A 288358-nucleotide genomic window follows, 5' to 3' on the forward strand; every position below is an offset into this window, starting at 1 on the left:
TGCCTGTGTGTAGAAATGGACATAGAGATGGAAGGGATTTTGTCTGAAAGCTGAAAAAAATGAAAGCTAGATGATCAAATACTATGTTCAAAGAGAGCTCAGTTTTTCTTATCTAGTCCTCTTAGTTCCATTTTTCACCTCTTGAAATAATTTTTGACAGAGAACTAAAATGCTTTAATGGAATTTGCCCTATGTAAATGAGTGATTTACTTTATATAGATTCATTAAAATACTAACCATGTTGGAAAAACTTGGGCTTTTGATGGATTTATGCAAAACTGCTATTGCAATTAGTGTTGCGACTATAAAGACAAGTGCTCCAAAGTCCATTAAAACTTATAAGGCTATATCAGCTTGACTGTAGATAAGTCACAAGGGAAGTGAAGAGCTGAAACAGTTATACTCTCATATTTGAACTGTGGATTTCACTCATATTTTACTCAGCAAATGGAATTACTAATTGTGATAAGTGAAAAACATTGATCTGTTGAGTAAGCATTGGGTTTAGCAAATGAAATCAGACTTATTTGAAGCTGCATAAACTTCAAAATATAGGTCTACTCTGAGGAGTTTGTGAATTTTCAAAGTCAACATCAATTTCCACTAACTATAGATGAACAATTTGTCTTTCTAAAGCAAGTGCTGATTCTAATAGTAGCAGACAAAGTTCAATCCAGATCATTTTCTGCTTGAAATTACAAAAACCTTCACTTTGCTATTTCCAAATGAGGATTCTTCTGAACTTGGAAAATAAAGTAAGAATTTTCTTTCCTTGATGTCCTATTACATGGACATATTCTCTAAAATTTGCTGGAACTTCAAAGGGTATTTACTGATTCAATAGAGTAGGCAGGTTTGGCCCTCATCACCCGACAGCACATTTTCTTCCTGTTGATCCTCCCCCAACTTTACTTTCTTTGAAGAAGTGACAGGTTTTGTGATTAACAGCTTTAGCTTTTCCTGTTCCACTGTTGCCAACTGCTTTATCTCATTGGTACAGGTACCTGGCAGACATTTGAGAAAATCAGAACTCTAGACTCTATTTGAGTAGTGTGTTGGTATAGTGTTCTTTTGGAATGTATACACCTTACCCTTGTTCATTCAAATGCTGATTTCTCTGCCCCACTCTCTGGTTCAATCCAGACATTACATTGTGATACTTACTTTAAGCATCACCTGTCTCAACTTTGTGTAAACATGCCAAAATAAAACAACCAGCCACAATGTTGAGCAATGGAGAGGAAGGAGTAGGTGGGAGGGAGGAGGAGCCAGAGGACAGGAAGGAGTGAGAGGCAGAAGAAGAGAGAGGCAGAGGCTGGGAGAGCAGAGCAGGAGGAGAGGTCTTGTAATGACATGGAGAGGTGGACTGGACCTAATATATCATTAAAAGCAAGTATAATGTGGGAAATCTGAATGGTAAAAACTACGTGGGCTTGGAGGTTTAGGATGGAACACTATTGCCCGGCATTGTGATCTAGGTTTATTAAATAAATCCCAGTCTTTCTTTGGTGATTTGGGTATACAGCTGTTTAGGATTAACGGCAGCATTTCTAAAAGATATATCAATAGTAAATATTAATCACCAAATACAACAGTAGTGGGTAGAATCCTTGTAGCTTCTTGAACCTCTTTCCTATAACCACAAAGAAGACATGTTAGTCCCTGAATCAACACCATGTCTCTGTCCTATCAGTCCTGCTGTTGTCTTTAGATGCTCTTCTTTCTCACGTAGAACTTCACACGCAGAAACAAAACTTCATTTCCATCATAGAGTTTTTCCAAGTCCTATTATGTTTTACCAATGACCCTGATTCTGGTCACCATAATCTCTTCTTTATTTCTGCCATTGACCTTGTTTATTATTATCATTATTTTAAGTAGTTTCCTTGCTGAAAGCTCTGTGAGTTGTGGTGCTCCACCATTTTATTCTATGTCTTGTCTGTAGGTAAGTGCTTATGTCTTCATCATAAGCTGACAGTTACCGGATATATTCCTCTTCTAGGCTGCTGCAGAAACTCAGTCAAACTTTTTTTTTTTTAACTGGAAATCAACTTAAATTGTTAGTGACTAAAGGACATTGCTGGCCTCAGAGTCCCTCAGAGAGGGATGAAATAATCGCAGTGTTTTGGCATGCTAGCTAACAGTATTCATGGAAGCCTTCAAGACAGTGCCAGAGTTATGCAGGGTCTGTGATCATTGAAATATGGCAGACTACTTCATTTCTTGGCACAACTGGCCAGCTATTGTCGTTAGAATGTGAATTGTCCCCTAAGCCCATTTGTTTGAGCGCTTTGTCCCTTGCTGGTAGTATTGTTTGGATTCTTATGGAACCTTTAGGACATGGAGCCATGCTAGAGGAAGTGGGTCACTGAGGGTGGGCCTTAAGGTTATATAGCCTGGTACCACTTCCTGTTTGTTCTGCTTCTTTACTGCACATGCAGTATGACTAACCCACTCAGCCAACATGTTTTCCCACCAGGACTGACTGTATCCTAGTACATTTGAGGCCTAAATAAGCACGCCCTCTCTTAAGTTTCTTCTTGTCACATATTTTGTCACAATAATGAACAAACTAGTTAACAGAAACTGCTGTGGGGGCACAAGGGCATGGCTCACTACACCTTAGCTCTTCACCTTAGCTCTTCAACTATGATCACAATCATAGTTCAACTTCATGGATTTTCTTCATGGTCTATATAAGACAAAGTCATAGAGAAGGGACTCTGGTAAGGGCACAGCAGTACAGAAAAAAGTATAAATATAAAGAATTGAAGTATATACTCTGATTTGAATGCAAAGTATCTCCCACAGCCTTGTTGAACACTCGTTTTCAGCTGGTGGCACAGTTTGGGGGAGGTTGTAGAACTTTAGGGTCATGGTGTCTAGTTGGCAGACAGAGGACACAGAAGCCAGTTTTTGAAGCCTATAATCTGACCCTGCTATCTACATCCTGATCCTATAAAATATAAGAAGTAGCATTCATAAATGTCTGCTATGCCAAACCAAGTCTTTCCACCATGCCTTTTCTGCCACTATGGACTGTATTGCATGAAACCATGAGCCAAATTGATCCTTCTATTGTTGAGCTGCTTCTGGGAGATAGTAAGTCATAATAAAAAACAAAACACTCAATGCAGTAAGTATTCTTATTCTCTCTAAAAGTGTGCTGTTCTTAAGAACTCATAGAAGCTGGTGAGGTGGCTCAGTGTATAAGGGCAATTGATGCCAAGACTAATGATCTGAGTTGTATCTCTGGTACCCATATAGTGGGAATCGAGTCCCACAAGATGTCATGTAATCTCTATATATGCACCATGGCACATATGTGCCCACATGTGGGCAGTGTTGGACAGTTAAATTAGTTGGGCACTGTTTATTGTGGGTATCTTAATATTTATTATTATTATTTTAATATTTATTGTTGATATATCTGTTAGTTAAGCAGCAGTTAGTCCTAAACCAGCTGTATATCCAAATCACCACACAGAGACTAGGATTTAGTTAATTAACCTTGAGCACAATGCTGGGCAATAGTTATTCCATCTTAAACCTCCAAGCCCACATAATTTCAGATTTCACCCATTATACTTGCTTTTAGTCTTATCTTAGATCTGGTCTATCTCTCCATGTGGTTCCAAGACCTCTCCTCTGGATTCTCTGCTCCTACTCTTCTCCCACTCATATCCTTCTCTTCTCCTCTGGACCAGAATGTCCCATCCTACTCTCACCATTGCACAGCATTGGGGCTGGTTGTTTAACTGACAATACAGAGAACAAATGGTGGCATGTTTACACAAACTTGAGACAGGTGATGCTCAGAATAAGCATCACAATTCAGTATCCAGATTGAAATCAGATAGTGGGGTAGAGAAATAAGCATTTGAATGAACAAGGGTAAATTGCATACATTCCAAAAGAACATTATACCAAAAGGGTACACACATGCGCACACACACACATATAGACACTAACACACAGAATAAGTAAATGTATAAAAGCCTATTATTACTGTTTTGGTTGTTGTTTAAACTATATTTTTTTGAAATTGTATGTATTTATTCAGTTACTTCATGCTTTCATTCTAAACTTTTCAATCTCATTAATTCCAATGGGAGAGTGAGAATTTAATTCATAGTTTTTATTGCCTGTTCTTATTCTGATTGAAGCCAGAGGTTTACTTGGTATGCAATTTCAACTGAATGCAGATTAAGAAACACTGATTAAAATCAACAGGAGATTAAAATGACATTTACATCTCTATACGTAAGAAATTATAATTAATTATATCTGGCTTTTCAGATCCAATGGGAAGCTAGAGTTTTTAAGACACTAATATTTTTTAATTAACTTTAAACTAGAAACAGTATACTTTTCTTTGGGATAATACTTGCACACAATGGCATATTAATTAAAAACAAATTACAATGAATTTCCTTTGGAAGTACAAGTGATATTAAAGTGTAATATGTTGCTAGTTTACCATAATTAAAATTCTTACTTTTTATCTTGCCAACAACAGTATTATTTATGTATATATGTACACACTTTTTTTTTCTTGTTCCCTAGTATAAATACAGTTGAGTTGAGAGAAGATTTTTCTGTTACTTCTCTCTTTGTGGGAGGGCAGGACATATCTCAAAATATGGTATTCTGATGTTTTGATGTGCTAATTCTGTTAAGTTACAGGAGCTTAGAGATAAGTGTATGGAAAGAATTTTTCTCTTATGTCTCTTTGTTTAAGTTTGGGGCACACTAAAGATGATAACAATTACTTCTGGTTCAGATATAAAATGTCCTCAATGGCTCTGTGTTGAAGGCTTGATTCCCAGGGTTCAGAGGAGAGTCTCTGGGGAAGTCAATGAATCTTATGAGGGCTTCAACACTGATTTACTTTACTGAGGCACTCACTATTGGGAGGTTATAAAAAGTAGAAGTCAAGAGAGCGGTTATTTCTTCTGCTTACCTTCTCTAGGCTCTTTGCTGAGCTTCCAGCATCGCCATGTTGGGCCAGAGTATTTGGAGTGTCACAGCCACTATGAGGACGGCCCGGGAAAGAATTTGCCATTTTCCATGGAAAACAAATGGTGGTTACTGGCTATGATGACTGTGTTGTTTGGGCCTGGATTTGCTGCTCCTTTCTTTATAATAATGCACCAGCTACTTAAAAAATAAGGATATTTAATGTGTCCTTCAACAGGATGAAGAATGTTTTAAGTGATACAATATGAAAATTGGATTGAACTCTTATCCTGGATGCAATTGTAAATAAAGTAATGAAATTAAAAAAAGTAGAAGTCTGGCCTTGGAAATGTACAGTGTACTGGGGAAAACAAACAAAGAAGCAAAACAAAACAAAATAAATTGAGTCCTCATAACAGGCCTCAGATTGTCAATGACTTTGATCTTAATGCTGAATGGTGTGTGACAAGAATGCATGTGGAGAAAGTGGGGTTTGTTTGCTTGTTTGGGTTTTTAATTCTTTGAAAATATTATTAATATATACAGTATATCTTGGGAAATGCCCTAATCCTCTCATAGGGATCGTTGGCAGTTTACAGTTGTTAGAAGAAGACATGTTTTCTTCAGTGGTGCAGCCACTAATTGTCCTTGCTTACACACCCTACCACCCATGCTCAGGTAAGTAATTCTAACTAAACTCTGTGGGTCACACAAAAAGAAGACATGAAAGTAGGAGGACTTGTGGAGAAGGGCGCTATAGGAGAGAGAAGAAGTTAAGGGGAAATGGGGATGTAAATGACTGAAGTTAATTACATGAATCTAGGAAACTGTAAAACTTTTTTAAATTGTCAAACACAAGGAAATGTTACGGGTAGCAGAAATGACCACTCAGACATATTTATAGCCAACTGAAAGACTTTATTCTAGGTAGCTGGGATCATAACCAGGTACTTGTGGACCTGGGGGCGACCCTGAGAGTCCAGGGCACAGGGTGTTTGAAGGCAAAACCTCAGATCCTGTCATGTCAGCAGGCAGCTGAAGAGAGGCTTTGTAGAAGCAAGCTGCTTAACAGAACCTAAGATAAGCAGTTTGCTGTAAGCAGTTCTGCACAAACAGGCTAAGTAAGATAACTTAGCTAGGACATCCTGACCTTGGCTTCCTAGTACAGAGTTGAGTAATTTTCCATGGGATTCTCCACCAAGGAGATCAAATTCTAGTTACACCTGAAATGGCCTCATCACTATTACAAGATGGAGGAAAAAAAGTCCTTGTCTTGCTTTGGCACATAATGAGTCCCTATAGAAAATCTTAAGAATCTTTTCCTGACAGAAACTTCTCTGAAACAGCTGTTTCCATCAAAATTTTATCTCATCCTCAGGATAGAAAAAAAATATTCAATAAACTGTAAATTCAAAGGAAATGTGAGATATTTATTATGAACAAATCAGAGTTTAGAAACAGAGCACCTGACTTAGAAAAATCACAAGTGCAATAAAAACCATGTCTCACATGATCTGGAATGCTACTTAAATGTTTTCATGGAAGCTATTTCTCTCATGTGTTCACAGCCATAATCACATATTGATTTGCAATTATTTGATAACCTATGCATCCCTGCCAGTGCAGGATTGGACCTGCCCAAACTCTCCTTGCAGCAATACAACTGCTGTCAACAGGCAAAAACTCAGAGAAACCACACATTTCCCATTCTCTGGCACGTCTCCTGGGAGATATCTAGCAATCCCAATACTTGAAAACAATTACAGTGGCTGTTTCCAGGGGATGTGACACTGTAAAGTGATAAATTAGAAAGAAGGCAGAGTTGAGCATTGCACCTGGGGTCGGGGAGATACCAGCATTACAGGCACGATAGGAAACTAGCTGCCAGAGAAAGTTTAAATGACATGCACACGGCCTGCTAACATGAAGTCTGGAATTAAAAATAAGATATATTCTTAGAAAAGTGGACAGAAATCAACAAATATTAAGCATTTAGCTTCTGAATAATAAGATTATTATTCCTTAAACAATACATCTACCCCAGTTGTCTTCATTGGAGAGGCAGTCTTCAGCACTACATCAAAACTGCATTTTCACAATCATGATCACTAAGCTTCTTTAAACTGATTTTATTCTTGGCGATGTGGAATAATTGAATCATGTGATGAAATATTGAGTAGAAGATTTGTCAAGCAAAATGTCTTGTCTGATGCTCTTGGATTTTGTGGCAGGGACAATGTTCAGTGGCAAAGCTGTATTGTGGCTTTGGAGGCAGTCCTGTTCTGAATGAAAATTTCTGGAAAGAAGCTGTGTCTGAAGAGAGGGATTGACAGATTGGAACTGTAATACTGTGGAGAGATTGAAATGGTGCTGGTCTAGGTGCTAATTTCCTTATCTTGGGCTAGTTCTAGCTCTCCAGAATAGCCATTTGTTGCATTAATAGTATACACAAATGTAAATTTCCAATACAGTATGGACACAGCACAGTACTGAAATCTTTGAAAATTTGATTTTTAAAATCTGAAGATATAATTCCCGCAACATTAAGACTAAGATATTTATACTAGTACAACTGGGTAAGATCTATGTACATACTGGTGTAAGGACATATATTGTGCTAAAATAAAACAAAGAACATACACTGAATTGACTGAGTGACATAAAGAAAAAAATAAATTTCCAAGGAATGTTCTATAAACACCTGGGAAATAAACATGCCAAACCCAAAGATGCAGAATGTGAATCTCACAACCAAGAGTAGAAATCATCTTTAAAGAGCTTTGCGGCTCAAAGTTTGTACTTCTCAACTGAAAACACAGTGCCTAGCAGTTTAACCATTAGGTGTGTAATATCTCGAGTTAGGCTTCCAGGAATGAGATTGCTGTGCGAATTAACATCTGATCAGCTATTCACAAGACAATGCTGCTCTGCTGGTTTCCCTCTGCCTACCTTTTTCAACGTGGAAACAACCACAGTGGCCTGGGATGGTTTGTTCTAGGATAATTGCATAATCATTTCTCCCGGTGCTAAATTACGCTTCAGAAAAAGCACTGTCAAAGTGCCTAGGCTTTGAAAAGTCTTGAAACATGTAGGGTGAATTTGGAGTAGTGAAATTAATTCTGAGAAAGTGATGCAAGGCTTTTATTTTGTCGTTGATAAGCGGGGGCATTTGGTGTACTTGGCTACATCGAGGATCTAAAGTCTCTACGCACATCTCTGAATTTCAGGACATGCTCAAATTCTGACTGAACAGCACCTCCCTCAGCCTTTACAGTTATTAACCCTGAGTTGCTGACCTGTTCCTTTATTTTATCTCTGCCATCATTTGCACTATATTAAGTCTAATGAGGAATCACACAACGTTATCAAATAACCAAAGTTCTGTGGCTAAGCCATCTGCCAGCAGTGAGACATTTTCAAGGTTTATTTTATTTTTATTTATCTGTATATGTGTATATACATCTTTGTGTGGTGTGTGCACATGCATGCAGGTTCCCACAGAGGTCAGAGGCATCAGATGCCCTGGAGTGAGTCACAGGATGTGGTGAGCCATGTTGTTATGGCTAGTGGTAAATGAACTGGGACCCCCTGGAAGAGTAGATGGTCCTCTTAATTGCTGAGCCATCTCTCTATTCCCTATGGAACGTTCTAATTAGAAATTTTCAAGATATTTTTTTTTTACTTTTTTTATTTTATTATTATTTTTTTTATCAGTTACATTTTATTAACTCTGTATCCCAGCCGTTTCCTGATCCCTCATTCCCTCCCAGTCCCTCCCTCCCTCCCTCCCTCATCTCCACCGTGCCCCTTTCCAAGTCCACTGATGGGGGGGACCTCCTCCCCATTCACCTGATCCTGTTTTATCAGCTATCTTCAGGACTGGCTGCAAAGCCCTCCTCTGTGGCCTAACAGGACTGCTCCTCCCTTCGGGGGTGGGGAGACCAAAGAGCCAGTCATTGAGTTCCTGTTAGAAATAGTCCTTGTTCCCCTCACTTTGGGAAACCAATTGGTTACTGAGCTACCACAGGCTACATCTGAGCGGAGGTTCTAGGTTATATCCATACATGGTCCTTGGTTGAATGTCAGTCTCAGAAAAGACCCTGTGCCCAGATATATTTGGTCCTTGTGGAGCTCCTATCCTTTCCCCATCAGACTAACTCCCCTTCTTTCTTATGATTCCCTGTACTCTGCCAAAGGTTTGGTCATGAGTCTTTGCTTTGAAAACACTGCTAGTTAGAGTCTTTCAGATGCACTCAGTAGACTCCTGTCATACGTTCAATGCACATCCCATCTGTCTTTCTAAACGAGGATTGATCATCTTACCCCATGTCCGCTCTCTTGATTATCTTTTTTAGGTGTATAGATTTCATTACATTTATCATATCTTATAGGTCTATATAAGCGAGTATATCCCATGTTTGTCTTTCTCCTTCTGGGATATTTCACTCAGAATGATCTTTTTTAGATCCCACCATTTGCCTGCAAATTTCATGATTTCCTCCTTTTTGATTGCTGAGTAGTATTCCATTGTGTAAAAATACCACAATTTCTGTACCCATTCCTCCGTTGATGGACATCTGGGTTGTTTCCAGGTTCTGGCTATTACAAATAAAATTTTCAAGATATTGATGCTTAGAAATAATTCATAATATTTTTGTGACTGAGAACAACTGAAAAAAGTAGTAAGGTGCTATGAAACATCAAAATAGCATACAATTAATTTTTTTAACCAAAATAGATATCCATGCTTCTATAGTATAGCTCTATATCTGTCTTATACTTCAATATTGATATGTAATCTTCTTTTAAAAAGGTTTTATTTGGGTGCATATGTGTGTTTGAGTGTGCTGTATGTATGCAGAAGTATATTCAGAAGAGGATATTAGATGCCCAGGAGCTAGAGCTACAAATCGTTTTGAGTCACTTGAGATGGATGCTGGGAGCTCTTACCTGATGAGCCATCTCTCTAGCCCACATGGGAGCTTCTTTAATACGTAGTATGAATTCCTCATCACTGTGATTGTGAGTAGATTCAGTCCTAATATTCTGAAAGATGTTAAAAGGACTTAGAGATAGATATTCAAATTCACCTTCATTCAGAGCAGGATGAAAACTGAGCTTTTGTCTTTTGTTTTTAGATACAGGTATTTGAATATTGTTATATTAGGTCTCACTGAATTTCCAATTCAGATGCACAGTGTTTGCTAATACCAAGACTCTTCCATCATAGAAATTGTGTTTTCCTTGTACCTTAAAGGATTGATTTCAGATGCCAGAAGAAAGTCTACTATATTTCAGTAAGTATTACATGCTGTTTTAGATGTTTAGTATCCAATTAAATTTATGCAACCTAATTTCAATATTTACTTTCTTTGAAATAAATACTTCATACATCATCAGGTCTCTTTTACTTTCTTTCTTTCTAAAAAAAATCACATAACCCAGGCTGGCTTCAAACTTTGTTCTGAAGCTAAGGATGATCTTGACTTTCTGATTTCCCTGCCTCCATCATCCAAGTCCTAGAAAAACAGGTGTATGCCACCATGCTTGGTATATGCCCTGCTGAGACTGAACCCAGGGCCTTGTGTATGTTTTGCAAATGTTCTCCCAACTGAGCTACTTTGTTGTGACCCGCATAATCATCTCGCCAGCAAGAACGCACACGGACAACAGGATCCTTCTGCAGCAAGCTTTATTACAATGAAAAGTGGAAGACCCCCGAGCCTCGAAATGGCGCTGTTTATAGAAGCCCTGCTCGCACCAAAGTGGTGTGAGATGACGTATCATTCCCTGATTGGCTGCTCACCCATGGTGTGAGATGACGTATCATCCCCTGATTGGCTGCTCACCCATCACCCCATATGACGCCCTGGGCTGGGCTCGTGACTTGGCGCGCTATTGCCTAACGGTCATGCACTCTAGGACTTGTTTACCAGTTTTGAGGGTGGAAGCCAGCGCCATGGCGACCAAACCCCGGCTCTCCACATCACTTCTACAGCCCATGGTACTTTTGCTCTTGTTCTTCTGGGTAGATTTTTCTAAGTCCCTGAAATATTCATTCTGGATTATTTTGCATTTTCTTTGGCATTTTGAATATAGACACAGTCTATGTCCCTAATATAAAACTTCTTCATTAAGACATGTATTTTGTTGACCTTGATATCACATCCTTACTTCCCTCACCCTCTCAATGTGGGTGGTTATAACACAGAAACCACAGCTCTCAACTCAAAGAGAATAGGTAACAGCTGCAGATAAATATGAGTAATTATGGCATGGAAACAGAGTAAATCAAATTCTGTGTTCCAAAATGTTAACCGTTTCATGGATTCTTAAATTCACAGAACCAAGAGAATTAAATATCAGCACACTTTTGAAATTCATTGGTGGGTACATTGGGTAGGAGGGTTACAGCAAAGATGCAACCTACTGTAGGCCTCAGGTGCTATCATGTTGATGTTCTTAACTCCTAGGTTAGTTGGGGTTGGGGTCAGCTAAGGTCATATATTCTAAAAGGTTATACCTGAAGTCACAAGATTTCAGGCAAGGATACAAAAATGAGCTATGCTTGCTCTTAAGGGACTGTAGATAGTCCAAGATAATCTGGCAACCAACCAGGAAAAAAGGCATCTTCTCTACTAGAGAAGCCGAAATCTGCTGAGGAAGGAAGAAAAACAGCATTGCTTTCTTTCATGGCTCACTCATGACCGAAGACCCCAATTCTCAGAAGTATATGCAAAATGATACCCATAGGGGCTCAGGTTTTTGTACAATGATTGTTAATCTCCCAATAGGGATGCTTAAAATAGTATTTGCTTAGTTAGTAGGAAATACATACATGAAGCAATAAACCAACATTCTAATTCTATCCATTTATTGAGTATGTGACATTGTTAAGTAATTTAAGGAATCCAATTTACAATCTTATCTCGGGATTCTGTTGCCACAAAGAGATACCATGACCATACCAATTCTTATAATGGAAATCATTTAATTAGGGCTTGCTCACAATTTCAGAGAATTGCTTATTATGTGAAATCAGTAGTCACTGCATAACAGGTAGCTAAAGCCGGACCTATATATACAAAGTGTTTTACTTTCTGAGGAAAGGAAGAAGTTCTTAAGTCTCAAGTAAGTACAATAACACAGAGTAAAATAAAACACACTGGGCTGGGTATTCCTATTTGTACAAGCATGAGGACCAGCATTCATTCCTGGTACCCAAGTTCAGAGATATGGGTGAGGATCCAGGTCCCCACTACAAAGGGGGATCCAGGCCATCCAGTCCAGGAAACTGGTGAGCATCAGGTTCAGGTTCTTAAAAAGTTAGCTGGAGAATGATAGAGGAAAACACTAGCATTAACCTGCCACCTCCATATCTTAGGTGCACACACACACACACACACACGCACACACCTATAGTCCAAAAAGTAAAGACCAAATTGAAAACAAAGGGGCACACCTTGTGACATACTGAATTTTGTATGTGCAGCTGTGAACGGAACACAAACAGAAAAGGTTCAAGAGAAAAGTGGCACGGTCCTTTAATCCCAGTAGCCAGGAATCAGAGGCAGCTAGATCTCTGTGGGTTTCAAGCCAGCTCAGGCAGCATAATGATTCCTTGTCTAAAAACAAACAAATAAACAAAAGTGCAACTAAATTGCACTTTTTTTCTAGTCATTAGTCTGTAAATAGTTGAGTTAACAACTATTTACATATCATTTCCATTGACTCTGGTACTACACGTAACTTAGACAGGACTAGAGACAGAGAATATGCATAGGTGATATGCCTATACGCAAGATCATTTTATATATAAGGGACTCAGAACACCCCTGTCTATACCCACTGGGAACCTAATCAACACAGTCCACACATACAGAGTAATACTTATGCCTAGAATTCCTATGGCAAATTTACAAGAAAGATTAGAAGAATTTTTATGCCTGAAATCTACAGGTTTAAATAGTCATGGTATGTGTCATCCATAAAGGCATCCGTTGGTGCTAATTAGAAAAAAGATTGGTGGAGTTAATACAGTGATAACATTCATTGAAGGAGTAAAATTTAGAGGCAGTTAATTGTATGTAGCATTATTAAAATTTGTATAAAGGTGTGAAGTCAGACGATGGAGAGCTGAGTTCTTTTAAAAGGAAGCCAAGAGAACCTAAAATTTGGAGAGCCAATAAGGAATTGTTGGACTCCTTTAGCGATAATCCATGCCAACATGATGGCGGTTTCACTTATTTTAATTTCAATTCAGCTCTCTCTTGCCTTGTTTGGGGCATTATTCCTTGGCATCTCAGACTTGCATAGCTGTCACTGAGCTAGGAGACAGAGCTGAGACAGCAGGGCGCATGTTATTCTTTATTTAAAATCCACAAAGATTAGAAAAATCTTACACAGTCAGGTGAGTGGCATGCACATGTTTTTTTTTTTTTAAAGTAAACAATAAATAGTAAAGTGGAAATTTAAAATGCTTTTATTTCTCCTTCTTTTAGAAAAGCAAAGCTGGCGTGTTTGCTTATACTTTGAGGTATGTTCCCCCCAATTTTTTTTCCAACTGATTGTCACATTACTTCAACATTCATCATCAAAATTAAATTATATTGGGACATTAAAGTTTGTGAACAACATAAACTCAAAAGCATTTAACTGAATGCTATTTTAAGTTAATGAATGTGCAGCTAAACAAAGACAAAATATAACCAAAGCTAGAGAATGTAGTAGAACATTTCAAAGGGAGAGTTAGAAATGCTTCTGTTCTGGTCCCTGGTCAGTCACAAGTACTGCTTGTCACTAGCTTCTGGGAATTTGGTAGTTTGGGGCAAATGGGTAAAGTTCATCACAGGTGATAATAAGATGCATGACAAGTGCTAGCTGCTGACACAAACAACTATGAACTTACCTTTTGTTGATTTTAACCAGGTCAAGAGATTAAATAAAATAATTATTAAAAAATAAAAGGAAAAGAAAAGAAAATGTGTAAATAATTCAAGAGGAGGTGAAAAATTCTAGGCAACTCAAGAGTAACATACAATGGCATCATGACTCAGGAAACATCACGGAAAAGGGGACAAGAAATACGTAAGGCAAGAAGCTGGGGCAGAGTTCTAGGCTTGGCCTGCCCTTTGCTCCTTTAAACTCAGCATATTTGATAACTCATCAGTATTATATTTCATATAATATAATATACATATACATATACATATAGTATATATTTACTATCTTTTCATTTTATACTGGTAATAGAATCCATGCTTTATTTCAGCGAACTACTCTTTCCATATAACTATTCAGAGTTATTGATTTATAATACAGAAGTAGGTATTTAATAATAATGCTATTTTTTAAGGCAGAGTATTTGGTTCAGAGCACCATGGCAGCCTCATTGGTCTGATTAGCACCCTGGAAGATACATTCAAATTCTACTGAACTTAAGTTTCCAATCGAGCTTGATGATACTTTTTCTCTAGTCAATAAATTCCACAAAAGAGGAAGCTTCTGAACCAGTATTTTCAGATGTGATTTTTTAATAATGAGGTCACAGCAGAGTGGTAACCTGCCATTGGTTACATCATCAGAAAAGATCCGAGATAAATAATGACATAAAATCAAAACTAGATTATGCTTATAAACCATATTACACTGTTATTTCAAAATCACAATTTTTTTAACCAAAATTTAATGTCTTTCATTATTCCTCGAAAATCATTAGTGAACATGTAAGGCACAGAATTTAAGCACAGAGCACCGAGACTCCTAAACTCTTAACAACATAGTCTCTGAATACTCATCAAAGACACATTCCTGGTAGATAAAGAGAACCCAAACAAAAACACACTAGGAAATGTGTGGTCTAATTCTTATCCAGCTGCAGATTTCACTCCAGAGGAAGCTGACCTGATTTGCTTGCTTGAAGTTTGCTAGAAGCTTTGCTGAAGTTCCAAGTAAGCCCCTTCAAAAACTGTAAAAGTCACTGCCACAAAAGGAAATGATCAAACATCTCCTGAGTGAGAGCCACAAGTGAGGCAGCAAGAAATTTTGTCCTTGAGAAATTCATAGGAACTGAGTCAGCATGGAATGGAGGTAAGGAGTTAAATTATGAGGCTAATTAGCACCATGAAATTAATTGTTTAAATGGATATATTAGGGACAGATACACAAGAGGAGGATGAGGTGAAATCTGCTGAGGCAAGCAGACACTACATTACAGGATCTTAGAGTCAATCCCACCTCTCTACCCTTCCCACCTCCCCTCTTTCTCTGAGTTCCTCTGTTCCTCCCATCCTTCCTGCCTTCTTTCTTTTACTCCCTTCTTCCTTCTCTTTCTTCTTTTCATTTCGCCTCTCACTTATGTTATAGTACAGTACTCACTGTCTATATTTTTATCAGCCCTGCACCAGAGGCTTCACAATGTGAAGGGAAACCAGCCAAGAAATGGCTAACAAGTCTGCCATTCACCATGGCTGCTTGCTCACAAATCTTCCTGAGCACCAAAGACAAGATAGCTATGGTTTCACTCAATTTTCACTTTCCAAGCCTCTCCAGCTATTAAACACCAGAAAACTCCATGAAGACTACTCATCTAAAGTATCCAAGAGTGACAGATTAATATTTGAAATATGAGTGGCATACATAGAAGGAGAAACTTAGATAAAATATGCACAAAATGAAGTCATAACTTTCAACAGAAATGCCTGAAAATACCTGCCCACAATGTCAGAAAATGTCATCTACTAAGTCATAAAATATACCAGAAATATTACTAACACAGAACAAGGAAAACATGTCTCAATAACGATAGTTGAGGTAATTTTGTATAAACTACTCAATGAAGTCCTCAGTCAATGTATGAATGGCAGCTATTATAAGTAATATTCCAGTAAACACAGATGTCTACTAAAGTGTGATGTGCCCTTCAAGCTGTAGAATTATTTAAAGCCTTTTCAAAACTGCATTCTTTCTATTTCCTCTGAATCCGTATTTCTCAGCATCAACATTTTAGGGTATTTTCCAAGATGAAGTTGATTCCCTAGGAGAGTAAAGGAGAAAAAAAGTCACATAAGTTCTACCTCACAAAAATTCAAGTTTGAAATGTATTTACAAAATAAGAAAGTTAAAAAATGTTTGATGTGAAAATGGTGCTAAAGCACTCTGCATGGAATTGACTTATGAGGTCTTTTTGGTCTTGGTAGCTGTGAATTTGTTCATAAAGTCATTTCACATATGTGCCAAATCTTTCTTCTACTCCCTATGCCTCCCTGCCCTGAGATGAAGAGAAATGAACACTCGACAGCCAACCACACAATATTTCATCCAAGCAATTTCGTTTATCCAGTTATAATTGACCATTTCGCACTTCAGTATGTTGCATCTGGAGCTGAGAACCGTCAGCTAGAAAATGCAGTAAACAGCAGGAAATGTTTTTAGAACTTAATCTACTGACAAGATGAACATTGCATGGGAGATAATGCAGTTTCTTACTGGCACATTGTAATAGCTCATTATTTTTCCTGGGGTGCTTAGGTTATTAACGAGTGGGTATCTTCCTTTCCCCATGCCCACATTGTTAGACTAAAGAAATCAGTACCCCATTAGTCACTGTGTTGTTTTTCTACTTCAAACACACTACAGAAAAGTCTTATGGGGAATGAACTTTTAGCCTCTTTATGAGGCTGCACTTTCAGGAAAGCTATCAGAAATTAAAATAATCAACAGCATATCTTTCTAATCCCAGTCATAAAAGAGTATCTGTAAGATATATGATATTCTAGTAAATCACACTTTTTCTGCAGCTGGGCTCATCTTTGGAGATGTCTGTATTAGTTTGTTAAGAGAAGTCAAGATGGCATGGCTCATATGATTTGATTGTGAAATGTTCCGCATAAGCTTCTGGGTTTGACCATTTGGTTCCAGATGGTAGCACTATTTTGGAAGACCATGAAACCTTTAGGACAGAGAGCCACACTTCAGGAAGTGGGTCACTTCGAGTGGACCTTGAGCCTTTTTGTCAGCCACACTTCCTGTTCACTCTGACTTTTGCATGCAGATATAAATGTGATATAACCGGATAAAACCAGCCTCCTGCTCCTTGCCTTCTGCCAGCTACCATGCTGGACTGTATCACTCTGATACTGTAAATTACAACCAACTTTTCTCTCTTAATATGCTCTTTTCAGGAGATTTCTCACAGAACCGAAATGTGCTTAAGACAGCAGCCTTTATGACAGACAGTAGAGGAGGGGCCTGGGAAAAATAGAGGTCAAGAAGGAAGAAAAAAGTAAGCATCTACATCTGGTTAAATATGCCCCCAACTTCCAGTGGAAAAAGAACTGTTCCCCAAGACATCGTAAGTGATTCTTTTCCTTTAATAATAAAGATTTATATATAATGAAAAAATTTCCCAAACCTATATTGTTTAAATAGCAAGATGTGAAGGAGATGAAAGCATATTTGACAGGGAAAAAAAAGTCTCTGGAAGTACTTAAGACAGTTAGGTCAGAAGGGTTTTCCAAAGGGCTTGTGGGGTGAAGGACAATTAGCCAAAGTTTAGAGTGTGGAAACTAGGTCTAAGCTCATGATACTCAACTTCTCAGTAGAGAAGATATTGGATCTCAAGAGGAGAAACAAAAGGCATGTCTGATGTTACCTTGAGACACATACAGGAGATGATGCCTTAAAGACTTGGGTCTGATGAAGCCCACTGTAGTTTTCAAGCTCCGGTGAATGGAGCCTGGGGAGGATGAAAGGAGAAACAGGGACTCCAGGTATGCCTGGGAAAATTATATAACGAGGCAGATCACTTAAGGACACGCATGCTCTCTAGGTAAAATGTTCATCATAGCAACCTCCCTTCATCTTGCACAAAGTCGTTCACAGATGATCACTACAAAACCTTAACAGCACCAGTTCCATCCACTTATCAAGAGAATGAGGTCTCAAAAATATCCCACAGACTTCATTATTCTCCCTAATTTAAACCTTATTTAAATACCATATTGTAAGCAATCTCCGTTTAGTTGGGTTTTGTTTTTGAAAACTACCCTGCTTATCAGAAATATTCACCAGTTCAATCATTTTTTTCTACTGTCTTCCTTTTATGAACACACACAACTAATTTAGCATACAATATTGCCGTGAACATTGTTTGGGTATATCTATCAGTTTATGGGTATCATTTTTTAAATTTTTCTAAAGACTTTTTTTTTCATTTCATCTGCATAGGTGTTTGCATTCGTGTGTGTGTGTGTGTGTGTGTGTGTGTGTGTGTGTGTGTGTGTATGACATTAGCACAGTGCCTATAGAGGTGAGAAGAAGACATAAGATCTGGAACTGGAACTAGGGGGAATGGAAACCTAACTTAGGTCTTCTGCAAAAGCAGCCACTACTCCTAATTGTTAAAATTCTCTCCAGTCCCAGGTCTTCATTTTCCAGTGTTAGATTGTATCTTTTTTTTGTATTTAATCTGGCTGTAGCCCCCTCCCTCTTTTCTTCCCATTCGGTTAGTCCCTTCCTGTTCCCCCTATCTTCATTCCCTTACTCCTCAGAGAAGGGGAACCCACTCCCACTCCATTATCCATCCACCCAGCACATCAAGTCACATCAGGCCCGAGTGCATGCTCTCCCACTGTGGCCCAGCAAGGCAGCTCCACCAGTGCAAAGTGATTAAAAAACAGGCAACAGAGTCCATGTCAGAATCGGCCCCCACTTCCCTTACTGTGGAGCCCATATGAGGACGGAGCTGCCCATTGGCTACATTTGTGCAGGGGACAGAGAGCCATGGTCTTTGGTTGGTGCTTCAGTCTCCACAGGTCCCCCTGGTTCTTGGTTTGTTGGCTCTGTTGGTTTTCTTGTGGAGCTCCTGTCCCCTCTGAGTCCTTCTAGCCTTCCCTATACTCTTCCACAAGACTACCTGAGCTCCACCCAATGTTTGGCTATGGGTCTCTGCATCTGTTTCCATCTGCTGGGTGGAGCTACTCAGAGGACAGCTATGCTAGGCTCCTGTCTGCAAACAAACCAGAGTGTCATTAACAATCAGGTTGTATGTTTCTCAGAGGGTGGGTCTCAAGTTGGGCCAGGCATTGGTTGGATATTACCTCAATCTCTGCTCTATTTATCCCGGCACTTCTTGTAGGCAGGGTAAATTTTGAGTCAGAGTTTTGTGGGTGAGTTGGGGTTCCACTATCTCCATTAGGAGTCCTGTTTAGTTAGAAGGTGGCCTCTTCAGTCTCCATGGCCCCTGCTACTAGGATCTTTTTTAAAAAAATATTTATTAATTACACTTTATTCACTTTGTATCCCCTCTGTGGTTCCCTCCCTCCTCCCATCCCAATCCTTCCCCTCCTCCACCCTCTGCATGCATGCCCCTCCCCAAGTCCACTGATAAGGGAGGTCTTCTTTTCCTTCCTTCTGATCCTAGTCAATTAGGTCTCATCAGGAGTGGCTGCATTGTCTTCTTCTGTGGCCTGATAATGCTGCTTCCCCCTCAGGGGGAGGTGATCAAAGAGCAGGCCAATCAGTTCATGTCAGAGACAGTCCCTGTTCCTATTACAATGGAACCTACTTGGATACTGAACTGCCATGGGCTACATCTGTGCAGGGGTCTTAGGTTATCTCCAGGCATAGTCCTTGGTTGGAGTATCAGTCTCAGGAAAGACCCCTGTGCTCAGAGTTTTTGGTTCTGTTGCTCTTCTTGTGGATTTCCTGTCCTCTCCAGATCTTACTGTTTCCCACTTCTTTCCTAAGATTCCCTGCACTCTGCCCAAAGGTTTCCCATAAGTCTCAGCATCTGCATTGATAGTCTGCAGGGCAGAGCCTTTCAGAGGTTCTCTGTGTCACACTCCTGACTTGTTCCCTCTTTTCTCCTTCTTCTGATGTCCATCCTCTTTGCCTTTCTGGATAGGAATTGAGCATTTTTATAGCTTAAGGCAGACATGCAAATTCTCTTTTCAAGGTGAAAATATCAGAGTGAGAGTCTCTAGCGTTGTGTAATGATTTCTGCATATCTATTTCATTTTAAGAATGATACATAAACATCAATGATTTGGGGCAGTCATTTAAATTTTTCTAAAGTGGGTGGCTCTGGTTAAAGACAGTGTGACACAAAAGAAAACAAAACAACAACAAAAAAACATGAACACATGAAAGGGACTCAATAAGAGGAGAGATAGTGACAAAGCTTAGGGGGAGGTAACAGGGAGTATGGGGTAACATTAGCCAGAGTGTATTACATACATATATAAAATTGACAATGAAATTTAATTTAAAAAATCACAGAGAAAAATATAAAAAAATTGATATTTTTAAATATCAATTTGCCAAGCTATAGGTGAAAAAAATGAGTCAATTCTATAACTTAAAAAATAATATAAGTTATAGAATATAATTTTGTATTATCTGATTTTTTTCCTAGTAAGTGCTGGGGATTGAACTCAGAGCCTTTCCCATGCTAGGCAGGCTCTCTAATCACTGGGCTACATAGTCACCCATTTTGTTATTTGAGCTGACATGTTTCTCCATCTCCAAGAGATATGTTTGGCCCCAAATATTTTCAAATGTCTTTATATAATATATAAGTATATTATATAATATACAATATGTAAATATATATTTATAAATATATAATATAATATATAATATACAACATATTTATTTTTATATATGAATTATATATTCTGTATTATAACATATAATATAGAATATATGTATTATAGTATACAGTATATATAAATTATATAATACATAGTATATATAATGAATAGCCAGCAGTTCATTGTATCTCCTCAAGCAGGGTTGGTGCCTTGTGAGCCCTTCCCTCACCCCTGCTGGAATACTAATTGATGTGGTCTTATGCAGGCCTTGTTTAGTCAGTCATATTGTTGACATATCCTTGTCATGTCCAGTAAACACTGTGTTGTAACAGTCTTCTTAATCTTCTGGTTTCACAATCTTGCTGCTCTCTATCATCCATCTACCTACCTATCTATCATCAGGCTCTATCTATCTATCTATCTATCTATCTATCTATCTATCTACCTATCGTCTATCTATTGACCAATCTATCTAACTTATTTGACTACAATGAAATAAAGCATAAAATCAGTAGCGAAAGAATCTTTAGAAACTACACCTGTGGAGAATAAACAGTGCACTACTGTTAAGTGATGAATGGGTTAAAGAGGAAATAAAGATGGAAATCAAACAATTCCTAGAGCTAAACAAAAATAAAAACACAATATACAAAAGTACAATTTCTGGAACACATTTAAAGCAGTCACAGGAGAGAGATTTAGAACACTAAGTACCTACAACTGGAAACACAAAAAGAGCAAACACAAATAACTTAATGATGCTCATCAAGAAACTGGGGAAGGAGGTAGGGAAGCAAACCCCATACATTTCCAAATGCCATCTCTTCCTATGCTGTGTCTAGGAGACGTTTCCATTTAAAGTATTTATCTTATGCTAGTTTTCGAGAAAGCCTGTAGGATGACTATATTTATTCAGAGATTGTAGTTACTCAGATTGTGATTAGGAATACAGTTCAATTTTAGGCTGTTTTCAGAAAGCCAGGCTTTTCTAGAACTCAAATGTGAGATACCCAAATGCTGTGCAAATGTAATTACACAGAAGTGTGACAAGTCTCCATTTTTGTTGTTGTTCCATGTGATATAAAATAAGAAATCATCAACACTCCAGGACTGGCATTTTATTGCTAAGTAGTTTAGCATTGAAATGCCAAGAGATGCTGATTTTTTTTAATGCATTAGATCAAGTCACATTTAGCCTTGGCATTATCTCTTTTGAAAAAAAAAATAGAATATGGCACTTAAGAAACAATTTCTTCACACCAAACTAAACTGTTCAGTTAGTTTCTTATTAAGAACTGAAACATTTTAATCTGAGATTAAAAGAGCCTTGGTTAACTGATATTACCTCTCTAATGTATTTTGGCTAAACTTTACTGAATATAGAATCATGACATATTTTGCCATGACTATAGAAAAATAATTTTAAAATATTTAAAAATGTATTTGTATATTTACTCTCCTTTACAAACAATGAGAAGCATTAAATTGTGTGTATGATCTAACAAACAAATTCTCCTCTCAGAGGTGACTATTTTGAGCAGTTCACATTTAGTTTACATCTGATTTTTTTGCTTGCCCACTTGGCAGATTTTGAATTATTTCTTCATCTTTGAAGATTTGAAATTAATCACCTCTCTTTATCTGGACACTGGATGCTGCAGTTGGGTAGTTTAATCTCAGTCTCTGGAAGCACACCCAAATCTGTCTCTAATTCTATGTGGGGTCCCCTGTGGCAGAGCTTTGCATCTGGGCTTCCATCTGTCAGGCAGAGAACTGAGCTGTCTCTACTCTTTTCTGGGAAGCTGCTTGGAAAAAAAAAAGAGAAGAGATAGAAAAGGAGACAAGGAGGAGGGGGCAGTGGATGAAGGAGAAGAGGGCAGGAGAAGGGGGAAAGGAGGAGAAAGAAACCGAGAGAGAGAGAGAAAGAGAGAGAGTACAGCAGAGACTTGACTATACAGTCATAAAGAGAATTACAATTTTACTACCTGTTCTTGACAAATGATGAATGAGATGTGAGGGCTGAGGGGTTGGCTCAGGGAGCAACATGTTTACCCAGCACCAGCGTAAACACTCGGCATGCCTGGTATGGTGACCTGTAATTTCAGTATTTGGGAGGCAGGAGTGGTGGCTCTCCAGGGCAAGCTGGCTGGCCAACTTCACAAGCTCAATTCATGAGCTCTGCATTACACACTGAGAGACCCTGCCTCCATTCAGATGATAGAGAACACTCTAGGAAGACCCCCAAGTTAACTTTTGGGCTCCACAAACATGTATTCACAAATACTCTCACCACTTTCAAGCGTATAAGCTATGACCTGATCAAGGAATCAGTCTGTGCTATGTGCCACAGCAGAAGACTTCGGTTTTTATTTTCCTCCTCTTCATAACCGTCTCCCAATGAGCCCTACATTTTGAGTTGGATGCTTTTAATTAATGTATATCTCATTAAAGATCTAATAAGACATCTCTCCTTTTTCCTATCTTTCAAAACTTTGATATTAAAGTGCCACAGGCCTCTAAGTTCTTTGAGATCCATTCAAGACCCTACTTCAGCACCAAGGGTAGCAGACTTCCTCCACTGTGAATTTGTGCACAATTAACATATTTACAACACCAAGGAAGCTCAAGCTGCAGCCTTCCTGGAATCTGAAGTCTGGGAGAGACTGTGAGTTCCAAGTGATAGTCACAGCAGTACCATCACATTGTGTTTAAATTAATATGCAGCTTATGGGATACTAAAATCACCTGTTGATTATATGACATTAATTCAGTTTGTTGTTTGTGCCATATTCTCTCTCTCTCTCTCTCTCTCTCTCTCTCTCTCTCACACACACACACACACACACCATTTCTTGTAATAATCTTACTAGATGTTTTCATTTACTTCTATACCTCTGTGTGTGTCATTTATATTGTATTTATTTTTAATGTTTGTTTTACTTTTAATTATGTCTGTTTGTCTGTGTGTGCATATTAGCATGTGAGTTCAGATTCCTCTTAGAAGCCAGAAGCAGAGGTTCCTTCGAAAGCTGGGGTCCCAGTGTCTGTGAGCCTTCCTGGGCAGGTTCCAAAAACTGTGCTCAGGTCCTCAGTGTGCACTCTTATCAGCTAAGCCAGCTCTCCAGCTCCTATATAATGGATATGTCTATTTTACAGGATTTGAGGAGAAGATAGAAATTTAGGTCAAATGGGAACCAACAATCAGATTTTTAGTAGAGATTTAAGATTTGGGGCCAATGAAATGACTCAGTGTTTAAAGGCACTTGTTACCTAAGCCTCATGACCTGAGTTCAAATCCCAGGACCCACATGGTGGAAGGAGAGAATTGATTCCCATGAGTTATCCACTGTCTTCACATGCATGTTGTCATACACATACACACATACCTCACGCACATCACATACATAAAAATTAATATATATAAAAGTTAATAATGAATACAGAAACTTAAAATTTAAGAAGGCAATTTGGAGATTTGAAAAGGTGATTGTGAATAGAAGACTAAAAATCATCTCAAAAATAATTGTTATTTTTTTGGGGGGGTGGACTGCATGTTTTGTAATGATATTTTTTTGTTAAAGGAAGTTGTATTTTGTTAAGCTAAACCCCAGGCCTTATGACTATGCTGTTACAGAGACTGTTGTTAATCAAAAATGAAAATCAGGCAGAGTGGGGTTCACCATGAACACAAGCTAGCTTTCCTCTCCAGGACTCTATGGGTGCCTGAGCAAGGCGATGGGCAATCTTACAAGGTAGGATGGACTTTTGGTTTCTATAACATTATCCCCTGCGGTGTGTGCAATGGCATGCATTTGAATGCTCCTGGCTTGGGAGCTGGAATATTTCCTGTCAGCCCCAGCATTCCCTGAGAAGTCCAAACCGATGTCATTTGTGTCACAAAATGACTGCCTGAAAGTGAACACGTCTAAATGGCTCCAGTTGTGCAAGGAACTGGTTAACTGTGTGTCGGGCACATTAGGATTTCCTCCTGCGTCTTGAGTATTTGTAAGACAGACTCTAAAAGAACCAGTTTTCTGAGTTTTACTATTTTTCCCCCTTTTCTGTTTGTGTGTGTGTGTCTGTGTGTGCGTGTGTGTATGTGTGTGTGTGTGTTGGGGAGAGTGATTTACATGTGTGCGAGCATAAATGTGTGATTATACAAGCATGTATGTGTGCACATGAATGTGGACACTCAAAGTTGATAAAGTTGATTTTGAAATAACATTCCTTTTTTTTTTAACCTTATCCATTAAGGTAAAGTATCACTGTGAAAGCCAGTGCTCCTGGCTATGGGTTAGCCTAGCTGCTTAACTTGCTCTGCAGATCTCCCATCTCTGCCTTCCAAGGCTGGAATTCAGGCAGACTAATGCTCACATGGTATTTATGTGGGTTCTTGAAGTATGAACTCCAGTCCTCACACATGCCAGATAAGTACTTTAACCACTGGGCCATCATCCTCAATCTCTTGAGCTTCATTGTTAATGCTGTGGATTCAGAGCATAGCATAATAGACCCCCTTTCTAGCTAATCAGTGAGCTCTGTTCTTAGGGCTCCATCAAAGAGCTCAACAGTGTAAAGAGGACAGCACATAAGATTTTCTTTAACTTCTATGGAAACTTACTGCTCTTTCATCTTCTCCTATCCACATTATAGCAAACAAGACAAGATAAAGCAAACAAAAACAAAACCACTGATACTGCTGTTTTATCAATAACTTTAAAAAATGTGCAGAAATAATCCACCTGAATAATTATGGCAGAAGTCAAACCTTAAAAACATGCTTAATTTGAAAACTGGTTGCTGCCCAGACTTAGAATTCTCAACTCCTTTCCCACAAGGATAAAGGAAATTATAAGAAATGCTTTTCTCAGGCAGAAATATTGGCTGATTTTTGTCTGGTTCTCTGTACAAGAAAATAGGTCAGCTTTATAACTTTTCATCTAATGGGCTTTTTTCCAAGAAAATGCTAATAAGGCTTCAAGTGCAGAATTATCTAGACTCTAACCAGAGCTGGAAATCTCTCGCAGTGTCCCAGTGGGTACCCATGTGTGTAGCCTGTCTGAGAAGGAGGTGAGCTGGTCTGAGGGCATACTACACCCTCTTGAAATGAATACACTGCACAGTGCCAAAGACCTCGCCCAGTGAAGTATCAGCACTGTGAAATGTGTGGCTATGGCTTTTGAGCTCTGAACTCTTGTGAACAGAAATGTAGCATTTAAACCCTGGGCCTTGAATTCTGAGCTGGGAAATCTGCTTTGAGAAAGAAGCCCTGCCCCTCAGTTTTCACTAAAAGTGACATGGATTGCTTCCAGAAGCTCTTCTTCGTTCTGTAATGTGAGATGTACTTTCTGGGCTTTTCCCTGCAACGTTGAATACCTTCCTTGTAGGTACCCACAAAAGATTGAAGGGTCAAACTTCTGTTTACAAATACCACAGTTTCCTCTAGAAATAGAAGGCTAAGGTTGACAGAAAATAGGTTCTCAAGTTTCAGGAGACTTCAAAAATGTGAAGATGGTTGATGCATAAACCTCTCTCTCTCTCTTTCTCTCTCTGTGTGGTGTGTGTGTGTGTGTGTGTGTGTGTGTGTGTGTGTGCACATGCATGCACATACTTCTGTTGGTATATGTGCTCATAAGTACAATTCCCAATGGAGACTAGAAGAGGACATTAGGACCTTTGAATCCGGACTTAGAAGAATTTGGAAGCCTGTTGGCCAAGGTGTTGTGAATTGAACATCTCAGGTCTTCTGCAAGGGCAGCAAGCATTCTTCACCACAGAACCAGTTCTTCAGGACCACTGATACGAAGTTTGCAAACCTATGCATTTCTTGCCCAGTTTTAGTGAGTGAATATAGAGATGTACTTCTATTTTCAGCTATAGCAAGGGTCACAGGACTAGCCCATATCTGATGAATCAGTAGAATTATCAACAGGGGAAAAATATGACTTCCTACAGTTTTGGATTGCTGGCACTATTCGTCTTCATAGAAACACTGCACTCGTTAATCACTCACATACAAAGCAAGACAGTCCTGTTACATTATGCTGTACAAGGTCACTAAATTATTTCCATCCAGAAAGATGATATATCAACTGACTTCCAAAGTTTGAGGAAGCATTGCCCATGTATGGGGCATATACTATAGCTTGAAAAAAAGATCAGACAAGCTGGAGAGATGGCTCAGCAAGCACCTGCACTAAAATGTCCACACACAGACAATACATGCGCACATATGATTAAACATAAAAATTACAATGCAGCCAGTTTGGATGAGACCAGATAAGCTAGGGTCAGATGGAAGGGGAGGAGGACCTCCCCTATCCGTGGACTTGGAGAGAGGCATGGGAGGAGATGAGGGAGGGAGGGAAGGTGAAAATGGGAGGAGAGGAGGAAGAGGGCTACAGCTGGGATACAAAGTGAATAAACTGTAATTAATAAAAATTTTAAAAATTAAATAAATAAAATGAAAACAGATCAGAAAGGGAAGAGGATATATAATGTGAAAAATGAAGTCCACTTGTTTTTCTAGTTAACATACAAAAAATTTTTGACATTGGGTTGGTTTTCTTTTTGAGCTTGGGTTACATTAAAGATGTGCAATCATATGGTCAGAAAATATAAATGTAGAAGGACCAAGAGTTAAGGCCAGTATGCAGAACTGGATGGCCTTTCAATACAATTGAAATCAGAGTCCAGAACCTAGTGCCAAGTGAGAAAACCCATCCTCTGTGCACCAGGTGGGTAACACCTTGGATAAAAGAGAAGCAACCATGGAGAAGCACAGTGCTGAAGTCGGGAAATGGAAACAACCATAGGGAAAAAAGAACATCCTATGCAACTTAGCTTACATCTTTGAGTTGTTTCTACATGATAGCCATTCATGTGGGTATCAAGGAAGCCACAGTGGATGCCACTCTTGGAGTACCAGCTATAGAGAGAGGGGACATTTGTCATTTTTAGAACCTCATAAGCATTTTTGCTTTGATGATAAATCAACTTGGAAAGCAAGAGCCAAAAGGACAGGCAGCTTTCAATATACCCTTTCTTTAATTTAACCCTGCCAGCTCCCATTTCCTTCTTGATCCCATGTCCATTCCTGCTTTAGTCTTTCCATGCCTAGTACTCTAATTCTTACTTGCAATTTATTCGCAATCTGTCACATTCCCTTAAATGTGTATCCTAAAGGTCCCTTTCCCGTTCTTTTTTATTTTTTAAATTATTTATTTTTTATTAATTACAGTTTATTCACTTTGTATTCCAGCTGTAGTCCCCTCCCTTATCCCTTCACAATCCCACCCTCCTTCCCTCTTTTTCTTCCCCAGTCCACTGATAGGGGAGGTCCTCCTACCCTTCCATCTGACCCTAGTCTATCAGGTCTCATCAGGACTGGCTTCATTGTCTTCCTCTGTGTCCTGGTAAGGCTTTTCTCCCTGATACTGATACTCCAAACAAGGACCATGCATGGAGATAACCTAGAACCCTGGCACAGATGTTGCCCATGGCAACTCAGTGTCCAAGAAGGTCCCTAGTAATGGGAACAGGGACTGTTGCTGACATGAACTCAGGGGTTGGCTCTTTCGTCACCTCCCCCTTTCCCATTCTTAGTTGAGGAGCTTTTGAGAGTTTATAGATATTGGGGGAGGGAGAAGCATTCTGCCTTGTTTGTTTGTATTTTTAAAAGGTCTATTTATTTATTATGTATACAGTTTTTTGTCTGCATGTATGCCTGCAGGCCAGAAGAGGACATCAGGCCTCATTATAGATAGCTATGAGCCACCATATCGTTGCTGGGAATTGAACTCAGGGCCTTTGGAAGAGCAGACAGTGCTCTTAACCTCTGAGTCATCTCTCCAGCCCACCTGCCTTGTTTGTTTTAATGTGTGGCCACTAATAGATTTCCAATGTTCACCTGGACAATTCCACATTCCAACATCTGGATATTTGTGCTTACTGGCTCATCAAAAAGAAAGAGGACACAAAGTTGGAAAGAGGTCAGTGTTAGCAGATGTTACAGGAAGTTAGATGGCAGGAGAAATGAAGGGTGGATGTGATCATATTTCCTTGTATACATGTATGCAATTCTCAAGAATAAAGAAAAATTAATACTAAAACTAGAAAGCTTCAGTTAGAACATATAGCTGATATTCTAAACAGCCATATAAAATCCACCTGCCTGGAAAAATAGACCCATGCCATTAGAGTGGGGTTCAATTGCCTGTGTCCTCGTCTAGTTGAAGTCTCATCAATATGCAGTGATGGCTTAGTCTTTTGAGATACCATATGGCAATAGGAATCAGGCTGAAAGGAAGCCAGGGAAGAACATGCCTGTCATGGTGAGTTGTCTTCCAGGGTTTAGGGCACTGAACTTTTTCTCATGAAACGAATTTGTCAAGTCCAAAATCAAAAGAAAAATATTTCTTCTCTGTGATATCATCACAGCACTCTCCAGTCCTTGGCATAAGCAAACCCCCAGAGGATTCAGGAGTGTGGAAGCAGATGACGAATGTGCCCTTCACAACCCAGTCAAAGAAGGTTTTCAAACAGATGGTGGAGCCCCATGGGGGCATGAATGTCAGAAAGCTAAGCTAACTCCTTCCCAGCAGGTGGAAGGGACCCACTTTGATCCTGGGCCCAGACTCTCGACTTCTCCAGTTTGTAGATTCTGATCTGCAGCATCCTACCAAGGTCAGGGCTTCTCAAAGGCATGCTCACTGTGCTAACACAGCAGCTTAGAAAGAGGTAACAAGAACCCATACTCCCCAGGGAGCAAAAGTAGTGGTTTTGGCATCTGAGATGTGATGCTTTGTTTGGTAAATAATAATTAAGCCTTCTGAAACATGTCAGCAAGGTGTACACATGAAAATTCTTTTACAAGTGACATGACACTGGGCTGAGGAAATGGCACAGTGGGTAAAGTACCTGTTTCAAAAGCGTGAGGACCAGAGGCTGGAACCCCAGCACCTACCTTAAAAGACAGGAATGTCTGCAGGTGCTAGTGTTTCTAGAGCTGATGGATGCTGACAGAAGGCTGCCTAGAGCTCACCGGCCAGCCAGTTCAGCAAATCAAATGTAAACTTCAAGTTCACAAAAAGACCTTGTCTCAAAAAAAGGTGGGTGAAGGTTGTAGGTAGAGCCAACCACTTTCTTACTATATTGAGAGCTTATTCGGCAGGAGGGGATTAGTTCCTAATGCTGTAAACCTCACCAAGAGTCCATGTCTAGGAAAGCCCTAGGCCCTAGGGGATAACTTGGTTCTACAGTTTTACCAAGATGGACATGTTAAACTGCCTTCTAAAAATATTTATACCCATAGATTGTTGCTGCTCTTGCTCGGCCAGAGAAGCCTTTTTTCTGCTGTAAGCAGCAGTTATTGCAGAGATACAGAACTGGTCGAAACGACTAAGAATAATAAGTGACTGCTGAGCACTCAGCTCTAAATGAGAAAGCCACATCAACATCCCCAGGCTCAGGACAGACTGAGGCAGAGGCCACAGAAAGAATGTAAGCTGGAGGAGTGCTGTGAAGTACTGGCTTTCAGACATGACAGGGCCCTTAACTCACAAATCACTGCAGCAATATTTAACTGCATAAGGTCAAGACAAGAAGATCGGTCATCATTCCAGCTGGCAGTGCCAACTGGGCTCAATAGAGTACAAAACAAACACATAAACAAAAACAAACAAATGACTTGAAAGTTGTAGGGATATGTTTGGGAGTGTCTAGGTGGGGGTAGATGTGAGAGGTCAAGTGTACATATATATATGTATGTATGTATGCAATTGTCAATGAATAAATAAAAGATATAAAAATAAAAATAGGATAGAGAGCAACAAACAAAGACACCTGACATCAATCTCTGGCCTTCACAAACACCTACATGTATGCACAGATACACGCACGTGTGCACCCACACAGGCACAGACACATACACACACACAAACATGGCAAATGTAATTAGCCCAAAACAGTGGGTTATTTGGTGAATAGAGTTCAAATGATATTTAAAGTTATACCCAACAAGACATTTAAACACAGTTTCTCAGACAAATTATTTTTCTATACCTGTTAGCATTTTTAACTAACTAGAACCAGAGACTAGATAAAGAGCTCCATTTACAAGCACTTACGGGACCACAGCACTCAGGGAGGCAAAGGCAGAGGCAGCTCTATGAGTTCAAGGCCAGCCTGCTCTACAAAGTGAATCCAGGACAGCCAAGGCTACACAGAGAAACTCTGTCTTGAATAAACAAAACAAAACAAAAACACATTTAAGTGGGTGGAGAAATGGCTCAGTGGTTTGGAGTCCCTTGCAGAGGACCTCAGTTCAGTTCCCAGCACTAATGAGGAAGACCATGATTTCCTCCAACTCCAGCTTCTGGTGATCCAGTGGCCTCATAGACACCCTCATACATATTCATGTATGTAAAAGGAACTTTTATTCTCCTGATTCAATTGTTGTCTCAGAGGCTTACTGCCTCTGTCTACTAACCTAGGCCTAGTCCTGGAAGCTTCTAGCCTCCATACAATCTAATCCAGACATAGAATGTTTTCAGCCTCTGAGATTTACAGCTGAATAAGGCCACCTTGCCTAGTTCTTACTGAGTTCTGGGCTGGCTGGTTCAGCTCAGCTGTTCTGGCTCAAACTCTTCTTCCACTGATTTACTCAATCTGGCTTTTCTTTCGCTTCTAAATTGCTCTGCTTGGCCTCAGATTAATAGCAGAAATCTGCTATAATCTCCTGGTTCCTTCTCATTCATCTTCTCATTCATCTGGCCCATTCGTCTTCACCTGAGTTCTCTCTGCAACCTGTCTACTACTGTCCTAATAAAACTGCCTCCTCTGTCCCTCTGTCCCTCTGCCCCTCTGTCCCTCTCCCCTCACCCCTCTCCATTTCCCCTTAAGTAGATTCCCTCTTCTCCTTGGAGTTGAGCATATCCCATTCTGTTGTATCTTCTCTGATTCATCACTTTCTTTTTCTGCCACTCAATTAGATATCACGTTCAACCTGAGTGCTTCCTTCCACAAACTAACTTTACCTTCATTATTTGGCATTAAAGGCACATGCCACGGTCCCTGGTCCTAAGCTTTTCATCACCTGATACTTGCTCTATACCAGGCTAGCCTTGAATTTAGATCTGCTTGCCTCTGTCTCCTGGAATAAAGGCATGTTTGTATTCCAGCTAGATTGAATAGATCTAAAAGGTCTTTGGATGTGATCTCTTGCCAGTTCAGTTATGTTATGAATTAAAATTCCTCTACACATGCTCACAAATAGATACACACACATCAACTAAAAATAATATTTAAAAATTAAAACAGCACCACTCTGGTTGTCTTTATGTATGTTCTAAAAATAAAACATTTAAAGATAGAAATACATAGTCAGTCCAAAGGGGAATGTGTGTAATATGGCTATGGGGAAAGACTGGCTGAATGCATGAAGTCACAGTATCTCTTTGCAGATTTTTTTCTAACCCGAGACAATGTGTTAGCTGAAATTTTCTGGACAAATTAATTAAGTGTCTTCAAATTTTTTTTCAGATGTCACTCAGGCTGACTCAGAACATCATGATCTTGATGCAGGAACCATTGTGTTACTGTAGGTATGTCCTTTTACAAGTCTGGAATCCACTTTGTTTTGCAAGGAAGTTCTCAGTTATTCTGTTTATTTCCTTCTCCATCGTACATATGCATGTTCCTGGCACAGCCTCAGCCTCATTCTCAGTAATGCTTGCATGTTATACCCTAAGATGGTGACAACCTTTGAGGAGACTTAGTGCTTCCCTTGACAGGCAAGAAGGCTCAAAATTTTCCCCAGTTCATACAGCCCATTCGAAGCAGAAGTGGAACTGGACCTGAGGCTCCTGGTTTTTTACTGCAGGACTGTTCCCAAGAGACAATGCTGCACAGCTGAATGGAATCTGTATAACGTTCGCCATGAGCCTTTTTCATTTGCTTTTCTGTAGAGCTCTTGTTGAGGTTACAAAGTTTGGGTTAGTGAAATGGCTGAGCAGGTAAAGTAGCTTGCCTGTAAGCCTGATGAACTGAGTTTTATTCCTATGAAGCAAATGATGGAAGTAGAAAAGCAACCCCCAAAATTTACCGGCTGAACCTTCCCCCAATACATACAGACACCATGGCAAATGTGCACCCACATATAGACAAATGAGCACACACACACACACACATATATATATATATACATATATATATTGCAAAGTTTTAAAAACTATGAAATGTAATACTTAAGCTAATGAAACTCCTATTCCAACTGCTAGTGGCTGGCCATTATCAATAGTGAGGCACCGGGTTAATTTACTTGGCAGAATGCCTGCATGAAACTATACAGTCTATCTTCTGACTATAAATAATGTTGCTAAAGTCAGGGAGTCATAATACTCCTGCTATGATTGAAGATAGGGAATTCTGGAAGTAAAACTGAAAATCAACACCTAAGCCAATAAGTCATTCCAGGTTTGAAACCATATCCTATGAGGAATTTTAATTCAGCAACATTGGCTATTCTCTCAGGGGATCATATCCAAAGACCTAGGTCTGTGTGATCCCATTGGAATACAGACATGCTCTTGGTATGCACATTTAGTTCTTCTGACTGGAATACATACCTTTAATCCCTCTAGCTCGAAAACAAACCTTTAATCCCAAACAAAGACATTTAATTGACAAATGGATAAAGTGACAAATCAGAGAAATATTTGCAGAATGAGTGAGAGATATGATGTACCCAACTCTCACTAAAACAAAGAGGAAAGAGAAGCAACTTAAGAGCAATGCAGAGAGAAAGAGAGTTCTTGGAGAAAGTACAGTAAAGTTCGGGGGGAGAACAGTAGAGTTCGGCTGAGTTTGTGGAGTTCAGAGGCAGTTTTTCCAAGCAGAACGATTCAGTGAGGACCAGAAAGAAGCCAGTATAAATCATTCAGCTTGGAGAGGAGTTTTGAGCCAAAACAGCTGAGTTGAACCAGCCAGCCAGAGTTCAGAAAGAATTGAAATTGGGTGAGCTTATTCAGCAGTAAGTCTCAGAAGCTAAAAACATTCTAAGCCTAGGTTAACAGGTGAAGCTACAGCTGAAGAACACAAGGTCTAGGCTTGGAGAACATTAAATTGGATGGAGCTAGAAGCTTCCAGAGCTAAGCCTAAAGATAGAACATGGACAGATATGCTCTAGGCTCAGCCTATGCCATGTATTTGGAAAGCTTGGGTATGGCTCTCATCTCAGGGAATAAAGCAACACTTACAGTGTCTCACCTTTGAACATGAAATGCCAAACTTGAAATGTTCCAATGCCTCTTCTCAACACATAAGTAAAAAGCAAAACAAAACAAAAACAGAAAAGCTTGAAGTTTTATCTAAGTGTCAAAATATATAAACAAATATCCTGAAACCGAGAAAATAATTGGAATCGTGCAGAAGTAACCACAAACAAGTATGAATCTTACTTCCCTTGTCTAAATGGTTTGTAATTATTTAGGCATTAAAAAAAAACCAATTTCCCTTCATTCCTTTTTTCTTATCAGTTAATAAAGTGTATGGAAATCGAGGGACTGTAATTAACCTCCTCTAGATGGCACAGTATGGAAGTAAAGTCTAGCTAATTATTTGAGTTCATATTATTAAAATAACCCATATGAATACTAAGTGGACACAAACTCATGATTCCGTGCCATACTAAAATAGCAGAGCATACTAAAGTGGAGGCTAGACAGCACATTCCTAGTGATTCTCACTATGCAGCAACACAACATGCTTTCTCAGAGTTCTTCCTGTAACTTCAGGAACTTTAAACAGCATTGCTGATGTTCACAAGAGGATGTGTTCTGTTTCTTGTTTGCAGGTGAATTAATCAGGTACCACATGAAGAGATGTGAATAGCGACCTACTTGTTTTGAGTCTCTAAGATGCTGTGGATGAATACAACATCCAACAGTCATCAGCTGCAATGACTGCTCCCTCCACAGGGCTTTTACTTAATTCAACACTGTGTTGAATCCAAAGAATGGCACCTGCATTTGTAGAATGGGCCTTGTTTAGGATCTAAAGCAAACACAGAAGCAGAGAACAGAATTCTGGTTATAGAAAGTGGGGCATAGGGAGAAGATGGAAAATGTTCCAATGTTGTATTTGGGCCTGGACAAAAATTCTCCGTGAATAATTCAAGTGTTGGCTAGATTAGCTTGATTCAGTTATTCTGGATTTCTTCTGTGTATTTATTTTAGTTTAACTACATAAATACATGTGATTATTGTTATTATTGAATAATTTTAGATGAAAGACGAAAGAAAAACAAAAATACAAAGTTCTTTGAATCAAAGTTTGTGGGAATAACAGGGCCTTTCACTGAACTTCTGCAAGGCTGATTGATTAGAGCTTCAATGATTGTGGAGAGGTTAAAATGTTTCACGTTCAGTGACTAAATTAGTTTCATCAAACTGTTCCCACTTTGAATACTAGAATTTGGGGTAATATAAATCTGTGTTCCTCAAGCCAAAGTCACTCATATTTGGCTTCAGAATAAACCATTTCTTATCCTTTTTGAAGTGAGAGTTGTGTTTTTGCGTCAATAGCTCTCATTGGAATCAGGTGTTTGTTCCCTGTAGTAGTTTTAATCAGAATTAAGTCCCTACCTTCTTTTTTTTTTTTTTTTTGTCAATAATTCAAATACAGCTGAGGACACGGGTCTCCATAGTCTCTACCTCCTTGCACTTGAATTTTGAAACCCTTTGATAATGCTGTTATTTACTTGCTAATTCCAGGAATATATTTATTGAGTCCACTGTGTGAGGTAAGTTTAAGCTGTTCCAGGATGGCCTTCTAGCTGGAGAGTCAGAATGGGAGATTGTAGCAAGGCCAGAGAAAAAGAAAAATGAATCACGTGCTTGGGTAAGTTGTCTCTAGAATAGAGTGAGTATTTATTTTGACCACGTTCACTCTCTAACTCTTTCTTCTTCCCTTCTTAGCAGTCTTGCTTCTATTTTCATGAGTTTGTGCATGCATACATAGTCATATAATTTTATGTATATTTACAGAGTTTTTGAGCCCCACTACAAAACAAAACACAAACAGTATTGGACTGTCTGATCCTGGTGTATTTCACTTAATTTGATAATCATCAGTTGCAACTACTTTCTTGTTTAAAAATATGTCACAATTTTGTTTTTCTCTATGGCTGACTAAAACTCATATAATGTATGTATTATATATATTTAAAATAAAGTCTCTGTGCCCTAGGGCATTAATTATAGTTCTATACCACTTGCTAGTCTCAAGTTTTCATGGGAAAAGATGCCATATCCTTGCTCAGCTTTTAGTTACATATTGCATTTTTTTATTCATTTACCTGTTTACAGATACCTTGGCCAAATCCATTACTGGCCATAATGAATAGTGCTGGAGTAAACATAATGTGTAATCATCTCTAAGCCATTTTGGCTTTTGTCCTTCAAGGGTAATACATCTGGATGGTAATCATAGCTCTATAATCCTCAAACGGTACTCAGCAAGATAGCTCAGAGAGTCAGGGTGCCTGTAACCAAGCCTGGCAGGTTTAATCCATTCCCTGGGACTCACAGACTCCTATAGATCATCTTCTGGTCTCTTATGCATATGGGCATTAATGTGCTGACACACACACACACACACACACACACACACACACACATATACCCACTCATAAATAAATGCCTCAATGAATATAAATACATACTCTAAAACAAGAGAAAGTAACTGGAAAGATTAAAAGTATAAATATAAACAAAAGCCTGACGTTTGCCTGCTAGGAGCCTATTCTTCTAGTAGATCATTGAGACGTAAAAAATTATACCTCTTATCTCCATTATTTTCTCCTATTCATTACAAAATACAGGGAAATCAAGTGTATATAATTAAACTTTTATAGTGGTCCAGCTCAGGCACATTGTAGCCCTACTCTGAGATACTTGCACATTGGTGCCCACAGTGGCTAGACTACTTATCACCTGTATCAGCAGCATATACGGATTCCCTTTTCCCCTCATCCTTGCCATCACCTCCTACATAAACTGATACTCCAAAATTGGCTTCCCTCCAGGCAGAGCTTTGTGAGGAGCCCACATTTTGAATAAAGTAAATTTCTTGACCCTAAAATCTAGTCTCATCACCTATTTGGCCTGTGGTATGGTAATCAGACAGACTTGGTCCCTGTGAGAATTTTGAGGGTGGACATTGCTTAGCACTTTGCAGTGTGACTTGTGCTGTGGTGGTGGTGGGGTTAATATGAGTGATTGTTTCATATTAATTATCTAAATAAGACACGTATGGTGGTTCACGACCACAGTGGACTGTCAGATTTTTTTTTTAAATGAAGAGAAGGGCCATCAAAGGGAACTTAGGATGCTCAGAAGGTTGGGGCATGGTCACAAGTGTATAAGATACAGAGACATGCTTTTTCAAAAGATAAAAAAAAAAAATGTCTAAGGAACCAGAATTATGAAGGGTTAGCTGATATCCTCATGCATAAAGTTTCCTTCTGTACCTCTAGCTGCCAACAGTCAACTTCAGTTGAAGAATGCAAAAGGAAACTTTCAGAAATATATAACCAGAAAACACATAGTGGCCCTGTCACAGTGGCTTTACCTCCGGATTACCCTTGTCATTGACAGGTCTGTTACTCTCCATCTTCTCTACAAACATGATGTATTTATATAGAACTTTGAGGAGAACACTGAAATGGAGAGGCTCCTTCAAGGATGCCTGAGTCTTGAATAAATTAAAAACTGAGCCTGTAGGTGGTATCATTGTTGATATCTCCCATGGAAACAAAGGAACAGCAAGTGTTTCAGGACTATCATTGATGGCCTTGGACACACAGACTTCATTAACAATAAGAACACATGCCTGTAATTGAATCTTAGGATGGTTCCGCTATCCTGTATTTCTCATACTAGTGAATCTGAAGCTGATATCTCTAAGAATGGGCAGACACAAGTACTAGGATTTTTGATTTGCAAAATCAATGTGAAGCAACCCTTTGCTGTTGTAATCAACATGAATTTTTCTAAACTACCAATAGCCAGAAGAAATGCAAAGAGCATCCAAGGAGATCAGGACACGAATATGAAGAGAATGTTCCTGCAAATCCTAGCTACAGTAATTCCATCTTGCTTGCAAGCCATCATTTAACTGTTGTTCTTGTCAGATAGAAGCAAAAAAAGTCATCCTTTTCATAGCTGGACAGTATTCTATGAGTCCATTGGAATTCCTAATAAGAACAAGAACATACTATGCAAAAATATTAATTTCTCAAGTCTTGTTTTATCCTTGCTTATGTTATTTGAACTTGTGATCACCTATATCTATTGCTTTAAAACTAAGTAGTGACCTAAACTCAGGCTATATCCAATCTGTCATGGGCTTAAAGCCAGATAAAGTAGGAGGTGAGTGGGAAAGAGGTTGACAGTTTCAGGAAAATGCAGCTCTTTGTAGCCATCCATTTCTCGAAGCGAGCTCTAATAAACTCATTTTTCTCATCAAGTTCAACTTGAATGGGTCATTATTTGGGTTACCTGTATGAACCCCAGCTGTGGACAATGGTTAATTTCAAATCTACTTAAAAGTCATGCAATTAAAAAAAATGACTACAACTCTGACACAGCACATGAGCCAGTTTCTGAGTAGATCGTTGACAACATGAAGGAGGCTGATGCTAAGATCCTTGTTCAAAAAACAGATGGTTACCCTTAAAGATGGGAATGGAAGCAGAGCTATTTGAAGCTCTGGTTTGCATTCTAATGACTGGGGCAGAAATGTTCTCAGCCCTTGGTGGTGTTAGCTGGAGTGGTGGTGACCTATACAGTCCCAGATATTCAACAACCAGGAAAGTCATGCCAAACTAGAGAGTGGCTTTAAAGTTTGTTACTTCAAGCACAGGAATAGTAAATGAATGTGAACAGTAAAGAAATATGAAGATTAAGGGGATACAAATTGTTAAAGAAAAAGTGAAAATATCACTATTTGTAGGTGGTATAATAGTACAAGTAAGTTATCCCAAATGAGAGAATGAGCACGAAGAAAAAAGTGAGAAATAACTCCCTAGAGTTATAGGGAACAGAGGAGAGAAATACCAATGTTTCACTTTGCCCAGTAGCCTTTTATATGTCTTATGGAGTGAATTGGATGAAGACCGAGGTAACCTTTATTTTGATTGGTTACTTTTGAGCACATTGTAGGCTGAGCCAGTGGGAAGTGCGTATACCCTTCCTTAATATAGAGGTGGTCACTCACTCGGCAGAAATCATGTGTGCTATGACTAGTCCACAGTTTATCACAGGCCCTGTCCTTCCTGCCAAGGGAATCTTAACTCCTGTCGTACTGACACCAATTCACCTCTTGCTGCTATCTTCCAAGATGTCTGTAACTCAGTGGTTTTGATCAATTTTAGCTGGCCAAATAGAGTCTAGGATTCTCAGAATCTACCTGGTGGTTATATCTGCTCCAATCAAGGTCATTACTAACACCTGCTGAAATACAGCACGTGGCTTGGTGTAGAACTCTTCATGGGAGACAATGTGGGCTTCAGTTTCAAAAATGTGTCCATCAACATGTTTGTCCTGGAATCACCGCTGCTGATAGCTTAAATGTCTCACCAGTGGGAGCAGCTGGCTTTACCACAAGGTGATTAACCTGACCCATCCAGTCAAAAATACGTTCTGGCAACACTCCTGGACTGGACTGTCACACAGTTCACAGTTGCTTATTTGTTTGCCAAGTTGCAAGAAAAGATGGCTCATCTTTCTGTTAAGATTCTGGAGGATGGTCCTACATGGCTGCTGCTGCTGCTGCTGTCTCCACCTTTGGTGCAGCTCACAGCAAGCATATGCAGGGTGCAGCTTCTCTGTCTTCTATGTCAGTTGTTCTTCATGTCATAGAGGAGCCCAGTGTTACCAGTAATATCAAATGGCCGATGAGAAATCTCCTTAAGATCACCAAGACTTTCCAGGAATTTCAGAGGGCTAAGTGAGTACTTTTCCTAACATGTGCCACCCCGGACTTAACCCATCACGAGAGGACATTCTCAGAAGGCCTCATCTCAATCAGTCATGTCAACCTAATAATTTAAATACTGGTCAGTTGTAACATTGCAACATCAATTTTTATTATTTTCAGAAAAAGAAATGCTTTGAAAGACAATTTGTTCGGCTGCATGTGTGTGATAGGTAATATACATTGTGATTGATAACATCATGGAATTTGCATTGTCTCTTTCCATCTTATCTGGAATATAAATTATACATCTGTCTGTGATGTTAATGTTGCTTATTACCCACATGGTAGCTCCTTGCTCTGCTTCTGGAGAACAAATGATGTGGGTTCCTGACTATACAGCATTGTTTCTCAAACACTAGGCTTGTGATTGTAGTTAGTGGGAAGGTAAAAATTTTCATATCTAATAAAGAAGGAAGAAATAATGGAGTGGAGTTGCTGAGACCTGAGATCATAATTAATTTATCTCTGAAAAGGAAGCTGTGATGGTTTCCCTATTGAACCTTGAGGTGCTTAGTTCTAATTGTCAAGTTGATACAAACTAGAAACACCTGGAAAAGGGGGTTCAATTGATGGATTGTCAAGACCAAGTTGGCCTGTGTTCACATCTGTAGGAAATTATCTTGATTATATGCCAACTGGGGTAGTAAGATCCATCCACTGTGAGTAGCGCCAGCCCCTAGGCAGAGGATCCTGCACTCTGTGTGCAGAGAAGCTGTGCACAAGGAGGCATGCACCCATTCTTTCCCTGCTCTTGACTGTGAATGCACTGTACCCAGCTGCTTCCAGTTCCTGCCACCCTGCCTAACCTGAGACCGAAAGCCAAATCACCCCTTTCTCCTAGAAGTTGTCTGTGTTGAGACATTTTATCATAGCAACAGGAAATGAAACTAATAGAAAACGATACCAAAATTATTTAAATAATTAAGCTATAATTCAGCCTAATCACCTTAGCAGGTACATATTATCCTTCCCCCACTGTGACTGTTTCACAAAAACACATTACTCCAGAACTGTATGAGTTCTAGTTGGTTTCCTGTGTAAGCTTCAGCAGAATTAGTTTATTTGCTGGCACTTGAGTGATTTCTGTCTTTCACTAAAAATCAAAACAGTGAACTTTACAAAGGTGAAAAAGTGCTTCTGTTAAATCCCTCACATGTAAGTCAATAGCTTTAGTTAAAAAAAAAAAAAGTGAACTTCTTACATAAGATTCCATGCACTCTGCACAACAGTTGGCCATAAATGCCAGCAACTGCTTTGATAGTCTGCAGGGCAGAGCTTTTCAGATGCCCTCTGTGGCAGGTTCCTAACTTGTTTCCTGTTCTCTTCTTCTGATGTCCATGCTCTTTGCCTTTCGGAATGGGGATTGAGCGTTTTAGTCAGGCAACAGAACCAGAAAATTTGAACACAGGGGTCTTCCCAGAGACTCATACTCCAACCAAGTACCAGGCATGGAGATAACCTAGAACCCCTGCACAGATGTAGCCCATGGCAGGTCAGTGTCCAAGTGGGTTACATAGTAATGGGAAGAGGGACTGCCTCTGACATAATCTGATTGGCCTGCTCTTTGATCACCTTCCCCTAAGGGGGGAACAGCCTTACCAGGCCACAGAAGATGACAATGCAGCCATTCCTGATGTGATCTAATAGACTAAGATAAGAAGGAAGGAGAGGAGGACCTCCCCTATCAGTGGACATAGGGAGGGGCATGTGTGAAGAAGGGGGAGGAAGGGGCTTATGGGGGATACAAAGTAAATAAAGTGTAATTAATAAAAAAATAAAATAAAATTATACATAAAAATGTGAAATATCTCAATCAAAATATTGGTCATCTTTTTGCTCTCTAGTTAATAATGTTTGGGATATGAATAATTAGCTAAACTTGTGTTAGTATAATGAATAAATGGATGCAATTGTCTTGCTGTTTAATACCTAGTGGAGAGCCTGAACATCTTTCAAGTTTGTAATGTTTTTTGTTTTTTTTTTTTTGTTTTTGTTTTTTTTTAACTAGTCAAAAGCGAATGAGGGAGATTTATTTCAGGTGTCCACACTGTGAAGAGAAACAAAAAGGTACAGTGACACACCTTGCCAAGTTCATCTTTGGGTCCTAACATGAGAGTAGGACTTAAGCAGAAAGCAAGAGGTATCTTTGAGCTAGTTGTCAGGTGTCCAGAGTCAAGGGAAGGAGGACTCTCAAGGGGACGAATATCGAGATTGACAAATGCTTTATAGATCACACACTCACCACGCTTCACTCAGACATCCCTGTTCCTCTAGAATTCTAGTCTACTGAGTACAGCTGTAGACTGGTTGATGGCTTCAGAAGCAAGGCTCGCCATCTGTCCTGAAACACTGAATGGTCTGCAACACACCTTCATCTCTAGGTCTGGGCCAGGGTCTGGTCTGGTTTGCGAAGCATCTTTGGGCTTGGCGACATGCATTCAACTTGATCAGCACAGTGACATGGTCTTAGTTGCTAAACATCACAGCCAGCCTAAAGTGGTCCCGTACTCAGCTTATATACCCTATCTGTGCTGGGTGGAGCTGTAGGTTGGATTACCCCCTTTCAGCCAATGAGGTATCAGCTTATGTTATTCATTTTACAGTATGCTTATCACTATGTTCAGGTAGACAAATTATGTCATTTCTTATCACAGCAAGCTCACTGTTTCACTTATCATTACAAACATATGTTTTTTACTATACTCTCTCCTTTTTTTTACACGTTCTCTATATCAGGCCAAGGTGTGTGCCCCACCCACCACTATCACACTTCAAGTGTCTCCTGCAAGGTCACCTAACAAGTTGAAAATCTTTCTCTGGGAAAAGTCTCTCCTTTGCTCACCCCACCTGCAAGCTATTCAGAAGACCCCCACCCCGGAGAAAGGGGAAAGTCTAATTACTTTAGGTCCACTGTTTCAATAGTTTGATAGCCCCTTTAGAATACCATCCTGCAGGGCAGTCACTTACATTTCCATACTCTACAATTTTTATAAATCTTACATATTGTCTCCAATTGAAGTAAGTTCAATAAAAGTTAAGACATCTTTGAAAGCATGAATGGTATGTAATAACCAAATTAACATTACCCCAGTATATATTTCCTCATTAAATTTCTTCAGACTACTGTCAAGTCACTTATTGTTCCTGTGTGGCTGAGAATAAAACTTCAAAGGCATTCTAAGTCGAGCTCCTTCTTTGAGCTTTTACGGAAACTTTTCTACAGCTATGACATGGTCACTGAGTCAAGGCTTTCCCCTGTTTCCTCTCTCATTTCTCAGGAAGATTGGCTTCCACTAGACATTTTCATTCCCCCAGGCCTGAGCTGACTGACCTTCAACCTTGCTTTGTTGCTAAGAGAACTCTGATGAAAAAATACCAGGAAGCCAGATCAGGGAAACCTGACACTCACAGAAGGGTTGGCAACAGATCTTGATACCTTGATACCAGGATGCTTTTTGTTATTAAGTAGGAGGAAGCCATCCCTCATAAACAGGAAGGCAAAGGGGAGAGACAGACTCAAGGTAGACATTAACATGCTTTTCACTTAATATTCAAGGTATCTGGCTTCTGTATTCTTTGACCTAAAACAAAGAGTTGGTAGGCTTCCTACAGGACGGACCTGTAGGAATGTTTTTCAAGACTCTCTTGGTCGGAACCAATGAGCTTCCTGTCTTTGGATTATCCCATCCACTCCTGGATTATCCCATAGCCCAAACCAATCAATTTACAGAGAAAGAGGAAACTCATCCTGTCCCCCAACACATATAAAAGCTGCAACATTCATGGCTGACTCCCTTCTTCCGTCCTTTTCCTATGGCTGAAGACTATCTCCTGCCACATCATGCTGTATGTCAATTCATGTCAATTCAATAAGACATGGCTGGGTAAGTGCGGAGACCTTGCTATTTCAACCTTTTTATTCTTAAGAATACACTCCTGCAACCTTAGACATTATCCTAACAGAATAGTTTGCATTAGGCAAAGGCTGAGAAATGAGTGTTGCTTTGTGCATTCATCACTCTGTCTCCTTGCTATGGCAAAACACCTGACAGAAGCAACCTAAAGAAGATTCTTTTGTTTCACAGTTTGAGGTATCATAATAGCAAGGAGACAGCCACAGCCACTGGGCATGGGGCAGCTGGTCACACTGTGTCTACCATCCGGAAGTAGAGAAAATTCTGGTGCTTAACTCATTTTCTTCTTTGTATTCAGGAGAGATTCAGAACCCATAGGATGATGTTATCCCAATTCAGTTGTTATGCCCAGTTAGTGAGACCACCAAAGACCATCAGGAATAGACTATGTTGCAAATACATGAGGGTTTATTGTATATGTGCTCAAACACAGATCGCAAATTTCTAGTGGAAGTAGGAGAGGAATGGAGCCCATGGTCTAGGCAACAAGGTTTTTAAAGGGAAAATCACAAGTGAGGAAGTCTAAGCCTGGCTATTACAGAATTGGGTAAGAGTGTCTTTAAGGAAGTTGACCTTTAAAATAATAGGTCTCTTTTAGGCGTCAAGGCCACAGTGGTCCAGCCCCAGATATCTGGGGAATATATGATTATGAGCAGTGCCTGGAGTGTCCTCTTAAGTGTTGATTAGGCAAGACTATCTGGGTTGGGGAATACTGGCCATCTTCTCTGGTTGCCAAGCAACGCTATCTTTCAAGGCCCTCAAGGCTGGGCAGGCTGGTTAACTTTTCTGCTTCTTTGTCTAAACTTGTACCCAGGACCACAGTCATGTTGCCCCAGGAATTAAATTTCAAATTTTTGGACCTCTAGCATTATGGGTCCTCTCATTTCAGTTAAACCTGTTTGAAATGTCCAGATAAACCCACACATTTGTAAGCCAGGTGATTCTAAAACTTGTTCAGTTACACCTCTGAGCTTAAGCTGACATCAAACTGACAATCAAGGTTACCACCACAGTAGTTTGTTTGTTTGTTTGTTTGTTTGTTTGTTTTTGTACCCTAAATTTCAAACATAAAGCAAACACAGTACTCCTCAGTGATCCTTCAAGATGCACAGGATGCTTAAATAGTCATAAATAGCCATACTCATGTAGCTGTACAGAGCAGTGCTTCTCAACCTTCCTAATGCTGCAACCCTTTAATACAGATCCTCTATTGTGGTAACCCCTAACCATACAATTATTTCATTGCTACATCATAACGGCAATTTTGCTATTATGATGAATCATAATATAAATATCTGCTATGCAGGATTTCTGATATGAGACTCTTGTAGGAGTCTTGAACCATACTCCTCAGCTTCTTGGTTATTAAATACTGTGCACCACTTAACCTCAGAAAATGGTATTCCCAGATACTTTTTGGCCTTGAAATCAATTCATCTAGAGGAAAGAAATGATCTTTGACCAACTGATACAAAACTAATGCTAGATTTTCAGCTGACCACATAGAAACTAGACAAGTTAATGATTGTTTTCTGAAGTAAGAAAGCAGATTTCTTCGTTGAATCTAATAAAGATTAACGGCGTCTCTTGCTTGGTGAATATCTCAGTGGCAACTCCAGAATGTGGAAATGCTTTTCCCTGCTCAGCTTGCAGAAAAGGCTTTGTTCCCTGGGCGGTCTTTTCTGTCACCTAGGACTCACCCTACACAGGCTGATTAATGCTGAGCTGAACCAATTCCAGCTGAATTTATTTCCATTGTAGCACTTAACAATACCTTCAAATTATCGCTGTCCTCCATCCTCCTTCCCCCATAGGATTTGCAGGAAAAAAGAGATGGCAGAATAGCGAATGCAAAAACACTGTGCTGGGAAGTGTTTGCCTGCTACAAACTTCGTAGCAACACTTGCTGAGACATGCCAGTCTGTTAATGAAAAGGACTTGGTATCCACGGGCTTTATTAACTTACTTTCTGGCAAATATCTCTATGTCTTGGTAAAAATGGAAAATTCCATTTCTTAGATTGAAGGGAAGACTGTTTCCTTGGCAGAATGGCACAAGGTGATTCCTTCAATCATCACACTTGATTAATAATACTCTGATTCTGTTCAGGTGATTGATGCAAATACCATTGTACATTCAATTCAAGCACAGCTGCTATATGGCACTAGATAAAAGACACATAGAAGACATTCAAAGTCTAAAATTGTTTCATGCATTTATTATGAAAGTTTTATATTGTCTTGATTTTTTTTCAAAGAACCCAGTGTAATTCAATTACATTTTGATTGATAAAACTCCATCTCAGTTCAATTTAAAATATAATGATCAGGGGCTGTCAAGATGTCTCAGCTGGCAATGGGAGGGACCTGTTGCCACCCAGACTGAGGACCTTCAAATCCGGCGAGCCACATGTTGGAAGGAGACAACGGGCTTGGCATACTGACAACCGACTCTAACCTTTATGTGTGCCCCCTGGCACCCATACATAATCATGCACAGAGTAAATAAATTTAATTATTTAAATCTCAAAACAATTAATTTTTATATGTATCCTGCATTCAAGTTAAGTCTGAAAGTGCATTTTTTGTTCTTTCATTGGTTGTTTGTTTTGGTCCAATAGATCATAATGGTCATGCACACAGGCATATTAAGGCAGCTGGTATTTTCATGACAGAATTTATTCAAGACAAAACTTGTACTGCTTTCAGAATTATTAGTAGAAGTGAAGCTTCATTTACTGTGGAAATAAAAAGCCTAAGTGAAGAATTGAGTGTCTTCAAGAGACAAAGAACTAACTGAGGATATTATTGTGGGTCTGAGTTTTTGGTGTTAGGGTGCTAATGCACATTCTGAGGTATTCAATAGACACCTTTTATCTTGTGTGGTCTCTTAGCAACCACATTTGGGGAACTATGAATTTGAGATCTAAGGATTTCTAATAAAGCATTCCAAACTTTTCATGTAAGTAGCTAATACTTTATTATTTTAAGGCTTATCTTTGACTTATCTTTCTTTGTATTTACTGAGTCTGGGTTTTATCTAGCATCAGTACAATGCAATTCAAAATGACTTTGAGAGTCCATGTTATCTCAGTCAAAATGGCAATGGCAAATATCAACAAAACAACAAACAAATGCTGGAGAGGTTATTGGGAGACTGCAAAATTTAGCCACTATAAAAATCAGCATGAAGAACTCTTCAAAAGGGCAAAAATAAATCTACATACCACTCTTTGGCATGCTAGTGTTTAATTCATAATGGATAGAAAATAAAGACAACCTAAATATCTTTGAACTGAACCAGTGTATGGATGATGAAAATGTGATACATAAACACTATGAAAAATATACATATGTAAAGAAAAATAAAATCATAAACTTTACAAAAAAATGGATAGAACTGGAAAAGAATCATATGTAGTCAGGTAACTCAGAGTCAGAAAGACACAGTCAAATGTTCTTTATCATTGAAGGGTCCTAGCTACAGACCTTCAGACATGAGTACATATTCTAGAGTAAATGCAGAAAGTAGGAAAGTAAAAAGGGACTGTTGCCAGGGTAGGTGGGTGGGTGAACAATAAAGAAGGGAATAACAGGGTACAAGTGGTCATGGAAATGGGCAAAAGGGGGGTCTATAAGAGGTAGGAGAAAATATAGAAGGAGGGTAAAATAGGGATGTCTGAAAAGGTCTTAAGAAATCATACCATTAACTATAAAACCAGTGTATAAGTCTATGTATAAATACACATGTATAGTTTAAACAAAATTTTCTAGTCTATGTTGGCAATGCTCCCTCCAAGAGTGAAAGCTCACCTAACAAAAGCTCCAACATTGAGGATGAGAACATCCCTCTTTGGAGTTCAGGGTTGTCCTCCAAACTATCAAGACATACAGTCTTGCTATTTCCCTTGGTTGGCCCCAAGGTGGAGGGTAAGACCTTAATACTGAAGATGTCATGTACTTCAGACATAGGGCCCAGAAGCCCCTTGCTGGAGGTGACCCGTGCCTCCTCCCTGAGAAGTAGCTTTCATGGTATGAGTGGGTACCAAGAAAACTTCCAATGGAAGGAGAGTACCAGAAGTCCTACCAGTAATAAGACACCTACAAAACACAATGACTAAACATGGCAAGGTACAGTAGTGGCACACATATCTTAGTGGTAACCAATACTTCTCTAATTGGACTTAAGTCCTGATCAATAAGAGTGAATCATGCCTGGTACTGAAAACATAGCCAACACTCCAGGGATAGTGAAGTCATAAATCTTGCAAGAGAACCTGAAAACATAACTTTACTAAAAATCAGCATGATTTCTAACTATACTCAAAATAGTTGTCATTATACCCACAGATAAGTGAAATCCTCACTTCTTATTAAGGAAACTTTTGAAGACTGTTACACAACAACAACAACATAAAAAACCATAACCAATCAAAACCAATCAAAATGCAGAGTAGTGGAGTCCAGTCCCAACTGCTACATCTGCCAACAAGCCTTGTATCTAAGGCTCAGAGAAACATTTCAGAAGATGTCAAGGAAAGATTGTAAGAGCTAGCAGAACAGGGAATTTTCTGTGAGACTATGTCTCCTAGAAATATCAGATGTTACAGCCACAAAGTCTCACTAACATGACTGCCTAAACATGAGTTGAACAAGGACAACACCAGTAGATGTGTCAGAATAGACAGTAGAAGGATGATCAGGCCACAACTCTACATAAAGAACTATAGACAACTAAGAAAAGCCAAGAATGGAAGGAAGAGAACACCAATTTATTATCCAACACCAAATGGTCAGCCCTGAAAATATATATATACAATCAACATTATATAGACTGTGAGAGTTATATTTAGGAATATGTACATATAAATATATGCATTTAACAAAAATTAATGGAAAAACATCATGAATTTGAAAAAGAATAAGGCAGAGTATATGGGAGGGTTTTGCCTAACAAAAGCCAAACAAAAGAAAATGACCTTAAATCTAATCTTATAAAGATGACAGAGGACATTAGCATTGAACTATGACAGGAGTCTACCGCAGGAGGCATCTGAAAGACTCTACCTAGCAGTGTTCCAAAGTAGACACTAAGACTCATAACCAAACCTTTGGCAGAGTGCAGGGAATCATAAGAAAGAAGGGGAGTTTGATGTGGAAAGGATAGGAGCTCCACAAGGACCAAACATATCTGGGCACAGGGTCTTTTCTGAGATGGACACTCAACCAAAGACCATGAGTGGATAAAACCTAGAACCTCTGCCCGGATGTGACCCGTTACAGCTCAGTAATCAATTGGTTTCCCATAGTAACGGGAATAAGGACTATTTCTAACAGGAACTCAATGACTGGCTCTTTGACCTCCCCACCCCACAAGGGAGGAGCAGTACTGTTAGGCTACAGAGGAGGACTTTGCAGCCAGTCCTGAAAATACCTGACAAAACGGAATCATATGAAACTATCAGTGGACTTGGAAAGGAGCAAGGAGGAGATGAGGGAGGGAGGGTGGGATTGGGGAGGGAATGAGGGAGTGGGATACATCTGGGACACAGAATTAACAAAATGTAACTAATAAGAAAACTAAAATAAAATAAAAGAGGAAATGGGGGAAAATCTCTTAAAGAAATACAGGAAAATAGAATAAAAAAAGGTGAAAAAAGGAATAAAAATGTTCAATAGTTGAAAATGGAAATAGAAGCAACAAAGAAAACACAAACTAAAGAAATCCTAGAGATGGAAAATCGAGGCAAGAAACAGGGACTACAAATACAAGCATCAACAAAAGAATATAAGAGATAGAAGAGAGAATCTCAGGCAGAGAAGATATGATTGAAGAAATAGATACGTCAGTCAAATGTGAAATCTAAAAAGCTCTGAGACAAACCATCCAAGAAATCTGGGACTCTATGGAAAGAACAAACCCTAAGAATAATTGGAATGGAAGAAGGAGAATATTCCCAGCTCTAAGGTCCAGAAAATATTTTCATCAAAATTTTACAAATAAATGATCACAACCAAAAGAAAGATATGCCTATAACCATACAAGAAGCTTACAGAAGACCAAATAGATTGTACCACATAGTAATCAAAACACTAAATGTACACAACAACAAAGAATATTAAAAGCTGTAAAGGATAAAGTCAAGTAACATATAAAGACAGACCTATTAGAATTATACTAGACTTCTCAATAGAGACTCAAAAAGCCAGAGGGTCCTGAGCAAAGGTATTACAAACCCAAAGAGACCACAGATGTCAGCCCAGACTATAAAAAGACTAATAAAAAGACACAGGCTAACAGAATGGATGCAAAAACAAGATTCATAATTCTTTTTCATACAATAAAAACACCCCAACAACAAAAATAGACATTACTTCAGAGTAAAGGCTAGAAAATTTTTTTCCAAGCAAATGGACCCAGGAAGCAAGCTGGAGCAGCCATTCTAATAAGTAATAAAATTGGCGTCCAACCAAAATTAATCAAAAGGGATGTGGAAAGACACTTCATACTCATCAAATGAAAAATCCACCAAGATGGTGTCTCAATTCTAAATATCCATGCCCCAAATGCAAGAGTATTTATAGCTTATATCATACATTGATCCCCACACACTAATAGTGGGAGACTTCGACATCCAACTCTTACCAATAGACAGGTCACTGAGACAGAAACTAAACAGAGAAATAATGAAACTAACATTATGAATCGAATGGACCTAAAAGATATATACAGAATATCTCACTCAAACACAAAAGAATATACCTTCTCAGCATATCACGGAACCTTCTCCAAAACTGAACATGTACTGGTTTACAAAGCAAGAATCAACAGATAGAAGAAAATTGAAATAACCCTTTGTATCTTATCAGACCACCATGAATTAACACTGGATTTCAACAACAGAAACAACAGAAAGCCTATAAACTCATGGAAAATGAACAACGCTCTGCTCAATGACTACTGGGTGAATAAAGACATAAAAAATAAAATTAAATATTTTCTAGAATTCAATAAATACGAAGGCACAACATACTCTAACTTATGAGACACAACAAAAGCAGTGTTAGGAGGAAAGTTCATAGCACTAAGGACCTTTATAAGGGACGTGGAGATATCTCATACTAGCAACTTAACAGCACATCTGAAAGCTGTAGAACAAAAAGAAGAAAACATACCCAAGAGGAGTAGAAAGCAGTTAATAATCATATTTGGGACTGAAGTCAATAAATAAGAAACAAAGAGGAAAATACAACGAATCAATGAAATAAGAGCTGGTTCTTTCATAATTTCAACAAGATAGGCACTTAGCCAAACCAACTAAAAGACAGAAAGACAGTATCCAAATCAAGAAAATTAAAAATGAAAAGGAAGACATAACAACAGATATTGAGGAAATCTGAAAAATCATTAGGTCTTATTTCAAAAACCTTTACTCCACAAAAATTAAAAAAATCTAAAAAAAAAAATGAACAATTTTTTTCCACAGATATCACTTACTATTGTTAAGTCAAGATTGGATAAACAGTTTTAATAGTCTTATAACCCCTAAGGAAATAGAAGCAGACATCAAAAATCTCCCAACCATAAAAGCCCAGATGATTTTAGCTTATAATTCTATCAGGCTTCCAAAGCAGAACTAATACCAATACTCCTCAAAATGTTCCATGAAACAAAAATGGAAGAAACATTGCTAAAATCATTCTATGATGCCATAGTCACCCTGATAACTAAACCACACAAAGACTCAAGACAAAAGAGAATCTTAGACACAGTTTTTCTTGTGAATATTGATGCAAAAATACTCAATAAAATACTCCTCAAATGAATCCAAGAACACATCAAAAACATCATCCACTATGATCAAGTATTCTTCACCTCAAAACTGTAGGCATGGTTCAATATACAAAAATTCATTAATGCAATCCACTATATAAAGAAACTTAAAGTTTTAGCTACAGCAATAAGATAACAAAAGAAGATTAAGGGGATACAAATTGGTATGGAAGAAGTGAAAATATCACTATTTGCAGATGATATATAATAGTATAAATAAGTTATCCCAAAAATTCTACCAGAAAACTCCTAAAGCTGATAAACACCTTCTGCAAAGTGGCACAATACAAAATTAATTTAGAAAACAAAACAAACAAAAAACACAGTAGCCCTCCTGTCTACAAATAATTAATGGACTAAGAAAGAAATTAGGGAAACAATACCCTTCACAATAGCCAAAAATAGTATAAAATATCTTTGTGTAACTAACCAAGCAAGTAAAGACCTGTATGACAAGAACTTCAAGTCTTTAAAGAAAAAAATTGAAGAAGATATCAGAAGATGGAAAGATCTCTCATGTTCATGTATCTCTAGGTTTATAATGGAAGTGAATTGAAGACACAGAAATAAGCCCACATCCTGTGGAAAAAGATAGCATACTCTTACTGGATGTTGCTCTTACTGGATGTCTGCATGTAGAAAAATGCAAATATATCCATATTTTTCACCCTTCACAAAACTCAATTTCAAGTGGACCAAAGACCTCAACATAAGACCAGATACATTAAATCTAATAGAAGAGAAACAGGGGGACAGCATTGAACACAGTGGCACAGGAAACAACTTCTTGAACAGAACAACAGCTTAGGCACTAAGATCAACAATTAATAAATGGGACCTCAAGAAACTTAAAAGCTCTGTAAGGCAAAGGACACTGTCAATAGGACAAGATGGCAGCCAACAAAATGGGAAAAGATCATCACCAACCCTATTTCTGACACAGGACTAATATCCGAAATACATAAAGAACTCAAAAAATTAGACACCAACAAAACAAATAACCCAATTAAAAATGAGGTACAGAGCTAAAAAGAGAATTCTCAACAGACGAACTTCAAATGTACCAGAAGCACTGAAAGAAATGCTCAGAGTCCTTAGTTATTAAGGAAATGCAAATCATGGAAGAAATAAATTTCTCCTTTCTGCAGGCTTGCTCTCACTGCCACTGCCAAGTTCATCTGTCTTGCTGATGAGGCATTCCTTTGGGGTTATTAACATTAGAGTCTACTTCTTCAAGATTCCAATGGACACTGAAGAGTAGCCAAGACATCCAACTTCAGGGACTAACTACTGGTTTCTTGGCCTTTCCTTTGAAACACAGCCACTGTTAAACCAGCTGGGCCACAGCCTGTAAGCCACCCCCTTAAATATTTTATATTTATATAGAGAGAATGTTATATTAAATATATTTATATATGATATATTATAAATAAATATCTAAAATAATGTGTTTATATAGTATATACACATTCATTATATATTACATGCAACACATTTTATGTATTTATTATGTATTGTTTCATATCTATAATAAATAATATGTACTAAAAAATGCCTCTGAGATTCCATTTTACACCTGTCAGAATGGTTAATATAAAAAAGTCAAGTGACAGCATGCTGGCAATTATGTGGGGTAAGGGGAACACTCCTCCATTTCTGGAGGAAGTATAAACCACTTTGGAAATCAATTTGGCAGTTTCTCAGAAATTTGAGAAGAGTTTTATGTCAAGACCCATAGATATCACTCCTGTACATATACCCAAAAAATATTCCACCATACCACAAGCACACTTGCCCAACTATGTTCATAGTAGCTTTATTCTTAATAGCCAGAAACTGGATCTCTCTCAGCCAAAGAATGGATAAAGAAATTGTGGTACATATACATACTGGAATATTACTCAGCTATTAAAAACAAGGACATCATACAATTTGCAGGCAAATAGATAGAACTACAAAATATCTTTCTGAGTGGCATAACACAGACTCAGAAAGACACACATGGTATATACTCACTTATAAGTGGATATAAGCCATAAAGTAAGGGTAACCATGCTACAACCCACAGACCTAAAGAAGCCAAGTAACAAGGAGGGACTAACAGAAAATTCTTGAATCATACTCAGAGGGAAAATAAAATACATCTGAAGTAGATGGATGGAGGGAACTGGGTGGGAGAAGGAGAGGAGGTAGGGAGGGAAAGAAGGATGAGGATCAGGTATGGGGGAAATAGCAGGAGACAACAAGGAGAGAGAACTGAAATAGGTGGTGGAGTATGAAGTCTAGGACAAGCGAGAAACCTTGAAGAAAGGAAACTCCCAGGAATTTATGAGGGTGACCCTATCAGACAGAGCTGTAGACTATGTGAGAAGATGCAACCCCACTGCCCATGATCTAGGGCTCCTCCTGCATGCCTGAGAAGTCCAGGAGATTCCAGGAACATCCAACCAATGCCAGGGACAACCAGATGGCTAAGGGCTAGGATAGGAACACAATCAACAAAAAACCAGGGCAATATGGCAGCAAACTCTGGCTATCCTAAGCTGGTAGAGGCCCCTAAGAGGAAATTAATAAATCCCTCAAAAAACAAAAACAAAAACAAAAACAGGAAAATGCAATCAAATAGAGGCCTTTAAGGAGGAAATGAATAAATCACTTAAAGAAGTATAGGAAAACACAATCAAACAGGTGAAGGAAATGAATAAAATGGTTCAAGACCTGGAAATGGAAATAGAATCAATAAAGAAAACAGAAACCTAGGAAATCCTGGGGATGGAAAACTTAGGGAACAGAACAGGAATCACAGAGGTAAGCCTCACCAACAGAATACAAGAGATGGAGGCACAGACGATACAATTAAAGAAATTGATTCATTTGTCAAAGAAAATATTAAATGGAAAAAAAAAATTCCTGACACAAAACATCCAAGAAATCAAAGACACCATGAAAAGATGAAACCAAAGAATAATAGGAACAGAAGAAAGAGAAGAATCCCAGCTTCAAGGACCAGAAAACATTTTCATAAAAATCATAGAAGAAAAATTTCCCAATCAGAGCCCTACAAGAAGACCAACAGAGTCCTCTACCCAGGACCCAGAGGGACTTGCAGAGACTGAAGCACCATCCAAGGACCATGCATAGACTGGACATAGGCCCCTACACAGATGTTGTAGATGGGTAGGTCAGGGTTCATGTGGGTTCCCCAGTAAGGGGTGTGGGGAATGTCTTTGACATGGACACAGTTGCCTGCTTTCTTGTTACTCCCCCATGCTGGGACTGTCTTGACCAGCCATAGGGGAAGAACACTTTCTCAGTCCTGATGCGACTTTATGAACTGGGTTGCATGGGTAGGGCGGAGGCTCCCCTTACCTGAGGAATGGGAGAGGGAGAAGGGGGAAGTGGTAGGGAGGGTGGAACCAGGAGGAGAGGAGGGATGGGGCTAAGATGGGTATGTAAAGTGAATTAGTTAATATTAATTTTTAAAAAGTAACTTCAGGCCCCACTCCCATTACTAGGGAATCTACATAATGACCAAGATGAAGGGGAGGAGAAAAATAAAGGTGGGACTGGGAGGAGAAGAGGGGGTGGCAGCAATCAGGCTGTAAATTGACTAAAAAATTTAAATAAATAAATAAATAAATAAATAAATAAATAAATAAATAAATGGGGATGAGAGTAACTTCATCCAATATATTAGGTCACATGGTCAATCATTAGTCACTTGGATTGTCATTATTAAAATGAAGACTTAATTTTGAAATTAAGTGTTTTCTTCAATCTTTCCCAAATGAATAACCCTTCCCCCTCCAGCTACTCCAGCTTAACACATACTTAAAGAACCGTGTCACAGCACCTGTAGAAATTCCATGGTTTGTGGAACATTAAGATATCACAATGCCTTTGAAGATTTGATACTCTTCCATTGTTTTCAAATAAACACTTAGGTAAGTTTCCCACATAGCCTTCACTGTAAACTTCTCTCAGCCTGGAGTCACCTGAGAAGGCAATCTTAACTGAGTGGTTACCCAGACCAGACTGGGCTGTGCATATTTTTCTGTGGGAGATTGTTTTGATGATTAGTAGATGGAGGAGGGCCTATCTACTGTGGACAACACCATTTCCTAATGCTTCTCGGTTGTATAGGAAAGCTACCTAATTACGAGTGTGCCTGTGTGGTCCCTTATGGCTTTGCTCTGTTTCCTTGGCTGTGAGGTCTCTGCTTAGAGGTCATGCTTTGTTGAATAGCAAGCAGGCCTGCCTCCAAGTTCCTGCTTGAGTTCTTGCCCTGACTTCCCTCAAGATGAACTGTGACCTCAAGCATAAGCCAAATAAAACATTCCTGCCCTAAGTTGCTTTTGGTGAAAGTGTTTTATCATAGCAACAGAATGGAAAACAGAAATGAAATATCATGATAAAACACAGAACACAACAAAAGAGGGTGATGATGGTAATCATCTGTCAATGTTAAAAAGAAACGATAACCAAACTCACAGACTCAAATCCTTCAGCCTGTTTTACTATTTGCACCTAAAAAAAAAAAAGAAAGAAAAAGTTTAGAAACTGTTTGCATATCTGCCTTAAAGTCAGAACAAATAATCTTTGAGTTTCAACAATAATATAATAAATGCTGGGTGGGATCCAGTTGTAATAAAAAATATGTAACTTTTTCTTATGCTAAATTTCATTTTTTATTCCTTTCAGAGTGCAGTGGCTACACTTTCTACTATCCCAGATGCCTCAGCTTTGTTTCATGTCAAATAGAAAACAAGAAAACTTCAAAGGTAAAGTCTGTTTCCTGGCAGTAGCCATGAGCAGCAGCATCCTGACCATGCCTTTGTCAGTGACCCACGTCAGGAACCCAGATGACACTGCTGTGTGTCTATAATGTGTTCCAGATCAGTGACTCACCCAATCTGCTGTGTGAGAAGGCACATCCATCTTTAAGTTGTTCTGCAGAAAAAGGGTCACCAAGAGCATGCCTACATGCTAATGAGCTCTGACTTAGCCTGGGAGCTGAACCACAGCTCTTAACAGCTGACTTCTTTGAGCTTCACACGGTTCTCAACAAATGATTTACTCCTCACTGTGAAAGTTCATGTACAGCAGTACTCTTCTTGACCTTAACTATATGTCAATAGAGAGTCAGTACAGAGTCAGTACAGAATTGGGATGGTCTGACCTCAACTCATCCAATACCATCATTGTGCAAAAATGATTACCCAACTTGGTAGATGTCATAATACAAGTTCAGTCTTATCCTGGGCTGGAAAAAGAAATATATATTTTAAAAAAATGCCCTCTTGTGTTGCTAGGCAACTGCAGGATGTCGCAGATGCCTGTTACTCTATATTCATGAGGGTACACAGTGGCATTCTACAGTGTTCTGTGTATCGAACACCAGTATTCAGATAGACATTTTGCAGAGATATTAAGTTCCAGTGGGTTTAATCAGGAGGCAACAGCAACGAATGTCAAGGAGCAGCTGAACCTAGAATTAATTTTCGCACATTTTAGCAGTATAATGTGAATGTCTGAAGAGTCAGAATGAAAATGGATCTCATCACTTTGGAAGTCCTTAAGCTGGGAAATTAAAAACTCATTGGCTCATTTTGAAATTATTTGAGTAAATTGTGAAGAAAACCTAAAACTCAGTGGAGCATAATCATGGTATATTCAAATTATGCTATGACATTTATTTAAGTTTGAAAGGATGCTCAAGTTTGCACTTAGCAAAAGCAGCTCTAGCCTGACCAAAAGTTGGCTGTGATTGCTGAAGATGCCTCAGCAATAGCTCGGGAAAAATAACTGTGGAAAAAGTCAGCATCCTGGGGGATGTGCTTCAGTTGATAGAGTGTTTGCCTGTCACACAAAAAGCCCTGCATTTATTTTATAACACAGGGTGAGGCTGGCTGCAGGTACATTCCTATAATCCCAGCACTGGGGAGATGAAGTTAGGACGGTCAAGAGTTCAAGGTCATGTTCAGCTATATGGCCACTGAGGCCAGCTTGGAATACATGAGATAGCACCAAAATACGAAGTCACCATCCATTCCAGGAGCCAGAGATTCCATGTCAGCTCCTCAGCTCCCAACATTTGTCCAGTGAATGCATACCCATATTTAAAACCCTCTGTGGAGGCAGTATTTCTAGAAACCAGATGAGAGTAAGGAATCTAGTTCAATCCACATCCCTTCCACTTTTCAAAGAATGAGTAACATCAACAGTCAGAACTACTGCTCTCACTGATTTGAGATAGAAGGACCCCAAATCTTTAAATTTCAAGTTGGGATTTTATAAGTAATTAGAATTAGTCTTGAAGTTGCACTACAAATATGAATACAGTAACTTTTTAATTATGTGTCTTGCTTTATTACATACTTTCTTTGCAATAATGAGTTCATTAGCGTGAAAAAGAATGAGTACCCAGACTAAGATAGACAGCTGTGAATAGTCAATGACAATCTTTTATTTTATAGCAGAATAATAAGTATGTCTTTCTACATCATTTATCTTACTGTGTGTCAACAAAAGCATCATGGGATATATACGACTTAGAGGCAAAGCATCTCCATACTATTCTGTGCTTAAGTGAACAAAGTAATTTTCAAACATCTAGGTAGCTAAGGCATATTGTTTTGGGGGCTAGTAATTGATTATAGGCAAAGCTGTGGCTTACTTTGTATTCTGTAGCTGAGTAACTGTCTCCAAGTTCTAAGGACTTCTTGTGACACAAGAAAAATTCTGTGTGTTATTGTTTCAATTAGAATACGATTTTTTTTTTAAGGAAAAATTCTTACTTCCTTACTTCTTTGTTTCACTTGCTGTTGCCATGACAACTAACAAGTAAGGTTGAAGTTTTTCAACATTTAAATGTCATAGTCTCATCATAAAATAAAGGTGACAAATTTCCTATAACCTATGTACGTGGACTGTCACTAAATACAGCAGGTTCTTCTGTTCACCAGTTGTTAAACCTCTCCAAAGCCACAGCCATTCCCTAAACACAAGAGGCAAAACAAAAATCCACTAGACTGAAAATGCTCACAATTTTTTATTTATACCAGTTATTTATATCAGAAAACCAGAAAGCCATTTGCCATTTGATCAAATATCATTTTAACAATTAAATTTTAATAATCTTATTTACGTTTTCAATTAAATGTATTCATGGTTGGCTGTAAAAAATATCAAAAGTGGGGTGGTGAGACGACTTGGTGGATAGAGGTACCCTGATGCCAAATCCTGACCTCCTGAGTTTGCTCCCTTAGCTCCTCCTGGCAAAAGAAGGAAGCAGGGCTCTGCACATTGCCCTCTAACCTCCATATGTGCATTGTGGCATATGTGTGAACCCCAAGTAGAAAGAAAGAAAGAAGGAAAGAAAGAAACAAAGAAAAAAAGAAAGAAAGAAACAAAGAAACAAAGAAGAAACAAAAAAAGAGATTACAGAGAATGATAAGTAAATATGATAAAATGTTAATATTTTCTCAGTGAAAGTCAGTTTTGACCATAGCTGTTTGTCTGGTTCACTTTTCATGTTTTTACAATGTTTTTACCACAGACAATGCCTTTCATTCATGCGTGTACAGATGGGGATGTTGGGCTTTTCTCAAAGGGATAATAAAAAGTTGCATACAGTGTTCTTGGAATGAGGACATGGAACAATCAGTTCCAGGCTTGTCAGCCAGACTCTGATTGCACAAATTTTAAGGATATGGTTGTCCCTAAGAACAGGCTTTAGGGATGGCCTTTGCCAGCATTTAGACTTGTTTTGCAATGCTGGGGATTTCATGCTACTACGGAGGTGTTCCTTGAGCATCTCTTTTTTTTATTTATTTTTCCCCAACACATCCTTCATAGTCATATTGACTACTGTTTTTCCATTTGTAACAATTGTTGAAGTCCAAACACATTAATTTTTCAAGGAAGTCTAGGGGAGTCTGAATGGAGAAAATGTTGAACCAAGAAAAATTTAAATAGTGATACATTGGAAACTGACAGTATGATTACAATAGCATAATCAGATAAATCCTAACCACCAAATCTACAATACCAACTTACTTCCCCATGCAAAGGCCCAAATGTAGACTTGTGCTGATGACAGTCTGATGGATGCCTGTGCTGGTGTTAAAACAGGGAGACTAATAATGCTTCTGTGAAATCATATTGACCCAGATGTTGCAGTACTGATGTCAGCCACAGGCCTTAAAATGAGTCCCCATGAAATAGAATAGCTATTGTGGGAGGGCAGAGAGTGGTAGAGGGAACTGGATGGGGGAGGGGGTTGGTGGGGACTGGGAACAGGAGGAATCAGTTTGGAGGAAGACAGAGGGAGAGCACAATGGGAGAGACAGCTAAAATCAGTGGGAAAGGAATGAGCTAGAAATCTAGGACGACAGAAACTCCCAGGAATCTATTAGGGTAGCCCTAGCGAATACTTCTAGCAATGGGGATATGGAGCCTGACTGGCTATCTCCTGTAACCAGGCAAGATACCAACCCAGCCACAAAAACCTTTGACCTACAATTTGTCCTGCATGCAACATGTATTGAGGTAAAGATGGAATAGAACTTGAGGAAATGGGCAACCAACCACAGATCCAGTTTGAGAACCATATCATGAGAAAGAGCTTGCCCCTGACACTGTTAATGATAGTCAGTTATATTTGCAGATAGGGGCCTAGCATAACCATCATTAAAGAGGCTTCACCCAGCAACTGATGGAAACAGATGCAGAGGCTCACAGCCAAACATTAGGTGGAGTTGAGGTCTCCTGCAGAAGAGGGGGAGGAAGGACACTGAAAAAGACAAAAACCCTACCCAGGAACCATAGGGGCTCACAGAGATTGAACCACCAATGAGAGAACATGCACGGGACTGACCTAGGCCCCCTGCACATGTGTAGCAGTTGTATAACTTGATCTTCATGGAGCTCCTAATAGTAGGAGCAGGGACTGTCAGAGGACTTTGTTGCCTTCTTTTGGGCTCTATTTCCTTACTGAGCTGCCTCTACTAGCCTCAATAGGAGATGTGCCATGCCCAGGCTTGCTGCAACTTGATGTGCCCAAGCTGGTTGATTTGCATGCGAGGCCTCCCCTTTTTGGAAGAGAAAGGAAGGTAGAGTGGATGGGGAAGGAAGTGTGGGAGGGAGTGGACTGGGAGGAAAGAAGGGAGGGTAACTATGGTTGCAATGTGAAGCAAATTAAATTAATTAAAATGAGACGAGCACATTGTCTTAACAAGTAGATTTTCATAGTCTACAAAAAGTGGGTTCCCACTGGGCTGGGGAGATGGCTCATGGGGCCAAATACTTGCTGCACCTGCATGAGGATTAAAATTCAAATCCCCAGCACCCCAAAATAAAGCTGGACAGTTGCATGTATCTGTAATCTTGCCACAGAAACAGGTGGATCCTGGAGCTTCTGAACACACAGTCTAGGCATCAGTCAGTGCTGAAGGGACTACGAGAGCAAAGACTAGAATGTGTCCAACATAGTTGATTTGTAGATTGTAGGTTCGTCTAGCACCTTATCTCACTGTAACTGGGTCACATTAAAATAGACCACATTGGAAATTACTAAATAGAATATAAAAAAGACAGGATCCTAATCTAACAGGTGCCTTCTTTTTATGCTCTGAGCACTTTCAATAAACCCAGACAGCATCTTCAGCTCCTTATTTCCAATGTATAAGCAATTTATGCGTCCATCACCACTAAATCTCAACTGTGTACAGAATTTGTATGGGTAACTTGTAGTTTTGTAATTTTTTTACCCTGCTTTGCATAGCTTAAGGAAGATTCTTTCCTATTCTTGGGATTTAAAAGATCTTTGGAACTGACTTTTTTCTTTAAAGGTAATCAAACCTAGAAAGCAAGCACAACAATACAAAACTTCATACCATAACCAGTTTGGCACATAAAAGCAAAGCCAAAATCTTGCCTGGCAACTGGGATTGCTCTCTTTCCAATACATATCCAAGAGATTAGCTTCATGAGTTAACAAAAGTATGATAAAATTCCCAAAGCAGGGATCCTACTAATAATTCACTTAAAAATAAAAAAAAATATGTTAAATAAATCTCTCATAAAACATACAAGTCCAGATGTTTTGAGTTTTAGAAATATTCATTTGCAAATAATTTAAATTTGAGATATAGAAAACTTTGCAACACTCACGGAAGTATCCAGGCTTCCCCTGGTACTGGTCATGTTTTCTCAGCAGTCTTTGCTGCAGAATGGACAAACTCTTGATGTGGCTCTGAAGGTCTTTGGTCCACATTGCTGTTCTGGTTTGGTCTTGGGGCTACTGGCATGTGAACTTGTAGGTTCAATGCTGCTGAGTTTTGTTTCCCCAGGCAAAGGAATCATAGGATTATACCAAATATTCATTTTATTTCTTCCCAGAAGCCCAAAAAAGATAGAATCTCGAGGTCAGAGTGAGGACCCCTTCACCTGGTCCCCTCAGTCTATGTCTTTCAAGTTACTGGGAACTCATATACCTCAGAACTTTCTCTAATAGGACTGAGGTTCTCCCTCACTGTCAATGCCGTCCTCTGTAATGTTCTCAAAATACAATACAACAAAATACAACAAAATACAAAATACAACAGTCCCATTAACTCAAATAAACAAAAACAAAACCTAGAGGGCCAGAATTCCATTTTCAGAACAGAATCTCACAAATCTTTTCAGCCATGAATAGTGTAAGTTTTTCTTCAAAGTTTCCCTCTCTTTGTCTCTCTGTTACTGTTTCTGTCTGTGTGTGTGTGTGTGTGTGTGTGTGTGTGTTTACTCCTTTGCATGTACACTTATTACACTTACACAGGTGGAGGTCGGTGTATCTTTCTCTATTGTTTTTTGCCTTATTTGTGAGGCAGAGTCCCCTTCTCACAGACCTAAGTAGGCTAGCTGGCCAACAAGGCCAAGGGAGCCTCCTGATCTCTGCTTCCTGAGTTCTAGGATTACAGGCACATATCCCAGGTCAACTGTTTTACATCGGTTCAGGTTCTCAAGCTTGTATCTCCCTGTTGCCTTCAAGTTGATTTTAATATGTGATCTGTTGACAAGTTGCCTCTAGTTCTCTCTTTAGAGCAAAAGAAACCCAAGCTCATGGTTTTGTTTTCCCCACACAAGTCATACTGATGCAGACATTATCAGTTTTAAACTGATTCTCATTTTTAATGGGATTTCCCCCCAATACATGGATCCTACTTAGAAAACAAATCACTTCCCTATGCATTAATTGGAAAGTAGAAAGCAGCTACGTATCACTATAATCGTGAGTATCTCGTCTATTTGCACATCGTAGTTTTACATGTATTGTGCATTGGGTTGATTCAACCCCTTAAGAATGGCTAGAGGCAGAAGTGGGAATGTCATCAGGCATTGGGGCCATGCACATTTTATTCATGTGGATGTTCAGTTCATAACCTGTATTTTATTGTTTTGCAGCTGGATCAGGGTAAAGACTAAAATGCAGAATGTTTTAAAATTACCATTTTTTTTTTACAATCTCAGCATAAAAATGCAGAGACTATGAGTGGAAGAGAGTAGTCCCAATATCTGAAAGCAGTTTGTCAAAAACAGGGGTGGTTTGTGAGACTATCTATCACTTAACGCTAAGCACATTGAACAGACTTAGAGATTCATGCAACCAAACATGTTTCCTGAAATATGCAAGCAGAGCTTTACAAAATACATAGATTGTTATGAATTACTGAGTGAGACAATCTACCTTCAGTTCAAATTTCCGTCAACCTCTTGAGGAGTTTTAAGGTGCACCAGCTAGAGGCAAAAGACAAAAATAACACCAGTTGCTTACACTCATTAACTTCCTACATGAATTTAATAACTTCTTCATAAATAACATTTAGATCTGTTCCTTTATCACACACAAAAATGACTTAATTAAGGTTAAATTGTCTTTCTCTAAACCAGTGGTTCTCAACCTGGGGTCCTGACCCCTTTGGGAGTCAAATGACCCTTTTTGAAGGGGTTACACAAGATCATAAAAAACCACAAATATTTACATTATGACTTATAAAAATAACAAAATTATAGTTATGAAGTAGCAACAGGAATGCACTTATGGCTGAGGGTTACCGCAACATGATGAACTGTATGAAAGGGTTGCAGCATTAGGAAGACTGGGAACTACTGGGTCTAAACCATCACTAGCTGTTGTGGATGTAAACATGGTTTTGTTTTGATTCCAGGTGTAGGATATGGGACTGAATAAATGTCAGGGCCCAGAGAAAAAATGGGAAGAAGAATTCTGCTGGTCCTAGTTGCTGTTGATACAGTTGGCTCAGAAGAAGTTGAAGGTATCCTGAAATGAATATTGGACTTTCCTCAAGGAACCCCACGACCCTAACCAGCAAGAAGTAGCTAAATAGAATTCTACCCCTTCCCTCCACTAATCTTTCTCTTTTACCTGATATTAGGGTGTTGGAAGAGTATAAGGTGGAGGAAGGAAAAAGCAGTGCAAGAAACCCAAAATAAAACAGTATAAAAAGTAATGCTTACAACTAGCAGAAAGAATCAGAGAGAAGGATATGATCTGATCTGGGATAATCCATACCTGAGTGCTCCTTTCGTTGGGAGCTCAACTCCTAACAATTTACACATTGTTGAGACCAATAATCAGAAGCTATAGACTTGTCCTCTTAACTTATGTACCTGCTCTTGTCATTTGATGTCACCTGTAGGCAACTCGAGATTCAAGGTAAGGTCTTAATAAGCATCACTTATAACTGTTATAGTAAATGACCTTGGTTTGCATTAAAAAATGACCTTGGTTTGATTTAAAACATGAATTTCAGAATGCTGAAAATAATTTTTTAAATGATTTCATCCAGAAGTGGGGAACTTTATGTTTACATTGCATACATTAACAGTAAAGGTTTCATTTTAACATTTTATGTATATAGGGAATGATACCTTAGCTAGTTTAGACTGCTTATGCGTATCTAAACTTAAGTATGCATTCTAGCTATTATAATAAAGACATAAGACACAACAGTATAAGCATATTTGTACCAAAATATTTACTTCCATCTGGATGTCCCTGAGAAATCATTTTAATGGGCTATTTTATTTTTTCAGTCTGTGTTGAATTTGGAAATTCAAAATAATTAACTTTTTAAAAATAACTAGTTCATAGTTAAATATGGAGTATTAATGATGAAGAACAAAACTTGGATTGATAAGTAGGAAAAAAATTCTTTATATGCTAAACAACTTTGTGAGAGAAATGAGCTGAGAGCAATGGCTCAACCTGATGGGAATAAGGATGCCTCCACTCTGGCACACAGAGAGATACTCAGACCACGCCGTCATTGCAACTCTTGATTGGACTGGGGCTGCATGTCTCATTGGGCCCACTAAGTCCCTCCGTGATCACAAAGTTTTATTTTTCTATTGTCAATTGTGAAAAAAAAATCACAGTGTTGTGGTAAACTTCTGCAAAGGGTTTTAGACGGAAATAGAAATTAATCAGTTGTTCAATGTGCAAATGAGAAAACTTTAATCTTTGTAAAAAAAAAAAAAAAGAAAACAAGGCAGAATTTCTCGTGTAATATTAGGGAAATGTTTTGGTGTTTCAACTAAAAAATAAAATAAAATAAAATTTTAACTAGAATGAACTGTGTAGGGGTGAGATGGAGCTTCCACTAAATAAATAAGAAAGAAGAGGGAAAAAGAAAAAAAAACACATGATAAAATACAGAAAAGGATATGTATCAGAGCTTGCGTGTGAAATGTGCCCCTCGCACCACAGTTTGTGTGTTTGAACGCTTGTTCTCACTAGTGGCGCTGTTTTGGAATGTGATGGAAACTCTAGGGTGTGGAGCATCCCTGCAGAAAGAGGGTCGCTCATGGTGGGCCGTGAGGTGTTGACTCACTTCCTGTCCATTCTCTGCTTCAGGACTGAGACTACATGACCAAGCCCTTCACCCACCCGCCACCATGCCCTTCTCATTGCGCCTCCTCAAACAACATGCAAAACAAACCCTTTCTTTCAAATGTTTTTGTCTGATACGTAGTCACCAAAACAAACAGCATAATCCACACGGCAACAAACTCCCATCGGGTTTGGGAACGTGACACGTAAAATGAGCATAAAAAAGTTCATAAAAGCAAAGATAGATAAGTAAATAACTAAGAAGCAACTGGGGGCTGCAGAAATGAGTCAGCAGTTAGGAGTGATTCCGGAAGACCTGCAGTTCATTTGCTAACTCAGATGGGTAGCTCATAGCCACTTAGAGCTCCAGCTCCGGGGTACCTGATGCCTTCTTCTGGCCTCCGTGAGCACGTGCACAGAAGCAGCATGTGCACACGCATGCAAAATAAATAAAACCTAAATTATAAAACAATGCACACAAAGAGCACAATTCACTGTTTCGTGTGCATTTTGGAAAGAGAAGTTGAAACAGCAGTTCTGCACTTACGGATGCAGAGCCTGGGGCTCCGGGGAGGGGCGGGGAGACAACACCCACCCACCCTCACTCACTTATTGAATGCAAAGCCCCCCAACTCCTCGGGGACGGGGTGGAAGACCACCCATCTACTCCCATGAATCCACTGCGCACTTGCTTTTCGTGCCCACTGAATACAACGTCTATGCTTTCACATTCTTCTGAGTAATTTTCCTGGAAGTTGACTTTAGAGTTCAATAAGTCATCAAATTGCACAAGGGCTTTATTCTGTGTCTGCATGAGCACCAACCGTCGTGCAGAGCCGCTAAGTAATTCTCTGTTTAAAATCTGCCAGCCACACTTTGTGTTCCGTTATCCCAGCATGCCTCACCGAGGCTGAACATGCTCCTTCCCACAATGCCATCCTTCTCAGTGTATTTTATGCTGACTCCCTCAGAGTCCTTGTTTTAAATTCCGCAACGCATGGGAGTAACCGCATGCTCACCTTCCATTTTAATTGCTCCAAATCAATTTAGATGACAGCGCATGAAAAAAAAAAAAACATTGTTCCTTAAAATAAAATCCTCAAGTCCTAAAAGCTCCACTGTACCTTTTTGCTCTGTATCTTTTCAGCTTAGAGCAACAAGTTTCTTCGTTTTCACTTGAGGTAAGGAATATATACTCTTATCAGTTAGCCACCCTTACGCCAAATTGTGTAAGCATGTGTGTCAGAGTTCATCTGTAGACGTGTAAATGTGTGTGCCTGAGTACGTGTGTGCCTGTGGAAATGTGTATGTTTGAGTGTGTCTGTGTAAATGGATGTGGGTGTGTCTGAGTTGATGTGTATCTGAGTGTCTATTTCTGTGTAAATGTGTCAAGCGAATCTAGGCACACTTCATTTCCGAGTTGCAAGTGGTGGTAAAGGTTCATCAGAAGGAAGCAGATAAGGAGAAGCTTCATAGCCTCACAAAGGAAAGCTGTTTCACGTGGCTCGGTTTACATGGCGGCCCTGCACACACTCAGAAGAATTAACATGCATACACACTTGTGTAGGCCTATAAATTACATGCAAATATAGGTAGGCAAAGCCGTTCTAATAAGATAAATGAAGACATTCACCTCACGGTTAGCCTTAAGAGCTAATTCAGAATGCTTTAGGTTACAGTAGCTGAAGCGCCTGTACCTCAGTACCCTTCCTGTGGCTAGTAAGTCTGCTGACCACTGTGCAAAGAAAGCTACTTCATAGCATTTTATTATAAACAGACACGTGTACGGAAATGAGTGAGGTGATAAGAGGCTGCAAGATTCTTTACTGTATGGCTACACCGTCTGGGGAACTCAAACAGCCTGGCAAACAGCCTGTGGCAGCAGGAGCTGGGTGAGGGAAAGAGCTTATTCCTCCAACAAGCACAACACACAAAACTTGCATTTTGTTTTTCAATGGCCCCTCAGAAATGTAGGAAAATGGAATTCCATGTCTGAACAGGTACAAACAAAAACAAAAACAAAGACAAAATAAAGGAGAGAAAAAGAATTAATTTTTCCAAAAAAGACATGTATACATATTTGTGTGTCTGTGTCTCTTCTCTCTCTGTATTTATGCGTGTTTGTGGTTTTCAAAGAATATGCTATGACACAGAGACAACTCATTATTTTGGAAATAAAGTGAGACAATTCTATACAAATTGGACCTGGACGTTCGCGCAGAATGCAAAAAGCAAGAGCAATCAAAGCTCAGGTGACTTCAATGGCACTCATTTCCAGGTGTTTGGTTGTTTGCTTATTTGGGGGATCCCCATGGAGACTAGCACTGCAGAGCACCAGATTCCTTGAACATAGCTCAGCAAGGCACTGTGAGCCACCAGCAGGGCCACCTTTTTCACCTGCAGCTCAGCTGCCACACCCATTCCCTCCAAGAAAGCTAAGAATATGCTTTGCTCACCCATGACTTTTGGGACTTCAGGGACACTGTGATCATCTGTAAAGGGTTGTGTGGTTAATCTAGCACCAGTCACAACATGTTCAACTTGCAAACTGGCTTCTCCCATTTAAATGGTCTCTTAAACCTTAAAAATATTATTAGCTATTTAGATAAGGCCAGTTTTGTTGTGAACTGGCACCTAAGTAAAGGATCACTTTGTTCCTAGGACAAAGTGTTAAAGAACAAAGAATCTAGGCTCAAGTATTGTGGTGGTTTGAATGAGAATGGCCCCATAGGCTCATATAGTTGAATGCTTAGATACCATGGAATGGCATTATTAGGAGGTGTGTCCTTGCTGGAGGAAGTGTGTCACTGGGAGTGGGCTTTGAGGTTTCAAGGACCCAACCCAGGTTTAGTGTCTCTTTCTCTTCCTGCTGCTTCCCACTACTTCTTCAGCACCATGTCTGCCTGTGTACTACCATGCTTATTGCCATAATGACAGTGGACTACATCTCTGAAAATGTAAGCCAGTCACAATTGTCTTTCATCATAAAATTGCCATGGCCATGCTGTTAAAATTAGTACATACTAATCTTATGTATTAGTGTGATGGGAGTTGTGGGTAGAAAGAGAGATGAGAATGGAACACTATATGTGGATGATACTGAACTGCCCATTTAAAGATCTGATCTAGAACATGTAAATTATATCTCAATTAAGCAGAGACTTTTAAATTATAAAAGAATGCTGTGGGATTAAATCAATGCAATCAGGCTAAAAATAGAAGATAAAGTGATGCACTGGACTTCAGTAATTGAAATAGAAATGTGTCAAAGTTAGCTGACAATTGTGACTGGAATATTTGATTGAGGGAATGGTCAGTGCTGTGTTTATCCATGTTCCCTCCTGAACACACTATGACTCACCTTTTCTCTTACATGTTATTGAATAGCTATCAATAGTTTTATGGAGTGGCTGGCCACCTGAGTAAGATTTTGAACAATGAAGTTTCATTTTATAGGAAACTGTTCAACTTCCTTCCAAAGAGGTGGGTGCCACTTCAAAACAAGTTTGGTCAAATGTCATTGGTATTTTAATAGCTTTCTTTGTTTTCGGTTTATTGATTTTAGCCCTGAATTTGAGATTTCTAGCCATCTACTCTTCTTGGGTGTGTCTTTTTTTCCCTAGGGCTTTCAGGTGAGATTTTTAAGTTGCTTGTATGAGAAGTTTCAAATTTCTTTATGAAGACACTCAGTGCTATGAACTTTCCTCTTATCACTGCTTTCATTGTGTCCTATAAGTTTGGATATGTTGTGCCTTAATTTTCATTAAATTCTATGAAGTCTTTAATTCTTTCTTATTTTTTCCCTTGCCCAGCAGTTGTTGAGTTGATCGGTTTCCACGTTGACAAGTACTTTGACACTGGTATACAAAGTCACATTGAAAATCATAACATTTAAAAAATGCAAACATTTTGCCAGTAGTTTTGATGGGTTGAGATTATCCTAATTGTTTTCCTCTACAGGAAAAATATTTATATACAGCTTTCCTTTAGAACTCAAAGCCCTATTGATAAGGGAGAGAGACCAGGGTCTTGAATGCAATGGATTCATTTTCTTCTCTTTTTTTGCTTATCTGAGGAGTGAGGATTCTGGATATCCTCCCCTGAATCAATGTTTCTGGGTCCATTGTTTTGAAAACTCAATGAGTGACAAATTTCATGGACAAAGAAAGGTGAGTTTTAAAAAGGATTTTAAATAGAAAGAAATCTGTAAGAACAGAGATTTGGGGATTTATTATAGAAAGGGAGCAGACAGAGCTTTCTTCCAGGGGAGTAGCTATGGAATGGGTTCACTGGGATGATTAGGATTCCCTTGTGGTCAGACGGGTATCTTGAGATGACAGCATAAGGACTTTTAAAGAGTGATATAATTTCACTGAGATTTGTTAGATTTCTACATATTACAAATGAGTCAATGGTGGAGTAGACTCTGGACATGCCTCTCTGTCCCAACCAAGAGGATGATCTTGAACTCCCGATAAGGAGAGCTGAAGACCTTCTCTATACACTTTGCGTCATCACCTGACCACTAGTATTACCCAGTATTGCATGTTGCTGGTATTGTTTGTAATGCTGGTCTCTGGCCTTGGTTGAGTCTGGTAGCTATTAATTAAACCCTGACCAGTGCATAGATACTATTCCATGGAAAATCATAACAACCACAAAAATGTAGCCAAAGTTTTTTTTTGTTTTGTTTTTCTTTTGTGGCTCATATTTAGCCCTTGTCTTTGGGATGGACGAAGGTGGTCTCCCTTCTGGAATAGTGAAGTGTTTTAGAAGTCATTATTGTCCACAGGGATCACTATATAAAAGGAAATGTTGTGTATGTGTCTCAGGGAGACTTCATGGGAGCCAGCCACCTGGCGACATTATATTGGTCTCCCCAGAGTCCTGTCCTTCTTATTATTTCTCAACCTCTTGTTATTTCTCAACCCGAGTGTTCCTGACCACACCGTTTTAACCTTTACTTTCCTTTTAACCTTAGCATTTATTTTCACCATAACATTATCCTGGATTGTTTGATCATATCACATCACTGTTGACAGAAAGAGAAAACAATATACCATTGATGAAATAGGTTTGACAGTACAGTTATAAATTTAGAGAGATAAAAAGAAACATGACTCCTAGTATTCCTGAAAAGGGTGAGGAGTGGCAAGCAAGACGCACCGCTGACCTGGCAAGGCAGTGTATGCCTGAGTGTTTGGTGGCCTTCGGAAGCGTTCAGACATGTTACTATGCTGTGTCCTTAAAGAATCTCTTGTCCTTAGAAACGTTTTGCTGTTGATGACTCCAACTGGAAAAGTGTTGGAGAACAGGACCTGAGCAAAGCAAATGCCATCTTCATCAGCTCAGTCCATCACAGCAAGGTTTGTTAATTGTTGACACTCCTTTACAGAAGAAGGTTGAGGTGGGGGGGTCATTGGACCCTCACCTGAGATTCCAGGTGCTCTCCCAGCCGTGTGTATAAAATTCTGCGCTACTTCCATGTGGTCCTGAAGTCTGGGGTGGTGCTAGAGTAAGTGTGCAGAACAGTTTAGTTGAGGGCCTCCTTTTATGCAGCTACTGTGGGAAGAAGATGCAGTGCGTCTGTCTGTCTGCTCTTGATTCACCCATGTTCCTTTGAGAAGCCCCTCTCCTATCCTCTATGAAAAGTCCCATCTAGTCGCTGGTTTCCCAGGGTAAATCTGAAAGAATTGTACTTGGTTTGTTGTTGGTATACTATGAGCATGTTGCTTGTGTCTACTCAGGGAACCAACCCTTGAAACAGAAGGAATGTCCTAAGGCAGTGGTTCTTTCCCTGCTGCTAACAGGAATTATGTTTACACATAATACCACAGTTACTTGTAAGCATGGTGTCCAGAAGAAAGCAAGTGAGTGATACTAATGGTTTTTCCATTCAGACTGAGATATGGCTAATGAAAAAAATGATATGCCCATTCCTTGCTGTTCCTGTATCTATCTTTGTGCCATATGTGATGATTATGACAAACTTGCATACTTTATATTATGCGCAGAAAGGATTACTTAAAACATTTTCTGGGAGTATATTTTTTACTGAACCTCAGCCTGATTCCGTGCTAATGGAAATCACACAAGGCAAAGCTGCTACTTGGAAGTGGCATTGCTCTGTCTACTTCCTGGAACAACTGTGCGGTCATGCCTGGAAGGCAAAACGGTCAGCTGACTCTCAAATTGCACATCAAAAGGAGTGATGGACATATGAATGTCAACATTTAGTACAACACTTTTTTTTATAGAGCAACAGTGAACTGCACAAAATTTTATTTTAGTAGAAGAGACTATAAAGATTTATTTAAAGACCCTCCTCCAGCATTAGAAATAGGCAATTAATGCCTTTCTGCTTTCTGAGTAGTTGTGTCCCTTGAAGGAATTTCTGTAGCATAACTACCATGGAATCTGTAGAAGCAGGTATTGTCACTCCTCTCCTGTCCTCTCCTCTCTTGTCCTCTCCTCTTCTCCTTTTCCACAGTCACCCTCAGCAGCCTGAGAGTTTTCCTTAATCTTTTCGTTTTAGAGAGCTTGACTCAAGCCAAACTAGGGTCCATATCTTTTATGCACAAAAATAATTCTGTATGGAGTAGGCAGTATAAAATAGAGCTCAGGATTTTATTAAGAACAGAAAGGCATTCAGGAAGAGAGTAAAATCACACCCAAGAGCATAGAAGAGTTGCATAAAGTAAGACATACCCAAATGTAGATGTAAGGTCATTGGGAGAGAGTCATAATGAAGTGTCTTGACAGTCATCGTGTATTCTAGTTTGGTGCCTCTCAACCTACATCTGAAGGTTGCTAAGAAGCCTTCTTGATTTCTCTTTCTTTCCTCTTTTCTTTTTTCTTCTTCCTTTATTTCCTTTTTATTTTATTTTATTGTTTTTTTTTAATAAGATTGTAAATTGGATCCAGGAATGTCATGGGTGGGCTCATAATCTGATCAGGTAAAACCAAGTGCCATCATGGTTACTCAAAAAGGTTCTTCTGAGAAGAGGAAGACAATAGAGTCAGTTCCTGATGAGACCTAATTAGCTAGGGTCAAATGGAAGGGGAGGAGGATTTCCCCTATCAGTGGACTGGGGGTGGGGCATGGGTGGAGAAGAGGGAGGGAGAGTGGGATTGGGAGGAGGGGGCTACAGTTGGGATACAAAGTGAATAAACTGTAATAAATAAATAAATAAAAATTTAAAAACAAAAAAGAGAAACCAAGGAAGTTAACAGTTGACAACTGGGCAGGGAGAAAGACCTCAAGCAGCTAGCTGTTAATTGTGCTGGAATTCTCACTTCTCCTCTTGCAAGAGGCTTCTGCAGGCCCCTGGGTGAGCTGCTACTTTGCCTTCCTGTGTTGGGGCAATTATCCTGGCGTTTTTGTCCTGCATCCATCAATCTCATAAGGGGCACAGTGGCCAGTATGTGCAGCAAGCGATGTGCTTGTTTATTCACCACACCGCAGGTCACACTCCACCCGTGCATCCTCTTGCCCACCACTGAGTGTCTTCATGAGACTTGTATGTGGACAGAACAGAACTCACCCACCTGCAGCAGGATTCTGGGTTGCCTTTTAGATTGATTGCTAAGTTTACTGCTAAGTGCATCTATGCACTAGAGCCAGCACAGAAACTCCATTTCATTATCTGTGCACTTGACAGTCAGAGCTTCTCCTGTCACCTTTGTTTACAACCTGATCGTATTGCATTCACCTTACTCTAAGAAGAAAAATGAAACACCATACCGGAAATTGCAGTATCTTGAGATGTTTGCTCCCATTCTATCCTACCGACTTTGCGTTTTGACTTAACAGCCACAAATATAAATCATATGCCTCATATTGTCTCTTAATTTATTGATTGCACAACTGGCAGTTAAATTAATTGAACAATTCTGCTTTCCCAATCAGGTTCATCAACATACAACTTACTTCTGGTAAAATTCACTCATTACTATGAAGAAGTAAGTGTATGGGTTTTGACAAATACACAGTCAAGATACAGAAAATTCCCATCTCCACAATATTCTCTCATGTTCCTTTATGTCCATGTTCCATTCCCTCTGAGACCTGGCACAGTTCTCTGTCCCTATATAGATGGCTTTTCCAGAGAGCCATGCATGTGACATGACAGTATGTGAGACTTTTTCAGTTGCTTATTTTCCTTTTCTTATGTCTGCTGCCTGGCCTTACAAATACACCAGCAGTCTGTTTTGATCATTGTATATTATTTTATTGTGAACTCAGAGATTATCATCTTGAGCATTCATCCTTCAAAACTATAATCTAAATAAAACCTTACTTTCTTTATTAAGTGCCCAGGCTCAGATAGTTTGTTATAGCAACAGAGATTGGACAGAAATATTAATAAGTGATATTGGTTTTTTGTTTTGTTTTGTTTGAGTGTATCTGTGAGCAGGAATGGATTGGAGCTGGCTCACTGGCCAGTTGCAACTATCTCTCTACTCATGTTCTCTTCACTTGGACCATGATGTCAGAAATCATCGTGCCCTGATGGAAACAACCAAAACTGATGGCATGTTGTTTCATTTAGGTTTTCATCTGATCTGCTGTTTAGCATTCGCTATCAAACTCTAGTCACTGCCCTTGCCAAGCATACATTCCAGAAACCCATAGTGACTGCAGCAAAGGGAATGTGAATGTTTTACAGAACATGCAGGAAAGTGCTTTGCCTTTCCACAATGCAGTAGATATACAGTGTTAGAGGGGAAAGTGTAATGGACACTCAGGCATGAACACTGAGAGAAAAATCACAGCATGAAGCAGCAACCTGAACCAGGAAACTAAAGAATGCAAGCAACCATTTCCAGTGAACATTTAAGCCAAGAGGACTGGCTTCGACAGCAATTGGACACACTGGCTAGTAGAACGATCCAGACTCACACATGCAGAGACATGGGGAGGAGAGGAACACATGCTCTCAGGAGGGAATAACAGGCCAACTATGAATGACATTAGAGCCTTAGTAAGAATTTGAACTCACGCTCAGTTAGTCAAGCACTTGTTATATAAGCCTGAGGACTTAAGTTTCAGCCTCCAGAACCCATGTTATAAACAGAACTGGTATGCTAGTACACACATATGATGCCAATAATCCTTCTTCTGGGGTGATGGAGATGAGCATGCCTGGGGCTCCCCACCCAGCCAGCATAGTGCACTTGGTCATATCCAGATCAAAGAGAGACCCTGACAGACAATCTCCGTGGCCAGAGAGTGAGGAAAGAGAGCAGAAGTTGTTCTGAAGCCTCCACACATATGAGCACACACATATACATATATGTGGTCACATATATATATGTGACCACATGCTCACACAAACAAGAGAGCATGAACTCTGTTATTAGGACTATTGAGGCCCATGGATGGGTCAAAAGCTTAGATTGATATGGTAATATATATATATATTTTTTTTTTCAATGCAGTTTATTCAGGAACATTGAACAATCCTCGGACCCCGGGGAAAGCCAGCCCACAGCTTAAATAGCCTCTGGGTAGCCAACCCAGGCGTGCCACGGGGGCAATGCAGATAGGTCCACATACATGGAAGCAAGCCAGATCCTCGGCCTTAGCCAAATGTGGAGTTGTTCCTGACAGAGAGCACTCACCATCGGGAAGGTGGAGGGCGGAAACCAGCTCCATCTTTAAGGCATAGCATTCTGCAGCTCTCTACAGTTCCCCCTTTTTGTTTTAGACGCATCAGGCAAGAGTAGAGGTCTGATCTCTGATATTAGAAATAAATTGGGACTTTGTACAGATGTTCATTTAGGTGTCATCCACCCAAAGAGCATCGGACCCGTCCGATACCTTTTTCTCAGAGGCGGGACCTGGGGCATCAACCCGCATGCAATCAGACATGCTCTTCTCTGGGTCCAAAGCAGCTGACCCTGAGTGCAGTGCTTAGCCTCTCATCCTGAGCGTATCATTTTAGCTTTTTATGGTATCCAACCATGCTTGGGGAGAATGCCTTGCTTCAATGGCTGTAAAGGCCTGAATGATCATGGCTGCATCACACTGTTGTGAGACTCTAATCTTGCATATATACCACAGGCAAACCAAGGAGACCAACACCAGAAGGCCTGCTAACACTCCCATGCCCGCCCATTCTTTCAGATGATTCATGGCTGCAGCAATCCATGTTGATAATCCTGTGGCTAGTCCTGCGTCCACTCCGGTAGAATTTACTGTGACAATGGCCACTCTCAGCTGCTCCATCGTAGTATCGAATTCTCCAGTCCAATTACCTAAAATATAGCTCGACAATTGTTTAGACAGATTTGCAGCACAGGAAAAATTCTCATGTTGTATGCTAGTGACACAAAGTCCAGCATACTTTCATTGACAGCCAGGTTGAGCGATTTGCCATAGGGTATCAATTTGCTCCTGCAAGAGGTCAATCCTCTGATTGAACACCATCAAGCTTCCTTTTAGTTGAGCATTAATTCCTTTATGTACAACTAAGGCATGAGCTACATTGGCTAAATGATTATTCAGGGTCTGAGCAGTCTGCCCAGTATGACTCATGGCTAATGCCCTGGTGGTAGCTCCAACAGCCGTCAATGAGATGGTAGTAACAATGGTGGCTGTAGTTCCAAGATCCCTTTTCTGTCTGAAGAGAGTCATAGCGCAAGGGGCATCAATGGGCACAGGTACCCAGTGAGGCATGCGAGTAACCAGGGCATACCTAACTTTACTAGCATTGGGGTTTAAAAAAAAGCAAATATCATTACCACAATTACTTGGCTCTATCTGGCTAATAATGCATAAAAATGGGGGATATAGACAAACAGGTGTGGGCTTACAGGAAATATTATGAGAAGCCTTAACCCCTCGTTGGAACATCCTGCGTCAGTTCTAGAACTAGCAGTGGTGGTGTCCGAGGTCTGAGTAGGTTCAGGCGACCATTGCCCCCAGGGGCGAGACGTGCTCCATGCCAATTGACTAACTCCATGTTTTCCTCCAATTTTGAAAGTCATTTAAGGTTCTTAAATTATTTTTTTCCCTTTTTTTCTTAAATTTTTCATCAATTACACTTTATTCATTCTGCATCCCCCTATAATCCCCTCCCTCCTCCCATCCCAATCCCACCCTCCCTCCTCCCTCTGCTTGCATGCCACTCCCCAAGTCCACTAATAGGGGAGGTTCTCCTCTCCTTTCTGTTCTTACTCTGTCAGTTCACATCAAAAGCCCTTCAGACTATCAAAGCAGATGCTGAGCCTGATGGGCAACTGTTGGGCAGAGTGAACGGAATTTTAGGTAAGAACTGGGAAATAGTAAGAGCTGGAGAGGACAGGGTCTCCACAAGGAGAGCAACAGAACAAGAAAATTTGAACATAGGGAACTTCCCAGTGACTCATACTCCAACCAAGGACTATTCATGGAGATAACCTAGAACCCCTGCACAGATGTAGCCCAGGGCAGTTCAGAGTCCAATTGGGTTACATAGTAATGTGAAGAGGGACTGCCTCTGACATAATCTGATTGGCCTGCTCTTTGATCACCTCCCTCTGGGGGGGGGGTGCAGCCTTACCAGGCCACAGTACAGGACGATATGGTAATATATTTAAAAAATACATTCGAGCAATGATGTATTGGTTACAGAAACACCTCAGAAAGGAATTCTCATGTGAACAGTGTTGAAGGGTCAGTAGATCATTGCTCAAAAGGCTTTGGAGCATCTTTCTGCAAACATTAAGCTTCAGGAGGATGGATACTGAGTGTCTGATCCTATAGTTCAGCATAATGAGAGGCTTTAATGACAGGTAGGAAACTTCATTGCTACCATCCCACCTGGATATGCACGATAAAACAATCCATCAAGGGTAGGCAACATCCTCAAAGAACTGTAGGTTATTCCACATGCTTCTAAAATACATTTTTATAACTCAGAAAAACTGGAATGGAAAAAAAGAAGTACACAAAAATTTCATTTCTGGTGGTAAGTCCAAGAACTGTGTATAGTGTTCTCTTATGAGATTAGCTAATGTGCATGAGCCCTCTGATAACAGTTCTGCTGGAGTTTCATGATATTCCAGTACTAAAACTCTGGAGTTGTTTTCTCCAGCGGGAGGCTGCTTGGTATGAACTGGCATAAGGTGATCTCCCTATGTGACCCATCACCTTATGTTATCTGTCCTGAGTAAGGTCAGTATCATTTAGCTGTTCGGATTGTCAATAACTATAAGAGCGAAATTTCCTCAAGTATTCAGAATGGAACTTCCCATCTCTCCGTTTTCTTGAAACTTAGGATGAATAAATAACTCTTGACTATTAATTATTAAACAAAAGAGACTGGAGAACTGTCCTATGAGAGCTCATTGACCAGATTCTTTTTCCTCCCAATCAGGGAACCAAGAACCATGGTACTTTCTACAAAATGTGTGTTTATGCATGTAAATGTCAGAACATGTTTGGATATATTTGTATAATTTCAAGCTGGAATAAAAATGCTATGCTATGTTATTTCCCTTTCAGTTATTTAAAGCAATGCCTCTCTTTATAGCTCAGGCTAGCCTGGAACTCAAGGTGGTTCCCACCGTTACCTCCCAAATTCTTAGATTACAGATCTGAGCCAAGAAGCCCAGCCTGAACAGTGTATTTTTAAAAAGGAAAATATTTATAAAAGAAGAAAATGAGATAATTATTATTCTCTGGCTTATTGTGAATTAGAAATTAAAGATAAAGGACACACGACTCCAAGGGGGAAAATATTTATTAGAATTAAATTGTTTTCTCCTCAATAATTGAGAAAATACAAATGTTTTGTTTTTCTCATTGAGTAAAGCATGAGTTTAGAATACTTAAAAAGGAGAACTAAACCACTTTGGGCTGACAAAGATACAAAACAAAGAAAAAGATTTAGAGCGCCCTTGAATTAAACAATGGCTAAAGGATACATTTGTTTCCATTTTAAACACAAAGTAACCCCCCACCCCCCACACCTGCACTATGGTTCTAGTTTGAGCTTTCTTTGGGGTAGAATTTGAGTCATGGTCTTTTCCCTCTTATACCAGGATCTACTCAAAAGAATAATCAAATCGATGTTTCTGAGTGGTGACCATAACCGTGGAAAGGGCTCTTTGCTGTGCTCTTAAAGAGCATTTGGAGTGGGTGACATGTAAGTAGCTCCTCGTGCATTTTGCAGCTATCTTTAATCACGGCATGAATTGAGGATTAAGGGTCTCTTCCATCAATAGGCACCAGATGCTTCCTCATGTTCGAATGGGAGAATAAGACTACAATAAACACAGAACAGAATTCCCCCAAGATGCTCTGCTCTTGGAGAATAGCCTTGTGGTACCCCGTACGCTTTAACTTTACAGCAGCAGCACCACTGAGATGCGTCATAAGCAGGGGCTGGAGGTGACTTCCTGTGGTCACAATTACAAATCCACTTTATTGAAAGACAGTTCTCTCTTACTTTTCTTTATATGTCCCCGACCCCCAATGTATGTGCTTAATTCTGCAGAAGTGGGAAGAGGAAGGAAACTCAAGAAAGGCAAAATAACCTTTATTGTTTAAGAGCCATCAACAGGCAGCCCTAGAGAGAAGGTTGGTATCGGGCCTACTGGTGTGACAGCTACCAGTGATGTCAACTTGACCAGTATAGAATCACCTAGGAGACAAGCCTCTGGGCATGCCTGGGCATATTCGTTGGAGGTTGGACCAGATGGAAAAGAGAACATGAGCTAATGTGCTTCCATCTCCCTCCACTTCTAGACTGTGGACTCAAATCGAGTCCTGCCTCAAACCCCTGTTGCGGTGCCTCCCCTTGATGGACAAGATGGACTATTCCTTTAACTGTGTGTCACCCTAAACTCGTCTCCTAAATTACTGTTGTTGGGTATTTTCTTTTTTTTCAAGCCGCATGAGCTGCTATGCAGAACTTCAGTACACTCTGCCTGGAAAAGAGTTAACACACTTCAAAACTGACATTAAATGTGTGTGAGTGTGTGTGTGTGTGTGTGTGTGTGTGTGTGTATGTGTATGTGTATGTATATGTGTATGTATGGGTTCCTATTCCACATTGTGTACCTGAAGAAGGAGCATTATTTCTTGGTTGTTCTATACTTCTGGCACAGACTGAGGTCATCCAACCCTGTCTGTGTTTGGGCTCATTGTTCCTTTCAAAATAAGGCTTAGGGCTTTCTCTAGTCAGGCGTTATCCTATGATTTCAGGGAGTACAAATTTCTTGTTTCTGTAATTTACTTCCTCTTTTCTCCTGCTAGAATGCCTTTCTTTTCTCTAATTCACTTTGATGTATATCTGACCACTTAGAACTTATCCTAGTGTTAGCAAGAGCGCCTCATCTGTCCTCCTCTCCACTTCTGCCCTTCCTCCTCTTTTTTCTTTCTCTTTCCATTATTCCTTTTCTCTTGCTGTCCCTTAAGTGGCCATCCATACATTTACTTAGGAAATTATTTTATTTAATCTAAGATTCCTTATGGCATTTCACATATACTTAATGAAACTCACCTGTAACCTGTCATTTCAAATTCCTTCTCATGTCATATGGAAAGAGGCTGAATTGATATTGTCAGTAAGTCCATTTGACCGTGTTTATTATATTTTCCAAACAATATTAGCCTAAGGTGTTTCTTTTCCTCCTCCTCTTTTCTCCTGTATCCATTCTCATATACACTGATATTAAAAATTAGCTTTTGCATATAAAAACAGTTTGCCTTTATCTCACTTAATGTAATGCTTTCAGATACATCAATTTTCCTTGCAAATTTGCAATTTTGTTTTTATTTATAGCTTGGTAAATGGCATATATATGTACATGACATTTGTATGTCATATATATATACATATGTATATCTGTACATATATGTCATATATATATATATATATATATATATATATGCCACTTCTGCACTAGGCATCCTTCAGTTGATGGACATTCCAATTCCTTACCATTGTAGACAATTCCACAATAAACACAAAGGTGAAGGTATCTTTGTGGCATTTTTGAGGGTTCGATGAGGTGAAGCATGCAGAATAATATTGCCATTATACAAAATTATTGTATAGCAAGTTGATAGTTGTCAGCATGAAAGATGAACTTTTTGAATGTTTCTTAAATATTCTACAAGGTAAACCAAGTGTTTTCCCTTTGTGTGCTTAAACCAATTTATATTGCAGTAATTTGTCTAATGATATACATAGAAACCCCTTATTGCTGCTCTAGGGTCAGGCTGTGTGAAAGAAAACTTGAACTTGACTCCTAGGATCGGAAGTGCTATGTGGTTTGGATCTTAAATTCCCACTAGTGGCCATATGTCCAAGGATGAATCCCTTGTGTGTCACTACAGGGAGGCAGTATTAAGAGGTGGGGTTGTTTGTTTGCTGCCAGTCATGTGCGTTTCTATCCTAGATCTTTTGGCTATCTAGCCTCTGCTTTCTGGCCATTGAGGCTTTGTCAGTCATGGACTCCCTGTCATGGCATGGGCCTCAAGTTGTATCAGTCATTAGTTGGTCACTCCCACAAGTTCTTCACCACCATTTTCCCAGAAGATTTTGCAGTCAGGACAAACTGTAAGTAAAAAGTTTTGTAGTCTGGTTGATGTACCAGTCTCACCACTGGAAGCCTTAGTTGGTTACAGAACAACCACAGAGCCTGTATGAGTCTAAGCTAGGTCTTCTGCATATACATTATGGTTGTATACCTTGGTGTTCTTGTGGGACTTCTAACAATGGGAATGGGGGTGTCTCTGACTCTTTCACCTATACTTGGGACCCTTTTCCTTCTACTGAGTTGCTTTGCCCAGTCTTGATATGTGAGGGTTTGTGCTTCGCCTTATTGTAACTTGTTATGCTGTGTTTATATTATATTCCTGTGAGGACTGCCTCGATCTGAGGGAGAGATGTGAGGTACTGGGAGGTATGGAGGGAGGAAAACTGTGGTCAGAAAGTACGGTATGAGAGAAGAATACATTTTAAAAAGAGGTGGGGTTTACTGGATAATCAGTCAGTCCGTGAGAGAGTTTCTTGATTTGTTTAATGAACGGAGGAAGATCCACCATAAATACAGGCAGTATCAAGATCCTGGACAGAATAAAGAGCAGAAAGTAAATGGAGCACCAGCATTCACCTCTCTTGGTCTCCTGTAGATGCAAAGGGTCCATCTGCCTCATGCTCCTCCTATCATGCTTTCCTTTCCATGGTGGGCTGTGCCTTCAAACAGTGAGCCAAAATAAATCCTTCCTTCCTTATGTTTAAGTGGCTTTTGCTGGTTTAGTTTTCACAGCAAAGAGGAAGTAACTGAGACAGTCATGTAACCCTTCAGAGCATATAGTCCCTAGATTTCCCTGACTTCAACACCTAGATTTTTCCAGTCTACTTGTACTGATCCCATAAAATGCAGGTATTCATGATACAAATGGGATGGCATAAAGTGACAAAATTGGGCAATTTCAATGAAAAGTGTTAGCTAAATGTATGCCACATAGATTTTCATGATGGGGTAGAATGAAGATTTGAGGATTTGTGTCTGTTCTCAAGACAAAAGTGTTTGTGAGGCTGTCTGAATGGAAGCCACAGATGAGATTATACAACTTGCTGCTATTTATACCTAGGAACAATTGTGTTCACAATTCCGTCTCTTTGAACGATTGCTGAATTACATAAATGAGACAGCTGCACTGCACTGGTCCATTAGACAGTGGATACAGAGAAGGCAGACAGGGTTAGGAACAATCAAGGCAATTAAAGAGAGGTCAAAGATGAGTGTTTGCAAGAAAAAAGGAAACAACATGCATTTTCCCAAAAATAGTGGGAACCTCTGATTAGTATCCATGTCTACTCTGTAATTTCTAGAAAATACCCTATAATCAAAGTCAACAAAGAATTCAGAACTTGGAGTAGTTGTAGACGGAAATACCCAAGACAATATGAAAGAAATGAGAGAGGCTAGAGAGATGGCTCAGCAGTTAAGAGTACAGACTGCTCTTCCAGAGAACCTGAGTTTGGTTACCAGCATCCAAGTTGGGTGACTTAAATGCATTTCTTACTCCAGCTACTAACCTCCTCCGGACTCAGTGGGCGTGTCCTCACATGTGCCCATACCACCCCCCCGAACACACACACACAGTTAAAAACAGAGCAAGAATGGATTTGAAGTCAGGTAGCTGTGAGCCAGCTGATTTTGGTGCTGGGAAACAAAGTTGGGTCCTCAGGAAGAAGAGCAAATGTTTTTAACTGCTGAGCCATCTCCCCAGATACTGATTGAGTATATGTATGTGTATCTCAGAAGACTAGGAGAGGGTGACAGTTATGAGCTGCTATGCAGATGCTGGGATTTGAACCTGGGCCTTCTGCAAGAGCAGCCAGAGTTCTCAACCACTAAGCCATCTCTCCAGCAAGTTGCTGCCTTTCTTGGGGAAGTGAGAATCTCAGTTACTGACTTCTGTCATTCTTAAGATACTCTAGAAATTGTTCAAATGGATTCATCTTTACTAACATTTAGTGCTCATAACAGTCACATGGAGTAATTATTATTTAGTTGACTGATGAAAAATAAAGACAAGGAGAAGAGACTTAAGTCACACAGCTAGCCAAAGACAGCCAAAGAAATGGACAGATTAAGTAAAATGGAAGGAGTTCAGGGCACATTATTTCCCTTTGTGAGTTCAACCACCATGAAACTAAAGAAGTTACAGTTTTGCAGCAAAGTTGACACATTCGTGAATTCAGTGGTAAATTAAACATAACTGAATGGCTCACTCTATATTAAGTTTAATTTAGCTTCTTCCTTTGTAAAAGTGTAGGAAGGGGAAACAAAACGGTCAAGCAAACCAACACGTAAAAAACCGAAGGCAGTCCATCATTTGAGTCATCAATACTGCCCTGGCTAATTGCCCAACGGACTCCAAATTGACCTGTCACAGAGATGCGTGGACAACATCTGTCTCAGTCCTACTGTTAAAGATATGAATCAGGGTAGGTGTTTGTCCACAGAGGAATGAACGAGTAAAGCATGTTGAATGCACAAAGGAAACTTCTTCGAGAGTGAAGAAGAACCCAGTCAAGCTTTCAGGAAATGGAGGTGACTGGAGAAAACCATACTAAATGAAAAGTAGGTCTGGGAGAGACAGAAGCTGTATGTTTTCTGTCATTTATGCCCCCTAAATTTCATATGAGTACATAAAACCATACTCATACACATGACATGGAAGTAGAATCAAAACGGTCTAGGGGAACAAAGATGAATAATGAGAAAGGGAACTGAAGAAAGGCGAGGGAAGGAAAGCTTGGCCAGAATGTGTTTGAGGTAAGTTGAATATGAAAATGTTATGTCACACATTAGCACAGACACTGAATGTACACAGAGAAAATTGAAAACATAAAAATAGTATTTTACAAATGCATAAAGAGAAGGACTTGAAAGTAAAAAGTTATATTTTACAAACAAGATTTCTTCCAACACTTTTATTCTTAGAAAGATTTTTAGGTTTTGTTTTAATTTAGATTCCATTTTCACTGCTGAATTTTAGCTATCTAATGACTGAAAACCAAGGAGCCTTCTTCATTTCTAAACCTGATTCTCTTTTTGACATATGTCTCAGTGGAGGCACCTTGGTTTTTGACTCCTCTAAAAACAGGGGCCGCCTCTAACACTCCCTTTTCTCACTGCTTTGACAAAATACCTTGTAGACAATGGAAGGGGCTGTTCTAGTTTCCCACCTCCTTGCTGTGATAACATGCCTTGACAGAAGTGACTTGCAGTACTTGGATGGGAAATGTCCCCACTGGCTTGGGCATCTAAAGACTTGATCCCCAGATAGTGGTGCTGGATGGGGAGGTTTTGGTAGGAAGTACATCAGTGGGAGCAGGCTTTGAGCTTAAAGACTCCTACACCTGCTTGGTTTCTCTGGGTACCTCATGCTTATGATTGTGGACGCGAGCTCTCAACTTCCTACTATGACCCCCCATATCAGCCTGCTGCCATCCCCCTCCTCTACATTAGACTCTTACCCTCTTGAACTTTAAGCTCAAATAAACCCTTCCTATTATAAGATGCCTTGTGTGGGGAGAGGGGGATAACTAATAAACAGCTTGAAAAGAGAAAGGGTTAATTTGGCTTACAATTCCAGGTTACAACCCAGCACTTTGGGAAAATCAGTTGAAGCAGCTAGTTACATCCACATCCCAAAGCAGAGAGAGAACAAATGCATACGAGTCCACTACCCAGCTCTGTACTATTGTGCACCCCAAACTAGGGAGCAATGATACCCATTCTCAGGATAGGTCTGCCCACATTGATATAATTAAGACAAAGATATGATTACATGTAGACCTTATCCAGACAATCTTTTACTGAGACTCTATTGACAGAAAGGATTTATTTTGGCTTACAATTCTAGGAGACACAACCTGTCATGGTGGGCAAAGCACGGCTGCCAGAGCAGGAGATGGCTGGACACATCACATCTATAGTTAGCAAGCAGAGAGGGCACAGAAAGTAAGAACCAAGTATAAAACTTAAAGGCCCACCCCAAGGACTATCCTTCCCAAGTAAGAATCTACATCTTAATGGTTTCAAAACCTGGGGGCCCTGTGTCAAACAGATGAGCTTGTGGGGGAAAATTTACAACTAAACCACACAGTTTATTTTTTCCCACCATTCTCTTCATTTCCCAGCAACCCACCTCTCAGGACCCAGGGGCTAGGATGATGTTGCTTCAGGACTGCAACTAATACTGAAACTGTAGCAAGGACTGGCTCACAACATAACATTTTGGTCTCCTTCCTCATCTCAGTCCCTCATAGAAACTGTTCCTAGATCAGTGCTTCCCCTGAAAAGCGAACATGGTGGCTGCACCTGTGTCTCTCAGGAAAACCTTGGCTTAGAGTTGGCTTTTTAGCATACCAGGTTTTTTCAGGCCTCACAGATGACATGTGCGTAGCTGGTTCCTTGTGTTTGGGTCTGAAAACCAAAAGCAATTCTGGTTTCATTAATATCTGGAGATACAGAGCCGAGAGACAAGTGTGTTCTAATAATGATAACAGAGAGGAAAAAAAAACTGTTAATTAACATTTTGGCAACTTATAAAGTGACACTGGGAAAACAATGTTTTTGTTATTCTAGTGAAAAAATAAAAGAGATAAGCAAAAGCAAAAATATGATTTAAAAATATTTTAATATCAGTATGTAGCTCAGGCTAGTCTGGGACTCATAATCCTCAGGACTTCACTTCCTGAGTGCTGGAATCACCAGTATTCCCGAATGGAATTAACACCCACTAAGAAGTAAAATCTTTCTTAAACTCTGTGGCCAATCTAAAGCGGAGGTGGCTGGCTTATTTAACTTTACCTGCAGTGTTTTTGTGCATCACCAAAGGTTACTGCTAATTCTGAGATCTATCTAGTGACTAGTTTATTGTTTGGTTCAATATTATGCCCTGACTATTTATTAATAATTATTACATAACATGTTATCTCATAACTAAGCCACTGTTTTGAAGTCATGATGTTTATACAAAGTTGTTAAATATTTGATGTATATCACTTCTTAGTTAACTACGTTGTATTAGAAATATCACTAACATAGGCCCAACAGTATGATGATTTGTCTGAGATCTTTCTCTTGTGATAGATTTTATTGATGCCAACTTGGCAGGATCTAGAATCACATAGGATACAAACTTCTGGGCATGTCTGTGAGGGAGATTATGGATTGGATAAACTGTGGAAAACTCACCCTAAATGTGGGGTGGGTCTTAGAGCAAATTAAAAAGTGAACTGAGCACCAGCACTCATCTCAAGTAGTCTGATGGCAGCTACAAATTACCCAGCCACCTCATACTACTGCTGCCACGACGTCTCAATCATGCCATGGATTGACAGACTGGACCTTCAGACTATGAGCCAAAATGTGCCCCGCCCCACCTGCCAACACACATACATTAACTGATGTGTCTGAACCCTAAGGCCCCAGTTGCTCCAGTTACTGATGCTGTTTGGGAAAGTTGTAGAACCTTCAGCACATGTTGATTGAGGAAGTGTGGCACTCGGGGTGGGCTTGGAGAGTTTATAACCCTGCCCTGTTTTCTGCTTGCTCTCTCTGCTTCTTGTGTGTGGTTGAGAGATGATCTCCCTGCTTCATTCTCGGGCTTCTTGCAGCCATGCCTTCCCCCACTCTAGGGACTCTCACACTCTGGAACTATAATCCAAACTGAACTTGTTTCTTCAAGTTGCTTCCAGACATGGCATCTTATCACAACAGAAAAATAACTGATGCAGCTGCTGTTGCCGGAAACTTCATCACAGCAACTAGGAAGTGAGCTCACTTACCAAACAACATAGTTGTCAAAGTAGGAATCCAGCCATGGCTCTGCTGTGCTCTGCTCCCTCAAGCAAATTTTTTGTGCACCTGAGCCTCCATGTCTGAACTGTAAAACTGAGAAACAACTTGCTCCCACTACACAGATGTATTGTGAGCATTAAATGAGGTAAGATATGTAGATTGCCTACAGCACTAGAGGATGCCTAGAGGATGGCTGAGAACTGGTTGTTCTGATCATTGCTGCTATCTATTTACCATCTATCTCTCATCTAGCATCTATCTGTTTACTATCTGTCCATCTTTGATGGATAAATAGATACTATCATCTGTCATCTATCTATTTATTCCATTTTTTTTCTTGCTCTCTAGCTATGCTTTCTCAGTACCTGCCTGCTTCTCAAATGCTTAATGACTATGAACTCTGTGATGGGGGCAGGGCAGCACCTGCCGGCTCTACATCACACATATTCACTTTTGTGGTATTTGGAGAATGTGTTTAGAAAAGACAAAGGTGTTCAGTGTATCTGCACAGCTGCATTACATGACGCCCTAGCAGACTCTGAGGTGACAATGGCCTTCAGATACCACTCACATTCAAACATGGCTGCCAAGCCTTCACATGGCTGGAGTCATATCATCATAGATGGGGGATATAAGCTAGGATGATGAGCTATACAGCTGACAACAACATAGACCGCCGCAGCCCAGCATCACGAGGCATGAGGATGTATTAACTCTGAAAGAAATTTGAAGCTCTGCAACAGAGCAGCCACCTTATGCGTCAATAAGCTACTTTCCTTCAAACCTGTATCTGTAGTCATTAGCCTATGTCAATTTGAGAGAGCCATAGGGCTCCCAAATGAACAGTGCTTTGGGGAAAGTCAATGGAGGTTGTTGCTGGATATAATTTGCACAAAAATCAATGGGTTCATCCCATTGTCTCCCAGACAACTAGGCATCATTAAACCTCTTGAAGACCCGAGTAAAGCAAAGTCCGTAGGGAGGAGGTGTGTTCATTTTTCTCTGCTTAACTGGTATTCTTCCCTTTTATTCTGCTTTACTCCCTGAGCTGGGATATCTTTCCTAGCTTCTCTTACCTTCAGGCTGAGATTGATACTATCAGCTCTTGGTTATCAGGCCATCAGACTTGATCTGAATTAAACTAACACCATTTCTAGGTCTCCACTTAGCAAATGGTAATTCATAAGCTGCCTCAATTATCATAAGCCTATTATCCAATCTTTTGTGGTAAGTAAATAAATATAGAAGATCAAAGGGTAATAAACTAATAGATAATAAAGAGTTAATATATGTACATATGGAATAGGTTATTATGAATGATAAATAATTGACAGATAATTGATACATATTGGAGGATAGATGACTATAGAGACAAATGATAGAAGATAAACGGCTGAAAAACTGACAGATGATTGACAAATTATTTGGTGGCTGGATGAATAGAAGGATGAATAGACCAACAATAAATAAGAGAGACATCTCTTTACTGTTAGTTCTGTTTCTCTTTTCACACTGATTAATAGAAAATCTAAGGTTTGCTTCAATGGGAAGCCAAGCTAAGATCCAAAGTGGCCACCTCCCAGCTTCTCACTGTGGGAAGAAAGATAGATCTGAGCATTTAGTTCACCTCTACTACAAGAAGGTTGCACCCTGGAGTCTTGGGGGAATGTGCAGTATCCGCTTGGGCTCGATTCCTGGAGCACATCATCAGCCCTAAATCATGGTACTCACACACTCCCTCGGGGACAATATGCTGTGCTGACAAAGGGACCTGGTCCTCTCTCCTTTTCATTTGCCTTTGGTATTAAGCCCAGAAGTTTCTTATCAGATTTTTAATGTTTTCACGGGGGTTTTGTCCGAATATCCAATTCTGACATTGCTGGAAATAAAAATGTCTGATAATTAATATTCAGAATGCTTGGAGGGATATCTTAATGGGTAAAGGGCTTGACCCATAAGTCTGACTGCCCTGATTTGGAACCCTAGAAGCCATGTAAAAAGCCACATGAAGCACACATCTATTATCACAACACCCGTATTGAAAGATGAGATGAGAATACAAAAGAAGCGTCCAGAAGCTCATGGGCCACCTCGCCTGGACTAAACAGAGCATCAGAAACAAGAGAGACCTTGTCTCAAAACAAAGGTAATCTATGTGGAGTAAATCTTTGAGAATGTGGTATGTGCACAACCTCACATACATATCATACACACACACACACACACACACACACACAAACACACACACATTGGCAGATGGCCACTAGTCAGCAATCAACAGTAAAATTAAGATTAAAACTCTGCATCACATGCTACCCCTTTCTTTGCAAAGCTGATCTCCATCAGTTTAACAACAGCAGCTGTATCCTCTTGACCCAGGACCAGGAAAAGGAATGATTACTACCTGCATCTGCTTAGACAATCAGAAAAGAGTAATCCGATGCCTAAAGAGACCTGCAGGATCATGGTAGTTCGAGCTGCAGGGAAATCATCAGATCCATCGCTGTGGAGGTTACTGGAGAGGTTTGTTGATTGCTGCGTTTTTCAGTAGCAAATCTTTGGAAAACAAGTATTCTCTGCACTTGAAACAGAATAAGCTTAACTCTAAATACTGACACCTTATATAGAATTTTTTAAAACATACTTAAAAGAAAATGGCAAAAGAAAAATGATCATTATCAGATGCACTGGTTTAAAATGATGTACTCTGTGTGTTGCAAAGATTAGAGCTTGACAAGGATGCTCTCGCTCTACAGTCTCCTGCTGTATGTGTGAATGGTTCTGTTCCTGTCTCTTTTCTCTCTGTCTCTTTGTCTCTGTCTCTGCATCTCTCTGTGTCTCTGCCTCTGTGTCTCTGTCTCACCCTCAGGAAACTCCCTCTCCTTCTTCTCCCACTCTCTCCCACACTCTGCCTATGTTGCAGAAGTTACAGGAAGTTCACACTACCAAGTATAATACAGAACCATGTATCATGCATCAATATAGAAGTAAATTAAACACAGTAAGAATATAGCTCCAAAAATATTGAAATGGGAGTATGGAAATAAAAGGTAAACTAGACATGGCAGTGCAAGCTTGGAATCTCAGCACTCCAGAGACTGAGACAAAAGGATCGGGATGTTGAGGCCAGCCTGGACTATAAAATAAGACCATGTACCAATAGGTGGAGGATGTCAAGAAGAATTAAGAAGAGGTTATTTTCTGTTGATAATTTTCTAGACTGACATACTTCACTTTTTGCTTACAGGTTTAATGTGAATCACTGAAAACTGGACATGTTTGTAAAACATAAAATGTGGACAATGAGATGTCTCAGTGGCCTCAAGTACTTGCTGCCGACACTGATGACCTGAGTTCAATCCCTGGGACCCACATGATGAAAGTCAAATCCTATGGATTTTCCTCTGACTGCCTCACATCACAGCTATGGGGCAGACACACACACACACAGTCTTCTACACAGAAAATTTTTGAATGTTCAGTTGCTGGTATCTGCCTCCATCTACCTCCATCTATAGCCATTCATGCAACACTCCTAATTACTCAGACCATGTGTTCTACATCTGATCTCATACAATATCTCAAGCAGCTTGTCTATGTGAAACTCTATATTCTTCCCAAATAGGGGGAGTAAACTCTTCGCCATGGTCCAGCCCGCTGTGTTCTCTCTGTCTCTACCATCCGGCATGCTCCTTGAGAAGATATGGGTTTTACTGTCAAAGGAATATTCCAGATCCAACCAGAATACTCTCAACTTACCACCCATTGTGACTATGGGGAATTCATCTCACTTCCAACTACATGTCTGAGTAACTTTCCGAGGGCTCTCCTGGCTCATGTGCCCTGAAGTGCAGATAATAGTTGCTATTCCCTGACAAAGAGGAAAGAAAGAAATCCATGATCTTTGCCTGGAACATTTCCTAATTCTCCAGTCTGCTTTCATGCGTTGAAGGGTGAAAACAATAGCAAGCCGTTGCTCCTGGCCTTTGTCTCAGCCTGACCTTCAGAACAAGTGGAGATTCATCTAGTCCTATTATGTTCAGTTTATCAAGTCTTCCTGAAAATAATGAGATAGGAAATGTACCATTTAATAACCAAATAAGGTAAGGAGTGTGGCCTCATGTTAGCCTCAAGAAAAACAAGTGACATGCAAAAACGAAGGGGAAGGTCTAGGGAGGTGTGGTAGTGTGACAGTACTTGCTATCAAGCTTAAGGACTTGAAGTCAGATCTAGCACTCACGTAAAAGCTCGGTGTGGCCATGCGTACCTAAAACCAGCCCATCACTGAGGAGATCAGAGATGGGTTGGTCCCTGGAGCTTGTTAAGCCTCAGGGCAAAACAGAAGGCTCTAGGTTCAACAAGAGACCCTGCCTCAAAGGTATAATGTGGAGAATAACAGAGCAGACCACATGTTGTCCACCTTTGGCCTCTGTATCGATACACAGGGTGCATACACAGGTGCGTACACTACACACACATTTCCATACACACATACATACACAAATGTGAGATTATATTTTAATGTTATTCAATTATAAATAACCCACAAAGTCTCCCCTACACAATAATGTCCAGTAAGACCAAGACTGCATGTCCCTAGCATGCATGAATCAATCCCTACTGACAGTGCTGCTGTTGTTTTAGGTAGGCACTGAAATCATGCAGGCATATTAACTGCAGTTTAGTGGTTTTCTTTAATGGGTGTTTAAGATACGATCTTTAATTGGCTTGCTCGAGTAGGGAAAGATGCCTTCCCTCACTCACCTTCAATAAGAATTTTCTACAATTCTGCCTCAGTCTGACTTTCATTGCTAGTACAGAGTAACATGGCTGAGCCTTCTCTCACAAAACTAATTCTGCTGCAGTGAAACTCCCTCGGATTGAAATCTTGAGCTTGTCTGACCCATCCGCTGATTGTTCTCTCTAACAGACCCTGAGCATACAATGGCCCAGCCCCATCTGATACATTCCCCTGCATTTCCACAAATTCCATTTAACAGGAAGTGGCAAGACGAAGTCCTCAGAAAATAAGGCTCAGGATTGCCGCTGGCTTCTGAGACTAAAAACCGTGTTTATTAGTCTCTGCCTTTCGACTAAAAGGGAGAAATGAGATCAAGCCTTAATATAGACACAGCCGCCTGTATGAATTGAATGAGGTTAACAGGACAGAAGTCAGGAAGATGGAATGTGTAAGGAGCACATCATAGCAAAGGCAAGCAAGGAAGGAACACACAATAACACGAGGCATGGAAGGGCAGCAGAACTTCTGGAAGGAGAAATGGCAGGGCAGCCTTGCCCTCTCACGAGGCCATGAGAATTCTTTTAACTCCTGTGGTATCATTTCTAGCAAAAGGCCCAGGCAATAAGCAGAGAGCAAGGGCTAAGAAAATGGAGGGTGTATGAGAACCTATGACAGAGACACAGGTTCACAGGGAGGTTAGCTTTCTAAGGCAAATTTATGGAAATTTTCATTTTCTTCACAAATATAAGCTTATTTGTGAGATTATCATTTTCTGGAATGTGAGTGCTCACCTTGAGAGAATCAAAAAACATGGTTTTCTTAACCATGTGGAGGAGACAAGGAAGTGGCGTATACCATATTTGTGTTAATGTGTATAGTGTCTGTGTATGCCTGTGTGTGTCTGTGTGTATGTCTGTGTGTATATAGGAATATAGGCAGGCATATGCATGTGTGTCTGTATGTGTGAGGTGAAAGTGCGTGCAGAGGTGTATGTATGTATGTGTGGTATATTATTGTGTGCACAGGAGTGTATCTGTATTTATGTCTGTGTGCTCATGTGTGTGTGGGGGGGGGTAATCATTTCTTGTGAGATGCCTTCCTCTATTGTTCTCTACCTTTTCGATACAGGATCTCACACTAACTCTGCATCTCACTGTTTCAGCCGGCAAGGCAGAGGCAGGCGAAACAGAGGCGAAGCCTGCCTCTGCCTCCTCATTGCAGTGGCTTCAAGCATGTTTCACCTCACCAGGGTTTTATTCGTGTGGTAGGGATCTGAGACTCAGGTCCTCCCTGAGCCATCTACCCTGCTATGTCTGCAGTTCGGGCAGCTCCTGGGTTACTGTTCTGTGGACACACTGGCTTTGGATGACAATTAACGTGCTATATTAATTTTTGTTGCCATGGCAAAATCTATGACCTAAAGAAGCTAAAGGAGAAAAGATTCGTGTTTTCAGAGGGTTCAGTTCATCCTGAAGGGAAGAGCAAGGCAGAGAGGCTCACACCACAGAAGACGGGAAGCAGAGAGTAGTGCAGCAGCTCAGGGCCAGATACGACCCTCAGAGGCCACTCCTTCCACGGTGACCTACTTCCTCCAGCTACTTATTATCTCCCAGAGTCTCCACATCTGGGGACAGGGTTTTCAAACACGGAATCTTGTGGGGACTACTATACCTCAAGCCACAACACACATTCTTGAAGTATCTGGAACCTGAGACACTCACCCACTACTGCCACAGTGACCTTTCCCACCCGTCCTACTAGGATAGTGTCATTCCCCTGAGGTTCACGGCCCCTCTGCCACAAATCACATCGCTCTGTAGAAAACGTTAAAGCTCACTGGAGATAGTAACCAGTGTTTTAACAGCTTGAAGACTGGTGGGTGTCACACTCCTCTGGTTGGTTTATGGGCAGGCATCTTTCCTGTTTTTCCTGTTTTTCTTTTTTTTCCCCATTAATTTATTTATTCACTTTCCAGCCTGTTCGCAGACCCCCTCCCCACTCTCCTCTCCTTCCAGGCCCAGTCTCACACCCTTTCCTCCATTCTCCCCTTTCCTTCTCCTCAGAGAAGGAAGCCTGCCCATGGTTACCAACCTGCCCCTGCATCAAGTTGCAGCAGGACTAAGTGCATCCTCTCCCACTGAGTCCAGCTAGGGAAAAGGGACCCAAAGGCAGGCAACAGAGTCAGAGACAATTGTTAGGGAACCCAAATGTTGACCACATTGCACATCTGCTACATATGTGTGGAGGCCTGGGTATAGCCCATACATATTCCCTGTTTGGTGGTTCAGTCTCTGGGAACCCTCATGGGCCCAGGATATCTTACTCTGCAGGTCTTTTTATGGTCTCCCTGACCCCTCTGGCTTCTTCAGTCCTTCTCTCCACTCTTCCACAAGACACTCAGAGTTCCAACTAATTTTTAAAGTTGGGCCCCTGCACCTGTTTCCATCAGCTTCTAAATGAAGTCTCTCCAAAGAGTTCTGCTAAGCTCCTGTCTACAATGGTGGAGCACCATTAATCACATCAAGGCTTGGCCCTCTCCCATGGGGTAGGTCTCAAGTTGGGCAAGTCATTGTTTAGCCATTCCCCCAAGCTCTGCTCCATCCTTATCGCTGCACATATTACAGGCAGGGCAAATTTGGGGTCAAAGGTTTTGTGGGTGGGTTGGTGATGCCTGCCATGTTTCTGCTTAGTGCCACTTTACTCCATTTGCCCCTGAGGTAGGAAATTCCTGAAGCAGGGAGATATGTAGAAAATCATGCCATTCCTTTGTTTGGTCCCCAAACCAATTATCTTTTCTGTTCCTCCTGAACATTCTCAGCTCACGGAGTCACTCCAGGATAAGGCTTTCCTGTGCTATCCACTTGCAAGGACAGATAAGGACTTTGAGTGTTGCCTTTATCACCTGGTATCATTTGATATGGTTCCTAGAGAGCCCTGTACCCACTTTACTGATGAAATTGCAATCCAGAGAAGTAAATCAACCATGCTGGTGTGTGCCTCAAATCTCAGTACTCAGGAGACTGAGTCAGGAGGACCTTGAGTTTCAAGTGGCAAGACTAGGTTACATTATAACACTGTATCCTTTTTCTTTTTTGTTTTCTTCTTTTTAAAGTAAAAATCAGAAAGTGAAGAATCACATCTACTCATGGAGTGAATAATTAATGACAAACTAAACTGATATTCTCTAATTGAATCTTATACTGTAATGTAGCAGACGGTAGAGTGACACCCCTGCTCATGCCAAAGTCCTTAGTGATGAAGCCCTCATGGGAAAGAGAAAGCCCTGAAACAGAGACAGAAACTTAATCCAAAGAATCTTCACAGCACATGGAACAGATAATGCAGCCCAGATCTGTCCTGGAAAACCATCCTCAGATTCTACCAGCTGCTTTCTAAATTCTAGTCAACATAAACAGGAAAGAAAAATGGAGAGATGTGTTTCCAATGAGACATTTTGGATAGATGATCTGTGTATCAAGGTATCATACCCACTGCTGTTGAAGCCGGATTCCTTCCTCCCCACACACACATCTGCCCCTTCTTATCGGTGGAGTCAGGAGGCCAGAAATATCCTACTTTGACCCTGCAACCCCCATAGTGGTGTTGGCGGTGGTGACAGAAGAAACGATGATAAAGAACAAAATAAGGATTAATTTAAGAATTTAGATGTTTTCACGTGCATCCTTGGAACATGCCCCTAGTGTCACAAAAATCATTATAAATATTTAATGAAGGCCAGGACTTTTTCAACTGGCACTGGGGATAAATGTCAATGAATAAATGATGCTACTAGCAATTTGGTGCCCCCTACTGAACGCCTAAGAATATATAGACTATAGCTCAAAACATGACTTATAAAAGTACTCCAAGAATTGTGAGAATACATATTCAGAAAACACAAACTTTTATCTCATCACCATTGTCACCTTCTTTGTCATCAGTAGCAGCATCAGTCTTCATCATCATCCCCATCATCATTACCACCAATTGTCATCATCATTGAAAACACAATCATCTTGTCACCATCATCGCCATAACTATCAAAATTATCAGTCATCGTCATCATCACTATACCACCATTGTTAATCACCATGACTACCATTATCATCATTTTCACCATCATTATCAATTTCCACTACTATCATTATCATCATCATCACCACCACCATCATCATCATCACTGTCAATCACCCTCATTATCATCACCATCACAGTCATCACCACTGTCATCAAAATTAGTATCATTACACCAGAATCATCATGTACAGAACTCATTTTCAAGTGAGAGGATAATAAATATTATCATAACTAAAAACCTTGGTTTATAAATTAAAGAATAAGAGTGAAGCATGCTTTTTGAGCAGTTAAGTCAATATTGTCTTTGATTCTCCTTTCCTTTGTGCCTGGTCATCACCAAGTACAGCACCTTAGCTGAGTGCCCCATGAGGCAGAGGGCATGTGTGCTTGCAGAATGTGATTCTTTTTAGTTTTGCTCTGGATGTGACCTCCACAAATTGATAAACTCTGAGTGCAGTCCAGAAGAATGTGCTCTGAGTTATTGCAAAGCATGTGACTTTCCCTTGAACAGACTTCAAAGGGAAGCTGAGTGCACCTGCGGCATACTAAATGATGCTCCTTGGTGTGGGTTGCTCTCCACATCAATTTCCACACAATGTCTGACTTTTAGCAATTCAGTCAGAAATGAGAGAATCAAAAAGTGCTATCTTCAAAGTGTGAGCGTGCAGGACCACATCCTGATTGTAGTGGGGGGGGGGGAATGCTCACATGTAGAACCTATCAGAAGGAAACTCTTCTCATGTAATTAAACAGAATGACTCTGCTGTAAATGGACTGGGATGTTTGTATCTGGGTCAACACTGCTGATTAGAGAAGAGTCCACGGTTGCTCTGGAATCCTCTCATAACGTGACTAGAGACTGAGATGTAACATCTCTGTATTTTTGTTTAGTAAACTCATCACATTAGTAACACAGTTTATTGATTATAACAATTTTTGCTATGCACCTAAATATCACCAGTAACATTTTTAGCTTGCGTTGTAATTTCTCCAGAATAGAAAGCAGCACTACTGTTAACTGAGTAAATCCATCAGCAGTAAAACCATTTGATATCTTTAAAAAGGTATTTTAAACCATTCATAAAGCAATAAATACTTATTATGGAAAGCATGAAAATATATGAAAGATAATGAAGTTGGGAATACCTCAGCAATCCATCCAGAAAAGTAAAAAATATTTGTTTTTTTCTCTTCATGAATTCTTTGCCGAATTTGTCATTTTCCATATTAAAAACAATTATTAAAGGCAAAACAGCAGAAGATAGAGTAAGTGACACAGAAAGAAGATAATTCAGAACTGAAAACTACAGAAATAGGGGTAGCACTGTGAAAATGTTTTAATCAATCAGAAGCACTTTAAGATGAATAAAACATTCCAAAATAGCATTACCTAATTATCTTAATAAATATTTATTAAGTTCTACTACACCAGCAGGCAACATACTGAGTTCATTTATAATCTAATTGAATGTTCTGTGACCCCTAATGGATTGTGCTCGTTATTCTTAGCATTTGGATCAATATCTGAGGCTGTGTGAAGAGGTCAACTTTCAGTGTGTAATAATGTAGGTATTGATTATACGGGCCCTCTAGTTTTGGAAAGGCTAAGAGTACATCACTTGGAATAGTAATACTTATTCCATCTTCTCCCAAACCACGGAATGTCAAAGACCCATAGAAATTTATCTTTTCCTTTTTCTTTTTAACCCAATGTAGTAAACGGGTCAGAACGTTAAGATTTTATATACAAGAATTTTGAGTCCTGTGACAGCAACACTTCCGGTGTCTTAGTTAAAGCTTCTGATGCTGTGCTAAAACACCATGACTAAAATCAACTCGGGGAGGAAAGGGTTTACTGCAGCTTACAACTCTCAGGTCATAGTCTGTCACTGATGAAAGTCAGGGAAGGAACTCAGGGCAGGAACCTGGGGGCAGGAACTGAAGCAGAAGCCAAAGAGGAATACTGTCACCAGCTTGATCCTCATGACTTGTTCAGCCTGTTTTCTTACACAACTCAGGACCACCAGTCCACAGGTGGTACCACACAGTGGGCTAGGCCTTCCCACATTAATCATTAATCAAGAAAGTCCCCATAGGCTGAAAGTTGATCATAGGCCAATATTATGGAGATATTTTCTCAGTTGAAAAAGCTCTCCTCCAAAATGACTCTAGTATGCATCAGGCTGACATAAAACTAACCATCACACACACTAATAAGTAAAACTAGACTAAATTAAAACACCAAGTGTGGTCATTTGTGGTCAAGACCCAAAATACCTCTACAGCTAGCCTCGTTCACATGCCATTTGAAGTATCATTAATACTTGATGACTTCCCCCACCACACACACACACACACACACAGACAGACACACAATTTAATCATAAATTCTGCAACAGCTCTTCTTATTTGCTTATCACTTCTAGAACTACTTCACTACCTAGAATAATTACTTCACTACCTAGACCTTATTTTGTTTGTGTTTGTTTATATCAGTTTTCTTCAGTACTGGTGGAAATTGGTCTTGAACAGTCCTAGCAGACCAGGGTATTCATTGATAATGACATACAATTATATAATGGGGGCTGGAAAGATGGCTCAGCAGTTAAGAGCACGTGTTCAAAGGATCTGCATTCAGCTTCCAGCACCCATGTCAGGTAGATCAGAGCTGCGTGTAGCTCCAGCTCTGGGGAATCCAATGCACCCTTCTGACCTCCATAGGTATTTCAAGCACACGGACCTGTCCCCACGTAAACACACACAAATAGAAGCAAGAACAAAACCTTTAAAATAATAAAAGAAAGCAAGATGTAGAAGCCATGCACAGCGCAGCACACCACATGCTCTAGACCCATGTAAGCTTTCAATTATCACCATCAACACTACTGTGAAAAAGTCATAACTGATCCTGGTGGGAATTTGAAGATACTGAAAATTCTCTCTCTCTCTCTCTCTCTGTGTGTGTGTGTGTGTGTGTGTGTGTGTCTGTCTGTCTGTCTCTCTCTCTCTCTGTCTCTCTCACTCTGCATCACAGCTGTGAGGTAAAAAACAAAACATTAAGTATCTCCCTGGATCTATTATCTTTTCCTCCAGTTTGTCAGATTTGATGAGCCTAATTGGTACACCCTCAATTATGCACACAAGCATCTGTCATCCTTTACCAATTTGCCCCAATTGTTAAAAAATTATGTAAGTATTAATTAGATAATGGATTAATTTGGGTGAAGTGCTTTTGCTGGGTAATGATATGATAGCAATTAGGTTTCAAGGAAAACACAAAACAACAAGAGCACCACACAGCTTGTTGGAGGTGTACTGTTGTAGCACGCACATAGTAGTTTGAGTTCATCTCTGAGCAAAATTACACGGTTCATCATTCTAACATCTTGTCAAGTTATCACTTTATGAATTAAGTAAGGACTCCTCCTAGCATATCAGAATCTGGTATTATTTGCATATGACCTGGAGCCTTTCCTTGGCTCTGATGAAATGCCTGGCTTGTACAACCTAAGGGAGGAAAGGTTCAGGGGACATGAGTCCATCATGGTATGGAAGGCCTATGTGGCCTTGGGGTGGCCTGGGACCATGGTGGTGGGAATCTCCTCACATCTGGATAGATAAGGAAGCATAGAAAAGGATGGTAAGTCAGGGACATAAACCTCAAGACCTCCACCACCAGGGAATTACCTTCTCCAGTCAGTCCAAACCTCCCATAACAGCAGCACCAGCTGGGGGTCAGATGTTCAAATGCGAGCCCGTGAGAGGCGTTTCACATTCAAACCACAACAGGGTATTATTTAAATGTGTGTTTATGTTTAAAAACAGGGCATGCCATGAATAGCTCAAGGATTTTGAACTGTAATTAACATATAGTCCTAAACATAATTACACTTGATTTCATCTCTAAATTGCTCTCTAATACAATGTTTTTCACTGTAAACAACCTATATTGTCTCTGTCTCTGTCTTATAGTCTCTCTTTCTCTTTTTCTTACATATGCTCATCTGTAAGCATAGGTGGTGTGAGTGTACACACACACACACACACCAGAAATCATTACCAAGTACCTTTCTTTATCACAGTTTTTGAGATAAGGTCTGCCGTAGAACCTAGAGCTTACCAAATGGTTGGCTACGAAGCCCCAGGAATCCTCATTTTTCTCCCTCTGCAGTTATGAAATCACAGGTATCCACCTCCTTTGCCAGTTTATCACACGGGAGCTGGGTTACAGACTCAGGTCCTCTTGCTTGTCAAGCAAGTTCTTTATCCACAGAGCCATGTCCTTGGCTCCTTAGTTCTTTGCCCAGACTATGGTTGGTTTTCGCACAGTAGAATGATATTCTTCGACCTTCAACCAAGAATATTCTCTTACCATCACCAACGCCCAATATGAGAACAAATCTCTGTCACTCTCAAAGAAACTAAAGTCCTTTAAATCAAGGTCATTTCTCATAGATTTAATATCTTGGCTCACACTGGTTCTCACTTGGCATCAGAAGAAGAAGAAAACAGGAAACAAGCTAGGAACCTGCCACAGAGGGCCTCTGAAAGGCTCTGCCCTGCAGACTATCCAAGAAGATGCTGAGACTTATGGCCAACTGTTGGGCAACGTGCAGGGAATCTTATGTAAGAAGTGGGAAATAGTAAGATCTGGAGAGGACAGGAACCTCACAAGGAGAGCAACAGAACCATAAAATTTGAACACAGGGGTCTTCCCAAAGTCTCATACTCCAACCAAGTACCATGCATGGAGATAACCTAGAACCCCAGCACAGACGTAGTCCATGGCAGTTTAGTGTCCAAGTGGGTTACATAGTAATGGGAAGAGGGACTGCCTCTGACATAATCTAATTGGTCTGCTCTTTGATCACCTCCCCATGAGGGGGAGCAGCCTTACTAGGCCACAGAAGATGACAATACATCCTGATGTGATCTGATAGACTAAGATCAAAAGGAAGGAGAGGAGGACCCCCTCTATCAGTGGACTTGGGGAGGGGCATGCGTGAAGAAGGGGGTGGGAGAGTGGGATTGGGAAGGGCTTATGGGGGGATACAAAGTGAATAAAGTGTAATTAATAACATAAAATTAAATTTAAGAAAGAAAAGTCTTAACTAAGAAAAGATAGGTATTTCCATTCCAAGGAACAACCCCAATATTGAGAAAAGAACCCCTTATTCAAGTTTCAAATGGCAGACAGGAAACATGTTTTGCCTTCAAATTTGCTCAATGCACAACCTCAGAATAGAGACATTTTCTGAAATGTCATGAGGGCACACTGAAAATACCTTAATCATATCTGTTCTGCTTGACCACTCGAGTTGATCTTCCAGTGCTCATTGCTAATGTCACATTTTCATACCATGTGGTGTGTTAGAAGAACTTTTCAAAAGAAATAAAAAAATGTTGGTTCCCAGTTCCACTCTCAGTTTGATGTTGTGTATTAACAGCGATCTGACCAGAGCACTGAGGTCAGGACAAACAGAATGGCACATGTCCTTGATAAACTCACTGTCTAGGATGGGTGAAATTCACATTGAGATGAGGTCAGATAGTGGCTGAAGAAATGGCTCCATGGATAAAGTGCTTGCTGAGAAAGGATGAGGACCAGAGTTAGGGGTACCAGCCATTCAGGTTTGATGACTGCTTGCAATTTTGGCAGCACAAAGAAACCCTGGAGTTAGTTGGCCAGGATATGAGCCAGGACTGTTGGGCTCCAGATCCAGTGAGAGGCCCTGTCTCAGTAAATACATAAAGACACCCAATGTCACCTTCAGGCCTCCACATGAATGCCCACACAACTATGTACATATATACGCAAAGATGCACACACAAAAGAATACATCACATACACCTATGTGGGGCAATACATCTCTGTTGGTCCACATGACGAATGTAGTGACTTCCAAAGTGGGCAGTGGCTGAACTGATTCTGAAAGAAGAGAGGGAGAAGATTTCCCTGGACAAAGGTTATCTGCCCGAGCTGTCAAGCAGCCAGAGTCATGCAGAGGAAAATGTCAGACTCTGCTCTTGATCACAGAGAAGGCACAGGCTCCTGCCAACAGATCTTAGATGAGGCTAAACATGTGGAAATGGACCAAGGATGCCACGAGTGGCCTGCTCAGGTCTATGAATTTATCCTGGAGATGATGTGGGTCCTGAAATGGTCAAGAGAAAAAAAATCTTCTAATAGAGTTAGTCTTTGGTGTATCAGTGTGATTGGAAGATGAGAGACTCATCATCCAAAAGAACAATGGCCAGATAATATTCAACAGTACCTGGACCCTCCACAGTGAGGGCAGGTGGCCTGTCTTTCTGTATGAGCCCAGGATAAGTCACACTGTGGGCCATCTGACTGCTCTCACTAGCATTAATCCATGGCATCAAAAATTTGCTCCTGAGAAAAAGGTCTCTGAGTAGACACCGCTTGATTAATAACTGACAACTTCTCTGTTTTGTGAATACACTTCCTAGTCACTGTCAACCAAAAAAAAAAAAAAAAAAAGCTAAATCTATAGCTATCAGCATTCACACAGGAGACTCTGACTATTTGGGCACAGCTGTCCCATGGCCACAGCCTCTAGACAGGGCACACCTAGTCGGTTTTGCTAAGTTTCCTCACTTGTCTCACTGCCTGGAATCTCTGTCAGGCCAAGTGATGAACTCTGATCTTGTGCCATAACCAGTGCTGGGTAAATGACCCTGCTTTTCTCACTTGCTGTGCTTTGTTTATTTCCACAAAGGTCGGGTATGGATTATGAGTACTGAGTGCATCACATCCTGGAACACAGATGGGTCAGATGGGAGTCAACTGAAACTAAATACAAAATTTAAAACATGACTCGAATTCAGCACTAACCATGGATCTATAGCCCACTAACCACCTCGCAGCTACGGGCTCATTTGTTTCTTGTAATTGTGTTGCTGCTGAATGTCTGATACAGTTGGATATATTATCCACATTTAAAAAAATTAGTTTATGATTTTATTTTTATGTATTTGTTTTATGGGAGTGAATTTGCTTTTCAACATGTTTTTTATTTATTCTTTGAAAATTTCATGCTCATATACAATAAATCACCCTCATATCTACCCTTCATCCCTCCCCTCCAATTTCCCCTAGTTTGCCTCAACACAAAACTCCTAATTCATGTCTTATTCACACATATCCCACTAATTCTAACTAGTGTTCTCCATAAGTGTATGGACATCCTACCAGTAACCTGATTACCAAGAGAAAGGGACTCTCCCTCCCCCCAAAATCATCAGTTTGCCAAAATATGCTCAGCAAGGACAAATGGGGTCTTGAGGTCCCTTCACCATCCTTGCTGAAATTTTAGTTGACTTGGTGTCTTGCAGATCCTAAAGCAATATATTATCCACATTTAAAAACAGATCGAACGAATTGAGGGTTATGATGATAAACAGCTAATTGTTGTCATGAATTTTTATATTCAATAACCTTTAGGACCTTCTTTTAGTGTATACTGGAAGAAAATGAAACCAATACTTCAAAGGGATTTCTGCTCTCCTGTCTTCATGGATGTGTTTGTCACAACAGACAAGGTGTAAAACAGATCTCTGTGTCCATCAGTGGGTGAATAGATACAGAAGACATGTAATGGGCACATACTGTCATGACTGCAGCCTTTAAAAGGAGCCCTGTCACTAACGACAAGGGGCACGAAACTGTAAGACATGTGTGAAGCTCAGTATTCACTGACATTGAGACACGAAGGAGGCAGCCTTGGGTCATACCATGAGGAATCATGAAATTCAAGTCAGTCTTGGAGAATGTCTGTGAGGGCCTGCCATGACCGTGCCAGTTGGCATGGAGGAACCCTGGCTGTATGAACGAGAGAGGCAAACTGAGCAGTGGCGTGAATTAGTTCACTGTTCTGCTCCTCTCCGTGTTTGCGATATGTATGACCAGTTCTCCTCCACGTGTTGCTACTGTGATGAACTGTTACCTGAAGTTCTGAGCCAAATAAGCCTTTTCCCCCCTGGGTTGCTTTTGTCAGGGTGTTTTATCCCAGCAAGAGGAAAAGAAACTAATATCATACAAAAATGTATTTATCTATTTAGTTCCACCAACCAAAAACCTATATAATACCACATCTTCCATTATTGTGCTGAGGAAACACAACCAGAGAAATTGAACCACATACTGAAGTTGAAAGTTTAAAGTGTGTATTGGAATGACTGCTGTGAACAGGCGTTTCTTTTTAAGCCAATGAAAACTTCTAACATTGTGTGAAGAAATGCATAGTAAACTCTGAGTATTCTGAGTCACTGAACTCTGGACTTTGAGGAGGCAAAATGAATGAAAGTTGCTTCTCAGCAAACAATCCAGTTTGCAAATAAGTCGGCTTGGCTAGTTTAACTAGGTATCATATGGAAGGAACTTGGAAGAGTGCTTATCCAATCATAAATGTTGGCATAGAACAAAGTACTAAAAATACTAAAAGAAATATATGTACTTAAAGGCACAACCACATAGAATATACATACCATATACACATATGTGCAACATGCACATACAATAAACACATATACACAAACATATACATATATATATATATATATATATATATATATATATATATATACACAGAGGACATAAAAGCGTGCTCACAAGATATACAATCATATACAACACAGCACATGCACACATGATATGCAAAATGCATAATTAACATGTACACATGTAATTATAATACACACACAAACATGCACAGAACATACATGTACATATACAACCCATATACAATACACAACACATATAACACAAACACACAGAGCACAAACACACAACACACATACATTCAACACACATGCATTCTTATATACACACACAACACACAAATATATACAGCACACTCAATCACACAACATACACACAAACACACACACAAACTGCTGAGGATTGACATTAAACGTCACAGATATTTAACTTATCTTGGTCATGTGAAAATCACAGGGTATTCAGATTCTGGGAGCTGTGGTCCCTCTCCTTTCTTTTTATATCAGTGACTGACACACACCCAGAATGTTTTCCCAGACCCCTGATCTCCAGGATCCTGAAGTAGCCTCCTTGGCTCTGCACTATACAGGACATTGGGGCTCTTCATTTTCTGTCTTTGCTCACAGTACCAATAATATGCACTGAGAGGTAAGTAAATAAAGAAATGTATTTTCCAGATTCTCTTACTACATATATTTGTACACAGATTGGCATACCTTAACAGCCATTTAAGTTGTGAGAAAAATATGAAGTGGAAATAGTTGTTGAATTGATTGCTTTCTGGATTCTCCTTAAGTAGGCAATAATCTCTGATGGATGGCATTGAGGTGACATTGTTTAACTCTAATTTTATGGATTTAAATTGCTTCATTCCAACGTGTGGGCGAAGAGCAATTTAAATATGAATTTAAAGTAACTGTTCACCACAAAGTAGATCGGACTGAGCTTGCAGATTGTAGCCTGTGTCAAAATGATGATGCTCCAGTCATTTTGCTCTCCGTGCAACAATCCTGTGAATTCTGGAGATTGGAGTCATAATGCATAATGATGAAGAGCCTCAGAGAGAGTATCAATATGAAACCTCATGTTTTTTTAATGTCATCTTTATCGCATGCAGAAGCTGTTTTGATGAAAGGGATTGAAATTGCTTCAGCCTTGAATTGTCAAACTGAGGAAGATTTTCTTTTCTTTGTGCTTTTTCAAAACTAGGAGTTTGTATTAATTACTTATGGATTGCCTTAATTAGATCTCAGATGAGATGTTCTGATGTGTTTTTACAAATACTGCTGTGAGAAGTCTTTATGAGGCCTACTCTAATCGTGTAAATTACTGGAAACCATAATGTCATAATAAGCCCTGTCTAAGCTGCTGTGGCTTGAAATCTAGCCACGGGAATAACTAGAAATGATATAATTAAACATTAAGATTGATTAATGAAGATTAAGGACTCGTTCTCTACTATTTAATTTCTGTCCCAGGGAAGTGCTAACACCTTCACAGGGGGAGCTGACAACTGAGGATGTAGAGGAAGGAAGTTTTGACTCCTTGCTTGCTGCTTCTCACCCTTCACTGGCAAGTTTGTTCCTTCACTGGCATTAGAGCCTACTACTTCCAGACTCCAACATATACTAAAGATCCACTGAGACATCCAGCCTCATGGACCTAACAGCTACTGGATTCTTGGACTTTCCATTGGTAGATGACAGCTGTTGGACTAACTGTGTAACATGTGTAAGCCATGTATGTGGTGGGGGGTGGGGAATTCATTCTATTAGTTCTGTTCCTCTACTGTGAGTCTCAACCTCTTTGGAGGCAGAACAACCCTTTCACAGGAATTTCCTAATACCCATTGGAAAATGTATGTTTACATTATAATTCGTAACAGTAGCAGAATAACAGTTTTGAAGTAGCAATGAAAATAATTTTAGGTTTGGAGGTCACCACAACATGAGGAACTGTACTAAAGGGGCCTAGCATTAGGCTGAGAACTGCTGCTCTAGAGAACCCTAATAAACACTTCTTTACTTGAAGGAAAAAAAAAATCTAAATCTTATTCTTGTTATACCATGTACTCCTATCTGTCAGACATATTTCTATCTTGTATCTTCAATGTTCTTTAGGGTTCTAGCCATTTGACTCCTGTTGCAGTGATAAAATACCATGACATAGAGCAATATGGGGAAGAAAGAGTTTATTTGACTGACTTACATGTCCCAGACACATTCTATCATGAAGTGAACTAAGGGCAGGAACTCAAGACAGGTACCTGGTGGTGGGAATAAACGAATAAGCCACGAAAGAATGCTGCTTACTGGCTTGCTCACCGTGGTTGTTCAGCCTGCTACCATACAACACAGGACCACCATCTTGGAGGGTGGTACAGAGTGAACCATGCCCTCCCGCATCAGTCATTAATCAACAAAATATAGAGACTTGACTGCAGGTCAATCTTATGGAGGCATTTTCTTTCAACTGAGACTCCCCCTTCCCAGATGAAACTACCTTGTGTCAAGCTGACAAGAACTAAGCAGCACAGAGTCTGCCGTCCTTTATTTTTATGTTACTCACAGGGAGAGAAGGGCAGGAGGAGGATTAAAGCCAGGAGACTGCTGAGGTAGCTAGAGAGTGGTAACTGCAAACAAAATAAGTAAAAGCAGAAAAGAGAAACATTGAACCCTCAGCCCCAAGCTGACTTTAATTTAGATCTAGGGCGTAGAGAGAGAACTTTGCAGTTAAGAGTGCATATTGCTTTTTTACAGGACCCAAGTGTTTTCCCCAGCACCTGCACTGGGCAGCTCACAACAGCCTACAGCCCCAGCCCCATGCCCTCAAGTCCTGCTTGAGTTCCTTCCGGGAGTTCTCCCCATATGGACTGTGACTATAAAGTGTTAACAAACCTGCTAAGTCTTTTCTTCCCATAAGTTGTTTTTTGGCCACAATGTTTCTCACAGCAACAGAAGTCTCAATTAGCATCCCGGTATTTTGTTTGCCATCTCATCACCTGATCCTAGCTGTCCTACCACAACCAGGCTGTGGCTACTACGACAGAAAAAAATGGAATTTTAGTTGCTTGAAAAAAACAAAACAAAACAAAACAAAACAAAACAACAACAAAAAAAACAACCACTAATTGCCTTTGTTCCTGAAAGTCTCCAAGAAACCCACTCTATGTAAATCAAACACCATAGCAGAAGCACCATTGATACTCACAACTACCTTTCCCTGTCCATGGAGCACAGCTCGTGTGTACCAACTTTAGCGATGATCTCTCTCTGAGCCAAAGGGCTCTGCACCACTGGACAACTTGGCAGAAAAATCCCTAGAACACAGGAGAAAACTTATTTTTAATGTAAAATATTTCAAAGACCATGGTGTAGCTCTGTTATGGAAAGCATGCACAAGCATGCTCAAGATTAGGGTCCCATGTCTGGCACCTCAAGCAGACAAAATAAAATATCTGACAGAGCACAAATTCACTTGACATTCAATTCACATTTTAGGGGTGAACCTCACAGAACTGTGGATTAAACATGTGCCATTTCATAGGTGAACACTCTCATAATCTCAGATCAAAGTCATGCAAACTTTGATCTGTGGAACAAATTCTAAATGGCAATATGGTACTTAGAGTAAATTTAACCAAGGAGTTTGACATTTTACCCCCAAACTCTGGAATTGATTGACATGCATACACAGAGCTTAGAAAAATTATGTCCTTTAGATGTGAAGACAGGCTTCCCCTTCCCAGAGTGCATCTGATACATTTGCACTGTGGACTGTTTTCTGTGTAGCAGACTGTCCTGAGAAGATGTGGCAAACACATATCAATGTACCCCATACAGGCCAAAGCAACAATCACACCAGTGTCAAATTTGGTGAACTTGTGGGTATTTTATTGGCATTATTGACAGGAGTATGGGTGAGGGGTTACTTACAAGGAGCAAAGATAACTCAAAATCATCTGTATTACCAGAAAGACAGGTGACGACTCCAGAAACTGCAACCCTAAGATATCTGTACAGCTTGCAGACAGCCCCACAGTCCAAAATCCTCTTTTCAAACTAAATTTTTCATTTTTTATTATAAGTTTTTATTATAAGTATTATTTTTTATTATAAGTATTTTATTATCATTTTTATTATAAGTATTATTATATTTGAGATTAATATAGTTGCATCATTTTTCCATTTCCTTTCTTCCTTCTGACTTCTCTCGTGTATCTCCCTTGCTCTATTTCAAAACCATTGCCTCTTTTTCTAAGTATATAAATAGAATCTTCTTAGTCTGCACAATTTACTTGTATGTATATATTTTTACGGCAGATCCTTTGGTTTGGGGATAACTGATGGCGTGCGGGCGGGGGAGATTTTCTCAGGGGAATACTATTTTTCTTGCTGTCACCATTACTAGTTCATTGTAGATCTTTGTCTAAGAATAAGGTCCTAGTGAGATTTCCTCCTTCTAAGTCAAAGCCTTACTGTTCTTAGCAGTTTATACTTTTACTCCCAGCACTCAGGATGCAGAGGCAGGCAGATCTCTGTGAGTTTGACATCAGCCTGGTCCACATAGTGAAGTCCAGGAATAGCCAGAACTGTATCATGCGATCCTACATTAAACAAACGAACAAAAAAAAAAAAATAAAAAAAAAATAGGAAAATACAGGCTGTGTTAGTTTCCTAGGGTTTCTCTAATACTCCCCCTCGACACAAACTAACAGATTTATAGTGAATGCTGTGGCTTAAATGTAAAATGTTTCTCCAAAGACTCACATGTTTAAATACTTGGTCCTCGATGTATCCCACGACAGCTCAATTTCCAAGAGGGTTCCTTAGTAATGGGAACAGGGGCTGTCTCTGACATGAACTCAGTGGCTGGCTCTCTCATCACCTCTTCCTGAGTGGTATGAAGCCTTACCAGGCCACAGAGGAAGACAATGCAGACAATCACAGACCTGATGGGCTAGGGTCAGAAGGAAGGGGAGGAGGACTGCCCTCATCAGTGGACTTGGGGAGAGGCATGGGAGAACATGAGGGAGGGATGGTGGGATTGGAAGGGGATGAGGGAGGGGGCTACAGGCAGGGTACAAAGTGAATAAACTGCAATTAATAAATAAATAAAAGAAAAAATAAATACTTGGTCTTCAGGTAATGGGTTGTTTGAGGACATTGTAGATCCACTTGGGTATGGAGCCTAGGTACCTGAAGTGGGTCTCTGAGGAGTGAGCCATGGGGTTATAGCCATGCTCCACTTCTACTCTGCCTTCCTGATCCACTGAGATGTGAAGTCAAGGATGGAGGCTATGCATTCAATTACTACCGCCAGCTCCTTTTCTCTAGACCCCACCAAGCTGGTCCTAACTACCATGCCTTCCCTACTGACTTAGTTTTATTTCCTGTTATTGTGATAAAATATTCCAATGAAAGCAACTTAGGGGAGAAAGGGTTTATTTTAGCTCACAACTTCAGCTTAAACTCCATCATAGCAGCGACACCACAATGGTGAGAACTTGTGAGAACAGGTCACATTACATCTGCAGTCATTGGAATTGAAATTTTTTGCATGCATGCTAGTGCTAGATCACCTTCTTCATTCCTCCACAGTTCATACTCCCCTGCCTAAGGAATGGTCCTGCCTACTCTCTCCCTACCTCAATCAAGGCAGTCATGATAATGACCCACAACCATGTCCACTGGCCAACCTGATCAAGAAAATTCCACATTGGAATTCTCTTGACGGATGATTCTAGATTGAAGCAAGTTGATAATTAAAACTAAGCACCATACTAACTATGATGGATGCCATCTCCTTAAACAGTGTGCCAAAATAACCCTTTTTAATGTTGCTTTTGTTAGATATTTTATGGAAAGAAAAATAACCTATGCAATGATATAGACTGAGTTTCTTGCTGCCGTATATGTCAGAAACGCTAATCAAGACTGAGCAAGGCTGTCTATATACCCCATGAGGACTCTCCAAGGTACAGCTGAGGCTTTATCTTTCTCTGAGATCCTGGGGACGGCCTTCACCCCTGACACATCACTCCCATCTCTGCCTTAACATGCTTATCTCCTCATTTATTTCTTGGTAACACCTTGGCTCTGATGACAACCATAACCCTAATAAACCAGAAGTATGCCCTCATTAAAAGGATAGTTATTGTCAAATAAAGTAGTATATAAATATTCCTGGTTTTAGGAGTAGCTGTTTAGTGTGACCATCAGTCAATCTACTGCAGCTTTAAAAAGTTTACATATTGTTTCACTAAGAAAAATAATCAAACTTCTCAACTATCTTAAAAAAATGAAACATTTGGGGGCATTAAAATTTTTAACCCAGTGCATATCTGTTCATCTGGATTCTTGGTCTTCCCTGTGAGTTCCAGGTTTTTAAATTTATTTTTGTCCTATTTCCTTAATACCTGAATATGTATAAATGAAAAGGATACTTTTTTTTATTCCACAGATCTCCCCTCTGCAACCCCCTCACAGATGCTATAGCATATCCTACTCCCATTCTCCAGTGTGCTCTCACCATGAACATGGTTCCATGCTTGAGCAGACATCTATCATGAACAGCCCAGTTTAATACAAGTTGAATATGCTGAGCAAATACAGAGTCAATCTCTTTGATCAGTACAAAGAGAGAGATTGTAAAACTCCTTTGGTGTCCAGCTAATCTCAAGCAGAATCTTCCTAAGAGGACACAAAGAATGCAGCACAGAGAACATGTCAAAACCATTAGAATCAAATGTACATCTCCAAACATCTTACAATGAGATTCGACCTCCAATTTAATGACAGTTGAGGTTAATGCTCTCTCCTTAGTTCTTTCCTTCTGTTCAGTTTAATGCACAGATTCCATCTCAATTTGTTAATGTTATTTTCTCAGAGTGGCTGTTTTAGGCTGGAAGACATAAGATTTGTGAGTTCATGCAGAAGAAACAAAACATATTTGAATGAAAGAGAGGCAAAAATAAACCATTTTAGAGAGTTCTTCCTCTCAGGACCCAGGTACTCTGGAGGTGAAAGCACTGTCCCTTTACAGAGAGACAGTGGGCACATCAGATCTGTAAACAAAACAGGAAGGAGTGGGCACCAGATTCTGATGGAGAGTTGGAGGAGTATGAATGCAAAAACATCCATGTCTTCCCCATCTGTTAAAAAGCGCTGTGTGCTCTCAAATCTGAATTAAACATAACACCTCCCAGAAAGGCTTTGCCAATGTTTTCCATCCAGATTCATTGATACCATCATGGTATTCACTTTGCAAACAGTTCTATCAGTAACATATGCCACTGAGTACACAAGACAGCATGTTTATTTCTCTAAGTGTCTGTTTTGTGTTGTTGTTGTTGTGTGTTTGTTCTGGGATTGTGAGATTCTTGGAAAATGTCTTTTCCTCATATTCAGATAATAAATGCTAGAACATGACCACGCTTGGCAAAAGACTGAATGCACAGTCATTGTTTAAACAACTCCAGACTATCAAACACTTCCACTACTGCCCACAGTTAACTAAACTGCGCTGCTTTCTCTTTCCCAGCTGGAAACTAGTAACTGTGAAAGAAATAGAAACTGTTGAGGGAGAAACATGGGATGTGCTCTCTACTCTCATCCCAGCTCTAGTGGGTCAAGAAACCAAAGGAACACATGGTTGTCTCGGTGGCTTGAGGGGATTCAGACATTTGTTCCAGGAGGCCAAAGGATCTGGACATGCACATGAATGGTTGAAAAAATATTTGGCACACATAAGAAAGATATGGAAGCCTAGGCGTCTAGCCTACTCAAGTACATTTTTATTATGTTAAACAACTTTAAATGTGTTATTTCACCAAAGCCTCAAGGTAGAAATTTTTAATTTAATTTAATTGTATGTGTTTGTGTGTTTGACTGCCTGTATTATGCCTGCATGTGTGCAGTGCCTGAAGGGGACAACAGCTCCTTTCATAATTGGAGTTATAGAATGTTGCCAGCCACCATATTGGTGCTGGGAACCAAACCCATGCCCTCTAGCACATCAGCCGGTAGGCAGTGCTCTTGACCACAGAGTTTACCTCTCTAGCCCTCCACCTTACTTTCTGTTCAGACAGGATCTCACATAGCCCAGTCTCATGCTAAACTCACTATATAGTTAAGGATGATATTGAGTTTCTGATCCTCTTGCTTCTACTTGTGACTTGCTAGGATTCTGAGTATGATCCACCACGCTGAAATAAACGAAGGAATCTTTTTACTTTTCATTTTATAAAACCAACAAACTAAAGTTCTGAGAGAACATGAGCTGCTAAAATAGAGAAGGTTTATAAAAGGCAAGAACAAGAACTCAAACCCAGATATTCTGCTCTTTGACTTTATCCTTTGATGCTGAGGGAATTTGACCTTAAACTCCACTTCATATGACTAATCCTTAAATATTTGAAGACAAATTCCCCTCTGTGATTCTTCAGAAAGTCCTCAATTACTTACATTGCATTAACTTTTTGATAGCTACATTAAAATTCTGCATTTTATTAAGATTAAGGGGAACTCATTCTCTAAATGCTTTTTACATATTGACTAAAGAAAACCCAGTAAGTTCCCACAGTGTATGCAAAACAGGAGAGGCACATGCCTTGATAAACAGAGGTGGAGTGTAAGTGTATGAAGGAGGCTGAATGATGGGAAATGACTTTGAACTATTCAGTCAATCTGCAACAGCATTGTGCTGTTTGATTCCTAACTTGGACAACATCAGGAATGAAAGTGATGACTCCAATTCTGAATCAGTGTTTCTATTTCCTTTATAAAGATGACAATTTTGTAGCATTTGTCTTAATGTGTAGAGAGACTGAAGCAAGAGTTATGAAGTATCCCTTCAAAAGGTCAAATGTGGAAGTCTTGGTTCCTAGCCGGTGGATGCAACCACTTACAGGTGGGTGGGTTGTAGGAGTTCTATGGGAAAATCAGTACCTCCAATCCTTTTCTGTCATCATCTTCCATAAATATTTAGGATGTCAATGTGTTTGGCATTAAAAAAAATGTGGTGGTCAATTCTCAAATAGCTTGGGGAGTGGGTATGAATCACCTAAGAGACATACCTCTGTGTGTTTTTGAGGGAGTTTTCAGGGAGGAGAAGAGGCCCACAATGAATATAGGGGACATCACTAGGCTGGAGTTCTTTTCTCTGCTTCCTGGTCAATGCCAAGGACCTGGTTACTCAGGCTATTTTGCATTCCCCACCATGATGGACTGTGAACTGTTAACTGTGAGCTAAACAGATTTTTCCTCTTGTGGAAGTTGCTTTCTGTCAGGTATTTATTTGGTTACAAAAATGAGAAAAAAAAAGCTGATACAATAAGCATCACACATTCTTCATTATCATTCTTATGGTAAAATTTTCTATAGACTTGTCAACCTTGGGGAAATTTTAATACATTCACTGGGAATATAATTTTCCACTAATATGACAAAATAAACAGCATACTGTAACACTGGTGGCTTTTCAACAATCAATGAAAATTTGTCCTTCTAATTTTTTTCAAAAACATCACTCTTAAATTTTTACTTGTAACATCCTTCTCAGTGTTTCCAGGACTTCTTGATTGACCTGAACTGGTATTATTTTAGTTGATTATGAATAAATGACTTTAAGTTATTCACAGCTAAAAGGCACTATCCAGAAATTATTTTTCAATTGTTTTACCTAAAATCTTTTATTTTTACTTTTGTAAGAGTGAATAATTGGGAAAGATAAGCTGGCAAAGTTTTTAAACCCTTAAGATTTATTGATTGGAGAGCTGGAGAGAAGATTCGGTTCTTAATGGCACTTGGTGCTCTTTAAGAGCACTGAGCATGAACCCTCACATCCCCTAAAATGGATAAATGTAATAAAAGAGATTAAAGTTACATACTGTATACTTTCACTGTGAGGTATTTAAAATAACCACATTCAGAGAGTAAATGAAATGGCTGTTTCTTATGGAGAACAAGTACGACTTTCAGGTTGATAAAGTGGTAAAATGTGTTCAAGAGATGAATGGCCACAATAGCTGCATCCATTATAAATGTACTTATACTACTGACTAGTACATTTTAATACCAGGACATGAGGATGCAGCTCAGCCAGTAGAGTGTTTGCCTTGTGTGAATGAAGCCATGGGTCCAATCTCCAGCAATGTATAAACTGGGTGTGATAATACACATCTGTAATTCTGGTACTTGTAATGTGGAGGCAGGAAGATAAAGAAGTTCAAGGTCATGTTATGCTATGTAGTGAATTTAAGAGTATTTCCTATGATACATGAGACTTGTTTCAAAATAATAAGAATAAAAATAAGATAAAGTAAGTTTGATGTTGTGCTTTTTTTCACTCCATTTGGAAAAACTGGAAAAAAAAATCAAGTAGGTACTGTACTGGATTTTGTATCTGTGGCCCTCTGTTCTGGACAAAGACCACCTAGTTCCAAGTTCAGGGTACAAGGTGAGAGGCATTCCAGTTCAGAGAGGAAACAAAGGCTGCTTCAGTTAGAGTAGAGAGAGGTATCCCCTATAGCTTGCATCAAAACCCAGGCACCTTCCTATTGCCAAAACAGGAATGATCTTCCCTTTCAACAACACAAATAGAAATACGATTCTAATTTTCAACATGTATTTATTTTTTCTAGACTGAAATAATTGGCATTATTTTTATTATTATGTTTTTTAGTCCATACCTTGACTGAAATAAGAAAATGTTTCCCAAAGTGATTTTAGAATTAAAGTTTATGTTCACATCCTCCAATACTTGAAGTTTAAGAACCATCCTTCAGGCAGAATGGGTGAAAAGGCAGTGACCTTTTCAAGTCATGGGCAGGAAGGAAGTAAGCTTGTCACACTGCATCAGTTTTATGACATAGGAGTCACAGAGTGTTTGTTAGAAATGATACTTAATCTTTATGAGTCATCTCATATACATAGCTTCCAGAAGTTTGTCACAGAGGGCTGTGATATAGGAAGCCATTAGCCAAGGAACAGTGGTTCTAAAATGAGGTATCTATGCTGTTGGCAGCCTCTTCTTTGTTCCCATTGGCAGAGCTCTATCCTATTTCCAGTGTCCTCAATGTCTGAAAACAACTTCCAGTGCTGATATTCAATTCCTACAAAGCCCTTATTTAAGCTATATTTAACATCTTGTATATTGCTAGTGGTATTCTCATATTCAAACATGTTTAAAAGGCCCAAAACAAACAAACAAACAAACTAAACTAAAAGTCCTGAAGTTTTTGAAACATTGGATGGCTTTCATAAGGCCATCTAGATTCATGACTAGGACCACAATTTTTGTACCATATATTCATTCTCAGATATGTGCCAGTGCAATTACAATGTTCAGCTATCCAAAAGTAGTCCTAAATCTCCAAAAGCAAGAGTTTTGACTGGGAATGCATTGAATCTGTAAATTGATTTTATTGAGATGGTCAGTTAAAGAATATTATTCTACCAATCTATGAACACAGGGTGTTTTTCTGTTTCATAAAAGTCTATCTCCTCTTTCAGTAGCTTTTTTTTTTTGCTATAGGTAATAAGAAACTTCAAGGATTAAAGAAAAGTGGCATGAGTTGCTGATATGTGCTGACTGACAAGTTATACCCAAATAAATGTTCTGTATGTAAAAAACAGTAGTGAATTCCAGAAGGCAATTAATAGAATGGTCTTATTATTGAAAACTTAGTTTGGGAGATGAGATAGATAGGTAGGTAGGTAGGTAGGTAGGTAGGTAGCTAGCTAGATAGATAGATAGATAGATAGATAGATAGATAGATAGATAGACTGACAGATAAGTAGATGGATGGATGATAGGTACATAGATAGATAGATAAATTGATTGATTGATAGACTGACAAATTGATAAATTATAGAAAGAAGGAAAAAGAGAGAAGGAAAAAGGAAGAAGAAAGGGAGGAAAATGAGAAGGAGCAAGACAAGATGTGGAGAAAAGGAGAAAATGAGAATGAGGAAGAAAATGAAAAAGAAGGAGGAAAAAAGGAAGGAAAGAAAAGAACAGTGCAGCAGCAACTGTGGAAGAGGAGGAAAGAGAAATACTGAAGAAATGAAATGCCATAGAGTTCCTATCTCTAGAAGAGAGAGAGGAAATGGAGAGCAGAGAACATATGGCAGTAAAGAAGGAAAAACTAGAAAGTATATTTTTAGGGCATGGTAATAACTAATATGTCACATAAAATAAGCAGAGAAAAGATAGCACAGGACCCCCTAACCAAGAGAGCCATAGACAGCACTCTATCATGCAGGAGGTGAAACAGTATAAGAGCAATTTAAAGGAGCCAGCCTTAGCTTTCCACATTCTGTCAGGTTGATCCCATTAACAGACCAGCACTGCAATGCCAGTAGGATCACTGTGCTACTATACAAAATGCTGAGTGAAGGTCAATACCTGAATATCGAGAAGGGGCTAGAGAAGACAGTGCAGATTCAGCCTTACATACACACCAGACATGGGGTTCAAAGTCTGTGCCCTTGATTTAATTAGTGGATTTACATAAAATTATTTTTTTAAATTTTACTTGCACTGAGAGCATCTGTTTTTCTCACTGACATTAATTAGTTACTAAATCTTAATAGACAGTGTTGGGATATAATTAAGTGGCAAAGTGCTTGCCTAGCATGCACAGGGTCCTTTGCTCAAATTGATAAAACAAATGGTAATTAAGTACTAACAGACCAAATTGTCCCAACTTCCTATTCCTGGGGCCATTGCCCCTTTCCCCGCTCTTCACCTCTCCGGTATTTTATAGAGTGAACAGTAGTATCATTCACTGTGCGCCTCAATCTGTAAATCTAAGCATAATCTTGATTCGTTTTCTCCATTTCACTTCATTGTATCTTCAAGTAACAGGGATCTTTCATTAAGTAAATCATCTCTCTAGATTCCTATTGATGCAAACTCATGCTGAGTGTTTACTGTTTCTTTGCTGAGTTATAGAGCTTCACAATGAAACTTCCTGGTTCCATCTCACTGCATTCCCATGCTGATTTACCCTTTCAAAAGCACAAATCTGATTCATTCATTCTGACTGAAGGCTGCCGGTGACTCACTGCTTCATGCACGGGGATTCATCATGGGTCACACTTCCTGGTAGGACTTATCCTAAATTAATTTCTTCAGCTGTAATGAAATGAGGGGGATTAAAAAGCAACTTAGGTCCCATTTATTGATTGTTGCTCTTAGAGCCTGTGCTGTTGGTGTTCTGTTCAGGAAGTCGTCTCCTGTGCCAATGAGTTCAAGGCTCTGCCCCACTTTTTCTTCTAAGCGGCTTAGTGTGTCTGGTTTTATGTTGAGGTCTTTGAACCACTTGGACTTTAGTTTTGTGCAGGGTGATAAGTATGGATCTATTTGCATTTTCTACATGTAGACATCCAGTTAGGCCAGCACCATTTGTTGAAGATGCTGTCTTTTTTCCATTGAATGGATTTGGAAACTTTGTCAAAAATCAGGTGTCCATAAGTGTGTGGATTTACGTCAGGGTCTTCTATTCAATTCCATTGATCCACCAGTCTGTTTCTATGCCAGTACCGTGTAGTTTTTAGTATTGTTGCTCTATAGTACAGCTTGAGATCAGGGATGGAGATACCTCCTGAAGATCTTTTACTGTAGAGAATTGTTTTAGCAATTCTGGGTTTCTTGTTGTTCTATATGAAGGTGAGAATTTTTCTTTCAAGGTCTGTAAAGAATTGTGTTGGTAATTTGATAGGAATTGCATTGAATCTGTACATTGCTTTTGGTAAGATGGCCATTTTTACTATGTTAATCCTGCCAAGCCATGAGTATGGGAGATCTTTCCATCTTCTGATATCTTCTTCTAATTCTTTCTTCAGAGACTGGAAATTTTTTTCATACAAGTCTTTGACTTGCTTGGTTAGGTTCACACCAAGGTACTTTATGTCCTTTGTGGCTATTGTGAAGGGTGTTGTTTCCCTAATTTCTTTCTCGGTCCTTTTGTCTTTTGTATACAGGAGGGCTACTGATTTTTTTGAGTTAATTTTGCATCTAGCTGAAGGTGTTAATTAGCTGTAGGAGTTCCCTGGTAGAATTTTTGGGGTCACTCAGGTATACTGTATACTATCATTTCATCTGTAAACAGAGCAACAATTAATAAATGGGACCTCATGAAACTGAAAAGCTTCTCTAAAGCAAAGGACACTGTCCTCAGAACAAAATGACAGCCTACAGATTGGGAAAGGATCTTCACCAACCCTATATCTGACAGAGGGCTGATATCCAGTATATATAAAGAACTAAAGAAGTTAAATGGCAAAAAATCAAGTAATCCAATTAAAAAATGGGGTACAGAGCTAAACAGAGAATTCTCTGCAGAGGAATATCGAATGGCAGAGAAACACTTAAATGCTCAGCCTCATTAGCCATAAGGGAAATGCAAATCAAAACAACCCTAAGATTTCACCTTATACCCACCAGAATAGCTAAGATCAAAAACTCAAGAGACAACACATGCTAGAGAGGTTGTGGAGAAAGGGGAACCCTCTTCCACTGCTGGTGGGAATGTACACTTATACAACCACTCTGGAAAGCAATCTGGCACTTTCTCAGACAACTAGGAATAGCACTTCCTCAAGATCCAGCTATACCACTCCTAGGCATTTATCCAAAAGATTCTCAAGTACACAATAAGAACATTTGCTCAACTGTGTTTGTAGCAGCCTTATTTGTAATAGCCAGAAGCTGGAAACAGTCCAGATGCCCCTCAATGGAGGAATGGATGCATAAATTTGTTGTATATCTACACAATGGAATATTACTCAGCAATTAAAACAATCATGAAATTTGCAGGTAAATGGGGGGATCTGGAAAATATCATCCTAAGTAGGTAGCCCAGAAGCAGAAAGATACACGCAGTATATACTCACTCATATAGACATATAATATAGGATAAACCTACTAAAATCTGTGCACCTAAAGAAACTAATCAAGAGGGAGGACTCTTGCTAAAATGCTCAATTCCTATCTAGAAAAGCAAAGAGGCTGGACATCAGAAGAAGGAGAAAAGAGGGAACAAGTCAGGAACCTGACACAGAGAACCTCTGAAAAGCTCTGCCCTGCAGACTTCTATGCAGATGCTGAGACTTATGGGCAATCTATGGGCAGAGTGCAGGGAATCTTATGAAAGTAGTGGGAAACAGTAAGATCTGGAAAGGACAGGAACTCCACAAAAAGAGCAACAGAACCAAAATATCTGAGCACAGGGGTATTTCCTGAGACTGATACTCCAACCAAGGACTATGCATGGAGATAACCTAAGACCCGTGCACAGATGTAGCCCATGGTAGTTTCGTATCCAAGTGGGTTCCATTATAATAGGAACAGGGACTGTCTCTGACATGAACTGATTGGCCTGCTCCTTAATTACCTCCCCCTGAGGGGGAGCAGTATTACCAGGCCACAGAAGAAAATGCAGCCACTCCTGATGAGACCTAATTGACTAGGATCAGAAGGAAGGAAAAGACCTCCCCTATCAGTGGATTTGAGGAGGGGCATGCATGCAGAGGGTGGAGGAAGTGAGGGATTGGGAAGAGAGGAGGGAGGGAACCACAGGGGGGATACAAAGTGAATAAAGTGTAATTAATAAAGAAAAAAAAGCAACTTAGGGGAAGAAAAAAGTTTAAATTTTAGATCCATCATTTTACTCCATTATTGTGTGGAAGGGAAGGTAAGAATTTCAGTCAGTTATGTTATAGCCATAGTGAAGAACAGAAATGAAGGGATGCAGGATGGCCTCTGTGCTCATCCTCACCTCAATTTCTCCATCCTTAAGTAGTTAAGGATTCCCCGCCCCAGGAATAGCACTGCTCACAGTTGCCTGATTCTTCTCACATCAATTAAGTTAATTTAAAAAAAAACCAAAAAACAAACAAACAAACAAACAAAAACAACTCCCATAGGCAAAACTACAAGCCAGCCCACATGGACATCTGTTCTCAGGTGATGTTAACATATGTCAAGTTGACAATCAAAGTTAACCATTACATAACTCTTATCTTCATTTTCAGACCCAGTGATGTGGAGTTTTGTGAAGCACAAATTTCCACCAAATCACCATTGTTCCCACCTCCTTGCCGAAAACACTTCCATATTCCTCCTAGTGCCAGCAGCTGCCTAAACCTGCTTTCCCTAAACCTTCTTGTTGTAAGCGAATACTAATTACTTTTGATATATCTTCTGGTAACACTTGCTGTTAATCCTAAACAGCTGTATAACCAAATCACCACACAGAGACTGGGTTTATTTAGTTAACCTAGAACACAATGCTGGGCAATAGTTACTCCCTCCTAAACCTCCAAGCCCTCATTGTTTCCTAACATTTAGATTTCCCACATTATACTTGCTTTTTGTGAAATCTTAGGTCTGGTTCATGCTCAAAGTCCTCCAAAATCTGTCCTCCTGCTCTGCCTTCAAGCTCTCTTCTTGTCCCTTCACCTCCCACTTATTTCCTGCCCTCTAGCTCCTCCTCTCTTTCCTGTCCTCTGGCTCCTTCCAGCTCAACATTATGTCTAGTTGCTTTATTTTGGCCTGTTTACACATGAGTTGAGACAGGATGCTTAGAATGAGTATCACAATGCAATATCCGGATTGAAACCAGAGAGTGGGGGAGGCAGAAATCAGCATTTGAATGAACAAGGGTAAGGTGTATACATTTTAAAAGAACATTATACCAACACCTTTTGTTGGGCTACAGGGTGTTCTGGAAGTCTTCTTGCTAATCTGAGAATCTAAAAGTGGTAGTCTATCGTTTTCATTAGATGTACCATAACAATGTGTAGAAGACTTTAGAAATCCAATTAGACCAGCACCATTTGTTAAAGATGCTGTCTTTTTACCATTGTATGGTTTTGGCTTCTTTGTAAAAAATCAGGTGTACCTAGGTGTGTAGGTTATTTCAGGGTCTTCGATTCAATTACATTGATCCATCAGTCAGTTTCTATACTAGTACCATGCAGTTTTTATTACAGTTGCTTTGTTGTACAGCTTGAGATGGAGATACCTCTAGAGGATCTTTTAGTGTTCAGGACTCTTTTAGCAATTTGTGTTTTTTGTTTTTTCATATGAATATGAGAATTGCTCTTTCCAAGTCTGTTAAGAATGGTGTTGGTATTTTGATGGGAATTGCACTGAATCTGTAGATTACTTTCGGTAGGATGGCCATTTGTCCTATGTTAATCCTACCATTCCATGAACATGGGAGATCTTTCCATCTTCTGATATCTTCTTCTATTCTTTCTTCTGAGACTTGAAGTTTATTTTTATTTTTATACATATCTTTCACATGCTTGGTTAAAGCTACACCAAGATACTTTATGTTTTTTTGTGGCTATTGTGAAAGGTGTTGTTTCCCTAATTTCTTTCTCAGCCTATTTGTCTTTTTTATACAGGAAGGGTACTGATTTTTTTTTTAGTTAATTTTCTATCTGGCCACTTTGCTGAAGAGTGAGGTAACCCAGAACTAGAAAGACACTCATGGTATATATTCACTTATAAGTGGATATTATCCGTATAATAAAGGATAAACATACTAAAGTCGACAGACCTAAAGAAGCTAAACAACAAGGTGAACCCTAGAAAGGATGCTTATTTCTCATTCAGAAGGGCTAACAGGATAGACACCAGAAGAGGTGGAAAAGATAAAACAGGATGGGAGCCTACCATAGCTGTCCTCTGAAATACTCCACCCAGCAGGGGATTGAAGCAGATGCATACTCACAACCAAAATTTGGGCAGAGCAAAAGGAGTCTTATGGAAGAAGGGAGGAGAGAAAGACCCTGTGGGACAGGAGCTCCACAAGGAGACCAAAAAAAGCAAACAAATCTGGGCCCAAGGGGGCTGGAGAGACTGATGCATCACCCAAGGACAATGCATGGAAAGGACCTAGACCCCTGCTCTGATGTAGCCCATGGCAGCTCAGTCACCATGTGGGTTCCCTAGTAAGGGGAGCAGGGACTGTCTCTGACATGAACTCACTGGCCTGGTCTTTGATCAATTCCCCCTGATGGAGTGACCTTGCCAGTTCACAGAGGAAGAGGATACAGCCAGTCCTGATGAGACTTCATAAGCTAGGGTCAGATAGTAGGGGAGGAGGTCTTCCCCTTTCAGTGGACCAGGGTGGAGGGAAGAGGGAGGGATGGTGAGACTGTTAGGAGATGAGGGAGAGAGATACAGTCAGTATATAACGTGAATAAAGTGTAATAAAATAAAATATAAAAAAGAATAAAGAAAAAATTTAAAGGCTTTAGAAATATCAGTATTTGCCTCTCCTCTCCCACTAGAATGTTCTAAGTCATATCACTACTCTATTATTTTAAACTTTAGAGTGGAGCTTTGTATGCATTCAATTATGAGAGAATGGAATAGAAGATTCATTAATCTGGAATTCAAGGAAGCAGATCTGAGAGTCCATGGGATATCATTTTACTGGAGAGTGGCTCCAAGAAACAGAACTGACAAAAAAAAAGTGAGGCACTCTACAAAGATATGCCACTTATCTGGTCACTTCCAAAATGACTTGTGCCTTGGTACTGTGGCTGGCTCCAGGAGCATTGTGTAAGCTCATCAGGACTTTAATATTGTTAATTCAACTGGACTTCAAAGTGATTTCAAATTACAGGTATATATCCATGACTGCAATTCCCAGGAATAATTGAGATTATCTTCTTTTCTCCAAACTAAAATCAAGCCAGAATTTTCTTCTCATACATGGAGTGTTTTCTCACCATTTAGTCTTTAGGAAATGGTTGCACATGAATCCTCAGATGTGTTCTTCAGAGCCCCAGACTAGGTGACTTAATCTGAAGAAATATGTCTGCATTAATCCCAAAGATGCAAAAACGCAGAATCTCATCAGCAACTCTTAAGAAGTCTCTAGTGTAGAGATGTCCTGATTATCCTTAACTGTCCACTTGAAGCAACCTAGGTTTATCTGAGAGGGGAGCTTCGGTCGAGGAGCTAGCCTGTTAACATATCTTGACTGTTAATGTAGGTGAGACTACCCCACTGTCAAAATCACAACTCCCTGGGCAGGTGTTCTTTAAGTAGAAAACACTTAGCACAAGCATATCCAGGAACCAGCAAGTACTATCCTCCACTTATGGCTTCTGCCTTACTTCTTGGCTGTGAAGTAAGTTTCTTCGTCAGAGGTAATGCTGTGTGGAATAGCAAGCAGGCCTGTTTTCAAGTTCCTGTATCGACTTCCATCAGTTAAGATAGTGACCAGATAGTCTCTTTCCTCTACTGTGTTGCTCTTGGTGAGAGTGCTTTATCTCAACAGCAAAATGAGAGTAAACCACAGGCCAATATTTGAATATACCTTGTAGCCCAATAGTGCAAGGGCTTATAAGCTATGGATATAAATTTTGTAGCCCTATTCTCAGCACCTGACAGCAACATGTACAGCCCAATTTGTCATAACTGACTACAAAACCTGTATTCAGCATCCTTTGTGGTAGCTTTTTTGTTTGTTTGTTTGTTTGTTTGTTTGTTTGTTTCACTACTTGAGATTGAACCAGGGCCTCATTGCTCCTTTTCCTAAGCTACATCACCAGCCCTATTGTTATTTTTAAGAGCAAGGTAGACTACTGATATCAGGAGATGTTGACTCCTAAACTGATCCAGTGAGTTCACAATCACAACAAGGGAGAGACTAATACAAGGGAGTGACTTCCCATGACAGACACGGGAGCTACAGGAGGAGACAGACAAATGGTCCTGAGGAAGCAGAGAGGACATGCAGCTTCTTTACTGAATGACAGGAAAAGTCGGGGAACACTTCTGAAGAGGGGACAGTTCAGCCAAGCTTTCTCGCATGTGCAAAAGAAGAATATAGTGATGAATAATTAAAATGAGCCACATGATGGAAAAGACAATTGAGTTACCACCATTGGCATTAAATACCAAGGAACTCAAGACGGTTATGACAGGGAAACCAAGGCAATGGCTCAGTCAGTAAAGTGCTTGCCTTGCAAGTGTGAAGATGACAGTTTAATTCCCAGCTCCCATATTGAAAGGAAGGAAGGAAGGAAGGAAGGAAGGAAGGAAGGAAGAAAGAAAGAAAGAAAGAAAGAAAGAAAGAAAGAAAGAAAGAAAGAAAGAAAGAAAGAACAAAGGAAGGAACAGAGGAAGGGGGGAATGGTGAATTATGCTTTTGTAATCCCAATTCTTGGGAGATTAAGACAGGAGCATCCCTGAGGCTCACTGGCCAGCCAGCCTAACCTAACCAGAGAGGCACAGTGAAAGAGCCTGTCTCATAACAACCAAAATATCCCAGGTGAATGATGCCTGAGGAATGACACTCAAATCTGACTTCTAGTCTCCATCTGCACAAACATACATGCAGATACCCACATACACACTAACACATACAAATGCCAAAAAAAAATACTACAGTGAGATCACATATTTCTTAGCTTACACACCTCTATATAAACTTGCCTTGTCTTCCACAGACAGGGCACAGGCATCAGGAACCTACAGTGCAACTGTGACTCCCATGGTTTTTCCCTTGTCGTGAAACAGACCCACCTAGGCTAATCCATCAATGCAAACCACAGTGCACAGAACTGACCTCAGAACACTTTAATACAAAAGAATCTCCATGGTGCAAAGCATGAAAGTAAAAATAAAAATAAACCCTTCCCTTCTCAGTAAGGTTCCAGGGAGATGCTAAGCAAATATTAGTAATTTTTTTGGAAATTGTATTATTTTTCTCTTAAAAAAAAAAAAACCCTGCTATTTATTTGAAGATTAGAACCATGTTGTGAAGCTTGGAAGGTTATTATTGTAATGCATAACACAGCTCAATCCTAATCCTTAACGTTTAAAACACCTTTCATGGGAAAGGCCATCAGCATCTCCCCAATTCCCAAATCTTTCTAGCTATTTTGTAGCCATTTTTTATCCACTTGGACTTTAGAAAATAGACAAACACAGTTCTGTTCCCTTTACAACATGTTTATAAATTATGGCTTATTAATTGGTGACCTTTCTAAATTACTCCTCTTCCTCTGCTTTCTCTTACTCTCCTAGGTCCTGGGAGGCTATCAACAGCGTGAATACTATGTATAGATCCTCCCTTCCGGGAATACGATCACCCCTTACTGCTGTGTACTTTCCCCTAACAGGAAGGAGTCAGTATAAGATGAGAATTCTAGCCTAGCAGTGACAATCAGCCTAAGTATTGTAAGTATTATGGTGTACTGCATTTTCCCTAGGAAACAGCCCAGGTTTCTGCTGCTGTCGGTGGTGTTTCTCTGCACCACGGAGAGCAGGGAATATGCCACAGCCTGCAGCATCTATGTAGCACTGTGGCATCTGGGTATCTGTGCTAAAAGAACCATCAGTTCTTTTTTCACTTTGTCAAGATCACTGGCAAGGTTCCCATATGGGGACATCTTGCACATAGTCAGACTGGAACATTGTTGAACATTTAAAGGCATTTTTCTACTCTTGCAGAAGACTGGAGAGTTCAGTTCGGGAAGCCCAGGTCAGGCAGCTCACACATGTCTGTAACTCAGCTCCCATGGCTCCAATGCCCTCTTTGGCTTTTTACAGGGACCTGTACTAATGCGGCTTACACTCACACAGATACAAACATCCATATTCGTAGATAAAAATAAAAACCATTTCTTAAATATTAAATAAAACTTTTTGATAAGCCAATTGGATTGGGGATTGTCATTTATTATTTTACAACACAGCTGAGCCAATTTATATAAATGTGTGGGTTTTTTTTCTAACATCGGAATTTGTTGGTTTATTTTATGGCAGGGATAGAGAATGAATATACAGTTGTACAGTTTAATGGGTAATGCGCCAGGTAGATTGTGGAACATACCTTTTCAGTAAGAATAAACAACTGGAATGAATCTTTCCCAGTGGTACTTGGCAGTAGCAGGCCTCTCTTATACCAAGATCTGCTCTCTCACTAGTCAGTGCACCTTTAGCAAGCAAATGTTGCACTTTTTAAAAGATTTATTTATTTATATACTTATATAGCATTCTGCCTGCATTTGTTCCTATAGGCAGGAAGAGGACAGCAGATCTCATTATAGATGGTTATATGCCACCATGTGGTTGCTGGGAATTGAACTCAGGACCTTTGGAAGAACAGCTAGTGATCTTAACCTCTAAGCCATCTCTCCAGCCCCTGTGTTGTAATTTTCATAAGAGTAAACTCCGCAATAAAAAACGTTGTAGAGTTGCTGGACACTTCAAATTTTAAAACAAAGAGTCACAATCCAGTCCCAGATGTATAATACATTACCCATTAATGACAGTTAATGAATAAACAAGTAGGATGACCAAATGAGAGCGAAGATCCTGACACTGGCCAAGGTACAGGAACATCATGTTCCCTAAGCCTGAAGACTATTCTCCTCTAACCAGTTGTCTCTCTGTTGGCAGTCACAGCCAGCACTAGAACTGGTATCTGTCATTAATACCATGTATTCCATTTATTAAATTTATCTACAAATCTTTTCTCATGGCACTGGAGGCTGAACCAAGGACTCATGTGTGCTCAGCAAGCTGTCTGCTTCTGAGATGTACCCCTTAGCCTTCCTTTGCCTTTTTTTTTTTTTTTGTTTGTTTGATTGTTTTATTTTGAGATAGACTTTAGCTAAGCTGGCTGGCCTTAATCTTACTGTGTAACCCAGACTGGCCTCAAACCTGTGATCTTCCTGAATCATCTTCCCAGGTAGCTGTGGTTAGCCTGTGCCCACAGGCCCTACTTTTGCAAACCATTTAAAATCTACTTGAATTACCCAATGACACCATGGTTCTCCATCTCCATTCGTGTTTGGGCTTTTCTAATCAGATTGGGTAAATCTGCATACAGAGGATAAGCTCCATAATTCTGGAGGAAGAAAACTGAAATTCCAAAAGCTGTCTTCTACTGATTCATTCTGAAAGCAACCATTTTTTTTTTTTTATTATCCTTTCCCATGATGAGTTGTTGGGAGCCAGGCTGATCCAAGGCTTTCTCAGAGGCCCTGACTAAAGAACAAAAAATAATGCTAGTTCTGTTTCTTTGCCCAGGGACAGGGTTGACAAGGTCCATGCGGGGGCTGGGGTGGAGCCTTGAAGAGTTGAAGTTCTGCTTTGTGATGCTCTGACACCCACCTTCCCCGTGACGAGACTAGAACCATCACTCCCCAAACCACTGTATGCGTGGTCTGCAGTATGTTTGAGATATCCTCTGCACCCTTTCTGCAACACTGTTTGACCAGCTTCCTGCTGAATTAGTCCCAATGTTTGATAGCTTTCTGCTGACTCTGTCCCATTTTACACCCACAAACTATATACAAGAGGTTGTACTTCCTAACCAACTTTCTTAGCATAAGACAGAGCTTACATAAGAACTTCTGATCCCAAACTTCCCTATCTTCTTTATTTTGTGATCTCCTGTTTTTCCCCCCTCCTGTACCTGTCACTGAAGAATGACCTGCTGGTCCGAGTCAATGAGCAATTATCTATCATCTGGAATTTACAAGGCACGTCCACTGGTTTTAGAGTGAGAAAAGTTGGATAAATAAGCTCTTCCTATCTCTGAAAACGTGGCCATGCAATGGGGAGACCAAATCTATAAATAGTCATTCTTATTTTCATTGTTGTAACAGGATGTTGAACTTCTGAAGCATGACAAAGAAAGCTTGTGGATAGGTGGGTTGACATGGTTCTCATCTGACTATCTGAACTCTCGTTCATTCAAACTTTCCCACACAAAACTGTTATCTATGATGTTTGTCATTTCAATAAGAGAAGACAAAATATACTCATGAAGGGTTTTTGTTGTTGTTGTTCTTGTTATAGGCAAACATTATTTATTTACTCATTTTTATCAGTGAGTGAGTAGGTCTATCTAAGTAAATGCCACGTATAGAACAGGGTAACCGCAGAGGCCACAGATAGCATCAAATCCCTTGGTACCAGAGTTAAAAGACATAATAACACACCAGCCATGGGTGCTGGGAACATAACTCAGGACCTCTGCAAGAGCAGCAATTGATTGCTCTTAATTTCTGCTTCCTACCACATTGCCTGCCACTGGCTGCTATGTCTCCCTGCCATGATGGACTCTTAACCTCTGGAACCACAAGCCAAAATAAACACTACCCTCTATAAGCTGCCTTGCTCATAAAGTCTTCTTACAGTAACAGAAAAGTCACAAGTCTGGTTGGAAAGGAGAGATGTAAGCATGCAAGGTACAAGGTCATAGAAGCAGCTAATTCCAGGCTAAACCATAAAGGCTTGGGCACCTACCTGTAGTTGGCAATGCTAACAACATTTTTCTTGTTATTGTTTACTTTCATTTGTGGCATTTTTTTTTCAAATACAGTTCGCTTTTGTTGATTTCCCTTCCCTATTCATCTGCCCCCTATTGACATCCCCCAATAGCCTTCTTTCTGTTTTTATGTGACGCATGACATTTTCTCCTTGAGCTCTTCCCAGCATTTTTCACTCCCTTCTCATGGCCTCCTAAATAGTTTCATGGCCTGTACCCACACCCACTCCACTTATACTCATATATATGTATATGAGTATATATATGTGTGTGTGTGTGTGTGTGTGTGTGTGTGTGTGTGTGTGTGTGTGTGTAATTTTTTAAGGGCATAATTCACCACCATTGAGAAAAGTGCTGGGATTCATGTCAGGCTTGGGAAGTAAGAGAGATGGCATAAAACTGTAATTATTTGATGTTTACTTTTGATTGATAAAATAGATGAAGAATCAGAATCAAAGAGAACAAACATATAGGCCGTATCAGCATAAAAGTGTTGGGAAATGTGGAATTTGGGATCCATAGACAATGTAGATATGCATGCAAGGAGATCCTGGATGATAAAATATTAACAAAGCACAATTGAGATTCCTCGGCAGAGAAGAGATACTCACTTGAGAAATTCTTATTTGGGATCATAATCGGAAATGTCTTGAGAAGCGATAGTATTCTTGAAAAGCATCCAAATGGTTTTCTGAGTGGCATGGAAATGAACTACTGTGGGCTGGGATTTGGAAAGTGTCAAGGGAAAGGCAAGACATCTTTAATTTTTGACATAGTGTGGAGCGGAAAGAGATCTGTCAAAGGGAACTCTGAGGTTTTGAGTGAAGGTAATTGGAAAGATGGTAATGTTCTTCGAAGAGACAAGGAAATTGCAGAGTGAATCTTATTTGGAGCACAAGAGGCAGATTCACCTAAAGAGATGTCTGAAGGATGTTTCCTCTATTAACTTTCAATCTGGTGTAAATGGGCAAGAGGCCGTTTTTCATAATGGAGAAGTAGCCTTGAGAAAATGCTCTGACTGTCCAAATAGCCCTTCCTCCCCCCCTTCCAGAGGCATTCAATATGAAAAGAGTCTTGGTAACAGCAGGCTCATTTTCAGGTCTGGAAACAGAGATAGAGCAAAGATTTCCCCGAGTTAGGTCCTGTTAGCTTGGCAGGTGAGCTCCCACATCAGGGTGCAGGATATGGGGCTTCGGAATGCTGGGTAGCCCAGCCTTACATCGTCCTTGCTTTCCACAGCAAACCACCATTATCTGGGCAGCCCCACCTTACGTCGTCCTTGCCTTCTACAGCAAACCACCATTATTACATGGCTCGTTATTGAGTAAATGAACGTTTTCAAAAACATCAGTGTCTTCTCATCACAGATCAGAATTTTGGTTTATGCCCATTAACAGAGAAATAATTTTGATGACTAATTTTACACATATTTCTTTTGCTTTACGTGTGTGCTTAGAACTGAACTCAGAACTTCACACATGCTGAGTACATTACAAAGCACTGAGATATCCTTTCAGTCTCCGTACTGATTTCATAAAGGAAAAAATTATACACAAGTGTAAAGCATTATATACAATATTATACATACCAAGGGATGTCATCCAAGGGGTGAAGGCAGAATCATGTGAGTTTTTTTAATTTTTAATTTAAAAGTAGGAGTGAATAAATTCTTTAAAGGTATAATCAGGTGTGTCCAATCTTTTCACATTGTGACATTACATTGTCATCTATGAATTTTATATTGGATAAATGGGTAATCAACCTGGCGCTTTCTCAGACAACTAGGAATAGCACTTCCTCAAGATCCAGCCATACCTCTCCTAGGCATATATCCAAAAGAAGCTCAAGTACACAATAAAGACATTTGCTCAACCATGTTTGTAGCAGCTTTGTTTGTAATAGCCAGAAGCTGGAAATAGCCCAGATGCCCCTATTGTGGTACATCTACACAATGGAATATTACTCAGCAATGAAAAATAAGGAAATCATGAAATTTGCAGGTAAATGGTGGGACCTGGAAAGGATCATCCTGAGCAAGCTGTCCCAGAAGCAGAAAGACACATAAGGTATATACTCACTCATATAGACATGTAATATAGGATAAACCTACTAAAATATGTACATCTAAAGAAACTAATCAAGAGAGAGGACCCTGACTAAAATGCTCAATCCTCATCCCGAAAGGCAAAGAGGAAGGACATCAGAAGAAGAAGAAAACAGGAAACAAGCTAGGAACCTGCCATAGAAGGCCTCTGAAAGGCTCTTCCCTGCAGATTATCAAAGCAGATGCTGAGACTTATGGCCAACTCTTGGGCAGAGTGCATGGAATCTTATGTAAGAAGTGGGAAATAGTAAGATCTGGAGAGGACAGGAACTCCACAAGGAGAGCAACAGAACCAGAAATTTGAACACAGAGGTCTTCCCAGGAACTCATACTCCATCCAAGTACCATGCATGGAGATAACCTAGAACCCCAGCACAAATGTAGCCCATGGCAGTTTAGTGTCCAAGTGGATTACATAGTAATGGGAAGAAGGACTCCCTCTGACATAATCTGATTGGCCTGCTCTTTGATCACCTCTCCCTGATGGGGGGGAGCAGCCTTACCAGGCCACAGAAGATGACAATGCAGCCATTCCTGATGAGATCTCATAGACTAAGATCAGAAGGAAGGAGAGGAGGACCTCCCCTATCAGTGGACTTGGGGAGGGGCATGCGTGAAGAAGGGAGTGAAAGGGTGGGATCCGGAGGGGAGGAGGGAGGGACTTATGGGGGGATACAAAATGAATAAAGTGTAATTAATAAAAAAAATTTAAAAAATAAAAATAAAAAGACCATTAAAAAAAGTAAAAAAAAAAATCACAAGAAAAATTTCACAACATTTTAGCTACATTTATAATTTTGTGTGAGGCAATATTCAGAGCTATCCTGGAAAAGAACAGAGCAGGGACTGACAGCAGAAATGCTTTGAAATACAAAGTCAGGTGAGGCAGAAGTGCTCAGCAAGTGAAAACGTCGGGTGCCAAGGCTGACCTTAGTTCAAGCCCTAGAATCTACATGATGGAAAGGAAGAACTGAAACCTGTAACTTGTCCTGTCACCTCCATACACATGCCATGGCACTCACAGGCACACACACACGCACACAAATTTAATTTGAAAATTAAATAAAACATGAAAGAGCCCAAGAGCTAGTGTTCAGGCATCTTGCTTGATAGAGCAACTGAAATGTATTCAAGGTCTTCTGCAACAATATAGTAAAATGCTGAACCCTTCATCTCTAAAAGCTGTGATTTTTCAACAAGAACTTTCCCCCAACTGTTTTAATTATTTGAGTAATCTTTGATGAAGAAGAGTAAGAAATCAACCCACCATGTTCCCAGGAGTCTTACTATCCTTAAAGTCTGACCCTGACTTTTTGCAACAATAAATTTCCTTAATGATTTCTTTAAAACTCTTTCATGGAAAGTTACAGGGACCTTTTAAAAGGTAAGAAACAGTTACGAGAATGATGAGTGACAGATTATGCCAAGCAAAATAATCTGGACACAAAGAAAAGCAGTTGTAGACCCTCACTAATGTATGATCTCTAAAATATTTCATATTCCAAATACGCCAAGACGGAGAAGAAACCAAATCACCAACAGTGGGCATGGGGAGTGTTTGAGCATTCACACTAGCAAATGCACAGGAGAGGGAAGTCTAATTTATATCACAAAGAATATAGAAAATAAAACCATAACAAACTGTGAGTTGCTAAATGAGATTTTGTCACACACAAAGAAAAAAAAAGAAAGAACAGAAGGAAGGAAGGAAGGAAGAAAAGGGGGTAGAGAACAGAGAGAAGGGGAGGGCATCTTTCAGGGCATCTATCCTACTACATTCTGTTTGTAGTAGGATACTAGAAACACAGCTCAGGAAAAGAGGCCATCCCTTGAATTTGCAAGGCCCTCAGTTCAAGTCCCAGTTGTTAAACAAAAATGATGCAGACTCTAAGGAGGTGAGTATGTTATTTTTTTTCATTATAATGACCATTTCAATATCTATATATGTCCCATTTCTTAAAGTATATTTCTATATTTACATAATAAAGTGTATAGTCTAGAAAAGTTGGGGGTTCTTTGTGGTAAAATCTTTTTTTTTTTTCATAAAATCATGGGTTTTTCAAAAGAGAATAAATTTCATCCCTCAGTTCATAGGTAGAAACTGATAGTTTCAAAGAAGTGGATCCTGGTGGAGTAAGCCAGTAATCCTAACTACATAGGAGGCAGAGGCAGAGGCAGAGGCAGGATGCTCTCAAGTTCAAGACTGGGCTGGGCTACAAAGTGAGTTCAAGATCAGCCTGGGACAGGAGCCTACAGCAGAGGGCCCCTGAAAGACTCTACCTAGCAGTGTATCAAAACAGATACTAAGACTCATAACCAAACCTTCAGCAGAGTGCAGGGAATCATACGAAAGAAGGGGGAGTTAGTATGGCATGGAAAGGATAATAGCTCCACAAGGACCAAATATATCTGGGCACTGGGGTCTTTTCTGAGACTGATACTCCACCAAGGACCACATATGGATATAACCTAGAACCTTTCCTCAGATGAAGCCTGTGGTAGCTCAGTAACCAATTGGTTTCCCATAGTAAGGGGAACAGGGACTATTTCTGACATGAACTCAATGGCAAGCTCTTTGACCTCCCCATCTTCCAAGGGATGAGCAGTCCTGCTAGTCCACAGAGGAGGACTTTGCAGCCAGTCCTGAAGAGACCTGATAAAACAGGGTCAGATGAAAGGGGATGAGGTCCTCCCCTATCAGTGGACTTGGAAAGGGGCAGGGAGGAGATGACGGAGGGAGGGTTTGGGAGAGAATGAGGGAGTGAGATACAGAGTTAATAAAATGTAACTAATAAGAAAAATATAAAATTAAAAAAAATCAACCTGGGTACCTTAATGAAAGTCTGTCTTGAAATAAAAATAACAAAAAAGGCTGGAGATATAGCTCAGATATAGGTAGCATGCTCCCCTAGCACTGGCTTCAATTATTACAAAAACTAGTGGAATAATATCAGAGAAAAAGTGTGGAGGTCTGAACACACCCCAACCTCTTACTTAGGCTCTACTTCATCTATTTCTTCTGTCCAGGTTCTTGACAAGCACAGATTCTGTGTAGAGGACATTTGTCCTGCCCCAGTAACCAGGAGAGCTGTGTACCTTACCTGTCAGTCATGGGTTTATTCCTTGACAGGTAAGCCCTTAACACTCCTGTTCATGGTTCTGTTTTTCCTTGAACAGGAAGCAAAATATATTTTTCTAACTGATGATAGTTTCATTCCATGAATAAATACTCCCTCAAATTGTTTACTCAAATTAACTTTAAAAGTATGTTGGCTCAATGTTCTGCAAAGACTGTGCCCACAGCCAAGGGAATCTTCTCCAGCGTGGTCCTCATGTCAGTGATGTCTGCCTGTTGCTGAGGGTCCATTTGCTGCCTTTCTCTGTAACGTGGACAGAATCTATGCTGTCATCGTTCCTCTTAATGATTTTCACTTTGGTAGGGGCAGAAAACAAAGTGTTTCTGAAAATACACAACAAATGGAAATGATATGAACAACCTCACAGAAATAACGAGGCCTGTCTGCTTAACAGTAATGCAAAGCTAAAAAGGGAAGAGGGCTGTTATACTGATCTGCTAAGACAGTGCAGGAGAAAAACTGTGTAATACTTTGCAAGAAAATGAATTGTTAAAAGGAGATAAAAGGGGTGAGGAAGTTGGTCCTGTCATTAGTAAGCGTGAATAACTGAATTTGGATCCCTAGCACTCATGAAAAAGGCTTGCTATGAGCTGGGCATGGTGGTACATGACTTCACTTGGAAGGCAGAAGCAGACGGATTTCTGTGAGTTCAAGACCAGCCTGGTCTCCAAAATAAATAAATAAATAAAATAAAAACATAGAAAGAAAGAGAGAGAGAGAGGGGGAGGGAGGGAGGAAGGAAGGAAGGAAGGAAGAAAGAAAGAAAGAAAGAAAGAAAGAAAGAAAGAAAGAAAGAAAGAAAGAAAGAAAGAAAGAAAAAGAGCTTATTTTGTCCTGTAATTCCAGTGCTGGGAGCCACTGATCAGCCAGAATAGCCAATCAATGAGTGAGCTCCTGGTTCAGAGAGAGATCCTGTCTCAGAAATAATAATAATAATAATAATAATAATAATAATAATAATAAGGTGGAGATGACTGAGGAAGACATCTGATGCCAAGCGCTGGCCACCATGTATGTGCACAAGGTCATGCAGCACACACAAACACAAACAAAGGAAAAAAGTCAGGAATTAAAGGTAATGCTTTAAGAGAGAAGCTTGCTAAAGACAATGGAGGTTTACACGCCAGTACAAGAATCGGGGAGAGGAAAACATAGATGCCTTTGAAAAGAAGCACAGAGAGAGGAGGGCTTAAGTTTTCATTAAAATTCAATACGGCAATGGATATCTTATGGATTTATATCCAGATTAATTAAGAGCACAGAAAGGCCATTAAAGTTATGAAGGAAGGGTCTTTTATCTTCTGAGATGCGGAAGGTAGAACATTGATGATGCCACTGGAGAATTTGAAACAGAGAAAGAAAAACTTTCAAGGAAAGTGTTCTTTCTTTGCTGATATCAGTAAAAGAGATATCATGAAGAAGAGACTGGAACTCGGAAAGGGGCAAAGAAGAAAGAGAGATCATGGAGCTTCTGGAGAAATACACTAGGAAGAGGTGGTCTCCAGTCAGATGGGGGCAGTTTTATTTTAGCTGCTTTCCTCCTGCAGTGATGAAATGCCGTGATCAAAAGCAGCTTACAGAAAAAAAAAAAAAGTTATTTGCGCCTCCAGTTCCAGGGGAAGAATCCAAAATGACAGCAAGTAGCAGGTTCAGGAAATTGCCTGATCACATTTCATCCACAAACAGGAAGCAAAGAGAAAAAAAAAATGGAGGAAGCAAGGAATGGCTATAAATCTTTAAAGCTCATTGTTTATTTTACAAAGTACGTTATATTTGAAAAAGTTATCTATGTATTGGCGTGGTGACATTCACATGCCATGGCCCCCATGCAGAGAACAGAGGACAGCCCACAGGAGTCTTGGTTTTTCCTTCCATCATATAGGCTCAAGGACTAAGCTCAGGTCATCAAGCTTGGCAGTGGACACCTTTACCCACAGAGCCATCAATCTGGTCCCCAAACGCCAGTTTTGAAAGATTTCAAGTAGGATTTTGGTGAAGAGTAGAATGTTGGAGAGTTAATATAAAAAATAGAATTTTAAATATCATGAAGAAGCACTCATCATCCAAGAATATGTAAATTATAACAAATAATACAACAGAGGCATCTTTGAGATTCAATTAGATAAACATCTAACAAATGTATGTAATAAATTGTCTGATTTAAAATAGTCTTCAAACCTTGCGCAAATGTTTTTGATGAGCAACCAAGCAAGCTAGGATGATTGATGTATGCATATAAATAATTTATGACAATTCAGCTATATTTACAATTCAGAGGACTGTGAAGTTTTCCCAAGAAGCTGACAGAAGATGAAGGAAAAAGTTTCAGATGGAGCTACTTAAAATAACCTGCTCTAACTCCAAACACAGTTTCCATGTAACTAAATAGATATTTTTCAAACTATCTTCCATGTTTACATCTGTTATTTTGATGTAGTAGTATCCCAAATATGAGATTTTAGGAAGTGAGTTTATTATTATTTTTTTAATTTTAGGGATGAGTAAAATGAAACAACAAATTAGTTATGAATTCAGCAAAGACCAAAGAGATGTCATCAGAAAAGAACAGCTTTTGAATTGTTTCCTTTTGTTCTTGCTTGTGTTCATATTTCATGTTATTTTTTTTAATTCCAACTCATATCTTCTAATTTCTTCAGCTATGAGCATGTATGGGTAGCTAATTGTTTTTTTAACACTCAAATTGTACTTTGTAATAGCCAAGACAATTTCTTCATGGGAGTGCCTTAGCATTCCTGATAAATGAGTGCTGTACTTACATGTTTTTATTATATAAGTCAAAGCAAAACCAATGAATTTCAATTCAACCTTTCCTCAGCTAACTTCACTATGTTCGTGTCACCTGAAGTCCCCAGCATCTCCATCTATGTATCTATGTATCTATGTATCTATCTATCTATCTATCTATCTATCTATCTATCTATCTATTTTTGTTGCTCCTCATTGACCAGTGTACTCCTGCTTTGCAGTTTTCATAAGCAGTGCATGGAAGCTAACGAAATCCAAGGGAACAAGGATCCTGACACTGCTACATTTGCCTAGCATGAGCTGTTTCGGGTAATGAGAAAATCTCATTAATCATAACAGCCTGCCCTGCATCATCATGAACAAATGAGTTGACCCTGGTTTGATCCTGTCTTTCAAGCAGACAGGTCATTTCAAACCTAAACTTATGGAAGCAAGAGAAGTAGATATTGCTATAATTGAATAGCTAAATTGACAGAGAATAGAATATGGAATAAATTAGGATGCAGCTGATGGTAAGAACCAAATTTACCCTGACACCAGAAGCATAGCATGAAGAAAAGCACTTACATAAAACATGCCATCAAACCACTGACAAATGTTCAACCACACTTTAGAGGTTATCTTTCCAACACTTAGTAACAGTGATAGAGAAAAAAAATTTAAGCAAACTTCAGTCAATGGGAAGATTATACATGATACAATTTATTAGCAATTAATAGCAGTTGATAATTACTATTTGCAGAATTACTCTCTACATAAATGATACTGAACCTGTAGTCTAAAAAAACATAAAGGAGATAACCTGGTCAAAATGGATTTGGGTAAACAATGGCTATAGTCAAAATCTTGAAGATAAGGAGCTGGAGAGATGGCTCAGCAGTTAAGGGTGCTGGCTGATTTTTTTTTTAAGAAGAACTGGGTTTTGTTCCCAGAACCCTCATGGTTGTCTACAACTGTCTGCAACTCCAGTTCTAGGCATTCTACAACCAAACCTTCGGCAGAGTGCAGGGAATCATATGAAAGAAGGGGAGTTTGATGTGGAAAGGATAGGAGCTCCACAAGGACCAAACGTATCTGGGCACAGGGTCTTTTCTGAGATGGACACTCAACCAAAGACCATGAGAGGATAAAACCTAGAACCTCTGCTCAGATGTGACCCGTGATAGCTCAGTAATCAATTGGTTTCCCATAGTAAGGGGAACAAGGACTATTTCTAACAGGAACTCAATGACTGGCTCTTTGACCTCCCCACCCCCCAAGGGAGGAGCAGTACTGTTAGGCCACAGTGGAGGACTTTGCAGCCAGTCCTAAAAATACCTGACAAAAGGGAGTCATATGAAAGGGGAGGAGGTCCTCACCTATTAGTGGACTTGGAAAGGGGCAGGGAGGAGATGAGGGAGGGAGGGTGGGACTGGGGAGGGAATGAGGGGTACAACTGGGATACAGAATTAACAAAATGTAACTAATGAGAAAAATAAAATTATGGAAAAAAATAACTTCTGTGTGCACTAGACATGCACATAGTTCACACACTAAATGCAGATAACACACATGTAAGCATAAAATAAATAAATATAAAATAGCTTTCAAATAGAAAAACTTAGATAAAAATGGAAGTAATAAAATTAACACCAGTGTCCCTGAAAGATGCTGAATGATAGCCAAAGTGAAGGCACCAACCAGACACTGAGTAAGCAGAGGTATCGAGGGATTAAAAAATTCCAACCTCTATTTCTACCCAATAACTGAGTAATGTCCAGTTCCTCACAAGCGACACTGTGCAAGAGCCCATAACTCAGCCTGGCATGTCTGTGCTGTGTGTGTGTGGTGTTGAGTGTGTGTGTTGGGGGGGTTAGGTAGATTCAAGGTCATTCTCACAGCTGCAAGTGATGAGACTCAGAATGGCTTGCTGTTGGCTTGGGCATAAGAATGGGAACTGCAATGGGGTCCATGCAACTGGACCGGTCATCTAGGTGGACTGTGGGAGAAAACATTAGCAGCTAGAAGCCAGAAAGGCAGAAAAGAAGCAGTATCTGCAGGGAACAATCAGGAATTCTTCTCTGGGCATGGTAAGTTAGTGCTGCATGATCTGCTTACTAAGCAGTGAAGTAAGTAGATCAGGTGTTAGGCATAGATATGGGACCATGAGTATGGGGAAGCGCTCTTGGCTGAAGAGATTAGATCATCCGTAGAGAGCAAAGGGAAGCAGATAAAACCCACAACAAAGCTGGGGCACCCCAAAAAGTGAGGATCAGCAGAGGACTATAAGGAACAAGTAGTAGTAATGAAAGAGTTCAAATCTATAAAGACAGATCCATAACTACCTTGTTTGTCATTATTTGAGCTCGTTAGTGACTTGTAAGGGGTTGCTGGGTAGTGGTAAACTACTGAGAGCTCGCTGAACGGTGTGTGTGTGTGTGTGTGTGTGTGTGTGTGTACTTGACTACAAGTGTGTACTAGCATATTTGGAAGTAAGAAGCAGACACTCTTCTTCAACTATTTTTATGGGGTAGACTGGCTGATCAACAAGCTACAGAGATCTTGCTGACCTATCACTGGGCTTTCACACATTTTGTCACCACATCTGGATTTCACGTGGGTGCTGGAGACGAGAATTCAGGGCTTCACCCTTAAACGTGAATAAAAAAAAAAATGAGCAGTGAATCTTCCACATCACCTCCAGGATCCTATTGTAGTTTTAATCTGCAGTGCCCTCCATGGACTCATGTTTTGACTGTGAGGTCTCCAACCCTCAGCGATTTTGAAGGCTGTGGAGAATTTAGGAGGTGGGGTCGTGAAGGGGAATGAATATAGGTCACTGGGTTATAACCACCCCTAATTTGGGCCACGGTCTCTGCTTCCTGTGTGCCACCATGTGACCGGCTACTACCTTATGCTTCTGCTGTGACAGAGAGCTGTTCTATCGTGCCTTTGCCGCTGTGATGGACTGTAATACTCTGTAACCAAAACACAAAAATTTTTCTTTCACTTGTTAAATTTCTTCTATCAGGTATTCAGTCACACTAGCGGAAAAGTAAAGAGACTCTGACCAAGAAAGCGTCAGATTGAGATCCAGCCCTGAACAGTTTGACATCTGGAACAACTAGCTCTTAACAGTTGTCCCCACCTCAGGACAGCCTTCCGGTAAGATACTCGGTGCTTCTGATGTAACCATGTTCCTGAAAGGCAAAAGAAGTTGTAGGAACATGTGAAAAAAAAGCCCTGTGTGTCAGAACCTTTTATCACCAAAAGAGACAGAAGGCTTAACAAGAAAGAGACAGGGTCCGCCATGGCTGGGGAGGCGCTACAGCAGGAGCAAGAAGATGCTCTCACACTGCAGCTGCAGACAGGAAGCTGAGAACACACAGGCCTACTCCAGGAAGCTCCACCCCTGTAGCTTCCATAATGTTCTCAAATAGTTCCGCCATCCGGGGACCTCCTGTTCAGCTACATTAACCTGTGGGAGACATTTTTCACATTCAGACCGCATTGTGGATGCACTGACATTTCCATGAAGCAAATGAAACTTTGACTTTATGATTTAAAAGAAAAGGAGCACAGAAGAACCTTACACTGTCCTTTTCCTGCCTTGTTCTAGCAGGAAAAAACTGCTTATCAGCGCCACCTCCTTTCAAATAGAAAAGTTCCATTTAAATCCTTGTGGGTTCAATCTTTACTCAAAATTTGCTTCTGCTTTCTACGTAATTATCATTGTGTTACATTAAATCAGTTAATTTTACTATATCAATTTAAAACTAAGATGATTTCATGCAGAAGAATTTCATTTCTTGGAAAATTAAAATAAAAAAGGGAGGTGTCACTGAAGTGTCTGTGTCTTCTTGTCAAGAACATTTTAATGATGAGAAATGTTGAAGGATTTCTGGAGAGTAAACCTTGCCAAAACTACCAGACAACTCTACCGCCTTCATCACGGCCTATGCCAACCATCCACCAGGAAGAACAATTGCTCTGCCAAGTGAGTGACATGAACTAGCGGGTAGGTTCCTTTCCTCTGTCAGTTAAGAACGAAAAGTTGAGAAGGCAGCATAATGCAAGCAAGGGTGTTTGTCGACAAGGGTTACAGACTTTTCTGGAGAAGAAGGCGCCCACAGAGCTGGGCAGAGCACCGACTCTAAGGAGAGTGAGTTCATTCCACCTGGTGATCCCCTCCTTCCTTCTTCCTGCTGGCTTCAAGGTGCCTCTGCAGCCCTCGAGAGCAGTGGCTAGGTCTCTGTCTCTGTCTACAAGAAATAGTGGAATTGTCGATAGACTAGGGTAAGGCTGGGTACCCGCACTCTTCTTCTGGGTGGTGTGACACGTACACAGGCCCTCCAAATCTGAGAGAAAATGGGATACATCTCAGGAAAAAAAAAAAAAGATACTGCCACAAGGGGGTGGGGGAAGAAACCTCACTGCCTATTGCTGGAATGGAATCATCATAAAAATCACCAACCGAGGTTTCTAGTATTCTCTCTTCTACCATCCAACCAGCTTGCTCCAGTGCTTGCAGTCATCACCAGAGAGAAGGTACTCTCTTGAAATAAAGGGCAAAGGCCATTTTTCTCTACAAAGAGACAGGACAGCCCAGGAATAACATGTTAGAGACACTTTATATAAACCATTAATCAACTATACAGATTAATTCAATCTTTAGGGCAGATCCCTCATTTCCTAAATGGCTTTTAAAATTCCCGGTTCTACACTTTGGAAATCAAATTGCCACTTTCTCCAAAAATTAGAAATAGCGCTTCCTCAAGATCCAGCTATACTACTCCTAGGCATATATCCAAAAAACACACAAGTATACAACAAGGGACATTTGCTCAACCATGTTTGTAGCAGCCTTATTTGTAATAGCCAGAAGCTGGAAACAGCCCAGATGCCCCTCAGTGGAGGAATAGATACAGAAATTGTGGTATATCTACACAATGGAATATTACTCAGCAATAAAATCAAGGAAATCATTAAATGTGCAGGTAATTGGTGGGAACTGGAAAAGGTCATCCTAAGTAAGGTAGCCCAGAAGCAGAAAGACACACAGGATATATACTCACTCATAAGTGGATATTAGATATATAATATATGATAAACATACCAAAATCTGTACACCTAAAGAAACTAATCAAGAAGGAGGACTGTGGCTAAGATGCTCAATCCCCATTCAGAAAGGCAAAGAGAATGGACATCAGAAGAGGGAGAAAACATGGAACAGGACAGGAGCCTACCACAGAGGGCCTTTGAAAGGCTCTGCCCTGCAGGGGTCAGAGCAGATGCTGAGACTTAGAGCCAAACTTTGGGCAGAGTACAGGGAATCTTATGAATGAAGGAGGAGATAGTAAAACCTGGAGAGGACAGATCCAAAAAATCTGGGCACAGGGGTCTTTTCTGAGACTGATACTCCAACCAAGGACCATTCATGGAGATAACCTAGAACCGCTGCACAGATGTAGCCTGTGGCAGTTCAGTGTCCAAGTGGGTTCCATAGTAATGGGGACAGGGACTGTCTCTGACAGGAACTGATTGTCTGGCTCTTTGATCACCTCCCCCTGAGGGGGAAGCAGCCTTACCAGGCCACAGAGGAAGACAATGCAGCCAGTCCTAATGAGACCTGATAGACTAGGATCAGAAGGAAGGAGAGGAGGACCCCCCTATCAGTGGACTTGGGGAGGGACATGGGTGGAGAAGGGGAAGAAGGGTGGGGTTGGGAGGGGAGGAGGGAGGGAGCTACAGAGGGGATACAAAGTGAATAAACTGTAATTAATAAAAAGAAAAAAAAACAAAAAACAACAACAAAAAAATTCCCAGTTCTAAATATCATGAAGGTGGGGATCCAGTTTCCTATATAGGAAACTTTAAAGGCACATTCATACCATAGTAGGCCCCTCCCTTGCTTACCAGACTCTGGTATTCGATGTGAATTCTACCACCAGCATTCCTTGTTTCTGGCAAGATATAGACACTCCATGGGTGCGTGAGTCAGTTGTAAGTGTGTGTGTGTGTGTGTGTGTGTGTGTGTGTGTTTCCTATTAGTTTTATGTCCCTAGAAAGCCCTAAAATTCAATTAATAAAAAGTATGGAAGAAAATAGGTTCATGTGTTCCAGGGTTTAAAATGTGTTCATCCTTGAGGGTCCGTCATCCCAGAGTGGATTGTAGGATAGAATCTACAAGAAACAGGAGGCCTGTGCTTGGGTCATCATAATCTACTGTGAGGCTGCTGCCTCTGAATTGCATTGCATCCTTTTCCAGCATTGCATCCTGGAAGGAAGACAGAGGCTTACCCGATGCTCAAGAAACTTAATAACACTTGAAGGACAGGAAACTAATGAGATTTACAAGGTTCACGAGGCTCCCCCTTGAGGTCATAGCAGTATCAGCAGCATGCAGCTGCAATAGTAGAGGGACTTTTCAGGGTACCTGCCTGTAAATTGCAGGGAGCTGCAATCACACAGCCTTAAGCGTCCTCACCTAAGCTGGGGTGGGCAGTAAAACATGAAACACCCATGCTCCATGAGTGAGCGCCATAAACCGGTGGGTTGGCTAAGTTAGCTGTGAGTGGAACTGTTTCCTTGGCCAGCCACTTATCTGGGATGAACAGGTGTCTGTTGTCTCCCCCCCGGGGGGGGGGAAGTCATGCAATACACTGAGACAGACAGAATGGAACCCAGGTGTGACTGTGAGCTGTGTGCCCATTCTTCTCACGTATTCCACCTCACACCGGAGAAATCAAAGCCCTCAGGGGACCCCTGGGCTTCTCAGTATCCAATGAGGAGACACAGCAGGAGTGAAGAAACACAAATACTGAGCCCAGTGGCAGTTGCTCTTCTCCTTCCGGCACGTGTCAAGTGTCGCTGTGTGGATGAGAAGAGCAAGGTCAGGTTTTCCTGTTTTGTTTTGTTGTTGTTGTTTTCCTCTATAAAATGCTAGGCTACTGCAGGAACATTTATTATTTCCCGAGCAAAAATATAGTACTGTCAAATAAGTGTCAACTTTCTTTCATCCCGATAGGCAAAGACTAAAGGCTGGGGAAGACAGAAAAGTGAGGCTTACGGCTAGAGGGAGGGTAAACATCACTTTCTGCCCAGTAACTGCACTGAGGACCAATCCCAGCTCTGCCTCACCAGAAGAGAAAATTCTGAAACCCAGCATCAAATTGGTTATTTGCAAAACGCTTAGATATTTGGAGAGCAAAGGAATTTACAGGAGAACGAGCACGAGCCTCCACTCGGGACACGCTCTGCTGATTTGCGTTTCCGTTTACAGAAGTGAAAATTCTAAATTGGGCTCCAGCTGCATTTGGCGTTTCGTCTTCAAATTAAACTGCTCCGGTGCCTCACGGAATTGTAGTTAATACATGGTGATTTCAGAGGTAAGCTTGACGCCCAGGCACACTGGAGCGGAGCTAATGAAATAAAGCGATTATGGCGTACATTGAGTGGATTAAGCTGGGTAATGCAGCCGTGTTAGGTTGGGGGGGCTTCCTTCGGTTCTGTTAAGATTGGAGAGTGTGACCCCCATGCCCCAGAATGACTGGATAGGAAGGCCTTCAGTAAAGAGGTGGTTTGCTAAATTTGGGGAAATGCAGAACTTCAGTCGAGAATTTTATACCCAAAGGACTGACTCGCTTTAATGGGAAGTAGAGTCTAAGATGGTCCTTGAGTCGCTGTGATCTGTTTGGCTTATGCTTCTTCCTATGAGTAGCATTTGGGTGCTCGCAAGAAGACTTAGTGGGTAAGGGCGCTTGATCGCCAGCTTGATGGCCTGACTTGGATCCTGGGAAACCCACATGATAGAAGGAGAAAATTTTCTCTCTCAAGGGTTTTTTTTTTTTTTTTTTTTTTTTGACCCCACACAAGTCCCATGCATGCCTATGCACGCACTCAACTGAAGAAAGAAAAATCGGCTTCACAGATCTATGAGCCATTTGTCAAGAAAAGGGATGGTCCCTGCTATAGGCTCACTAGGGGCCTGTGGTGGAACTTTACATTTAACTGTCACCCATTGACACTGGCGCTGTGCAAGTACAGTTCTAAACCACTGAATTCGATGACTTGAGGCTGGTATTCTATGACCAAGCTTACAAGAGAAACTGTGTCCTCCACATGTCCCTAAGCCTCCTCCTATACAGCAACTTCCTGGATTCATCAGCTTTAGCAATGGCTTTCTTAACTGAAGAGCATAAGCTAATTATGAAGACTGTAGCTTGAGTTCTGCTTCTCAGGGTTAGAGGGCTCAAAGCTATGTCTTTGTTTGCATAAATACGTTTTACCTGCTTCTCGGCATTCTTAACAGAGGGCGAACAGGCATGGACCTCAGCTAGTAAAAGCACAGCAAGCCATCGCCATTCTCTTTCCACAGAAAGCACCTGACCACCAGGCACCACAGTCTGACCTTTTGCCCAAACCCTAAATTTTTACCATGAAGAGAGAAGGCTTTTGGAAGGCAGCTCCATCATGAGGATGACAAGGGAGATGGAGACATCAACCACAATAAAAAAAATGAGAAAGCCTCATTACCCCTTTCATCTGGTGAGGACCCAAAAAGAATACAGCCATCCCTGGAACTAGAAACTGAACTTTTATCTGAACCTGAACACCTACGTCTCCAAAACAATGAGAAAAAAAAAATCATCTTTATAAACTATCTGGCCTATGGTACAGATAGTCTTAAGTTGTCAGAATAACTTAAGGGGACTAAGATCCCAAAACAAGAATGAATTGAGCACGTACCTTAAATATACTGATAACGTGCACCCTCTACCCATCAAAATATTAATCTCCTAATATCTACATCCTGTCAAGCCCAGTCTGGGGTAGCCCGGAAAAAGTTTTTCTTCTGCACCAACCAAGTATACTTTTAGTTACCTTTTTTAGCTTAGTTAACAGACCTACATACAGAGAGAAGTTGGCAGGGAGAGAGGAGAGAGAGAAAGATAAGAGAGAAAAGAGAGTCAATCAGTCCTTAAGAGAGAAAAGAGAGTCAATCACTGATGGGCTCAGTTCTCCCATCAGTGATTCAGAAGACCAAAGTGTCACCATGAAGAAGGCTGACTAAACCCGAGTCTGTGGGAACTTGCACCATTTGTAAAGCAGATTTACAAATGGCTCCAGCTTTGCTTCCTTACACAAAAGCCTCCTGACCAGGCATGGCATTCCTGCCCTGGGGGACCAGAGCTGGGAATGGATGGAGTTGTGTCAGACAGAATAGAGAATGGACAACAAGCCTGACTCCAGATATTTGAGACTCAGACATGGAGCTGGTACCTCCAATTACACCCCACCCAAACACAGAGGCTGTACTGGCTAGTTTTATATCAACTTGACACAAGCTAAAGTCGTCTGAGAAAAGGAAACCTCAATTAAGAAAATGCTTCTGTAAGATCAGGCTGTAGGCCACTTTGAAAGTCAATCTAGTGATTTCTCAGAAAATTGGGAATCACTCTACCTCAAGATCCAGCTATACCACTCCTGGGTATCTATCCAAAGGATGCTCCACCATGCCACAAGGACACTTGCTCAACTATGTTTTGCTATTATAGAAAGAGACACAGACCAGGCTAGTTCTGATCTGGTCAATTTTGTGACAAGCTTGAGTTTTCTGAGGAAACCTCAATTAAGAAAATGCTTCCCAAAGATTTTACTGGAAACAAGTCTGTGGGGTATTGTCTCCAATTAGACTAATAGGGAAGGGTGCACCCCACGGAGGGGGGGGGAGTTGCCTCCTCTGGGCAGGTGATCCTGGGTGTTATAAGAAAGCAGGCTTAACAAGCCCTGAGATGCAAGCCAGCCAACAGCACTCCTCCATGGCCTTTTGCTTAGTTCCTGTCTCCAGGTTCCTGCCCTGCTTGTATTCCTACCCTGACTTCCCAAAGTGAGGAAGTGCTAACCTGGTTGTGTAAGCTGAAACAAACATGTTCATCTTCAAGTTGCATTAGGTTTTGATGTTTTTATCACAGCAATAAAAGCCCAAACTAAGACAAGCCTTAAAGTTAATAAATATATAATCAAATACTAGCTCAGTTTTCTGATCTTCCCGCCTCTACCTCCAAAATCCTAGGATGAGAGAATGTAGCTAGCTTCTTAAGTCTTTTCTGTTTAGCACTGACTTGCAATGGGGAGGCTGCTCTGGCTGGGAATGTTCAAATCTTCATACACAGGGAGAGAGAGAGAAAGAGAGAGAGAGAGAGAGAGAGAGAGAGAGAGAGAGAGAGAGAGAGAGAGAGATATTCTGCCATGTTTGTCAAACTTATTCCTTGGCTCAGTTCTCCCATCAGTGATTCAGAAACAAATCCAACACACTAAGAGGCCATGAAAAGTTGTCAGAGAAAAACTGTCTCCAAAGACTGAGCATTAACAGATTTTTACAGTTACCATTATAATATGCTCAGTTACTATTACAACACACATTTTTTGGATATGTACGAGTGTGACTGTGTGTGCGTGTGAGTGTGTGTGCGCGTGTGTGTTTGCATGTGTGTTAGGTGTGAGCTCACGGAAGCCGGATGTTCATGATGAGTACCTTCCTTGATCACTCTCAACGTTTACACTGAGGCAAGGTCTCTCAGTGAACCCTGAGTACTCTGATTTGGTTAGTCCTGTTGTGTGGGGTTTTCCTCCTGGCCCAAAGCTTCTGAATAACAAGTCATGTGACTCATTGAATATGCACAAATACCGAGCCACATATTTAGGCTCTTCTCTTTCTATCTCATAGTTTATAATAACCCATTACAGTAATCCACATTCTGGTATATGGTTGGTTACCTCTGCTCAGGTACCATGCACCTGTCCTCACATTTTTCCAGCTAAATCTCATGCACTTGGCTCTCCCCTAAAATCCTTTCTCTCTGATGGATATCCTACCTCCTATTTCCTGCCTAAGCTATAGGCCGTTAGATTTATTATTGACAGGCAAAGTTTTTATACAGACGCAGGATATTCCCAATAAGTCCAGGTAGCCAGCTTACTGCAGTAATCTCCTTCTGCCTCCTGAGTGTTGGGATGACGGGTGGGCTGCCATACCCACCAAGCACATATGTGGGTTCTGAGGACCTAGTCCCCTGTTCTTACAATTGCACAGCCAGTGCTCTATCTGCTCAGCCACCTCTTCAGCAATATGTATATATGTGTGTGTTTATACACATTTATGATTGTAATTTCAAGTTATTTTCCATAGTAGCTGCACCATTATACAAATAACATTTTAAAATATCTACCATGAATATTTAAATTCAAATAATTCCTTTTGCTGTCATGATTTACAACATTCTTCAAATCATGAAAATATTTCACATGATATTTTCCTCCTGTTATCAAAGAGAAAAGGTAGCAGAAATATCATTTGATATACAAATATACACTTGTGACTCAAGGGTAAAAAGCACTGACTGCTCTATCAGAGGACCAGAGTTCAGATCCCAGTACCCATATCCAGTGGCTCACAAATACCTGTAATTCAGTTTTCAAGGGAACCAACACTTTCTTCTGGAATCAGGACATACATGTACATACACACACACTTAAATAACAAAAATTGTTTAAAAAATCAGTTTATAAATATATGCAAATGTTATGGCTGTGTCTATAAGCATTCTAGAATAGCTGAAGTAACAAAAAATTACACAGTAAACCATATGACCTGCAAATTAACAAAACATAAAATAGTATAAGTCAGTTTCTAAAAAAAAAATAGTTCACTTGAATGTTAGACATGATTAAAATGAGTTATCACTCTAAGTCTTAAAAGCACGCCTAAATTTCATTACAAATCCATTAACAAATTTTAAAATAATGAACAATATACATTACTAAGCATTGTCAAACCATTTGTTTTCTAATTAGGTCAACTTGTATCCATTTCTTTAAGAGATAACAGAATTTCTTGGTTCTGTTTGAGTCTGTTCAGCACACAGGAAGACAGAATTCATACCCACTTCTGACTCATTGCCAGTATCATTAATTTCAATTGTACTTGTCATATGTTGTCAAATATCAAATCCAAATATTTTAATTAAATGATAGTATCATTTTAACTGTCTTAATAAGTGCTCTAATATCAATTATAATTTTAAAATTGAAATATTGGTGTCTTGATACTCCAAGAAAAAAAATATAATAATATTAGAAAGCTAGTGTAGGTTAAAACTGTATATGATAGCCATTCTACTGTATTAACACAATGGCTGTCTCTTCTGTAATCTTCAGTACTCACTACAGCAAAGCTTATGTCAAGGTGTTGAAGGAACTTGAATATTTCACACTGAGATGTCACAAGAAGTCACTCACTGTAAAGCTTCCATCCTCATCTTAGATAGGACTTAAATGAAGCATTATTCTTTATGATTAAAATCTGCTAAAGGCTGTTGATGGTTCTATATCTCACATACAATATTAGTACCTGGCAACTTTTCCCACCAGACCAACACTTGCTATCACTCTAAGACAATCCTGACTACCAATCAACCTGGTATTAAAGTCATCAAGAATTTAGCATTTCAGCCTGCTAGGTAGGATTTGGGCAAAGATCCATTTCTGGAGTTTCTTCAGTTCTGACAATTGGACCATTGGCATCAGGGGCAAGGGAGGCTGAAATGCCAGTCAAAGGCTGGGCAATGGGGCAGTCCCAAGCATGATGAAATGCTAAGTCAAAAGGGGCTGGCTCCCTGGCATTAGCTATTATCTTGGGCATCTGCTTACCTGAAATGGAAACTAATATTGCAGCAACTGGGCTAAAAGCGATTTTCTCTAGTGAGAAAAAGGATAATAGTTCTCTTTGGCTTACTATCTCTATATCCCTGAAGGGACCCCCATTCATTTTGATTTTTATCTTTGGGCCTTGTATTTTAAATTGCTTGGTGGCTCTCATGAAAAAATGTTTGGGAGCAATACACTAATGGTACTCAGATGCCATTGTAAAAAGGTAAATCTATAGAATACAAGGGGTCATATCTGGAAGACCCAAGATTGGGTCTTCAAATGATCATGGGAAAGGGGGAAATGAGAGACTAATGGATTAAAAATCAGCAGCTATTAATATTTAAGGCCTGAACTAGCTGGATGGAGAAGTCCAGGAATGCCCTGAGGGGAAGAACCACCTTACTGCATTCTTTTCCCACCCACTAGAGATGCAGTTGCTAGGAAACTGGCCCATCCCCCTAGGGAGGGACACCAGATCATTAATGGTCTGGGGACCTTCCTATAGCCAGTCAATTCAAAATGTAGCATTTTGACAAATAGATGCTTGCCAGGCAGGAATCACCCTTGTCTTGGGCATGCTGGGAGGGACCAGAATCTTTAAATGACCCAACTAACCTGAGCACGGGGCTCTCGGCTCTCACCTCTTCGGCCATGGGGCGTGTGAGCCCAAGCTGCAGCTTGTAATGATTTATAGTAAAAGAACCTCATGTATTTACAAAAAAATAAAAATAAAAAATATAAAATCATCAAGGATGACCCACCTCCATCTTCACTCAAGAGCTTCCACTTCCATGTTTGATGTTTCCTGCTAAGCTGACCTTAGCAGATGATTTAGTGTCCTCAAAATCACATGCATGCTCCCTTCCTTTGTCTTTGTAGAGGAAATCCACCTTGTCTGTGGTGCACAGAATTGGATAGATGGAACGGACAATCTATTATAGTTAATATAAACTTCGCCCTGTGGGTCCAGTGCTTTTCAACAGAGCCCTTTGTAGAATTTACAGAACTTCAAAGTGAAGGCAATCTCTTGACATAGAGAAAGAAGAGCTTCCGCTGTCCTTTCTTGTGCCCTAACACTGTGAGCACGTTGCTTCTCATATTGTCAGCCAAACAGCTGCACTGTGCCCCATCCTGTGGTGTATCCAGTGGTAGACACTGTGCTTACCCCCTCTTTTTTCCACACTATTATAATATATCATTAATGATATTATATATCATTATTATAGCTCTCTATCTTGTTTTCCTGCCAACATTTAGGGTAATTTCATCAGGCAGACTGTTTGCGTTCTTGATTCTGAGTAACTTCATCTGGCATAAGAGAGTACAAGGGACTAGAAGGATTTAAGACTCTAAGTTCTGGGTACCCTTCCCAAAGCTCTCTCCCCATCAGGAACCAATGGCTGATGTTACTCCAGGACCTCCACCTTTTCATGGCTCTGATTTTCAATCCCTGGGTGGGGTTGGGGGCAGAGAAGGGGACATAAGCACCCATATTTCATACTCAACAGTCTGTAGTGCCTTCCGATCTCCTTATCATATTACACAAATATCTAAAACCATCCTTCACCATTCTGTCCTAAGATCTGATCTCCATATGTCCTAGTTCATCCATCAGCGCTCTGATGAATAAATTTTCCAAAGGCACTTGCCAGGAAGAGGGCATTTGGAGACTCAGGTTAGCTCCCCAAAGCATTACATCTGTATCCAGTGCACTGATGATGGACAATAGGAGAAGTCAGTTGTAAAGTTTCCTATGTGATCCTCACATAACATTCAGGATGAGCGCATCAGACTGTGGCGGGATGCGTGCAGAATCTCTAATCTCACCCTGTATGAAGTCCAGCAAGCCTATACAAAGAATAAAAGACACAGCATTCACTGAAGACTCTTCACCTGCCTTCAATCATGATATGTCAAACTCAGAATCTGCTAGCTCTGACAGGTCTCAAGCGTTCCCTTCCACCAATCTCTCTTGTCAACATTTTTGAACTACCTGTATCTGTAACACTTCCCAAAGCCCTCTTGATGAGAAATTCACTGTTCTTCTCTGTGTTAAAAGAAAATCTGCTGTTTATCCTGGCTAAAGTAGGTCCTGCATCACAAGTAATATTAAATTTCACCCCCAAGCTTTTATAATTTTAAGCACTTGACAGATGGTTAATGAGGATTTCTGCCTTCCCTATCCCTGTAGAGTTCTTCTAAATAATAAGTGGTTATCTTATTCACCAGGTGTCAGTCTGAGTAATAAAAACGAATACAAATGATTTTTCATTATGTTAGTAATTTGAATCATAATTCTGTTTCCCTCCCACTTCCAGGAGCAGCATAGTATAACAAAATAAATGTCCTCTAGACAAAATATCATTACAATTGGAATTTTAAATGGATTCTCAATCTGGGACCCTTAATAAATTGCTTTGTGGTGAATGTTGGCCAACTCTTAAAGGAATTAAGTAGAACAGACTTACTTCTATATTTTTGTAACCATCAATACTTTGTATGCCTCTAAGAGAGGAGTGGATGTAGGGTTGCTCACACGTTCAATCTGAACTACATGCACACATGCTTGCAAGAAGAGTTCCCGAGGAAGGAGTGTGGGGGTATGCACAGAATTATCTGTGTGCATGTCTATGTATCTGCTCTTTCTCTCTCCTTTCTCTCTCTCTCTCTTTCTCTCTCTCTCTGTCTGTATCAAAATTCCATCTGGACACAGTTTATTCTAGTAGAGATAGCTGGCAAAGGCCCTTTTCCTACAAAGTCTCTCTAGATCCTAGGACACTTACAATTCCTAACTGTTGACATCTTTTTTAATAAACAAAAAAAGAAACTCATCTACACAGGATCAAAGAAAATATGTAAGTGGGGGAAAGTTAACTTTACATTCCTACCAACTCACCCACCAACCCTTGAAACCCTAACCTTGGATTCTTCTCCCACAATAACCCAGTAGCTATTCTGAGGAGAAATCTGATGAGACCTTTCAAAACTATGTTCTAAGAGGCCAAAGGATTCTACTTCCAACCATTTTCCTTTAAGCTCTCTTTCTGCAACACTCTAGCTGTAATGGGAAACATCAGAGGACAACCTGCAAGAGTCAGTTCTCATCCTTTACTCTTCAGTCTCTATCAAAATCACAATGCTGTTCTTCAGGGGTCAACATAAAGTCACAAGGCTGGGCAGTAAGTGCCTTTAGTCACTGAACCATCTTGAAGGCCCACACTCTAACAGCATGCAACTCTGCGGCAGTGAACCAAGAGCAGGCAAGATTCTCATGCACTGTCTTGTGTTTTCGGTTTTGTTTTTTTTTTTTTGTTTGTTTGTTTGTTTGTTTTCCTCTCTGAACAAATTAAGGGAGGAAGAATTGTAAGAGGATTCATCATATGGTTGCTTGGTTCCATGCATTTGGGCTACCATGGAGGCAAAAGTTTATGGTAGAGATTGGTTTACATTTCCTGGTAAACATGAAACAGAGCAAAGGAGACAAGAAGGGCTCAGTTCATGAGATTCAAGAACGTATAACAAATGACCTCGTACTTCCAGTGGGGTGCCAGGACCCACCATCTCTACAACCTACCCAAAGAGCACCATCATCTGGGACCACCAGAGTCAAAGGGTAACTCCTCTGCTGTCAGGCTGAAGTGTTTTCACGTTGCTCTATCCAGAGGCATCGTACCGCACACACACCCTTCTCTGCCTTTTCTTCACACACCTGCTCTCTGATACCAAGAAACCGATGTTCTGACACCCTCATCTTAATAAGCACATTCTTTAGGATGCATCTTCCTTCCATTGCAGAAAATAAGGGAAGAGAATTTGTTGGAAAGGGATTTTTAACATACACATGCACATGCACACGCACACACTCACGCACCCACAAACGAATGCACAAAGACAAATAGCCACACAGCATCAAGTACCATTATAATAATATAATATCATACTAGTCTGTTCTTGTACTCTAACAAACTATATAAGAAAGTCACCATGAAGGAGGAAAGATGGACTTGGGCTCACAGTTTCAGAGGACACAGCCTGGCACTCGTGGGCTGCATTACACTGGATTTGAAAGGAGGGTGAATGTGAAGGCAGCAAGAGAATGAGGCGTAGGAAGATGTCCACATCACAGTGAACATAAAGAATTGGGAGAAAGGTCCAGGGCAAGATCCACTCTTCCATCTGAATGTGGTGGTGCATGCCTACAATCCCAGCACTTGAAGGAAAAGGTAGGAGAATCAAGGGTGAAAGGGCATCCTTAGCTACACCATGAATTAAAGACCGGCCTGGGGGACTATTATATTAGACCCTGTTTCAAAAAACATGTGTGTGTGTGTGTGTGTGTGTAAGCACATACATATGATAGCATGTTCACCTACAGACTCAGTCCTTTGGTGAATTTACTGTTCTTATGACACAGGCACCGATTACTGGAATCACCTGCTGGAAATCTTGCCTGAAATCCATATGCTTTAAGAGAACTTCATATGTAAGCCATACAAAAGAAAACCACACTTACAAGAGATGGGATTAAAAAGGGTAGGAGAAGAGCTGAGTACCTTAAATTTGCCAGTGCTTCCCCACATTCATTTCATCACTGAGCTGATTCACCCAAGGGTTTCCTTGGATTAAATAAGCATAGCTAAAATTTTAGCCATGTTCCTTCCTAAAGTCACTGAGTCCCTGTGCTATCTTCAGCAATGCACTTGGTAGTTCTCAGGCATTTCTTCTGTGGGAAGTTCTTTCCTTATATTTAATTATGTGTGTCTACATGGGGATATGTGTTTTGTGAGTGCAGGTACCCTAGGCATCAAGAAGAGGGTGCTGAATCCCCACAGCTGGAGTTACAAAGAGTTGTGAGCTGCCTAGCATGAGTGCTGAGAAACAAATGCCTGTTCTGAACCCCACGCTCTCTTCATCACCAAACCACTTAGTCACAGTCCCATCCATGGATGTTTTAGTGTCAAAAGGTAATTAATAGAAGGAAATTGTGGCTGTGAAATAAATTTGAACTTGCTGCATGTAAAATATTAATCCACAGAGAGGCAAATTTGTTATCAAAGCACATAAATATCAAAATCATTGGCCCAAAAGTTCTATTTAAGTATAAACTATTAATTGAGAAACGTGCTTTAGAGATATCAGCTCAATGCAAAATGTCAATCCCACTCAAAAGAAATGATTACTTTTCTAGCCCTTTCATAAAAATGTTCCAAATGTTGCAGGAGTTGAGACAGAATTACAGATGAGTTGCAACCATTTTCTATGAAAATTAAGAGGTCTCTTTTTTTTTTTTTTTTTTTTTTTTTTCAATGCAGTTTATTCAGGAACATTGAACAATCCTCGGACCCCGGGGAAAGCCAGCCCACAGCTTAAATAGCCTCTGGGTAGCCAACCCAGGCGTGCCACGGGGGCAATGCAGATAGGTCCACATACATAGAAGCAAGCCAGATCCTCGGCCTTAGCCAAATGTGGAGTTGTTCGTGACAGAGAGCACTCACCATCGGGAAGGTGGAAGGCGGGAACCAGCTCCATCTTTAAGGCATAGCATTCCGCAGCTCTCTACAGTTCCCCCTTTTTGTTTTAGATGCATCAGGCAAGAGTAGAGGTCTGATCTCTGATATTAGAAATAAATTGGGACTTTGTACAGATGTTCATTTAGGTGTCATCCACCCAAAGAGCATCAGACCCGTCCGATACCTTTTTCTCAGAGGCGGGACCTGGGGCATCAACCCGCATGCAATCAGACATGCTCTTCTCTGGGTCCAAAGCGGCTGACCCTGAGTGCAGTGCTTAGCCTCGCATCCTGAGCGTAACATTTTAGCTTTTTATGGTATCCAACCATGCTTGGGGAGAATGTCCTGCTTCAATGGCTGTAAAGGCCTGAATGATCATGGCTGCATCACACTGTTGTGAGACTCTAATCTTGCATATATACCACAGGCAAACCAAGGAGACCAACACCAGAAGGCCTGCTAACGCTCCCATGCCCACCCATTCCTTCAGAGGATTCATGGCTGCAGCAATCCATGTTGATAATCCTGTGGCTAGTCCTGCGTCCACTCCGGTAGAATTTACTGTGACAATGGCCACTCTCAGCTGCTCCATCGTAGTATCGAATTCTCCAGTCCAATTACCTAAAATATAGCTCAACAATTGTTTAGACAGATTTGCAGCGCAGGAGAAATTGTCATGTTGTACGCTAGTGACACAAAGTCCAGCATACTTTCATTGACAGCCAGGTTGAGCGATTTGCCATAGGGTATCAATTTGCTCCTGCAAGAGGTCAATCCTCTGATTGAACACCATCAAGCTTCCTTTTAGTTGAGCATTAATTCCTTTATGTACAACTAAGGCATGAGCTACATTGGCTAAATGATTATTCAGGGTCTGAGCCGTCTGCCCAGTATGACTCATGGCTAATGCCCTGGTGGTAGCTCCAACAGCCGTCAATGAGATGGTAGTAACAATGGTGGCTGTAGTTCCAAGATCCCTTTTCTGTCTGAAGAGAGTCATAGCGTGAGGGGCATCAATGGGCATAGGCACCCAGTGAGGCTCCAGTTCAAAGAAACATTTATTTTTAGACTTGAAATTCTTTAAAGATTACCAAGAATTATTGTAACTACAAATCAAGTCATTTTCTACCCAAAAGATAGGATAGAAAGGGGACAAACATTTATAATGGAAGAAAAAACAATAATGTTTATTAGAGACATGGGGGGAAAACATTCTACATTACAAACTTATAATTTATTATATGATGGATTAAATGATGACAGATATATTTTCATTATACAGTAAAGCTGCCTGACTCACCATTCCACCATATTCTCTCTTCTTGTGTGTGTATGTGTTATGTAAGCATGTGTGTGTGTGTGTGTGAGAGAGAGACAGAGACAGAGACAAGACAGAGATTATGTTATATGTATGTGGTCTATATAACTGCACATACAGAGACCAGAAAAGAACACCTGGTGTTCTGCTCTATCACTCTCCACTGTATGCCCTTAAGACATGGTCTCTCACTAAATATGAAGCTAGTCTGGAAACCATCATACCCCAGAAACCTACCAGTCTCTACCCCATAAACATTTGGGGTTGCAAACATATGCAACCATGCTTGGAGTTTCACATAGGTGCTGGGAATTCAAATCCAAGTCCTTGTGCCTATACAATAAGCACTCTTACCTACAAAGTGTAGATCTCCTCATATGTAGTGAGTAACATGGTAGAGGATTTGACCACTAAGCCTTAAATATCTTAACAAAGGAGTACAGACAAAACCCCAAAGTTATATTGTTCTTAGTTGTTGAATATACAATGGCAATTAGACACACACACACACACACACACACACACACACACACACACCATGCTTCAGTGAAGTCTTTTCATGCTTTTAGTTTAAGGAATGTCTATAGAGTTGACAGTTCAGTGACCGGATTAAATGGTTCATTGTCACATGCATAGTAAGAAAGAATAATTATAGTAATTCGCAACTAGAAAAATAAGAGTCTTAGGTATGTTCTAAGATATCCTGAATCCCTGTTTGGTTAAAGATATGAAAAGCATTTTAAAGGATATAATTAAAAACTCACTACAAGTATGCTATATATTTAAGACCACATGTGTATGTCTATGTGACTCTACACGCATTAGTGTGAGAACCTGTGAAGGCCAGAAGGTGGTCCATGTCCTGGAGCTGGAGTTACTGACAGTTGTAAGCCAATCAATATGGGTGTTGGGGACTGAACCCAGGTCCCTTGGAAAAACAGCAAATGCTTTTAACTACTGAGTAATCTTTCCAGTCTCCAGTGTACTAACCGTTTTTGTTCCCCAAAGAGATCTATTTGCTTAGAGGTTACTAGAGAAGCCACTATACAGAGTGACTGGAACATAGTGTGTCAGAGCTTTAGGGTTAAAATGTCTGCACTCCTCTAAAGATAGACTCAGATGAAGGCAACCACAGCAACATAAACATAGGCAGTAATTACATACGCATCATTGATTTGTTATTTAAAATGTTGCTACATACTTATGTGTCTGGAATTAATTCACCTACTTTACTCATCTGACCTACTAATTTTTTCTTTAACCCCTTCTCATGTTTCCTCTATGTTAAGGTTAAGTTGCTTTGGCAGAAATTACCTAGATATTTATGTGGGTCCTTGAGATCTGGACTTAGAGTCACATGCTCAGGTTGCAAACACTTTACAGACTGAGCCATCTTCCTGGTCCCTAGTTCATCCTTTTTACCTTCCACTCATTTTCCTTTAGCCTCCCCTCTCATCCACTGTATAGCTTATCAGTGGGGGAGAAATGGTCACAGTGGCGGCTAAGGATAAATGATTTCTTTTCCTGGCATAGCTTCCATTCAAGGATGGAACTGAGGCTCAGATCTGAGACACTGCTCTAATTCAAATGCAGGACAGTTGAAAATAGTTTAAGCAGAAAGCAGAATTCACATCAGCAGGGCTCAATTGTAATCCACTGTTAGTTTTTGTTTGTTTGTTTTACAGGTATGTCTTACAGGTATGTTTCTGATCTCACAATTTCAGAAAATATCACAAAGAGTTAACTTCACTGATGTCACAGGTGGTGATTCCTACTTACTGTAGGACTTGTAAGGATTTGTTATGTCCATAACCTCCACCTATCCTGTTAACCTGTATAATGGCATTGCACAAAGTGAGCACCAAACTTGGAATTTTGAAGACACGCTTCAAAATATATGACAAATAAGTAGTTCCATCCACAGGTCCATTTTCAATTGCAGCTCTCAACTGGAGCTCCACGTTTCTTAGAAACACTTCTTATGGGTTCAGCCCTCTGTGTCAAAGTTGCTGTCCTAGATATGGCAACTTAGAACACAGTGCTCCACGGACCCCTGAGCAATAAGAGGGAAGAGGCAAGATGGACACACGGACATTCCACTTCCATACCCAGCGTGAAGTCTTTGACCTCCACCCTCATGTTTAAAATTGTGAAGATACATTTGCATCAAACGTTGTGTCCATGCGCAAAGCCACGAGAGTACTTATCTATGAGCAGACATTACTGACAAAGATACAAATAAATGAGTCTATTTGCTTTTAAAGATAATGAAGTGTTTGAGGTGATAAATACAAATTGCTACCACTGCAGAAAAATTATCATTACAAGAAGAAATAAAGGCTTAAGATGGAATAAGACTAGTATCACCCTTGACCAAGGAGCTCACTTACAGTTAAGAAATCATAGCAGGAACCACTGAGTACAGCTGGCTCAAGATTGGCTTATACTTAGCTAGAACTCTTACACATTCCAGGACTGCTTAAAACAAGGAATGGTGCCATCTGTAGTGAGCTGAGTCCTCCTTTATCAATTAACAGTCACGACAATCTCCCATAGACATGCCAAAAACCCACTCTGATCTGGGCAATACCTCATTTAAAACTCCTCTCTTAAGTAACTCCAAGTTTTGTCAGGCTGACAGTTAAAGTCAACCAAGACCACCATGATCCCCCTACCATAGGTTAGGACACAGTCCCTGGCCAGGTGACATTTCCTCAGTTGTAACAATTGAGAGTACATTTGAGGTGTCGATTTATCCTTCTGGATTTTAAGTTGCCAAAAGTTTATTGAGAGGAGAACAAACGAACTTGTAAGTTGCAGTGATAAACAAGGCTGGCCACCTCTTTTGCATTCTGACAGTACAATTCTGTATTTTAAGAGGACAATCTTAGGCAGAGTTTTGTTCCCTGCCAGCTATAAATAGTGCCATTCAAACTTTGAATATGACAAGATGATTACATACCAATGGAAATGGTAATTTTCTCTGATGCTCTAGGGAGTTTTCATCATATAGAAAACTTATCTTTTCCAATTCACTCTAAAATATTGTTTTTAAAGATAGACATACAGACATTATTTTAGATATAGCTACATTTATTACAGTAGGAGAATTTTCCCTTTTGTAAACCATATTGGTTATTCTGTCACTCAAAGTGTAATGTTGAAAACTGTGACATTCTAAAGATAATGGTTATCTCCTTTGTAAGTATTGTACTAACATGGCAGAGACAAAAATACCATTTTATGAAATGTATCAATATTAAACAAAACATACAAATCTATATCACACAACAGTGAAGTAAAGCTATATGTGATGCCATCATGTGGAAGCTGACACAGGAGGATTAGGGCCAGACTCACCTACGTAGCAAGTTCAAGGGGAGCTTGATTAAATAAAGCTTTTTTTCCAAACAAACAAACAAACAGAACAAAATATAAAACTAAATGTTAGAACATAGGCCTGATCTCACAGTATGAATCAGACAAGAAAGGGAGAAATAAAGGAAGGAAGGAAAGAAGGAAGGAAGGAAGGAAGGAAGGAAGGAAGGAAGGAAGGAAGGAAGGAAGGAAGGAAGGAAGGAAAAGAAGAAAAGGAAGGAAGGAGTTGAAGAAGGACCAGTTGTGAAGAGGAAAGAGATCTGTGGAAGTGGCAGTAGTGCAATTCAGGGTAATAGAAGACAACATGAAGACAGGCTAAATTGGAGGTCTCAATTCAGTCCCTCCCCTTGGAGATCAAGGAGTCCTGTAAAAGAGAGGGATGAGATTTTTAAACGGTTTTTATTAGTATATATCAATTATACATAATAATGAGTTTCTTTAAGACATTTTAATGCTTTGATGATACCTCCTTTTTTATTAAAAATAAATTCTTCTCTCATATAATATATCCAGACCATAGTTTTCCCTCTTTCCTCTCTTCCCAGCTTTCCTTCCACCTCCCCTCTTCCTCAGATCCACTCCCCACTCATTTACCTTCAGAAAAGATTAAGGCTCCAAGAGAAAAGAACCAAATATGACAAAACATGATAAAAAGCCCTCATAACAAGGCTGGACAAGGTTAACCCAACAGAGGGAAAAGAGTTGCAAGAGCAGGCAAAAGAAACAGAGACATATCTGCTCCCACTCTTAGGAATCCCACACCAAGCCAAAAACTGTATCATATACGCAGAGGACTTGGTAAGAGCCATGCAGGCCCCATGCAGGCCCCATGCATGCTGTTCATCTCTGTGAGCCCATGTGAACCCTGCTTAGTTGATTCAAGGGGTCATGTGTTTCTGGTATCCTCCATCTCATTTGTCTCCTGTATCCTGAAGCAGGCTTTTCTCCCCTGTTCTCAGACAAATATCCCCTCCCATCCATTTCTTTTTCTTACCTCCTTCTCCCTTGTCTTCTGTCTCCTGTATTTGACTCTATTCCCTGCCCTTTGTCTATGTGGGGCAAATAAATCTCCTTTGTGCTGAGAACTTGATATTGGGTCTGATAGTTTATCCCAATAGCAGTCCCTTCACTGACCATATCCCCGGTGGGGCACAGAGAGCTTTTCCTTCAATGTTCCTTCCCCCAACTCATCCCATTATCCAACAGGCATTCACTGGGGAAGAACCAGAAGAGCAGAGACAGGGAAACAGGTCATCCAGCTGAATACCTTCATCACTACCTCCTCACTTCTGAATCCAGTGCTCTAGCCCCATCCCCAGCTCTGCAGAAGAACACCTGCAGCAGCCTTCCATGCTCCCTGCTCCCCTCTCCTGTGAATCCCACAGTTCTTCTTCTTCTAATCTCTTCTTGTTCATTGCTCCATCCCCTAAACCCAGCAGATACCACAAGGGGTGCTCCAGTCAGGGTGATGAAACAGCTGACTGATCTAATCCCCAAGATCCAATCCCCAAGTCTCATCCCCAGCTCTGTAGCAGAAACTGTGCTGCAGTCTCCCTTTCCTCTGTGACCACACCCTCAACAGATCACAGATCCTCCAAACTCCCTTTCTCCAACTTATCCCAGTATTCAACCTCTCACGCCAGCAAGCTTTCAATGGAAACACACTAGCTGAGCAGAACCAGGGATACAGGCAACACAAAGGCATCAGACTTTGAAAATCCAGGAAGAAAACAGAAACCAATGAACAAAACACCCACCCAATGAACAAATCCAGAAATCAGCACCTCAGGCTATAACCAACCCAATCCCAGATGTGTAGACACCAACACAAAAACACAAACAACAACCAGGGCAATATATTTTCACTAAAGCACAGCTATTCAACCACAGTAGACCATAAATATCCCCACACAGCTAAAGCACAAAGAAAAGACGTGAAAACTGCCTTTGTGAAGATAATAGAGGTCAAGTCGTTAAAGAAGAAATAAATAAATCATTAAAAAAATCAAGGAAAACACAAACAGTGAAATAAAATGAATAAAGCTGTTCAAGACTTCAAGACGTAAAATAGGAAATAGTATCAATAAAAAACCCAAATGAAGGAATTTTAAAAATCAAATAACAGTTAGGAATTCAAACATGAACTATAGAGACAAGCTTCACAAACAGAATACCAGAGAAGGAATAGAGAATCTCAGGCATTGAATATATGATAAAAGAAATAGGTATGTTCTGCAAAAACAAATATTAAATAAAAAGGAATTAAAACTTATGACACAAAACAGCCAGGAAATACTATAAAAAGACCAAACCTAAAAATAGTAAGAATAGAGGAAGGAGAAGAAACCCAGCTTGAAGGCCCAGAAAATGTTTTCAACAAATCATAGAAGAAAATTTTCCTATCCTAAAGCCTATAAAGGTACAAGAAGCATCAGAACACAAAACAGATTGAAACAGAAAAGAAGGTACCCTTGTGTTGGCCTTAGTTTTTAAAACTCATTTATTTATGTTTCTTACATCTTTTCTCCCTCCTCCACCCCAATTCCTTCCAACATCCCAACACCAGGTAGGAGAGGGGGCATAGTTCTTTCTTATCTGCTTCCTGATGTTCAAGGTCATTGGGTTCCTTGGAGCCAGTCCAATCCTTGTTTTAGGAGATCTCCATATTATCATTTCTAAACAGCAACTAGAAGCAATAAGGAAGAAGTAGGGGCAGCTTTGTTCTTTCTCCTCATCACTCCATTCTCTAGGATCTGGCATTTATTCTCTCTCCAGAGTCCTCAGATACAAAATTTCTGTAGCTGGCAAAGAACTCCTCTCAGAGCCCACAGGAGGAAAATAGTCTGCTGCTATGGACTATCTGAAACAGTCCCACATCTCACACCCGGGGAACAAAACAAAAACATATTTATATCCACATAATTATCAAAACACTAAACATGCAGCATTAAAAAAAAGAACATTAAAAGCTGCAAGGGAAAAAGACCAAATAGCATATAGATGCATTCTTATAGAATTACACTGACTTCTCAATGGAGACTCTAAAAGAAAGAAAGATATGCACAAGTGTGCTGCAGACTATAAGAGACCTCAGATTGCTATAGCCAGCTCAGATTGCTATACCCCCTAAAAAAATTTCAATTATCATAGGTGGAGAAAATAAGATAATTAATGATAAGCAAGGCAGTGGTGGCCCACACTTTTAATGCCAACGCTTAAGAAGCAGAGGCAAAAGCAGGCAGAACTCTGAGTTTTAGGCCAGTCTGGTCTACAGAGTATGTTCCAGGACAGCCAGGGCTACAAAGAGAAACCCTGTCTTGAAAAACAAAACAAAAAAAGATATTGAATTATAAAGCCAAGTTTAAACATTATCTATCTATAAATCCAGCACTACAGAAGGTGCTAGAAAAACTTCAACCTAAGGAGGTTAACTACTCCTATAAAAAAATGGGAATAAATAATCTCACACCAGCAAAATCAAAAGAAGGAAACACATCCACACAACCCACTATCGCCACCACCAATAACAAAATAATAATTTGAATCAACAACCATTTCTCATTGATAATGTCTCAATATTAATGATCTCAATTCCCCGGTAAAAGACAAACTAGCAGAATGTATGGGATAACAGGATACATCCTTCTACTGCATCCAAGAAACATGCCTCAACACCAATGATAGATATTAGCTCAGGGGGAAAAGTTGTAAAAAAATTATTCCAAGCAAATAGACCTAAGAGGCAAGCTGGCATAACTGTTTTAATATCTAACTAAATAGACATCAAAATAAAACTGATCAAAAGAGATAAGGAAGGACATTACATGCTCATTAAGAAAAACTCCAACAAAATGACATTTGAATTCTTTTTTTTAGATGCTTGACATATATTTCTTTTTTTTTTAATTTTATTTTTTTCTTATCAGTTACATTTTATTAACTCTGTATCCCAGCTGTATCCCGCTCCCTCATTCCCTCCCAATCCCACCCTCCCTCCCTCATCTCCTCCCTGCCCCTTTCCAAGTCCACTGATGGGGGGGACCTCCTCCCCATTCATCTGATCCTGTCTTATCAGGTATCTTCAGGACTGGCTGCAAAGTCCTCCTCTGTGGCCTAACCGGACTGCTCCTCCCTTGGGGGGTGGGGAGGTCAAAGAGCCAGTCATTGAGTTCCTGTTAGAAATAGTCCTTGTTCCCCTTACTATGGGATACAATTGGTTACTGAGCTACCACGGACTATATCTGAGCAGAGGTTCTAGGTTATATCCATACATGGTCCTTGGTTGAATGTCAGTCTCAGAAAAGATCCTGTGCCCAGATATATTTGGTCCTTGGGTAGCTCCTATCCTTTCCCCATCATACTAACTCCCTTTCTTTCATATGATTCCCTGTACTCTTGCCCCAAACACAAGGGCATCCAAGTTTGTAAATGAAACACTACTACAATTCAAATCACATATTGATCCTTACATAATGGGAGAATTCAGTACTACGCTTTCACAATGAACAGGTTGTCCAGACAAAAACTAAACAGAGAAATGATGGACATACAGGTGATAAAAACCAAATGGACCTAACAGATGCTTAAAGAACACTTTACCCTAACACAATAGAGTATACCTTCTTCTCTGCACCTCATAAAACTTTCTCCAATACTGACCACTCATTTAGACATAAAGCAAGTCTCAAACCGAACAAGAAAATTGATATAACTCCCTACATCCTATAAGACCACCACAGATTAAAACTGGATATCAAAAACAACAAAAAGAGACAGAAAACTTACAAACTCATGGAAACTAACATTTCTCTACTGAATGAAATTTGGGTCAATACAGAAATAAACAAAAAGAGACTTTCTAGAATTCAATGAAAATGAATGTGCATTATTCTTTAAGGGGCAAGTTTATAGCATTAAGTGTCTATATGAAAAAAAAACCTGGATAAATCTCATGCTAGCAACTTGCTAGCACACATGAACACTGTAGAATAAAAATAAAAAGTCACAGGAAGAGGAACAGAAGAAAGAAACAAATAAAGAGCTGAAATCACTAAAATAGAAACAAAGAAATAATACAAAGAATCAATAAAACAAAGAGTTGGTTCTTTGTGAAAATAAACAAGATAGAAAAATCCTTATTCAAGCTAACTAAAAAACAGAGTGAGAATATCCAGATTAACAAAATCAGAATTGAAAGAGGAGGCATAATAACATTCACTGAGGAATCTAGAAAATCATAAGGAGATTTTTAAAAACCTGTACACCACAAAATTGAGGACTCTAAAAACAAATAGATAAATTTCCTGATAGGTACCACACACCCAAATTAAAATGAGACTGGATAAACAATTTGAATCTATAATCACTAGTGAAATAGAAATAATCATTAAATGTCTCCCAACCAGGAACGTGTAGGCCCAGATGGTTTTAGCATGGAATTCTACCAGAATTTCAAAGAAGATTTAATGCCAATACTGTTGAAATTATTCCACAAAATGTAAATGAAAAGAACACTATCCAATTCATTTTATGAGACTACTATTATCCTGATAACCTAACCCACATAATGAAGGAAGGACAGATCCATTTCCCTCATGAATGTATGTGGAAAAATACACAATAAAATATGTGAAAACTAAATCCCAAGAACACATAAAAAAAGATCATCCACCATAATCAAGTAGGCTCCACCCCAAACATGCAGAGATGGTTCAATAGAAAAATCAATAACGTTATTTCTACCATGTAAACAAACTGAAAAACAAAAGCTACATGATTATCTCATTAGAGGTAGAAAGTGCTTTTGACAAAAATCCAACACCTTTTCATGATAAAAGTCCTGGAGAGATTAGGGATAAAAGGAATACATTTAAACATAATAACAAACATAATAACATAGTTTACAACAAGCCTATGATCTATACATCAAAATAAATGTAGAAAACTCAAAGCAATTCCACTCAAATCAGAAACAAGACAAGGTTCTCCACTTTTATATCTCTTCAATACAGTATTTGATGTTATAACTAGAGCAGTAAGACAACTGAAGGAGATCAAGAGTATACAAATAGGAAATGAAGAAGTCAAAGTATTGTAGATGAAATGACAGAACACACGTGACCCTAAAAAGTTCACCAGGTGACCCGTCCTGCAGGCTAATTGAACAGGGTCCACCTGAAAGAGGGAGTGGAAATTGGGGGACAGAGATGCAAAGAATGGAGACAAGACAGATTCCTGATCAAGTCTCAGTTTACTGAACGTGCAAACGACACTTATAAAGCAAAGGGTACAAGCAAATTTTTTTCACAGTAGCAACACATCTGTGCCACCTGGCAAGGCATGCAGGAATTCACTCAAGGTTACACAAAGTCTGCTGTCTAGTTCCCAAGGTTGCAGGGAGCTTGCTATCCTCTTCCCAGGCTCAAAGCACCCTACCTGCAGAGACCGCCAAGGACAGTCTCTGAGAAATGGAATTTAGATAAGACCTGAATCTGCCAAGGCCAGGAGGCAGAATTCCAATTACTAGACTCCTTCAACCGGAGAACTGCTACAGCTGATAAACATCTTCATCAAAGTAGCTGAATACAAGATTAACTCATAAAAGTCATCAAATGACAAACTGACTGAGAAAAAAAATCAAGGAAACAATCTTTCACAACAGCTTCAAATAATATAAAATATTGTGGAGTAACTCTAACCAAGCAAGTGAAATATTTGAATAATAAAACTTCAAGTCTTTGGAGAAAGAAATTGAAAAAGATATTAAAAGATATAAAGATCTTCCATGCTCAAGAATTGGCAGGATTAACATAGTAAAAATGGCTATCCTACCAAAAGCGATCTCCAGAGGCAAAGCAATCACCATCAAAATCCCAACAGAATTATTCACAGAAAATACTCCACTTTATTCATATGAAACAAAAACAAAATAAAAAACTTAGGATAGCCGAAACAATCCTGAACATTAAAAGAACTGCTAGAGGTATAGAGGTCTCACCACCCCTTATTTCAAGTTGTAGTACAGAAGTGTACTAGTAAAAACCACATGGTATTGGCATAGAAACAAACACATTGATCAGTGGGATCAAATTGAAGACCCAGACATAAATCCAAACACCTTTGGACACCTGTTTTTGATAAAGAAGACAGAAATACACACTGGTGGGGAAAAAACCAGCATGTTCAACAAATGTGTTAGTCACGCTGGCTGTCTGCACAAAACTCAAGTAAAGTGGATCAAAGACTTCCAAGTAAAACCAGATATACTGAACCTGACAGAAGGACGAAGTGGTACCAAACAGCCTTAAACTCAGTGGCACAAAAGAAAATTTAATAAACAGAAGACCAATAGTTCACACACTAAGATCAAGATTGAAAATTAATAAATGGGGTCTCGTGAAACTGAAAAGGCTCTGTAAGGCAATGGAAAACTTTCTTTGGACAAAGAAGCAGTCTACAAAATGAAAAAAAAAAAAAGATTTTTACCAACCTTGCATTTTATAAAAAAAAAAAAAAACTAATATAAAAATATATAAATAACTCAAGAAACTAGATATCAAGAAAACAAATAATAAATTTTTAAATGGGGTACAGATTTAAACAGAGAATTCTCAATAGAGGAAACACAAATGGCTGAGATACACTTAAAGAAATGTTTGACATCCTTAGCTGTCAGTGAAATGCAAATCAAAATGACGTTAAGATTTTATCTTACACCTATCAGAATGGCTAAGATCAATAACACAAGTGACTAGCTAGGATGTGGAGCAAAGGGAACATTCCACTGCAGGTGGAAATGCAAACTTATACAGCCACTATGGAAATCAATATGGCAGTTCTTCAAAAAAGTAGGAATTGATTTACTTCAGGACTCAGCTATACCACTCATGGGCATTGTGCTTGCTAGTCTTATATCAGCTTGACACACAAACTACAGTTATCTGAAAGTAAGGAACCTCAATTGAAAAAAAAATGCCTCCATAAAATATGGCTGTAGGGAATGATTGATGTGTGAGGGTCCAGCCCATTGTGAGTGTTGCCATCCCTGGATTGGTGGTCTTGAGGTCTATAAGAAAGCAGGCTGAGCAAGACAGGAGAAGTAAGCCAAAAAGCAACACCATCCATGGCCTCTGCATCAGCTCCTACCTTTAGAATCCTGATCTGTTTGAGTTTTCATCCTACTTCCATCAATAATGAACGGTACTATGAAGGTGTAAGTCAAATAAACCCTTTCCTCCTCAATTTTGCTTCTATTTCATTACAGCAACAAAATTCCTAAGGAAGAAAGGGGTATACCCAAAAGACACTCCATTCTTCCACAAAACACTTATTCAACTTTATTCATAATAGCTAGAAACTGGAAACCATTAGATGTCCTTCAAGAGAGGAATAGATAAAGAAAATGTGGTACATTTATAAAGTGGAGTTTTGCTCAACTGTTTAAAAAAAAAAACATCATGAAATCTGTAGACATTTGTCCTGAATGAGGATTGAGCATCTTCTCTGGGGTTTTCCTTGTTTAGCTTCTTTAGGAATATAGATTTTAGTATGTTTATCCTATATTATATGGCTAATATCCACTTATAAATGAGTATATATCATGTGTGTCTTTCTGCTTCTGGGTTACCTTACTCAAGTTGATCTTTTCTAGTTCCCACCATTTGCCTGCAAAATTTCATGATTTCATTGTTTTTAATAGCTGAGTAGTATACCACCTTATAAATGTACCAAAATTTCTGTATGTATTCTGCTGTTGATGGACATCTAATTTGTTTCCAGATTCTGGCTATTATGAATACAGCTGCTATGAACATGGTTGAGCAAATGTCCTTGTTGTGTACTTGAGTATATTTGGGATATATGCCTAGGATTGGTATAGCTGGATCTTGAGATAGCACTATTCCCAATTTTCTGAGAAAGCGCCAGATTGATTTGCAAAGTGGTTGTACAAGTTTACATTCTCACTAGCAATGGAGGAGGGTTCTCCTTTCTCCACATCCTCTCCAGCATGTGTTGTTACTTGAGTTTTTGAGCTCAGTCATTCTGATGGATATAAAGTGAAACCTCAGGGCTGTTTTGATTTGCACCTCCCTGATGACTAAAGATGTTGAACATTTCTTTAAGTGTTTCTCTACCATTCTGTATTACTCTATTGATAATTCTCTATTTAGCTCTGTACCCCATTTTTAAAATTGGTTTGTTGCTATTTAACTTCTTGAGTTCTTTATATATTCTGGATATTAGCCTTCTGTCAGATACAGGATTGGTGAAGATCCTTTTCCAATCTGTAGGGTGTCATTTTGTTCTGATGAGAGTGTCCTTTGTTTTACAGAAGCTTTTAAGTTTCATGAGGTCCCATTTATTTATTATTGATCTTAGAGCCTGTGCTGTTGGTGTTCTGTTCAGGAAGTTGTCTCCTCTGCCAATGAGTTCCAGGATCTTTCCCACTTTTTCTTCTAACATATTTAGTGTATCTGGTTTTATGTTGAGTTCTTTGATCCATTTGAACTTTAATTTTATGTAGAGTGATAACTCTGTGTCTATTTGCATTTTCTACATGTAGTCATCCAGTTAGACCAGCACTATTTGTTGAAGATGCTATCATCTTCATCCAGAAGGACAAAAACAATATACATAGGAAGCAGGAAAAGACAGGGAGCAGGACAGGAGCCTACCACAGATGGTCTCTGAAAGACTCTACAGATCGAGGTCCCAGCAGAGGCTGGGACTCATAGCCAAACTTTGGACAGAGTACAGGGAATCTTAGGAAAGAAGGGGGAGCTAGAAAGACCTGTATGGGGCAGGAGTTCTGAAAGGAGACCAACAGAGCCTTTAAAACTGAGCCCTTGGGGCCCTGAAGAGAATGATACCACAACCAAGGACAACGCATGGAGAGGACCTAAAACCCCAGCTCAGATGTAACCCATACATAGACTCAGTCTCCAAGTGGGGTCCCTAGTAAAGGGAGCAGGGACTTTCTCTGGCATGAACTTAGTGGCAGGCTCCCTGGTCACTGCCCCCTGGAGGATGCAGCCTTGCCAAGCCACAGAGGAAGGAAATGTAACCAGTCCTGATGAGACCTCATAGGTTATGATCAAATAGAAGTGGAGGAGGACCTTCTCAGCGTACTAGGAGAGAGTCATAAGGGGAGGAGGGTGGGATTGGGAAGAGACAAAGTATGGGGCCACAGCCAGGATAAAAATTTAATAAATTGTAATAAATGATAATAATAAAAAAATTTAATGTGTAGGCAAATGCATGGCATGGAACTAAAAAAATCTTCCTGAGTGAGGTAAACCAGACCCAGAAAAATAAATATGGTGTGTATTTACTTATAAGAGGATATTAGCCATTAAGTAAGTGATAACAAGATACTATCCACAGAGCCAGAGAGAATAGGTAAAAATGAGAGGTTAGGGCAGAGGGAGATGCAGGATTATCCTTGGATGAGGAAAATAAAATAGATTTTATAGGTAAACTGAGGCTGAGTAAGAATGGGAGCATAAGAATCAGATGGGTAGAAATGGAGTGGAGGGAGAATATGTTGGGAGAGACAGTTGGGTTTGGGGGAAATATTTTGGGAGTAGTTGTGTAAACCTAGTGAATTAGAGAAACATTTTGGAATCTATGAACGTGATTCTAATGAGGACTTCTAGCAATGCAGGATACAGAGTCTCAACTGGCCATCTCTTATAGCCAGAAGAGATTTCCAGTTTTGGTAGTAGGCTATATTCATTTAATTTGTTGAAAAAAAGGGTTTCATAGGAATCTCCAAACAACACACGCTGTATGCTAAGACAAACGGTTGCTCTCCAAAAGCTGCCAGTAGTTCTCCATTGCCAAAGACAACACTCACACAACTCATTGACCAAGGAGAAATCAATCTGGTACCTACATGGAGCCCTCACTTCTACATTCTAGCCTCTTTGATGCAGGAAGAAGCTTTTCAGGCTACTGAAAGAGAAATGTGGACACCAACCAGCCATGAAACCTTTGACATACTTTCTGTCCTGCCAACAAATATGCAATGGCAATGGTGGCACAGAACTTGTGGGAGTAGCTAACCAATGCCTGATTTGACCTAAGGCCCACATACAGGAACTCATACAGAACACTTCTTCGGTAATCAATAATCAGAGACCTAAGGTAAAATCAAACACTACTTGTCAAAAAGAAAATAAATGAAACGAATCCTAATGATATTCTATTATACTCATAGATCAGTGCCTTATCCAGTCATCATCAGAAAGGCTTTCTCCAGCACCAGATGAGAACAGATGCAGAAAATCACAGCAGACATTATTCGGAGAAAGTGTCTAAATTGGACCTTTCCATCAAATTTGTCCCCTCTGAGCTTAGGGAATCCAGAGGAATAGGAGGCAGAAAGATTGTAAAAGCCAGGAGGATAGAAGAGAGCAAGACCCTTCATATCAACTGAGCACAACTTATACGAACTCACAGAGCCTGAAGCAGCAAGCACAGGGCTTACATGGGTCTACACCAGGTCCTCTGAGTATCTATCATAGTTATTAGGTTAGTATATTTATAGGACTCCTGACCTTGACAAGTAAGTCTCTGACTCTTGTGAATGTTCTTGGGACTCTTTTCCTCTTCTTGGAAAAAGCTATCTGTATGATAGCTTTTCCTTCATCTTATTATATTTAAATTTGTCATGTTTTGTTTTTCTCTCTTAGAAGCCTGTCCTTTCTAATGAGAGACAGAAAGAGAGTGGATCTGGAGGGAAGATGAGGGTAGGAGGAACGTGGGGAAGGAACTTGGAGGGAGGGGAAACTATAATCAGAATATATTGTATGAGAGAAGATTCTATTTTCAATAGAATAAATAAAAAGAATGGAAAAAGATTTTTATCAATTCCACATCTGATAGAGGACTAATATCCAAAATATATAAATAACTCAATAAAATAGATTAAAAAAAAAAAACAAATAAACCAATTAAAGATGGAGTACGGTTCCAAACAGATAATTCTCAATAGAGGAAACTCAAAAGGCTAAGAAACATTTAAAGAATGTTCAGCATCCTTAGCCATCAAGGAAATGCAAACCAAAACAACTAACTTTGAGATTCCATCTTACATGTATCAGAATGCCTAAGATCAATAATACAAAGGACAGCTCATGCTGGTGAGCATGTGGAACAAAAGGAGCACACATCCACTGCTTGTGAGAATGCAAACTTGTGCAACCACTATGAAAATCAGTGTGGTGGCACCTCAGAAAGACTGAAATGGATCTTTTTCAAGATCCAGCTAAACCACTCTTAGGCATTTACCCAAAGAATGCTTCATCCTACCACAAGGACCATTCATCATGGCTCTGTTCATAATAACCAGAAACTGGAAACTACGTAGATGTCCTTCAACAGGTGGATGTATACACAACTAAGCCAGCCCACAGCTTAAATAGCCTCTGGGTAGCCAACCCAGGCATGCCACGTGGGCAATGCAGATAGGTCCACATACATGGAAGCAAGCCAGATCCTCAGCCTTATCCAAATGTGGAATTGTTCGTGACAAAGAGCACTCACCATCGGGAAGGTGGAAGGCGGAAACCAGCTCCATCTTTAAGGCATAGCATTCCGCAGCTCTCCACAGTTCCCCCTTTTTGTTTTAGATGCATCAGGCAAGAGTAGAGGTCTGATCTCTGATATTAGAAATAAATTGGGACTTTGTACCGATGTTCATTTAGGTGTCATCCACCCAAAGAGCATCAGACCCGTCTGATACCTTTTTCTCAGAGGCGGGACCTGGGGCATCAACCCGCATGCAACCAGACATGCTCTTCTCTGGGTCCAAAGCGACTGACCCTGAGTGCAGTGCTTAGCCTCGCATCCTGAGCGTAACATTTTAGCTTTTTATGGTGTCCAACCATGCTTGGGGAGAATGTCCTGCTTCAATGGCAGCAAAGGCCTGAATGATCATGGCTGCATCACACTGTTGTGAGACTCTAATCTTGCATATATACCACAGGCAAACCAAGGAGACCAACACCAGAAGGCCTGCTAACGCTCCCATGCCCACCCATTCCTTCAGATGATTCATGGCTGCAGCAATCCATGGTGATAATCCTGTGGCTAGTCCTGCGTCCACTCGGGTAGAATTTACTGTGACCATGGCCACTCTCAGCTGCTCCATCGTAGTATCGAATTCTCCAGTCCAATTACCTAAAATATAGCTCGACAATTGTTTAGACAGATTTGCAGCACAGGAAAAATTCTCATGTTATATGCTAGTGACTCAAAGTCCAGCATATTTTCATTGACAGCCAAGTTGAGCGATTTGCCATAGGGTATCAATTTGCTCCTGCACGTGGTCAATCCTCTGATTGAACACCATCAAGCTTCCTTTTAGTTGAGCATTAATTCCTTTATGTACAACTAAGGCATGAGCTACATTGGCTAAATGATTGTTCAGGGTCTGAGCAGTCTGCCCAGTATGACTCATGGCTAATGCCCTGGTGGTAGCTCCAACAGCCGCCAATGAGATGGTAGTAACAATGGTGGCTGTAGTTCCAAGATCCCTTTTCTGTCTGAAGAGAGTCATAGCGTGAGGGGCATCAACGGGCACAGGCACCCAGTGAGGCATGCGAGTAACCAGGGCATACCTAAATTTACTAGCATTCCAGCATTGGGCAAAAAAGCAAGTATCATTACCACAATTACTTGGCTCTATCTGGCTAATAATGAATAGAAATGGGGGATATAAACAAACAGGTGTGGGCTTATAGGAAATATTATGAGAAGCCTTAACCCCCTCGTTGGAACATCCTGCATCAGTTCTAGAACTAGCAGTGGTGGTGGGATCTGGAAGGGAAACTCAATTTTAAAATGCCTTCATACAGTTGGTCTGTGGGACAGCTTGTAAGACATTTTCCTAATTAGGATTGATAGGAAGGGCTCAGTCCATTTTGGGTGGTGTCATCCCTGGGCTGGTGGTCCTGGTTACTGTAAGAAAGCAGGCTGAGCAAGGTGGGGAGAGGGATGGGAGGGAGGAAAGCCACTAAGTAACACTCCTCTGTGTGCTCTGCATCAGGTCCTGCCTCCAGTTTCCTGGCTTGCTTGAGTTCCTGCCCTCACTGCTTTTGATGATAAACTGATAAGTGGAACTGTCAGGGAAATTAACTGTGAGTGACAGAAACCCTTTCCTCCTTAGGTTGCTCTTGGCCATGGTGTTTCATCGTAACAGTAGTAACCCTAACTAAGGTAACCATAAATAAACTTTTGTGCACTATGGCCTTTGTAATATTTGCTATGTTTTTAATTTTTTTCTGGTTATCCTGTATTTTTTTCAGGTCTTCTAGAACACTTCTTTTGTTGTTGTTGTTGTACAGTGTGCTGTGCTACAGAAGTAGAAATCATAGCATATCTTTTCTCAGGTACAAACATGAAGAGATTTTATGTAGTGCCAAAGTGGAACATTAGGAAACAAGATGTGACATTATTGGCAAGAGGTGCTCATCAGTGGCCAAAGGAAGAATAAGGTCCAATGGCCAGGAAATGATTCTCAGATAATAAGGCAGTAGACATTGAAAGAAATGAAAGCGGACTCAGAATACAAACACACAGCCATGGCAGAGGTTTGTAGATGACAGAAAGATGAGACACTGGGGAATGAGAATACCCAGGGCTCTTTCAGATCCATAGGACTTCAGTAGATGAGAAAGCAACACTGCAGGTAGCTGAAGAAAATACAAACTTCAGGATCAGAACTCAAAAACTCTTCTTTCATATCTGCTACTAATGAACCCATGTTGTTTTGTGCTCTTTGATCATCCTGCTTCCCAGGTTCTTGGATTGCAAGAAAAGTCTATTTTCTGTGTTGTCAAACAACAGAAGGACCAAACAAAATAAAAACTGTTCTCCATGAAATCCATCCTACAAATGCAATCTTGTAGACTCATCCAACTACTGATGCATGTAAGTAAAGTATGATATTATCAGCACCAAGGTTTTGAGGACATGAGGCAGAGAAAAGGAAAAGAAACGTCAGTGTAGTTGTGTGCATACAGTGCCTCAGTGGGCAGAAGAGGGAGAGATCCCCTGGAGCTGGATTAAAGGCAGTTGTGAGCTTACTATCTTGTATTTTGGGAGCAAAATTTGTGGCTTCTGCAAGAGCAGAATGTATCCCTCAACACTCCAGTCTCTAGAATTTATTTTAATCATGTCTACCCGACTCTTCCTTCAACTTCTTCCAGAGTCCACCCCCACATCTTTCTTCCAAATGCATAGCCTCTATTAAAAATAAAATACTCCACTGAGTTCAATTAGGGCTGCCTTTATATGCTCAAGGGTAGAGGGCCCTTCAGTGGAGCATGGACAACATACACCACTAAGGACAAATAACTCTATAATCTGGAAGCCATCAGTTACCATTATCTCTCAGCTAGAGGTTGAGCCTTGTGGGCAGTCATCCATACTGGAGTGTTGATTGGGTTGATCTTGACAGATCCTGTGCAGGCAGCTGCAACTACTGTGTGTTCATTAGTGCAACAGCTCTGTCATGTCCAGAAGATAGTACTTAACATCACTCTATGGTTTAATCATTTACATTAATATTAAATCTGTTATGGAACTCTGTCTTTAGTAATATTTGCTGTTATAATTCTCAGTGTTTGAAGATATCACAAACTGTATCCTTATAAAATGCATGGAGAGATGGGTTAGTGGTCAAGAGCCCTTGCAGCTCTTAAAGAAGACTAGAGTTCAGTTCCAGTGAGCCACATCTAGTGACAAAAAATTGCCAGCTAGGAAAGCTGACATCCTTATTTGGCCTCCTTAGGCACTTGCACCCATGTACATGCATGTGTGTATGCATACCCACATGCACACACACAGTAATAATAACAATAATAATAATAATAATAATAACAATAATAATAATAAATCATATTAAAATGGTAAGGTTAAGAAGTGTTACATGTCTTTGATTTCTTTAATGACAATTCATTCTTCCTTTTCCCCCACCTTGAGCTTTCTTATACTCTAAGAAACAAAACATTAAAATAGATTAATAACACACAGTGGCCTCCAGGCATTTGAATAAAAAGAGGAGCCATTTTCACTAGAAAATAAAATGGTCTCACAATTACTCTTACAAAGAAGGCATGTTGCAGACTGACACAGACAAAAAAAAAAAAACTAGATCTCTAATTAAAGTTTTATTTTTTATATTAATAACAGTTTATTTACTTTGTATCCCAGCTGTAGTCCCCTCCCTCATTCTCTCCCAGTCCCACCCTCTCTCCCTCATCTCCTCCCTTTCCCTAAGTCCACTGATAGGGGAGGTCCTCCTAGCCTTCAATCTGAACCTATCTTATCAGATCTCACCAGGACTGGCTGCAATGTACTCCTCTGTGGCCTAGCTAGGCTGCTCCTCCCATGAGGGGTGGGGAGATCAAAGAGCTAGCCACAAGTTCATGCCAGAGACAGTCCCCACTCCCCTTACTAGGGAAACCCACTTGGATGCTGAGCTGCTATGGGCTACATCCAAGCACAGTTTCTGGGTTATATCCATGCATGGTCCTTGGTTGGAGAATCAGTCTCAGACAAGCCCCTTGGGCCAGATATGTTTGGTCCTTGTGGGGCTCCTGTCCTCTCCAAGTCTTACTAACTCCCTCTTTTTTCATATGATTCCCTGCACTCTGCCCAAAGTTTGGCCATGAATCTCAGCATCTGCTTTGATACCCTGCAGGATAGAACCTTTCAGAGGTCCTCTATAGTAGGCTCCTGTCCTGCTTCTCATTTTCTCCTACTTCCAATGTCCATCCCATTTGTCTTTCTAAGTAAGGACTGATCATCTTACTCCAGGTCCTCCTTCTTGTTTAGCTTCTTTAGGTGTACAGATTTTAGTATAAAACTAGATCTCTAGCAATAAATGTTTGTCACATAGTCCTTGCATAGAACAACTTGGGACAAAATGTTACTCTAGTGACTGGAAAAGTGTCTGAGCATTTAAGAGCAAGTACTGCTGTTGCAGCAAACCAAGGTTCAGTTCCCAGCACCCACACTGAGTAGCTTACAACTTCAGCTCCAGGGACATCTGACTTCTCTGTCCTTTTGAGGATCTGCAACCACATGCAGATATCCTTGCATAGACACACACATATACACTTAATTTTTAAAATAATAATCAAAACAGATTTAAAAGAATGCTATTCCAGTGAAATGTTGAGGCCACAATACAGACTGATAAAAAGAAAAAAAAAAAACTTCTAGTAGTTATGATCTAAATTGACAATCCATCCATAATATTTACTTAAATCATAGCCCAGCTCAGAGCAACGCTGTCACTTTCTTTAATTCTGCAAAGACTGATGGAGGTTAAGAAGCTTCAGGAGACAAGTCTGAAGTGGGCACAGAGTGCATCATGGGGATAAAGGAAAGCGACACCTTTAGAGCATCAAAGGGCAGGTGCAGCAGCAAGTGTTGTAAAGGTCACCACGTGAGTTCAGCAGAAGATCTGGCTCAGGTCACCGATGAAGGTGGCTGCACTAACAAACGGACTTTGATCTCTCTATTAAAAGAAAGTACACTGCAGGACGTCCATAGCCACAAAGAAGATGTCAATACCTGCCTCCAAAGATTCAATGGATGGGGTAACTCTTCTTGTTCCAGGCTTTATTAGCCTGGTCATCCTAGGGACTTTAGTAATTATAGTCTGTACTCTCATCATGTGTGTGTTAGCTGTTTTTCCTACTGCCTATTGTTATGACCAAAAATCTGACAAGAAAACAGCTTGAGGAAGGAAGGGTTCATTTGCATTTATATCTGAGGATGTTTAGAGCATCAGGTGGTGGCATGGTGGCAGAAGCATGGGGAATCTAGCACCATTATATGCCTATTAAGAAAGCAGAGGATGGATGGAAGTGGGGACAGGCTATAAAACATCAGCACCCATTCATGGTGATTCATGCTATCCTCCACCAAGATTCCACTGGCTAAAGATTCCACCATCTTCTAAAATAATGCCATCAGTCTAAAACCAAGTGCGGAAACACATGAACTATGGAAGCATCTTCACATTTGAAGCACATTTCTCCCTAGACCCCCATAGCTTCATGGTCCCAAGGAAGCATGTGGGGCACCCCAGTAGCTCTCTTTGCTCAGAGCACTTTCCACCTGATCCCCAACTTCCTGGCCCACCTGAGACATGGCCAGTAAACACAGCGAAGAAACCACCAGGATGGCAAACAGCAGAGTCAACTAAAATGGCTGGAGGCCAGCATAAGAACACAAGCAACAAAACTCAGGGTAATATGACACCACCAGAAACCCATGGTCCTACCGCAGCAAGCCCAGGATACTATCATACCCAAAGTCCAAGGAAAAAAATTATTCTGAGGTTATGGAAATGATAGAGCCATTAAAGGAAGAAAATAAAACTCCTAGAGTAGCATGGGAAAATGCATTCAAACAGATGAAAGAATTGAACAAATCCCTTAAAAGAAATTAAAGAAATACAGGAAACTACAATCAAACAGGAGAATGAAATGAATAAACTCTTCAAGACCTAAAAATGGGAGCTAAAATCAATAAAGAAAACACGATCTGACACAGTCCTTGAGATGGAAAACATAAAGAAGAGGACAGGAACTACAGACACAAGCATCAACCAACAGAATTCAAGAGATGGAAGAATGAATTTCAGGGATAGAAGATATGATTGAAAAATAGATTTATCAGTCAAAGAAACTATTATATCTAAAAAGCTCCTGACACAGAACAGCCAAGAACTCTTGGACTCTATGAAAAGACCGAACCTGAGAATAATAAAAATAGAAGAAAAAGAAGACTCCCAGCTCAAAGGCCCAAAACATATTTTCAACCAAATCATAGAAGAAAACTTCCCCAACCTAAAGAGAAGCCTACAAACATACAAGAAGTTTAAAGAACACCAAATAGATTGGAGCATAAAAGAAAATCACACCACCACATAATAATCAAAACATTAAATGTGAAGAACCAAGAGAGAATATTAAAAGCTTCAAGGCAAAAAAGCCAAGTCATATATAAAGGCAAACCTATCAGAATTAAACCTGACTTCTCATCAGAAACTCTAAAAGCCAGAGGATCTAAACAGATAGCTTACAGACACTAAGAGATCATGGATGTCAACACCAACTACTATACCCAACAAAATTTTTAATCACTGTAGAGGAAGAAAACAAGATATCCCATAACATAAACAAATCTAAACAGTACCTATCCACAATTCCAGCCCTACAGAAGACACTAGAAGGAAAATTCCAACCCAAGGATCCCAACTACACCCAGAAAAGCACAAGAAATAAATAACCCCACATCAGCAAAACCAAAACAATGGAATCACACACACTCTACCACCACCAACATCAAAATAACAGGAAGTAACAACAACTGGTCACTAACATCTCTCAACATCAATGGCATCAACTTCCTAATTTAAAAACAACAACAAGAAAACAGGCTAACAGAATGGATATGAAAATAAGACCCATCTTCCTACTCCATGTAAGAAACACATCTCAGCAATAAAGATCATAACCTCAGAGTAAAAGGCTGGAAAAGACTTTTCAAAGCAAACTGACCCAAGAAGAAAGCTGGAGTAGCCATTCTAGTATCTAATAAAATTGTCTTTCAACCAAAAGTAATTTAAAAAGATGGAGAAGGATACTTCATCCTCATCAAAGGGAAAATTCACCACTACAACTTCCCAATTCTGAACAGTTATGCCACAAAGGGCACCCTTTGTGCAAGTGCACCCACATTAATAAAAGAAATATTACTAAAGCTTAAGTCGCACATCAAACCCTGCACAATAGTGGAAGACTTCAACATCCCACTCTCTCCAATGGACAGATAGATCATCAAGACAGAAACTAAATGGGAAAATAAAGAAACTAACAGACCTCATGAATCAAATGAACCTAACAGATATCTACAGAGCATTTCACCCAAATACAGGAGAACATACCTTCTTAGCACATCACAGAACCTTCTCCAATATTGCCTATGTCCTCAGTCACAAAGCAAGTCTCAGCAACTCTATGAAGATTGAGATAACCCTCTGAATCTTATCAGACCACCATGGATTAAAGCTGGCAATCAACAGAAATAACAGGAAGCCTACAAACTCATGGAAACTGAACAATTCTCTGTTCAACAACCACTGTGTCAGGAAAAAAACAATAAAAAATTAAATTAAATACTTTCTAGTATTCAGTGAAAATGAAGGCACAATATACCCAAACTAATGGGACACAATGAAAGCAGTGCTAAGAGGAAAGTTCATAGCACTAAGCGCCTTCATAAAATAAATAAATAAATACATACATAAATACATAAATAAAATAAAATTTAAAAATAAATAAACAAATAAATAGGAAAAAGGATAGATAATGTATGATTGGCTGTTTAAGCCATTACACTCAACTGAAAAAAAAAGAGAGAGATCGCATACTAGTAACTTAGCAGCACACTTAAAAACTACAGAACAGAAGGAAGCAGACACACAAGAGAAAAGTATATGACATGAAATAATCAAACCTAAGGTTGAGAAAATTGGAATCAAAGAGAAAAATAAAAAGAGTCATCAAAACCAACAACTGATTCTTTGAGAAAACCAACCAGATAAACAAATACTTAGTCAAACTAACTAAAGGGCAAAGGGAGAGTATCCAAATTAATGAAATTAGAAACAAAAAGAAGGACATAACAGACACTGAGGAAATCCAAAAACACAAACGGTCTTACTTAAAAAGCCTATATTCCACAAAATTGGAAAATTTAACGGAAATGGATGCTTTTCTAGATAGATTTCACCTACCAAAGCTAAATCAAGATCAGGCAACAGTCCTATAACCTCTAAGGAAATAGAAGCAGTCATCAAAAATCTCCCAACAACAAGAACAAAAGCCCAGGTTCAGATGGGTTTAATACAGAATTCTACCAGACATTCAGAGAAGAGCAGATACCCATAGTTCTCAAACTATTGCATAAAATAGAAACTGAAGGAGCATTATCAAATTCATTTCATGAAGCCACAGTCACCCTGAAACCTAAACCACAAAAAGATTCAACAAAGAAAGAGAATTTCAGACCAATTTCACTCATGAACAGTGATGCAAAAATACTCAATAAAATATTCACAAACCAAATCCAAGAACACATCAAATATATAATCCACCATGATCAAGTTGGCTTCATTCCAGGGATGCAGGAATGGTTCAGCATACAAAAATACATCAACATAATCCATCATATAAACAAATTCAAAGGAAAAAAAACACATGATCATCTCATGAGATGCAGAAAAAGCCTTTGACAAAATTCAGCATCACTTCATGATGAAAGTCTTAGAGAGATCAGGGATACAAGGTCCATATCTAAACATAGTAAAAGCTATATACAGCAAGCCAATTGCCAACATCAAATTAAGGAGAGGGAAACTCAAAGCTGAAATCAGGGACAAGACAAGGCTACCCACTCTTTCCATACCTCTTCAATATAGTACTTGAAGTTCTAGCTAGAGCAATAAAAAAACTAAAGAAGATCAAAGCCATACAAATCAGGAAAAAAGTCAAAGTGTTGCAATTTGCAGATAATATGATAGTGTACATAAGTGACCCCAAAAATTCTACCAGAGAACTCCCACAGTTGATAAACAGCTTCAGTAAAGTGGCTGAATACAAAATTAATTTTTAAAAAATCAGTAGCCTTCTTGTACACAAACGACAAATGGGCTGAGATAGGAATTAGGGAAACTACACTGTTCACAACAGCCACAGCCAACATAAAGTATTTTGTGTATCTCTAACCAAGCAAGTGAAAGACCTGTATGACAAGTACTTCAAGTCTTTGAAGAAAGAAATTGAAGAAATCAGAGGATGGAAAGATCTCCCATGCTGATGGGCTTGTAGGATAAACATACTAAAATTGGCCATCTTACCAAAGGCAATCTACAGATTCAATGCAAGTCCCATCAAAATACCAACACCATGCTTTAAACACCTGGAAAGAACAATCCTCAAATTTATATGGGAAACAAAAACACAGAATATCTAAAACAATCATACGTAATAAAAGACCTTCTAGAGGTACATTGTTCTCTTGCTTGCTTTTATGTGCAAGGACCTCAAAATTTAAATCTTTCAATCACTTGCATCTCCTTCTGAATCTCTCTGGTGGGTATCAACTGCACTTGTAACATCAGTGACCCAGGGTGCACAAATGACCCACAGTTAGTCTTACCCCAAGCCTAGACTTTCCTTTGACCATTATATTAAATTGAAGGGATGAACAGCTTCCTTTTATGTATAAATAACAACTGAAAAATAAAATTTCAAAATGTCTCCATTTATAAGATCACCTAAGATTAATTATGTAAGGATAATTTTTTAAACAACACATGTAAGGGATTTAGGCAAGAAAGCATCTGTTTCAGTTCACAGTTCATGGTACAGCCAGTCATGGGGGAAAGCGAGGGCATTGGAGGTACCAGCAGCTAGTTGCGTTGCACCGACCATTGTGAATAGAGAGCAATGCTCAAATACACGCCCCATTCTATTCAGTCCAGAACCAAGCCATGAGAGGACCTCACCCACAATTTAAGATGGCTCTTCCTATATTAACTATTGGATTCCAACTCCTGCAACATACAAACACAGAGACCGGTCTCTCAGATATTCTAGATTCGGTAAAGTGAACTACACTTTAAATATTATCAATAAAAGACTGAGATAACCCAAATATATGTAGAAGACAGAAAATATCTCCAAATCCACCCAAACATTCACAGCTATCTCCAAAATACTCACTGTATGAAACACAAAGCTTAAAAATAACTCTGCAGCTAGGCAGATTATACATGTGTAATCTCAGCACTCTTTTGGGAGGGAGAGGCAGGTAGATCTCTGTGAATTTGAGGCCAGCCTGGTCTACAAGTAAGTCCAGAACATCTAGGGCTGTTACACAGAGAAACCCTTTATCAAAGCAGATACTAAGACTCATAACCAAACCTTCAGCAGAGTGCAGGGAATCATAAAAGAAGGGGGAGTTAGTATGACGTGGAGAGGATAGGAGCTCCACAAGAACCAAATATATCTGGGCACAGGGGTCTTTTCTGAGACTGATACTCCACTAAGGACCGTGTATAGATATAACCTAGAACCTCTGCTCAGATGTAGCCCATGGTAGCTCAGTAACCAGTGGGTTTCCCTAGTAAGGGGAACAGGGACTATTTCTGACATGAACTTAATGGCAGGCTCTTTGACCACCCCACCCCACCCCAAAGGGAGGAGCAGTCCTGCTAGGCCACAGAGGAGGACTTTACAGCCAGTCCTGAAGATATCTGATAAGCTAAGGTCAGATGAAAGGGGAGGAGGACCTCCCCATCAGTGGACTTGGAGAGGGGCATGGGAGGAGATGAGGGAGGAATGGTAGGATTGGGAGGGAATGAGAGAGCAGGATACAGCTGGGATACAGAGTTAATAAATGTAACTAATAATAAAAATAAAAAAATAAAAAATAATTTTTAATAAATTAAAATCTCAAGGCTGTGAAAAAAATGAACCTCTGCTAGTTAGAGTCTTTCAGATGCGCTCAGTAGACTCCTGTCATACGTTCAATGCACATCCCATCTGTCTTTCTAAATGAGGATTGATCATCTTACCCCATGTCCACTCAATTCAAAGACTCATGACCAAACCTTTGGCAGAGTACAGGGAATCATAAGAAAGAAGGGGAGTTAGTCTGATGGGGAAAGGATAGGAGCTCCACAAGGACCAAATATATCTGGGCACAGGGTCTTTTCTGAGACTGACATTCAACCAAGGACCATGTATGGATATAACCTAGAACCTCCACTCAGATGTAGCCTGTGGTAGCTCAGTAACCAATTGGTTTCCCAAAGTGAGGGGAACAGGGACTATTTCTAACAGGAACTCAATGACTGGCTCTTTGGTCTCCCCACCCCCGAAGGGAGGAGAAGTCCTGTTAGGCCACAGAGGAGGGCTTTGTAGCCAGTCCTGAAGATACCTGATAAAACAGGATCAGATGAATGGGGAGGAGGTCCCCCCTATCAGTGGACTTGGAAAGGGGCACGGTGGAGATGAGGGAGGGAGGGAGGGACTGGGAGGGAATGAGGGATCGGGACACGGCTGGGATACAGAGTTAATAAAATGTAACTGATAAAAAAAAAATAAAAAATAAAAATAAAAAAGGAAAAAAAATAAAAAAATAAACCTCTGGAGTTCTTTAAAAGGCAAAATAAAATGGACTTACATAACATCAAGTATTAAACCTTACAGAGCCATGATGATTAATGCTTCCTTGAATATAAATAACACTGAATAGAGCCTAAGAGTGAGACATAACTATGAAGTCATGTGTCTCTTGACAAAAACAGTATAGTCAGGGCTGTGTTAAAGAATGTCTTGTTCAGTAAATGAAGGCTTACTGGATATTCCCACAGAGATAACAGAACATGAACCTCTGCTTCTCCTAGCACAAGATTCAATTCTATACAGGTTATGAGTCTAATATGAAATTATATTGAGGAGACAACAAGATAATCTCTTCAGGGCTTGTATACAAGCAAAGATTTCTTATGTAAGAAAACTGCTAGCAATAAAGAAAAACTAAGATTTCCTTAACTTACCACATGAGAGGAGGTTGTTGACAATAAATTATATTTCTCAAGTTTCTTTTTAATTTTCCTCTTTGGATTATGAAACACTGAGATGTCATTATGTAGTTTGTTTACAATCTAATGCTACTATGATCAAATAAACATGTATTATAACAAGTGTGTGTGTATGTCTGTGTGTGAGTGCATGCCTACATGTGTGCGCATGTGAATACAGAGGACAAAGGATAGGATTGGATGGTGTTTCTTCTTTCCTACCTTGTTTGAAGCAAGGTCCTTTTCTCACTGTTAAATGGGCGTAGCTTCTGAGGTTCCAGGGATTTCCCCCATTTCGCTATAAAATCTCTGCAGATACACATGTATGTTATTACTTTGTCCACCTGTTTGTGGGTTCTTGAGACCCAAAGGCAGGTCTTCATGATCATAAGGTAAGTGCTGTATCCACTGAACTGCCTCCTTAGCCATGAAAAGAGCACTCTTTAGATGATGTCAATTCTTTCCCATTCATTGAAGATGATATGCCTGATACACAGCTGACATGCACTGGGGAAGAATATGTATTCCATGGCCTTAGTGGTGTATTCTTTTCCATACTAGATTAGGATGTCAGTAAAACCTTACATATCCTCACTGGTTTTCTGTTCGCTTGTGCTATCTGCATAATGACACAAGTGTTGATCTTTCTAACACTAACCATGGGAACTTTGTTTTTACTGTAAGTCTATGAAGTGATGTACCTATATTCATGTTGAACTCTCCACACACAAGCGTATATATGTATTTGGTATTGCGACATCTTCTTGATCAATGGCTCTCACCAGCATTAGGAAATTGACCCCTTTATGCCTAATCATACTCTTTAATCTCAACTTTGTGGTGAATTTTTATATTTATATGTAGCCAATTGGGTATAAGGCAGACTAACTCGTTGAGGAAGTAGTGAAATTTCTTAGATGTTCTTATTATCTTATTATATAGAGTTCCATTAAGTCATTTCCAAGCATGAATATAATTAAATACATCGCTCCTTTACCTACCTTCTTTCTATTTCTCTCCGCTCCCCTTAGTCTCATTTCTTTTACTTCTGCTTTCACACACACTATAACATACATATGGTTTTATGAAGCTATAAATTATAGAACCTACAAATGAGAAAAACATGATACATTTTTCTTTCTGGAACTGATTTAATTTACTTAGTAAGATTACATACAGATGCATCCATTTTTCTACAAATAGCACAATTTCTCTATTACACCTGAAATTCTACTGTGCATATAAGTCGTTTTTTTTTTTTAAATCCATTCTTTTGTTGATTGGCCTCTAGGCTGGTTCAATAACTTGGCAATTGTTCACAGCACTATATAAAATATTGATGTGCAAGTATCTCTGTGATATGATAACTTGATCATACGGTAGGTCTAATTTTAGTTAATTGAGGGATCTATATACTTATTTTTCATAGACATTAAACTAATTTACACTTCTTCCAACATTCCAAAGAGGAATGTTCTTTTTTTCCCCTCAGTTTCCAGATGTTCACTTCCTTCCAGCTCTCCAGGACAATCAACTTCTTGTCTCATCGTACGGGTTCCTATATCCTGCATGAACAGCCCGACTCTGCAGTATGACCCTCTCTCTATGCTAGAGCTGCACTCAGCAAACACCAACTTGATGTGAACTAACTAGCTGTAACAGAGCTCCCTAGTGAAGTCTGCTTGGCAATACCTTCTTTAACCAAGGCTAGACACACAAGTATCCCACTGTCTCCTAATCCCACCTGTAAGTTGAGGTCATGATTCCCAGGTCTTTCCCACTTGGTTTGATAAGACATGCCACCTCTGGAACTTGTGCCATCCTGCTTCTGCTTCTGTTTGTTTTTTCTCTTGCCTTTTCCGAGCAATGCCTGCATACTTCTCTCCTGTCTCGTCTGTCCTGTCCTACTCTGTAGGTTTTCCTACAGAGTAGGGTGGCCAAGAACCACAAAGAGGACTACAATAATGTTAACAGGTTGCCTATCAGCGGGGCAACTGTCCATATGTCGGACAGCTAGATGATAGAGCATCTGCAAGAACCAAGACAAACCCCATGAAAGGCACTTTGCTTACCTCTATTACCCAAATTCGAGCTACCTATCAAAGCAGAAGGAAAGTTTTTTTGGCAATCTCTGTATAGACCTCAAGAGTAAACAAAGAAAACACAACAGAGAAACTATAAAAATCTAGCTAACCTGTTCTCTTTCCATTAGTATATCCAGCTATATCATTTTTTGTCATTCATTTTAGCTTACATTTTAATTTACATCTAAATTGAGTCCTTTGTCAGGCTAAAGAGGTGGCTCAGCAATATAAAAGTTCATATTGTTCTTGCAGAGTGTCCAAGTTCATTTCCCAGCACCAACATGTGGTGACTCACAACCACTACTAACCCAGGGAATCTTATGCCTTTTTTTTTTTAATTTTTTCTTATCAGTTATATTTTATTAACTCTGTATCCCAGCTGTGTCCCGATCCCTCCCTCCCTCCCTCCCTCATCTCCACCATGCCCCTTTCCAAGTCCACTGATGGGGGGGGGCCTCGTCCCCTTCATCTGATCCTGTTTTATCAGGTATCTTCAGGACTGGCTGCAAAGCCCTCCTCTGTGGTCTAACAGGACTGCTCCTCCCTTGGGGGGTGGGGAGGCCAAAGAGCCAGTCATTGAGTTCCTGATAGAAATAGTCCTTGTTCCCCTCACTTTGGGAAACCAATTGGTTACTGAGCTACCACAGGCTATATCTGAGTGGAGGTTCTAGGTTATATCCATACATGGTCCTTGGTTGAATGTCAGTCTCAGAAAAGACCCTGTGTCCAGATATATTTGGTCCTTGTGGAGCTCCTATCCTTTCCCCATCAGACTAACTCCCCTTCTTTCTTATGATTCCCTGTACTCTGCCAAATGTTTGGTCATGAGTCTTTGCTTTGACAACACTGTTAGTTAGAGTCTTTCAGATGCGCTCAGTAGACTCCTGTCATACGTTCAATGCACATCCCATCTGTCTTTCTAAATGAGGCTTGATCATCTTACCCCATGTGTGCTCTCTTGATTATCTTTTTAGGTGTATAGATTTCATTATGTTTATCATATCTTATAGGTCTATATAAGTGAGTATATCCCATGTTTGTCTTTCTCCTTCTGGGATATTTCACTCAGAATGATCTTTTCTAGATCCCACCATTTGCCTGCAAATTTCATGATTTCCTCCTTTTTGATTGTTGAGTAGTATTCCATTGTGTAAAAATACCACAATTTCTGTACCCATTCCTCCGTTAATGGACATCTGGGTTGTTTCCAGGTTCTGGCTATTACAAATAAGGCTGATACAAACATGGTTGAGCAAGTATTCCTTTTGTGTACTTCAGCAAACTTTGGGTATATACCTAGCAGTGGTATAGCTGGGTCTTGAGGAAGCACTATTCCTAATTGTCTTAGAAAGCACCAGATAGCTTTCCAGAGTGGTTGTACCAGGTTACATTCCCACCAGGAGTGGAGGAGGGTTCCCCTTTCTCCACAACCTCTCCAGCATGTGTTGTCACTTGAGTTTTTCATCTTGGCCATTCTGATGGGTGTAAGGTGATATGTCAGGGTCGTCTTGATTTGCATTTCCCTGGTGGCTAATGAGGTTGAGCATTTCTTTAAGTGTTTCTCTGCCATTCGATATTCCTCTGTCGAGAATTCTCTGTTTAGCTCTGTTCCCCATTTTTTAAGTGGATTACTTGGTTTGCTGCTTTTCAGCTTCTTTAGTTCTTTGTATATACTGGATATTAGTCCTCTGTCACATAAAGGGTTAGTGAAGATTCTTTCCCAATCTGTAGGCAGTTGTTTTGTTTTGATGACGGTGACCTTTGCTTTACAGAAGCTTTTCAGTTTCATGAGGTCCCATTTATTGCCTTATGCCTTTTTTGAGCCTCTATAGCTACCTACACTCATGTACAACTCCCCACAGATATAGACATATAATTAAAAACAAAATTAAAATATTTAATAATATAATAATATAGTTATTATTATAAATTAAGTCTTGGAAATAAACAGTTCTACCTTTTTTCTTATGTGATTTTACAATCTAGTCTTTCTATTTGAGCATCTTAATTATGTAATTTACTTTCAGTATAGTTAGAATTAAGTTTCTCATATTAATATGCTTTCCCTTTATCCCATTATTCATTTTTTTCATTCATCCCTCCTTGCTTTGTGTCAATTAATTTGTTTCTGTTGAAGTTTTGGCTGAGTTTGGGTGTTTTGGAGACAATGTCTCATGTACCCCAGGTTGGCATTGAACTCACCAAAGACAACTTGAATTCTTGATCTTTCCATCTGTTTCTCAAATGCTGAGACAATAAGCATTTGCCGTATTCATGACTTCAGTAGAGTACATTTTGTAATTTAATTTTACTTCCACTATGGGATTGGGAACTCAATTTTCATTTTTTAACTTTTAGAAATACATTGTAGTTTTGCAACATATGCCTTTTTTGTATTTTTTAAATTTAATTTTATCTTATTAATTATACTTTATTCATTTTGTATTCCCCCATAAGCCCCTCTCTCCTCCCCTCAGTCCCACCCTCCCCTCCCCCCTTCCCTTTCTTCATGCATGCCCCTCCCCAAGTCCACTGATAAGGGAGGTCCTCCTCTCCTTCCTTCTGATCTTAGTCTATCAGATCCCATCAGGAGTGGCTGCATTGTCATCTTCTGTGGCCTGGTAAGGCTGCTCCCCCCTCAGGGTGAGGTGATCAAAGAGCAGGCCAATCAGATTATGTCAGAGGCAGTCCCTCTTCCCATTACTATGTAACCCACTTGGACACTAAACTGCCATGGGCTACATCTGTGCAGGGGTTCTAGGTTATCTCCATGCCTGGTACTTGGTTGGAGTATGAGTCTCTGGGAAGACCCCTCTGTTCAAATTTTCTGGTTCTGTTTCTCTCCTTGTGGGGTTCCTATCCTCTCCAGGACATCAGAAGAAGAAGAAAACAGGAAACAAGTTAGGAACCTCCCACAGAGGGCCTCTGAAAGGCTCTGCCCTGCAGACTATCAAAGCAGACGCTGAGACTTATGGCCAACTGTTGGGCAGAGTGCAGGGAATCTTATGTAAGAAGTGGGAAATAGCAACAAATGCTTTTAATTGGACTAATTCTACTTCCAAATAATGTTAAATGCATTCAACAACAGCTCAAGAGCCTTAAGGAGCTTGCTTCCATGCGGCCTCTCCTGTTACCTACCCCATTCTCGTATCTACATCCACATATGCCATACAGCCCACAGCGCATTATTATTTGTTGCTTTAATACTCTAATATTTCTTTTTAATTCTCTAAAGGTGTCACTCCATCTTTCTGTGACTTTTAAAGTTTTGAGTTCTCATTTATTATTTATGTGCATCTTAAGCGGCGTGGTTTTTGTTTTTGGGGGGTTTTTGTTTGTTTGTTTGTTTGTTTGTTTTTGTCCTTGGGCCACATTTATTTATTTTTTATTTTTATTTTTTTTTCAATGCAGTTTATTCAGGAACCTTGAACAATCATCTGACCCTGGGAAAAGCCAGCCCACAGCTTAAATAGCCTCTGGGTAGCCAACCCCAGCATGCCATGTGGGCAATACAGATAGGTCCACATACATGGAAGCAAGCCAGATCCTCAGCCTTAGCCAAATGTCACATTTATTTTTATTTGTACTATGTGTTCACCTGCTCGACACCTCAAGTTTGCTTCACTCTATCTGCCTCTCTTGTCTTTCTGAGTTTTAAGTTTTATCTGAACAATTCATTTTGTTATATCTTCTCTTTCACGTCTATCATCTATCTATCTATCATCTATTTATTGTGTGCCCTGCATGCATATGGAGGTCAGAGAAAAACTTGTGAGAGTAAGTTCTCTCCTTCCACCGCATTGGTTCTGTGCATCAAACTCAGATCATCAGGCTTGGCGATATTTTTACCTTCTGGAGCACCTCACCAATCCTCTTCATGCTCTATGTGCATGCTGGCTGGTCTTCTGCAGTGCAGTGTATGTCATTCCTATCTAGTGCATTTTTTTAAAAATGTATTTATTATTTACTTAATTATGATCATTCATTCATTCCCATGCTGCCCAGATCAAGCTTGAACACACTATGTAACTAAGGAGAACTATGGCTTCTTGATCCCTCTGCCTCCACCTCATGACTGGTAAAGTGTCCCCATACACACAAGTCCGTCAGTGCTGGGGTCAAATCTCGTGCTTTGTGCATGCTCGGTCAGCACTCAAGCAAGCAAGTCACATTGGCCATACTAGATAATATGTTCCTCAACTTATAAATCTCACATAATCTCTTCTGTCTTCACCTGCTCTCTCCCCCTTTGAGAAAATTAAATCAGTACAGGCTCTTTAAAGCTTGCTGTCTTCTCCCCCATCAGCCTTGATGTGTCTGGTTCTATTGATTTAATCTCTAAGTTATAGCTCTTAGTTTCCTCCCTCATTATACATTTGGTAAGTTTTAACAGGATGTCAGAAATTGTGAATTTCATATTGCTCATTTCTGCATATCTTTAAAGAGCACCAGACTATGTTCAAGCTTACAGTTAATTGTGATAAATTTAATCTTTCCAGTATTTTCTTATAAGATTTATTAGTTTGGGCTAGAGTAACTTTGATTATTATGTTAATTTACCCCACTATGAAAATGGCCACCTTCTGCCTGGTTCAGGGAGTAGAAAGTCTTTCTTTTTAATCTTGACAAGAACACAAGTCATTGCCAACTCAAAGAGAGCCTCCAAACTTGGGACCCATTCTTATCTGGAGCACTTTTCCCCAGCTTATATGAGACACAGCTGGGGTGTTGAGCTGGAGGGATGGCTTAGAGGTTATGACCCCTTGATTTTCTAGCAAATGATCCAAGTTTGATTCCCAGAACCCAAGTCTGGTGTCTCACAACCATCTGTGAGCCCAGATCCTGGTGGCTCGATTCCCTTTGCAGGCCTCTGCAAGCACCCAAATGCATGTGCACATACGTGCATACATACACAAAATGTTTTCACTTAGTTTTTAAATAGTAAAAAAAGTATATATACTTCTTTAAATACAAAAGAAGGAAACCATGAACTGATGGTCCCTAGTTATTTTTAATGGTCACTCATTCTTCCATTTTAAGAATACTGACTACAAGCACTAGCTAACACAAATGTGTACTCTTATGGCCATCTTCTTGTAATAACTTCATCATCACCCACAACAACTCTTCTTGCCTTAAGACAAAGCAAATACAAAGATTAATTTTATTTCTTTCCATATCCAATTTTCCAAGTATCCATCAACTTTGGGGATCATGTGTGTTAACAATCATAGAATGAACATACTTTCCAAGATATGATACTACCCCTTTAAAATTTTAAGACAGCAAAAAACACATTTTCCTTTTCTTGCTTTTCTTTTACAGCTTACCAAATGATTGGCATTTTCAAAAGGAAAATTCATTAATGGCAAGAGAGAAAGGTAAAAGAAAATCATTACAAAATACAAACATTGTTCACAAAGAATTACCAAAGCAGATCTTGACAGTCCATCTATAATTCATTCTAGTCAAAGAGGCTCATGCTATGTGATTGTTCTGTTTACCTCTTCATCCTTGCCCTGGATGACTCCATCTCCTTTGAGCCACTCAGGGGCAGATATTGAGCCTCGGGATGCCTGTCTGAAATTCTGTAAGGTCTTTTCACTGATTTTGGATCTTCATCTTTCCTGTTGAGGAGTTAGAAGAGATGGGCATGTCTGCCACCAAAAGATGGCAGAGCTGGGAGCTCACTCCTCATCTCTATGTAGTGGAACAGAAGCCAGTTCTTTATAAGCACAACTGAGATCATGCATTCCAGAGAACTGTCATGCAAAGACTCAGATACGACGCTGACACTTGCTTTCTCAGCGCATGCTCTACAACGCTCATGATCACTGACTGCATTAATAGCTCATGGTCACTCATGCTCCCTCTAAATGTGCACAGTGGCATAGTCTTACCACTGTTCTATTGCTGTACACCGTGACCAAGAAAACTCTTAATTGTGGGCTTATTTACAGTTTCAGGGGCTTAATCTTTTCTCGACATAATGGGAAGCATGGTAATATGCACACAGATGTTGGAGCTATATCTGAGACCTATACATCCTGATACACAGGGGTGTGAGCAGGGGTGTGGAAACTGTAGCTGGATTGGGTTTTTGAAACTTCAGACAGTAGTGACATACTTCCTTCAACGTGGCTATATTTACTGCAACAAGGCCATTCCACCGAATCCTTTTCATTTTATTGATTTATTATTTATGATAATTTATTCACTTTGTATCCCAGCTGTAGTGTGCTCCCTCATATCCTCCCAGTCCCATCTGTCCTTCCTCTTCTTCTATGCCTCCCCACCAGTCAGCTGATAAGGGAGGTCCTCCTCCCCTACTATCTGACCTTAGCTTATCAGGTCTCATCAGGACTGGCTGCATCCTCTTCCTCTGTGGCCTGGCAAGGCTGCCCCCTCTGAAGGAGAAGGTGAACAAAGAACCAGCCACTGAGTCAATGCAAGAGACAGTCCCATTACAAGGGAACCTGCATGGAAACTGAGCTGCCTATTAACTACATCTGAGCAGGGGGTCTAGGTCCTCTCCATGCATGGTCCTTGGCAGGCACATCGATCTCTGCAGGCCCCCAGTGGGCTCAGATTTTTTGACTCTGTTGTTCTCCCTGTAGAGCTCCTGTCCCTCCCAGGTCTTTCTATCTCCCCCTTCTTCCATAAGAGTCCCTGCATTCTGCTCAAAGTTTGAATATGAGTCTCAGCATCTGCTTTGATTCCTTGCTGGGTAAATTCTTTCAGAGGCCTTCTGTGGTGGGCTCCTGTCCTGTTCCTTATCTTCTCCCACTTCCAATGTCTATACTGTTTGCCTTTCTGAATGAGGATTAAACATCTTCCCTATTTATCACCCTGCACAAAACTAAAGTCTGAGTGGATAAAAGACTTCAACATAAAACCAGACACACTAAATCTGTTAGAAGAAAAAGTGGGGAAGAGCCTTGAACTCATTGGCACAGGAGTCAACTTCCTGAACAGAACACCAACAGCACAGGCTTTCAGATTAACAATCAATAAATGGGAAATCAGAAAACTGAAAAGCTTCTGTAAAGCAAAGGACACTGTCACCAGAACAAAATGACAGCCTACAGACTAGGGAAGGATCTTCATCAACCCTATATCTAACAGAGAACTAATATCCAGAATATATTAAGAACTCAAGAACTTAAAAAGCAACAAACCAAGTAATCCAACTAAAAAATGGGGTACAGAGCTAAACAGAGTATTCTTAATAGAGGAATATAGAATAGTGGAGAAGCACTTAAAGATGTGTTCAACATAGTTAGTTATCAGGGAAATGCAAATCAAAATGACCCTGAGATTTCACCTTACACCCATCAGAATGGCTAAGATCAAAATTCCAAGTAACAACAAACGCTGGAGAGGATGTGGAGAAAGGGGAACCCTCCTCCACTGCTGGTGGGAATGTAAACCACTTTGGAAATCAATCTGGTGCTTTCTCAGAAAATTAGAAATAATGCTACCAAAAGACCCTGCTATACTACTCCTGGGTATATATCCAAAAGATGCCCAATCATTCAACAAGGATATTTGCTCAACTATGTTCATAGCAGCCGTATTAGTAGTATCCAGAATCTGGAAACTGCCTAGATGTCCTTCAACTGAGGAATGGATACAGAAATTGTGGTACATTTACACAATGGAATACTACTCAGCTATTAAAAACAAGGAAATCATGAAATTTGCAGGCAAATGGATGGAACTAGAAATGATCATCCTGAGTGAGGTAAAACAGAAGCAGAAAGAAAGGCATGGTATATACTCATAAGTGGATATTAGCCACAGAATATAGGATAAACATAATCTATAGTCCTAAAGAAGCTAACCACAATCCTTTTCAAGTAGTGACCCACTCTCTTGTGATCAAGTATTAAAAAAAAATGAGCCTATGGGGTACATTCTTATTCAAACCACCACAGGTACCTAGGAAGAAAACAATGTAATCTGTTCACATGACTTTTAAAGTACAATGTCCCAATAAGAAATTTCTTCTAATAAAAATCATATTTATTTACTCTAGATAGGTTTTGCCTATGACAGACACATCACTATTTATTTCTGCTATATAAACTTTCACAGATTTAAGCACTTAAATCAGCACTAATGTATTATTTCATTTTAATTCAGTATTTTAATTCAGAAGTCTTCATGAGCTGAGCTGGTTTTCCTACTCTAACTTGATTAGAGCTAATGTTAAGCTGTTAGTAAGTCAGCACTTCTGCTTAAGTGAAGAATTCTCTCCAAAGATACTCATAAACAGATATGCAGGGTTTCTAAGACTTGGGGCTAAGGTCTCCCTTCTTGTCTGCTATTATTGAAAGCTTCTGATTGATGGACACCTGCATCTCCTGTCACAATGGCCTCTCCATCAGCAACACAAAACTTCCTATTGCTGAATTCTTTTCTGGTTTCAGAATTCTTCAACTTTCTTTTCTCTTGAATTTCTAAACAAAGAACTTCTCTTATTTGTGGGTGATGACTTCTGTGGGAAAATGTGCCTATGTGGACCAGGACCATCTTTCTATTTTCAGTTCTTAACCTTAGTGATATTTTCTAAATTTGTTTCTCTTTATCATGTAGCATGTGCTATGTCCCAGGTATCAGTGCATGGACTTTGCTTTAGGGGTGCGGGGGGCAAGTGAGCATGAAAAAAAAGGGGGATGCATTGGACTCACTGAAAGTGAACATGCATTTTTTGTCTTATTGCGAGAATGTAAATATTAGATATGACAATGTCATTGAAGAAGTTACAGAGAGAAGTAAGAATAAGATATAGGAGAAATTTGTCACTTAGGTCCTAGAGAGGAAATCCCCTGTAACATACAGCTACAACAGGACCACTAAGCTTTGGTTTGGTGAGTGAAGCAGGAAAGCAAAAGCCCAGACCACAGCTCTTATTGGAGTTATAGCATGAAGGACATGGCAACTCAGGATGATTCAAATAATTATGTCAGGATTAGGGTATTTTTGAGTTCCTTCTTGGTTTGTGAAAATCAGGCAATGGGTCATTGAGACCACAGACTCAAAACTGTTGGTTGGTATAAAAAAGGCATAATCTTGGGTGACTTGTTAATTTCAGGAATCATCTCGCCCGTTAAGGTTGATTCTTTCTCTAGTTTTGAAAGTCCCTGACCCCTAGAGCATCAAGAATACAGAAAATATAATTAAGAAAATCCTTCTTTTATAAATGGAAAATAAATAAACAAATAGAGACTTGAAAAAGTACACAGTCAGCCCTAAGGAACCCTGTCCACCAGTATGGCAATCTATCATTGACTGTGTCGTTCTTCCACTTTGACCTGGGCCAGTGTCTGAAAGAGTCCAAGCTATTCCTTGAATTTTATGTCCACACATGTTTTCAGGTAGATGAGGGTTTTTCTAATACAATTGTTCTCTAATACTATATGTATATGCTCCTTCATGGGGAAGACCACCTACCTCTCTGGCTCTCAGCTTTCCTCAGTTATCTATGGCTTTTTATGTAGGGTTGAAGTCACGTGGGTTTTTTCCTGTCTATGTTGTCATGTCCATTGGTGTCACCTTGTTCAGCTCATGCTTGGGCAATCATATTTTGGTGAAACTTTATGGAAGCAGCTTTCCTGTTAAGAGAAGACACAATCTCACAGAAAACTCCCTGATCCTCTGGCTCCTACAGCTTTACAAACTGACTAATGAAAGATGGACACACTTCAGGTCCTTCCTAAAGGACCACTTTAGGTCCTTCCTCAGGCATGAGGCACACTGAACAGGCACCAGCATCACTAACAGTTGACGCTGCCTCTTTTGTTCCTGCCCATGCTTTTTTGTGGATTTTTCAAAGCATATTTAAAAACCCAAACTCTGAGTGCAACCTCCTCATTTAGGCACTTATGTTTAAATGTATGTTTACGTGATAAACTCTTGGCAGTCCAACTACCACCTCATTTTAATATGAGGATATCTGCATGACGACCCAAAGTAACATAATTTCTGGCCACTGCAACTATAAAATTAGCCGGGTAATGACATACTTTGAGCTGATTAATTTTTTTTTTCTTGCTGAGACATCTGCTGTCATTTGAAAACTGTCCAGTATGAGTATCTGCAACAGACGGGAACAGCATGGAGGATGTCAGGCCAGCCTGTGCTGTAAGTAATGTTTGCTTTATTTAGGACAAGGATTTTCTTCAGGAAAGAACCTCTGGAAGCAGCCTCAGGCAGAGGTCAGCAATGACAGGTGAAAGGAGCCTTGGCATCCAAAAGAGGCACTGCCCCCCATGAAGCACAGACTCTGGCTGCTGCTCCAGGTTGCCCAAGTGCTCATATAGAATGTGATTAAACACTGGCTGAGACTCTCCGGCTTCCAGCTGGGCAGGATGAGACACCCTTATTAATCTTGAGAAACGTTCCCACTTCCATCCAATTACAAAATTTTTGGAAAAGCCCTGCTGCCATGTGTCTATGTAGCTTCCAACAGATACTGCCAGCTGCCACGTCTCCATTCATTAACTGGCCCACGTCTGTCAGGATAACTCCAGTTTTCATTAACTGGCCTGACTATTTCAGGATAATTCGGTTTTGCTCTAATTTCTTTTGGTAGATACTGTCAACAAAAAGTACAGGTTGCCGATTGCAAGTGACAGAGAAAAGCTAGAATGCTAGAAGGATTTCTAGAACTCCTGGAACTGGAAGATGCCTGGCTTCTCTGTCTTACTAAAAGGTACAGTTCCCACCCTCTAGGTCAGTGGCAATGCCACAGTCATCAGCTGGGTACAGTGTTAGAGCAATAGGACAACATGGTATTCACAAGCCTAAAATGTCGGTTCTTTGGACAGCAGTGGATGGACCACTGCGTGTAGGTAGACATAGATGCTTTAAGAATGGAAGGGAAGGCAAACACTTTCCTGTGATATCCTATAATGTCAGTCTGGCAAGGAAGTATATGCCTCAATCCAAATACCTGGAAGACAGAGGCAGAAGAATCTGAGTTAAAAACCAGCCTGAACTAACAAGACTGTCTCAAAAAACAAAAAGACAAAACAAACCTCAGAATATATCAAGACACCTCGTAGCTAGCTAAACAGATGATTAAGTTGAGAAAGTTTTATAACAGAAATCTGGACAGTTGATTATTAAAGAATAAAACAAAGAAATCTGGCAAACCAGCTTTTAGTGGAGTCTTAAGATCAAAATAACTAATTCGTTACAAGAGTGAAGAAATGGAACAGTTCAGGCAGGAAGAAATACATGAAAGTATATGAATGCATTTACCAGAAATAAACATGAATCAAATGAAAGAGTAGACAAGGAAGAAACATTCTAGATTAGTGGGTCCTCACATTTATGGCTTCAGATAACTGTTTTTAAGAGTTTATTATATTTGTGTGTGTGTGTGTGTGTGTGTGTGTGTGTGTGTGTGTTCATGAAGGTCTTATGTGGAGGTGTATGCACACATGTGTGTGCAGGTACCCTCAGAAGCAAGAAGATACTGAATCTTTTAGAGCTGGAGCTATAGGCATTTGTGAGCAATCTCACATGGGTGATGAGAACTTAATCATGTTCTCATGATTACGCAAGTATTCTTAAGGCTAAACCATCTTGCTAGCCCAAATAGGACTCAACAAGGGGTACCAATGATTTAAACGAGACCTTTTGATCTGATATCAAGTATTTTACCCCTTAGCTATAAGCCTATCTTCAGATGACTGCCATGCTTTTACATTTTGTCATAAATTTTCTTCATGTACTGATCCAGGGGTATTTGGTTTATTGTGAATTTAAGCCTAGCTTTTAGAATGTTAAACTTATTGATTAATTTAATAAGGCAAATATATAGTAGATTAACCAAACAACATACTTTATGTGATAATTTCATTTTCAAAACAAATGACAGTACCAAAAGTACCATGGATTTACATGCTTGAGATACCTCTGATTTCTGGCCTAATAAACACAGCAAGGTTTCCATCCTGCTTTCATATCCAAGCACTTGCAATGTGCTGTTCTTCTATGTGAAAAGGAAATATGGCTTTGCACCTATAGGTAACCAGAGACATTGTGAGTGCCTCAAGACCTTAGAAATAAAATCAGAAACCTCTTATTGATCATTACAATCTATTGATGGGGCCTGGAGAAATTGCTGTCTGACTAAGAGAGCTTTCTGTTCATCCAGAAGACCCCATTTCTGATCCCAGAACCCATATCACAGGCTCTTGGTCACTTGAGAGATTCCATCTCCATTTCCAGAGGATCTTACATACTCTTCTGGCACTGGTGCACATGCACACACACAAACACACACATAAGTTTGTTGTTGTTGTTTTTTTTAATCTACTGGTTGTCCTGGCTGTGAGGGTTTTTTTTTTTTTCACTATAATCTCTTTTACATCTTATATATTAGCCATTAGGAACACATTGACTCACTGAGTTATATAAAATTTCCACACTGGCATGTTTGACCTACAGCACCAATGAACACATCTATTAATCTCACTGGCTCACTGGGACAGTCTTTCAACTTCACAGTGGTGGGTACAGTTCTTTGAATGTGCTAAATTTTGTTTGAATGCTTGAGTGTTATCAATTACTTATCTTAAAATCATTAGCCATATCTGAATGCTAATAGTTGGTCTGTCAAACATTCTTTCATGGGTGTTTGAAATGAAACGTGAAAAAGCTTGGCATAGGACACAATCACAGGCACAGTTTTCAGCTTAACTTTATAGAGGTTCTCCTTCAACAATGCCCTTGTGCTTGGTTTGCAGCCATAGCTAAGGGTACTTCCCATACTTGATCAAGAGCATATTAAAAGTGGCCTTCAGAGTGGCTTAGCTGTTGCAGAGAATCTGAGTTCAATTCCCAGTCCTCAATCAAGAAGCATACAGCTACCTATAACTCTAGCTCCTACGGATTGGTTGATGCCCTCTCCTGACTTCCATGGGCACCTGAACTCAAGTGCACCATATGAAAACACATCACTGAAGTTAGAAATGGAATCTTTTATTAACAACTTTTTCAGTCTGTATGGGTATTTGCTTGTATGTATGTCTGTGTATCACATGCATTCAGTGCCCACAAAGACCAGAAAAAGACATTGTATTTTCCAGAACTGGAGTTACAGATCATGTGCATTCTGGGACTCAAACTCAAGTACTCTGGAAGAACATACAGTGCTCTTAACCACTGAGCCATCTCTCCATCTCCTAAAAATTAATCTTAAGAAAAGAACATGCTTTTAAAAGCATGCATTCAGGCATCAAGTTATAATGAATTAGCAATTTCTACTGTTTGATCAGCACACCCAGTAACCCTAGATTCTTTTGTTTACTTCTATAAGTGCATGAGAAAGAAAGAGGGTACGGTGGATTGTTGTAGAGTGTGTGCTAAGCTACCATTCAAACTCATAGACAGTAGTTTTAAGTTTTGATGCAAACAAAATAAAGGGCCAGGAAATGCTGAGTTGTGATCCTGTAGAGACCTCCTCCCAATAACATCTTGGTTGTCTTACATAGAATTGCTAGCCTACATAACCTATAGAAGGTAGAAGGAAAGAAGGGGAAGAAAAAGAAAACATTGAGAGCAATCACTTTGTACTTTCTGTTAAGGTCTGTGACTCAACAATCCTACTCTTTTGAAAGACTGCTTTCTTTCTCTCAGGGAACACTATGTTAAGATATTCTGAGTTGATGTTCATTCTTGGTAACCATCATAACTTAAGTCCCAGAGACAAAGGAGTTGGTAGATCATCTAATAGCATATATGAAATCCTGGATTTGTTCCTAAGCATAAATTGGGTATTTTGTTTCATGCCTATAATCCTAGCACAGCACTCCACAGCTGGAATTGATAGGGTCAAAACTTCAAGGTCATCCTCAACTATATAGCAAATTTGAGGCCAGCCTGGGCCACCTGAGGTCTTGTCTTGAGCATGGATAACAACTGTGTAGCTGGAAACCCATGCAATCCAGGGAGGAGCCAGTTCAGAACAAGAATAAGGCTGAGATGTGACTAAACTCTGACAGTCTTGTCCTGAGACCAGCAGGAGTAGGACTACTCCCTTTGTGTTCTGGGCCTGCATGTCCTGCCTGGGGAGCCTGTAGAATCTCCACCTCTGCCACATTTGAGTAAGTCAAGTAGCCTAGTGGCCAGGTTTCAGGTTAAACCTCCTCTGTCCTTATAAGGACATATCCTACTAGCATCTGAAATTCCTTTTCATGCAAATGAAGCATGCCTAGAACCTTGGCCCCAGCCAAGAATGTACACTCATCACTCACCACAAAAGCTTCTATCTATTCCCCAAGGTTTATATAGTCTTTACTCACTACAATAAACAGAAATGTCTCGCTCCAAACTGTCTTGGAAAAAGACTATTTCTCCCACCCTGAACACCAACTGAGAGCCTTCGTAACCCATCTACCCAGGCTAAGCTTCATTCCTTCCAGTCTAGGTGGGTACAAAAACAGCGCCTGGACACTCCAAGGAGAAAATCAGAACTCGGGTGACAAACAATCATATAGAAATGAGAAAGTTCACAGATTTCAGACATTGCTAGTGAATTCTGAAGCCATCACTCTTAATCTTTGCTTAAAGATACCTCACTAAGAAAGAAATGGAAATTCCTTACAGAGCTCAACCCTAGAAATTGAGAAGTGAAACTCTACATTCTGACATCACTTCATGCCTGGAAACAGCTGTTACCACCTATTTGTACTGTGAAAACACCTACCAGACACTGTTAGGAAGGAACCAAGAGACACATGGACTCAAAGCCAAAGAATGCTCAAAGAGCCAGAGTGTGCATATGCTGCTTTCTAGAGGAGTCAGGATCAGTGTTACATTAAAATAGGATGATAACCCAGGTGTATTAGCCTTCCAGGGCAGGCTGCCCACACCTTGCAGACCTGGCCATCCTTTCAACGCTGGACACCAATTATCTAAAGTGTTCCCGCTTGGGAACTGCATTCTCAGCCTCTTTTGAACAAGTTTATAACTGCATGTTGGGCCATGCCCATAGCTATTGCAGGCCATATGCTACAAGTTGGACATGGCCTGAAAGGGGCTGATGACTATCCGCATGCATAGGTGACTACCCGAGAGGCTAGTTTCAGTTTCTATCCCATTAGCTATCCGGCTACTACGATGTGGCCTAAAGTCCCTGTACCACATCACATTGTTAGAATTTCTGTCCTGGCATCTTCCTATCTCAAACCCTGTTGCTGTCTCAGGAATGATAGTCTGAGGCTATGGAAGTGATCTGCCAGATTTGAGAACAAAGACCACCTCTTTCTGTATATAAAAAATGGCTTCATTACTACATGCAGAGGCCCAATTCAAACCTTTAGCAAGAAAAAGTTCGGACACCAATGGCAGGTTTTGTCAATATTCTCCTTTGCAGGGAGACTTTCCAAAAAAGGAAAAAAAAAAAATAGCTACACGTCTTCCTAGACCACTTAATGCAGCTATCCTATAAGGTAAAACTACGATATCAGTACCTTCAAAATAACTGGGGTTAATTACGATCTTTTCACCATCTAAAACAGAGCTTCACACTGTCTCCTTCCCATTGACCTAATTAATCCATCTCTAGAGATCCCCAGCTTGACTGTGAGGTTCAAGGCATGTCACTGCTGATGAATATATTAATGGCATAAAGGAATCAAAGCCAAAATTAGCATGAAATTAGTATCCCACAGCTCACCACCATCGGGGAAAACTGCCTGCATTGATGAAGAAGCCTGTTGATCAGAGAGCCAACTCTGACAAAAATGTTTTCTTTCTTGATGCTTTTGGGGTTGTGTTGACAGAATGTCTGTGCTATTTCAAAAGCAAGAATTTGTGGAGCAGTAAATAATACTGTCAAAAACTATGATGCTTAATAAATAAAAAGATGAGCTACAAGTTGCTAAACTCGTTTTAAACTGCCCTTTAGCTTATTGATTTTCATTTTAAAAACTGGGTGCACTTAGGTGCAGAGCCTGCAGAGGTGAGAAGAGGGCATCATCAGACATCTGGAGCTGGAGTGGTAGGTGGTTGTGAGAGCTACCGGACATGGGTGCCGGGGAAAAGAATTTGAGAACCCTGAAGTATGTGTTTTTAACTCTAGAAGCATTTTTTTTCCTCCAGCCCTTAGTTGTCTTTCAAGCTGACATTACTATGCTCCTCTTTAGAGGTGGTTATATTTTAGGGCAGCTATTTGAAGAAACAGCAGGTACAATGATACTTTGAAATAAACTGTGTAAACTAATGGAAACAACTAAGGAAATAATAAAGTCCCCACATGGAAATGGTCAGTGCTTTTCACAAATACACATTGTCCATTAGTGCCTGGAAATAAGATTGACCTTTCTTAGTCTATAATAATACCAGGGGTACCTCACACAGAAAGTAGTACATTTGAAAAATACAAATACTGAATGGCAAGCAAAAATTTAAACTCTAGTAGAACCAGCTTTGCACTGGCCTTCCTTTCTCCCATCTCCTCCCACACCTTTTTAATACCTATTCTTTACGAGAATTAAGAAAGTATTTATTTCTTCGATAACTTAGAAACAGACTATCTCATTGCATTGTGGGGAATAATTAGTACTTCAGAAAGAAGCTAGAAGTCCATGCTAGACACACATGGCCCTGGACAAGGTACTCTAAGATGTATCCAATAATCAGAGAGCACTGGAGATTAACAAATTACAGTGCACAATACGATCCTAGACTTTAGGAAGCTTAAAATAAAAATAAAAATAAAAAACAAGGTCCTGGAGAGATGGCTCGGAGGTTGAAGCATACACTGTTCTTGCAGAGGAATCAGATTCAACTCCCAACACCCATATAATGTTAGTCAACGCCCAACACCCTGTAATTATAGTTATGGGGATCTAATGCCCTCTGCTGGTCTCCCTGGGTACAGGTACCCAGGTGTACAACTGCACACACAGTCACACACACACACACACACACACACACACACACACACATACACACACATATATATGGGGAATGTGTTTTGGTGTGCATGTATGTATGCATGAAAATGTATATATACATATATGTATGTATAAACATTTATATATGTGTTTAAAATTAAAAATAATACCCTCAAAAGTCTAGACAAGCTTGTCAGAGCTCTTGGGATCTGCCTTTCTCTCTTCTCTCTACTCTTCAATATTGGGCTTATAGGAACTTTCAGCCAGGCCTTGCTTTTTATATGGATGCCAAAGATTTGAACCTAGGTCTTCATGGTTGTACAAGAAGTATCATTACTCACTGAATCATCTATTTCCATAGCAAGCACTGGCATTTATTTGATTTTATATTTTCCATGTCAGTATTTTCTTGGGTTTGGGAATTTAACTAACTGGTAGAATTCTAACCTATAAGACACCAAAAAGACACTTTAAATTTTTTCCACTGTTTTGTTTTTTAAATTCCATTAATGTGTTTACAACGTAAGCTGTTTTGAGTTACTTTCACAGTAAAAAATAAAAAATAAAAAAAAGAAGAAGAAAAGAAAAAGAAAGAAAAAAAGACCAAAAAATAAATAAGTAAAACAAAAAATTAGACAGCTAGCCAATTTCTAATGTGAATGGATGCTATGTAAAGGACTTGAGTTCTGTTTGTCAATTTGTTTGGCAAAGTGCATTTATTGATTGTGTGTTCTGGAATTGAATAGGCCTGAGAAAATCTGCTACAGAAAAGCAAAGAGCACAGACTCTTCCATGTTATGGAGTAAAAATCTGCTATCCATCTGAGAGAGAGAAGAGAAAATGAAATCTATTGTCAATCTCCGTGTTTTTGGCTTTACCTAATTATGACACAGATTTGCTCTCTGATAGCCCATTTTGCTGATAGGCAGTCTGTTTGTAATCATGCTAGAGGATTGAGGGCAAGCCTTCAGGGTAACTGGGATGACTATGTAAATCACCCTGCTGGGATCAAGCTGCAGTTATATGCTGTGTGTTACATAAAGAGGCTGGAAGAAAAAAATTCTATGTATCCACCATCTTCCAAAATGTAACAGTGCCACTTTGTGTTAGTAATTGCCTCAGGTCCTATTTTCCTCTTGGAATGAGCTAGGGAACAGCATTGCTCTCCAGAAGACTTTTGTATTATGTTAGAGGTTCATCGCATAGTAAGTCAATGGCAAAATGAATATCGAGATAAAGGAGGCTATCAATCAGCTGGAGGAAGGGATTCTGTGTCCAGTGGAACAGAGAACAGTGCTAGTCCACTCATCTTTATTCTATCAGGACTGCTTTATCGTCTTGGAGCATCACAGCTGCCATCAGCTGTATCCTGGCTTCAGCTTCAAGTGTTTGGATGAAATATCAGTCTTCGCTACCAGGGCTGCGCATCACCCAAAAGGAGGGAAAGGAGGTTAAAATCTGTTCTCATTCCTAATCAAAGAAAGGAAGAAAATAGACACGTGAGGAAATGTGTCCTGAATTCCAAAACCTGCCTTGGTGACTTCTCAGCTAACGGCTTAAAAGGTCCTCTTGAAATGATTATGATTTCATGTCATATTTATACACTGTTGTCAAATTTATATTAACACATTATGTTCATATATGTGTAAGTATACATGCATGATAAATACATAGCTGCATGTGTGCTCAGATACATGTATATCATGCATCTTCACATATACAGGTACTATTCTTAGACAGAGGCATCTTTTGCCCTTGAGAATCATAAAAAACTGGCTGTTTGTACAAAATTCCAGCCTTCATTCCACCAATTTATGTATCTGCCCATTTATTAATTCAACCATTAACTTATTTAACAAGAATGTATTAAACTTCCTGTGTAAATCGTTGAGCTCACTGATGGACTTGAAAAAAAATAAGTCTGGTGCTTGTCCAAAAGGTGGTTACGACCCATTAAAACAGCAGAGCCAATTATTCAGACAACTGCTACAGAAGCAGGAGTCAAGAGATGTCAATCAACTGCTGCCCAGGGATCTCGCTGTGCTTTCAGATGAAAGGAGGTCAGGGAATCGTCACAGAGCATGCCGCACTAAGCAGGGTCTGAAAGTGTAGAGTTCCAGTGCCTAGAGAAATGGTTTTGTGGTTAAAAGTGCTTGTTGCTCTTCACAAGACTCAGGTTCAATTCGCAGAAACCTCACGACCACGCAAAACTCTAGTTTCGGGTTCTCAGACCCCCTCTTCTTGTCTTGGCATCCTCTCCTTCTATGTTGCCACACGCATGCAAGCATAAACAACCATACACAGCAACTGAAAATAAATAAATCATCAAAAGAAGAAAGAAGATCAGAGTTCCAATAATTAAAGACGGGCCAAGCATTTAGTTAGAGTAAGTGGCCATGTAAGATGAAAGGAAATAAAAGAGGAAACCTCAGTTGAACTTGAGAATCTTCAAGTTTGGCTGTAATGTCAGCTAAATAATTAAATAGTGATGTGAAGATGAAGCTGGAGGAGGCAGCTGATGTCAGAGTATCTTCAATGTGTCATTAAAAGGTTTGCAGACTGGCAGAAAGATCTACAGCCTGCAGACTCCTGAAGGACATTAATACATTGCCTGTAACAGGTGGCTGGAACCACAGCCTTGTGGAAGGTAGAGCCTTCATGTGGCCAACTGGATGTCTTGGTGGATAAAAGCACTTGCCACCAAGCCTGGTGACCTGAAATTGATCCCTAGGACATGCATCATAGGGGGAAACAACTCTAGAAAGTCCTTTGACTTTCACACACACACACACACACACACACACACACACTCACACACACATGTGTCATGGCACACATATGTGTTCAATCAGTCGGTTTACCAATAAAAATGGAGCCTTCTAGCAGAAAGCCTTGTATAGGTGGACATGAAGTTGGAAGCACAGAGTTGGGTGATAAAACCACTACACAGACAGGAAGAAGGTGTACATATTTATGTTTGTGTGCACGTGACTGGGTACACTCGAAAATTTATAGGCTGTGGCTCTTCTGTCAATAGACTATATAACCCTCTATAACATTCAGTAACCTCCTTAACTACGCACCACCAGTCAGTTCCATGTTCCACCATTCATAACAGTCAAGTTATCTTTCCTGAAATAGACCAAGCTGCTCCTTAATTTTTCTAATTTTTTGGACCTAGTTCTTCCCTAATGGGAGCTTCCAGAAAGCTGTCTGATAGGCACTAGCACAACTCCCACTGTCTAAGAATCAAAATCCACTTTATATATCTTTTTCTGTTTGTTCTCATTTTATGTGTCACACCTTCAAAAGTCACAGACAGTGGCGTCGTGACATGATCAGCCACATTTGGAGCTCCAAGCAGTCATGTGTGTGGCTTCGAAATGCGTACAGGGGTCTGTTTAACTAGACTCCAGCACTTAGCCCAGACTCAGAGCCTGTTTTTCTTTCTACACTTGAGGCTATCTGAAGAAGTATCCCAGTGTCTAACACAGTCATCAGAAGAACAAGTTAATGTCTTCTTCTGTGTTAAGTAGAGGACCTAACACTGGAGCTATAAATAGGCCTACACCACAAATAGGCGTTTTGCAACAGAACCGTATTCCCTACAACTATCTGATACAGGTTATCACTGGTCATCAATAGTTTATCTGTCTATGGCTACCCACCTTGTACCTTCTGATCTGTCCAACAGGGAAAAAAGAATAGAACCATGAAGGAAACACAGATTGATGCATGCCATCTCCCGCTCTGTGGCACAGAACACAGTGGCAGGCATTGCCCTCTCGAGCCTAATTCTAGCAGATGGAGGGAGCTGATGACTAGTTACACTGAGGAGATTCGCTCTAGATTTTATCTCTGATTAACAGCTAATGGTCTCTGGGAAGCGACACCAAATGCTTACTCACTTGTTCGTGCCATGTATTTGTTGCAGCCTGTAAATAAATAGAAAGCTTGAGTCTGCCAAAGTGAGACGATTTGCATGCATTCCATGTGCCCCAGACTGAGATGCATTTAAAGAATCAGATCTGCTATTTTTAAAAATCTGCATTTGGAATTTGATTTCTAAAATATAGTTTATGGAGCATTCCAGGGGCCAAGGCGATGGCCCAGTGGACATTTGATCCTCAGAACCCCACAGTGAAGGATAAACCTGACTCCTTAAAGTTGTCCTCTGACTTTCACATATACCATAGCCCATATGTGTATAAGTACACACACACACACACACACACACACACACACACACACACACTTGCATTATTTTTATAGTTTCTCAAACTGTTGTCCATTAGTTGTCTTCTCTAGTTTCAGGCCTATAACCTTAAAAGCTCACTGTTTGGATTGCAATTCCTGATATTTCTTCTACAGAGAATTCTCCTAATAGTTGGAGCCTTTCAGAAACATGACTGACAGCCCACTTGTAACTAGAAAGGGTCATTGAAGTCTATTTGGGTGCTTGGTTTCATCTTCAAGTAAGTCTCGGGTTGTTTCTATAGACTCAAGTGTAGATGCAGGAGCTGGAAATATGCCAGGGTCCAGCAGATCTCCTTGTCTATTGAAGATGCTGCTGCTGGTGGTGGTGGTGATAGTTGAGGTGACAATGGTGGTGATAGTGATGATGCAAATGATTAGGCAGATAATCCAAGACATTTTTTTTTCAAATATAGAACTTTGACTTTGATTTTAATCGCAGGTCTGCAAGGAACCCTTACTTCCCAGTAAAGAAATCATGGATACTGGTTTGACATTTTGTAGTAATCCTTTTTCAGTCTATCACACATATATCCAAATCTCCAAAATGTTTGTTTCACAGACACCTGGACAAGAGATTGGGAAAAGATTAATCACAATGTGTTTACATGGACTTTGCTTAACGAATGAAGATGTCTCCCTGTCCCAGTTCAAACCTCACCCTAGAGACTGGTGAAGAGCCAGCAACTTGTCTGGACACTTTGCTATCATGAAAATGAGATACAGGGAACACCTGGACACTCACATGAACAAAGTTACTGTGAATACTTGACTTAGTTTTACTTGAAACTTTATACAAATAAATTATGACACTAATGAAATGTGGATAATGTTGGGGGGATGTTTGTTTTCAGATGTAAGCCTCCCCTTCCCCATAACATCTAAAATCAGTTCACTGTTTCTTAGTTGAGGCTCATCATCAAATCTTAGAGCCAAAAGGTATCCCTCAGATGTTTCGTTCTCATCCCTTTATTTTCCGGAAAAAAAAAGAAAAAAACAAAAAACAAAAAACCTATGCCCATAGAGATATGCTGATGGTCAAAGTACAAGTCAGTGTTCAGAATCAGCCCCTCACCTTCTTGGTTGCCTCGGTTTGAACAACTGGAATCTACAACTCTATCATTATGGCTATTGGCTTTATGGTTAAGGTCTCAATGAACCTTTCTGAAAAATTAATCACTTTTTTTTAAAACAGAAAGGTCCAGATGTTGCCCTTTAAATCCTCTGTTCATATTTGGATATGAGATAATAATTCTCCACACAAATCCTGTTCAAATACTGAGAAAAATGTCTGCAGTGAAAATAAATACAGAGGAAGGAAGCTGGGAGAATCCATTACCCCTGGGGAATCCTGCCTTTTCTCTGCAGCACCAATGGTCCTCCGTCAGACCAACTTCTTTTTGGATTTAATTAATTTTAATTATCTGTGGCTTTGAGTGCCTGCGTGTGTGTCTGTGAGTCTGCATGTCTGTGTGTCTGTGTCCGTGTCTTCAGGTGGGTATGTGCACTATAGTAAAGGTATCCCAGAGGCCAGAGATGTCAAATGTCTTGGAGCTGGAGGGGCAATAAGTTGTTACCTGCCTGACCTGATGTGGGTGCTGAGAAATGAATTCTCAGATTCTCCAGAAGCACAGCAAGTGCTCTTAACCACTGAACCAGTCTCTCCAGCCCTGTGCCTAATTCTTAAATAGTCATAAGCAGGCAGGAAGATGGCTCTGTCAGTAAAGAACAGACAGAATGATGCTGGTCCAGTCAGCCAGACTACTGGCTGGGTTCCGGGCCAGGAAGAGAAACTCTTTCAAAAACAAGGGCGAATTGCACCTGAGGACTGACAATTGAGTTTGTCTTTTGGGCTATCCACACATGTGTGCGAACATGCACACTTACATCTGCACACATGTGTCCACTCATGCCCATGCTTGTGCGCACATACACACGTCAGAACAAACTAACTTCTCAGCACAAATTTAGAAAACATGTGACCGACCGACAACTAATTTTCTGTCTGCGGAAGTCTGCAAACATGACCAAAGAAAAGCTTTCAAACCTAATTTCGGGAAATCATTAACAATACAGCCTTGATATTTCTTTCCAGTTGTGTATGATCTGGAGCTGCCTAACCAATTCCTGTAAGTCCACAGACTTTTATTTTAGATTTCCAACATGCCTTTGTAATATCCAATTACTTTTGGTTTCAAGCTACTAGAATAAACTTATAAATTTCTGAAGAAATGGGTCCTAAAGTCTAGAGAGTGTAAAGGAACTTTAGTCAACCTTCCGAGGGTACCAAAAGGAACACATTAAGTGGGAAAAGGAAGCAGCTAGGACGAAGGAAACAAAAGCCAGCTGTTACATGACTTAACATGCTTTGTGCCAGACAATATTGGGTTTTCTGTGTGTGTGTGTGTGTGTGTGTATGTGTGTTGTTTGTTGCTGCTGTGGCTGTTGCTGCTGCTGTTGTTTGTGATACAACCACGGCCTTTCCAATGCTAAGCAAGTTATCTGCCATGGAGTTATTCATACAGCCCTTATGTGTTTGTTTTATCTATGTAATGTATTCCCTTTCTGCTTCCTATCTCTCCATCAGTGGAGAGAGTACAGGGTACCTGCTTCCAGTTCTAGTTTCTGCACTACACCACCAAGAGTTTAGAAAATGCAGCAGGGAGACCCACTGCTATAAGACATAGTGTTTTTAAGTTCCAGAGACTGGTTCACAGACTCCATTTTCTAGTGAGATTTTTAAAAAGTAAAAAAAAAGAAAAAGAAAAAAAAAAAGAAAAAGAAGAAGAAGAAGAAAACCACATACCTGGAATTTGGTCTCAAGTTGAATTACATGTGTGTGCTTATTTGAACTAAAGCTTTGTCTTTTATAATTCAGTGTCATATTATTCCATTTGCCCATCTTATCTGCAACATGTCTGATTAGGGTTTTAGCATCTTCTCCAGAGGTCTGCTTTTCTATTGTAAGTTAATTCCTAGGTATCTGTTATTATTTCTAACCATTGTGAAGGATTAGTTCTGTCATGATACAATTTTAAGTTGATGTATTCTGATATTGGTGAAATAATTCTGTAGAATCAAATGGGGCGATATTTTTGCAATCATTTGTTAGTTACATCACTTTAGTTAAACGTCAATTTAGTTTTCTTCATTTAGTCATTTCAAATAACAATATATTTATTTCTCCTTCTATTTCTATTATCTAAGATATCTAGCAGGATGTTAGAGACAAGAAATAATAAAAGGTTCCTTTGCCTTACTCTGTCTTTCAAAGAAGGATTCTAACTAAATGATGAAGACTACTATTTGATACAGATGTTTGGAACATAATTGTTACACGTTAGAAAAATCCTTTTATAAACAGATCTGGCTTTAAAATATTTATGCCACTTTTAATTATGTGTATATGTTGGGGAAGACAGGGAATGTGTACGTGTGTGTGTGTGTGTGTGTGTGTGTGTGTGTGTGTGTGTGCACAGTTACCCAAGGATTCCAGATGAGAGCAGGTGAAGCCCTGGAGCAGAATTTACAGACAACATGGATGTTGGAAAGCAAATTTGAGCCATCTCTCTAGGCCTGGAGGTGTTTTTGTTGTTGTTGTTTTGTTTTGTTGATTTTCTCCCATTTATGTATATGTTGAAGCTATCCGTCTTCTCTTTCCTCCTTAGAAATGTTGAAATAGTCAAATGACTTTGGAGTTATCTACTGTTCTCACAGTGTGGCCAAGAGCTCTTATCAGGTTCATGAATTTAGGATCAGTTTGTCAAACTGAAGGAATCAGATCTTAGAGTGTGAAAAGACCCCACGATGAACCTAGACTTCTTTTCTGCTGTTTTTAATTTGCTTGGTTGAGGTTTAAAATCTATAAAACTGTGAAATTGCACCTACAGGTGTGGGGTACTGACCTGAGTATTTAGTAATTTGTTATACCCCTTGAGAAAAAACAAAAAAAAGAATAGCCAAAAGCCTGTTAAGAAAGACAAGCCCTAACTATATTTAAAAAAATAATTCCAGTTAGGTCCGGATAGAACAGGGTGAATTTGAAATAAATATGTTTTCCAAGAAGGATGAAAATAAGTATTGAACAACTAAATACCTGGATTTTATGATTTTCTTCTAGGCTACCAGACTTCCAGTATTGAAATAAAAATATGTGGAAGGTTATAGTGTCTTCTATAATTTCCAACTATCTTTCTAATATGACACGATATCAGAGCATCATTAAGATTTTCTAACATATGATGAAAAGACAGAATAAGGCAAACTCAAGATAAAAAAAAAAAATTCTTCCTACAGGTTATTCACCCTACCCCACCACTGTCTTACTCATGCTTTTGATTAAATATGAATAATTCCTTGTGTTAAAAGAAAAATAATCTTGAAAAGAAAGAGAGAAGTTCACAACAGGATGAGCTTCTTTAAAAACAAAATAGCCACTAGGTAGGTACAGTAGAAGTGAAATTGGATTATTGATGCTTTGATTTCAATGTGTTAGCTTGACAGTGTATTAGAAAGAGTCAGTGAAAAAAATCAGTATACTGGAAGACTGATCATGGAATCTATCCATTCACAAACTTAAAAAAAAATAGTAAGATTATCCAATCTTACATCCTCTTTGGGTTATAACCTTTGAAAACTCATTTTGAATGTGTAGTAACAGCAATTATGTTGTAGATTTAATATCATCTTAAAATATTCAAAATGCTTTTACATTTATTTGGCATCATATACTCCACAGTAACAACCCCGAGTAGTACCTAGAACATTATTGTTTTTGTTCCCTTCTAATGTTGAGGAGACCATGAGGGTAAAGCGGGACCGCTTGCAACTCAGAACTCCAGTGTGCTTTTTTGATGTGCTGAGATATGATATGATATGAGCATAGGTAACATCAGTGAAAGAAAACATGACTGATTCTAAATGAAAGTGCAAAGCATGCTTGAAATGATTGCAAACCTTTCAGGACTAGTGGGGTAGCCCAATCAGACTAGAGTGAGTTGAACCCTTCTACTTATTCACCGAGTACATGTGATAAAACACAGTGAACCACAATGTTGCAAACAGTCTGAAAGTCTAAACAACTGTTTACAGACTTGCTTTGCTGTCTTCTTTGTCCACTTATGTCAATCCCTTTTGAAGAGCTTGGGCAGGGTTGATACTTGATGTAAGGTTGTAATTGAAGTGCCGACATCCCGGTTGGATTTTCTTTGCAGAGGCCAGATAGGCTTTTAAAAGATCTTGCTGGTGCTGGAGAGATGGCTCAGTGGTTAAGAGCAGCTGTTGGCCCTGCAGAGGACCCAGGTTTGGTTTCCAACACCCACTTTAGGTGACTCACAAATGCAAACTCCAGCTACACCACAGTCATATAAATAACAATAAAATAAACATTCTAAAGGTTTTTCCAACTTTCTAAATCCGAAGTTTTCTTTATTTTTCATTTGATAAACAGTTCTTCACAGGGGGTTCTTAAATGTTTTAACTGTGGTCTATAGATTTTATTATGAGCTTTAAAAAGCAATAAAATAATATTGATGCCAGGAACCAAAAATTACATAAAAATATGCCTGTGGTCTTGAACACGTAACTGTTACTTTTATTTTACCACCTAGTGGGAACCGTGTTACATTTTTTTTTCCCACTAGTTTTGGCTCTTCTCTTCTCACACCAAATTTCTGAAGACTTTTTGACCCATATAAGGTATACTGGCTTCTCAGAGAGTAGAAAATAATGGAAATGACTGGTAAGAGCTGAAATGGGGAAAATGTGTCTAGAAATGATCTTATCAGTTCCCAAGAATTGATCTAGACTTCAGGCTTTAGACGAGGGTCAGAGGGCATCCATGCTCTAGACAGAAAGTAGCCTTAAAGATTGGTTACTGGTGATTCACTTCCTACTGGACATGTGCCCTTGGCCTCAGTGATGAGGATGTGAGATGATTAATAGTCATGAACTCTGAGGCAGAAAATGCAAAAGCCAAAGAATCGTGCTATTCATTGAGCTGTAACATTTCCCAAGGTGCACCATAGAGTAAAAATGATTTTAAAAAAAAGCCTGAAACCAGGTGTCTTCTCAAAAATAGAACTTTCCCTACACTGAGACACTGTGGCAGCAGATACATAGCTGAGGTAAATAATTGCCACATCAAATTGTAGTCCAGAAATACTGAAGTGATTATGGTTTAACAAAGTCTTTAAATAAATATTGAAGAATCAGTAAATTTTTATGTTAAATAAGTATGGAAATTTATCAAAAACTATGTAATTTTAGTGGTAATGTCACAAATATTTTAAATTTCAAATAAATTTAAACCACTAAGGAATTGAACTTAGAAGTCCTGTCTGTACTGTGCTTATCTGATCCTGGACACCCAATGTCTCACAAATGATAGGAAAGTGCTCTGCTATGGAGCACTTCCTATCTACATTCCGTGTCCTTTTGTGGCTTTATTTTTTAATTTGTTATACACACACACACACACACACACGTACAAACATACATATACATTTAACTTAGTGTGCAGTATTTTATCTGCATGCACATAAGTGTGCCAAGTTCTATATTGTCCACAGAAGTCAAACAAGGAAATCACACCCACAGAAATTGGTTATAGATTGCTATAAGCCACCGGTGAGTGCTGGGAACTAAATCTAGGTCCTCTGCAAAAGCAACCAATATTTTACCCACTGAGTCATCCCTTTACCTTCCCTCCCCCAAGTCCTTTCTGCTGTGTTTTGCAGAATTTTTACTTTTCAACAGGGTCACCAAGACTGGACTTAAAAGTCCATTTACACCCCTGGAACTTACAATCTGCCTGGAACTTACAATCTGCCTCTCTTGGTCTTCCAAATAGCTGAGAGGACAGGCCTTGATTGCTTCTCCATTTTATAAGTCATGTGGCTAGCACCTTTCTGTTTAAAAATACTGTGACTGAATAGTATGTAGAGGGTAGCATCACAGAAGGAATCTGCACAACGATGTCTACAGAGAATGAGGATTAGTATGTGATCAAGTTCATTGATATGTAATGTTTCCTTAAGTTTGATGTTTTTGTTCTCAGTTTTTTAGGGTGTCAGTTTTTGATGTTGGATACTTACACTAAAGACTAAAGCCTTAGTAAAGGAATTGTGGGACTCACTTGTTAGTTAACACCTTTAAATCTTATTTTCATGTGCTGAAAAGAACTAGATGCGAAATGAACACTCAGAATCAATTCTGTTCCAAAATCTTCAGAAATTATATTGTAGGAAAATGGACTCATGTATAAGGAACAGTAATGAGGGAAACAATACTAGAAACATGAGGATAACACTGAAGTGGAAAAAGAACCATACGTTTAAACTCAAGATGCTAATTACAGTATTCTGGCTCAGAGATGTGGTTAACAGCAAATGAAAAAATAGATCAAGCACCGCAATTGAATCAGGCAACACTCCAGTTACAAGAGAAATCATTGATCTTGTTTAGGACAACCAGAGAGGTAAACAAGAAAACATAAAGACCTTGCAAGCATGTGGAATTAGAGACTACAGTAGAGGTTGGCTACTGACTGGAATGCAGGCGGGAGTACAGAGAGAGCAGTAATGAGTTTTAACAGCCTCTCCTCTGCTGACTTATAGATATCCTTTGAGGTTTGGGGAGGCATAAGCCAGAACTTTGGAAAACTCGTTTAAAAGAAAGACAATATGCCCATTGCGCAGTCAATTGCTTACAATCTGAACAAGCATAGAATTGATACTAATGATAGCATTGTACTGGGGATTATAGGAGGCAAAGAATATATGAAGTTTTTTCCTTTTTAAGAAATATCTATTTAGTTACTTACTTACTTACATCCCAATGGTAGCCCTTTCCCTCCTCTCCTCTTGGTCCTTCCTTCCCTCTTCTCCCATCCTCCCTCCCCACACCAGCACAGACCAAGGACCACGCATGGACTCAATTTAGGCCCCCTATACATATGTAGCCAGTGTGCAGCTTGGTTATCATGTGGGTCCCTAGAAAGAGGAGAGGGACCTGTTTCTGACACGGACTCTGTTGCCTGCCTTTAGATCACTACCCCCTGGTGGGGCTGCCTTACCAGGCCACAGGGGGAAAGGATATGCTCAGTCCTGGATGTGCTCTTTCCTGTTTTTGTTTTTGCCAGCTGTAGTCTGGCAAAAGCTGCAGGGGTTGTATTCGGATGAACACACTACCTCTTACAGAAAGAGGAGGCATAGTCACAGTGCACCTACAATAGCTTATGTTTGGTCCCTGATTCTTTAGAAGAGAAACTAGGGTTCATCTCAGCAGTTCCTGCTGTTTTAAAGACATAAGGCTCAGTTGGTAGAGTTCTAGCATATAGCTTTCAGGAAGCCCTGGGTGCGATCCTCAGCATTGCTTAAACTGGGGGAGGCTGTGCGTACTAGGAATTCTAGCGCTCAGAAGGTGGGGCCAGGACGAACAGACATTATTGGCCATCCTTTCCTGCAGGCTCTAGGCAGGTGAGATGCTAGAGATGCTGTCTCAAATGAGAAAGAAAAAAAAAGACTTGAGAATTTTCTGGCTGAGTATGGTGGTATATAGCTGTGTTTCCAGCACTTGGGAGGCAGAGGCAGGCAGATGACATGACCAAGGCCAACCTGGGCTATGAAGAAAAGACCTTGTCGCAAGTCAAAATAATGAATGCACAGATAGATATTTTCAAGAGACTAGAAGTTTTTGGTTAGAAACCTGATAGTATAGGTTAAGCTTCTCAAACATCCCTTTGTCTAGCACTAAATAACTGAAAATATATATATAAAAAAAAAACCCAACCCTCTGCTTCTTAGAAACTGAAAAAGATTCTTTCTTCCTCCATGATGGGATGGCCCAGAAATATCCAGAATTCATCCACTTAAACATTTATTTTCTCTTAAACCAGATTCCATAGGTGGCATTTATATCAGCTACCTTTCTGTTGCTGGGATAACATACCATGACCAAGGCAACTTCAAGAAAGAAGGATTTATTCTGCTCATGGTTCTAGAGGGATTAGAACCCACCACTGTGGAGAGGTACAGCAAGCAGGGTAGGCACAGTCGCAGGAGCAACAAACAGAGAGCTCCCAAATCACGATGGGCACCCTAGTTTCATTTGGGTTGCTGTAACAGAAGAACCACACAAAGCACTCGATGAGAGAAAGGGTTTATTTTAGATCGCAAACTACCTTACAGTTCATCATAGCCCAGAAGTCAAGGTGGCAGGGCCTTAGAACGGCTAGTCACCTCACATCATCACGTCATATCTCATCACACTACATTACACCCGCAGTCGGTGGCATAAATAAATGGATACATGCATTATTTCTTGTGCTAAGCTTTCTTTGTCATTACATAGGCTATGATCCAGACTCAGGGACTAATGCTGCCCACATGGATCTGCATCTTCCCACATAAATAAACATAGTCAAAATAACCTCCAGACACACACACACACACACACACACACACACACACACCAACCAAATCCAGAGGATGTCACCTTGAGACTCTTCCCAGATGATTCTTCATTGTGTCAACTTAACAAGTAAAATGATTACGGTGAGCCAGATTTCCCTTTAGGGTCTCTATCCATGATTCTCCCAAAGAGTCCACAGAGGCAGCAATGAGGGGGCTCAAAAATCACAGTGCAAGTGGTAGTGTAATGAAATTAATGTCATCTGAGGGTGCAGATAGTGCCTTCGTTTTCTTTTCTTTTCTTTTTTTACTATTTTTTTCTGTTTTTAAAGATTTATTTATTTTATTATGTATACAATGTTCTGCCTGCATGTACACCTGAACGCCAGAAGATGGCACCAGATCTCATTACAGATGGTTGTGAGCCAACATGTGGTTGCTGAGAATCAAACTCAGGACTTCTGGAAGAGCAAGCAGAGCATGTGACCTCTGATCCATCTCTCCAGCCCCCTTTGTTTTCATATAGAAGGAAAAAACCTATGTGCAAACACGATGATATTTGACTACAACGGGGCATCCTGACCCTTGGGAGACACAACTACCACACCACAGCTGCAGTTCCCTGGACAACTTCACATTGACCCCTTTATGACATGGCTTGCGTGCCTATGACTCATCTTAAAACTGTTGGTTAAGGCAGGTTGTTGGGGGCTGGGGGGGTAGAGAGAGGTTAAAAGCACTGGATCTTCTTCCAAAGGTCCTGAGTTCAATTCCCTGCAACCACATGGTGGCTTATAACCATCTATAATGAGATCTGGCATACATACAGGCAGAATACTGTATAAATAATAAATAAATAAATCTTAAAAAAAGAAGACAGGTTGTTGCCTGAGGTTATGGCATTCTGCTATTGTAGAACTGATGTTTTATCATAAAAACCGGGCCAAGGTTGTCAATAGCCTGTTAGACTACATGTAAGCATAGGCTTGGGCTGTTTTCCAGACTGCCTCTCTACCTCTGCTTCACAACAGGATATCTGTAGCTATATCTATATATCTACATCTGTCTATCTATGCATCTAACAATCTATATCTATCATCTATCTTATCTATTTTGCTTTAGTCCATAATTCCTCTTGGTGGGGCAGGACAGATGGCTGAGCAGTTAAGAACACATACCATTGTCACACAGGATGTTCTGCTCTCTCAGCTTCAGAGGATCTGATGCCCTCTTCTGGCCAACTTGGGCATCTACATGCATGTGCATACACCCATGCATGCATACAATTAAAGTAAGAGTAAACCTTTCAAGTATAATTCTTAGAGTACAGATAGACGAAACTGTCAAAAACTGAAGGCTAGCCTGGTCTACACAATGAACTCTAGGCCAGCCAAGGGTAAATAATGAGACATTGCCTCAATGAAACAATACACAGCAACAAGCAGTAATGGTAAAGACTAATAGGTATCTGAAAACTTGCCGTCATTCCTTCCAGCACAGCAAACATGGTCGGAAAACAAAGAAAAGCTTGTTGACAACTCTACAAAGTAAGCGTGGTCCCTACCCTGGAACACACCATATACACACTCTGGAGCTAGTAGAGTCTGAAAATGTTCAAAGCAAAGGAACTGGGATATCAGAAACCGAAAACCTGAAGATTGGGTTTACTGCCTGGAAAAACAATATTGGATTCAGAGAATTGCAGTTGCTGCTATTGACATTCTGGGGCACTGACGGTGACAGATGGTCTCTCGTGTTAGCTCGGGCTGCTATGTCGAGAAGAAGCCTCTGAACATTAGTCAAACCTCTGAGTTCAATGAGGCTCTTTAGCATTTTCCCCAGGCAACGCCTCAGTTAGAATTACCCTCTGGCTGTGCCTAAAATGTTGTTGTCACCCAGTATGTAGGACAGCGTTGAATATAGAATTAGGCCTGGCATCCTTAAAGCATTTTTTTCCCTGAACAATTACCCTTACTTCCTTCTTAATTATCCATGAAGAGTAAGATAAGGGAGATAAGGGTGGGACGGTAGTGATTTATGATATCAGCAGACACAGAGGATTCGTTCCACTAACCTAAAACAAATGGAAAGCACTTTAAGGGAATTTCCAAAGCAGAGCAAATACCATCAGCTAAGACTGTGCTTAACAATATTTATGTCATTGTTTTCCTCATCACTTAACCTTGTGCTTTGCACTCAGTGAGCTTTCACTGGGCAAACACTTTTAACTACTGATTGTCACTATTATGAAGAAGACATCATCTGCGTTTATCTCGTCAACTTAACTACAGTGAAATAACAAATTCAGAATATCTAGACAATCCTCTATTCCTTATGACGGCCCTAAAAATCCTTTCAGTTTTGTAACAGCTTCTTTATTCCTCCCAGAAATATTCCAATTTCCTCAAAATAATATTCATTTCCAGGATATTTTATCATATACTAGCATGTGCAACCCATCGGCCAAGCATGACCATGCTCCCTCAGCCACAAAAATGAATCTCCCTGGAACTGTGTGTCAGTCACATAGCTTCTTGGGTCTGCTTTGAAAGACTATGAGTTCTGTGAGCTGAAGCCACAGCGGTTTATCTTCTTGAAGTTCTGAATGCCCCAAAGATCACAAAGTATCAGCAGAGCAGAGCTTCTTATAGGTATGTTTCTGGGTCCTTCCCTAGCTTCTGGGTCCTTGTTTCTGGGTCCTTCCCTAGCTTCTGTGGAGTGCTTGCATTAACCAACATGTCTCGGTCTATAGATGGATCTCTTCCATCCCTACCTCCATATATGTGGTTTTCTTCCCCATGGCTCTCTGCCATCCATCTTTAAGACCTCCATCCCTGGCCCCTCATCTTGATGCTTTCATGCTGGTTCCTGATACATGGTCTGGCTTTCTGTTTGAAGGGCAAAGGCAGATTGTTAACACACCCGGCCACCAGGCCTGCCTTCTTCATGTCTGTATCTTCCTGCTTCCCAGCCCCATGGGTTTGGAATCTGAATTGAGTGAAGGTGTCACGGATGTGCTTTTGAAATCATCAGGTCCTTAGGAAACTGTCCAGCCACGTTTCTGTTTTTCAGAGCTCTCAGAGTTACTTTCAGACTTGGTGCCATGTCGGGAGCGGCCTCAGTGAGTCTGCACCATCCTCACTCCATGCTGTGAGTCCAGGGATATTGTCTGTGGCTAGCAGAAGTCTTGGGTACAAAGCCAAGGGGCTCTTCGGTATCATGGGCTTGGATCAATGATAAGGCTTTCAACCTGTACCTGAAAGCAATGTTGGCACTTCAGACAGTTCTGCGAGCAGTGGCTGCCTTGTCAGAGTGAGTATTTAGCCTGAAGCCTTCAAGGACCCTATGAAATTTGATAAACTGATTTGGTGGGAAAATATCTGTTCTGTTACTTTCTGGTCACCCCAGCTTCTGACTTTTCCAGGGGCAAAAATATAAAATAAAAATAAAACAAAAAGGGAGGCGAATCCCATTCATGAATTCGTTGTTTTGGCACATCACCCCTCTCCTACTCTGTCTCTGCTGTCTTCCAAGTATTATTTTTACTGTTAAAAACTATTTTAAATGTGAAATAAAATGTAATGGTGTTACAGCAATGACATGAAATATATTTTATAAGGAATAAAATGGTACATTATCTGACGAAAAATAAAATAAAACTCTCTTTTCTTATAAGGACACAAGTCACTGGATTGCAGTCCCATCCATCCTAGTCTGGTAAAAATTCAGCTGCCATTGACCACCTCTGTGAAAATCCTGTAGCCTTCCTATAAAGTCTTCTTCATGCTCAGGTCACTCAGGGGCATCACATGCTGTTTCCTCCCAAGGGACATAACTATTTAACTCCGGGGCCTGAGTTTTAAGGAGCATAAAGTATCGGGTATTCTTTCCTCTCTTCCTTCTTTTAGCAAGCACTTACTGAGTACCCATCTAACAGGAAGGGCCAGACCTGAGGCTGAAAAGATGGGAAGGCATGCTGTCTTCAAAGAGACTTCATGTTTGAGGAATTAGTTGGAAGCTAGATGCTGCACAATTTTCTGATTATGATAAGTAAAGATGCTCAGAGACTGAGATGAAAATCAAAGCAAAGCCATGGAAGGATAGCGTGCTTTGTGCAGGAATGAAGACAAGTGCTGCACCCTCCTGATTGCCCATTTTTGAGGAGGTGAATGCTGCCTAGAGCATTTGGACAGAGAAGAGGCACAAGGGGAAAATAGCTAGGTGGTGACAAGAAATCTGATGTGTCCAGGGAATGACCAGTTTAGTGCTGGGTGATCTAGGTAATGGGAGATTGAACTAGCTAAAGATACTGTTGACCCAAAAATACAGGCTTTGCTCAAAGTGAATAATAAACAGTTTATCCTGGAGCCCAGGATAAATTCCCATGGCCTGGGAATAGGTTTATACTGCTGCCATGTCTCAATGTGACAACAATCCCATGAGTTTTTGAACTAATAATGAAAACCATAATCAGTGAGAATTTTAAAAATACATTGGTAGGAATATCAGGTGAGCAAATTACAAAAAAAAAAAAAAATAGAGAGAAGTCTCTATGACAGGAGTGAGGTGCTCTCTGTCAGGAGAGTATAACTTTTATGTTGGTAGAACAGAAGGTATTCTGATGGGGACTTTACCTGATTGGCACAAGAATTGGGGCCTAAAAACAAGAGGTGGACAGTGAATGCCTATTTAAGGAGCTAAAGATATCCCATGATAATTTGGCTCTGGACCTTCAAATGTCCGGTTCTCAACAATCCCTAGCATAATTTTAACCAAGCAGCTCTGTGGAGTGTTTTACAAAGGTGTGTGACTATCTTCTTCCTGGGAACTTCAGTCCTCAGTACTCAGGAGTCTAGATACTGTCTTATAAACACTTACTGTAAAGTACTGATTATCAAATTGGAATGCAAGGCTCACCTGCAATCAACCTGTTGAAGATGTAAATCCACTCAGTACATCATTCAATCACAACTGAATGATCCAATTACAGCGAGCAAAATCCTGCAATGAGGGAGACCAGTACTATTGTCAGTTGCGAATTTTCTCACAGCAAAGCTGAGATGAACATTGGTCCCCGATCCAACACTTTTTAATCTATACTCCATCCAAGCTGTGTGGCACCAATGAGAACCAGCAGGGCCACATGTTGGCAGGAAAGCGCCAGATAAAATTAGGTGAAATCGTACATTCAGCAACATACCCACTAAGCTGCAAAACTTCCAATATACTATTTAATATTGCTGAGATTTGCACCATCTCTCTCCGCCTTTAGTTAACCATGTAGCAATCATCCTCAAAAGTGGCTTTTCTTCTCTCCTTCCCTCCACCTTATTGAGTAGCACAGACGCAACCAGGTGCATTGAATTGATTGTTTCTAATGTCACCCTCTTCGGGTGTTATCCTGGCTGGCACCCGAACAACACAGCATTCTAAAGGAAGCAATTACAATATTTGTTCCTCTGGCAAGTGGCAGCTGACGCCTAGCATTTTAATGCTCACTTGCCAGAGCCCTCGCCTTGCATTTGCAGAGCAGTTGTCTTTCCAAAATCAAAAGCTCTCAGATAGCTGAGATTCTTTTGTTGCACAAAAATAAAAGGAACAAGACTGTAATAAAAAAATCAAATCAATTATTTTCACCCTTCATAACCTTTTTATCTTGAATCTGAGAAAAAAAATCCCATCAGATGGCTTCTATGGTATCTTCAGAGATGGGATTAAGCAGTTATAGACTCCAGATAGTCATTTTTCCCAAACCTGTTTTCTGTATCATTTAGATACCTGCATATGTTTTGGGGAAATAAGAAAAAAAATCAATGCAGACAAAAACCTATTTAATCATATTGATTCATAGTAAATTTATAATTTCTAATAAATTACAAATTAGGGATCAAAACACAAATTATTTTCTTTTTAAAATGATTCTGAGTTGTAGAGATGCGGATAATTCAGGCTGAAAATGAGGGCCTGGGTGTAACAACCACAATCATGGGAAAATAAATAACAGATGCGGCAGTGGAGGAGAATAATCCTAGCACTGGCAAGGATAACCTTGGATCCCAAATGCTTAACGGCCAGCCAGCTTATACATGGGTGACCCTGCCTCAGAAAGATGGACATGGTTTTAAGGAACGCAGTCCAAGTTGTTCTCTGCATTCCAAACACACAGCAAACCCGCATGCACACAAACCTAACACATATGTCTATATTCACACAAACATGCTGAAGTCCTAGTCCCGAAATGGGATATAATTGAAATTTCTCAACCAAGGGACGATGATTTCTGAAGAGACCTGAAGGACCCAGTTTCATAGAAATGACTTTGCATGACATGAAATGGATGTGTTTTTTTGCAGTGCTTAGCATGTCGTGCCACACAACAACGGCACTGCAGCCATGCTCCTGAACACAGCACGGGTACTCTGCGCTGCGCATGGTGTCACACCAAGCCATGCCAACAAACTCTACTGACGCGCCTGGCTCAGATGCAAGCTGTGAACCATGGTGTTTTTAGTGGTCGTAAAGGTTCTTCTCTCCTCCCATGAGAACATAAAGATTTAATTTTGGATGACAGAAATCTTCCAACATTTTCCTTATGTCGTTCCCCAGGATACACCAAATAGAATATCTTTGGGTTGTATTGTGTTTGATGTTTGATTTTGAAAAGTTCTGTTCGAGTTACTGCCTTCTGTGAGGAAAACTCTCTGCTGTGTCTGCAGAGACTGATTAAAGCTGCAGTACTGTGGGGAGGCCGGAACGCTGCAGGTCGAGAGGCTAATTACCTTGTCTTGGACTAGTTCTAGTCCCTCTGGAACAACCAGGCTTTGCCCACCTCTGTGTCTAGACTAACACCTGGTTACTAATAGATATAAAACTTTTGAAATTTAATAACTTAGCAGACCACGAGCCCCAAAGCTAAGAATGTCATCAGATAAGGTCTTGAGTCTATAGAAAAACTTCCTCCATCTTGTTGCAACCAACTCTCTGACGTGACCACCAATGTATTTTAAACTTGCCTTGATGTATGACTTGCTTTGTTCTGTAAAACTATGAAACTGCTTCCACACTGGAACATGGAATTTATTTTAACCCAAACCTCTGTTCCAGAACCATAGTCACTCAAAATGGCTCTACAATAAACTATCCCTTATTCCCTTTGTAGTTGAGAGCTGTAGTTTTTGCGTTAAAACTAACTATGTTAAAAAGGAACTAGAAAATCTTATCCTGAGTGAGGTAAACCATACCCAGAAAGACATGCATGCTACATACTCACTTATAAGTTAATATTAGCAATACAGTACAGGATAACTACTCTACAATCCACAGAATCAAAGAAGCTAAGTAACAAGGAGGGCCCAAGGCAGTATCTTGAATCTCCCCTCAGAAGGGGAAATAAAATAGACAACAGAAGTGGATAAAGAGAGAGAACTGGATAGGAGAGAGGGTGGGAATGGAAACGAGGGTGGGGATCAAGTTGGGAGAAAATGGGGGTGTAAGGTGAGAGGGCTGGGAGAAAGAAAGGAAACCCATTAGGAGGGCATCTCTGGGACAAGCTGGAGACACGCAATGGGGTAAGCTCCTGAGAGGATATGGGGGTGACTCTAGCCAAGACTCCTAGCAGCCAGGCATATGGAAACCTCTTATACTCAGGCAGAAATTCCAGGGAAGGGATTAGGACACCAACCACTCAAAAAATCTTCAAACTAAAATTTACCCTGTCAACAAGGTGTGCAGAGATAAAGACGAAACAGAGATTGAGGAAAGGACCAAACAATGACTAGCCCAACTTGAAACCCACTCCATGGGGGAGAGCCAACTCCTGACTCTATTAACGATACTCTGCTGTGCTTGCAGAGAGGAGACTAGCATAACTGTCCTCTGAGAGGCTCCACTCAGCAGTGTGTGGAAACAGATGCAGAGATACACAGCCAAACATTGGGCAGAGCTCAAGGAGTCGTGTGGAAGACTGGGAAGAAGGAAAGAGGAGTTCAGAGGGGATTAGAACTCCACAAGAAGGCCAACAGAGTCAACTGACTGAGGACCATGGTGACTCACAGAAACTAAACTACTAACCAAAGAGCATGCATGGACTGTGCCTAGGTCCCCTACACATAGGTAGCTGATCGGCAGCTTTGTCTTCATGAGGATCCCCTAACAATTAGAGTGGGAACTGTTTCTGACATGGACTCTGTTGCCTGATTTTGGATTACTTGCTCTCAGCTGGGTTGCCTTGTTGAGCCTCAGGAAAAGAGGATGTGTTTAGTCCTGATGTGACTTAATGTGCTGGGGAGGGTTGGTGTGGGGCTCCCCTTTTCTGCGGAGAAGGAGAGGAGGGAAGGACCAGGAGGAGAGGAGGTAGAGAGCTGTGATAGGGATGAAAGGCAAATAAAAATGAATGAATGCATAGATAGATAGATAGATAGATAGATAGATAGATAGATATGAATAAATAAATGGGAAAAGTCATTAAATGAAATTTGGACTTAAGATTAAGACAGGGTTTCCCATGCTTCTGAAAGAGCCTTAAGCACACTTTTATTCTTGTGTACTATGTGTTCATATTATGAGGTGTGCTTGACATTGATGATAATAAAATCTAAATATTAATCAGCTCTGAAAATTCTTGAAGATGTTCTATGTGCTGAAGAGTCAAATATTCAGCAATAATCTAATTCTTCGTGCAAAACTAAACAAACCATCCACGCCATCAGTATGACAATTGGTTTCATAGTCGAAAAACTATAAAATGGTATCTTTATCAAACCTATTTTAAAATAAATGCCTTTACACTTTCTTCACATGCTGACTTTATATATTATGCACATAGGGTTACATAGAAAATATCTGGGACAAATGGGGGGGCTCATTAACAGAGAAGTTTAAGGAGCACTGAACTAGAATATAGAAATCTATGCAAACTTATACTTGAATAGTCTCTTTTCGTTCAACAGTGCTCTTCTCTTTCTTTACTCGCTTATCCCTTCTGGCGGTAAGGGACATCCCCCCAAGCATTGCCCCTGCATAACCTGAGAGCTTCTTGAGCTATAAACTGCTCTGTTCTCCATTTGTCATGCAGGAAAAACAAGGATGGAGGAAATGGCTGACAGATGCCATTACCCCTGGATACAGACCTGATAAGGGATGTATCCACCAGGATGCTCCTGGCTCTGACTCCACAGCTTCCTGAAAATGGGACACATTTCCATGCAAAATTTGACATTCATCTGCAGAAGCAAAGTGATACAGTCCAGTATTGGACATGGTCTGGGGAGTTCCTGTCCTGAGGCAGCTCCGCTCACATAAAACCAGATCCTTCATTATCCCATAGAAAAATTTCAGGACAAGTCAGAGCTAAGAAAAGTTAGCTACTTTATTAAATATGAGACACTGTATGTTATATGAAGATGATGTAATGCACACAACAGATATTATATGAAAGATACTTATCGGATGGAGATAGAGAGAGAGACGAAAAGAGAGAAAGAAACACTGTAGGGGTCCCCAGGAAAGAAAGTGAGGCAGAGAGAATGTAAGAGAGGAGAAAGAGAGAAGTAGAGGCAGGGGTCTCTTTATCCCGGGCCCCTGGCTGACATCACCCCTGGCGATCAATGCTGACATTACAGGTGCCTAAGAAACCTGGGAGTGGGCTTAGTGCCTCAAGATTTGTGAACTAACATTCCCCTCTTTTACTATAATTTTAAAAGGGGAACCAAGGAAGGGTGGGTGGGAATGAGGAGATTAGACTGCTTCTCATGCAAGGCAAGTTAAAAGCATATAAATGTAGGTTCATTGGAAGCAGCTCTTGGTTGCCATGCAAGGGAGAGACAGAGAAAAAAGTAAGAGCATAAAAATATACAAATTGCATGGGGAGGGGGAGGGGAAGCCCCGGCCCTGGAAAGTTCAGGGTAGAGCGTGGGGTTGTCAGCCATCCCCAGCAGCAGGTAGGGACTGAGGAATGCTGGGAGAACCTGCAGCTGCTGGTCCTGGGCCTGAAGCACATCCATTCATCCTTTTGTTGATAATAAGTGGGTAACGGGTGAAAAATCTCTTCTGGCTACTTCCTGCTGATACTAGGGCAGCTATAGGGAGGCTGAAATGTTGGCCAAGTCCAGGAGGAGTAGGCTGTTTTGATGCTGTCTAGGATATGTGGCTAGGAGGGAAAGTGCAGGTCCAGCTTGACACAGTCTTTGAGGTTAGGCTGGAACACCTGTGGGCAGCTGCTTTGGCGCTGTGTTGGGTGTAGGAAACACCTGGCAGGATGCTGGAGGGATAGGCCAATGGAATATTCCCATAGGGAGAGTGGAGTCAGTGACCCACCAAGGCATCCCAAGAGCAAAGTTTGACTCAAGAAGATTGATGCAATCTGTTCCAGCAACTCACTAGCACTGGTCAAAGACCAAGGGCACAGTTGTCCAGAAAGACACGGTTTACCCAGTACTAGGATTTTCAACATCAGATGAAACCATGCTGGTGAGGATCTCACCCAAGGGGAAGGTCCTAACTGACTGTCAGCGAGGAAGAACAACTGTAGTCGTGAAGGCCATGGTTGGAGTTACCTCCACTCCCCAGTGAACCAGAAAGTGCCTGTGGTCTCAAGTACATTACCAAGGGAAGCTTTTACGACAACCAGACTCACCAATAATCCAATACTGGGTTCAGGAATGTAGTGAGTGGGTAATTGGAGGAGGGTAGTCCCAAAACCAGGGAAAAGGGAAGGAATCTCAACCTCTGAGGTAGGCAATAGGATCAGTACTTATCTGGAACCCAACTGACCTGAGAGTTGGATTCAGGTGGATTTCCTACAGTTTATAAGAATTCTTTTTTAAGTTTACAAAGGGGATAAACTTTAGACATGTTACCATCACCATTGTAATCTGTACTGAAATATGCATTGTAGAAACGGCAGCAGATATACAGCTTTGTGTTAACAGCATAAACACTCTTTAAGGTGACCTCCAGAAAGGCAGAAGCCTTCTGTGAAGTAGAAGGTGCAAAAGGTCACTTGATCTTAACTTTTAGTATGATTACACATCATGGAGGAGAGGCTTCTCCCTACCCAGAAGACTATATGTATATAAGTCTAGCACAATGAGAAAGAATGTTTAAGTCTATATTTAAAAGACAAACCAAACGAGATTTAAAATCTTGAGCCTGGGACCATGACAGTGGCTCTTATAGTAAAATGTATTTTATCAGAGTTAAAGTAATAAATTAGACCTCTAGTGATAAATGTCAAATCTCTGAACAGTTAACCTAACAGTTTATAGCAACAGGAAGAAATCTGAAGCATTTTTATTTATTTACCATACCTTAAACCACCTTAGGCCTTTTAACCTTTATAACTTGCATTTATCAACCTTAAAACTTCTTTTTAGTCCACCAAGTACTTTCTTAGAGGCTTTATAAGTTAAACGTTTGTATCCTTAGGCATTGTGTCTAATTATTTACCATGAGACATGGGTGAAATTGCTGGGAGCAGTGACTGTAAAGTAAGTTCCTTTAGCTAAAGGAATAGTAAAAACTTACATCTGAGACCTGCTTTTTAAGTCTGGTAACAAGCTAGACTGTTTTTAGACCTGACATCATTATCCGATTGAGTGAAGCTTAAGACCTGGTCTTAGCTGTCAACATAACCAGAGACCCGAGAAGGGTTAATTGTAATCTAAATGAATCTCTGTATTTACCAAAATGAGAGAGGTGACTAGTCAGTCACAGTCCATTGCCTAGACAGTTGTCCCATTCCCCAGGGCAATGCTGGCAGAGACAGTCTGGTCATCAGGTGCAGAGGCTAAGTGCCCCACCCACCCATGGAAGGAGGACATGCGAGAGGTCAACCTCACTTCGTTTTCTGCGACACAAGACAGCAACTCCCCAGGCATCCAGCCTGCCCACAGTTTAGACTGCACTGTAGCAGCGAGCCACATGGGGCAATACTGCCCAGCAGTCAGCACACCACAATCCAGAGTTGAAGCCATCCATCGTTGTGCCCAAATCTTTTCAGAGGTCTTGGGGAGCTACTGCTGGAATCTGGGACTCTCTGCCAAAATAAGTTTAAACATGTTAAATGTCATACTCAGCGGATCTCTGACGGGTTTGAAGTCTAGCATACTTGAGCTAAGTGATCTATGTCTGTACCTAGCTGTTTGCTCTAAATTACACTTTGCAAACAGAAAACAGAGTGCTATGATCTGGGTTATGTCATTTTGTAGGAAAGTGTTTGAGAATCACGCCTATTTTAAGTAGATATAACTACTAATTAAAGTTTAATCCTGCAATAAATCAAAGGTCTTTAGCTTATGTTAATCATTAAAGATTAAGACTTTAGGTTTCATCTCTGTTAAGTTGGAGCCTTAAAAAAGAATAAACAACCCAGATGTCCCTCAACGGAGGAATGGATACAGAAAGTGTGTTATATTTACAGCATGGAATACTACTCAGCAATTAAAAACAAGAAAATCATGAAATTTGCAGGCAAATGGTGGTAACTAATAAAGATAATCCTGAGTGAGATAACACAGAAACAGAAAACACACATGGGGTATATACTCACTTATAAGTGGATATTAGTCGTATAATATAGGATAAACATACTGAAATCTGTATACCTAAAGAAGCTAAACAAGAAGGAGGACTCTAGGGAAGTTGCTCAATCCTCACTCAGAAAGCAAATGGGATAGACATTGGAAGTGGGAGAAAACAGGGACAGGACAAGAGCCTACCACAGAGGGCCTCTGAAATACTCTATCCAGCAGGGTATCAAAGCAGATGCTGAGACTCATAGCCAAACTTTGGGCAGAGTGCAGGGAATCTTATGAAAGAAGGGGGAGATAGAAAAACCTGGACGGGATAGGAGCCCCACAAGGAGAGCAACAGAACCCAAAAATCTGGGCCCAGGGGTCTTTTCCGAGACTGATACTCCAACCAAGGACCATTCATGGAGATAACCTAAAACCCCTGCACAGATGTAGCTCATGGCAGCTCAGTCTCCAAATGTGCTTTCTAGTAAGGGGAACAGGGGCTATCTCTGATATGAACTCAGTGGCTGGCTCTTTTATCACCTCCCACTGAAGGGTAAGGCTGAGGCAGGCAGCCTTACCAGGCCACAGGGGAAGACTATGAAAAACAGTCCTGATGAGACCTGATAGGCTAGGGTCAGAGGGAAGGGGAGGAGGACCTTCCCTATCAGTGGACTTGGGGAGGGGCATGTGAGGAGAAGAGGGACTGAGGGTAGGATTGGGAGGGAGGGACAAGGGAGGGGACCACAGCTGGGATACAAATTGAATAAACTGTAATAAATGATAATAAAAATATTCAATTAAAAAAAGGAATAAACAGTCCATAAAGAGAGAGAGAGAGAGCTTAACAGTTTCCTGTATGACTTAGTTTATAGAAAAGTCCACAGCTTATAGAAGTTTAAGGCTATAATTCAAAAAACAAGGCTAAATATATCTATGAGTCTGTGAATTCTGACCTTTTTGAGAGTGCAGCATAAGCAAAATGACCAACCTTTAACTTTGCATCATATAGTTTAAGGGTATCTAGGCAAAAAACTTTTACGAGCTATGAGTTTTAGAACCAATAATATAGTAGAACAGTAGAAAACAAGTTTAAAATTACATTTGAATTTGTTATATTAAATCTATTAGCCAGAAGGAACCGGATCACAGGCAGCAGGTGGCAGAGAAACGGCATTCATTCTTTAATTTAGAAACTGCTAAAGACATAAGCACTTAGACATTTATTTTGAAATAGCTTGTTAATCTGAATAGACCTTTATAGCCTTCAAAGCCTTGAAATTTTAGCATTACATAAAAATTATTTTGAACCAGGATTCCATCATATATACAGCATGTTGTAAAAACAGAACTTTGAGTTTATATAAAAACCCATACCCATTTAGAATTAGGCTTGTTGCTTTGTTAGTCTAAAAGAAGGTAAAATAAGCTGAGAGTTAACTCTGATTAAAAAGTTTTTAAATTGTTGTTCCACACCATGTGATCATCTTAACATTTACCTTTAATCTTAATATTTTTTTTTGAGAGCAGAAAAAGAAACGAGAAAGGACATTTTTTTTTATTTTTAAGAGTTGGACAGTACAGTTTTAGAATTCATTAAATCAACTAGTGTGGGAGAATATAGAGAAACAGACAGGACCATTTAAAGAGAGGGAGAGAGGGGCAATAAACACAGGAACAATGAAATACAGACAAAGGCAGAAGAGTCCTAAAAGTGAATATAAGGCTATCTTCTTTCTAGTTTCAACTCAGCCATGGCTTCCAAGATTTCTTTCTTTCTTTCTTCCTTTATTTATTTATTCCCCCTATGACAGAAAAATGCAAACATGTAATAGTAAAACAACAACATAAGCAAAGCTCCATGGTTCCAGAATGGGCGTTCTAGCTGCCAAAAAGTTCACTGAGATGCATAGAACTTAGAACTAAATGCATAGAACTTAGAACTTAAACGATCCTGTCTATTACTTTTATTTGATCTAATTAGAATAACGTGATCTTATTGAAAATGAAAAAATAATTTATACTCAGAACATAGGGATAGGCTTCTCAAGAGAGAGTTGTCTCGAATTTTCTGAACAGTGGTCTCCCTTTTCTCAATTGATATGTAAGTAGGTAGGTAGATAGTCAAGTAGACAGACAAACAAACAGACAGAGACTATATGATTTTCAAACTGCTATTGCTTAGAGCATATAAATTACAAGGTTGAAATTTAAATTAAAAAAGCAACAATTACTTTAGTTTCATTAAAGAATTTCCTCTTGTAACCGATATGGTGTGGTGGTTCTACAAGGCACAGTGTTCATATTTAGGGACCAAGTCGGGGGTGCACATTCGGCTAAGCCAAAGTGCTCCAAACACTGCCCCTAACTGTATTATAAATACAGTAACTGTTTTATTTGTGTTGTTTAGGTCCTTAGAAATGTTACCTCTCTAGGCAATTTTGATTGTGTCAATCATGCTGAAGCCTGATGCCTCTCAGCCAATGGGAGAGTGCAAAGGAGGCCCCAGATAGAAGGCCTCTTTTCTTCTCACAAGGACCCTTTATTTTCTCTGAAGATGGTACAACATCTACAGAACTCAAGAAAAATATTTCACGTACTCAAAAATCTTACTGTAGCCACTACTCACCGTGACAGGGGAAAGAACCAAGCAAATACTGACAGGGCAGATAGCTTCTAAGGAGAGAGTCGTCTGATAATGCAGGTCAGCCAAATCCCACGGGCTGTCTTGCAAACACTGTCCTTTACTCAAGGTCCATCATGTATCACCATGTGCTTTACAGATAGGTGCTTTGAATAGTCACTGAAACTGAGCTTCACACTGAAAAGAAAGCACAGTGCAAAGCCTGCCCTGTGTGACAATAAAGATGCTGTTTTCTAAAAAAATAAAAAATAAAAAGGAAGTTTATTAATTGTTTGTGAGGCTAAAAGATGTTGAAAAGGAAAAGCCCTCAGAGCCCCTTCTTCATGACCTGGCTCTGCTGTTTCTTTACCCTCTGCCAATAGTCTCAGCTGTCCTGTGCTTCTCATCTCACACTGACAGAAAATGCCCTGGAGCCCTGCTGGGACAGAGCAGAGATTCCAGATTCAAAGGAGAGACCCCTGTGCCCTTCCCTGCTGAGAATGGAGGCAACTGCTGGGAACAAAGACAGGGGCCTCCTGAGGCTGGGCCCTCTGCCCTTCTCTTCCCGTCAGGAAGGGAGCAGCTACAGGGTCCCAAAGCTAAGCCTCCTTCTAGGAGTCTTAGAAATCTTAAGACTGTCATGCACAACATGGGGGAGGAAGCATGTGTTTTCCCTCCCGGGTTTGTCCGTTTCTCTATAATACTATAAATAAGTCCATCTCTCCTTGTCAATTTCTATGCCCTAATGTTTTAATGTAGGAATGTAACCTGAGGGTTACGGGGTGACATAATTAATGATAGCTGCAGTACAGTGTGACTTCTGTTTTCTAAAAGGAATATACAGGGTTCATCTCCAGGGAATATATCTACACCATCCTTGATTCACTTAGAGTCTAAGGAAAGACAAGAGGGTACCGTCACTGTGGACAAGCAAGCTTGCTCATTGGTTCACATTATGAGTGAATTTGAGAAATTTTTTCTTTTGTTGCTGTTTGCTTGCTTTCTCCAAATAACTAATTAACATCACAAGAATACCCAAAAACATAAATAAGATTTTTTTGAAACCCCTTGAGTGTTTTAAATGATTGCATGTATGTATACCAGGTGGACGCTTGGTGCCTGTGAGGCCCAACAGGGGTCTCAGAAATCTCTGTAATTGGAGTTACATATGGCTGTGAGACACCATGTGTGGTGCTGAGAGCCAGGATTCCTCAGGAAGAATCTCTCCAGCCTCTTTTTAAAAACGTTTAATGGTCTCCCCGAAGATGTTATAGGATATCAACTTAATGAATAACTAGAAATAAGTTTTGTTGGTAGACAAATGACGACACCTTGGATTTTGTGCAGGCAGCCACTGAAGTCCATGGTACCAACAGCTCACTTTACTGTTTAATGCATACCTGGTGCGCAGGCACATGTGTGTGTGTGAACATGCAAACACATGTGGAGTGTGAGGGAGGGGGAGGTTCCACTCTCATGTCAGGCTTCTGCTTCTTCTTCCTATCGCTAAGTGTAGATGTTTAATTAATGAATTTATTCATTTCATAAGCCAAATAAAAATAGTATATCAAAATTGATGTTTTAATAGATATATGTAACATAAAACAATCCTCCCTTTCCTTAATTTGCTTATCAAACACAGGACCAGAGGTGAGTCTTTATTAGTAAACACCAGATAATGGCTTATCTCAAAATAATGTTCACTACATCTGATTGCATCCTCAGAATTAGTCCTGTACATTAAATTGAAAAATAGACTGAATTATACTAAAATTAACAGTGAGCTTTCATATTCAACTAGAAAGTGAATTTATTCCTAAGAAGAATTGTTAAATATAGGAAAACTGCTCCAAATCAGTTACCAAGTCACAGCTGGGTCACAAGAAAACTCAGAAAGAGTGTTAACAATAGAGTTAACACATCATACTCAAACAAACAATCCAAAAAGCTTGAAATGGTTTAGGCCTACAACATTTTTTAAATTTATGTCTATATGTTTGTGTATGTATGTATGTATATATAATATACATTATATAATATAATATATATTATATTGTACATATACATATATGTATATAATGTATATTGTATTATAATACATATTCTATTATACATATTATACATATATGTGTGTATATAAATATATATATATATACACATATGTCCATGCAGGTTCCTATGTGCCTATGGAGATTGAGTGTTTGATTCCCCTGGAGCTGGAGTTACAGCTGGCTGTGAACTGCCTCATGTAGGTGCTGAGATCCAATTCATTCATGTCTTATAGAAGAGCAGCATGTACTCTTTACCACTGAGCCATCTCTAGACTCCCACAAAGACAATTTGAGACCAAAGAAAACTGGAATTATGCCTTTGAAACACTGATGATAAAACCCCAGAAAATTAGATGTAAATGTAACATATTCTCTGGGTCCGAAGCATGCGTGGGCTGCAGTTCTCAGCGTGATCACCTTTGCAACTAGTCACGACAATGAATCAAATCATCTAGTCTAAAGCCATGAATGTAGTCAGCACATCTCTGCAGGCTATTGACTCCTCTTGTCTGAGCTGAAGACATTACCTGTGTTTAGTAAGACTTCCTTTGAAGGACAAACTGACCTGCAAACTTTAAAACTCTTACAATGGTGAATTACGTTTTACCTCCACAAAAGATAAAATAATGTAGGATCAAAGTCATCACTATAGCAACAAATGAGTACTTTGTTTTAACTAGAGAAGAAGTCAACCTCTAGGAACTCATGCTGCTGGGCAAAGTCCCTGGGCACTTGTTTTTGTGCATGCCATTAACCATGCCTGCTGTAGAACAGGATTATAAACTAAGTGGAAACCAATGAAAACAGGGAGACAAATTCATTCCCAGGAAATACTTTTAAATGTAGGAAAAGTGGCCCGTATCAGTTACCAAATCATAGCTGAGTCACGAGAACAGCTCAGATAAAGTTATCCAGGAAGATGAGTGTGGCTGGAGATGTGCTGTGCTAGAACAATTACCTCAAATGCAATAGGCCCTGCGGTCAATGCCGTGTACCCCCCAAAGAGGAGAGCCTCTAACTTCTATTTGATAGTCACATTTTTAATTGTGGCCTGGTTAATACAAGTTTAACAACTGTGATATGAATAGAAAAACTGAGAAGGAATGTATGTATTAGTTTTCCTTTCTTACTTTCTTCCTTTCTCTATGTCTGAGTGTTTGCCTAAATGTACATATGTGTACTGCATTCATGTGCTGGTGCATGAAGAGGCCAGAAGAGGATACTGGATCTCATTGGGACACATTCACATTCAGGCAAATGTCCATACATATAAAGTAAAAATCATATAAAATAAAAAGGAAGAAAATAATAAAAAAGGAAAACTAATCCAAGCAGCAAGAAGTGGAACCATGGATGACTTTTAGTTGTATTTGTGGTTAATTAAAAATACATTGGGGCTAGAGAGATGGCTCGGGAGTTACAAGCACACGCTGCCTAGACTAAGGGCTCTGGTTATGGTCCTAAAACCCAGGGCAGCCCACAGCTGCCAGTAAGTTCAGCTCCTCACCATCTGGTGCTCTCTTCTGGCATCCAAAGGCAAGCATACTCATGTGCGAATGTGCATACACATAAATACATAATTAAAATAACTCTAAACATGTACTGTTTGAGAACATAATCTCCATGAGGGGAGGGACTCCATCTCTCCTGTTACTCTCCAATGACTCGATTCAAAATGTGCTCCTTGGCCAAATATCTAGGAGATACTTCAATTAAGGGAACAATGAGGAAGATATGTCTCTTTCCACTCATATACCTTGTATGTCCTCAGCGCTCAAAGTCATGTTATAAAGAAAAATCAGGAAATAAAAAAAAATTAGTTTCATCAACTATGAATTAAGAGATTATGAAATACCCTGAATCATAAATGGATGGTTATTCAATAATTAATCAAAGAACAAGTTTCTAAGTATATGTTCATAGACACACACAGCAAATGGTTGAACACAAAGAGCCTCTTGTTTATATCTAATAGACTATGCATCATGAGAATAGTATGGCCTGCCTGAGGTATCATCTGTGATATTTGTGTTCTCTCATTCAGAACCTCAAGAACAAAATCCAAGGGATGATGCAGCATGGGCAAAATGAAACCACGGAAGAGAAGTCAGCATTCAGATGAGATTCTCGGAATAATAAATATGTTCTGAGTCTCACATTGGGTGACTTCCTAGGTGAGAAATCAAAATGTTGGCTGATTCAGTCTCCCATTCTGGAACTCAGGCTGCTGCATGGCTGGTGAATAACCCTGAGAGCAAGTCCCCTAGGTGTACAGGCCAAGCTGTGAGTGACATGGGCCATCATGATAATTACAGAGATGTGAAATTAGAAAGCATAATGGAGGAGAGCTATTTAATTAACTTGGAAGCAATACTGAAATTGAGAGCACAGAAGTACCATTTTTTTTTTAAAGATTCTACATTTTATTACTGGACAAATCCCATCCCCAAGTTAGACAAGACCAAGTGTCCAGGTTAAAAATGTAAAACTCCATCTGGTAGGATTGATAGATGACCATGATTCAGTGTAAATTTTCAGTCTTGCCATTGTGTGAATCTTTTTAAACCCAGCTTTGTTCTCCTCCAGTGTCTTCTCTTGGAGTTGTACCTAATTTTGTTGCCAGCTTTCATCCAAATTCATTGCAGATTAGGATGATTTTGCTTTTGCTTCCTGTCTAGGAATCGCTTGATTCGGAAAGCCTTGTGAGAAGGCATGACAAGAAGCTGAGTTAGGTATGAGGCGCACCATGGCCGGAGGAAAAGAAAAGGGCAGAAGTACCATTTTAATATATGATATATAATATATAAAATAAACACATCAACTGTATAAAATTTAAAGGTATTTTGTAGTTCTTAAAAAGCAAAAGAAGTAAAATATTTAGAAATATTAGGGCTAAAATGAGTATCAGGTTCATGTTCCTTTTTGCATTTTTTATTAATTATTATTATTTATTACAATGGATTCACTTCGTATCCCAGCTGTAGCCCCCTCTCTCATCTCCTCCCAATCCTATCCTCACTCTCTCTTCTTCCCCTATGCTCCTCTCCTAGTCCACTAATAGGGGAGGTCCTCCTCCTCTTTTATCTGATCCTAACCTATCAGGTCTCATCAGGACTGGCTGCATTGTCTTCCTCTATGGCCTGACAAGGTTGCACCTCCCAGAGGGAGGTGATCAGAGAGCCAGCCCACGAGTTCATGACAGAGACAGCCCCTGCTCCCCTGGAGCAGGGAGACCCACTTGGAGACTGAGTCTATGGGCTACATCTGAGCAGAGGTTTTAGGTACTCTCCATTCATGCTCCTTGTTTCAGGTATCAGTCTCTGCAGGGTCCCCCGGGGCTCAGTAATTTTGGTTCTGTCGCTCTCTTTTTGGAACTCCTGTTCCCTTCAGTTTTTTCTATGAGTCTCAGTCTCTGCTTTGATACCTCAATAAGTAGTCTTTCACAGGCCCTCTGTGATAGGCTCCTGTCCTGTTCCTTTTCTTCTCCTACTTCCGATGTCTATCACATTTGTCCTTCTGAATCAGGATTAAATGTTTTCCCTTGGTTCCTCCTTATTGTTTAGCTTCTTTAGGTGTATACATTTTAGTATGTTTATCCTATATTATATGTCTAATAACCACTTAAAAGTGAGTATATACCATGTGTGCCTTTCTGCTTCTGAGTTACCTCACTCAGGATGATCTTTTCTAGTTTTCATCATTTGCCTGCAAATTTTATGACTTGTTCTGGTTTTGTTGTTAGGTAACCAGGGAGTAGATTCCACTATGACCCAGAGATTTTTTTTTTAAAGATCACCAACTGGATGTCTACATGCAGAAAAAATGAAAATAGATCCATATTTATCACCCTGCACAAAACTAAAGTCCAAGTGTATCAAAGACCTCGACATAAAACCAGACATATTAAATCGGTTAGAAGAAAAATTGGGAAGACCCTAGAACTCATTGGCACAGCAGACAACTTCCTGAAAAGAACACCAACAGCACAGGCTCTAAGATCAACAAACAATAAATGGGACCTCATGAAACTGAAAAGCTTCTGTAAAGCAAAAGACACTGTTGTCAAAACAAAATGGCAGCCTACAGACTAGGAAAGTATCTTCACCAACCCTATATCTGACAGAGGGTTAATATCCAGAATATATAAAGAACTCAAGAAGTTAAAAAGCAACAGTTCAAGTAACCCAATTAAAAAATGGGTCACAGAGCTAAACAGAGAACTCTCTGTAGAGGATTATAGAATGGCAGAAAAACACTTAAAGAAATGCTCAACATCCTTAGCCATCAGAGAGATGCAAATCAAAACGACCCTGAGATTTTACCTTACACCCATCAGAATGGCTAAGATCAAAAACTCAAGTAATATCACCTGCTGGAGAGGTTGTAGAGAAAAGGGAACCCTCCTCCATTGCTGGTGGGAATGTAAACTTGTACAACCTCTTTAGAAACCAATATGATGCATTTTCAGACAATTAGGAATAGTGCTTCCTCAAGATCCAGCTATACCACCCTTAGGCATATGTCCATTATATACTCAAATACACAACAAGGACATTTGCTCAACCATATTTTAGCAGCTTTATTCATAATAGCCAGAACCTAGAAACAACCCAGATGTCCCTCAATTGAGGAATAGATACAGAAATTGTGGTACATTTACACAATGGAATACTACTCAGCAATTAAAAGCAAGGAAACCATGAAATTTGGAGGCAAATGGTAGGACCTAGAAAAGATTATCCTGAGTTAGGTATCCCAGAAGCAGAAAGACACACATGGTATATACTCACTTATAAGTGGATACTAGACCTATAAGATAAGATAACATAAACATACTAAAATCTGTACACCTAAAGTAGCTAAACGAGAAGGAGGACCCAGGGTAAGAAGATCATTCCTTACTTAGAAAGACAAATAGGATGGACATTGGAAGTAAGAGAAACGAGAAGCAGGATAGGAGCCTACTATAGAGGGCTTCTGAAAGACTCTACATAGCAGTTATCAAAGCAGATGCTGAGACTCATGGCCAAACTTTGGGCAGAGTGCAGGGAATCATATGAAAGAAGAGAAAGTTAGTAAGACCTGGGGAGAACAGGAGCTCTACAAGAACCAAATACATCTGGGTACAGGGGCTTGTCTGAGACTGATTCTCCAAACAGAGACTATGAATGTATATAACCTAGAAACCCTGCTGGACAGCTCAGTAGCCAAATGACTTCCCTAGTAAGGGGAACAGGGACTGTCTCTGGCATGAACTCTATGGCTAACTCTTTGACTTCTCCAGCCCCCGTGGGAGGAGCAGCCTAGCTAGGTCACAGAGGAGGACATTACAGCCAGTCCTGGTAAGATCTGATAAGCTAGGGTCAGATGGAAGGGGAGGAGGACCTCCCCTGTAAGTGGACTTACACGGGGGCAAGGAGGAGATGAGGGAGGGAAGGTAGGATTGGGAGGGAATGAGAGAGGGGGCTACAGCTGGGACACAAAGTAAATAAACTGTAATTAATATAAAAAATTAAAAATAACATTAAAGAAAGAAAAAGATCAAAGTGGGGATCCAAGGAGCTCCCCCCACAAGCAAAATATACATAAACACGAAAAAACAAAATCACAACTATGAAATGATTTGTAGGATACAAATTTCTTTAAAAACAAACTAGAAAACATATTAGCATCTGCCATCATGCTAACAAGTTTTGTGTTTCTAAAAATCTCTGTGTTGAAACCTTAACCATTGAGGTATCAGTAACAGAAGGTGGGACTCCAGGGCCATGATTAGGTCATGAAAGTGGAGTCATTACATGTGAAATTACACCATTTATAAAAGTCCCTCGTGTGTCTTCAGCCACAAGAGGTCATAGTGAGAAAATGACCATTTACCAAGGTTATGAACTCCCCAGAAAATGAAGCTGTAGAATTTTTAATCCCTATATTTCTCAACTGCCAAACTTGTAAGAAAGATATTTGTGTTGTTTGTAAGACAGATGAGGACATTTTGTCATAGTATTTAAATAGGCTAAAAAATATTATATGTCATTTAAGTAAGTATGCTAATACATTATTCTCAATTTCAGTTCATTCAGTCTTCCCTTTCACTAATGTACTTTAAGCCTTCTATGTTCAAAATACTTGTAACTCTATAAAAAAAATAAAGGAAGATAAAAATTTTAATTTCTGACCCAAAATGTTCAACACAATAGTATACCCATAAAACATGAAATCCTCATTAGATGATGATAAGAGGATTTTATGTCTATAATCTTAAGAGATGAGTAGAATATAAGAAAACACTATATGCCAATGCAGGTTGGTTTCTGTTGCTATGATAAAATACCCTGACAAAAAGCAATTCATGGGAGAATAGGTTTATTTTAACTCACAAATTATACCCCATCAGAGGGGAGTTAAGAAATTGGGAAGTTGAAACAGCTATGCACACCACGTCCATGGGCAAGAGCAGAAATAAGTTCATGCACATTATTGGCAACTGCCTGTAGCTCATTTGTTTCCACTCTTACACAGTTAAAAACCTGGACCTAGAAAATAGTGACACACGCAGAAATGGCTACAGGCCATCCATCATCAGGTCTCTTTTCCCAGATGGTCATAGGTTGTGTCAAGTTAAAGCTAACCATTTGAAAAGTGAAGGAAAAAAAAGCTCCCTAGAAGGAGCATCTGAGTGGCAGAGCACACTGGAAATGAGAAGAAAAAGAACTCATCAAATGAGGGTGTGCAAGGAAGGAACCAGGCTCCCTGAGAACTGCATCTGCCAAAGATATAAGTGGGACCAAGAAGATGGCAAGAAACTCCTGCTATGAGCTAAGTTGGGCTGTATTAAAACAAATCTTTGCATGACAGTATGCTAACACATTTGCACTCATAGGACACAACACAAAATTAGTTTTGCTTATGCTTAGAGAAAAGATAAATCTACATTTTTTTTCAAGTATCATTCTGATTACACAATGTGGAAATTTAGCTCCATGAAGTTAAATTTAGGAAACAACATTTTGGTGATATTAATGGAGACAGAAGGTAAAGGATGGGCTTCTGGGTATTTAGAAGATAAGATTGATTTTCTGTGCCAAGAGATTACACATGGCTATTAGACTTGGAATTATTTCCAAGTTTCTAACTTTAAAAACTACACTGGCAATGGTTCCCATTCATCATGATAATGGCTACTTAGGAGAGGATCGGATGAGCTGGAGTGGGAATAAATGAGTTTAGTCAAGAATGTGTTGTTTTAAAGATGCCTGAGGGATGCCAAGGCAGATGGGCAGAAGTCAGATGGGTGAAAGAAAATAAAAATCAGAAGAGAGATCTTCATGGATAAATAGAACTGTCATGATAAATGATTACTGAATTACATGAATCCTTAATGCATCCATAGAAATAATTAATGATCACAGACAGTAAAAACCATCAAGAATTACAATCAATACTTTAAAATTGCGTTTTGAATACATATCTGCAGGAGAAAGAAAGGTCTGAGATTCAGGTTATTTGGCTCAAAAATGATGGTTCAGTGGGTAAAGGTACATGCTCTCAAGAAAAGAGAGAGAGAGAGAAAAGGGAGAGAGAGTAGAAAATCAACATCTTTAGGAGATGTTAAGAATAAGTGCTAAGAAAAACATACTAGCATTTCTGTAGATAATTCCACCTCGTCTTCATCAGGCAGCCCTGCACAGGCTGAAGAGACTGCCCAGTGGTTAAGAGCGCTTGCTGTTCTTGCAGCAGACCTGCATTCAGATCCCAGCATGCACATGGAGCTGTGAACATCCGCCATAACTCCAGCTCTGGGAGATCTAACGTCCTATTCTGGCCTAGATGAGCACCTTATGCAAGTGCACATATGCACACACATGAGTAAAACTGAATAAATAAAATAAATATTTTTCAAGTTCTTTACAGTTTGACTCCGCTGTACTGACATTGAGCCTTTTAAAAATCATCTATTTCATGGAATGAAGGACAAAGGAAACCATTCAGGTATAGAACAGTACAACTGTAGGCAGACAGGTACTGTCACTATCCACTCTTAGATAGCACAGCTCTGGTTAATTGTGCCAATAAAGTATCTCTAATCACTGTCCCGTACTTGCATGAAGACTTCACTTGCAGAGGCCATCAAAAGTGAAGTTTGTTTTATGACTTTTTAAAAGAATTAATGTATTTATATGTTACTTTTATCCTTGCATCAACAGTCTAAGATTAAAGCTATGAAAGACTAAAAGGCAAAAGCTTACATTATCTACATGACGTCAGCAACTGCTGTTACTTTTATGGCACTGCTAACGTAGATGATGCATAGGAGCATATATAAACTGCTCCCTAGTTCATCATTTCCCACCCTGTCCTGAGCATTTACCTTCATGTACACCAATATATACATTCTCTATGACTATTCAATTAACTACATGATATATATTTTACTCATATTGTGCTCTAGTTCACAAATGTTCAATAATTTATTTAGTTTCTCTCTATTAATTTTTAATTTTTTGTAATGTTATCTATTGTCGAGCCAAAACTTGTGTTTTAAAAATATTGTCAAACTGTAAAGGACCTAAAAATGTTTATTTATTCACTTTTCCTCATGTGTGCATATACATACATGCATGCAGTGCTCACATAGAGGACATCCAGTGCCAGAAGAGGACATTAGATCTCTTGGAGCTGGGATCCAAATGCACCTACTGCAAGAACAACAAGTTGACCACTAAGTCTTCTCTTCAGACCCATAAAGATGAGGTAGAGGTCTCAACAGAAATGTCAGGATTTTTTCTTAGCATTTATTATTGATGTTTTCCTAAGGATATTGATCTCCCTCTGCCTCTCTCCCTCTCTCCTTCCCCTCCCTCTCCCTGTGTGCCTTTTCTCTCTCTCTCTCTCTCTCTCTCTCTCTCTCTCTCTCTCTCTGTGTGTGTGTGTGTGTGTGTGTGTGTGTGTGTGTGTGTGTGTGTAATGTACATATGTGTGTGTTTATAGGGGCAGAGGAGAAGTAGTAGGATTTGGTTCTCTCCTTCCACCATGGTATCTGGGTGAGGAACTCACATTACCACGCCTGCATAGCAAGCACTTTGATGTGTGGAGCCATTTCACCAGTACCATCTCATTATTTCACCTTAACCATTTTTCAAACCAGTATAAGTAACTTCTAAATATGAAAACACTCATATAAGGTTAATATATGAGTAGACTTCATCTAGCACCGATTTTATAACAATGTAAGACTACAATAGAATCAGACTAACGAGTAATCCACACTGTAAACGATGCTTGTTTACTGTGAGCTCCCCTCTCTAATTCACTTTGCAATAAGCAGCATCAATTCTTCTTCAGGGTTTTGTCAAATAGACTTGCTTTAAATGAATCAGAACTGAAAACTAAACTGTTTACAAGTTTAAAATGCCTCCAGTGTGACATTAGGGCATCCATCACACTTCAGGCTCTCACTGCCAGGGGCTGTGTCATTTAGCATCTAGAGGCTCATCAACTGGCATAAACAAATTAAATAATGCATTCATGCCTTGGTGAAGAAAAAACAGTGTTTCGCTGGTTTTCAATGATAGTGGTTTGGGAACTGAAGAGAGCTCTCAGCAGTTAAGAGCACTGGCTGTTCTTGCCAAGCGTCTGGTTAGATTCCCAGCACCACATGGTGACTCATAACCATCTTTAACTCCAGGGGAAATGATGCCAACTTCTGGACCCCATCAAAAGTGCATGGATGGTGCACAGATATAAGTGCAGGCAAAACACCCATATGCAAAAGTTAAAAATAAATAAATCTTAATAATAATGATGATAGTGGTTTGGCTTTAAAAGTCCATAAAGGCTATGAAGGTATAATAGATAGTATGGAATCCTTCTAAGGGGTCTCTTATGGCACAGACAGACCCTTGATTTCCCTATATGGTGAAGGATGACCTGTGGCAACCTCTGAAGCACAGAGTATACAAGCATGGCCCACCATGCCCAGTGTTATGTGTTTTCCTGGATCAAACCCAGGACTCCATGTATCCTAGCACTAAATCAACAGAGTTACAACCCGATTCCACCAGGAGCTTCCCACTCAGCAAGGACAGTAAGGGAAGATTCAGGCATGTGAAAGTCACTGTGTGCTGTAAGGAGAAGTCAGACAGTACAGTACTGTACAGTAAGGCAAAAGTAGTGGGTGCCATTTATAAGGTTGGAGAGTAATGAAGACTACTGCATTAGTCAAGAACAGAACCAACAGAATGAGTATATGTTAAAATGAGATTCATTAGGTTGCACTCCACAATATGATCTGGGTAATGTAACAGTGGCTGTCTCCACGTCGAGGAAATTGAAGAATGTGGCATTATCTCAGTCCATAAGAAGAGTATACCTCATCAGTCACAGTCTACAGGCCCAAAGGATTCCCAGAGAGCCACTGGTCTTCAGTCTTCCTCTGGAAAGCTGAAAAATCTGGGTTCTGATATCAGCCAATTATGGTGGTAACAGAGGAGGCAGCAGTGGCAATGGCAGGAGCAGTAACAGCAAAGAGTGGAGGGAACTTCCAGCAAGATGAAAAGGCAAGCAGGCACAAACTATAAGCTTTTCCCAAGGATGTCTTTATATCTGGGCTACCTCTGGATGTTTCCACATGTTGCAGGCTAATAAGAAACTCCCTCACAGGTGTACATAAAGGCTAACCTCTAGATTATCCTTCACATGTTTTTCTAGAGGCTTGCCTTATGAGGGTTCTGTGTTTTGTCAAGCTGATAATCAGTATTATCTATCACAACTACCAATGAATTTGAAACTCTGATCCACAAAAAAGAGAGTGGTTTGTTCTTGTGTGCCATATGAGACAAAATTTAATGAGAAATTAGGCTCAAGCTGTGAAGGGGATCTGTCAGTTTTGAAGACAGCCTGTTTCAATGATGACAAAGTCAGCCATCTTGACTATAAAGAAATTTAATGGCAGAAGACTTATGTGTATGGCGCTGAACACTAATGGTCAACATGATGGTACCTGAATCACCTGCAGACACACAGCTGGGCATTTCTATGAAGCTGTTTCCAGGGGCATTTAAATAAAATGGGAAGATAAACTTTGAGGGTGGCCAGAACCAACCTATGAGCTTTGGTTATGGATTGAATAAAAAAGAATAAAGTGACATTCATCTCTCTCTCTCTCTCTGCTTCATGCCTCTGGGTGCAATGTGACCAGTGCCTCATGCTCTTGCTGACATGACTTTCCTACCATGGTGGATTATAGCCTGAAACTGTGGGCCCAAGTAAACCCTTCATTTCTTAAGTTGCTTTTGTTATGTATTTTGTCAATACATCACACCTAGTCACCCTGAAGGGACATGGTAGAAAGCAGTCAACATACCTTTGTCTTTCCCTCGTGCACCTGTGAGGCTTTGTCACTTTTGTAGACCATGGTATATTTGCACTAATAGAGAAATTTGCCATAAATTACTCTGTGTTCCACATCCCAGATCAAAAAGCAAGCACTTCCTGTTTCTCTTGTTCAAACAAATATGATTTTCTGAGCAAATCATAAATAGATTTTAGTGTGATTATTTTAAAGCAATAACCATTAGTGATAATTTGCTAAATTAGAACGTTTCCCACCAAAATCAGAGCAGGACATAACTTGGGAGACAACTTGAGCTTATAAATAGGAGCTAGACAAATGTCCTTTCCCACATGCTGTGTCCAGTGAATGGACTAGACATGATAAATGGATATGAATCTCATTCACAAATTAGATTTTTAATTTTTGAGAAAGGTGAATCTCAAACTTGCTGAGTTTCAAGCACGAGCTTGACCTGCTAATCCTCCCGTCTTCACTTCCTGAATATTGAGATTGTCATGTGTAAGCCACAAAGCATAGTTTTATGTGGTACTGGGGGTTGGACACAAGGCCTTGTGCATGCTGGGCAAGTACCTATCAACTGAGCCACACCTTCATCTTCCTGGGTTAGAATTTGACACAGAACAAAGAAGGAAAAGCACTAAGGGAATGATTCAACTGCACAGTTTCCTAACATGGATAAAGTCCTGGCTTCTATCCCACATGCTACAGTAAGGGTCATTTCATCAGCCCTCACCCAACACACTTACCCTAACCAGAGGCATCCGTAGATGCTCCTGGACTGAGATTCACACCCTGGTGAGCTCATCAAATGTGAAAGCATGACAGGTGAGAAATGCTTACGGAATTTACTGCACATCAGGGCTTAGCACCACTGCAGTGCAGGCAATCACTGTTACATGTGGATCTCATGGCTGATGGAAGCTGCCACTCAGGACTGCTGTCCCTCATGTCATAGGACCCAAGCTACCTGAGCCCAGAAAAGAGCCACAGTGTTAAATTCAGTGTGCTTTATTGATTCTACTGCATGTAAATTCCTTTCATGTCATCACAAAATTAATAAAGAAAATATCAAGTCATCCAGCCAAGGCGCCATCTGTAAAACATTTAGTGATATGATAGACACCCACCACAGTCGGATATGCTTGTTGGTTGATAGGACATTTTTCCCCCTCTGTGGTGAATATCTTAAATCAACCTATTGGATGTTCTCTCTTTCTTTTTCTTTTCTTTTCTATTTTTTTGAGGGTGTTACTCATTGTTGCTTAATAAAACTTGTTTGTATATATAAAATTACTATGTTATTTCTATGGCCAAATAACTAGAAAGTAATTAGCATAAGCCAGTGAGATGACTCTGTAGGCGAAGACACTGAGTTGGAATCCATGTATCCACACAGAGGAAAGGGAGCACTGTGGCCCATAGTTGTCCTCTGATCGCCACGCTTGATGCCACAGCACACAGGGGTCTGCATGCACACATGCACACAATGAATCAGTCAATCAATAAAACAAAGTTAATTTTTTTCTTTTTTTTAATTTTATTTTTTCTTATCAGTTACATTTTATTAACTCTGTATCCCAGCCGTGTCCCGCTCCCTCATTCCCTCCTATTCCCACCTCCCTCCCTCATCTCCACCGTGTCCCTTTCCAAGTCCACTGATGGGGGGGACCTCCTCCCCATTCATCCAATCCTGTTTTATCAGGTATCTTCAGGACTGGCTGCAAAGTCCTCCTCTGTGGCCTAACAGGACTGCCAAAGTTAATTTAAAAAAAAATAAAATAATTAGGAAATAAATGGAGCATGTTCTTTCAAGCATTCAGAGAAAAGAAATTTGTAAGGCCCTGTATCCAGAAGGACCTTTAAACAGGAAAGGTAAATGGGGGGAAAGAAATACTTGCCTTGGGCACATGATTATTCATAGTGACATGAAAATTAAGCCAATTAACAGGATGCACAAATGTTAAAGATCATGTCTTCTTTCAGAAGGCTTTCCAAGATATGCAATATATCCAAAGTCCCTTTCTGAAGGATGCATAGCGTTAAAGGGAAACACAGCTTCAATCAAGAGCTCATACTTTGTTATATACTGTTGCTAAAATAACTGGTTGACTGGCTTTTATGTGGTCCTTATGGATGTCACCTAACAAACCATTAGTTAACTACTGCCTTTCAGTGCTTTGTAACCAGACTGGCAGAAGCTGAAGCAATGACAGTTTAGTGAAGGACAGGACTGTACCTTGATGAGGACATCCTCATCATCCATAGCTCTGGTCCTCTACTTAAATCTAAACCTCATGTCAGATCCATGAAGATGGACTTGGCAGAGTGCAGTGCTCATTGGATCTCTTTTTTCCTCTTCCAAGAGGAAATAAATCTTTTCTCCCCTGCTTTTCACTATTAATGAATGTCTCTCTGTAATTGGCTTACTGAAAACAGCTAGTAGAATCTGGCCTGTTGGCGCTGTCTGTGCACAGGCTTTGACTCTAACAACTCTGATAATATATAAGGAACAAACAGCCTTCTAAAATGAAGTCTTCATTTACAATAAAAATATTTATAGACATAATAAATTATTAATCTCACCATAAATCATTTATAAAAGAAAACTCCAATACACAAAGAATGTTTTGAAATCCAGCATATTTGAAAGAGATTTACACCTTTTCAAACCTAGAAATCTATACAAGTTATTTTTTTCAAGGATAAATACGCTTTCCAGATGGTTTTACATCAACATAAGCAGCTCAGATTGCTACCCTCCACCTGGCCTCATTCACTTTCTACTTCCTAATTACTATGTTCTAGCCACGTTGACTCCCAATACTGACAAGGCTGTGATCTCTTGGGGAAGGTGGTAATAACTCCATTTTTATGAGTCTGGAGCATTTGGAGTTCATGTATGGCTCTACAATCCTCAATTAATTCAATAACTTTACAATCAAGATTCTTTAAGCCAAAGCTAAGCCACTTGATTTCTTAGGATCTCTTTTATTTCCTCATCCATTTTCACTTCTATGTTTCAGTGAAAGCTTATGTAAAGCCTCAGACCATGTCCTTAGATGATCATTCTCAAAGAGAGGCCACATTTCTTCAGTTATATCACCAGCTCCACAGTGGCTCCATTTTGGAGATGTCAGAATATGAGACTTCTTTTCTTGTTTAAAGAATTTAGTTAAGCATACAAAGTTTTAAAAAAAAAAGCATTATCACTGCATTTAATACATATATGCATTACCCTTTGTTCTCATCTGTTATCATGCCCCACTTCCCTCCTCTCTATCTGGTTCTATATCTTTCCCAAGTTAGTGAAAATATGGGGACAGCTAGGCCTGAGGAAATATAATAGCTAATTTGGAAAGCATTTGCCTAACATACTTAAAAGACCTGAATAAAAATGACACATGGTGATTTCTATCTGAAATCCTAGCACAGAAGAAATGGAGCAGGAGAATCAGAAGTTCAAGCTCATCCTGGGTTTGAATTCAAAGCCAGCCTGGAGTACATCAGCCCCTGTCCAATGAAAATTATGGGGGGGAGGGGCACTTCTATTCTAATCCTTCCTGACCATGAGTCATTTTCTTAATGGACCACCAACTACATCTATCTATATGTCTCTGTCTATGTTTCTCTATAAAATCCCAGCTAACATTCTTGTTGTTAAGCAGAGCTCTTTAGGAATTGGGTCTCCTTTATACAAACACACTATAGGGTGGATGAGATGACCCAGCAGGTAAAGGTGCCTGCCATCAAGCCTGATGTCTTAAGTTCCAGTAACATAGTTGAAGGAGAGAAACAACTCCTGCCCTCAGACTTCTACATGTATGCACTCACACACTAAATAAACAAAATATAGAAAATAATGATGTAATTGTGTTAAAAATGATTTCATTAACAGAGAGTTTATCAACAATGGGTCATTTCTGTATATAAGTGATAAAACAAGTCAAACTACCTGAACAGAAGCAAATGAAACGAAGAGCATAAAGAATATTTTGGCCATTTATAAAAACTTGATGCTGTAAAATTACTCAAAAATTCAAAGCTGCTGATTCTGGACAAATTATGCAATCCTCCCTGACAAATATTATTTTGCTCTATGTTATGTTTCCTTTGGACAGGCAAAAACAGGAGCGTGTAGAACTAAGGTATTTAAGAGGGAGGGAATGTTTTCTAGCTTGAGCTATAGCTGTGACTCCTTTAGGATGCTGCCTCTACTACCTCCTTTCTCTGTACAGCGACCAGCTGCTGTGACAGCCCACAGAGCATTTCAGGGGCTCACCTGGGAGTTCAGAATCCATTTTCAAAATATCAACTCCAATTTCACTCTCAATAAAGACAGGAAAGGCTCAACTCTGAGAAAAGAAATCCCATGTGTTTTTGTCTAGACTGAAACAAATCTATCCCCTTTGGTGAGATGGAACGGGGATGCCCCTCCAAGGGTGAGTAGGGCACTGAGGAATTAAATTAATAGTATTTTGCTCTTGTTGTTAAAGACAGTCATCTATGTCTGCAGAAGGCAATGCTTCCTTTGGTCAATTTTGTGAGTTTTGCTTGTGCCCGGTTGCATTCGTATGTGAGGGTGTATGTGCACATATGTGCACAGATATGTGGAGGCTTTAAGCCAAACTGGTTGAGTTTGGTGCTTCCTCAGGAGCCAGCACCTTTTTTTTTTTTTTTTTTTTTTTAAGCAGGGTCTCTCGTCTCTCACTTGACTAGAACTTGCTGGTGCTGTTAAAGCCCAGGGATCTACTTCTCTCCTCTTCAAAGCTCTGAGTACGTGGATGCCTCGGGAACACCAGCCAGGACACTCAGTATCAGCCGCAGCCACACCTTTTATGTCGATGCTGGGAACTGATCTTGCAGCTTCATGTTCCCAAGGTAAATGCTGTACCTGCTGAGCCGTCTCCTCCCCTTCCCATTATATGAGTTTCATGGGCCTAGTCTGAGATTAGCAATGTCTCAGCCATCTTAGTGGTATCATTCTGTGAGTCATGACATCATCTTTATGAACAAAAGGTAATAAATAAATTTAGCAATTAAAACAATTTAGTATGAATGCGAATGGGAAAAAAAAATAAGTACTGTTAAAATCAATAGAGGAGGATCTGGACGTATGAGGAGAATTTATGATCAGGCTTCACCATTCAACAAACTTCAGATTCCATCATGAAATGTGTCCCAGTTTCAAAGCGGGTACAAGTCTAAGAAGAAAGCCTGAGCTAGGCCTGATGAAGTACAGAGAAATTTGGAACTTTATCTGACCAATCGAAACTTTTAAAAATGGTTTTTAATTTAACTATATGTATCCCTGTGTGTCTCTGTGTAGCTTTGTACATATGAGTACGGTGCCCACAAAGGACAGAAGAGGGTGTCCGATGCCCCAGGAACTGGAGTTACAGAAGGATGTGAGCCACCCAAGGTAGGTGCTGGGAAACTTCCCTGTAAGAGCACGCCACACTCTTAACTACCGAGCGGCAAACCCTGTTTTTAGACATCCAGCTAGTGTGGGGATGCTGGGATATGTTAGAGGTTCTATATTGGATAAACTCACCCAACAGAGGTAAATATCAGGCCCAGCAACTTTGGTCAGTGTTGAGTCTACCTGAGGGCCAACAGGGAAGGAGTAAAACACTGCCTGATGCCATCAGGTAGAACCACGGACAACAATCAGCTGCTCTCACATTCCAGGAGCTTCATCCTGAACCCAGGCAGTGATGTCCCTCGTATCTCTACGCATTCTCCTTAAACTCCATCCAGAAACTGGCATTTATTTCCCTAAATACATTAACTTAAAATATTTGGCTTCAAAGAATCATCAGATCTAATATTTTCCCCTCCATGAGCAGACTGTCTATGTAGCTAAATGAGAGCAGCTTGACAGAGGCATGAATTTTCTCACAGGACCCCAATCTGTCATCCTTTGTCACCAAAGTGTGAAGTGAACTTTAAGATGAAAGTGTAGATTGATTCGCTCCTGTTCACATCCATCTTCATAGATTTCTTTGCCAAAAACAAAAAGCTACTTGAGAAGTCCCAGGCAACCCTTTATGTTTAAAAAAATATATCCCCCATTCTACACTTAGCATAAAATTTTGTTTTATTTATTTTTAAGCAATTTAACTTTTATGGTGCTGAAGGGAATCCATGGAGTGTGGGCTGGCCCAATACAGGCAGAATTTTAGAGTGATGGAACTTAAGTCAATAGCATTGTGTGATTTTTTTTTCTCTAAATATTGAGAGAAGTTTGTTGAAATGTACTTTTTTTCTAGGCAAGCAAATACTTTTGTTAATTCTGCCCAGTGACTCCTCTAAGGAGATGAGCCAAGAAGGAATAGGCCAAGGAAAAAATGAAAGACTGCCAAAGTATACAGAACATTTGACTCTGTGTGTATGTGTGTGTGTGTGTGTTATATGCAAGTGGGCATGTGTGTAATGGAGGCATGTGTGCTTGCACAGTGTGTATGAAGGACAGATGCCAAATCTGGATATGTCTCCTCATCACTTTGGATCTCACTTCAGTCTCTTACTGCATCTGAATCTTGTCATTTCAGGGAAGTTGGCTGGCGAAGCGAGGCTCTGAGAGCTTCTTGTCTCCTCACCCCTATGCGGGGGTCACAGCACACATCACCACGGTGGCTTTATTATATGGGTTTGGGCATCTGAACCCAGGTCCTTACACACACAATCTCAGACACTGTCCACATTTTTTTTTTTGAGACAGGCTCTCTCACTGGCCTGGAAGCAAGCACGTGTGCTGATTGGCCAATGAGCACTTGGGACCCTCCTGTCTCTACCTCCCCAGCACTGGCACTACTAACACATACCATCATGCCCAGGGTTTTTTATTTTATTTTATTAATTACACTTTATTCACTTTGTACCCCCCCATAAGCCCCTTCCTTCTCCCCTCCCGGTCCCACCCTCCCTTCCCCTTCTTCGCACATGCCCCTCCCCAAGTCCACTGATAGGAGAGGTCTTCCTCTCCTTCCTTCTGATCCTAGTCTATCAGGTCTCATCAGGAGTAGCTGCATTGTCATCTTCTGTGGCCTGGTAAGGATGCTCCCCCCTCAGGGGGAGGTGATCAAAGAGCAGGCCAATCAGTTCATGTCAGAGGCAGTCCCCCTTCCCATTACTATGGAACCCACTTGGACACTGAACTGCCATGGGCTACATCTGTGCTGGGGTTCTAGGTTATCTCCATGCCTGGTACTTGGTTGGAGTATGAGTCTCTGGGAAGACCCCTGTGTTCAAATCCTCTAGTTCTGTTGCTCTCCTTGTGGAGTTCCTATCCTCTCCAGATCTTACTATTTCCCACTTACATAAGATTCCATGCACTCTGCCCAACAGTTGGCCATAAGTCTCATCTGCTTTGATAGTCTGCAGGGCAGAGCCTTTCAGAGGCCCTCTGTGGCAGGTTTCTAGGTTGTTTTCTGTTTTCTTCTTCTTCTGATGTCCATCCTCTTTGCCTTTTGGGATGGAGATTTAGTCAAGGTCCTCTTTCTTGATTAGTTTCTTTAGATGTACAGATTTTAGTAGGTTTATCCTATGTTATATGCCTATATGAGTGAGTATATACCATGTGTGTCTTTCTGCTTCTGGGACAGCTCACTCAAGACCAGGATTTTTTTTTATATGGGTTTGGTGATCAAACTCACATCCTCATGCTTGCCTGGCAAACGCTACCCAGTGAGCTCACTCGCCAGGCCATCCCAGCAATTTGTTAAGCCAGTGGTGAAAACTGAAATCAGTGCTGTTAATGAGCAAGCTGATACCTGGTAACATTAATATTAAGGGGAAAAAAATGAAACGAAATACAAAGACCATATTCTGAAAAATAATTTAATTCTGAAAATCTTAACAGACTCCTTTCATCTATTTGGAGTTTGTGGGCTTTTGTAGAATGGGCAAATACGGTGGCTATGTGAAAAATCCAGACTCATTCCCACTTTATTTTAGTAAATGACTTTTGAAAGTTTTAAGAGGGAGCAGTCAACTGTGCTAGAACTAATGTGTGTTTGAAATGTTAAAGTCTTTAATATGCAGCCGACTTTTATTTTATAACATTTTCTGTGCATCATTTGCATAGACTCCTATCTTTGACAAAAAACCTTCTGTTCGGTGAGTGTAATTAATGTTCACTTTGGGTGCTCTGCCTCTTGTACACTCAGAACCTATGAATTCTGTCTTCCTTTTGCAGGTTTTTTTTTTCTATTTCTATTTCTTCTTAGTCACTGAAGGTTGGAGATCTGAAGCAATGCCAGATAGTGAGTGACAAAATCTGAAGTAACCGTCTCTTTGAGGAAGTCACACAGCCAAGCCACAAGAATGTTCATTCTCTAATTCGTTCTTCAGAGACTTGAAATTTTTTTCATACAAGTCATTGACTTCCTTGGTTAGGGTTACTCCAAGGTACCTTATGTCATTTGTGGCTATTGGGAAGGGTGTTGTTTCCCTAATTTCTTTCTCAGCCTTTTGTCTTTTGTATACAGGAGGGCTACTGATTTTTTTTGAGTTAATTTTGTATCCGGCCACTTTGCTGAAGGTGTTTATCAGCTGTAGGAGTTCCCTGGTGGAGTTTTTGGGGTCACTCACGTATACTATCATATCATCTGCAAATAGTGATAATTTGACTTCTTCTTTTCCAATCTGTATCCCCTTGATCTCTTTCAACTGTCTTATTGCTCTAGCAAGGACTTTCAGCACTATATTGAAGAGATATGGGGACAGTGGGCAGCCTTGCCTTGTCCCTGATTTTAGTGGGATTGCTTTAAGTTTCTCTCTGTTCAGTTTGATGTTGGCTATAGGCTTGCTGTATATTGCCTTTACTATGTTTAGATATGTGCCTTGTATCCCTGATCTCTCCAATACTTTAAACATGAATGGATGTTGGATTTTGTCAAATGCTTTTTCAGCATCTAGGGAGATTATCATGTGGTTTTTTTCTTTCAGTTTGTTAATATGGTCGATCACATTGATGGATTTCCGTATATTGAACCACCTCTGCATACCTGGGATGAAGCCTACTTGGTCATAATGGATAATATCTTTGATGTGTTCTTGGATTCGGTTTGCAAGCATTTTGTTAAGTATTTTTGCATCAATGTTCATAAGGGAGATTGGCCTGAAATTCTCTTTCTTTGTTGAGTCTTTGTGAGGTTTAGGTACCAAGGTGACTGTGGCTTCATAGAATGAGTTTGGTAATATATGAGAAGATGGAAAGATCTCCCATGCTCATGACTTGGCAGGATTAACATAGTAAAAATGGCCATTTTACCAAAAGCAATCTACAGATTCAATGCAATTCCCATCAAATTACCAACACAATTCTTTACAGACCTGGAAAGAAAAATCCTCAACTTCATATGGAATAACAAGAAACCCAGAATTGCTAAAACAATCCTCTACAATAAAAGATCTTCTGGAGGTATCTCTATCCCTGATCTTAAGTTGTACTATAGAGCAATGGTTTTAAAAACTGCATGGTACTGGCATAGAAACAGAATGGAGGATCAATGGAACCGAACAGAGGACCAGAAATAAACCCACACACTTATGGACACCTGATCTTTGACAAAGATGCCAAAACCATACAATGGAAAAAAGATAGCACCTTCAACAAATGGTGCTGGTCCAACTGGATGTCTACATGTAGAAAAATGAAAATAGATCCATACTTATCACCCTGCACAAAACTGAAGTCCAAGTGGATCAAAGACCTCAACATAAAACCAGACACATTAAATCGGCTAGAAAAAAAAAGTGGGGAATACCCTAGAACTCATTGGTACAGGAGACAACTTCCTGAACAGAACACCAACAGCACAGGCTCTAAGAGCAACAATCAATAAATGGGACCTCATGAAACTGAAAAGCTTCTGTAAAGCAAAGGACACCGTCATCAAAACAAAACAACTGCCTACAGATTGGGAAAGAATCTTCACCAATCCTTTATCTGACAGAGGACTCATATCCAGTATATATAAAGAACTAAAGAAGCTGAAAAGCAACAAACCAAGTAAGCCACTTAAAAAATGGGGAACAGAGTTAAACAGAGAATTTTCAACAGAGCAATATTGAATGGCAGAGAAGCACTTAAAGAAATGCTCAACGTCATTAGCCATTAGGGAAATGCAAATCAAAACAACCCTGAGATTTCACCTTATACCTATGAGAATGGCCAAGATCAAAAACTCAAGTGACAACACATGCTGGAGAGGTTGTGGAGAAAGGGGAACCCTTCTCCACTGCTGGTGGGAATGTAAACTTGTACAACCACTCTGGAAAGCAATCTGGCACTTTCTCAGACAACTAGGAATAGCACTTCCTCAAGATCCAGCCATACCACTCCTAGGCATATATCCAAAAGAGGCTCAAGTACACAAAAAGGACATTTGCTCAACCATGTTTGTAGCAGCTTTATTTGTAATAGCCAGAAGCTGGAAACAACCCAGATGCCCCTCAACTGAAGAATGGATGTAGAAATTGTGGTACATCTATACAATGGAATACTACTCAGCAATGAAAAACAAGGAAATCATGAAATTTGCAGGTAAATGGTGGGACCTGGAAAGGATCATCCTGAGTGAGTTGTCCCAGAAGCAAAAAGACACACATGGTATATACTCACTCATATAGACATACAACGTAGGACAAACCCACCAAAATCTATGCATCTAAAGAAACCAAGCAAGAGAGAGGACCCTAACTAAAACGGTCAATCCCCACCTGAAAGGCAAAGAGGATGGACATCAGAAGAAGAAGAAAATAGGAAACAACCTAGAAACCTGCTACAGAGGGCCTCTGAAAGCCAGAAGAAGAAAACAGGAAACAAACTAGGAACATACCACAGAGGGCCTCTGAAAGCCTCTTCCCTGCAGACTATCAAAGCAGATGCTGAGCCTGATGGCCAACTCTCGGGCATAGTGAATGGAATTTTATGTAAGAAGTGGAAAATAGTAAGAGCTGGAGAGGACAGGGTCTCCACAAGGAGAGCAACAGAACAAGAAAATTTGAACACAGGGAACTTCCCAGAGATTCATACTTCAACCAAGGACTATTCATGGAGATAATCTAGAACCCCTGCACAGATGTAGCCCATGGCAGGTCAGTGTCCAAGTGGGTTAGCTAGTAATGGGAAGAGGGACTGCCTCTGACATAATCTGATTGGCCTGCTCTTTGATTACCTCCCCCTGAGGGGGGAGCAGCCCTACCAGGCCACAGAAGAGGACAGTGCAGCCACTTTTGACGAGAACTGATAGACTAAGATCAGAAAGGAGAGGAGAACCTCCCCTATCAGTGGACTTGGGGAGGGGCATGCATGCAGAAACGGGAGGGAGGATGGGATCGGGAGGGGAGGAGGGAGAGGCTTATGGGGGGATACAAAATTAATAAAGTGTAATTAATAAAAAAAAATGTTCAGTCTCACTATGCTGTTTTGGATCAGAACACAAAAGCACCCCTGAAAGGTTCATGAGTTACAGTATTGTCACCCAGTGCAACAGTGTTCAAAAGCAGGGTATTGGGAGCCCTGATGACAGGGGCTATGAGTACATGGCTTAAGGGGCTCTTGAAAAGTCAAGGAGACTTAAGGATGAAGTCAACAGGCCACTGGGGGCGTGGGCTTATATTAAAAGGTATATTCTCCTCACCTGCTTTCTTCCCTCTCCTCCTCACCCCTCTCCTCTTTTCCTCTCCCCCCCCCCCCTCACCTTTTCTCTTTTCTCCTTTCCTCTCCTTCTCCACTTCCCAAATCCCAGCTCCCATGATGTGAACAGCTTTGGCCTACTACTTGCTCTCTGCCAGTTCTGCTTCACCAAAGGCCAGGAAGCAAGCCTGAGCTGTGATCTCATATAATAAGCTGGTAATCTAGGAACTGCAGAGTTTCTCCAAGTTCTGCGAGCTATTCTCGGAAATGATTCAGCGAGAGGCAAAGGCAGTGTGGTAGGAAACCCTGACATATTGCCTAGAAGAGGAGCCATCTAGACTTGTGATTGACACCTGAATAAGTGGGGGTTGGATGCTGCTCTAGTTGCCAGCTTAGGTCCAGGGAGCCATACAATAGGTTTCTGCCACCCATCCCCAACAGGCCAATTGAAGAGACAATTGAGAGAGAGAAAACGGAGAGTTCTTCAATATGGCCACCTTGGAAGGAGAACAAGAGGTTCACCTCTCCCCCAAGTCTATAATCAGGGTCCTGAGACGATGATTGGTTGTAAATGGATATATGCTTAGGTAAGCAATCCTGGATGTGTGTGGTTCGGTTTACCAGTCCCTAAGCCATCAAGGTTCCAGTCTCTCCTGCAATGTGGTCTGACAAGCTAGAAGAATTGTGTAAAACCTTTCCCAAGCAGAGTTCTTCCTTGGCCTGGCACCAGGCTCCAGCCATTTTCTTCTTCCAATGAGAGATCTCTGTAGAAATCTGTTGCTTAGGGATCATTGCTCTCAGTGGTCTGAGAGCCAAAGGGACCGATACAAGTGTCTCTTTCAAGTAGCTTCATTCCTGCCAAGATGGCTGCATGGGGAACTATCTCAGGACACTCAACTCTTAACTTCAGAAAGTAGGAGATCCTTTGTTTACCCCATCTCTGCCATGAATAAAAAAACAGAACATAAAATATTTGTCAGTACCATGTTTTTAATCCATCGGGTTTTTCTTCTTTAAAATTATTAAGGAATTTCAAAAAGGAAAATTTGCTTGAGAAGTTAAAGCCAGGGTTACAAATCTGTGTGGCAGCCAGCTCCCAAGCAGAGAGGCATTTCTGGTGAGCGTGCTTGCCTCACACATATGAACATTGTTTATGACCTTCCCCACAGAGCTAACACAACATTCTGAACTTCCACGGGGAAGCCCTGAGAGAGTCACACTTCCATGGTAGTGATAACGGGCTGCTTCTGACACAGCAGCATGATCTCGTCAGCACCTGTCTGGATCAACTTACCCCAGACAGCTAAGCCTGCCTTTCACACTGGCACCCTTGATTGCAGGGGGGACAAGGGCGCTTCCCCTGAAGTGAGTCCAATTGCTGCCAGCCAGAGCTGCTGAGTTCCCCTGGCACTCTTGGTTTCTCTTCCTCAATAAATTGTCTCTTTTTCTATCATTACCTGAAAGTTCCTGGATGCAAGAACCTGGACTACTCATGAGGTGCCCTCTGGAGGTCAAGTCACCCCTATAGCAGTTGCACATCACCCCAGGAAAGACAGTAGGGCACACTGAGACTGCTTGTGTTAGGCAAAGAATGGAGTCCACCACAGAGCTGCACGTAGCCGCAGCACATTGCCCACACAACACAAGACAATGAAACCGCATTGCTGCTATGGAAAGGGGTCTGAGTATACAGTGTAGTTACACAGACCCATGTGTGAGTATGTGCACATAGGTATGTACATGTGTTTGTGTGTATGTGTTTATATGTGTATGCTATGCGTGTGTATGTGTGGGTATATTTGTGTGTGCATAATCTACAGCTTCCCTGTTCCAGTCTTTGGCTCTATCTCCACCTCTTTTCTTTCTCTCTATGTAGGGCAATCCATCTATGTATTACAGATATTATATATGGTATATATTGCAGAGAAACAAGCTATTTTATATGTAAGGTCTAGCAAACTCTACTTAGTAAATCTCCAACTCTGGGTTATGAAGTAATATCATTGGTTGTTTAAGAACATTTCAATTCTTCTTATAATGGGGACAGATGATGAGAAGGGGAAAGAGGCAAAGGTTTGTCTCTAACAGCCTGAGCCATGCAAGAGGACAGGGACATTGGAAAGGAGGGCGAGTGCTGGATAGTCTTTTACAATTCACAAAGAACGAAGAGGGGAACAGGAAGGAAGAGAGAAGCAAAGGGTCCTGCTGGCATCAAGCCCTGGGACACAGAGCTGAAAGGAACCTTGAGGAAGAAGGCAGAGGCACGACTAATACACTGAGACCAAAGGCGTTGGAACAGAGAACAGGCAAGAGGCAGGGGTGCATGATGCATTTAGAGATGCGATTAGAAGTGATGGAAAGGCCAGGCAGCTACTAAGATCTGCTGCTTGCCAAGGATGGAGCTAATTAGCCTGAACAAGGCTTTGCTCCAGGCGATTGTCTTGCTGATGTGGGAGACCCCAGGAAGCAGCTGACAGAGCAAAGTAGGTTAGTGTGGTTGTATAACAAGAACCTCATATCCCAACTCTGTCCCTGAAGAACTACTCCACATGGGACCTCATCTTCTCATTTATGGTAATAGACAGACACTGGCACGTTATAACATGGATGTACATGTGGCGAACGACACACTCCTTATAAACCATTCATAGGGTGAGTCCTCATGGAAATTATTGAGACAATGAAGAAATATTTGGAGTCCCTGGTTCAGCGACCATTCATAGGGTGATGGCTCTTTTTGGCAACAGTTTATCTGAAATGATAACTATTTCTAAGGAAGAAGAAAAGGAGAAAGGGTCAAGGCAGAAAAGAGAAAATGCTGCATAATCAGTAGAGACATTAATATCTGCTGCCCCCATTACCACAGCAATCTCTCTAATGCAGATGTCTTTACGTAGGTGCTCTGCCGGGCAGGAGCTCCTGCTTAGCACACTCCTATGCAAAAGTGCCAAAATGCAGACCAGTGACTCAGCAGTACAGTGAGGTCAGGGGTGCTGAACCTGTTCACCACATCTGGATTTCCTGCAGAATCCTGTAATGACATGAGCGTGCACTTTCACCAAAATCATCATCATCATCATCATCATCATCATCATCATCATCATCATCATCACAGCTTTCAGCTGAGGCTTTGGAAACCGCTGCTGTGCAACAGACCCTTTCCCTGCATTCAGCTCCCTGCTCTCAGATCTCAGGTGCACTGCGGACTTGAAACAGAAGCTTAATGTGTAAGCAAGGAGGCTTTGCCTTGCTCTGCTCTCCACGGCTTTCTCTATCCCTGCCTAGGCCTGGCTTTTTCCCCAAATTCCTTTCTGAGCCTGATCGTGAGTAGGAGCCTGCATGAACAGCTCTGTTAACACTCCCCGGTGCCAGCAGCAGAGTGGCCAGTTTCCGTTGTCTCTGAAGGATGCTGTGATTTAGGGAAGGGTAATACCTCAAGGGAGGAAGTCCAAGGCTAGGGGACAGACAGCTTAAATGACTCCACCCTATTCACGGGAACATGTCATTTGGGGTAAACTAAACTAGTGTTTCCAGGGCATGGTTACTCATGTTTGGCTCCAAAATAAATTCTCTTATTCCCTTGGAGGTAAGAGCTGTTTTTGTTTGTTTGTTTGTTTGTTTGCATTAGTGTTTTACACATTATCTTAAAGTACAAGATCATTTAGCTCTGAACTGGTAACACTACAAATCTCCACAGTCACTGACATTTTTATCAGTCTGCTTTATAGACTATTTGATATGGGTGTGGTTTTCATGGGGGATACTTCTGTCCACAGCCAAGGGAACCACTTTGGCTAGACCCAAACATCTCTAAACCAGTAGTTCTCAACTTTCTTAATGCTGTGACCCTTTAAAACAGTTCCTAATGTTGTGGTGTCCCACTATGATAAAATTATTTTGTTTCAACTCTATAACTACAATTTTGTTATTGTTATGAATTGTAATGTGAACAACTGATATACAGGATATCCAATAATGGATCCCCAAAACAATCATGACTCACCAGTTAAAAACTGCTGGCCTAAACAGCCAGGGTCTTGTTTTGTTGTTCTGTTTTCCACACTAGTGCTCTCCCATTGTAATAAATGGCACAAGAAAAGGGAAAATGATCAAGGTCCACACACAGCTCTCACCTCAGAAGAAATAAAGAGTCTTGTTTAGGAACAAAAATAAAATTGCAGCCATAAATTGAAAATATAGACTCAGGTTGCTCTGAACACTGTGTTCTAATGTGATAGGACCATGAAGTCCTTATAGTGAGAGTAAATTAATTCATAAATTCATAAACTAATGGAGTTCTAAAAACACACTGTCTGAGGGCCTCTGATGCGGTCTGATCTTAGTCTTAGCTTTGGTTTGGTGGGAACAAGAGGTCTGTTTGGACAGTCCTAAGAAGATTTTACCAGGGAGACACGAGGATGTTAGGTCAAACAGAGGTGAGCAAAGAGTGACTGTTTGAGAAGGCAAAATAGAACAAGATAATTTGCCCCTAGATCTGTAAAGCTCTAGCTCCTTACAATTACTGGCTTTGATCCATTAGCTTTACGAATGTTTGATCCAGTCACAGCTTTTTTTTTTTTTTTTTTTTTTTTTTTTCTGGCAACTTTGTTTAACAGCTGAAATCTCCACTTCAGCTAGTGGTTATTGTGTGTCACTATGGAAACAACTTCTTCACCCCCAGAACACACCTGAGCTCCATGCCCATGGCCCTTAACATCGGTTGTCAACTTCTCAGGGTCTAGAACCACCTAGAACTCATATCTCTGGGCATGCCTGCTGGGGACATTCTAGAGTCCCTTAAAGAAGTTGGTAAGTCTCACCCAAAAGTGTGGGCCACACCATCCCATGGACTGATGTCCCAGCTTGAGAAAGAGGCTGAGGACCAGCACTTATCTCTTTCCGCTCCCTTGCTGCACAGGTTGACCAGCTGCCTCATCACTTCCAACTCTAATCCAGAAGAAATCCTCCCTCCTTTAAACTGCTTCTTGTCCAGCATTTTGTTACAGGGATGATAAAACTAATTAACATCCTCTCCTCACTGGGTTTTTTTTTTTTTTCTTTTTTTAATAGCTGGTACATGAGCAGACATCTTTATAACAAGTTTTATAATCTAGCTCTAAAGAGCAGATAGAATACATGTGTTCCATCCTGACAGGGACATTGCTCAGTTACATTTGGGCTCATCTACAGATCTGCAACAATACAAACATATCTATCTATCTATCTATCTATCTATCTATCTATCTATCTATCTATCTATCTATTTCTGAAACCAGATCTCACCATGCAAGGCAAACTGATCTTGAAACTCACAATTCTCCTGCCTCCATCTCTCAAGTGTTAGGAATGCAAGCGTGTGTCACCATATCTCACCTGGTTTTGGTTTGTATTTGACACTACAGGAGGAGGTGGAAGATGCTTTCTGTCTACAATCAACATAAACGACCTAGGAGACCAATTCTCCAGGATCCCTAGCTGTCAAAACATGAAACAAAATGCCTTACTGCACAGCACAAGCACCGGCTTCTGATGTGTGGAGCACTCGGGGATGTCAGCACTGATAACTCTTCTCAGAGTTCAGCCAAGTCAACAGGCTTCTACTCCCAGAATGTCTGAGCCCAAAGACGGAGCATCATATTAGAAGACAGAACCTCAGACACTTGTCTATGGCTACTCATTTCTAGCTGTAATGTAACTTCTCTGACAAACCAGGAAGGAGGCCAGTCAGCTTAAAGTGCACGCCCCTTAGCAAGGTGAATTTACAGGCATTGATAACAAGTTGTGAAAAACCAGGACACTGTCATTCCGCTCGCGTATTCAGCAGAGTAGACACTCCTTAATCTTTTAAAATGGTATTTCAACAATCTCCCCAGTCCCTGCTCACATTACAGACCATGTCATCTTATTTTGTTACTTTCCCTGAAGATATGTACTTATTGTTTTCTAGCCTTATCGTATATTGTGTCTCATGGGTACTTAGAGTGGCATGTGTGTGTCCCTGTGCATGCAGAGGCAGGAATGTGTGCAGCTGTGCAAGTGTGCAAGAGAGCACTGTAATTCCTCAGGACACCCTCTACTTTTTTTTTTTTTAATATGGCATTTCTCACTGATTCAGTTAGGTTGGTTTGACAGCAAGTCCTGGGGATCTGCATGCCTCCCTCTCCCCATCCTGTTGGGGTTACACGTTCACATCACACCCTCTGCTTTTATGTGGGTGCTAGGAATCAAACTCAGGTCCTCAATCTTACACAGCAAGAGCTTAACCAACTGAGCTGTCTCCTCAGCTCCTCATCTTTACTTTCTTAAATGTCACAAGGAAAGAGAATGATCTGTTTGCAACTACAGGGCATCACTATTCCTAATTCTTAGTTCAATATTCTATATTCTACAGAATATATATATATATGTGTGTGTGTGTGTGTGTGTGTGTGTGTGTGTGTGTGTAGACAGAGAGAGAGAGAGAGAGAAAGAAAGAATAGGGTCTAACTTTGTAGCCATGGTTGGCCTGTCCTAAAACTACATAGACTACACTGGCATTGAACTCATAGATAACCACCTTCCTCTGTCTCCCAGGTGCTAGACTTAAAGGTGTCTACTACCATGCCTGGCAGAAAATTACACTTTGCTCTAAGAGAAACACAAGACTGAACTATCACTCCTTGACTACCAGTGGCTAGGGTGCACAAACACTGAGTTAGTCAACTTTAAAATTGCCAGCAAATATTGTAAATAAATGTATTTACAAAACAGGCAACAAGACAGGAGCTTAAAACAGAGGGCTGTTGAAAAACTTTACCCAGCAAGGTATATAAGGAGATGCTGAGACTCATAATCAAACTTTGGGCAGAGTGCAAGGAATCTTATGAAAGAAGGGGGAGATAGAAAGACTTGGAGAGGACAGGAGCTTCACAAGGAGAGCAACAGATCAAAAAATTCTGGGCACAGGGGTCTTTTCTGAGACTGATGCTCCAGCCAAGTACCATGCATGGAGATAACCTAGAACCCCTGCACAGATGTAGCCCATGGCAGCTCAGTCTCCAACTGGGTTCCCTAGTAATGGGAACAGGAACTGTCTCTGACATGAACTCAGTGGGTGGCTCTTTAATCACCTCCCCCCTGATTAGGGAGCAACCTTACCAGGCCACAGAGGAAAACAATGCAGCCAGTCCTGATGAGACTTGATAAACTTGGATGAGAGGGAAGGGGAGGAGGACCTCCTCTATCAGTGGACATGGGGAGGGGCATGGGAGAAGATGAGACAGGAGGGTGGGATTGAGAAGGGATGAGGGAGGGTGATACAGCAGGGATACAAAGTGAATAAACTGTAATTTATAAAAATATAAATCCATCTTTTAAATAAGTGTATTTACAGATGTTTTGGGTTCTTTAACTTTACCATGTATTAAAAGTCTGGGGGTTGATAAAGAATTCACTAGGAATAGGAACCTTCCAATATCCTCAGAGTTGTCTGAGAATTTTGAAGGATTTGCTGAGATGCCCCCACTTACTGTGGTGTTTTTATAAGCTGCATTCCCATTTCCTAATATCCCCTGAACCACAGAGTGGACACTTGAGTGTCACTCAATGTCTCCAAGAAATCTTCACTCTAAAGCCTTGAGATTTCATGTCAAAGTGACTGAGATCTCAATGTTAGGCCTCTTCTCTACTGCCCATGGCTTCCGGGAAAGCATTAAGGTAATAAAACTCTATAAGATCTTTGAAATCTTGGTGCTTTACTAATGATGTTGTCTTCACCCCCCAGATCAAAAAAGAAAAAAAAAAAAAAAAAGGAAACATCCCACCATTGTCCATTGTCCCTGCAAGGTAGGCTTCACTCATAGGTGAATGGTGGTGACAATGAATGTCTTTCAGATGTGAAACTGCTCTCAGGATTACAGGACTTCTGAAAGTATTGATAAGGGATATACATGACTTTTTGTTTTAACGTAAGCCCACAGGGTTCTCATTCAAGAGCTTTGCTGAAATCACTGACACAATTAAACAAGGTTGTAAACTGTGCAGATCAGAATTGGACTCTTGGATATTAGAATACACTGTTCTGATTGGTCAATGTCTATCCAATATGTGAGCCATTAACTCCTGTGTTAACCTCTTTATGTTTCTTATAGCTTTTTGTCTCTACTCTATCCAAACCCGTTCCAACACACCAACACCAGGTAGGAGAGAGAAAGGGTTAATGGGAGAGGGGGCGCAGTTTTTTCTTAGCTGCTTCCTGCTGGTCAGGGTCCTCAGGTTCCTTGGAGCCCGTTCAATCCTCATTTCAGGAGCTCTTCAACTTCTCGTCTCACAACTGCAACTAGGAGCAGCCAGGGGGGAAGCAGGAACAGCCTTGTTCTCTCTCCGATCTCCACATTATCTGGGCTCTGGCATTTATTCTCTCTACATGTTCCTCAGATTTAAACTATTTGCAGCTAGCAAAGAGCTCCTCTCAGAGCTCACATGAGGCAAATGTGAGGCTGTGGACCATTTGAATCAGTTCCACATCCCTCACCTGGAACCAAAACAAAAACATGTTTATATCCACAAAAATTTCCTCCTTTATGTTAAAAAAGCACCTTTCTTTTTAATATATTTTTTTAATATAAATGAAACTTGTTGCTTTCTTAAAAGGAGATGATCAAGGAAACAAACCCTTTTGGATCAATAATTTCTTTTATAACCCAATGACTTTGAGCTTCTCTTGTCTGGACTGACTTATTTTTGCTATTGAGCCTTGAGATAGGTTCCTAATGGCCAGAAGTTACCCAGACATTCTTGCAGAGAACCCAGTGCTGCCAGAAATGGTTCATTAGCCATTTTAAGCTCTGAGGCAACATTGAGCATTTCTACTTTATTTTTATTTATTACAATTTATTCACTATGTATTCTAGCTGTATCCCCTCCCTCCCTAATCTATCCCTATACCCCTCCTCTAGTCCACTGATAAGGGAGGCCCTCCTCCCCTTCCTTCTGACCTAGCCTATCAGGTCTCATCAGGACTGGCTGCATTGTCTTCCTCTGTGGCCTGGTAAGGCTAAACCCCGAGAGGGAAGTGATCAGAGAACCTGCCACTGAGTTCATATCAGAGACAGTCCCTGTTTCCCTTACTAGGAAACCTACTTGGAGACTGAGAAGCCATGGGCTTCATCTGAGCAGGGTTCTAGGGTATTTCCATGCATGGACCTTGGTTGGAGTATCAGTCACTGCAAAGACCCCCTGGGCCCAGATTTTCTGGTCCTGTTGGTCTCCTTGTGGAGACAGCATTGAAATTTCAATATCTAAAACTTTTGGTGGCTACTGGGAAAGCTAATTGTGATACTCTTAACCTGAGGCTGCTCCTCTGGCAGCTCAGTTTGCTCAAAATGAACCTGTTTCCTCGAAACAGGCTTTTTGCCTTTAAGCCTTTCAGCCTGTACAGCCTTCTGCTCCTCCCTGCTCTAAAGTGCTAGGAGCAAGGCTGGGAGGCAACTGTGGAGTATTCTGGCTCTTAGTTACCAGGTAATCTCTCTTTACCAATGAGCTTTTGCTTTCCAAGCATTTCAACTTCTACCTGCTAATTTTCTAGTTGCATTATCAACTTTCCAATGAAAGAAAACCAGAGAATCTCCTCTGGGAGTAAAGTGGAATCAAACAAACGGTAGCAGCTGCAGTAAATTAAACAGTATGTTCCCATCCTGAAACAGTATATACTCTCTGTACCTTACTGTCTCCCATACAGCATTACTCATTATTTTAAGCCCCATGTTGGGAGCCATTTGTTGTAGCCATCTTTTATTTAATTTCTTATATCTTTTTGTCCCTACTCCACCCCAATCCCTTCCGACACTTAAACACCAGGTAGGAAAGAGAAAGTGTTAGTGTTAGTGGGAGAGGGAGCACAGCTCTTTCTTAGCTGCTTCCTGCTGGTCAGGGTCATTGGGTTCCTTGGAGCCAGTTCAATCCTCATTTCAGAAGATCTTCAACTTCTTGTCTCACAACAGCAACTAGGAGCAGCAAAGGGGAAGCAGGATCAGCCTTGTTCTTTCTCCTCCACTCTCTGGGCTCTGGCATTTATTCTCTCTCCAGAGTTCTCAGATTCAAACTATCTGCAGCTGGCAAAGAGCTCCTCTCAGAGCACACATGAGGCAAATAGTCTGCTGCTGTGGACCATCTGAATCAGTCCCACATCCCACACTTGGGACCAAAACAAAAACATGTTTGTATCCACAACACTCCTGGGCACTGGTTAATCAAGATTAAGCTGCACTAAAAGAATAAAATACCAAGTTATAGAGATGTAATACAAAACAAACAAACAAAAAAGACAAAGAGAAATTTTGACATTTTCTGAGTTAAATAAAATACATTAAGTTTACTTACAAATATTTTAACATTTTTTTTCTTTTTTCTTTTTGGAATGTGTCTTCTGGACATATTCATGATGGTTTCACATTTCACTGGAATTGTTTATTGTTGTGGATCCTAAACAACAAAGTTTGGAAGAACAATACTTTCAGCTCTGTCTATAGACTGTGCCTCATCTGCTGGACAGGAAAAAACCCTTAAAAATATCTTAGCAGAAAGGATAAATTGGATGTACCTAGCACACAAGATTCTAGAAAAGCAACATGATAGAAGAGTCTATCCAAAGCAAGGAAATATGAAAGAGCAAAATCAATTACATTTTTAAGTCCCCAAACATCCCACTAATTTAAACAAACCTAAAACAACTATATAAATTCTAGGGAGTAAGAAAAAGTATTCTAATTTGTAGCAGAAAATCCAATTTTTAAAAAGTAATGGATCACTCGACTACATTAAAATGCAGTAGATGGCTGTGGAGAGATGGCTCAAAGGTTAGAAGCACTTGCTGCCTTTGCAGAGGATCGGGTTCAACAGACATGATGACTCACAACCTTCTTTAACTCTAGTTCCAGAATACCCAGTGTCCTCAGGCTTCTGCAGGCATCAGACACACATGCAGTGTGCATACATACATGCAGATAAAACACTCATAAAATGAAATAAATAAGCTTTTAAAGAGTAAAACTGGGGATTGGAATGTTGCTCGATTTCCACGGGTTGGTTTTTCTTTTCAACTATACAAGTCCTTCAGGGTGTCCTTGCCACTAAAGATTGGTATGCAGGGACATCCTGAGATTACACTTCTGAGTACAGCTGTCTGGAAGAAAATGAAACAGTTGTTATAAAAGCCACCAACATTTGCTTCCAGGGATAAAAGGGTGAAAAATGGATTTTCCAGGGTTGCATGCAGACTGTGCTCTGGGATGGATCTCTCGGCAGATGGATCCTGGTCATTGGGAAGCAAGCCAATTGTCTAATCGCTGCCCATGGGGGAATCCTAAGCACTCATAACTCCATCAAAAGGCAAATGTGCCAACTTGAACACAAGTGTTCTGGCTAATGATGCAGAATTATGTAAATGATCCACGAGGGGCTTGGACATCTTGCTGGAGATAACTGTATTTGCATATATTCATCTGTTGCCTGTTACTATAACAAAATATCTGAAGCTGAGTAATTGCAAAGAAAAGTTTTATTTAGCTCACAGTTCTGGAGGCCCAACATCATACCTCTGTATTAGTTGTTTTCCTTGTTGCCTAGGAGTCTGTCTGTTTCTGCCTACCAAGTGATAGGATTCCCTTGCCTGCTATAGGATGGCTGCTGGACTGCAGGCATCACCCTTGTAATCCAAGTAATAAGAGACAGTATAAACAGCAAATAGGAAAACATATAGACAAAGCATTTTACTTTATATACATTTACTTACAAGTTTCTCCCAAATGCTCTAGCCTCCCATTGAGCACTTTTGGCCACAAAATGTGGGATGGAGAAGGTAAAAATGTGTGTGTGTGTGTGTGTGTGTGTGTTTTCTAGATATGTTGTTTATCTTTCTTCTGCCTAAAAAAAAGAGAAATGGGAGGTAGCTCACTGAGTATTCCCATTGCAAACTTGAGGCTCTGAGTTCAGATCCTAAGCATTCACCTACAAGCTTTCAAAATTCACCTGTGACTGCTGGGAGGTGGAGACAGGAGGGACCCAGACAGCTTTCAGGCCAGCTAGTCTAACTGAGTATTGAGCTCCTGGTACAGCAAGAGACCATGTCTCAGAAAGGAGGGCAGGGATTGTGGAGGTGGGTGAACTAATGCATACCTTCACCTCCAGCACTCACGACACAGGGGTAGGTGAGTCTAGGTGAGTCTGAGGCTAGCCAGGGCTACACAGTGTGGCTCTGTCTTAATAACAGTATTAATAATAATATAGACTAATAGAAAGTGCACACACAGGAATGCACACACATGCTTAAAACACCCACAAAGGGAGAAGGAATATTGGGGTAGGTAGCAGCTTCTGTCTAGGCTGTTGCCAATTTCTTCTGAAATGGATGTGTAAACACAGACACTACATGTCAGAGTTCATGGCGTGAAAAGCAGAGGTGATTCCCACCGCACTAACCAGCCTTCACATCTCTCTCTTTAGTCTCCTATTAAGATGAAATGACAAGGTAAGGATCCCTTTACTGCAGGCCAGGCCAATGTAAGGTTTGTTAGTGCTTCTGGAGGGAGGAAATACATGGTTTGAAGGCCCTGCCTGCTACACACTAACTCCCCCAGGTTCAAAGAAAGTGCCATAAGCGGCACGGCCTTAATTCTAGTCCTGAATTGTGCTTAATCCATAACTCATGAGAACCCACCCCCATACCCCCACCCCCACATTCCTCCAGTTCGCTGATACCATCTGGCCACATATCCAAGTGGTACAAGCTTTGATCCCAGCATTTGGGAGGCTAAGAGATCAGGATCCTGGGTCCTAGGCCAGCCTGGGATACATAATGAGATCCGGCCTCAAATACACAAAAGCCTTTTATTGTACATCCACTAAGATGTGCTTAATTATAATCAGTGCACATGTAACCTGTATTTCAAATGAACCTCTAAGATCTGATAGAGGTACACAAGCCTGTCATCATCATGCTAAGGGCTTGAATGAGGGTGATTACACTGTGCTTCTTATAGATGAGAGTAGAATGTGGGGCTCATTTCTAGGAGGACAGGGATGCTGTTACTGGTCCTAATGCTTATTGATCCCCAAGTCTTTATAAATATCTGCATCTAGGTGTTGACAACCTCCTGCATGAGAATCTTAAGATTTTGGACTGAGTTATTTTGTTTTTTTCTTCAGTTGAACAGTGTATATTGCATTACTTAAAGAGAAAGCTAATTCTGCCAGGTAGAGTGACGCACATCAGAGGGCTGGAGTGATGACTCAGTAGTTAGAGCACACATTGCTCTTGTGGAGGACCCAGGTTTGATTCCCAGCACACTGGGCACTTGTAACTCCAGCTCTATGAGATCTTATGCCCTCATTTTGCCTCTATGTGCCCTGCCTTCATGTGCACACATGTACACACAGAAACACAAATACACATAATGTAAAACAAAATACAATTTTTAAAGTGTGTAGTTGGTAGTTTAGTTACTGTGCTATTGCCCTGAAGAGAAACCATGACCAAGGCAACTCTTATATAAAAAAGCATTTGTTGTGGGCTTACTTGCAATTTTAGAGGGTGAGTCTGTGATCATCACGGTGGGAAGCAGACAAGCATGGAACTGGAATGGAACTTGAGAGCTTGACATCCTGCTCAGCAGGCATCAGGCAGAGACAGAGACAGAGACAGAGACAGAGAGAGAAAGAGTCTACAGTTGGCTTTTGAAACCTCAAAGCCCACCCCCAGTGACTTACCTCATCCAAAGGGACACAACCCCTAATCCTTCCCAAATAGTTCCACTCACCATGGACTAAGCATTCAAATATATGAGCCTATTAGTGTCATTTTAATTTAACCACCACAAATAGTAATGTACTCCAATTATCATGTTTTTCTACAGAAAATCATAGATATTTTTAAATGCATGAGGGGCTGGAGAAATGGCTCAGAGGTTAAGACCCCTGGCTGTTCTTCCAAGGGTCCTAAGTTCAATTCCCAACAACCACTCAGTGGCTCACAACCATCTATAATGATATCTGGTGCCCTCTTCTGCCCTACAGGCACACATGCAGGCAGAATAAATAATTAATAAATAATTATAAATAATTAATAAATCTTAAAAAGAAGAAGAAGAAGACTTAAAAATGCATGAGGCTGGTATTTACTGTAGTATCCTGCTGGTATTTGCTGGAGCCAGGCTGCCCTCTTATGACTCAGCTCTATCTCCTACAAGTTGCTTAACCTCTCTGGGTCTCAGTTTCCTCACCTACAAAAGAAGTGTTCAAACAGTATTAATCTCATAGTGCAATGGCGTCATCATTACATAAGAATACAAATCTGACATGTGGTAATTAATGTTTATTTACTTCTTTTCTATTTATAGCTAGTTTATATTGAAGTAACAAATAGTATTTATTGTCATTAATTTATTTTTATGTGTATGCCTGTGTGTAGGCATGTCTTTATAGGTGTATGTGCACAAAATGCAGCTGCCCAAAGGGGCCAGAAGATGGCATTAGATCCCCTGAAGCTTAAGGTGGCTGTGAGCCACCATATGTGAGTGCTGGGAATGGAACTTGGGCTCTCTGTAAAAACTGAACGTGTTCTTGACTGATGAACCAGCTCCCCAGCCACCCTCCTACACACTCTTTCTTTTAAATTTTCTACCATGGTTATACTAGGAAGTAGTTAGTTATGTGGGTGTTATGGTTGGGATGGGAAATTCGCATCCACAGGTTCAGGTGTTAAACAGTTCATCCCTTGAGAACTTGTGGAGCATTTGAATGGAGCCTGGCCGGCAGAAGTGAACCTCTGGGAAGCTGGCCTTAACGGACATGGCCACTGGTCACTTCCTGTTGTGAATCTACTTCCTGGTCTGAGGAGGCATGAAGAGATAGCCTCATCTTTCTACAGCACAGCCTGGAGCCATTCTTCTCACCGTGCTTTCCCTACCACGCTGGCCTAAAATCTCGAGCCAATCAAGTCCCTTCTTCCTTTAAAATGCTTTTTTTGTTAAGTACTCACAGAGACAAGAGCAGTAATTAATACAAAGGGTGTGTGTGTGTGTGTGTGTGTGTGTGTGTGTGTGTGTGTGTGTGTTGTGACCACTTTCAAATCTAAAGGGAAGACTTGCTAAAACACGTTAAAATAATTAGAGTTAGCGTGCACACATTCAAGGAAGTAAAAGTCTGACACCATTGTCAACCTGGGCTGGTTATTATCACACAAAACAGACACATCATTCAGAATAGAGCAGAGACCATGTCCTTACCTGTCCTGTTAGCTGTGTAGCTCATCTCTGCAACTCCACTGGTTTCTAGACACTTATTACTTCCCACAGGTGGTGCTGTTCCAACTGCACCCTTCCATTTCTGGTCTCACACTGAAAATATGAAAGGAAATCCATTTGTGTGTCTTATCAGATCCTATCTAATGTAGATTATTCTGCTGCTAATTTTTTTCACATCAAATATCTTTATACTTCATCTAGTATGCTTTCCTGGTCCATTGCTATTACAGACCACTTGAGCCTGAATGACTTAACAAAAAAAAATTTAATTTCTTCAATTGTTGGAAGTTCTTAAATCCAAGGCTGAGAAACTGCATCTGGTAAGGGCCTGTGTCAGGTGAGGGTACTCTGCAGAGAGCTGAGGCAGTAAGGGACAGGACAGAGTGAGCTTTCTAGACAGAGAGTTCCCCTTAATGACAAAGCCATTCCTGATCTGAACAGACTAGTCAATGACTGTGCTTGCAGAGGACCTAGGCATGGTCCACAGCATCCACACGGTGGCTCACAACTATCTGTAACTCCAGATCCAGGGGATCTGATGGCCTCATCTGATCTCTAGGGACAACTGTATGCATGTGGTGCCCATAGGCAGAAACGGGCAAACACATATACACATTAAATAAATAACCCTTTAAAAAGAAGCCATTCCTGCATTCCCTATGAATGCATTAATCCATCTGCCCGTGGACTAATGAATGGATGTTCATGCTTCAGAGATCTGAACTCTAAGATCACACTACTCAAGATCCATTAACATATGACACTGAAAATTGAGTTTCTGAAACATAAAATTTGAAGACACATTTAAACTGCAGCCTATGCTTACACCAAGACTGAACTAGTCCACAGACCATAAACAAAGGTGTGCTAGTCGTGTTATGAGGCAGATGGTATCAGGCCTGTGACACTTTTATAGAAGAGACATTCCAGACCCTGGGATGCCACTAAAAGCTACTCTTTATTTAGTCTAACTTGGGATTTTGTCTTTTGGGGATTTTTTAATAATTTTCTCACCTGTACCAATGAAATAAAACACTGGCTGAAAAGTCCCTAAGAATTAAGAATTGGCATCCAGGAAGACACGCCTAGCCTTGGGACAAAATACTAGAAAATGAGGCTCCTGGGTGTGACTTTCTGAAAAGGAAGGTGACAATGAATGTCTCCATTGTCATATTTCATTTCTCTAAGGATCTTAGGCTGTGCTCAGGCTCCATGTCTTCCCTTCAAAGGTATTTGTAACATACACTGAAGTGTCTTTTAACAGACAGAGAAGTGTCCTCAAAAAGTATTTTTTTTTTTCAAAAGGAAAGATGTCTTTTTGTCTGGGCTTCAAACCATTAGTTATCTTCCTTGTAAGATTGTTCACCTTAAAGTGACATGGGCCATGAAATACAGAGGTGCTGGCTGGCTTTTAGCTCTTCAAAGGCTGGTATATTTTCTGTATTCTAGGTTCATCAATGTTATACTTAACTGTATATTTAAATCTTAACCAAAGTAGGGGAAATGCTGATATTTTTAATAGGCCTTGTATGGTTTTTAAAAATGTTTGAAACCACATTTACTGTCCATTTGGAGACTTGATTGTGCAAAAAATCCAATTCTGACCTTCATCCTTGGAAACCAGAATGATAATCTCATCCATCAACTTGAATGGAACATGAGGGCATACATATACAATGCCAACTAGACCGTGGGAACTGTAGTGTACTCCGGAGTTACTGGTTGACTGATTCAAGATTAGCACATAGTACTGTGCAGGGAGAGGGCTTGTTGGAGGAGATAGGCTGTTGAGGGCATGCTAGTGAAAGGTTTCGTTTGGTTCTGGGCTCTTCTTTTTGCGCTCTACTTCCTGGCTGCAGTAGCTGAACAGACTTGCCGCAAACTGCTGCTGCAGTAAAATAAAATAAAATAAAATAAAATAAAATAAAATAAAATAAAATAAAATCAGATTTTTTTTTTTTAGTTTAGAAAAAGCATCTGTTTACACCACCATCCTGCCCTCCTTTTTCAAACTTTTCGGTGTGTGTGTGTGTGTGTGTGTCTGTGTGTAGGTAGTGTAGGCACCTGCTGAAGTCAGAAGAGGACATCAGATCATCTGGAGCTGGTGTTACAGAAAGTTGTGAATTACTCAGTGTAGGTTCTGGGAATGCAGCTCAGGTCCTCTGCAAGAACAGTAATCTGTCTTAGCCGCTGAGCCATTTCTCAGCCCTCATCCTGTCGCATCATCGCCTTGGAATTTACACTCCCTATATTTGGAAGCTACCAGTATGTTAATGAAACAGACACTGTTTCCCTTTGGGTTTTTAAAAGTGGGTGACAGGTACAATTCTACACTGGATCTGACAGCCTGCACGACTAAGTGAGGAGTCACATAGTCACAACAGGAAAAGGCATAGAGCAAAGGCATCAATGAGGGGATACATTACATCATCTTCATGCTTTGAAAAGTTGCTTCCACATTCCGAACTACTACACACAATCCAGGGAGGCTACTGCATGGGACAGAGCACAGAATAGACACAGCGGGTCAAAATAGAGGTGCTCATGGTGATGTTCACACCACCAAGCCAAAGCTGAGCTATCTGTGATGCTGGCAGCAGGAAAGAAAGGAAGAAAGAGAGGGAGAGAATGAGCAGCCAAGTCTCAATTGGGCAAGCTCTTGGGAACCATAAGGAAGTTTCTTTGTTTTAATGTTAGCAAAGAAAGTAACTGAGAGCAGCCACAGGCTTTTCATTTCCTGTGTCTGCTTTCCATAGCTCTTTCTGCCTATAAAACTAACCTCTACTTTCAGCTCATTACCACACTCATCCTACTTACAAATTGAGCAGCTTCCCAATTCTGGAACTACAATACAAGCCAATGGAGATCTTTCAACTAAGATTATTACAATGCCAATGTTTGGCAACACTCAGACACTCTGCACAGAAGCGGGAGGGTAACAGAGAAAATTAACTGTTCATTTCCTCTGCTTCTTAAAACACACATCACCATTTCTCGCTTGACTGGATTTAGTAGTCTTTCCTGTCAAGTCACTGTCTGGGCTGTCTTTTAGAAATTAAACTGAAGAAATTAGCATTTCACGGAGCTTTTAGTATAATGTATTTCACACCCAGTAACCTATGGGTTCAGCCTGCTGGGGTAAGCGCCCTGCCTGGCTTCCAGTGTTCAACAGAAAGACTTTCATAATTATTCTTGTGCCAGCACACTGAAAGCCATGTTGAATAAACTTGCTTCTGTTTCCCATAGAACTTAACAAGAAGAGAGTGGGATAACCTTGATGAAAATATTGTCCTGTTTTGCCATACCAGACCTTCAGACTCCGAGAAAACAGAATAATGTTCAAAATTTTGGAAATAATTATGGAGACTAAATACCTAGGGAGAAGGAGACAGAGAGGAATATTTTTTTCTATGATTGGTTTTCTGGCATGAGGTTTAACTCATTTTTCTTACAGCAGAATGTTGGCTCCGACTAAAGGAAGTGTTTACCCAAATACTGATTACCATTTGCGAATTCTGGCTTCTTCAGAGTTGCTTTTGTGATTTGCACAAAACAGGAAGATAAAGTGATTATGACTTCATATTTCAGCAAGCAGAGCTTGTGCAAACAAGAATGAATGATTTGCACGATTGTGCACAGCTATCCCCAGAAACACAGCATCTAAGAGGAAACACTCATGGAACGTATTTTTGATTAAAATTTCAGTTTCTATTTGCAATTAGAAAGACTTAGCTTTAGTGTGAGATATTCACAGAAGTACAGAATGTTGTGGTCAGAAGGCATCATCATTTACTGAGGAGGAAAGTGAGAGAGCTGAAGAGAGGAGCAAGGGAAGGTCACACTCAGCAAGAACCAGACAGAACTTCAGCCTGCCATGTGAGCTTAAACGCTTTGCTTGTGTGTTCATGTGCATGCATATGTATGTGTTCATGTACATGGTATGTGCATACATGTGGGCATATGTATATGTATGTATGTGTCTGTGTATAGTATCATTATCATGCATGTATGTATTGGATAAAGGTCATCTTTAAATGTCTTTCCTCAGGAGTCATCCATTATTTTTTTGAGGTAGGATTTCTCGCAGAGATTTGGAGCTATGTAGGATAGGCTGTTTTGCCCAGAAGTCCCGGGGATCCTCCTTTATCTGTCTCCCCAGTGTTGGGATTACAAATGCATACTGTACTATCTGGCTTTTGAGCTGAGTCCCGAAGCTTGGACTCAGGTCCTCAGACTTACATTGCAAGCACTTACTGACTGAGCAGCCTTTCTAGCCCCTGGATGAGACGTGCTATTCCTGTACTTCACCATTTTGATTCCTGGGTATTCATTGCTCTGCTGGAGTCCCAGTGTTCAGGTCAGGTGCAAGCTATACAAGCTTTTACAACCCATCAAAAGATGATTTTTAAAATCATCAAGCAGAGGTTCTAGATTATATCCACACATGGTCCTTGGTTGGAGAAACAGTCTCATAAAAGACCCCTGTGCCCAAATATATTTGGTCCTTGTGGAGATCCTGTTCTCTCCAGGTCATATTAATTCCCCCTTCTTGCATATGATTCCCTGCACTCTGCTGAAGGTTTGGTTATGAGTCTCAGTATCTACTATGATACACTGCTAGGTAGAGTCTTTCAGAAGCTCTCTGTGGTAGGCTCCTTTCCTGTTAGTTGTTTTCTCCTACTTTCAATGTCCATCCCATTTGTCTTTTTAAGTGAGGATTAATCATCTTAGCCCGTGTCCTCTTTCTTGTTTATCTTCTTTAGGTGTATAGATATCAGTATTTTTATCATATCTTATAGGTCTATGTAAGTGAGTATATAGCATGTCTCTAACCAAGGATCATGTCTGGATATAACCTAGAACCTCTGCCCGGAGGTAGCCCATGGTAGCTCAGTATCCAAGTGTGTTCTCTAGTAAGGGGAACAGGGACTATTTCTGACAGGAACTCAATGGCTGACTCTTTGACCTCCCCCCACCCCCAAGGGAGGAGCAGCCCTGCTAGGCCACAGAGGAGGACTTTGCAGCCAGTCCTGAAGATACCTGATAAGCTAGGGTCAGATGAAAGGGAGGAGGTCCTCCCTTATCAGTGGACTTGGAAAGGGACAGGGAGGAGATGAGGGAGGGAGGGTGGGATGGGGAGGGAATGAGGGAGCGGGATACAGCTGGGATACAGAGTTAATAAAATGTAACTAATATTAAAAATATAAAAAAGAATTTTAAAAAAATCAAGCAATCACTCATTGCAGTGTAAGATGGTGTGGGTGTGGTTTAAGGTGTGTCTTCCAAAGGCTTGCAAGCTGAATACTTGGTCTCCAATGTTGAGAGCTGAGTGATCTTTAAGAGGAGAGCACTGTGAGAATTAGTCAGGTTCTCATTACAAAGGGATCAATGCAGTAGTTACAGAACTCTAGTCAGCTCCCACTAGAGTGAATTGTTAGGAAAAGATGGAGTCAGGCTCCCAATCTCTCTGACTTCCAATCTCACCATGTGATGTGTGTACCCCAACCATCATGAATGTCATTCCCTGCTAAGGTCTGCCTTTAGAACTGTGAGATAAATGAGCCTCTCTTTTTTGCCAAGTACTCAGCCTCAGAGGCTTTGCTTCAGCTATAGAAAATGAAGATTTGTCACCAGGACCTCCATCTGGCTCCACTCAGGTCCCTGATCCTTGTGATCTCAATGGAAGAATAGAAGTAAGTTACACAGAAGACAGTACACAAGATAGGTAGTTTATTATAAAATGAAGGACAGCATTCGCTTTAATACCCTGCTGGGTAGAGTCTTTCAGAGGCCCTCTGTGGTAGGCGCCTGTCTTGTTTCTTGTTTTCACCTTCTTTCGATGTCTATCCCATTTGCCTTTCTGAATGAGGATTGATCATCTTACCCAGGGTCCTTCTTCTTGATTAGCTTCTTTAGGTATACAGACTTTAGTATGTTTATCCTATATTATACTTCTAATATCCACTTATAAGTGAGTATATACCACATGTGTCTCTCTGCTTCTGGGATACCTCACTTAGGGTGATCTTTTCTAGTTCCCATGATATGCCTGCAAATTTCATGATTTCCTTGTTTTTAATTGCTGAGTAGTATTCCATTGTGTAAATCTACCACAATTTCTATATCCATTCCTCAATTGAGGGACATCCAGGCTGTTTCCAGATTCTGGCTATTACGAATAAAGCTGCTATGAACATGGTTGAGCAAATGCAAGGAATCTTATGAAAGAAGAAAGAGATAGAAAGAACTGGAAAGGTCTGGAGCTCCACAAGGAGAAGAATAGCACCAAAAAATCTGGGCCCAGGGGTCTTTTCTGAGACTGATACTCCAACCAAGGACCTTTCATGGAGATAACCTAGAACCCCTGCACAGAGGTAGCCCATGGCAGTCAGTCTCCAAATGTGCTTCCTAGTAAGGGGAACAGAGGCTGTCTCTGAAATTAACTCAGTGTCTGGCTCTTTGATCATCTCTTCCTGATGGGGAAGCAGCCTTACCAGGCCACAGAGGAAAACAATGTAGCCAGTCCTGATGAGACCTGATAGGCTAGGGTCAGTTGGAAGGGGAAGAGGGTCTCCCCTATCAGTGGTCTGGGGAAGACATGGGAGGAGATGAGAAAGGGAGGGTGGGACTAAGAGGGGATTAGGGAGAGGGCTATAGCTTGGATACAAAGTGAATAAATTTTAATACATAAAAAATATATTAAAAAAGAAAACAATAACAACAAACAAATAATGAGCAAGAGTAAGTGTGGGCAATGGCCTTAGAGAACACCTGCATTTCAGGAAAGCTTTATACCTTCTTTTTATACTTTTTTTTCTTGGTAGTAGATCTCATTTATTCAGGCTTGGCCACAAGCTCACTATCTAGTCAAGGATAGCCTTGAACTTTTGATCTTTTTGCCCCTACCTCTCAAGTGCTGTGATTACAGACATAATCACCATGCTCTGTCTTGTGCTCCTGCTAGATCTGTTACCAGGCATGGCCAAGGATCAAATATATGAGCACAGAGTCATCTGCAGCTATATGATCAACCAGCTCTCATGATAGTCATAGACCAGAGGACTGACTACAGGTAACTGAATTCAAAACTGAGGCTTTCTTGACATTATGATGATGTTCCTCTGAATCTAGTCTTCTACACAGGAGAACATTGTGGACATTTAGAATTCTCATACTCTGATGTCTGCAGTCTGCTAAAATTGGTGGTTCTGCTGACATGTAAATCATATTTTTTATAAAGGCATGTAAGTACATATGGAACAACAAATTCAGTACTAAGGACCATGGCAATATTTCATGATGATCTAGAAAAACATACCTATTCTTGATAATTCTGACCTAAGAGAAGAGTAATTACTGATGGGGAAGAACTGGGGGAGTAGAGAGAAGGCAAAGTCTAATCAAAATATATTATATGAGAAAAAAAAACCTATTTCTAATGAAAGAAGTAATTGTTATTTGGGTTTTTTTTTAATTAGTCTGAGACAGGGTCTCACTTTGTAGCCCTTGCTGGCCTGGAACTCACTGTGTAGACCAGGCTGGCCTCAAACTCATAGAGATCTATATGCCTCTGCCTTTAGAGTGCTGGGATTGAGGGAATACGCCACCAAGGTTGGCAGGAATTGTTTTGCTAAGTGATTCATTTTCATAGAAAAAGTCCTCTCAGAGAAAAATGTAACATTTTTTGGTCCTTAGAATAGATAAATAAATCTCTCTTTGTACCCAGAATTAAGTCTAGGAGAAGCCACCATTTCCTAAAATAATTTCATTCATGCCAGGGAACCCTAATAAAAATATATAAAGTTATTAGATTTTCACAAAATTATGGGGGAAGGATTATCAACAATTGAATATTTTCCCTTATTCTTCATGATAAGAATAAAATGGTCATCGTGATTCCCATAACAATGATGTCTGCTTTCTGTGTATCCAACTCAGAAAGCAGTACAGATATAATCAATCTAGTTTCCGTACACTCTAATACCCTGCAGGATGATGGTGCAATTAAATCTACCTAAACTGCACGTTTATCATACATTCAACAAAGATATGGAGAGACTGTCATAGCAAACACTGTGTGCTAAAAGTCATTGGAGAAATGAAGGAAAGGGCACTGTCTGTTTACCCAGAATGCTTTCAATGTCATGAGAGAAATACGTTCGGTGGAAGAATCATCTTGATAACAAGAAAATAGAGGAGCATTATAAACCAACCTAGATGCAGATTATAGACAAGGTCCTTTCTCTCTAAATCAAACACATCCATAGCAAAGTCTGTGTCAATGCTGAAATCACTCAAACACATTAGGTGTCCATCTTAACTAATGGTAAATATCAATATGGAACATGAAGATTCTGAAGTCGTGGTTTATAGAAGGCTCATGAAGTTAACTGCAGAGGATACCGACACTGAACTAATAAGACAAGAGCAGAGAGGCGGTGCCTTTCTTGCTGACCAGTATGCAGTCAGGAAGCAGAGAGAGATGAATGTTGGTACTCAGTACACTCTGTCATTTCCCGCTATTATTCAGTCCAAGCCCCTAGCCTGTGGGATGCTGCCACCCTCTTTCAGGTTAGGTCTTTCCTCCTGTATTAGTTACTTCTCTGTTACTGGGATAAAACATTGTAACCAAAGGTGAATTATGAGCAAAGATTGTATTTGGATTTACAGTACCAGAGAGATAAGAGTCCTTGGTGGGGAAGCATGACAGGAGGTAGGTATGCTGACCAGAAAAAGAAACAAAGAACCCACATCTTCAAATGCAGCCAGAAGCAGAGAGAACTGACGACTGGAGGTGACGAAAACCTGTAAGCTCCCAGAGCCAGCCTCAGCCCTGCACTCCCTCCACAAGGCTCCGCTTCTTCAAGTTTCCACAACCTCCCCAAACAGTGCCCGTAACCATGGACCAAGTGTTCAAACACACCGCACGACTCTATGTTTACAGGAGACATTCTCATTCAGACCACCACAGTGAGATTTAGAGTTCAGATCCCCAGAATCTACAGGAAAGCCAGCCTCGGTGGTGGGCGTCTGTAAACCCATAGCTGGAAGGGGGGACATTAGAGGATCCAGCCTGTCTTACTAAGTCAGTGAGCTTGAGGATCAGTGACGGGCCTGTCTCAAGAAAAAGGTGGAGCATGACTGAGGAAGGTAATCAACACTGACCTCTGGTGCGCACCCACATAAACACATCCGTGAACATAGACAAGATGTACACCACACATATAAAAGAGCGGCCATATGGAAATATTTTTATTTCAACACTGGAGACCTTTGATGTACAGATTTAAACATTAGGGTCAATACAGAGTCCATTTTGCACATATATGCTATAAACCTAATGGATCACACATTCCATGACATGACATATACCCAAGAAAAATAAAGGCAGATGATCTGTAAAAAAGAATACACAAACATTCATCCCAGCATTGTCTACATTATCCTCCAGAGTTGAAAACTATCCAAATGTCTACCAAGCCTGGAATGGATAAACAAAGCATGGCATATCCATACCACAGTTTATTCATGAATAGTATAAACACCAGATTGATTCATGTTACAACAAAGATGAACCTTGAAAACATTATTTCAAACGCCAGAAGACAGTCACAAAATTTTGCATACCCTTTGTTCTATTTATTAGATGCTTCATATAGAAAGCAAATCTACACACATAGAAAATAGATTAGTGCTTGCTGGGCCCTGGGGACCAAGAGGAGGAACACTGACAGCTAACGACCCTGGCTAGTTTTTAGAACAATGTGAACGTTTTAACTTTTGCTTTGGGCCGTGATCCTGGAAGTGGCCTGGCAGAAATGAAGGTTTTTCTAAAGAGACACTTGCAGCCCTCCCTCCAACTTTCAGACTGTTTGAACAAAGAAACCCCCAAAACTAGAATTTCCCCAGGAATCTCATATTGGAAGAAGAGAAAGCCTAAAGCTTGAGCCAGCTTCTGGGGAGGAGGGACAGAATCAACATTTGTTAGACCATTTTACAGAAGAGACAGTGATAGGTCAGTTCTGGGCAAGATGACTCGTTGAGCAGGACTGCTGAGGATTGCATAACTGTGGCTTAGACTGAATCATTAAAGCTGCTTCAAGAAACCAAAAATGGACTGTGGGGGCTCCCTTGATTTCTTTGTCCCTCTTCCCACTGTAATCACATGGAATACATCTCCTTTTCTGTTTGTTTTTCACAATATTTTGATTAATTAGTTAATTTTAACCTTATGTGCATTGGTGTTTTGCCTGCACTTATGTCTTCATGAGAGTGTTGATCCTGGAGTTACAGACAGCTGTGGGCTGCCATGTGGGTGCTGGAAATTGGACCTGAGTCCTCAGGTAGAGTGGTTAGTGCTCTCAACTGCTGAGCCATCTTTCCAGCCTACTTTTTCACTATTATTGTGACTGACTGTTTTAATTTGCCAATTTAAAACATATGGCCAAAAATGGGCTTGCTGTTGCTATGGCATAGTCTGTGACTGTGATTGTGGTTAAGAAAAAAAAAAGGTACAAGTCTGTTGATATATTAGAAACCACTCAAGTATGTATTTTAAACAGACATATATGAGTCACATCACAATAAAGCGATGAAAATTAGTACAAAACATCTCACTCCATGATTCCATTCTCACTCTATTTGCTATCTGAGTCTAAAAACATTTTTTTTCTACCCCAGACATCACTCTTTCCTCTCTTGAAATATCTTCATCATATTACATGGAACGCAAGTCCAGCCACAAACAAATCTCTTCCTGAACCCTCTTTACCTTTCACAGTCTCTTCAAACTCCAGCCTTGGCTAAAAATCAAACTTTCTCTAAATCAGTTTCCCTTGAGAGTTTTCAAAGACTTGATTTTTTTTTAATTTTATATGTGTTTCATGCTTCAAGACCTGTGGTTTTCATGAATTATCAACTTTCTTAAGTACTTAACTAAATTTTTTAAGAGAACGTACATTATTAGAGTCCATTTTGATCTGTAGGTCTGTGACTAACACTACATGTCCTGGGAATGGCTGCCACCAGCACGGACATCCAAGTAGCCATGCTAGCAGGAATGAGCATCTTCTGAACAGACCCACGGGCTCCAAGAAATTGAAATTTCTCCAGGAATTCCAGGGCAGGCAAAGGAAATAGCCTGGGAGCCTTGAGTTAGCCTCAGGGAGAGTTTTCTCTGGGAAATAAATTTCACACAGTTCTAATAGTTTGTCAGACCACCTTGAAAGAGGCATTAAAGCTGGGACAGTGCAGGAACCACACCTTAACCAGGACTGCATACCTCTTACCCTCAATTTAAACTTAAACCTCAAATCAGGACTCTAGGACTGACTTATGTAGGTGCAGGATGGGATTGCTTGGCCCACTTTTTTCATTCTTCTTCCTAGTGTGGCCATTTTAAAGAAATCTCCCTTCTTTCTCTTTAGCTATCTTTTCTCTTTAATTGGCCTATGGAGGATCATGCTAAGCCTAGGCTAGTAAGGCTTCCAGGCTTTGATCCTATCCACTTCTATAATATCAGCTTAAAATCAGCTTCATCTTCATCCCAACCTAAGCCTCACCCCCAACAACAGAGACACCATCTGTACCTATAGGAATAGCCCAACACAGCAGAAGTTCTCAACAAAGCCCACTCCTTGACTCCCAAAGCCTTCCTGTGACTCTCCATAGGACATCACACAGCTTACATCTGAGACGGTAAAGTCAGCAAACAGGCTACACCCACCTTGGAAGCCGACACAGGATGATTTGGGCACAGAATTCCACAGCTCATATATCCACTGTGTAGTCTTCCCACTCCGCATGGCTTCCCCTCTTGGATCCATATAATCTTACTCAGAAGAGAGACCTGAGGCAAGAGACAGAGCTGCCCCGAGCCTCACAAAGCCTGAAATCCAGAATAGAAACTCATTCACCTGAGCCTGAAGATGCTACTGTCCTTATACTACACCACGGATAGACATATTTGAAAGTTTCGACAGGGAGACAAACATTCTTTTCTGTGAGCGAGATTTTAGAAGAGATATTAATGATATAGACAGACAGAGAGCAGCATGACTGGACTCCTTTCTTATAGGGTGGGGAGGAAGTGGGGTGAGGAGGAGATTGAGAATATCCTCCTTTTGGCCCTCAGTTGGCTGTTGCTGGGGTAGCCAGTTGAAAAATCATTTTTCAACTGATCAGTTGAAAAATGTCAGCTGACAGAAAAGCACCCTCTTTAGCTGGTCATTACTGGGGGTTTGTAGGGTGGAAGAGCAGCAGGGTTCTAGAGGAACACGTGACTTTGTTTCTAAAGTACCCCAGGCTTTTGGAATTTTCACAGTTTTACTAAAAAGAAGGACATTTACAAAAATGCACGGCCATTGCCAACAGTACTTCCTGACATGAAACCAGCTCATTGACTGGTTTTGAAAGTGAAATTCCTTTTATCTGGGAACTTGACAGTGGAAGAGAGGAAGCCACAGCAGATTCATCTGCAAACATCATCCTTAAGCATACTTTAATCTGCTCTCTCAGCTTGTCTCTGGTTTGGCAAATGCCTCCTGCTGTTATGAATCAGTAACAAAAGGTATAAAATTGGTCCTCTGATGTTGAAACACATGTCTAAAGTCACTCGTAATCAGAGAAGCATGCATTAGATCCACATTGAGATAGCATTTTTTTCTTACCAGATTTTTTGAAAAAGCATGATAGCACATTCCTTTGCAGGGCTGTGAGGGAGTACATGCTGCCTTTCAATCCAGCCGGTCAGGGTTCCTGGATCTGTCCCGATAACTGACCCATCACAAACTCTACGAAAACAAAAGTATGATGTGTTTTAGATGGAAAACATGGGAATGCTGTCTATCATTGCAAATACAATCTACATAGCTGCCATGGTTAATCTGCAACTTTCAACTGGACAGGTTTAGAATCCCTGTAGGAACACACTTCTGGGTGTGTCCATGAGGGCATCTCCAGATAGTTTTAACTGAAGAGGACAAAACTCTACGCTGAATGGGCACTACCCCTTGGGTTGGATCCCCTAAAATAAAATGGACAAAGTGAGCTAAGCGGCATTCATCTTTCTCCTCTTGACTGCAGATGCCTCTTGGCCAGCTGCCTCACTCCTGCTGCCCCAACCCTCCCCATGATGAACTGTACCCCAAATTAATTAATTAATTCTGCAAGCCAGAATTAATCTCTGCCTTCCTGAAGTTCCTTTTGCTGGATATTTTGTTGTAGCAATACAAAAAGTAATTAATACGATGACAAAGGCAACTAACACACTGCTCACACAAAGCAAATTCATTGAACAATTTAAGGTGAGTGTGCAAACTGCAGTTCATGTGTGTGGGGTGGTGGGTGTGGGTGTGTGTTTGAGTGAGAGGCCAGTAAGGTGGATCAGTAGAGAAAGGGATTGCTGTCAACCAGAGTTTGATGCTCAGGACCCACATGGTGGAAGGAGAAAAATGGGAAGAAATTCCCAAATTTTCCTCTGATCTCCAGACATATTTATAGCATGTGCATGGAGCACACACACACACACATACACACACACACACACACACACTACATAAACATAATAAAATAAATTTTAAAGAGATTGGGGAAGAGGCACACGAGCTGATGACCAGGTGTTTTCTATGACACACTGTGAGGCAAAGCTAAGCAGGGTACAAGTAATTTTTATAATTCTTTATGTAAAAAACAGAGGGGGGAGGTAAATTTTACCTGCATTTGTAAAGAAATACTGGAAGTATGTAGCAGAATCTAAGGAATCAGTTTACCTAAAGAGGATGTGCACTATAGCTGTGGGAGATGGAAGGAATGTGAATGAGTGCTGAGAAATCTTAGAATCTATCTTCTTTTGTAGGCTCCTAACCCTTCAAACCTTAATCAGATTCCACACACAAAATATAGAAATAGATGATGCAGAACCAGATGCCAGAGGCAACACTCAGACCAGGACATAAGCACACACTGAAAAGGTGAGGGAAAGGAAGACGTGACCCTGATCACTTCGGAAAACAACGTGTTGGTTAAATATCATGAAGCGAAGAGACTTCTATATGAAAATGTTACCTAGTGAGTAATGTTGCCTCTCACGAGGGAGTGGCTTAGAGACTCGGAATATGCTCTGTTCGCAGAAGGGCGGAGCTAAGAAAGGAACAAACAAAGAGGAGACAGCCAACTATACCTGTGCTGAGAAATCAAGGAGCATATTTCATACACATCACACAATGGAAGGCCAGAACGATGCCTGTGTGGGTTTGGAACGAGTGGGTAGAGGATAGGAGTGTATCTCTTTCACTGTATGTAAGTATAGTCTGCATGCTTAAGACGGAAAAAGAGAACATTTGCAACAAAGAAATTTTGCAACAAAGAAATTCAACAGGGGCTGGTGAAAAGACTCAGCAGTAAAGTGTGTTTGTTCTTCCAGAGGGCCTGATTCAGCACGTGGTGAGCTCATAACCATCTGTAACCCCCATTCCAAGGGATTTGTAGCCCTCTTCTGGCTTTTGTGGAAACTGCACATACAGGAGGCACAGACATTCATGTAGGCAAAATACCCATACACATAAAACAAAATAAATTTTAAAAACTTTTTTTTTTTCAGAAAGAAATTCAACAGGTACCACCTTATTCAAATGATCATGGGGACATCGCGTATTGTAAAATAGATTGGCAACAGTGTTCTAGGTATAATGCACGAAAATAATATAGCAGTTCTATGACATTTCTGAAAAACGACCAACCCTAATCTAAAAAATGAGAAAACTCCAGATGGTGAGTTTTAAGAACATCCTACAAAATAAGTGACTAGTACTTTCTGGAAGTGGTAAGAGCTGGTGAGAAATCTTGGTAGCTATAGTATTTGTGGTATGAGCTTAAAGACCTCAGCTGTATCCCAAGAACCAATGGAAATTAAAAAAAAAAAAAAAACAAAAAAAACAAAACAGCCAGGCATAATGTTGCATATGCGTAATTCCAGCACAGAGGGTGCAGAGGAAGGAGGATCCCTGGAGCTCATTGACTGGCCAGCCAGCCAAAGATAATAGATTCAGGACAATGAGAGAACATGCTTCACAAAACAAGGTGGACTATTTCAGAGGAATGATATCTAGACGCCTGAGATTGTCCTTTGCAACACACACACACACACACACACACACACACACACCAGAGTTACCAATGACTAGGAGAGGCTGAAACATTACAGTCATCTAAGGAGATGAAGAACAACTAACTAGCAAGGCAAGACTACACTGGCTCCAGGAACAAAAGGGAAAATTTAAATAAGGTCCATAATTACATATACAAAATAATATCAATGCCAGTTTTCTGGTTTTAATAATCATGCTGTAGTCACAGCCAGTTGCCACATTAGAAGTAGACTGAAGGATGTAAAAGAGCCTTCTGGAAATCAAAAGGTAGCTTCACCTAGGAAAGTGTCTTAGCTTCTTTCTATCTGTATCTGCGGGCTGGTGTGTGCGAGTTTTGAAGGGCCAGCTTCTCTTTTACACTCCGATGGCTATATGTGTTTAAGAATTTTAGACACTACGCTGGGACCTCTTGAGGTTTTCTAAAGTTCTGGACAGGGTAGGAGAAGGAAGAGGGGAGAGGAGAGGAAGCGTGTGTCCCAGCTAAAGAGAGCAGGAGCATCAGAATGGCCACCATGAACTGTCAGAAGCATTTGTAACATGGGGACAGTAAAATAATAATACCCTTTGTCAAAAGAAATTTACTATACTACCAAAACCGGAAAGTGCGCTAGCTGTCAGTGTCGTCGCTACAGAGCTTAGCAGGAGGTCTAGTTCTCTACTAAGATAACAGCCCTCGTCAGCAATGCTAACACAGTCAAATGCCTCTAGTCATATTGTTCAGTGTTGCTTAGCTGAGGAGTCTGAAGGGATGGAATCCAGGTGACAGCCATGCTTTAAGGATGAGAACACAGGGACTTCACTCAAATCTCAACTCACCTGGGTAGCGCCTGCTGACCCTATTTGGCTCAGGAGGCTTCTGGCCTTGCCCCTGGTCTTGGAATGTCACAGCACGGAGGGTACTGTAGCATACCAATCAGTTGTCTATCCACACCTACTCTGAATTCCAACAATTATCACAGCAGCAGCAAAGAAAATCACATCCCACTTTTTTGAGGTAGAGGGAAAATAAAACACTCTAGAGAGAGTCCAGTTAGAAAAGAACCCAAACTGGATGAGAATTCAATTTTATCTCAGCCAAGTGAGACACAGACACCTCAGCTGTGACATTTAGATTTAATTGTCAACTCAACCCAGTCTAGAATCACCAGGGAAATTGTCTAGATCAAGCTAGCCTGTAAGCCTGTTCATACTGGATTATCCTGATGGTGTTCACTGAGGTGTGATTACCTGCTCACCGTGGGTGATGCCAATCCCTAGGCAACCCTGAACTGGGTAAAAGTGGAGAGATTTAG

General features: G+C 40.2%; 1 pseudogene; it reads right to left on the reverse strand.

The window, feature by feature from the left end:
* Nucleotides 1-95424: 95424 nt before the first annotated feature.
* On the reverse strand, nt 95425-236359 carry LOC110555955 (large ribosomal subunit protein eL39-like; annotated as a pseudogene).
* Nucleotides 236360-288358: the final 51999 nt, after the last annotated feature.

Source organism: Meriones unguiculatus, chromosome 19, assembly GCF_030254825.1.
Source record: "Meriones unguiculatus strain TT.TT164.6M chromosome 19, Bangor_MerUng_6.1, whole genome shotgun sequence".
Taxonomy (NCBI): domain Eukaryota; kingdom Metazoa; phylum Chordata; class Mammalia; order Rodentia; family Muridae; genus Meriones; species Meriones unguiculatus.